This window comes from Xyrauchen texanus, chromosome 2, assembly GCF_025860055.1.
Source record: "Xyrauchen texanus isolate HMW12.3.18 chromosome 2, RBS_HiC_50CHRs, whole genome shotgun sequence".
Taxonomy (NCBI): Eukaryota; Metazoa; Chordata; class Actinopteri; order Cypriniformes; family Catostomidae; genus Xyrauchen; species Xyrauchen texanus.
The window spans coordinates 43,478,990-43,767,347 of NC_068277.1; the positions used below are offsets into that span (position 1 = coordinate 43,478,990).

Sequence of the window (288,358 nt, forward strand, 5' to 3'; positions counted from 1 at the left end):
TACCACAGTAAATTTGGCATCTCTACCTCAAACCCTCTAGTGCCACCAACTGCCCAATTTTCACTCACTTTTATGTTAAACATTTTTAACCTAGAAACTCTGATTCCTTGGCTCAAGACAATTCGATTGCACCACATGAAGTAATTTTCCGTCATGAAACTCTTTCCTTCATTATGAATTTTCTGGGAAAAAAAAAACTTTTTCGAACTCATCCTAGGCCGTTTGTCCAATTTGCACAACAATTGGCCTGCATCATATAGAGGCACTCACGACAAAAAATCTATTCACAGAATTTTGATCAAGCATACCGTTTTCGAAAGGTGCTTCAACGAATTAGACGAAGAGCATGCTAAAATGGACGTGAGGGTATATCTCCGTAACGCTTTAGCGTATTCATATCAAACGTGTTATTTTTCATAGAAACCATGACTCGAGGGCGCTTGCTAAACCATACTGTTTTGGAATTGTGCTTCAAGAACACACAAAATTTAACTTGAAACTGTATTTACGCAACGCTTTGAGGGATTGGGATGAAACTTGGTTCATGTCATCACCATTAGACCCTGAGGTTACCTGCAATATTTGGTGCACTGCCCCCTACTGGACAGGAGATAGAAAAATTGCTATTTTGGCTTATAACACTTGAACGCTTTCCTGCATGATAACCATCATGCCAGATAGTACCTCAGCAATTTCAGAACAGTGCACATACAGGACAAAAATTCTAAGAACTAGCTATTTGTAGTTATTTTTAAAATAAATGCTTTTATGTCTTTTATGATTGAAAGTTTACATTTTCTAACTCCTCATACACTGTTCATCGGACTCTAACCAAAAACATGTCACAAAGCTTCTTTTGTCGCTCATGGTGCCGATAATGTAATGTATATAAACCCCTGATCTATAATAATAATAAGAAGAAGAAGAAGAATCAGAATGAGCTTTATTGCCAAGTATGCTTACGCATACAAGGAAGTTTTATTCAAGTTTTACAACAAGACAGAGATAATAATAAAAAGTCAATAGAAAATATAAGTATATATAGAAATACAAAATAAGACAATATATATATATATACACACACACACATACACGTGTACAAATACAATAGATGCAAGGGAATGTAATGGTAGAGGATGTAGGGTATGTTGGATAAATATAAATAGACTAAGTGGTGTATTGCACATAATTATTGCTCAATGGGGCAGTTTTAACTGTTCATGAGATGGATAAACTGAGGGGAAAACTGTTCCTGTGCCTGACGGTTCTGGCGCTCAGTGCTCTGTATCACCTGCCAGAAGGCAACAATTCAAAAAGGTAGTGGGCTGGGTGAGTATAGAGATAAGTGTTATGAACAGATGAGGTGTCACTGTCAAAACGTCATTGTGACACAGTAACACTCCCACAAGTAATACATACTTATGGCTCAGCATCACCACGACAGATATGTAAAATATATATATATATATATATATATATATATATATATATATATATATATATATATTACATATAAATAATAATAAAAAAAGCGTCCGTCCTAGGATAATTTTGGACTTTTTCATTGTTCAATAATGCATTTTATTTACAAAATAAATAAACAGAAATCTCCCACTGTCTGAATTTTTGACAAGTTCAGTTAGAGATAGCTAAATGATTAGTAGTTAAATGCTAATTGTTTAGTTCAGTAAAAAAAAAAAAAAAGGTTCTACACCTTTGCCTTAACCTCTTTACGCCTATTCATTTACATATGTAAATTTTCCCCTTAAAAAGCAGATCAAGTTGGGTTCTGAACTCGTGACTACATTGGTACAGCTAGTAAAAACATGCATCAAACATGCACACCAACCCAGCCTTGTTTTTTAAGATATGCAGCCAATATCTTACAAACAAAGAAGTCTAAAATAATGCCTAAACTAAAGACTCTTCAAACTAAATTCAGTTGACTCGATATATTTGTTAATGAACTTTGTTAATGGCCTACTCTTCCCCTCATGGGTTTCCTTTGTGGCTTACTGTTACTATTATAATTATATTATTATAATATTATTATTTTGTTTTATTTATTTATTTTTGCTCTAATAAAAAAAAGGACAAAAACAAATATTGCTGCATCCATAATATCCATACTTCCCTACCATGTAGTATGCCAAAAACAGTATGCTATACAAGACTGTATTTGATGAAAGTCAAATATATATGTCATATATATATGTATCACTTACAGTTGAAAAGGGCTGCCCAACTGGTGGTTCCCCACTGTTCTTTTTAATGTCTCCTCAGCTTTAATGTTTGCATTATGAGATTGTTAAGTGCCCAGTCCATTTGCATTAAATAATTTAGATGAAAATAGTAGGTCATCTGGGTATTTCTTGCTTAAGGTTGTATAAATACTGAGGATTCAGACATGCTCCTCCATTGGTTTACTGTTTTTAGCATAATATACTCACTGGCCACTTTAATAGATACACCTGTACGTCTACTTATTAATGTGATTATCTAAACAGCCAATCACGTGGCAGCAGTGTAATGTATAAAATCATGCAGATATGGGTCAAGAGCTTCCATTACTGTTCACATCAACCATCAGAATGGGGAAACATTTTGATCTCATTGATTTTGACCGTGGCATGACTGTTGGTGCCAGACGGGATGGTTTGATTATTTCTGTAACGCTGGAATTTTCACATGCAAAAGTGTCTAGTGTACAGAGAATGGTGCGAAAAACAAAAAACACCCAGTGAGCGGCAATTCGGTGGACGAAAATGTCTTATTGATGAGAGGTCAACGGAGAATGGCCAGACTGATTGCAGCTGACAGAAAGGCTACAGTAACTCAGATATCAACTCTGTATAATTGTAGTAAGAAAAATAGCATCACATGATGCACAATATGTCGAACCTTGAAGTGGATGGGATACAACAGAAGAAGACCATGTTGGGTTCCACTTCTTTCAGCCAAGAACAGAAAACTGAGGCTGCAGTGGGCCTACCATTTGTGTACCTGAACAGAAATCTAGATTTGTCAGACCAGGCAATGTTTTTCCAATCGTCTACTGTCCAGTTTCGGTGAGCCTGTGCCCACTGCACCCTCAGATTCCTGTTCTAAGCTGACAGTAGTGGTACTCAGAGGGATCTTCTGCTGCTATAGCCCATCCGCCTCAATGTTCGATGTGCTGTGTGTTCAGAAATGCTTTTCTGCATAGCACTGTTGTAATGTGTGTTTATTTGTGTTTCTGTCACCTTCCTGTCAGCTTGGGCCAGTCTGGCCATTGACCTCTGTCATCACTTCTTTCGCCCACAGAACTGTGCTCGCTGGATGTTTTTTGTTTTTCATGCCATTTTCTTTACACTCTAGAGACTGTTGTGTGTGAAAATCCCAGGAGATCAACAGTTACAGAAATATTCAAACCAGCCCATCTGGCACCAACAACCATGCCATGGTCTAAATCACTGATATCACATTTTTCCCCATTCTGATGGTTGAAGTGAACATTAATTGAAGCTCCTGACCCATAACTGCTTGATTTTATATAGTACGCTGCTGCCACACAATTGACTGATTAGATCATTGCATGAATTAGATGTGCAGGGCCCTGATTCATGAAAATTCTCAGAAGAAATTTTACAAATGTAATTACATGTTGTTAATAACATGTTAAAGTTAAGATAACCTCAGAGTTGGGGCCTGGGTAGCTCAGCGAGTAAAAGCACTGACTACCACCCCTGGAGTCACGAGTTCGAATCCAGGGCGTGCTGAGTGTCTCCAGCCAGATCTCCTAAGCAATCAGATTGGCCCGGTTGCTAGGGAGGGTAGAGTCACATAGGGTAACCTCCTCGTGGTTGCTATAATGTGGTTCGCTCTCGGTGGGGCACATAGTGAGTTCTGTGTGGATGCCGCGGAGAATAGCATGAAGCTTCCACATGCGCTATGTCTATGCTCTCAACAAGCCACATGATAATAGATGTGTGGACTGATGGTCTCAGACATGAAGGCAACTGAGATTCGTCCTCCTCCACCCGGATTGAGGCGAGTCTCTACGCCACCACGAGGACTTGGAGCGCATTAGAAATTGGGCATTCCACCCCCAGTTGTCTTAAACCCCAAAAGGTAACATATTTAATGAAGGTACTAGGTTCTTGGATGAGCAGAGCTCCACATGTCACCCCACCCATAACATAGTCTCATTGGCTCGTTTGTATTGTATAGACAAACAGATAGGAGGTGTGGTGTGCTGGTGTGTTATCAATGTTTGTGAGATATTGTATAGTTGAGCCAAACCATTTGATTATTGTACTTGTATGTGATATTCATAATCATAAATTCCATGGATTTTATCCTACATTAAAAGTGAGGAACAAATCGTGATTATAAAGGCTGAAACTGATGTGAAAATGTTATTAAATGCCAACTAAAATCATGTATATGTGTTTTTGTGTTTGGTGCCTGTATGCCTCATGCAATATTCCTTATTTTCCACTGTAATGGACTATTTATTAACTGCCGTTGGTTTCTGTGAGCATGTCAATTAGAAAGTATATTTTAGGCAGACGAGATAACATAGCACACATTTTTGGAGCTAGGAGGAGAGATAATCGTTTACAATCCTTCAAAGATATGAATATGAATGAATATAGAATACGAGAGAAAGCACTGCAAGAATCTCAAGAATGGCATAAGAATTTTCATCAGTTCATCAGCCTCTTGTTTGCTATTGTTGAGGGCATAAATTAAAATGGCTAAATTCCTACAATGCAGAGTAATCAATAGATCGAGCAGATAAGGAAGGCATGCATAAAGCAAATTTGGTCAATGAAAGAATCTATTATTAATCATGCAAAATAATCACTCATGATGAGGAGCTGTTATGGCAGAAACTGGGAGACTAAAAGTGCATGCATGCTCTCTGTTTTTTTCAAGAATTGCCCATTGCATACAAGCACATGCCTTATAAACGAATGATTGAATGAACAAATGAATGACATGAGTTTTTGAATTCTATCCCACAATGTTAGGATATTTGAAAATATGTTTATATTACATTTTCAATCAAATCAAATTAATCAAATCACTTTATTGTCACACGACCATGTACACAAGTGCAACAGTAGGTGAAAATCTTGTGTGCAGTTCCGAGCAACATAGCAGTCATGACATTGATGAGATGTATACCAATTACAATAAACAACATATTTACACAAAACAATTTACAAATCAAATGTACACATACTTACACAACACAATAATAATATACAATGTACAGTAAACAATACACACAATATAGAATGCACATACAATAAAAATTTAAATAAAGAGTATATAAAATATATATATACAGTAGTTGTATTGTGGAGAATATAATTATGACAGTCCAGTGTTAGATATAAGATTAATAAAGTGCAGTGCTGATGTATGTTGATCGTGAGAGATCAAGTGTTCAAAAGTCTGATTGCTTGGGGGAAAAAGCTGTCATGTAGTCGGCAACGTCCTCTACACACTTCCTGATGAAACACGTTACACTATCAGCGTAAGCCTCGATGTCATCATCAGAGGCAGACCGGAACATCTCCCAGTCCACGTGATCAAAGCAGTCTTGTAGCATAGAGTCTGATTAGTCCAAAAAGCAATGGATCGTTCTGAGGGTAGGTGCTTCCTGTTTGAGTTTCTGCCTGTAAGCGGGCAGAATCAGAATGGAAGAGTGGTCTGATTTGCCAAATGGTGGGCGGGGGAGGGATTTGTAGCCATCCCGGAAAGGAGAATAGTAATGGTCCAAAACCCCGTCCCCTCGTGTGTTGAAGCTGATGTGTTGGTGGTATTTTGGTGTGATGGTTTTAAAATTGGCTTTGTTAAAGTCCCCGGTAACATGGTGGCCTCAGGGTGCACGGTTTCCTGCTCACTTATACTCCCATACATGTCCTTTAGTGCCCAGTCTGTGTCGGCTTGTGGGGGGATGTACACAGCTGTGATGATGACCGCTGTGAATTCCCATCAGGGGAGCAGAAAGACTTGCAAAAATGTAAGTTCCTCTGATCACACCATGATTTGTTGATCATAAAACATACACCACCACCTCTACTTTTACCTGATAGGTCTTTCGCTCTGTCCGCTCGGTGCACGGAGAACCCCGCAGGTTCGACGGCCGAGTCTGGAATCTCCGCAGACATCCAGGTTTCTGTAAGGCAGATATCACAGCAGTCCCTCATCTCTCGTTGGAAAGACATCCGCGCTCTCAGCTCGCAGAGCTTGTTGTCAAGAGACTGCACATTTTGCCAGTAGTATACTGGGTAGCGGGGGTCGATTTGCGTGACGTCTTACTCTGATGAGTACGCTGGCTCTTTTTCCCTTTTTCCTTCTGTGTTTCTGCGGCCGGGCAGCCCTGACAAAGGGCTCCGCTGGCTTGTTTGTAAACAGCGGATCGGCATTGAGGAATTTGAGGTCTGGTTTTGGGTGTAATTGCAGAACCAATGTCCAAAAGCGTTTGTCTGTTGTATACAATAAGGCAGACAACATCCAAGACAAAAAAAAAAAAAAAACTGTAAACAAAACAAACAATAAACTGCAGTGTTGTGTCGGAGCTCGCAACGCAGCAGCCATACTCGGCGCCATCTTGAGTCCAAATCTTTATAACTTTTGTGAGAATTGGAGTGTAATTTACCGTTAATGTACAGTAGATTATGTGGTCTGTGTTCATAACCCATATGTTGGTTCATAAATTAAAATGTTTATATTATAACACATACTTTTTATTTACATTTTTAAAATAAAATTGTGATATTTAAAAAATTACATTTTATAATTAATTAAATGGATATTTCATTTCTCTAACCATGTGTTATAATGAAGGCTGTGTGAAATTGCACAACTTTTTGATTTAATGATTTTAATGACAGCAGACACATCAACACAATATTTTCATCAGTCCATGCGACTCAGTCCTACTAATGACACATGATCATAGCACTAAAATGTATATTATCTTTCCTAATTATTTCAACACTGACTACGGCCGCATTAGAGTTGAATCTTCATCATATAGTAGGATTAGTAATTTTGCCCTCCACTTTCAACACCACTGAAACAGCAACAGGATGCTCATTCAGACTCCTTCTACATCTGTTTGCAATGAACAGTGAGCTACAACACAATTTCATTTTACATGAGCCACAGCACCATAATAAAAATGATTGGGCTACACTATTTTAAAACGCATCTCCTATCATGTACACCAATAAATGATGACTGAGCCAATGAGAGTAAGTTATGGGCGGGGCGACACGTGTAGCCACGCCCCTACGCGTTGTCCCGCCCCGTTCTACAAGCTGCAGACAGGGACACTTGACCAGCAAGTGAGTTTAATTTTTGAGAATATTTCGCCATCTGGTGGTGACATACGAGTCATGATAACTACATATTTTCTGCACTAGATGTCAGTAATGTTTCCCTCATTCGAGGGACAACAATGGGGACATGTACGCCAGCGTTTCTTGGCTTTTATTAGAAAAACATTTTTTAAATACAACTGGAGCAATTCATCGATTCTTTAAAAACAACAAAACCTATATTAGGGATTGCGTTGAGGCCGAGATAGATTATTTTGACGTCGCTACCACATCGCGGATGCCCGTGATATGGGACCGCGTCGCTTATTTGGTCATGGGCATTAGAAATGTAAGCTTTTCATTTACTTGTCACTTATTAAACTATATTATGTTAATGCATATTTGAGTCCCTTCCGTATGTGTTGGCGAAAGTACCTGCATATTCATCATCATCACTGCTCATTTGCATACTGTCTACTTTCGCTTCCTCCTTTAGATCTACTACTCATCGGGAGTTGATCAAGTTGATCAGCTTCTGTCTTAAACATGACGAACAGCGTCGACGATCAAACGCCTCTCTCGCTTAAAGACGTGTTAGTGAAGTATATACAGTACTACGACCAAGTTTGGTCAGTAGGAAATCTTAAAGTGTGTTCAGAAACACAGGTGGCAGATGAAGCCAGGCGGATATTATCATCAGATGAAGAGCTGCGGAAGAGGTTCACCACGCTGGACATCTATCAGACACTGTACGTGTGCGTGCAGTACAGAGACTGCCAGAGACACATCCAGGGCTTTATAAAAGCTGTCAAGTTACTAGAGATGTTCTGTGTGAACCTGTTTATGTTTCCGTGGAAGAAAGAGATTAAATCATTAAAGGTAAGTGGCAGCTGTCATTTTTTCAGTAGGTCTTTACACTGCTGTTTTAGTTGACTTCATTTAACCCTTACATTGACATTTGAGGTTGACATTTACAGAGAATGGATTATTCATTTCAAATTGATGTTACATGCTAAAGGCGGATATTCACTCAAAATCAGACTCAAACAGGATATGAGGTTTATGATGGTAGCATTACCAGGAAGCAAGTACAGCTAATTTGGTACACCAAGAGATCTGAAGTGTACATTCCAAAACACCCAACTGTTAATGTTTTTTATTGTTTCCTCAGACATTTACAGGACACTTTGTCTATTATATCAAGCCAGTTTTGCCTTTTGCCAAGAGCATTCTTCAGAGTATTGGCTACTGCATTGAAACAGACACCGAGTATAGACTGTCTGATAATTTTGACACTGACAAGGCCAAGAGAATGGGATTCGACCTTTTCCTTGCCAGGTTAGAATGTGAGTACCTCCTTGAGCTCATGAGCCAGCGAACACACGAAGAATGTCTGGAGATTCTCCGAAACAGAGCTGCTTCTCTGAACTTCAATGCTGGGAATTACGTTTCAGTGCAAATTAATGACACCTGTAATCTAAACGAGGAAGTGTTTAAGGATAATGAGCATGTTGAAGGAGGCTCATTGGTAAACCCAGGGGAAAATCCTAATATGGGACTCGACAAGTCTCAAGATAGTACAATCTCTGACACAGACAGACCGTCCAGCTCATTTATGACTGATGATAAGTCTATTCTGGAGATGCAGGAGAACTACCCCGACCTGGCCATCCGACAAAAGCCCATTTTTCAGAAGCCTCAAACAGCTACGCACCACCCTCTTAAGGCCAAGGAGTTGGATGGATGCAAGGGCCATAATGTAGCCATGGTACATGAGGTCAGTACTGACATGAGTGGCCCTCAGTCTATCAACATGCACACTGAGACCGCCATGGGTAATAAGCAATTACATATCCCAAATGCAGGTGTAGAAACTCAACCCTTAGATGACAAATCGTTGGTGCTTCGTGTCAGAACACCATTAGAAGGGCACAAATGTGAGGGTTCATCTGAAGACCTCCTGGTTGAGCTAACAGAGCAAATGGGGAAATTGCACATGAAAGAACCCAATGCAGATGAGTCTCTAAAATACCCCATAGAAGAGACAGCACAGGCTCAGCCATGCAGTGGAAATACTGACCTCAGCACAGCCCCACCCACAAAGTCCCCGGATGCCATGGGCTTTCATATTTTGAGCAACCCATCCCAGGAACCTGTTTGCAACATCACAGGTTGTGATAGATTTGTTGGATATGATGTTCTTACACAGGACAACACCATCAAAGAGCCTCCTCAGTCAATATACGTCCCCAATTCTCTGAGTGGATGCACCCTGGCATTGGGACCACCAACTGACGACAATCAGACTACCAATGATGGCTCAAGTGTGCAACTCCACAGAAGTCCCACATCGCGGCATCCAGAGGATGACCTACTCCAAACTTATGTGATGGTTTAGTGATATTTTCCAGGTTGTTCTCACTGCCAGATTTTTACAATGCACTGACCCTCCAAAATTAGCTCTAGCATAGGAAATCTATACAATTTTGTTGTTGCTTTTTCAATGATCGTGACTTGTTAAAGGGTTTGTTCACTCAAAACAAAAATTCTCTCATCATTTACTGACCCTAAGATGTGTATGATTTTCTCTCTTCTGCAGAACAAAAACAAAATTTTTTAGAGGAATATCTCAGCTCTTTAGGTCCAGACAATGCAAGTGAATTGTGATCAGGCCTTTGAAGCGCCAAAAAGGAGATGAAGTCTACATAAAAGTAATCCATCTGACATGTCTGCTGAAGTGATTCAAAGGCCTGATCACCAATAACTTGCATTGTATGGACCTACAGAGCTGAGATATTCCTCTAAAAATATTTGTTTGTATTCAGCAGAAGAAAGTAAGTCATACATATCTGGGATGGCATAAGTGAGAGTAAATTAGAGAATTTTCATTTTTGGGTGAACTTTCCATTTAATGTAGCACTGATTTCGATTTTGCATAAAATTCTATCTTGCAAAGTGGACAGTGCCCTCTGTCCTATTAACTTATATTATTGATTTTCAAGTGAAGGAAGGTTTCTTGCCGCTATAATAATTATAAACCTGCTTAATAGGTTTTAAATAAAAATTATGTAGAGCTTGTACTGTGCCTTACTAAATGTAGAGACAGCTAAATGTGCACCTATGTCTTAATTGAACATTTGTTCTTCAGAAATTTTGATAATTGGATATTTGTCGATAAACCTCCTGTGGATTAAGAAGTGTCAAAACATGGTATTCTGGTGCATCTATATTATACTACTTGTTATAATAAGGGAAAGAGCAAACTATTTTTCTATTTAAGTCAACAATGTATTAAAATCAGTATTTTCAAAAAAAGTATATTATAAAATGTGTATGCAGTTTAAATAACATTGGTCACAGTAACATTAACTAACAACAGTTATCTGTATTTGTTAGTGACAGTATCTGTACAGTAGTTACTAAAACTGCAATTGACAATCAGAATGACAATAAAATAAAAGGCCTGCATACGATAAATGCATTGTTAATGCAGTACCAAAACACTTCTAATGCATTTGCATTGTCTGCAATTGGCATTCTGAATATTTGAATATTTCTAATGACATGATGAAAAAAACTCTGAAAATTAATCCAGGTGTAGTTTTTTTTGGTACTGTCTCAAACCCAGTTTACTATGTTCAAGAATGCAAGTATACTTAAAAATAATCATAAAAACATAATTTACACAGCTATCTCAAATGAACTAATGTATACAATGTGGAGGAATGTTTGTAAAACATAAATTCAAAGCTTCTAGGTAAAATATTTTATGTGGCTGCTTCATCTGTCTATATGAGAGCTGAAAACATATTGGTTGAATTAACATGGCCTCCATCTCTCAGATCTTCTAAGTTGCTCAAGAGCAATGTGCCATTAGTATCTTCTCTCGGTTCTCCTCATATTGATGCAGCATCTTCTTAAGATCATGATCCGCTGGGATTACCTGCCCCCAAATGTGAACACACATATTATTACAAGACTGGAATGGAATATATACGTTTGTTCAGCTTGTGGAGAGATGATAAGTTAGCTTCATCAAAATAGCAAAGACTCACAAGAACTGGAGCAGGTACTTCAAAGGACTTCTGATGAATCAGCCAGTCCTCGTAGAGGCTATGGATTGATTCTAGGTATTCCTAAAGGGTAATGAACAATATTGACCATATGCAAGTATCCATTTTAAAAAATATATAATGAAAACTTTTTCTTAAAAACACACTGAACAAAATGCAAATAAAATATAGCCTTCTTAAAATATTATAACAGACGCATGTAAAAATCAGCCCGGAGCTAGAAACCAAAGCATCGTGTTTGAAAATATCAGCAGAGTAAAATCTGAAATTTCATTGTTTGAATGGATTTGCAGTTCTCTCATTGACAACAGAGTGAGACTTTCAGTTTTGGTTTGTTTCTGTTCAGTTTTTATGCATGCACTATAATGAATTACAACAACATTGCAACTATTCTATCCATTATCCTAAACTTACTAAAGGTATAACTTTCTCCTCCTCTCTGCACCTCTGCTTTAGTCTTTCATAGCACACCTGTGGAGAGGTCTGTAGGTAAACTGTTACAAAAAACAAGACACAAAAATGTGTTATAGACATTACCCAAAATAATAACTTGCATAGTTCCAGATTATCCAAATCTAACAATGCAACATAGATATATTTGTCTCACCAATAAGGTCAACAGGAATTGTTATGTTCTTTATGATCCACTCAAACCATTCACTTAAAACAGCAAAGTCCACCTCAGGCATTTTTCCACTGTCAACCAAACGTAATAAACTTTATTTAACATTAGTGCTAGTAGTTGTATTAAAAGTAAACTCTTCAGTGTCAATGTTTTGTAATTTGTTGAACGATGGGCAGACTAAGCTGTTTGAGCACTAAAACATAATCTACCTTTTATAAAGGTTTTCCACAAAAATGTACTTTGCACTGTAGATAGACCTTTCCAACATTCTGACAGGTGCTGACTGTGAGAAAAAATAAAATAAAGCAACTGCATTAATTATTAGCATTCAATTTCCATCATTCAACAAAGGAAGTTCCTTTGTTTCTATAATGTAGAACTGAAAGAGGTGCATATACAACATCAGAACCAAACTGTACGATTGTGTAAGAGGAGTTATACATGCCATTGGTGTTACATGTCGATCCAGCATTGTCAGTTGGATATATGTCTGAAGGGTGAGCCCCCATCTGGTTGGGTCCTGGTACATCAAACCCTGAACCAAAACAGAAGGGGGGAAAAAATTATGGTAAGCAAACCTTTTAAACTTTTCCACTGTAATGAAACACAATGCTAAATCGGGTATAAGACAAGTTACTGTAGGTGAAGAAAAAGCCTACTGAAACAATAATAATGCAAAACATTGCCTACCAATGGATTGCATCCCTTCACATTTCTCCATTTTGACACAGGCTCTGTCAGCACCTGTAAGACAAGAAACACTTTAGATATCTCTAAAATAAATTAATAAGAACAAGAGAGGGAGGGAGGAAACAGAGATTTCATGGAGGTCAGCAATTAAAGGGATAGTTCACACAAAACTGAAAATTCTCTTAATGTTTATTCGCCCTCAAGTCATCCCAGACATGTATGACTTTTTTTTCGATTCTCATAAATCATATAAAGGCTACATAAAAGTAATCCATATGACTTCAGAGGCATATCAAGATTTAAGTTGTATTTGTCACATACATAACCATACACAGTACGACATGTAGTGTAATTCTTGATACGAATTTTCTCCCCACAGTTTACGATAAAGATTATAAATATATATATACACACACACACACAGTGTGTGTATATACATATACATATATATACACATATATATATATACATATACACACATATACATATACATATACACACATATATATATATATATACACACATATACATACATATATACATACATATACATATATATATATATATTTATTGTGTATATATATATTGTATATAGATAAGGATAGAAACAGAAGTGAAACCAATTTAAAAATGCCCATCTAAAACTAGGGAATGAGAATATACTACATGTCCAAAGTACGCATATGATATGAAATAGTGCATTGTGACAGATGTAGAGTAGCAGCAACAGTTTGACTGGAAATATATACACTCACCTAAAGGATTATTAGGAACACCATACTAATACTGTGTTTGACCCCCTTTCACCTTCAGAACTGCCTTAATTCTACGTGGCATTGATTCAACAAGGTGCTGAAAGCATTCTTTAGAAATGTTGGCCCATATTGATAGGATAGCATCTTGCAGTTGATGGAGATTTGTGGGATGCACATCCAGGGCACGAAGCTCCCGTTCCACCACATCCCAAAGATGCTCTATTGGGTTGAGATCTGGTGACTGTGGGGGCCATTTTAGTACAGTGAACTCATTGTCATGTTCAAGAAACCAATTTGAAATGATTCGAGCTTTGTGACATGGTGCATTATCCTGCTGGAAGTAGCCATCAGAGGATGGGTACATGGTGGCCATAAAGGGATGGACATGGTCAGAAACAATGCTCAGGTAGGCCGTGGCATTAAAACGATGCCCAATTGGCACTAAGGGGCCTAAAGTGTGCCAAGAAAACATCCCCCACACCATTACACCACCACCACCAGCCTGCACAGTGGTAACAAGGCATGATGGATCCATGTTCTCATTCTGTTTACGACAAATTCTGACTTTACATTCTTTGTAAACCCTAGAAATGGTTGTGCATGAAAATCCCAGTAACTGAGCAGATTGTGAAATACTCAGACCAGCCCGTCTGGCACCAACAACCATGCCACGCTCAAAATTGCTTAAATCACCTTTCTTTCCCATTCTGACATTCAGTTTGGAGTTCAGGAGATTGTCTTGACCAGGACCACACCCCTAAATGCATTGAAGCAACTGCCATGTGATTGGTTGATTAGATAATTGCATTAATGAGAAACTGAACATGTGTTCCTAATAATCCTTTAGGTGAGTGTATATATTGTGCAGGGTAAAGTGCAATTGTGCAGTAATGTTCAGTATGTAAGAATATTGGTCAGAATATTGCTTCAAGTGTGTGGTGTTGAATAGTGAACCTGATTGTGATTGATTAGTGTGAGAGAGAAACAGATAAATATTTCAGTCCTTTTTTTCTCTCCATAAAACAACACTTTTACTTTCAAAATGTGAAAGAAAGTGAACGTGGAGAATTATAGTAAAAAGAAAATTAACTTAATTATTGTTATGTTACTCACCCACACCAATCATATCTTTTTTGGGTAAACAAATATTGCCCCTTAATGGAAATGTTAATTTCTGACACTGATTTCAGGTACTATGACATGTCAAAGAAATGTAATTTGCTACGATTAATTCATTATTAAAATTTAGTGTATTACCTCAGTGTCACTGGTTTTGCTGAAATACTCCAGACATGTTGTCTTTCCGCTTGCAATATTTCCCTCAATCCAAATCTGTACAACATGTGGAAACAAATGTAATATTAATATTCTTATTATTTTCTCTGCAGGGTGCAGTAGACGTGTTTCTCTTTAACAAGAGAGGATTCATCCATTCTGATACAAACCGTAGTGTTGCAACTTACCACAGATGTCTTCTCCTCGCCGTTTCTAACCAGTTTCCCTTGAGAAGACACAAAAACACAATTATGAAACAATTCAGCGACAGATCTCCATGGCAGCGGTAAAAGGATCGGGGAGGTAAAAGGCAACAAGCTTAATGCCAGTACTGTTGTGGGGCTGATTATATATCAGTGAGTGAATCCCGAAAGACTTAGAAGAAAATGTGCATCTAATGAGAAATATTTGAATAACAAATACACATAAGAGCTATTGGAGCCATTATTCTGTGGAGCGGAAGTAACTCGTGACATGTTTATCGTCAAAACTGAATTTCCCTAAAAACAGGTGCAGGACTTACTGAAGCTGAAATTTGCGCTGTAGACGTGGATTCTGCACCTCTGCGTATATCCAGTTAAATGCCTTTTCAGTGCAGCTGTTTGACAAACAAGTACATTTGTTGACAGGTTTTTGTGTGAAAAGAGAGGTAAAACAACACGACACAAAACTCTCAGGGAGTTAACAAACATCTTGCGTGTTTCATTGATATTTGCTTGCATATAGCCTACTGCTACATAAGCGTTGAATGAACTTGCTTCGTGTACAACTTCCGTGTTATCAAGTCAGTGTTATGATACTTGCAACAATAATCCTTTAAAAAGCATGTCAAAATAAAAGTCGCACCTTTTTTTTTTCACTATAATTGTTATTGTGCAGTTATCTGAACTTTTAATATGTGCAGTTGAGTTGAATGGCAAGTACAAACACAAAATTAAACATTTTAATAAAGAAAGTCATGACTTAGTGCTGTAATATGCATCTTTTATAATTTACCAACATGTAGGTTGTACATATGCACATATAATCTGTTACTACCCGACACTGCAACTTAATTTTATGCCAGTAATTTGTGGAACATCTAGTAATTGCACACTGTTATGTATTTCATTGTACTGCACAACAGGGGAGCTTTAAGGTACCACTGGGCCCTGGTAGTCGTCAGACCCTGGTAGGCCGTGCATTAATATGGCCCTGCTCTACAATTCAAAGCTAATTTTACAAATAAATACACAAGAATCTGTTTTAGAAAAACGAAATAAAGGGGGAAAAAGCACAAAGAGGGTCTGACACTCACACAAATTTCATTCCATACAGTTTAAACCTGCATAATTTTGCATAATATGTTATCGCACCCAATTCATGTCTGAAATTACTTAAAATTGACTTTCTCAATATTTCCAAGTGTATTGTAATAGAGGCAAGAATTAAATACCACTGTAAAACTGCACATGTCATTTCCTGAGAATAAGAGGAAACACCCAGTCAGGAAGTTATGTGTAAAGTTTGCATCAAGCTATGAAATTAGAACAACGCATCAACATCAACATTTAACATATGCACAGAGAACCTAGTATATTGACAATGGAAGTTGATTTGGCCTTGCTGAAGTCCACAAAAGGTCTACTGAAAATAGCAGAAATGGTGAGACAATTTCTTCAAACAGCTTTTAGGAAGTAGAACAAACACTGGCACAAAATTGTTGAAAGACAATATTTGACATGGACCTACAATTTTTAATACAACAGTAGAAATAGGTTTAGTTCTTGTTATAAGGAATGGAAACAATGTAACCAAATAAACCAAGGGAACCTTTTTTGAAGAAGAAAAACATTTTGAATGATCACAAACATAGCAAGAGCATTGTATTCAAACCATACCCAATATAACATTGGCACACAAAATAATATGACACAATATTTTATCTTAAATTATGCACATATCCATTACAAATTTCACTCTCATCTGAATCAGTTAAAATATCTTGGGCCTACTAACTATCATAAAGTGTTGTTTGAAAAAAACTTATGTTCTGTATTTTGTATCTCCTGTTAGGTGTGTGTTTTTGTGGCTTTTGTGTGTTATGCAGTGGCACAAAGAGGGTCTGACACTCACACAAATTTCATTCCATACACTTTAAACCTGCATAATTTTGCATAATATGTTATCGCACCCAATTCATGTCTGAAATTACTTAAAATTGACTTTCTCAATATTTCCAAGTGTATTGTAATAGAGGCACGAATTAAATACCACTGTAAAACTGTACATGTTACAAGCAGTGTCGCAGTAGAGTAGATTAGGCTGTTTTACATAAGTGTAAGTAATGATAACATTGATTACAGAAATAAAGGGGTTTAAGGGGATTACTTTTATTTTGACATGACTATATCCATAATAGTGATCAAGTATTGCTATAGAAAAAAAAAATTTCTCATAATTTTCTTTAGATCAGCTATAATGAAATGTTTCAACACAGGTTTTAAAAGCAGACAGCAAACTGAAACATGATCAGTATTGTGTTTATCGTCTCGGGTTTCTAACGTCACTATGCTGTTATTGTACATTTATAGGGCTTGTATAAGTGTTGTAATCTGTTTCAACTGTTATATAAAATATTATTGTCATTCTAATTTTACAAAAACAGAGATGCTTAGATTCTGATTTAATCTTGATATTTCTTAAAGCTTTCTTTTTTTACTACAAATGGTAAATCAGTTTATACAAATGAAACTTTGTTGAGTTAAAACATTTTTGAGTGTATTTAGTCATTTCCTGAGAATAAGAGGAAACACCCAGTCAGGAAGTTATGTGTAAAGTTTGCGTCAAGCTATGAAATGAGAACAACGCATCAACATCGACATTTAACATATGCACAGAGAACCTAGTATATTGACAATGGAAGTTGATTTGGCCTTGCTGAAGTCCACAAAAGGTCTACTGAAAATAGCAGAAATGGTGAGACAATTTCTTCAAACAGCTTTTAGGAAGTAGAACAAACACTGGCACAAAATTGTTGAAAGACAATATTTGACATGGACTTACAATTTTTAATACAACAGTAGAAATAGGTTTAGTTCTTGTTATAAGGAATGGAAACGATGTAACCAAATAAACCAAGGGAACTTTTTTTGAAGAAGAAAAACATTTCGAATGATCACAAACATAGCAAGAGCATTGTATTCAAACCATACCCAATATAACATTGGCACACAAAATAATATGACACAATATTTTATCACCTATCTTAAATTATGTACATATCCATTACAAATTTCACTCTCATTTGAATCACATAAAATATCTAGGGCCTACTTATGACACTTATGTTCTGTATTTTGTATCTCCTGTCAGGTGTGTGCTTTTGTGGCTTTTGTGTGTTATGCAGTGGCATCTCGGCCTCCCTACATTGCGGCGACATGCATGGAGTTTTTCATCACACTTGGTTTTCTTCTGCTCTACCTTCTGAAACTCAACAAGTTGTTCACTTTCTTCTTCTGGCCCCTTATCGTGAGGAGACATATTTATTAAACATCTAATATTGTATTAATGCACTGTACCCGAAGAGTGTTATTTATTGAAAAACAAAGTACTCTATTCAAAATGTGTTAAATAGTTACAAAAACTTTATTTTTTATTTGTTTAAACTAAAATCAAGGTTCCCTTCACTCACTCGATGTTGTGTCGATGTAGTGACACTAGTGGTCATACTTGGGAGGCCCAAACACCTCTGATATTTCAGAAACGGCCAATGTGAATTGGCGAGTGGAATTTGCATGCCATTCCCCTGGACATACGTGTGTAAAAGGAGCCGGCTTGCAACCACTCATTCAGATTTTGTCTTCGGAGCCGAGCGGTGTTGAGGAATCCACTTCCATTCCATTCACCTCTGACTACGAGAGCGAAAGCTAGAGTGTTAAGACGGCTGTTGGATACACTGCGCATTACAGCGGGTTCTCCCCCCTCACACAGATAAGTGCAGAGTACGCCCCTAGGTGCTTCAGCAGCCACACTTGAGTGTATTAAAAGAGTACATTTTCTCTAAAAGAGTAACACTGACAGAGAGAAATCTTTTAAAGATGCCTTTCCTTTTATGTGCAGTTTCTGGATGCGGTCGGTATCTCTCCCCCTCTGACGGCCATGATCCCTGTCTCACGTGTATGCTCTGTAGGCACGCTGAGGCAGCATTCGTGGATGGTTCATGTTCTCATTGTGAGAGCATGACCATGGCAATGTTTGCGGTCGCAGCTTTCTGTCTTCAGAGGGAAAGCAACTCCATCCGCTCCCCACCCCAGTCCTGCCTACGGGCACAAGGCCACAACGGTTAACTTCTCAATGGGAGTGGTTCCGCTGGGTGAATCCCCAAGGAAGTCCCATTCCCCAGTATGCTCATTTGCCCAGGTCGTGTTCCTGGATGAGTCAGGCTGCTTGCCCCAGGGTGAGTTTAATGTCTCATTCGGGACTGGTGAAGTGTATGAGGGCTTGATCGTAGCATCGGAGAGTGAGCTGGTTACAGTTGGACATGGAGGACTTTGCTGGGCTCCCACCATCTGGTGTGGTCACCCATTCTCACTCAGATATGGAGCTGGCGGCCATGCATGCCCAGGCTTCCGTGAGCATCAGGCTCAAGTGGAACCTTCCACCCTACCCTGAGCCCTCGTGGAAGCAATGGCTTCAGGAGAGGGCAAGGCCAAAATAACAAACAAACAAACCTAACTGAAGTAGTAAACCACTTATTAAGCTACAAAGAAAATAAAATTAAATAACACAATAATACTCTAGCTCTCTTCCTGGCCCAAAAACAGGAGAAAACAGAGTACAAAAAAAAAATGACACCCACCTTCCTACAGCTTCCAAATAAACATCCAATAATACATGTTAGATACTTACAACAATCAAATAAAGATAGAGGTACAATACCAAAAGTAGAAAGTTTAGGCAGTTAGCATGTTCAACAATTAGATTACAAACTGCTACAACAAGCTGGGCAGGACAAAGACAATGCTCTGGAGAAAGCTCCTGTGGGAACGTTTCTCTCCCTCTGGCAGTTTCTTCTCTGCTTTTATGCTACCTCTGTCTGAGCTGGTAAGCAGGCACATCTGAAGACAATCAGCTACTTGAGATTGAGTAGGAGGAGCCAAAGGGAAAAAGAGGAAGAAACACAGGAAAAAGCACACAAAAACACATTAAAGAAAACACAGTTGAAACCAACCATTAGGAATACGTCTCTGGACGTAACACGACCCCGGGGGGAGGAGACTTGCTGTAAGTCAGGAGGTGGTACACAGATCACTCCACCCCCTGTTGGGGGGGCAGAAGACCTAAGTGGGCTACCACCATGGGTGTCAGGTTGGTATATGCCGTGACACCAGCAGCAGCTAACTCCCATGTGATGCTGGCAAAGATGGGGGCGCAAGATGTGCCGAAGGCCTTTCTGGAGCTCATTGAGGGCACAGCCCAAGCTCTGGAATGGCTGCAGGTGCAATGGGCAGTCCACCTCCTACTGCTACTGATCAGGGAGGCCCAACTCTCGGCCCAATAACTCGTGGTTGACAACCTCCTGCGATACCCTGATGTCAACTGGTGAATCCACCGGACACTCCAAAAGTGCCATTGCGCCCTCTTCTGTTGATCAAGGTTTCCTTTGACAGAGTTGGCATGGACCTCTTCAGGCTATTAGAACGATCAGCATGCGGACACCACTTTGTGTTGGTTCTGGTGGACTACGTAATGTGATACCCAGAAGCAGTGCCTCTTCCCAACATCTCAGCACATAGTGTAGCAAAGGCACTCTTCAGAATAATCTCCCGAATGGGGATTCCGAAAGAAATCCTCACTGACCAGTGCAATAATTTCATGTCACGTACACTATGCGAGCTGTGCGAATTATTAGGGATTCTAATTACATATTCAGGATAAGTTAACTGTATGTAGTTTGCTTTTTTTGTTGTAAAATTATTGTTTAAGTTGTAATCATTTGCCACAAAATTAAGTAACATTACTACAACCTTTAAAGTTACAGAAAATTATATACTTTAAGTATTAAGTTTAAATGACTATAAAGAATTAACTTAATACAAAGTATATTCATAATTGAAAAACCTTTCAACTTTAAGTTGAAGTTAATAAAATGTATATATTTGTAAATAAATATATATTTTGATTAGAGTAAAATCAAAATGTTTCATTTATAGTCCTTTAGAAAAACAAGTTATCCATACTTTATACTTTTAAGTTTTAAATCTTAAAGTAGAGGTTTCCTCAAATTAGTAATTTGAGTTAGTAGAACTTATCCGGGTTTACAGTGTGCAAATATCCATGAAGTTTTGTTATTGCTCAGATAACTTTTCTTAGGATTATACTAACAGTATACTTGTGACTGCACTTTATACTTTGTGTTAATAATGCACTTTTGCTCACACAGGATGTGTTCAACTCATTCTTTGCAGCAGCATGTATGTTTATTCTCAGCAGAGTAGCAGTTTCTACGTATACTGTAAAGGGCACTCTGAGCGGAGGGGTAAGAAAGCTTTCACTTTCTCCATCCCTGAAGATCTGTCTTTTTTTTTTTTTTTTACTCACAATGCAGTTATAGATTATTTTCTAATTTCCAGAGATTTCTATAATGATGACCGTTATGACACAACATGTTTCTCTCTGCTGTGTTTTTTGGTTGACAGATTGTGGGTTTTGTGGCTGCAGCCTTGTGGTGCTTGGATGGCTATATGCTTTTAAAAAAAATCACATTCAACAAGCCAAGAACCACCAAAGAGGCCCATGCAGAGGGAGATTAGAGCTCTTCAGGACCAGCTCTTATTTTGCAGACGGACCAACTAAAATATATATATATATATATATATATATATATATATATATATATTTGTAAAATTAATCACACTGAATTAAGCGTTAAATCGACAGCCCTAATATATATATATATATATATATATATATATATATATATATTAGAGCTCTTCAGGACCAGCTCTTATTTTGCAGACGGACCAACTAAAATAAATATATATATATATATATATATATATATATATATATATATATATATATATATATATATATATATATATATATTTTATTTATTTTAGTTGGTCCGTCTGCAAAATAAGACTGGTCCTGAAGAGCTCTATATATATATATATATATATATATATATATATATATATATATATATATTAGGGCTGTCGATTTAACGCGTTAATTCAGTGTGATTAATTTTACAAAAATAACGTGTTAAAAAAATGTTACGCATTTAATCGCACTTCCCCCAGACCATTCAGGAAGATTCCTGAGAAATGCAAGCTTGTAGTACCACCTGTGTACTCCAGAGGGCAGTAAGTGAAACTTCAGCTGTATGAGCAACGCGCACTTTATTACAGTGTAGAAAACACTCCAGTAGTCGTTCTTGCGTTCAAAACACACGAAGAGATGTGAAGATGCGTTGAAAAATGTTGTATTAAACTATATTTAACTTGACACAGTGACCTAAACATTTTATGTTTATGACGCAACACACCCGAGACGCGACACAAGCATGTCTGACGCAGGGTGTGGCTGGACTGAGATGGTGCAAAATTCGGAAATTACCCCATAAATATCTAATTACAATTAAAATCAAAGAAATGTCCTTCAAAATTATTTATAAGTACTACCTCACTAATTATTTTCTTGTAGAGAGATTTAATTGTGATGTCGATATATTCTGTACATTTTGTGGTCTGCAGGCGGAAACATTTCTTCATTTATTTTGGAGTTGTCCCTACTCGACTTGTTTTGGTCTAAATTGTGCAAGATTGTTAGAGATCATATTATTCCCATCTTTCAACTTTGTTTTGAAAATGTTTTATTCAGGGTTTTTTTAGCTAATACATGTCTCTTCATAAGAATATTATTTGATTAATCTTCTGCTTTTGTTGGCAAAGTTTAGTATTCATAAATGTAAGTATGGTGGTTACAATCCATTAGTTTTAATTTTTAATTCAGAGGTTCAGCAATACCTAAGAACAATTTCCAATTTGAGTAACAAGAAAACTGTAAAATGTATTGAAATATGTAAACAATTTGATATTTTAATTTTTATTTATTGTCCTTTTTGATGTTGTTTGGTTTAATATACCTCTTGGCTCTAGATGTAAAAGTTTTGTAAGCATTAATTTAAAGAAATTATAATAAATCTCCAACTGACAAATTCCTTGTGAAATGGATATCTGTGAACTGTATGCCAATGATAGACTTATGATCAATAATATGGTAGTAAACAATACATTGTATTCTAAAGCCGCTTTTTATAATGTCTTATCAAAGATTAACTCTTCTGCTACAGGAATGTAATGCATTTTAATTATCTGAATTTATATATATATATATATATATATTTAAAGATAACTATGTATAATTATATATTGATATAAATATGTATAATCACTATATATTGAATTATTGTTATATGAGGGGCTTTCTCAGCAAATATTTGTATGTGCGATTAATCACGATTAATTAATTGGGAGACCATGTAATTAATTCGTTTAAAAATTGTAATCGATTGACAGCCCTAATATATATATATATATATATATATATATATATATATATACACACAACCGAAAAACATGTAAAAAACATTTTCAGTTAAACTGGGTGTGATTTTTTTAATGAATAATTGGATACATTTAAGTGTGGAAAAGGATGAAACCTATCCACTAATTATCATCACTCAAAATAAACAGTAACACTTTACAATAAGGTTTCATTTGTTAAAATAAGTAAAAAGCATCAGGGTCATTCCTAGCATTCGGTGCCATTTGAGTCCCCATGACATAGTGTGGTATATTATGTGTAAAAATGGGCTAATACTTGTTTCTAAATGCTCATCTTACCTAGTTAATCCCCCTCTACCATAGAACACAATAATATCTACCCAGGATTAATGCATTAAAAATTATAACTCTGATTTTAGTGCAAGTAGGCTAAACTGCCATGTCCCTGTAACCCGCACAAGAAGAGACAGTCACAATGTAAAAGAAAACTGCTTTTATTAAAGAGCAGGCAAAAGTACAAAAGGGCAAATCCAGAGAAGAGTAGTTGGGGGGAGCGATAGGTCAAAGCCGGGGAATCAGAATATGGCAAAGGGGCAAATCTACAGAAGAGTGGTCAAGGGAAGCGTAAGGTCGAAGCCGGGGAATCAGAATAAGTAAAGCGATAAGACAAGCGAGTTGAATAGACAGGGGAGCTAGGGGAACACTAGAGCTGGCAAAGCGAAGGGGTAAACTAAACAATAACCAACAAGTGTGAAACGAAAGGGCAGCGTGTATATAGGGGAAAACGAACAGGTGAAACTAATAATTGAGTGATTGGGACGAGTGCGGGTGAATCTAATACTCTGGTGATTGGGGGCGAGCGTGAGAGCCAGAGGGGGGTGATTGGGAGCGAGCGTGTGAGCTCGATGAAGCGGGGTGAACTAGAGGAGCGGGGTTCGTTACAGTCCCAAAGTAAGATTGCATAACTTCAGCCAAATTTTTTCAATTTTGTTGTATATTCTTATTTATAATATTCCTCACCAAAATATATTTTTTGTTATTAATACATTTTTAAAGCTTAAAGTCTCTGTCCTTGAATTGAATGTCCCCCCTGATACTCTGATGGAAAGTCCATCTGAACATGCCCCTTGACTGTTCCTTTCAGGAAGTACAATACTTTTTGGCGGCAAACTATCTACAAGAAGCAGAGTAAGTATCACTCCTTATTTCACCCTTTTTTCAATGTTTTAGAATTATTCACTTACCACTTCACTGGGATAAAGCATAACATGCCTACTCTGTTATGCTTATTTATAGTGGAAACTGATAATTGTTTGTCATTTTGAAAATATGGTTAATAAACAGGTTACAAATCCTCAGTGATCACTGTGTACTAGCTTGTTGTTCATCACATGAGTAGCAATGGATGACTTTAGCATAAAATGTCCCTCCTGTTACTGTCCACCCTGTTACAGTTTTGCACAGTAACAGGGTGGACATATTGTAACAGAGTGGACATAAAAGCTAATAAGTGTTTACAGCATGTATTGGTACTTATAATTAAATTATTATGCATTTGTTTGTTATATACCTTCAAGAATGAGTAGCTTAAATGGTATGCATACTTGTCAGGAAATGGTGCCGTTGTCTGCTGCAGAAAAGCAGTGACGCTACAGGGCACGTCATGATGCAGACCCTGAAAGAAGGCAGATATACCTCAATAAAGAGAAGGAGAGGTGGAGAAAGGATAGAGAGGAAGAAAAAAGAAAGGCAATTTTCCACTGCACGTTACGGTTCGACTCGACTCGACTCGACCTTTGCCACAGCAGTTTGGTGCCGCCTCGACGAGGGTGGGATTATAGACTGATTGTCATAGTTGCCCTGCCTCTACTGATGTGACATAATCTTAAACGTGCCACAAACATTACTAACCATAAACAATAACACATCCGCTAGCTGTTAGCTACCAGCTCATTGTGCTGCATAAAGCAGTTGTTGCATGGTGATTTTACACAAGTGTAACAGTTAAATTGGCCTGGTTGTTTTAGAAGCAAGCTTTCCAGTAGCTGGTCAACTAAATAAAAGTGAAGCTTTCATGCAGAATATAGAGTTAACATAACAAAACGTACCATCCTCCATCGTGGACTCCAACAATGGCGTGGCCAAGTTCAGGACACTCTCCCTCCCATTGCTCGCCCGTATATTGACATAGATAGCATCCATTTGGTCGAACCACTTCCACTTTCTTCTGTTTGAACCACTCTGGCTGTTGTGGTCCTTGATGGTTCTGTAGTCACTTTTAAGTTTTTTTTACTTTTCCCTACACTGTTGGTAGGTCTGGTGGTAGCCATGTGCGGCCAACAGCTGAGAGACTTTCCTGTAAGACTTTTTCGTTTTGCGTCATTTCGTTAGTCACTAAAGAGTGGACCGTCTGCACCTCATTTATTGACCACTGTGCACATTTCTTTTTACAATTCAAAAGTGAAAAAAATTAACACTATCGTTGCTGCTAACTTTAAAACTAGCGGGTTGATGTTCTGTGTCGCAAATCCAGTGACGATTCTCTCTGACCAATCAGTGATGTGCACGAATTTGACGTCACATTTAATATCGGCTCGGCTCGCTTGGAACCTCAACCAAGGTGATACTAAAAAAAGTAACAGGTACCAGGTACTATCCACAGTGGAAAACCCCCAAAAAGTGAGCAGAGTCGAGTCGAGCTGTACCATGCAGTGCAAAAGCCCCAAATGACCACTCCTCCCCCAAGTCCAGACAGTCCCCCAAAGCCAAGAAATGTCCCACAGCCAGGGCCCTCAAGTTTAAAAGAAAGTTTACGATTGAATGCTTTGTTGATTAGGTAGAAACTGGAATTAAATCAGATTTTGCCAATCTTACAATGTGTGTGTTTCTCTCTGTGGTGTGTGTGTGTGTGTGTGTGTTGAGAGAGAGAGAGAGAGAGAGAGAGAGAGAGAGAGAAATAATATATGTTCTCTAAAACTAGAGACTTAAAATTGTAAAATACAATGATAAACATATTTTGTAGCCCAATAAAGGGATAGTATAACAAATGAGATCTTACAATAATATGTATAAGAACAACTTACATTAATGTGATAATTGGCCTTCTATCCTATAAATTATTGTATACAGAACCATTTATCTGTTGTAGTGACTGTAAATTGTGACAATATGCTTATTGTGTTTTAGGCAACATGTTGTTGGACGGAGAAATGTCAGCCAGAGAAGAAGGAGGCTCCAAAAGGAGATTGAACATTTAAAGGCCTTGCTGGTGATGGAAAAGAGAAAAAAGAAAAATACAAGAAGAGGTACCAGCGGTTGGCAGGAGGGAAAAAATCACCACGTTCTACAGTGGATGAGTTGATTTTCTTTCATGGCATATATTGTTGTTCAGTAGTGTAATGTCCACCCTGTTACCTCTGTGTTTTTTTATGTTAATAAAATAAGTTCAACAAATGTTATGCATATCTTTGTGGTTACTTGTAGGGAATGAAATGGCAAAATAAAAACATTTAAAATCGGGCCAAAATTCCATTGAAATTTATTTTATTCTAAAAGAAATGTGTTGAAATTACACTGTGCCTTAAAATACAAAAAAAAATAATAATTCAAGATAATGCTTGTTTATGAACACTTTGTTAAAATACATTTGGAGGGTAAAGTGAGGGACATTTTAGCTCTTAGAAAATGTAAATATTACTTTACATTACAAACTTAAATTGTTTGCGCTTATTGCATAATTCGAAAACCCTAGTTTTGTCCTATGTCCGTATGTCCGATTCACACAAAAATTGGGGTGTGTCTACTATGAACCCTCCTGACAAAATGTATCAAAGGAATTTTGATTCGTTGAAGCGTTGAGAAAATATAAGCCAATAAATTGGTTGGGCCATCTACCAAATGAATAGGCCAAATGTTACGAAACTTGATAAACATAGACAACAAGGTATTCTGAGGATGCATGCAAAGTTTCGAAATATTTCACCTATAGGGGTGCTACAACAAATAAATGCTCATAACTCAATGATCAATGAAGTTGAAAATTGGTATACATCTTGTAGGGGCCAAAGGCTAACAAATCCTGCAATATCAGTCGGACAAATAAAAAAACATGGCCGCCTGCAGCCAATCAAATTTCAGAAGCTAATAACATCAAATCTGAATGGCCGAACGTTATGAAACGAGATATTTCTAGACAGTGTCAGATCAAATTTCAGCAAATTTGCTGTATAAATGATGTGTAAATTATTGTATATTATCCAATGTTACCAGCTATTGTGAACTACATCTAGGACTCCCTATGTCAATAATTATCAAAGAATGTAAATGTAAATGCATGTAAAAATTCATTTAATATATTATACCTGGGGCCTCTGAAATCTCATACAGGAGTAATGTAACATTTATCATGAAAGATTTTTTAATAATTTACCTTTTTGTTTCTAATAAATAAATTCTCATGAAATGTATAACTATGCAAGTAAGGGTTAAATTTGTTCAGTCGTGCAGATGGAAATAATGTGCAGTTACTCCATGAATATCTATACTGTTTCCAATATTTCCTGTGAGAGATGTATCGCCCACATTCTCTGTTCACTTAATAACGGTCTCCAGATTTCGGGAATGCAGATGTTGCTCTTTTGCGCACCTCGTTTCCGCACTGTCATTATTTCCGTTTCCACTCTGGGGAAAGTTATGTCGATTTGCGAAGAGTAGCGGTCTCATAACGGTAAGAAAGCATCACTATGAACTTTATTGGAGAATAGAAGTGTTTAATAGAAGAATAGATCAGTGGAGGGTTGCAGTTCTCCCATCTCCACTCATGATCTCTGGAGCTCAACCAGAGTGACCATCGGGTTCTTGTCATCTCTCTTTCTAAGGCCCTTCTCCCCCAATTGCTTAGTTTGGCCGGGCGGCCAGCTCTAGGAAGAGTCCTGGTTCTTCCAAACTTCATCCATTTAAGAATTATGGAGGTCACTGTGCTCTTAGGAACCTTCAATGCAGCAGAAATTTTGTTCTAGCCTTCCCCAGATCTGTGCCTCGACACAATCCTGTCTCTAAGCTCTGCAGGCAGTTCCTTTGGCCTTATGGCTTGGGTTCTTGCTCTGATATGTATTTTGAGCTTTGAGACCTTATATGTGTGCCTTTCCAAATCATGTCCAATCAAATTAATTTGCCACAGGTGGATTCTAATCAAAGTGCAGAAACATCTCAAGCACCTGAGCTAAATTCCAAGTGTCATAGCAAAGGGTCTGAATACTTATGTCAATGTGATATTTCAATTTTTTATTTTTAATACATTTGCAGAGTTAACAAAAGTTTTGGTGGAGTCCTATGTGAGTTGCCTGAGGTCTTTGAAGTTGTTATAGGACATACAGTATGTAGGTGATGTTGCTGCATCTTGCTAAGCAATAGATCAGTCACTCATAAAAAAAAAAGTATAATTCCTTCTGTTAGCTTCAGACAACAGTAGTGTTACTGATATGCCCTTAATAAAATGCATACCTTTGTATCTATGTGCACCTTTATTTACTGCAAGTATTTTACAGGTACCACTTTATATTAGGAATCTATAACTACTATGCACTAACATTAAAAAAAATACTAACTATACAATGCATTTATTGTTTAGCTATATAGTATTCTGCAAAATGCACATTTGCTGCTACTGAGGTTGAGATATGGGTAGGTTTAAAAGTAAGGTTAGGGATTAGGGTAGGGTTTATCAACCTGTTGCCCACTGCGACCCACTTTTTCAAATGTCAGTAATTTCATAAATACACAAACATTTTCAGTCATTGAACACACTATGAAGAAAACACACACACACACACACACACATATATATATATATTTATCACTCAATTTAATGTGACACTTGGGACTACCACTCTGAAATGATGTCCACAGATTGTATTGCATTCTGACTAGCACGATAATGCATGGAGCTAGCACATGCAATGCTACATAAAGAGACCTTATCCAAAAAGTATGATTTGTAGCATTGATGAAGATATTAACACGATTCAACAATAGAGGTCACTTTTGCCCCAAACATTGCAAATATACAGTTCTATCCTTCTTTTTGGTAATTTGTACTCGTAACAGAAAAGATCTCGTGAACCAGCAGACAATGATCACAACCCAGTGGTTGAAGAACCCTGGTTTAGGGTAACAGTTAAGCCCAAAGTATACTTAATTTTTTTTATTGTGACCGCTTAGTGTCTGCATAGAGTCGAACGCGAGCCTGTCAAAGTATACTTCTTTTGTCTGTGCACATACACAGGCGGTTGGGGCATGCGCACTAAGACTGCTCAGATACTGGACTATTTCTCTACAGTTTAGACCCATAAATATGTCTTTATAACGTGTATCTCCTGACCTCCTCACACGTGTTTTTAACATGCACATCCATTGTTGTTGTCTTTAACTTTGGCTGAGTTCAGAATGGCCTACTACCCATACTACTGCCATATGTGCCTATGAGTAGTATGGTGCACTCTTAAAAATAAAGGATTCAATTGGAACCAATAAGGTTTTCAGAGAACCCTTTTCAGATCTGCAAAGTACCCTTTATTGTCAAGTTTTTTAGAGAACCATCTATATACTGGTGCTTTAAAGAACCCAGAAATGGGTCTTCACAGTGGTGCCACAAGGAACCCCTTTTTAGTTCCACAAAGAACCCTTTTAAGTTCCACAAAGAACCATGATATTGCAAGTTCTCTAAAGAACCCTTAGTACTATGGTGCTTTAAGGAACCATAGTAAGGTTCTTAAGAGTGATGCCATAGGAGAACCTTTTCCAGTTCCACAAAGAACCTAATATACATTAGATCTCTGAAGAACCAAGGGCTTTATACAGCACTGTTCAGATACTTAGCAAAAGGATGTGATCAGTTAAAATAAAAAAAATCCAAAGTCTTTGAAAATTATACAATTTTATTAAAATTAACCATCCATAGCTTTTACATTTTATTTTTTTGCAAGTATTACAATTTAACATTCATTTTATACAAATGACCTGATAGTCCCTGTAGTTAGCATGTAGTTATTTCATTCTTTAAATTAACATCAAGACATCAAATTTTAAAAAGACTTTTTTTAAGTTTTCCATAAACATTTAGCTTACAAAAAACGACAATTACCTCAAACCAAAAACAGTTTCTTAGTCATTCATCTTTCATAGAATTGTAAACTCTCTGGACCGCAATTGGTACTCTAATTTTAATTTAGAAGACAAATGCCTCAAGGAACAACATTGTTTTCTGTAAAATTTTAGGATACTCAATTTGGAACAGGTGAAACAATGAAAATACCAGACCATTGCAGTGAAATGTCAACTCATCTATCGTCATGGACCATGATATTTCCATCCATTTTGAGTGTCACATTTGTGTTATCAAGTGGAATCCCTTCACAGCTATCTAACACCAGCATGGTTGTTGGAGTCACCGGATCCTGAAAATGAAAAAAAAAAAAAACAACATCTCAAATCAAAGTAGGGTTTGGCAGAGTAATAGGTGATGATTTAGGATTATTTGAGATAATGAGGATAAGTTAATAAACTTACCTTATCAATAGTGAAAAGTATATCTTGGTAAAAAAATAAATAAAAAAAATATATATAAAAAATATATAAAAAAAAATATATATATATATATATATATATATATATATATATATATATATATATATATACACACTGGGCAGGTGCAGGACAGCTGCATTGACCATTTGGCCTGTACACAATACAAATCGGTGAAAAAGATATTCATTTCAAGAACTAACTTTGGATACACAAGACTAAACCCAACCCTTCATTAACAGAAACTAAGAATATTTTAAATGCACTTACATATCCAGCTCCATACTTTTCATGCAGGAATGGGTACTGGATGAGGAGCATCTTCAGATGGTTCAGACTACATACGCATTAAAAAGCATATAAAAACTAAATCACAACAGAATCACAATAGACCATTCCATCTAGATTAAACCAAAAGAGCGCCATTTTAATTTATACTATAAACAGTTCTACTAATATTACAAAAGGCAAACAGGTATAACACACGTCATAAAACTCACGATACTGACCTTTCTCTAAAAATAGCAAGTTACAAGAATTAATTAAACGTTCGATCGTTCATGTCCATCAATTTTGTTGAACTAAGTACAAATAACGGTGCACAATAATTGTTCCAACATTGTAATAGTACCTCAACAATAAGTAGAACTGTATCATAAAATACTATAAATAATAACTTACCGCCGTCAAACGAAGCTGAATGATAAACCGTTGGAGTTGAAGTTCCAGCTGGAGAAATCCGTGGATGTGAGAGTGGAGAGGAGAGCGTGATTGGTTGTTTCGAATGAAGCGCGAAAAAGATTGTTCAGTCAGGGCGCGTCTGTCTCTGTGCAGTTTTATTTCTTTAGCTCTCATATTTTTGTGTGTGCGTGCGCGCGCGCGCTTATGTGTTAGTGAGAGAGTTTATTCACACAGTTACACAAGTCAGAGCCGGCCCAAGGCATAAGCGAACTAAGCGGCTGCTTAGTGGTCACCAGGGGGCCCCCAAGAGCACATACATTTATTTTTATTTTTTTGTGATTATACTGTCAATGGACAATAGTAATTATACAAAAACGCAATATTAAATGCAATATTAAATTAACGGGCTGCAGGATGCAAGCACATTCAGACAGCAAAACAGCAATGTCACAAAAAAGGACATATCCCTCTGGTGCAGAGAAAAGGAAAAAGAAGAAAACAGAGGAAGAGAAAAAAACAGCACGATAAAGGTATGTTAAGTAGCTAGGCTAAGTTATGAGCTAACATTAGCTGGCTAGTTAGTTAACATAGCCTATGTAGCATATCTTCTTTTTGTAGGAAAGTTTGATTAATCATCCGTAAATAGCCTTGACATCTTAATATATTATAGTACAACATATTACTTAGCAAGTTTTAGATTAAAGTTTTTGTCTTCTGTGTAAAAATAACTTTCCTGGGTAAGCTTCTGTTCCATAAACTTTGTACTGATAACTGACAACTTAACATTATTTACATTAGTCTATCATTTTGGGGTCTTTGCTATTATATTCCAATATCATTATGCCTCAATTAGCTAGTTATAGATTAAGAGTTGTTGTTTTAGGAGTACAGATGGCTTGCTGCTGTGTATAATAATTTGTGTTTTGAAAATAACATATTTTGTCAAATATTCTGTCAAATATGTACTCTTATGAAACTTCCTTAGGCGCACTGTTGAAATATTTTGGACGTGGGGCACAACCAACGCCACCTGCCCCAAGTTCCAGTGCTACAGCTGATGATGATTTTTCAACAATCCCAGATCATTATATTTATCTGGTAAGCAGAGGGCCACTGCCTATAAAGGAAAACTTCACATTCCCTAAAAAACATGATGGCCGAAGCTTCCACTACACATACAGAAAGTTAATTAATGGGGAAAAAAATTAAGTGGAGCTGCTCACTTATTAAAAAAGAAATGATACTGTCTACAGCTTCTGCTGCAAATTGTTCTCTAGGAAGTACACAAAACTGGTAACAGAGGATCAACAGGATTGGGTAAATATAGGTGTGCTACTGTTACATTTAAAACTGTAGAAGGGTAAAATCATGCCAGGCAGACATTGGTATGTTGTAAGCAACACAGCTACAACTAATACAATTGATAAGGGGTGTGTTAACGTAACGATAGATCACGACATTCTCTTGAATAGGCTAGAGAGTTATGTTGGAATTTGTGGAGTGGCATTAGCATGGTTTAGGTCATATTTAGCAGACCGCTACCACTTTGTCTATGTAAATGAGGAATTGTCAAACCAAACAAAAGTAAAATATGGAGTGCCACAGGGCCTCTGCTTTTCTCCATGTATATGCTTCCCCTGGGAGATATTATCAGGAATCGTGGAATAAGTTTCCACTGCTATGCTGACGATACACAACTTTATATTTCTTCAAAACCTGATGAGATTTCACAATTCTCAAAATTAGCAGAGTGTATTAATGAAATAAAAGATTGGATGGCCAGAAATTTCCTTCTACTCAATTCTGACAAAACAGAGGTTCTATTTATTGGACCAAAAAACTCTAAAAATAAGCCACTACAATATAATTTGACTCTAGATGGATGTACTGTTACATCATCTTCAACAGCGAAGAACTTAGGTGTTATATTTGATACCAATCTGTCCTTTGAAAATCAAATTACAAATGTTTGTAGAACAGCATTCTTCCACCTAAGAATTATTGCTAAATTAAGGCATATGCTCTCTGTTGCTGATGCCGAAAAACTAATTCATGCGTTCGTGACCTCAAGACTAGATTATTGTAATTCATTACTGGGAGGATGTCCAGCAAGATCAATAAATAAACTTCAATTGGTTCAAAATGCAGCAGCCAGAGTGCTGACGAGAACCAAGAAATATGATCATATTAGCCCCATTTTATCATCGTTACATTGGCTACCTGTTAAATTCCGTATTGATTTTAAAATTCTGTTAACTACGTACAAAGCTTTGAATGGTCTAGCTCCGCAGTACTTAAGTGATTTTCTACCACGCTGTATTCCAACACGTTCATTAAGATCGCAAAATTCTGGCCTATTAATAGTTCCTAGAATATCAAAATCCACTAAAGGAGGAAGATCCTTTTCATATTTGTCTCCTAAACTATGGAATAGTCTCCCAAACACTGTTCGAGATGCAGACACACTCTCTCAGTTAAAGTCTAGACTAAAGACTCATCTATTTAGCCAGGCATACACCTAATTTATCCTCCAACCCACAATTAGGCTGCTTTAGTTGGGTCTGCCGGAACAAGAAACCAGAAACATTGAGCATGATCTCTAACTCTGCAATAAATTAAATGGCATCTACGCTTACATCTTTTTATTTGTTTCCCTGTCTCAACCTCGGGACTCCTATCCTGAGGTCACCAGAACCGGCTAGATCCAGCACCATTCCTGCATCATGTTGGACTCCACTGCTACATGTCGCAGAATGATGATGACTAAATGCAGCTGGTGCCAGCCAAACATCACTTCAGTCTATTATGACGGACTTCAGAGGATGACATGATGCCAACTCCAACCTGCATCACCTCGGTTGATGGACTACGATCTTGAAATGGAATGCATAGACTAACTATTGCCAACAAAAGCCTTCATCAGCCAATTAACAAGGACAATTGCATCTATGTGAACTTCTGCAATTAATCAAGATGGACTTCAAAGACTTTGGTCATTAATCTTACAGTTCAAACACAATCGATGTTTAATCACTGACCCTGAACACTTAGTTTAATAATTTTAAACCATGATTTTACCTATACATAATTAATATTTACATTATATTCATGATGTTAGCCAGAGGGGAACTGGCACCCACAGTGAGTCTGGTTTCTCCCAAGGTTATTTTTCTCCATTAACCAACATCTTATGGAGTTTTGCGTTCCTTGCCACAGTCGCCTACAGCTTGCTCACTGGGGTTATTAATACAATTATCATTTAATTATTTTTAAACACTATTAAAAATCGTATTTTATCTAAATTACACAATGATGATTAATTGACTTACAGTTTTATCGTCTGTTAATGCTGATATTCTGTAAAGCTGCTTTGAAACGATGTGTGTTGTGAAAGGCGCTATACAAATAAAATTGACTTGAATTGACTTGTTAGATTTATAGTGTGCAAACAATCAAGCATTGACAATATTCAATCATATTGGCGCACCGAGGGGCCCCCAAATCAAATTCTGCTTAGGGCCCCATAAAGGCTTGGGCCAGCCCTGACACAAGTGTATATGAGAGTTGTATTTATTGTGTGTGTGTGTGTGTGTGTGTGAGAGAGAGAGAGAGAGAGAGAGTTTATTCACACATACACAAGTGTATATGAGAGTTTTATTTATTGTGTGCGTGTGTGTGTGTGTGTGTGAGAGAGAGAGTTTATTCACACGTTCACGAGTGTATATGAGAGTTTTATTTATTTACGTGTGTGTGTGTGTGTGTGTGTGTGTGTGAGCATGTATTTATCACTTTGTGGGGATCAAATGTCCCCATAAGGATATTAAAACCCAAAATTTTTGACATTGTGGGGACATCTTAAAAATCATACTAAATTATGTTTTTTGAAAATGTAAAAATGCAGAAAGTTTTCTGTGAGGGTTAGGTTTAGGGGTAGGGTTAAGGTTAGGGGATAGAATATAGTTGGTACAGTATAAAAACCACTATGTCTATGGAAAGTCCCCATATAACATGGAAACCCAACGTGTGTGTTGTGTGTGTGTGTGTGTGTGTGTGTGTGTGTGTGTGTGTGTGTGTGTGTGTGTGTGTGTGTGTGTGTGTGAAGCCCACACACACAGCTAGGTGGGCTTCATTACATGCAGGGCTGGACTGGCAATCCGGCACACTGGGTATTTTCCCGGTGGGCTGACACACTTTTGGGCCGATCAGGGGCAGAATATCATCGGGAGAACCGAAACGTGCCGAATGGGCCGCGATAAATCAGACAATCAGAACGTACCGCAAAAAGGCGTCGCAATATGCAGAAAAGGACAGCGAACTGGCCGCTCAACAGCTGGGCCAGTTGCCATGTAAAATCCAGGGCCGATTTCTCTTCCCAGTCCAGCCCTGACTACATGAAACCTTAGATGATACCTCAGAGAACCATACACTGAACTGAAGAACATATATTGAAACAAAGAACTTTTTAATCTCCAGAGAACCATGTAACTCAAATAAAGAACCCTACATCATAAAGATTTCATTACAAGAAGAAGGTTCTTTGTGGAACCTAAGGTGCTGCAAAGAACCATTTAAGAACCCTTTTTTTTCGAACCCATTTCGAACTCAGCATTCATCTCCCGTTGTTAAGCAGCATTTTAAACTTCTAGCGCTCAAATGTGTGTGTTGCCAGCTTGTGGCATATATATATATATATATATATATATATATATATATATATATATATGCTGTTCAGCCCTGCTGTACAATACGAAGGTAATTGAACAAATAAATACACAAGCATCTGTTTTAGAAAAACAAAAATAAAAAAAATAGAGGAAAAAAGGCACAAAGAGGGTCTGACACTCACAAAAATTTCATTCCATACACTTTAAAACTGCATAATTTTGTTTATACATGTTTAACACTATTCTAGTTTTTTGCAGCTGTTCAGCATAGACTTGGGTTTCCCTGTCACCCGTGCACTCATATATCGTCCCTTGAATTACAACCAACTTTTTATTCATGACATTTTAACATTCATGTGTGCTGCCCAAACAAGCCTATGGTAAAAGAGTTCTTACATTTAATTGACTCTTTTAACTTAAACTCTGTTTTATATTCCACTCACAAGCAAGGTCATACGCTAGATTTGGTTTTGTCTCTGGGTGTCCCTGTTTGTAATGTGGACATAGATTAATTTTGTCTCTCTGATCATAAGCCAGTTGTCTTTTCCTCTTCTTTTCTGAATTGTCTAACTAATTCAAAGCCATTAGTCAAACGTGTTCATTCCATAAATCCTTCTATAGGTGGCAAATTCTCTGAGGCATATAAATATTCTCCTCTGATTAATAAAATCGAGTCACCGCCTTTTGGTTTGGGCATAAATTATATGGTATTAATATTTAATTCTACATGCAAGGCTATTATGGACAACTGCGCTCCTTTTAAAAATGTGATACCTAAAATTAGATCCCAGCCATGGCTAAATGATGGTACTCACGTGCTCTGGCAAATGTGGAGGAAACCAGAGAGGAAATGGAAGAAGGACAGACTCCAAGTGTCTTATGACATGTTAAAAGACAGCATGATTAAATATCAACAGTCTGTTATAGTAGCCAAGGCAAAATATTTCTCGGATATTATTAAAATGAATTCTATAAAGTTTCAAGCGTTATTTAGTTCAATAAATACTATGCTAAATCCTGTTATTAGTACTTTTTTAATTGATAAAATTGCTGATCTTAGAGCTAGCATTTCATCTTCCAAACATAATCAAGACCCCTCGAATCCCCCTCCCTCTGCTGTCCTTTTTAGTGTGTTTGAACCAGTCTCAATATCCCATTTAGTCAATTTAGTTTCACATATGAAGCATGCGCAGTGTTCTTTATATGTTGGTCCTCCTCGCATCCTCAACCAGGTTCTAGATGTAGTTGGCTTGAGTTTATTGTCAATAGTGAATTGCAGTCTGGCAGAGGGTACTTTCCCATCTTGTTTTAAGCATACAGTGGTGCATCCTCTACTAAAAAAGCCAAACCTTGAGCCAACAGCATTAATAAACTATCTCAAAACTGCTTTTTCTATCAAACATTTTAGAGAAGGTTGTTTACCATCAACTCTCTCCTTTTTTAAATGAAAAATATTTGTGTGATATGAGCATAAAGCGATCATCTGTGTTCCGCAACGGCTTTTGGGTCCTTGAATAACTTACAACGTGAGAGTAAGGGCAACCGGTGGACTTTCTGGTTCCCTCCTAGGGGAAGATGTTGCCCCCCTAGGGAGTTGGTGCCCTATGCAGACTGCGTAATCTGCTTATAGCGGTGATACTGGTACTGATTTAAGTGTCATCTTAAGTCAAAAGGAGATCAGGCCTTTTAAGTAGTGGCTCCATGGCATTGGAATAGCCTTCCACTACATATCAGGTCCTGTAAATCAGTCGATGTTTTTAAATCTTATTTGAAGACTCACCTTTTTTCACTTGCTTTTAACTGTGCTTCATGTGGGTTGCTTATTTTATTATGTGTTATTGTATTTTCTACATTCTGTATATATATGATCTCTTTATGCTATAATGTGAAGCAGTTTGGTCATCATATGTTGTTTTTAAATGTGCTATAGAAATAAAATGTATTGATTGATTGATTTTATTTTGACATGACTATATACATTATAGTGATCAAGTATTGCTATAGAAAAAAAAAATTCTCATAATTTTCTTTAGATCAGCTATAATGAAATGTTTCAACACAGGTTTTAAAAGCAGACAGCAAACTGAAACATGATCAGTATTGTGTTTATCGTCTCGGTTTTCTAAAGTCACTATGCTGTTATTGTACATTTATAGGGCTTGTATAAGTGTTGTAATCTGTTTCAACTGTTATATAAAATATTATTGTCATTCTAATTTTACAAAAACAGAGATGCTTAGATTCTGATTTAATCTTGATATTTCTTAAAGCTTTCTTTTTTTACTACAAATGGTAAATCAGTTTATACAAATGAAACTTTGTTGAGTTAAAACATTTTTGAGTGTATTTAGTCATTTCCTGAGAATAAGAGGAAACACCCAGTCAGGAAGTTATGTGTAAAGTTTGCGTCAAGCTATGAAATGAGAACAACGCATCAACATCGACATTTAACATATGCACAGAGAACCTAGTATATTGACAATGGAAGTTGATTTGGCCTTGCTGAAGTCCACAAAAGGTCTACTGAAAATAGCAGAAATGGTGAGACAATTTCTTCAAACAGCTTTTAGGAAGTAGAACAAACACTGGCACAAAATTGTTGAAAGACAATATTTGACATGGACTTACAATTTTTAATACAACAGTAGAAATAGGTTTAGTTCTTGTTATAAGGAATGGAAACGATGTAACCAAATAAACCAAGGGAACTTTTTTTGAAGAAGAAAAACATTTTGAATGATCACAAACATAGCAAGAGCATTGTATTCAAACCATACCCAATATAACATTGGCACACAAAATAATCTGACACAATATTTTACCTTAAATTATGCACATATCCATTACAAATTTCACTCTCATTTGAATCACATAAAATATCTAGGGCCTACTTATGACACTTATGTTCTGTATTTTGTATCTCCTGTCAGGTGTGTGCTTTTGTGGCTTTTGTGTGTTATGCAGTGGCATCTCGGCCTCCCTACATTGCGGCAACATGCATGGAGTTTTTCATCACACTTGGTTTTCTTCTGCTCTACCTTCTGAAACTCAACAAGTTGTTCACTTTCTTCTTCTGGCCCCTTATCGTGAGGAGACATATTTATTAAACCTCTAATATTGTATTAATGCACTGTAAACCCGAAGAGTGTTATTTATTGAAAAACAAAGTACTCTTTATTCAAAATGTGTTAAATAGTTACACAAACTTAAGTTTTTAAAGTCTTCTTAACCTCTAACAAAGATTTAAGTTAGCAGAAATTGTATTTTTAATTTGTTTAAACTAAAGTCAAGGTTTTGAATAAAGATAATTTAGGTAGCAGATTCAGTAATAAATATAGCAGCGATACCAGGGTCAAGCCAATTATTGGCACCATGAGCAGCAAAAGAAGCTTTGTGACATGTTTTTGGTTAGCGTATGAGGAGTTAGAAAAAGTTAACTTTTAATCATAAAAAAATTCCCATTTATTTTAAAAATAACTACAAATAGCTAGTTCTTAGAATTTCTGTCCAGTATGTGCACTGTTCTGAAACTGCTGAGGTACTGTCTGGCATGATGGTTATCATGCAGGAAAGCGTTCAAGAGTTATAAGCCAAAATAGTATTTTTTTTAATCTCCTGACCAGTGTGGCAGTGTGCCAAAATGCAACCTCAGGGCCTAACAATGATGACACTTACCAAGTTCCGTCCCAATCCCTCAAAGCATTGTGCAGATACAGCCTCAAGTTAAATTTTGCGTGTTCTTCATTGAATTCATTGAAGGACCATTCGAAAATGGTAGGGTTTATCAAAATTCTGTGAAAAACTTTTTGTCGTCAGTGCATCTAGATGATGCAGGCCAATATTTGTGCAAATCGGACAAACCGCCTAGGACGAGTTTGAAAGTTAAAAATGGTGGAAAGATTTTCATGATGGAAAATTACATCATAGGGTGTAATCGAATTGCCTTGAGCCAAGGAAAAAGAGGACAAAGGAATTTTGTTTCTAGGACTCACGGTTAGTTATTAACATAAACGTGAGTGCAAATGTATAACAAATATATTAAATAAACAAAGCAGGTGTTACCAACTGCTCTGAGACACAAAGGTTGAGATCCAAATGCAGCTTTAATTAAGGGGTAATCCAGACACGTAATCCAATATTCAGAGCATCCAAGAGAAGCACAGGCATAAATAGGGATTGGTATCGTTAAGGTTTTAATGGTATTACTATCTTACTGATACTGCTTATCCATCCGGTACTTTAACGGTATTCTTAACGGTTCTTTTTTTATATATATATATTAAACAAAGATAAATAATTACACAAAGATAAACGTTATATAGGCACAGTGATTTAATTTCAGGAAGGTCTACTAACATTACTGTTCAGGTGGGGTCTAAAAAGAAATCTAATAAAGTAATCAATTGTAAAATAACACTGCATAGTTTATCATAGATAGATTAATGCTTATTAAAGCAGAAGTTATTCATTCAAGAGCTGTCAGTGATTTTCTCTTTGCCTTTTGTTGTTTGATTCGCAGTAATGGCTCAATCGTCAGCATGTTTATTAGACAACTTCCCCTTTAAGACCGAGTCTAATAGGCTCCTGATGCGCCATATTTTCTCCCAACTATTTCCATAACTACATCCATTTAAGACATAAACTGTGTTTTAGTGAATCTCCAAGCCGGTCGTTTTGACATATTTTTGTGTATAGTTGATCGTTTAGACGCGCACATGAAACCCAAAGTAGCCTATACTTTGCTTGTCTCGTTGCGGTCTGTTTCGGAGCGTGCACCGCCTTGGGAACGGTATCTCTTGCGCTCTTTTTATTATTAAACGTGTCCCGCAATTTAGCAACAGTAGCTAGACTGCATTTTACAACAATCACCGATCGTGCTGATTCTGACGTTAAGTTTGAGTTTTAGGGAGAAATGTCAGTGCACCGCTGTGAAGGGAAGGGAGTTGTGCTAGACAGAATGCAGCTTATGTATAAATATTCTTTTTATAATCTTTGGAAGGAGAAATCTAAAATAAATTCAGACTAATATCACAGATCTAAAGTCTAAACAGGCTACGTTTGAATGTTTGTTCTGTCACTCATTAAGCAGGGCTCGTGTTGTGCTCGCTGTGGCACCGCGTGAGCGAGATCTCTCACACTTTCTCTGACTGCGAATAGCTAAATTGCATCATAGACAAATGGTTTCATATTATTATACATAGAAATGGCTGGCGAGATAAAATAACTTTCTCTTTATAGCAATAATAAATGTATTTTCTTAATTTCTCCAGTACCGACAGCAGAACCGATAACGTCCGAGCTTACCAAAGCCAGTCTTCAATAGCCTATATTTTTTATTACTTATTTCTCTGCATTGAGTGACAACCCTCTCAAATATAAGACACACAAACAGAACAAATAAAAGTCTCAGATTCACTGTTTGTAATTGCAAAATTCTTGCTTACTTATTGTGACATGATAGCCACCCTTCTGCTGTGATAATGCAACTTCAACTACGCTATCAATATCCAAAGTATCCATCGCGTTTGTCGCATTTTTTCTTGAAGTTAGGCAAGGCAAGGCAGGGCAAGTTTATTTATATAGCACATTTCATTCACAATGGTAATTCAAAGTGCTTTACATAGAAGAGATTAAAATAAGAATTAGCAGTAACATATCAAAAGTTTTTAATTAAATATAAAGGAGTTATAAGAATTTAATCCTTACCGTTTTCTCCAAGGAACTTAGCTCCTTCCTTAGGCACTGGATGAGGTCTGCTCACTCTGACAGTGACTCTAGGGGCAGCGTGCATCGAACTCGTGTTCCACAACAACACTAGGATGTCCACAGATGCGCCTGCCTAATAATCGGCTTGATATACTTGGATATTGGCCGATGCCTATTATGTTCAAAAATCGGCCGATTAATCGGTCGACCTCTAGTCTTTCGCCCCTTCTGGGCTTGACCCCTAATTATATTTTTTTATTTGTAACAAATGCCCTCTAGTGGCAAGTTTTCCTCATTAGTGATGTCATAAACTAAGGTTTAGAACCCGCATTTTCCGCCATTAAGGTGTGTCCACGCTTCTCTTCTCACCGACTGGATTTAAAAGTACGTTATTTCATGTTTATTCAGAAATTGTGTTTTTATTTTTTTTAAATATGTGAAATTACAAACATTAAATTATCCATATAATTTATGTTAATGTTTCATAAATATCCCAAACAAGTACTTGTTGTTGAGAAATGATGTGAGTGGCTGGTTTAGATGATCAAACTAATCATTGCATATACATTTTACAGAGTTTAACTTCAGTTTAATGATGATATTTGAGAATATTGATTGTAAAATGTACTGCAACAGTAATCCAAAAAGCATTTTTGTTGGTCCACAGGATGGTATTTTCATTAATTGATGCAGTGTGGGATTAAGCAGCTGTTTTGGGATACATTTTTTTGGGGTAAAAAAAAAATGTACATTTAGAAACATTTTATCATTGAGAATTTTTGTTTAGTAAATTTTAGGAAAATACACACAGTAGGAGTCCACGCAGGAGTACCGGCCTGTGGAGTACCTTTTCCAGTACAGGATAGATTTGAGTACCCGCAGTGGATTGGGTCGGCGAATTCCTCCGCTGAATTGCGGACCCACAGGGCTAGGGAGGAGTCATCCAGGGATCCGAATGAACGAGATCTCCAGGGAGAGAAAGCGCACAGTATTACCTCGGCAGAGGGAAAGGGGCTAGGTGCAAGCGATCCACCCGGTTAGTCCGTCAGCGTGTACCGAGTTCTACCGGGTCAGACCTGAGAAAATACGGGACGATACTGACTCAACCCTGAGATTGTAAAACCTTGCAAAGGTATTAGGTGTTGCCCAACCCACTGCTCTACATATGTCTGCCAGGGAGGTGCCCCTGGCCAGTGCCCATGTGGACGCAACACTACTTGTTGAGTGTGCTCGGACCCGCGGGGAGGGGGGGGGTCCACTACCCAGTTGGAAAGCCTCTGTTTGGAGACATCGTTCCCTTTCCGCTGTCTACCAAAGCAGACAAAGAGCTGCTCAGAACGTCTAAAGATCTGCGTGCGGTCCAAGTAGGTACGCAAAGCACATACCGGACACTGCAACGAAGGGGCTGGGTCTGCCTCCTCCCGGGGCAGTGCTTGCAGGTTCACTACCTGGACTGTGAAGGGCGTGGTATAAACCTCGGGCACGTAGCCCGGTCGTGGTCTTAGGATCACATGTGTGTCTGCGGGAACGAACTCCAGGCAAGTGTCACTGACAGAGAACGCTTGCAGGTCCCCGACCCTCTTGATGAAGGCGAGCGCGATCAGCAGGGCAGTGTTTAGAGAGTCTAACTGATTCTCTGAAGGCCCGAGAAGACCACTGAGAGATCCCAGGAGGGGAACAGACTTGGCCAGGAAGGATTTAACCTCCGGGCGCCTCTTAGGAACCTGATGATTAAGTTGTGCTTACCCAAAGACTTGTCATCTACTGCATTGTGGTGGGCCGCTATAGCAGCATCATACTTGTCGTCTACTGCATTGTGGTGGGCCGCTATAGCAGCATCATACACCTTCAAGGTGGGTGGGGACAGCCTCCCTTCCAGCCTCTCCTGCAGGAATAAGAGCACTGACCTAACTGCGCACCTCTGTGGGTCTTCAGCCTGGGAAGAGCACCAATTCGTAGCAAGCCTCTGTTTGGTGACATCATTCCCTTTCCGCTGTCCACCAAAGCAGACGAAGAGCTGCTCAGAGTGTCTAAACCAAAGCACGCAACGGTCACAGCAATGACAGGGCAGCTCCTGGGGGCAGTGTTTGCGGGCACACCACATGATCCCTGAAGGGGCTCGTGGGATCCTTGGGCACATAGCCTGGCCAAGGTCTAAGGATGATGTGAGAATCTGCCAGACCGAAATCCAGGCAAGTGTCACTGACAAAAAATACTTGCAGGTCCCAAACCCTCTTGATGGAAGTAAGCGCAATCAGGAGGGCTGTCTTCAAGGAGAGGGCTTTCAGCTCGACTGACTCTAGCGGCTCAAGGGGGCTCCCTGAAGGCCCAGGAGGACCCCAGAGAGATCTCATTAGGGTAAGAGGCGTGGCCTGGGAGTATTCAGCATCCGGGTGCCTCTGAGGAACCTGATGATCAGGTTGTGCTTCCCTAGGGACTTACTGTCCACTGCGTCATGGTGGGCTGCTATAGCGGCTACATATACCTTCAAGGTGGAGGGGACAGCCACCCCTCCAGCCTCTCCTGCAGGAAGGAAAGCACTGACCTGACTGCTCATCTCTGGGGGTCTTTGGCTCGGGAAGAACACCAATTCACAAACAAACGCCACTTCAGGGCATAAAGCTGCCTGGTAGAGGGAGCTCTGGTTTGAGTGATCGTGTCTATGACTGCTGGTGGTAGGCCATTTAGATCTTCCATGTCCCATCCAAGGGCCAGACGTGGAGGTTCCAGAGGTCTGGGCGTGGATGCCAGATGGTGCCCCATCCCTGAGAAAGAAGGTCCTTCCTGGCATGAAGGACTGTAGAACCCTTACCCCATCTCGGCCGGAGGGACCGCCGCCAAACTGCATGCGGAAATCGCGACCCTTCTTCGCAAGGTTGCGATCTCCGCGCGCAGGGTAGTGGCGTTCTGGCCCAGCACCGAACTGAAGCAGATGCTGCTGAACCGGGGCAGGCTCCTGGCCTACTGAATCATGTAGCCGAGTCAGATGGTCCTGGCCAGCCACCGTGACGGGCTGGAAAGCATCCAGCATTGCCTCGTCGCGAGGTGGCTGTGCTTAGGGAAACCTTGAAGCACTTACCTTGCTCTGCGTACCCAGCCTATGGTGGGTTAGCGACTGAGGTGGAGGACCTCTTGGGTTGGCCTCAAGGCTCGTCACAACCGGCTGGCACAAAAGAACTGTAGCCGTGCATGCGAAAGCGGGGCAGCCCTGGCTGCGCATGCTCGGTGTCTGGTCGCTGTGACAACGCAGGTCGTGAATACCAATTATGTGACCCAAGGAGTGAGGAAACCGCTCTCTTATTGACAATGTGGGTACCGCAGCCCGTTTGGGGTGCGGCGAACAAAAGAGAAAAGGAAACAAAGCATTTACCTCCTGGCAATCCAGCGGGGAATGGAGTGGTCTGATACAAGCTCCGTAGCAGACATCTCACTCCCTGGGTCGTCTGTCTCAGGGGCGCTTAGGACACTTCGGACGCCCTCGTGCCGGCCCAAGAGATGGGGGGGCATCAGCTTCCTGCGAGGGGCTCTACACAGAACTGGGCTCGGGTTGAGGCGGAGCCGCCTGGGCTTTGCCATCGCAGGGGGGGGTGCCCTTGGCGAGCAGACGGGGTGCGAGATCTTGAGCTGCACCAGGGCAAGATGTGCTGGATGGCCTCAGTCTGCTTCTTCAACTTCAAGAACTGCTGGGTGAACTCCTCAAGGGTGTCACTGGAAAGGACCACCAAGGTGGACAGCACCTGCCCGAGTGCTCACGATGTGACCTTTGTCGCCCGGAGGGCGAGGTTGTTCGCTGAGCGCAGCTCCTGTAGCACATCTGGTTACATAAACAAATCTATTAAGGGTTAGATCATGTAGAAAGGCAGGTTCCAGTGTATGGTACATAATCATGTTCTGCAAATTTCATGAGAATTTATTTATTACAAACAAAAAGGTAAATGATTACAAAATCTTTCATGATACATTTTACATTACTCCTGTTTGGGATTTCAGTGACCCCAGGTATAATATGCAATTAATTTTTACATATATTTACATTTGGTCATTTAGCAGACGATTTTATCCAAAGTGACTTACAAATGAGCAAACACATGAAAAGATTATATATTATAACTGACAATATTTAAAAAAAGTTTTGGTGCAGGATGGCCATGGCATGCAGGACGGAGGCGACCTGTCCAGTGGCACTGTAGGCTTTGGTCACCAGCGACAACATAGTCCCACAGGCTCTGGAGGGGAGCACTGGTTGATCCCGTCAGGTGGCGCCATTTTGTGGAAACAGGTGCCTCGCAACCGCCTTATCCACCTGAGGGACCTCTGTGTACCCGTGGACCGCCCCGCCTTCGAGAGTAGTGAGAGCAGTCGAACCCAGAAATCTGTTTCGGGCAGCAAAAGGTGCCCTCCACGACCTTGTCAGTGCGTCGTGTACCTCCAGGAAGAAAGGGACTGAACATCAAGCTGTCCAGACACTTAAGGCAGCGCATGTGGCTGTCGGAAGCGGAGAGATAACGACCGCATCTTGGAATCACACAAAGACGGAAAGGCATCTTTATAAATATACATCTTTAAAAAGATGTTCAACATCAATGTGTGTGCTCTAATAGAGAAAATATACTCTTTAGCAGGAATATACACACTTTTAGCGCTGTCGAAGCACCCAGGGGCGAAAGCTGCACTCGTCGTGCAGAAGGAGAGAAAGCCGCTGGAAATACTCTGTTTATCCAACGGCATATTCTTCTTAAGAGGTGAATGGAACAGCAGTAGTATTCAGCTCGCTGATAGTACAACCGCTCGGCTCCGAAGAGAAAATCTGAATGGAGTGGGCATTCCAGCTTCATTTATACCTGTATGTCCAGGGAGTGACATGCAAATTCCACTAGCCAATTCTCATTGGCCTTTTCTCAAAGAATGGGAGGTGTTTAGGGCTCTCAAGAGCGACACCTAGTGTCACTACATCGACACAACGTCGAGTGAGTGACAGAAGGGGAAACAGTTATTCCCCCGCTTCTTTTGTAGAAGTTCCTGTATCCAATTAAGTAGGCCTATAGTAAACTTTTGAAATCTTAAATTAAGCTGCTAGAGTTTCTAAGACAAAAGTCATTTTGAGATTTTAAAGAAATATTCTGGATTCAATACAAATTAAGCTGAATTGACAGCATTTGTTGAATTACAAAAACATAATTTCAATATTTTTTTATAAAAAAATGAGGGTCAAGTATTTTTTTTTTTTTTTTGTAAATCAACATTATACTATCAATGCTGGCGAGCATAACTTGTATTGAACCCAGAATATTCCTTTAAAGTAAAGTGTAAAAGACATTTGGTTTTAAAATGGTTAAAGTTAAAAGCAGCTGTAGACAATTTATCTTAGTTAACTATACTGCTGCTAAGTTTATGTTTTTCTGTTTATGACTTGTCTCTTGTAAGCATGCTTTCAGGTTACTCTTTAGATGAATGAGCTGGTTGCTTGCCTGTCAAATGTCTTAAATATTCATGTTGTCCCTCATGTTTTATCAATATTTTACTCCTTGTCTTTTTGCATTAGATTTTATGTTTACTGTATGTAGTTTGCTTTTTTGTTGTAAAATTATTATGTTTAAGTTGCAATCAGTTAAAAAATAAGTAACATTACTGCAACCTTTAAAGTTACAGAAAATTATATACTTTGTATTAAGTTAGTTATTTAAAGTAATTTTAACTTAATATTAATGTATATTCGTGATTTAAAAACAATTTTTTTTAAAAATTTGTTTAAATATTTCAATTAAGTTTGCAGTGCTTTAAACTTTGAGTTGTAGTTAATTAAAATTACATACATATGTAAACAGATATTTTGATTAGAGTAAAATCAAAATGTTACATTTATAGTTCTTCAGAAAAACAAGTTATCCATACTTTAGACTTTTAAGTTTTGAATCTTAAAGTAGAGGCAATCAGTTTCCTCAAATTAGTAATTTGAGTTAGTAGAATTTATCCGGGTTTACAGTGTGCAAATATCCATCAAGCTTTGTTATTGCTCAGATAACTTTAATCTTAGGATTATACTAACAGGATACTTGTGACTGCACTTTATACTTTGTGTTAATAATACACTTTTGCTCACACAGGATGTGTTCAACTCATTCTTTGCAGCAGCATGGATGTTTATTCTCAGCATAGTAGCAGTTTCTACGTATACTGTAAAGGGCACTCTGAGCGGAGGGGTAAGAAAGCTTTCACTTTCTCCATCCCTGAAGATCTGTCTTCTTTTCTTTTTTTTTAACTCACAATGCAGTTATAGATTATTTTCTAATTTCCAGAGATTTCTATAATGATGACCGTTATGACACAACATGTTTCTCTCTGCTGTGTTTTTTGGTTGACAGATTGTGGGTTTTGTGGCTGCAGCCTTGTGGTGCTTGGATGGCTATATGCTTTTAAAAAAAATCACATTCAACAAGCCAAGAACCACCAAAGAGGCCCATGCAGAGGGAGATTAGAGCTCTTCAGGACCAGCTCTTATTTTGCAGACGGACCATTGTTTATAACTAAAATTAAGAAAAAGATAATTTTTTAAAATATTAAACCATAGGCCCTATTATATTAAATATAAACCTCATGTAGTCAGGTCGATTCAGTTATGTTAAATACTATTTTTGATTTAAAGAATAACAGTTTATTTAGATGATTCACATTTATTTTCAGTGTATAGCAACTTTCAGTGTTTTGAGCTATTAAAAGGGGCATTGGTCTGTCAGACCCTATAGCAAGTAAGGGTTAAATTTGTTCAGTCGTGCAGATGGAAATAATGTGCAGTTACTCCATGAATATCTATACTGTTTCCAATATTTCCTGTGAGAGATGTATCGCCCACATTCTCGGTTCACTTAATAACGGTCTCCAGATTTCGGGAATGCAGATGTTGCTCTTTTGCGCACCTCGTTTCCGCACTGTCATTATTTCCGTTTCCACTCTGGGGAAAGTTATGTCGATTTGCGAAGAGTAGCGGTCTCATAACGGTAAGAAATCATAACTGTGAACTTTATTGGAGAATAGAAGTGTTTGACCGGCGCGATGGGGGACACCGAGGCTCAGGAGAGTAACCGATCACGGGAGGCTGGTGTTCGCTCTCTTCTCCCGAGTAAAGAGTTCATCTCCTCCCGAAAAGGACAACTTCTGATCGGTGAAGTGGTATGCGTTTCCTATTTTATAATTGTAAAAACATCCACGTGAGTGCATTAATCATAATTACATTCCTCACATTTGTGCTATCTGCAAATTGTTTAATGTATTGTCTGGCAGCCGAATGCAGACATTTAATCTCAAAATATTTCTGCGACAGAAACTCACATTTACGTTCATCGCATGCCTTGTATATATTATTTAAGTTTCCTTTTATTTTCCATGTTGTTCACTGATTCAGTGCTTGCCTGTTCACATGTGTATTTTAGTTTCATTTAGTTTCTGCTTCATTGTTGACTGAATGAGAGAGTAAATTAATTGATTCGTATGTAGGTCAAACCCATCACACTTTCCTCATTCACCTGAAGGGGGAGTTTTATGAAGGCTGCAGTCGAGGATTTTTATATATCCCCAAACATAAATTTACTGTGCATTCAGAAAGTATTCAGACCCCTTCATTATTTTTCTCATTTTGTAACATTACAGCCTTATGCTAAAATGCTTTAAATTATTTATTTTTTCACATTAATCTATGCTCCATACACCATAATGACAAAGCAAAAACTCGATTTTTGATAACTTTGCAAATGTATTAAAAATATTTTTTTTTATATCACATTGACATATGTATTCAGACCCTTATATTAGTAATTAGTTGAAGACACTTTTGCAGCGATTACAGTCTTTTTGGGTATGATGCAACAAACGGTATTTGGGGATTTTCTACCATTCTTCTCTGTAGATCATCTCAAGCTCTGTCAGGTTGAATGGGGACCGTCGGTGGAAAGCCATTTTCAGGTCTCTCCAGAGACGTTCGATTGGTTCCAAGTTTGGGCTCTGGCTGGGCCACTCAAGGACATTCACATAGTTGTCCCTAAGCCACTCTTGCGTTGTCTTGGCTGTGTGCTTAGTGTCATTGTCCTGTTGGAAGGTGATCCTTCGGCCCAGTCTGAGCTCCTGAGTGCCCTTGACCAGGTTTTTAAGGATATCTCTGTATTTTGCTGCATTCCGCTTTCCTTCAACCCTGACCAGTCTCCCAGTCCCTACTGCTGAAAAGCACCCCCACAGCATGAAGAAACCATCACAATGCTTCACCGTTGGGATGGTATTGCAAAGGTGATGAGCGGTGCCTGGTTTCCTCCAGACATGACGCTTGGAATTGAGGTCAAACAGTTTCTTACTAAGGCCCTTCTCCCCCGACTGCTCAATTTGGCCAAGAGGCCAGCTCTAGGAAGAGTCCTAATTGTTCCAAACTTCTTCCATTTAAGAATTATGGAGGTCACTGTGCTCTTGGGAACCTTCAATGCAGCAGAAATTTAGTTCGAGCCTTCCCCAGATCTGTGCCTCTACACAATCCTGTCTCTAAGCTCTGCAGGCAGTTCCTTTGGCCTTATGGCTTGGGTTCTTGCCTGATATGCATTTTCAGCTTTGAGACCTTATATGTGTGCCTTTCCAAATCATGTCCAGTCAAATTATTTTGCCACAGGTGGATTCTAATCAAAGTGCAGAAACATCTCAAAGATGATTCAGAGAAACTGAAAGCACCTGAGCTAAATTCCAAGTGTCATAGCAAAGGGTCTGAATACTTATGTCAATGTGATATTTCAATTTTTTATATTTTTGCAAAGTTATCAAAAATCAGTTTTTTGCTTTGTCATTATGATGTATGGAGTGTAGATTGATGTGAAAATATAATTTGCAACATAAAAAATGAAGGGGTCTGAATGCACTATATATACACACTACTGGTCAAAAGTTTTGAAACACTCATTCTTTATTATAATTTTTCTTCTTCACATTTTAGAATAATAGTAAAGTCATCACAGCTATGGAATAACATAAATGGAATTATGGGAATTATGTTGTGACTAAACAAAATCCAAAATAATTAAAAACTGTTTTATATGTTAGCATCTTCATAGTAGTCCCCCTTTGCCTAGAATTTGCAGACATGTACTCTTGACATTTTCTCAACCAACTTCTTGAGGTATCATCATGAGATGCTTTTTAAACAGTATTGAAGGAGTTCCCATCTATATTGCGCACTTATTGGCTGCTTTTCTTATATTATTTGGTCCAAGTCATCAATTTCTTTTTTTTTTTAATTAAATTTTAGTTTTATAATTAAATAAATTAATATGGTGACACAAATATATTTTTCTCTACAAAACTAATTTGAAACATTTAAGCATATGCCTTCAGGTCAAAAGATTTTTAAGATCATGAGAAACATTTCAGTCAAGTGTTTCAAAAGTTTTGACCGGTAGTATATACATATATATATATATGGTATATGGTATGCATTTCATGAAAGTGTGTGTGTATGTGTGTGTGTAGATGTGGTGGAGTTGAGGCCTTTGACATGGTTATATGACTTACAGTATGTAGATGATGTTGCTGCATCTTGCTAAGCAATAGATCAGTCACTCATAAAAAAAAAAGTATAATTGCTTCTGTTAGCTTCAGACTACAGTAGTGTTACTGATATGCCCTTAATAAAATGCATACCTTTGTATCTATGTGCACTTTTATTTACTGCAAGTATTTTACAGGTACCACTTTATATTAGGAATCTATAACTACTATGCACTAACATTAAAAAAAATACAAACTATACAATGCATTTATTGTTTAGCTATATAGTATTCTGCAAAATGCACATTTGCTGCTACTGAGGTTGAGATATGGGTAGGTTTAAAAGTAAGGTTAGGGATTATCCAGGTTTATCAACCTGTTGCCCACTGCGACCCACTTTTTCAAATGTCAGTAATTTCATAAATACACAAACATTTTCAGTCATTGAACACATTATGAAGAAAACACACACACACATATATATATATATATTTATCACTCAATTTAATGTGACACTTGGGACTACCACTCTGAAATGATGTCCACAGATTGTATTGCATTCTGACTAGCACGATAATGCATGGAGCTAGCACATGCAATGCTACATAAAGAGACCTTATCCAAAAAGTATGATTTGTAGCATTGATGAACATATTAACATGATTCAACAATAGAGGTCACTTTTGCCACAAACAAGTAAGCAAATATACAGTTCTATCCTTCTTTTTGGTAATTTGTACTCATAACAGAAAAGAAATGCTTAGCGTCTGCTAGGGCTGGGACGGTTACCGCATTACCGCAATACCGCGGTCACATGACTCCAACCGCGGGTCTGAGCTTGTCACTGTCGTCACCGCAAAACAACAAAAACAAAAAAAACATGGGCCTGCACATGTGTGCACGTTGTGTCTAATGACATGGATTCGTTGTGTCTAATGACATGGATTCATTGATTCTAATGATATGGATTATGTCTAATGATATTAGCCTACATGGATTCAAGGTTTTCTAAACAAAACTTATCAAAATATGGAGCAAATCCGACCTTTCGCGAGTTGGGGAGCGCAATGTTCCATGACACATAATAACATTCCATTTGTATTAGAGATGCGCGGATGGGCTATTACTATTTAATCCGCAACCGCATCACAAAACTCATCTGTCCGCACCAACGTTTTTTGATAAATTTTCAAAACCGCATCCGCAGTTGACTGTTTTAAGGTCTGAGCGATGCAAGGCGCTGCTGCCGCGAGGCTAGAAAGCTCTTGGCTGTTCTAGAAAGGAGACTGATCCAATGCAGCAAAGATATTTTAAAGGCTAAAGTCCCTAGTAGGCTATAGCCTATTGGCTATGTTGTATCCCCAGAATATCAGCAGTGAAGTCCGTTTCCGATTGGCGCACAGGGATAAAAATAAATAAATAAATAGTAACGCACATCGGCAAACCTGACTACTAGGCTACTGTAGCCTAAAATTTTATCATTTTGTTTTGAATTTTGTTTAAAATGCATTTTAAGATTTCTATTTATTTCTCATGTCTGTGAGGCAGTAGGCCTAGCCGCCGAGTTTCGGTTCATTTATGAGAGAGCTCACGCAGCAAGAGATCGCATCAGCGCTTCCACGTCCTGCTGCTGATTATATGTCTGCTATATTTGCTTCTTATTTATTAATTCCAGGCAATTAGTTAATGAAACAGTGATTAAAATTAAGATACAATTTATACAAAACGAAATTTTAAGTTAAAGAAAGGCTTTCTACAAAACAAAACTTAATAAAGTGGTCAAAATCATGTCTGACCCATCTTCAATGCGAATGTATCTGAGAATAATCTTAAATAAGGAAATCTATACAGTGATTAGTTCATGCCAAATTACTGCTTGATGAAAATTTGACTATTTAAAATTGTGCTCGTTTTTTTTCTTCGGATGTAGGTGACAATACTTAAAGTCTGTCTATCAAAAGCGACTTCTGATGTGTGCGCCAAAGTCTGTCGGGGGGGGGGACTTCTCTGATCCAATGTAATGTATTTAATGCGGTTTACCGCTATACTGCGGGAATATCTTGCTTTTCAACTGCGGTTAGAAAAAATCCATACCGCCCCAGCCCTAGCGTCTGCATACAGTCGAACGCAAGCCTGTCACAGTGACTGTGCACATACACAGGCGGTTGGGGCATGCGCACTAAGGCTGCTGAGATACTGGATTATTTCTCTACAGGAGTTTAGACCCATAAATATGTCTTTATATTCCTTCAGAAAAAAAAATGGGTATCTCCTGACCTCCTCACACGTGTTGTTAACATGCACATCCATTGTTGTTGTCTTTAACTTTGGCTGAGTTCAGAATAGCATACTACCCATACTACTCTTACTACTTCTGCCATATGTGCCTATGAGTAGTATGGTAGTATGCCATTTCGAACTCAGCCTTCATCTCCCGTTGTTAAGCAGAATTTTAAACTTCTAGCACTTCTTTGTGATAGCAATAGCTCAAATGTCTATTGCTCAAATGTTGACACCTTGTGAACCCACTAATTAGTGCAAATAATTCCTGGAGCATGCGTATTCTGTATGTTCAAAGACACACTGATAGAAAAATCGGGCTGTGCATGTTCAGTGCATGAGCACTCTGCTGATTATGAAATTTACATCAGGCGTACATCTGGCTATACTACCAAGTATACTTTGGGCTGTAGGGTAGGGTTAGGGGTAAAGTTAACAGTTTAACTACAGGAGTCACTTGGCGCTATGTGAGGAACAAACATGTGAACGGTGAGCTCTGCGAACTTTGCTAGCTTTAAAAAAAATGTGTCATAAACTGGTGAGATTCGATATAACAGTTCTATGAAGACAATATTTCAAAGAACTCAAAATTCACTTGTGCTCTTGTTAAAAGCTGATACCCCAGACAAGGCCGCTGACCAGGGACTCACTTTGGATGGTGTGGTGGGAGAAATCCAGCAGCAACTGGCGAACAAGTCAGTGATGCTGAGGAAGGTAGTGGTGGACCTGGAGGAATAATTGCTGTAATACGTCGATCGATTATGGCCATGGAGTTGAAATTCAGAGTTAGTTACAAGATTGTCTTAGCTGCTAATCCACTAGCGACCAAGGCGGACTTGGAACGTGCTTTGGATAAGTTAGAAGACCTTGAGAAACGGAGCCGGCAAAACAACGTCCAAATTGTTGGAATTTCTGAGCATGAGGAAGGCCGAGATATGGTGAAATTCCAAAACGAGCTCTTCCCAATTCTGCTTTACATAACAGGCCATAAGTTGGAAATCGAGTGAGCTCACAGAGTTCTGGTTCAGAGATCCGCTGAGGGAGACCTGATCAATTCTGTAAAAATGTCTGAGATCATCCGATAAAGATCTCGTGTAACGCAAGGCGAGGAGTAAAGGAAGACTTTCTTGGAAGAACCACAACCTTTTCTTGTTCCCAGATTTTGTGAATTCGACAAGAGAGAAACGTGATCGATTCAAGGAATGCAAGAAACTGTTACATCAACGGAAGATCGCTTTTGTACTGATGTTTCCAGCCAAACTGAGAATAGATACTAAGGATGGCTGCAAAGCATTTAAATGCCCACAACAAGCATTGTCCTATGTAAAGTCATTGGAATGAGTAGGTCATGGTGTGATTTTCACATTGCCTCCAAGTGAACTTGACTCGCTGAACATTCATTTGATTGTCCGAGGAAGCTGGGTGCCTTTTTTGTTTCTTTCTGTGATTGTTCTGCCTAGTGGCCAGAGTTTGTTTTGTGGATAACACTCCTTCGGAAGAGTTGTGGCTGAATCTGCTCGTTCTTTGTACTTATGCCTCCTATTGGACGGAGTTTGTTTTATGGAATATGTTTTTGCAGGACATTGGAAGGATTAGGTAATCTGCTGCACTTATTCTTTTTGTTTATTCTGCCTATTAGCTGGAGTTTGTTTTATAGATTTTCATCTGTTATGTAATTCTGTTTTATAGAAACACCGGACTTGAGCAATCCGATGGCTAAGTTGTTACTGGGGGTCTCATAGGCATACATGGACTGTTTGAGTTTAGAGGGATGGACGCCGGTTGGGCTGTCCTGTGTGGGGTTAATGCAAATGTTTTTCTTTTTCCTCTTTGTTTGGTTTGGGGTTTGATTGTTGCACTAATGCTGGAATGTGGTCTTTATAATTTTGTTTTTGACACACAATCTATTTTTTCTAATATGTCAAAATGTCAAATGTTAATATGAGTGGATTGTCTCTCTTCATGTGTAATGTGAATGGGTTGGTGCACCCCATAAAAAGAAGGAAGGTTATTACTTTTCTTAAACATAAGAAATATGATATTGTTTCTTCAAGAAATGCATCTTTCCCCACAGGAAGCTGAAAATTTGGGAAGATTTGGGGTGGACATATTTTTTTAGTGCTGGCTCAAATAAGAGCAGGGGAGTCATTGCATGCAGCTACAATTAAAATGTCTCAAACAGATTAAAGATAAATTAGGAAGAGTCATTATTGTTTAAGCAGATATTTAGGGTCAAATGTTGATTTTGGCTAATATTTACGCACCTAACATTGATGATCAGGGCTTTTTTATTGAACTTGATGGGATGTTGCAAGCCGCTGGCACCCCTCATGATATAATATTGAGAGGAGACTTTAATCTTTTGATGGACTCAGTCCTTGATCATAGTGAAGCAAAAGTGTGCAAGTCCCCTAGAGCAACATTGACACTTCACAGGATGTGTAAAAATCTTGGTCTTATAGATATTTGGAGACTTCTGAATCCATCTGGTAGGGACATTCAATTTTTTTCATCGGTCCATAAGATTTATTCTAGAATAGATTTTTTGTATTTTTTATATCTAAGTTAATATCTGAAACCATTAGTACTCCCTAAACTGACTCCCTAAAATTCTCTTGATTCTGAGATAACCTTGGAGGAGCTTGGCGAGGTAATTGAGGCCTTGCCTACAGTCAAGGCTCTGGGGCCAGATGGCTTTGCAGCTGAATTTTCTAGACCTTATGCTACAGAATTGGCCCCAATTTTGCTAGAAGTTTATACGGAATCATTAAAGAATGGAAAGCTTCTGCCAACCATGACACAAGCCAGGATCAGTCTGATACTTAAAAAGGACAAAGATCCAAGTGAGTGTAAGAGTTACCGTCCAATTTCCCTGATCCAGCTAGATGTCAAAGACAAAGACATATTGTCAAAAATTCTGGCTAACCGATTGATTAAAGTTATGACACCTCTTATACATATAGATCAGGTGGGGTTTATACTGGGCCACGGCTCTACTGATAACATTAGGCATTTCATCAATATCATGTGGTCAGTGGTGAATGATCAGACTCCGGTCACTGCCATCTCACTTGACGCCGAAAAGACATTTGATATGGTAGAATGGGATTATCTATTTCAGATTCTGGAAATATACGGTACTTTATAAGGTACTTTATAGACACCCAGTAGCAGCGACAAACAAATGGATTAATTTCAGATTATTTTACTCTGGATAGGGGCAGGGTTGCCCTCTTTCACCATTATTGTTATGTCTTGGCCTGGAACCATTAGCAGCCGCGATAAGATAGGTAGATGATTTTCCTGGGGTGGTAACAGGAGGTATGACACATAAGCTTTTGCGTTACACAGATGATATTTTATTTTTGTTTCCTACCCTACTATATCTAGGCCTTGCCTCCACAGAATTATTAATTCATTTTCTAAGTTCTCAGGATACAGAGTTATTTGGTCTAAATCCGAAGCTTTGTCTCTGACAGTGTACTGCCTGGTAATGGCTTTTCCAGCCGTGAATTTTTTTAATTTTGACCCTTTAATAAAAATGTTTTTGAGCGATGTGGACAGGTAGGCTTCACTACATTTATCCATGATTGGAAAGGTTAATGTTATAAAAATGAATTGTATTACAAAATTCAACTACCTACCACAGTCTCTCCCCATTGAAATTCCTCTCTTTTTATAAAAAAAAATTTGATAGTATGTGACAGGGAGAAGGGCGGGCCAGGTCATGATGCTGTACACCTGGCCGCTAATCAAGCCCTAGACAGGGATAAATGCGACTGGAGGCGGCAGTTCGAGAGAGAGAGAGAGAGAGTTACGTGCAGCTGCCAAGTATGTGTTTGTGTTTGTCTTTTTGTTTAAGTTTGTTATTAAACTATTTTTTATATTGTTAAGCCTCTGAGGGGAGAACTTTTAAGGAGTTCTCGCCTCCTTCTTTTCATTGAACTTTGTTACACTGGTGCTGAAACCCAGGAAGGAGGAGGTATGTGCTGTAGTAGAGTCCTCGCCACTACCCTCCACCCCAACAGAGCAGCCGCTGCCATCCCCCGGGGGATGGAGGAGCCCGGCTGCCTGAGAGTGGAGGAATGGCCGCCAACCGCAAGGGGAGGGGGGCTCCTAGTTGACCGCATGGTGCAGTCAGGTTCGCTGCCAGGGGTGGAGGAGACCCCTGCCGGTCGCTAAAACACGTCGGGTCGAGAGAGCACTGCCGACTGTGAGCGGCTCCTGGCTGACCGCCTGGAGTGGGAGAACCGCTGCCAGGGGCGGGGGAGACCCTACCGTCCACCAAAAACACTGTGGGCGTTCTGTCCACCAGGGGAGGCGTGGCTGTCATCCACTAGAGGGTGGAGGAGTGGCCGAAGACCAGGCTACGCCGTACTGGAGAACCAGTGAGTACGTTTGTCTTTAATCTCTCTCTCCTCTCGCTCTCCCACTGTCGCTCCACGTTGGCCTTTCCCTCTCGTTTTGTTGTTGTTGTTTTTCCCTCCCCTTGTCACCTCCCAGGTCCGTAGAGGTGGAAGAAGGACACGCCACTCCCCCCCCCCTTTACGGGATGTACGTCATGCCGGGTGCTCACAGGCCTGAAGGAATGGAGGGCGGAGTGTGGAAGGGAGGAGGGCGGAGCCGGGTCGTGATGCTGCACACCTGGCCCCTAATTAGGCTAATCAAGCCCTCCAGAGGGATAAAGGCAACCGGAGGCGACAGTTCGAGAGAGAGAGAGAGTTACGGGCAGCTGCCCAGTATGTGTTTGTCTTTTTGTTTAAGTTTATTATTAAACTATTATTTATATTGTCAAGCCAGTTCTCAACTCCTCCTTTCCCTTTAACCTTATTACATAGTATTGCAAAATCTTTTATCTGGAATGGTACACATCCTTGGATGCATTTTAACAAGTTACACAGGCCAATTGACAAAGGTGGGTTAGCTCTCCCCAAGATTTTGTTTTACTATTATGCTTTTGGTCTCAGACATTTGGTGCATTGATCACTTCCACCTGAGAGAGCCTCTCCCTGGCTCTTTATTGAACAGGAGGTTCTTGCCCCTATCTTGCTAAATCTCCTCTTTCTACCAAGCTGCCCGGAGAAGTAAAAAAAAACTTTTTCTTGTGTGGACAAAAGTTTCCCATGTGTTCAATTTTGACATTTACCAGAACGTTGAAAAAAGGATTTGGTTAAACCTTAAATTGGTTTAATTTAAATGAGACCCCTTTCTGCTGGATAGAATGGATTGTGAACCCTTCTACACTGGGTGACCTGTATGAAAATGGAGCATTGAGATCTTTTGAAAATAAGTAGTTTGGGATTCCCAGATCTCAATTCTTCAGGTACTTACAGCTGCGCCATCTACTTTGCACCATCGTTGGATGTAGTACGCAGTCCCCTGTAGCGGCAGACACTCTTGAGATGGTGCTTGCTGCTTTTGGAAAGGGCCACAAGGCTTCAGTGTACTATTCCTGGCTAATTCAGAGATTAGGGGACAGGGTTTTAACATCTCTTAAGAAGTTATGGGAGAGAGACTTGAATTTACAGTAGTACTGGAAGATGGAGAATGGGTAAGATTTAAAAAATATGTCAACTTTGCATCTAGAGATGCAATCGTTCTGCATCGTTTTTATTGGAATCCTTCCAGATTATATAGGCTTGGCCTTAAAGACACACCTTCTTGCTGGCGATGCCAGTTGGAGGATGGGGACATAGGCCAGGTTTGTTGGTCCTGTACCAAGATTTTGGTCGAAGGTTCAGAAGTGTATGACTTGTCGAAGGTTCAGAAGTGTATGACTTGTGTGTAAGAATGAACAAGTAAGAAATATAGATATTATTTTGAATTTGCTGAGCAGAAAAGTGTTTCAGAAAGTAACTTAAAAGTAATTGCTATTAGTAATGTGATTACTTTTTCAATGAAGTAATTATTTAAGTAAACTGTTTACAATTTTATAGAAAATAATAAGTAATTTGTGGTGGATTACTGTTTTTAAGTAATTTACCCAACACTGCTACAGATTAAATGAAATGCAGGAACTTTAAATGTAGGTACAACGCAACAATATGCATGTGGAGTGACATCTCTGAAATCAAAACGTTGATATCCTTTTAACAGAAATAAAATGTATTCATACGGTAGCTTAATATGGTAACACTTAGTTCAATCAATGGCTATTCAAATCCATTGCATAGTTTTAGGGCACTCCCCCTCTTACAAAAATAGAACAATTGAAAAAAGAAAGAATAAATGAGTAAAATCAACATCCTCTTCCACCCTTTCTCTCTCAGGTGCTGTCGTTCATCAGTTTTGTGTGTTTTGCTGCCTCAACAGCGGCTGCCTTTGTCACAGCTCCTTTCATTGAATTCTTAGCAGGCCTCTTCCTGCTCTTTGCTTATTCTACAAAGTTCAATGAGAGATTCAAGGGCTTTCACTGGCCCCTCATGGTAAGTTTAGTGACCTACATAGTGGAGGCTGTCTATGCTGGGTCTTAAAGGTCATGTATACAATATACATGACATCATATTATAACATTTGGCCATGAATACAGTCCTGCCCTCCTTACTAAATCTCCATGTCTGTTGTTTCATCAAGGACTTCCTGCGCTGTGTCAGTGCCTCCATTATCTTTTTCATAATCTCTATAATATCCGTGTCAAAGTATCCGGATGGAGCCTCCAAGGCTGCTGGGGTATGCTTACATCAGTCAAACCTAAATCTCTTTTATCTGGACTATGAGTGACCTCACCATTCATCCATGACATGTTTTATGTGATGTTTACACTGGTCTGTTTTTTCTTTATCTCTCTCTGTTTCTGTCTGTCTTTCTCAATTCTTAGGTCTTTGGTTTCATTGCCACAATAATTTTTGCCCTGGATTTTTATTTCATCTTTAATGAACTGGCTAACTTCCTCAAGGGAGGGGATTCCAGTGAGGAGCCACACAATACACGAGGTATCTCACTACAGGGATATTATGTATCTCAAAATGTTCTATTGCATGACTTTGTAGCTTTCCACAACATTCTAAACCACCAAAACAATCAGTAAGACTAGTCATTGGAAGTGAATGTGTGCTATGATTGTCAGTCCAGTGAGGTTTTGTAACTTCATAGAAGTAATCATACACAGTTGAGCTTTTACTTTGGGTTAGATTGAATTGTTGCAGTATAATTTTGTAAATAGTGTGAATAAATCCAAGCAACAAGCACACATGTCCAGCAATTGTCATGCATACAGTTTTATCATATTGCTAGCGCTGTGAAACCTTCACAGTGTAAAGCAGTTTAATTTCATGGGAAATTCCCCATCTAATTCTTTTTCATTTTATCCTTAAATGACTGCACTGCCTCATTTATCCTCCAGACTAACATATTGTTCTTCCCCACAGATGATGACTCAGACTCTGACTCTGACTAAAGCTGTGATTGTGTCCGAGAGGATCTGGTATGTGACCACTACAGTGCCTGATAACCAAAAAACAGACTTTGGAATGTCCCCAGAAGTGTACCACTGTCTATCCATACCATACATGTCTATGTACTGCCTCTAAACAGCTTATGTGTACTTTTTGTATTGTTTACATATGTGTGATTGCTTACAGTTTATTGTGTTCATTTTTATGTGCAAGCCTTTTTCTACTTCTATACTTAAGTGTTTATGAATTTAGTTATTTTCTCAAAATATTTTCTCTAAAAACTGACCTCGCATTACCTTGGCGATGAAGCCTGGTACTGGGGATAATGCTTTTTTTGAATGTTTTGTACCAAAAAAAAAAAAAAAGAGGTTTACATCCTATCTGAAAATAGCAGCTACCTGTCTCATTTCCACAGGTCTACACATTGGTGTTAATTTTATGTTAGGCCAAAGTACTGCAAAAATTAGTGTTAATTTTCTCGTAGTGTCCAATTAGCCATGCCATTAGTGCACTGCCCTGCAACTGAACCTGTAAAAACATTTAAGTGGGAGCTTTAGCAGTGCTTTAAGGAGCGTCTCCTGGTTTCTGTATTCTCAGGCATGCTGCATTTATCCACATAAAATATATTCTAGTGTTTCTGTGAAGGACTGATTCTTAATGATGATCTTAATGTTTATTATATACAAATGATGACATAATAATTTAGCAACTGCAGAATCAAAAGATGATTTAGGGCATTTATAGTGACAAATATAGTGTGCATTTCCTTGATTGAATCATAATCTAAATGCAGGGAGTGCATTTTCACTTACATTTATGTATTTGGCAGACACTTTTATTCAAAGTGACTAAGTTCATTCAGGTTATCCATTTGATCAGTTTGTCTTGGCATTGCGAGTACTAAAGAGGTACAAAAGTAGCAAGACTTTTTTTTTCACATATAGATCAACATGGTCTATCCAAATCCATTTATTGGAGGAAAAGATTGCCATCACAAATATTTTCAAACAATAAGCATTTATCATGTCTACACGCAAATCTATAAATACATATATAAAAATTAGAGTACTGTTAAAGGAAGAAAAACATCGCTGTCTTTAATATGGGAAAAGTCAGCAAGAAACAAAATAATCATCAGTTGTAATCACACAGTACAATCTTTATCCAAATTTTTAGTCACTCAAAATGTCAACAGTTCGTTTGGAAAAAGTTCATCATGGTATATACTTCAAAAATCTCAAATTTGTCAGCTGAAAATACACAGTCCAAACCATATGGTCAAAATCAGGGATTATTTGGATGCTTAAATCTTCTAATGAGAAGTTTAGCATATATTGTCAAAGCACAGTAAAAGCTGTTAAACATTATTAATGCATAACACATAGTATTGCCATCAATATCAGAAAAAATGAACACTGGCTTCAGTTCTTTACCTCAGGGTCCTTCACTACGACATTAATCATTCTTGTGATTGTCTTGAAACATCTTTAAACCCTACACAGTGTTCAAGAAAAGAGTCTAGGATTCAAAACCATTTCATTTACATGTTGGTCTCATGCCAATAAGTAACAGTGACTTCAATTAAGAACTCGAGTAAGACACAAAGGTATGAATTATATGTGGAATTATATTAATCAAAGTGTTACTTCAAGAATAAAACCATGTGCAATTGCACTAGACCTTAAAATTGATCCACTGCTTTCTGATTAAACATAAATATTCTAATTATGATAGGCTGTTTCAATTCCCCTCTGATGTAATTCTACAACATTCCTTTTAAAAAGACCCACTAGATCAATAATGCACTTTTAGAATGGGCCAACTTTCATTTTACACTGTAAACCCTAAAGTTGCATTACTGGAATTATCAAATTGTCTTAATTATTACTTGAAATATCAATGCTGGGCTCATAACTCCAATATTTAAGTTCACTGTACTTAATTATCTGAAAAATCGCTAGACGTCAGATTTTAAGTGTTAATAACTATAAACATTTATGTGCAAAATTGAAGCTGTTGGGGAATGCCCATGATGCCTTGGGCTTGGATTATTTATGTTTCCTTGGTCAAAGGGAACTTACAGTATGGGGGCATTTAAATAGTTGTTATTAAAAGTTTGAGCTCTTTTGTACTATTATTTATTTTGTTTAGTTGCAAATAGTTGTTTCATGTGATGTCACCATTAGGGTGAACAGTGTCCCATTTGGACAAGTTGGAACCTATTGACTAATTCTCTTTCTGCATGTGCAGTTAAAGTGCAGGTATTTATGCATTTCTTTGGAGAATTAAGTTTATTTAATGACTGACCTAGAATCAGTTATGATCTTTATTTGAGCTGAGCTATTGTTTGATCTAAAATGGAATCAATTCATTTAAAATGATCAAAAATAGTAGAAACAACAATATTTAAATAGCAAACCTGAGTTAAGTCTAACCTAAATAGTTAAGTTCATTCTATTTAATCACCAAGTTAACTGAAATTAATTACATAAGTTTGGGATTTTACTCAATCAAATAAGTAGTCAATTTTTTAGGGTTTTCAGTGTAGGGATCAGTTTATCAAAGCAAGACTTTTCATTTTAATTTAATACCCACTGACCTTTTAATACAGATATTCTGATAATGCGGTCATAACATTATGTCCAGGATTTTGAGCATTTTGACTAGTCTAGCCTCTTTTACATAAGGCACAAATATATCGGACACCCAGTACACTCATTCCTTCAAATACAGTCTATGAATGTCAGTCATAAGAATTCATACAATCAGGGACCCTTCATGAAAGTCATTTCATATTATACACACAGATACTTAATATATACACCCTCATCAATAACTCTATCCTTGGTTAAATCAACATATACAGATAACTGGACAGAGCTGGCGTACACAGTGGAGTATAGAAATCCTTACAAATAAACACAAAGACCCAAACAACAACAACAAATAGACACACACACACACACACACACACACACACACACACACACACACACACACACACACACACACACACAATTTAGATTTCTTTAAAGTATCTAATAATGTGTAGTAACCAAAGATTAGTATATATACATTTTTCCCAGTACACATAAACGCATACTCCCATCATGCCCTGTAGACTGAAAGCTGTTGCAGCAAGTTTTAATGCAGGTTCATATTCAAGAATTGAAATATTATGTTTGGTACTACATAGCTACCAAAGCTGTGGTATAATAAAAATAGTTAACATTAAAATAAATACTGGTGCTCCTGGTGACCCATTCTCTACAGAGAACATTGCACAAAGTAACTGCATTTTACTCAGATGTGTTTGATACAGGATGATCAAGGCAGAGAGAAAAATTGCTATTCCACTTCAGTGAAACATATGTGGGTAAATCGTTAAAATAAAGGTTAAATCAGTCTATTAAAGGAATAGTTCGGCCCAAAACTGAAAATGCTCTCATCATTTACTCATCCTCATGCCATTCCAGATGTGTATGACTTTCCTTCTCTGCAGAACACAAACAAAGATTTTTTGAAGAAAATTCCAGCTCTGTAGGGCCATTCAATGTAAGTGAATGGTGACCACAACTTTCAAGCTCTAAACAATGCAGCATAAAAGTAATCCATAATGGTTAAATCTATGTCTTTAGAAGCAATATGATAGGTGTGTGTAAGAAAGAGCAAAATGTAAGTCTATTTTTACTATAAATCTCCACTTTAACTTTCACATTCTTTCACATTTTGAAAGTGAAAATAGAGTTTTATGGTAAAAAAAAAAAAGGACTTAAATATTGTTCTGTTTCTTACCCACACCTATTATATCACTTCTGAAGATATGGAGTAAACCACTGGAGTGGTATGAATTACTTTTATGATGCCTTTTTTTCTGAGCTTGAAAGTTCTGGTCACCATTCACTTGCATTGTATGGACCTACAGAGCTGAGATATTCTTCTATAAATCTTTATTTGTGTTCAGCAGAAGAAAGTCAGTCAGACACATCTGGGATGGCATGAGGGTGAGTAAATGATGAGAGCATTTTCATTTTTGGGTGAATGATCCCTTTAAGCAACAATTAATTTTCAATACTTTCCCCCAAAATCAGAACATAAATGTGATCTTCCACTGCTAGATTTTAGCTTTGATGTGACTTTCATATAGCAGGCTGGGAATGGAGCTAAACAGAAGTGTTTTCAAATAGTGACTGACAGGTTTTGTCCAGCTTATTGCAGACATTATTAAAACCAGCTGTTTCTGGTTGAGACGCAACATGAGATCACTCCGGCTTCCCACTGGGAGAAGTCTAGGAGCACAGTGAAGTGGATTTCAGTCATACCTAAAGGCAAAGCCCTTAATTAAAGGAAATATTCAGTATTCAGTCAAATTATGATGGCCTGAGGCTGATGACTAGGATGAAGATTCCACTTCACACAGAGTAGTTTAATTAATATCCTAACTGACCTGTCATCAGACAGCGACAGGAATGTATACTTTGTGGGTGGAGCTTGACCTCTCTCAGTCTCTAGTGGTCCGACAGGCTCTTTTACTGTAGCTCAGGCTGTGACTCCACCTCTCCCCGTGAGGCTGTGCGGGCACGAATGTACTCATTGGCCGGAAGGACTCCGTCACGCGAGTCCCCGAGACGCCACTTCCGGACGGCCAAATATGTGTTCAGACCATACACTCCCATCACCAGGAACCCAAAAATCTGTAGAAACACACACACACACACACACACACACACACACACACACACACACACACACACACACACACAAACACAAACGAAACAACAACAATTCATCCTCAAGAGGGCTGGAGAAGAATGTTTTCAGCTGTAACCCTCTATTGCATGCTTTTCATGCCATTTTTTAAATAGACCTCATTACTAAAATCGGTGGAACAAATTAGAAAAATTTTGCTTGGAGGCAGCATTGTGCGATAATGGTTAAGAATTGAATCAAAGACAGGTTTAAATACAAGTGACTGTACTGTACATATTGTGGATGTCAGAATACAAAAAAATTGGACAAAAAAACAGCAATGAACAATCCCGTTAAACAAAATGTTCTACACTAAATATCAGTGTAATAGACGTTACACTGTCTGCTATATGACACGGTCAAATATAATTGTCTTGTGGGTAACTTTTTCCTAAATTTAGCTTAAATGTTAAGAATACTAAAAAGTTAGATTTCAAAAAATGGATAGTACAAAAAATATATGACATTTGACAACTGCAGTATTATCTAAAGTGGCTGCATGGGTGACATCACGAGAGGTGAGCTTGATCCATTCCACTGTCGCACAATGTTGCTTCAGTTCAACAAACACATTTAAACAATTCCTCATAACATTCAAATAACAAATATGACTGTAAATATTTAAAATAAGGTTTTAAAATGAAGTTTACTCACTAACAAATTAGAATGAATTAAAATAGCTTTTATAAAGGCAGTTCTCCATGTGCATGAAATATTGATTTGAGATTTATATAATGCATTACATAAGAAAAAAAAGAGACCATCAAGTGATGCAATAGACTTAAACTAGCACAGTACATTAAACTGATTGCCATGGAAAATACAGTTTAGCTGTCATTATACAAAAATATTTGGATGCAGAATGCTGTAATAGACCAATCAGAAAATAAAGTATTCCAGAGATGTAATAAGTGATTATTAAATCTGCTACATTTCTAAATAATTTGAACATGTTTTATGTGAAATGAATAAGGGGCTGATAGCAGCAAATACTCTCTCTCTCAAGGAATTTTGCAATGCCCTGTGGTTCTGAAAAATACCAGTGAGTTAAAGTGGTTTCCCACTGAGAACATCTGTATCATAAAATACTCAGCTAAAATCCCCAGCCTTTTCCTTCCAGGGTATTTGTGGATATTATGCTGATCTCAGGTCATTTCTGAAGTGTCTCTAATGGTTAAAGTTAGGATTTGTGTAAGAGAACATGATCCTGCATCAGTATACTCTTAGGAATATATTCCGCCTTCCACTTGTCTTTGCTGAGCCAGCTACAACAAACCTCTTCACCTCCACAAGTTAACAGGCTGGCTCAAAACAGACAAACTTAATGGGAATATATGTGGGTGTGAAATGCTTACGACAGCTCAAGTTACAGACCAAAATACTCTAATGAGCAAAGCAGTTTTAGAGTTGTTTCATATTTTGGGAGAATCTGCTGTTTTTATTCTATTTCAAGGGTAACAAGCAAAAACGCAACACAAAGATACATCTGTTTACAACGAATAAAAACAGTTTTTGAGGAATTTTACATGTTTGACAGTATTGTGTACAGTAAATAAACATATTTCATAAGTTATGAAAATGGAACACTTGTTCTACCTGAAGCACCTGTTAAGAGAACATAAAATATGTATCTCTCTCCCCCTTATACCACCTGCCTCTAACTAGTGATAGCAAGTAGCAAATCATGGTTCATGGCTGTGGCGTAAACTAAAGTTTATTGACCATTTAAAATAAAGGGAGACCCTTCGGCCACGTACACACTGCGGCTAAATACTGTGTCAGTTCATCTTTGTGTACACATACAGTTAGGTCATTTACGAGAGCGACAACTACATTCTACAACCGAATTAACTCCCAAAAAATTCAGGTAGTAACTACCGCATTTTCGAAAAATGTAGTGCGTACAGAACATAGACTAGAACCGAACTGAACATGTGAGCTGTGGCCATCTTCTCGTGGTGTAAGTCAAACAAACAGAGGTATGTTTCTTCATTCATTCATACACTGCCTGGCCCTCCAAAAAAGTTGCATACTCTAATGTTTTGTTGGGCTGCCTTTAGCTTTGATTACGGTGCGCAATCGTCGTGGCATTGTTTCGACAACCTTATGCAACATCACAACATTTATTTCCAGAGTTAGCATTAGAGTTAGAGTTAGCATTAGCATTCATTTTTGGCCAAGATCTTGTATTGATGACGGGAGAGTCGAACCACTCTGTAAAGTCCTCTCCAGAACATCCCAAAGACTTTCAATGGGATTAAGGTCAGGACTCTGTGGTGGCCAATTAATGTGTGAAAATGATTCCTCATGCTCCCTGAACCACTCTTTCACAATGTGAGCCTGTTGAATCTAGACATTGTCATCCTGGAATATGCTTGTGCCGTTAGGGAAGAAAAAATCAATTGATGGGATAACCTGGTCATTCAGTACATTCAGGTAGTCAGCTGACTTCATTGTATTGCCGCGTAACATTGCTGAGACTAGACCTGACCAATTGAAGCAACAGCAGATCATAACACTGCCTCCAGAGACTTGTACAGTGGGCACTATGCATGACGGGTACATGGGCTTCATGGGCTTCCCTTCTTAACCTGACGCACATACAATCCAATCCAAAGAGAGTATGCGTGCTGTTTAACAACAGCTGCTTAGATGCACGTAAGCCAAACACAGTGATTCTGTCGACGGCAGCTAACAAAATACTTACTGATAATACATCTTAGATGGATAATCTCTTTGCTCAAAAACACGAACACAAAATGGGTTAAATTGGTGGCATTCATGTTTCTTGTTCACAGGCGCGAGATGCTGGAGCATGGCTATGGTTATCACTTGCCAAGAAGTTGTTGTCACTCCCGAAACTTTGTAGAGCAGGGGTGGGCAACTATTTTGGTTAATGGGCAACATTGGGCTTTAAGTAGAGCATAGGGGACACTTTGTACTCCTTTGAGATACAATGTTCTGAATTGATTTGGTTCTTGTATCTTTTAAGCCCAGAAATCGTTGTGTACTACATTTTCTAAAGTGTATCTGTATATGTGAATAAAATAGAAGTATTCTGTAATTGCCAATAGTATTGTATTGCTCTTTAAAGGCAGATCATTTTCTATTAGGCATTAAAAACTACTGAACAATGGCTGAGCATAATTAAAAAAATATTTATTTTACCATTTCTACTTACCTGGTAATTTATTATTCAAATAAACACTCTACATCAGGGTTTTGTTTCAGAATATTGCACTAGAGATTGCTAAATTTAGAAGGGGAAAGCGAGAGCTAGAAAGAGCTCAGTCCCATGAAAACTAAGTATAACATTAGGCAGATTATTTCCAATTTGTGCAAGTATACATTTCTAATTGGGGGGGTTGCATCTCTTATCTGGCAACCCTGAGCCTGTTAAACACTTATGAAGGCACGTTAGGTCCGAATGCAAGATAACTGAAATAAAATTAAAACCGCTTTTAGGATAAATGAGCCGCGGGCCAGATTAAACCATGTGTAGAGCTTTATCCATAACTTGCTCATATCTGTTGTAAAGATGTACAGCCACAACCTCCATTAAATACAAACAATTTACAGGTCAAGACATTTCATGGGGTCTTGAACACATTACATTTCCCACTATCTGTTCACTCTCTCTACAGGAACGATACTGTTACTACATTTCAGTCACAAGAGGGCAGCAGAGCCCACTTAAATATTTCAGAAATGACTAAACATTTCAATGAAAGCACAACCACAACTTAACATTAACTAGAATTCCTCAAATAAAGAGCTGAGTAAGGGAATAGGTACCACAGCTGCAATCTCTGCTCCAGTTTTATGGTTGATAGCTGCCAAAACCACTGAAGCCAGAAAGAAGAACAAGGTACTGGTGGCAGTGTTGATTAAATCCTGCAAGAAAGAAAAAGAGAGAATGTGATTAACATGCAAACTGATTGATGATCTTTAAAAACTAACAAGATAGGGAGTTCAGCTCATGAAAACGAATATATGGATGTATTATCAACAGATATATTTTATTTAAAAGGATCTTTATGAGTTCAGAATTACATGGTTTTTCTAACTACAAGAAAAGGCTGGAATGACCAGAGTCCAAACAGAAAAGCTGAAAGGATGTGGTCATGTTGTCATTGCGCTGAGTGCAGTAATGCAGTTTTACAGGCAGAGTGAAGCCAAATCCACCAACAATTCACTACATGCATACAGTGGCCTCAAAAAGTATTTGGACACAAAGCTATATTTAAAAATGCATAAATGTCATTGCATTAGATAACAAAACACCAAACTCAGTGACATGAGAGCCTAATTAAAATAGCACACTTTTAAAAAAAAAAGTTTGGAAAAAAGTTCAAATTCTAAAACAACAGATTTCATGTTAAAATTAAGACAAACAAGTATGGTTTTATAATGTGTGACTTGAGGGGAACTCACTTCATACATCCTTTTAAATTGTTTTTTGCTTTTTTAATATATATATATATATACACTGACATTAATACATTTATTAAGTGTGGCTTAAGTGTCTGAATACTGTTTATAGAGTAGCTCATTCTATAGAATGAATTATTCATTTACCATGATGTAACGTAAAGGTTGGACATTGTTAAAGTTATGGGTGTCTCTTTCCCATTTGTGTTTATTGTGGCTTTCAGAAGGCAAGGATGAGAGAAACCAGTTAGAGAATGTTGAAACTACGGCAAAGCCTTCTCTGTTTACTCCAGCCGGCCTGAGTGCTCGGGCTCTCATATAGACTGAAATCTGGCATTTTGTCTGAGCCATCACACTGCGGGGGGTGAAATGAAACAAGACCTTCAAAGTACATCACAAACTAAACCTCACTGGCTGGCACCTAAAATTTCACATCACAGGCAAACACAGCATGTACTGCTGCCTTTGATGTCTCCAAACGATTACAGACTGCTTTCTGCAGAGTGCAACATGTTGTAAATGGAGTGGTGGTGGCGTAGTGGCTAAAGCACAGGGCTGTTAATCAGAAGGTCGTTGGTTCTAACCCCATGGCCCCACGGCCACCACCATTGTGTCCTTGAGCAAGGCACTTAACTCCAGGTTGTTCCGGGGGGATTGTCCCTGTAATAGTTGCACTGTAAGTCGCTTTGGATAAAAGCGTCTGCCAAATGCATAAATGTAAATGTAAATGGAGTATGTTGATCGTGGGCAGTGGGGTATCTTATTTTGCTGATATTCACCCAAAAATGAAAACTTCATAATTTACTCACCTCATGTCATTCCAAACTATCTTACTTTTTTGCTGTCAAGGAACACAAAAGGAGAGATTTTAAAGTAATTTTAATAGATTTTAATCTATTGCTCCATGCAATTATAATCAATGGGGACTGAAGCCATTTTAATATATATAGCACTTTTCACAACACACATCATTTCAAAGCAGCTTTATAGAACACTATGCTTTAACAGAAAAATAAGCTGTAATATTTGTAATGTCATAGAATCATAAATATGCAGTTTGATAAAAAAATGTAATTGTAAATTGTACCTTAAAATAAATAAAAAAAAATGTCTTTGGATGGTCTTCGTTTACTCGTATTAACCTTTAAATACATCTTTAGCAGCTTGTCATTGCATTGATCTACATATAAAATATGTAGAAATGTGAACAAATTTGAATTACAATTAGAAAATACATTTGATTTTATATATGATTATTTCTATATAAACTTGTTTGTCTTGCTTGCTGTTTTTACATATTGCCTGATGTCACTATTAAAGCCCATCCTTCATATTCTAAGGACTTTTAGTTTTTGATTTTAGTTTGTTTTATATTGAAAAACATTAATATGTAGACAGAAAATATAAATTCACATTATAAAGCTTTTTCGTATACTGTAAAATACGTTAACATCATGTACTTATAGTGTTATTGTTTCTCTCGATTGGTTTTACATTTAATTAATGCAGGAAAATTCAATTGGTTTAATATCTAGATTAATTGGTTAGCATTAATTGGATTAAACAAATATCTGGTTTGGTTTAATATCAGACAAGTCAAATATTTAGACATTTTTAAGGCTTAATATTTTAATAATAAAGGTTTAGAATTATTCCTGCTCTCCCCTAATTTGTATAAATGTAATGCAACCTATATAACCTTATAAAATCTTAAAATAATAAAGTAATAAAGCAAACGACAAGATATGCAGTGATAGTGACTTTTATAAATACAGTATAATAAAAAAAAATATTTAAGAGCAAATATATTACTGCTATTACTGTATCAGGTAATTAGCAACCTACAGTTTTAATTCAATTTACTTTTTCAATTTTCAATTTTGGCATGTTACACTATTCGTAACAGAAGGTTTGAGGAAAACTAAAGATGTGGAGGTTTACTGGCAAAAACAGATGAGGCAGATGGAAAGTGGATCATATTTAAAGTCAAGATGAAAATCTACTTTCCTTAAGGTCATCTACAGTAGCGCATTTCTAAACATTGGCTAAAATTCAAAATATAAGGAAATAAGGAAATTATTAAGGTTTCTAAATTAGGAAAATATTCTGAAATTGTTCATATTTGTTAAGAAAAAGAGAAGAGGAAGAGCAGAGTGGACAGGCTACAGGAAAGAGCAGAGAGGAGATTCCAGGAAAGAGAACATAGATGGTTGTAGCAAGATAACTACAATACTTTGAGATAGGGCATCCCAATCAATTGCTTTTAACAGGATTTGTCATTGTTTATAAGTTCTAAATTACACAAGGACTATGCCCCAGTAATGATACAAGTCCAGAAACGCCCCTGTAGATGATCATATAAATATGAGACGCACACTGTCAACCAACTACATGTAAAACATTAACCAATGTGACATTCAAATGTGACATTTATAACTACATGACTCATTATATGATTAGAATACACAGAGATCAGAATAAGCTGTTTCAACCACTCGACTATGATTTTAAGTAACACAGCAGATAATGTGTTATTTGTCATGTTTATATTTTGCATTCATAGCGCTAATCTAACCTGCTATATGTGGCCATAATATGCAGTGGTTTCCATCTGTTACTGTATTTTTGGATTAATGTTTTATGATGAATATACATAGATTTCACTAGAGGTGTATTGGCCCCTTAAAGGTATCATAAATATACCTTAAAAGTAGTCCATAAGACTAGTCTGCTTCTATTCCAAGTGTAAAACTTACATTTTAGTCTGATTCCCACCCAAAGCGTATGATTTCAGAAGACTTGGAATGCAGCATAAAAGTGATATGGACCATTTTATGGTGCTTTTTTGAAGCCTTTCCTGTCCTCATTCAATCTAATTGTATGGAAAAACAGTGACCAGTAAATTCTTTAAAATTGCTCCCATTAGGAAAGAAAGTCATACGGGCTTGGAATGATATGAGGGTGGGTAATGTTTTTTGGTGGGGGTGAACTATTCCTTTAATGTGATGTTGTCAATATCCATTAAATAAGGTAAAGGCCAGATTTCCCACATTACAGAAAATGTAAGTCTCCCTTTCACTCTAATTATTCTCAAAAACATACATAAATACACACTCAGCAAGGAGAGATTGGATAAAACTGGGTGGCTTTTCTGTGTGCAGCCATTAAGCACTACAGCGTGACTTAGGCATGGCCACCCATGTGACAGAATGCATAAAAGGAGAGATCGGCCACACTGTCTCACATGACACTCTCACTATTTTACTTACACTCAAGTAAAACCATCCCATCTTAAACACATGATAGAGCATGAAGTAATATGCCAAACCATTTAAAGACATGCCAAACCAACCTTTGCCTTCACACACTTTACCAGATGGCTTAAATTCAAGCCAAACTAAATTTTGAAACACACTTAATGTTAAAAACTGCTGACGAGTTTAAAATATTCTAAGAAGTGAAGGTGGGTTGAGGTAAGGTACTAAGTCCACATAATTATTTAGAGATTAATATAAATCACATCAGCTTCATTAATATGATCATGTAAGTTTACATGCACACAATGACTAAGCATGTAGTGTAGGTAATAAGGAAGTGCATGCAAACTAGGGCTAGGCTATATGCAAGAAATATTTTTATATTTCTATATAAAAAAATATTTGAATAAAAATAATTTGTATTTGTAATATGAGCCAGTTATAGGTAACGTGAAGTGAATCCGCATCAGCCGTTTACATACAGCACTATATGATCTATATATATAGTGATCTATATACTATATATGCTCGTATTACTACTACACTACTAAAGCTAGGAAATAGCTTTAAACAGCTTTAAATGAACAACTTCAGCATTAAGGCTCATCACAGCTGAGAGACACAACAGACTGATTAATTACACAAACTGAAGGCGCTTACCTTTTATCGGACTTTCCACATTGGAGTGCACACACTATTTAAAATGGAGTACATTGTGGTTTCTATATTGATCGACTCTTGCGCACCACGAAATAGGGAGAAATACCCCCCGCTTGGACTGATATTTTTCCAATGAGAAAGCTGATCTTCAGAAAGCTGACAGCATCTCTGCTTAGGATTGGCAACAGGTGATCATGCGTGCTCCGTCTCTCTCTCTCTCTCTCTCTCTCTCTCTCTCTCGCTCTCTCACACACATCCATCTATCTTTGTTTATCCAATAACTTGTTAGAAACAGCACACGCCATTATACTATTTCTGAAGTGACATTTTTGAATTAATGACGAAGGCTTGGACGCATCATTTGGTTTGAACCAGCATGACAGATTCTGATCCATCGCGTAATAAAGTAGTTCCATGCACAAATGCGTTTTTTTGACCTTACAAAATAAAATATTAAATGTACATTTACTTGTTCATTGAACTGTTGTATATAAGCAATATCACACTCGCAATAGTGCCATATGGCCCTAAATCAGCACTCAGCTCATGAATTCTAGTGCTGACGTACAGCCATTTCCCACTCTTGCTCGTGTGATATTGCTTAATAAATACATATATTGTGATAACCGATTACACGGTCAGCCCCCTAGCCCCCAGTGCCGAGAGATTGGTAAATATTTTCAAACACACTTCGTTTCCACCAGCTGATTTTGTTTTTAAAAAAAATTGATTTATTGAAACACGAAAAGTTAAACCAAAGGTATTTCAAAATTCAAATAGAATTTCAAATAAAACAAAAAAGCAATTCAAAAAACAAAGTGGTCACAATAAATGTATATAACCACCTCCCTAAATCAAAACATTTACTGTCTCCAACTTTCTCCACTGGCCCCCATTTGCCATCACGCAAGTATCAGTCTATGATAACAGGTGAAAAATAACCAATACAATTTAAGATCTAAAGACAATAAAATGTAATAAAATATAAATGTGAACATAATAATAAATATAGCTGCAAAGAGAAATTATGGGGCCAAGCACAGACATGACAAGCATTGCAACATACTGTAGTTAGCACAGCACATTAGATGTACAAGACATACAAATTAACCCCATGCTACTTCACATCACCCCATGACAGGATCAAACCAATTGTTTACTGAACAATTGTTCAGTAAATAATCCACTGCACCACCTTGCCATAAGGTAAACAGACACCTATGGGAGATATCAAGCTGTGAATCAGTACACCTAAGCACAGAGGTCACCACAGACAGCTTTGTGTTGGCATTCAAAATTAAAAGTACAAAATTGTTGCTGAGAAAATGCTTTTTGTACATCAAAGTGGTTTGAATTGAAGCAGGAATTAAAAAGATAAATAAGGCTTACATAATAGTAAGCAAAACATGAAGACTCAAAGGTCAAACAAAGTAAACATTTTAAAACTGTCTTTTGATGGAGTTGAACTCACATTTTTTGGAATTGTATTCCAGAGCACTAACCACTGCGCCACACAATCGACACGTCTGACTGATGCCAAAGAGACATTCAAAGTTGAGAGTACATAATGATTGCTGAGAAAATATTGTTTCAGCTGTTTTAAATTGAAACAGGAATTATGCGGTGAAGTACAGCCTACATTGTTATAAGCACAATATAAAGACTCAGAGGTCAATTACAAATTATAAAACCATTTTTTGCTGGACTCGAACTCCCAAGCTTTTGAGCAATAGTCAAATACTTTAACCACTTCACCATGGCAAAGAGACATCCTGAGTTTAGAGGCAGCACACAAGTGTAAGTTATCTTTTGAACTGTAGGTGGTGCTGTCTCCAAACTGCTCAGGTATCCTCATGATATGATGTCGATAAAGCATACAAATTATAATTTAATTCCGATAATACATTCAAAAGATATATAACTTTTTAATCAAATTCAGAATGGCGTAGAGGCAGTGTGGCCACAATGGAAAATAATTGGTATCATTGCAATCCGCATGGCCCAAGGAATTCATTCGACAGCTCATGATTTTTGGACATGCAGTTCAAAAGCTATGGGCAAAAATAGCCATTTTCCAAATTTCTTGACCCATAGGCGCTGTCACCATATTGTGCGTGTAGCCTCAGATCATAGACCTAATGATGTTTACCAAGTATTTCAATAGGACAAAGTGTTGCCAAGATACAGCCTCAAATCCATTTTTACGACCACCTCACTGACATGCACAATGGCGTGACTTTTAAACAAAGGCAAAAATCACAATTCTGCATTGTTGATTCTGTGCGGTTATTTCTGGAGATTATTTTGAGACATTGTTTGCGCAAATCGGACTAAATTTGAAGGACGTGAAAAGTTTAAGCTGTAAACATCATATTCCAAGATGGCGGCCACTGTAATGGGTGGTGTTTTAATTTAAAGGGTTCATTTGACTCATCAGGAGGAGAGTAATCAGATGCAAAATTATTTTGTTTCTAAGGTTAAAAAGATACAAAAAATTTGACAAATGTAATAATTTTCCTATGGGCTGCCATAAACTCCCAAATTCCCTTGTGTGCCCCAAATAATGCTACCTAATAATTTCCACTGTGTTCTTGTCAAATTTGTGTTTGTATTGCATTTTGTTAATGCAGTTAATATTGTTTAAAGAAAATAAAAATCGAACAATTTTAGGTTTAGTATAAATGTGTTTTTGCATTATTTTATTACTTAATCACTTTAATTTTTGTTTCTTAAATTGTGTTTTCCCTAAGCAAATTGTAAGGTTGTTTAATGGCGCCTGTGCCCACCATCATTTTATTTCAAAAGAAAACTTTAGTTTAATTCCATGGCCTGCAAATTAAACACATTTCTTTATGGATGATGAACACAAAGTGTGGTTTGAATAACGTTTAAACACGTTTTTCAAAAAGACCGCAATGTTTCGTCACTCTCATTATTTTCGTTTTAATGACATTTCTTAATAATGCATTTTCCCAACAGTCTGTATTTCCTTAATAATGAAATTTCTAATATACAGTATATGCTGTTTTTATCCATGTCTGAGTCTAGAGTGTAGGTTACAACTGGAAAATGTTTCATGCAATTCAGTGGACATGTAAGCAGTGACAACTGACACAACCAGCCTTTTTGATCTGTAATATTTAACTTTACTACTTTAAATATAAGTGCATGCTAAATACTGGGCTACATTTTAATATATTTGGAGACTTTCCAGCTCCATGGTTTTGCCATTTTTCAATTTTGTCAGTTATCATCTGACAAGGACTGTTGTAATCGGCATTGTATATTTGTCAGATATCGTCGATATCCGATTACATCGTCCTTTCGCCTGGCCCTTATGCAAACAAGAGCATAGTCATAAGTGCCCTTGAAATGCACTCTTAGGAGTGTGTGTGTTTTGGCAGGCCTGTGTGTAGAGAAAGCAAACTGGGCTCAGGGGGTGAGTAAAACTGGGAAACGTGGTGTTCGTCCTGAGTTCAGATCTCTGATGTATTTAACAGGGGCCTCCATACTGTTAACAAGAGACTCCAGATCAGATCTATCATAACATTCCTGTAATATTGACATATTTCTATCTCTAACTTAAAGCTGGTTTCTGATTCGGTAGGCTACATTTTAACCCTCATGTTCTGTTGAGACTGACTTTACAGTTCTTATGTATGGGATATAGATGTAAAAATAAATTAACCTCAAATTTTCCCTTAAAAGTTGTAACCTCTGAACTAATCAAAACCCAGTAGGCACATGTTTTCTCTTTGCTTTGTGACAGAATTGCTATGCACTTTTCATATTCTAGTGTCTGTTTCTCTACATTGTGTTGTAGGGGGGCAAGGAGGAGGCGAGAACCGGCTTGTCAATATAAATAATAAAATAATGAAAACTTAAACCAAAACACACAAACATAAACACACACATGACAGACATGCCCATAATTCTCTCTCTCTCGAACCGTCGTCACCGGCCGCCTTTATCCCTCGCGCGCCCCATCAGGCCGATTTGCTTGCCCTCGCAATAAGTATTGCATTCCATCATAATAAGATTTTGTGTTCTCTTGCATTAGTTTTGCGTACTCTTGCAATAAATTTAGCATGATTTTACTTTAGTAACCATATTTTAACCTTGACATTTTTGTATCTTATACCCCAAAAACTGTGTGTGGGTTAAGCTACACTGGGTGCAACCTCACCTGCAGGACATGTTAGTAAATGAGGACATTTTCTACACTAATTAGTGTATGCTAATGAGGGGCAGAGCACTTAACTGAGGTCCATTTTTCATGTTGTCACAGCGAGTTACATGCACATGTGGTATAGTCATGGAGAGACGGTGAGCGCATTTACATGCAAGTTCTTAGACCGATTATGCTAAAAAAGCAGACAACTTGTGTGGTCATGTAAATGCATAAAAAGGCTTTCTATTATCAGTATATGGTCATAAACATCTTGAATAACTAGATCATTTCAAATCTCATGTAAATGTGGATCTTTGTCAGAGTTTTATTAAAAAGCTGATTTTTGGCAGTTGTCAGCATAATGGTGTGCATGTAAATGGGCTCAATGTGTCAATGTGAAATGTCCTGGTTACTATCGTAATCTCTGTTCCGTGATGGAGGGAACGAGACTTTGTGTGGGTATAGTGACACTAGGGGTCACTCTTGAGAGCCCGGACACACTCTGATCTTTGATAAAAGGCCAATGGGAATTGCCGAGTGGTATTTGCATGCCCCTCCCCTGGACATACGGGTATAAAAGGAGTGAGATGTTCATTAGGTTTTGTGCTGAGGAGCCGAGAATAAGGTCCATTTCAGTGGTAGTTCAGCATTGTGGCAGGAGGGACACAACGTTTCGTTCCTTTCATCAGGGAACGGAGGTTACGAAAGTAACCAGGACGTTCCCTATCTGTCACACACTCGACGTTGTGTCGATGTAGTGACACTAGGGGTTCCCTACAAAAACGCCACAACTGGCTGAAATGGGTTGCGTGTAACACTCTAGCCCGATGCTCGCGGCGGCCCAGGAAAGCATGTCCATCATCTCAGCGTCGGCCTGTGACTGGGCGACCACACCTGAGGGGGGAAGCCCAGCGGAGGATTCCATGACTTGAGCTTAACATAAAGTTGCTAAAAGCTGTTCCTGGGCCTTCCTTTGATGTTCTGGGGCTGGCTGAAACTGTATGTATATGTTTGTGTGTGTGTGTGTGCGTGTGTTTGTGTTTGTGTCTGTGTAGAGAGCATAAAGGATCAAATCTCACCAAGTACTGAAAAAAAAAAACGTGGTTTAGTTACAACAGATAAATCAACTAGATTTTTAAGTTGGCATATCAAGTTAAAAATAGATACGTTTTTAAAATACGCATCTCAAGCATGCTCTACATTCTCTTCTACATTTTTTAAAGCAAGAACAGTCCTGTACACACGCTGTCGCTGCGGCAGACTGAATGACACCATTTACAGTTTTGCCATCCCCCTCTAGGTATTGGACAAAATGCCAATCATTTTGGCATGTTTGTGTATAGTACTTGTGCATAGTGTCCAGTAATATACTAGAATTCTGAACTTTGATCAAGCTGAAATTATTTTAAGTTTAAAAGAAAGCCGATATAGTCGGTGTAATGATCGATCATAGTGGTCACTTCAAACAATACAAAATTATAGCACATAACTTGCAAAGCAATAACACATAAAGTTGCCATACACAAATAAAAAATACTACTTCACAAGTGAAATACTTCAAGTGTAATTGCTTCACACACAAGACATATGCACAGTATTCAAACTGATAATATGAGAGAATAGGAGAGATAGCATGTGAAAAAAACATTTTACATTTGCAGTCACTATATAGAACAAATTTGTGATTTTTAACAAGCCTAAATAAGTCAGATTTCCAAATTAAACATGTGCATCTCCACCCTCTCATAAATTACCTCTGGCTCATGCTCAGTCGTACCACAGAATCATGGGTTCACTCCAAGTCCTCTCAAGTTTCAGAATGGCCATTGTAATAAAGCATGCAATATAAAAACAATCAATTTCCCCATCACCACAAAAAGTCAAATATCCCCTCATTATGTCCTAAAATATTTATTTCTGGTTGTTTTCAAGACAGGCTATAACACTGACCATGTTTTTTGTGAATGTGAGTTTGTGGTTAGACAGACACTGTTAATTGGCACTTTGGCAGAGGTTTGTGAATGGGTACAGTGGTGCCAGCTTACCACTGTAAGCTGAATGTACTCTGACCTATCACTTTCAATGATGTCAGTCACCACGCCATCCCCCTTTGAGCTAGGCACAGAATCACACCAAAGCATGCTGCAGGAATAGGGCACTACACAATAGACAGACATTTCCATACAACTTACCCTCTGGAACCTACTAGCAACAACACAGAGTTGACACAAGAGCTCAGAACTACCAGCTAGCTTTGTGTGTATCCTCCAAACTAAACCAACTTCAGCAGACATCAACAGATTTAGCTTAAAACCCAGATTTAAAAAAAAGTCTAACTGCAAACTACATAAAGTGATCAGCCATATTTCTGCTCTTCATAGACAGACGTTTATTTGGTGCTGAGTTTGTGAGAGTTTTATTTCAAAGCGTAATAAAAAATTAAATAAAAACCTAACTCTCTTTTGGGACAGAGGCCACAATTACAGGACCTAACTCACAAGAGGGTAATTTCAGTGACAAAAAGTACAGTTTACTTTTAGAGCTGTATTATGTGAAAGTTCCTGAAATGCAGAAGAGGTGAAGTTAGAAAAGTCTGAGATATAAACTCGACAGGGAAGGGGAGGAGAGCCAGGCTGTTACAGAACCCCCATCCCAGGGCATCCAACAAATGAGAGACCTGGGGCCCATGGGGCATGTCAGTCCAAAACCTCAGCCCCACCACAGCTGAAATTATCCTCGAGATCACAGTTCTTCTAATGAGCCATGGCAACACCAACAAAACCCCAATCCTTCAGTATACACAATACACAAACAAACATAAGCAAACATGCAAACTCACACGCATCAATTGCATTTCTGAAAAAACCCTTTTAAACATCTTGCCGATAAACCAAAACATGTTGACAGTCCATGAAATCATTAACATCTTCACAAAAAGCGATTGCATATGTCATGGTGTTTTCTGATCCTGTCTTCCCCTTCTTCTCTCCACCATTTCCTGTCATTTCTCCACTGTCCCTATAGTTAAGTAGCAAAAGAGGCAAATGAAAAGAAATTAAACAAAGCTTTTAGACAGACCCAAGACTCTGTCTTCAAAGCTTCTTTAAATGGATAGTTCACCCCAATTCCAGTTGTTCTAAACCTGTATGACTTGCTTTCTTCCACGGAACACAACGGAGATGCTAGATGGGATGACAGCATTCCCTTGCATTGTGTGGACAAAAAAGATAATAGTGTAAATAGTGACTGAGGCTAATATTTTGCCTAGCATCTCCTTCTGTGTTACATTTAAGAAAGAAAGCCATTTGAGTTTGAAACAACATATAGGTGAGTAAAAAATGACAACATTTCATTTTTGGGTGAACTATACACATTAATGCATGCATAGGCTCATGTTAAGTGCATAAATAGTAGTTAGGACTCCAACACTTTGAAAACAAGGTCCCACTGTGTTCGTCTAATTTTGGTTGGGCAAATGAAATATTAAAGGAAACAGAGAAACTCAACTTAAAGCCAGTTGCCTGCAGAAAATTGTAGAGGCACTTCCTCAGTGTCTGTGTGAGGTAAAGCGCATATTTTTGCATATAACATAATGCAACATGATAGTTATTGTTGGATGTGAGTCGCTGCTACTCACAAAATTTTACTTTGCTTGGGATGAACACAGTTCTGGAAATAAAACACTTTTCCATTACAAGCTCTGTAATAGATCCACTACACTGAGGTCCAGTTATGCTGAGCTTTGTGTGTGCGTGCATGCGTATAGGAAGGGAGACAAAGGGAACCATGCTTATTAATCTTTCAGTGAATCAGTAAATTCATCTCCCAAGAGAGGCCATTAATGTTTGCTAGAAGTGGGTTTAATGAGAGCTCCCATTCTGAGGAATATGAACCCTGTGTGCATGGCCTCTTCCTCAACAGTGCTACACATAGGAGAGGTGCTTATTTTTCTAAAATGTTTTGGCAACAGCAAAGCCCCTATTTGGTAGGCAGCTGATCGACACAGTGACGGCAATTGAAATAACATTTGCTTTCTCGTGGTCTATCATCACTAGTCCTTATTAAAATATAACGCCATTAAAAAATTGTAAAAGTGTCACTCATAGTCCCACAAATGTTTTCAATAGCATTTAGGTGATCAGATTTTATATTCTCAAACCAGGACACATGGTTGGGGAGGGGGTCAGATGATGGATGGATGGATGGATGGATGGATGTCATATGTAACCTGTCCAATTTACCTCTGTTGGAAAACGAAAATTTACAGTGTTGGAAAATGAACACTGACAATACCCCCTTTCAGACATAAAGCCTTTTCCAGAAAATGTACTGCAATTTTCAGGTTAGAGGTCATGTGTGAACATGACCCTTTTGTAAATACTGGTAAATTTTGCCCTGGCAATTTCCCTTAATGAGAAGATATCTAAATTTCCATATTGATGCTGGTATGTGTGAACAGCACATGTGGTACATTTACCACTAAAGGCAACTAAACGATTTTCCTGTCATTTAACCTGGTTGCATGTGTGAAAGGTGCTAATGATAGCAACACACCTTGTTTAAATTTTCAAGTGCAGCACGATTAAATGGATCAGCTTCTTTCGACTTGCAACTTAAAAACGAATGAGTCTTTCACTTTGAAAGACTAGAATTCAAGTATCGTCAAATCAACGTCCAATGGCCAAGAAACGTCTTTACTTCCCTGCAAATGATATTAGATAGCTAGAAGTACATTGAGTATATTTAATTTCAAAGAAAAAAGAGCCAGCTGAAACCAGGACATATTTAAATTTTAACGAGAATTGTCGGGTCACCAGGACACACCACATCAGATAAACCAGGATGCCTAAATAGAATAGACTTTATTTCAGTTCTCAGATGAATACTAATAATGTATATGCTCCATGTTAGAAACTGTCATAAATTGCAAAACAGTAGATAACGACTTCAATTATGACTTAGATTTTATTTTATTCTGTTCCTTGTGCAAGTTATGGGATGGCTTTTTAAAAGACTTGGAATATAGCATGAACTTGGACTTCTTTAATATGATATTTTTGGTCTTTTTTAGAGCTTGACAGTCTAGGCCACCAATTTCTTTCATTGTATGGAACAGATCAGCCTTGGTATTCAACAAAATGAACGTCATCTCCTTTCAATTTTCGGGGGAACTCAAGGATGTTGCTACTTTTTGTGGAAAACATATCAGTGAGTCAAAAGGAAAGACATACTGTTAGACTCCAGTTGACATGTGGCACTTTGGTGTGCAGGTTCAGGCTGAAGATGAGGAGCAAGACGCCTGTGACGACGAAGGCACTGCAGCTGACAAACTCAAAGAGGTAGATGCCGGCACAGGGTGAGCACGACATTATGGTCTCAATGCAGATGAAAGAGATGAGAGCCAGCACCTGCAGCAGAGAGAAAAATAAACAAAGCAACAGAGTATGAGATCAAGCATTGATCGCAGTGGTAAATAATAACACACTATGTTTTATCAAATGCAAAATTAAAGGTAGCTCTAAAGACAACACCTGGGGCCATATGTATAAAGCCACTTAGAGTAAAATGTTAGTCTTAAGTGTGTCAAAATTCTAAGAATTACCTAATTTTACTCTTATTCCAAGATTTAAGAATAAGCGTGATTCATAAAGGTTCATAAGTGTTAGGACATGGTCTCAGCACCTAAATTGTTTAAGAGTGCTGGAGAGGTAACCTAGTTAGGAGTAGTACAATGCCTCTATTCCACAGAGACAACAAACTCAGCAACAAAGATATAATGTGTTGGACTTATGAAAGTGGAATTTGGGCAAATGTGTTTTTGTTGTTGAGCGAAATTATTTTAATGAATACACTGAAACTCATTGTTATGAAAAATGTGATGGGCTATATGCCTAAGCTTTTAGAGGGTTGCAACAAATAATTAATACAATCTAAATATCACTAAAATTATAAAAATCAATGATGAAAATAATCAACAATTAATTCAATTATGATTAGTTGAATATCTTTACACTTGCATGACAAACCTCTATCAGGGATGCCACTTTACAGTAGTGAAAACGTGTTTCTATGGGGAAAAAATTTATTTGAAAAATGGTAGTGTTGCATCTCAAAAGAGCCTAACCCAAACACTATATAAAACGTTTAATAAGCTCATAGTTTCATGTGGGGTGTCAGATGCTTTGACAGATTTCTGAGAGCTTGAGAGATGTTTAACCCCAGCTCATAATTTAAATTTTACTGATTTATTTGTATTTGTAAATATTATACATTTTTAAAAGTTTTTAAATTTTGAATGGCCATTTTGCTAAACAACTTGACCAAAAACAGCAAGCGAGTCATTATTACTTCAAATAGGCCAAACATAAATCAATACAAAATAAAAATAGGCTTACTTCATGGAGTAACCAAACAGAGTGCCACAATAAAATATTGTTGATATGTTGAACATCAAATGTATCACTAAATTGAACTGTGTTTAATGGAAATCTTATACAGTATGTAACTGTAATGGAAATGTAACAGTTTGCTTTATTATCATTTCATTTCATGATTTATATTGTCCTTCTATTTAAATTTCTTCTATTTATACTTGTATTTATATTGCAAGATTTTGCATATAGATTTTTGTAGCCTTCAATTTGCACATTGGTTGAGGACAACATTCAGTAAGATGTGTAATAATGTTTTAAAATAAAGGAAATAAAATGTGGCTCTCATTTGAATAATCAAAGAATGAATCAACAGAAAATAACCTATTGTCAAAATATTGTTTTATAATGTGTTGTTTTAAATCATGAGAGTTTACTGATGTCATACCAGCTGGAACACATTACTTTTGCAGACTCAGTATTGGCTGATTCAGTGTTCAAGGGCGGATTTTAGGACTCATAAAATTGTCACCTAAGAGTAATTCATGAAGCATTTAACACTAAAAGTAGCTCCTAAACTAACAACAGCTTAGAAGTCATCCTGAGGACTTCTAACTCCCTAAGAGTGACTCCCAAACTATCCAAAGCATGGCTGCTGTCATCCATCCACATTAATAGAATAGATAGAATAGAATCCTTTATTTTGGTCACACATTATACACACAGTTTTTTGCATATATACAGTGAAATTTATTAGTTTTCACATATCCCAGCTAAGCTGGGGTCAGAGTGCAGGGTCAGCCATGATACGGCGCCCCTGGAGCAGATAGGGTTAAGGGCCTTGCTCAAGGGCCCAACAGTGGCATCTTGGTGGTGCTGGGGCTTGAACCCCCAACCTTCTGGTCAGTAACTCTGAGCCTCAACCACTGAGCCACCACTGCTAATATATTAAAAACAATATATTAGAATATTACAATGACACTGACGGTTTAAAAATGATGTCTGAATCTCAACTGAGTCTATGTATTTTATTAATATAATATTTTAATATTATAAATATTATAATGCTGACAATGACCTTTAAATCACCTGAATCGCGAGAGTGTTTTTATTATTGTAAACTTAGTTAGAGATGCAGTTACCTCTCCCACAAACCGAAACAAAACTATTACACCAGAGATAAAGGTTTGACAACTCTGCGCTTCCTGGACACATATAAATAAAACTGTGTAGTGCGGATGAATTGGGAATTTCTGCCATTCGTCGGCAGAACAATCTATCAAACTATTTATGCCCTCTCCAGACCACATATCATCCAACAAAATGTTCACCAACCTAAAAAGATCTGTCTGTCCATTCATCCATCCATCTATCTATCTATGTGTGTGTATATATATATATATATATATATATATATATATATATATATATATATATATATATATGTTGTCTGTCTTAGCTGACAAATAGCTATTCCCTGTTTACCAATCACTGAGGGTGATTTAAAAGAGCTCGCTAATAATTGTGACATCCTCCATAGCAAGGAGGTCAACTCCGCCTGGTGCACACTGTACGATTTTGCCCACATAACTGCTGTCTGAGACAAATTTTGGGAATCCTAAAGGATTTCTGTTGTTGTAGACTCCAACTAAGTTCTGGCAGTGTCAGAAATTTACCATCACAGCCGTATAGTTTGACTGCTATTACGATGGCCAGATAAGATATTCCACTCCTCTCTCGCACCCCAATTCACATGGAGAAAATCTGCTCCACGTTTGCACCTCGATAGCAACATTTGTGCCCAGTTATCACTTTACTGAAGCTCTTTCATTATTTTTTCTACTTTTCACTTTATATAAAAAAATAAGCTGAAAACACTTGGGAGAAAATTTGAACACTTCTGCAATATGAAAGCAATATTCCCCGAATTAAATAAATACAGAGCTTACAAAATGAAAATAAAGAAATTATTGCATTTTCTTAAAAAAAAAAAACATTCTTTACATGTATCATGCATTTTCTTTACAACTTTATATTAATCACTATTTTACTTTTAATAATTTTACTTTAAATGTCTGTAAACTTCTTTAGTTAAGATTCACATCACTCCAGTTTAATTTAAAAAAAGTTTGAACAATTTATATTGGTAAGTTTTTATGGGCAGGGGTTATATTGAGGTGGGAGAATCCTACAATTGGGTGTCTAAGTACATTGGTGTCTAAATATGGATTTATTAAAAGGCCTGTATGATTTGTAAATCCTAGAAGCTTTTTTTTTTTTTCAAATTAACCAGTTTTACTGGAATTCTGTTTTATGATTTGTCTGTCATTATTTACGCATGTCATTATTCAATTAATTGTTTAATTAATTAAAATACATTATTACATGGAATCTTTGGTTTAGTGTTTTTACATTAGATGACAAAAAACTTTATTAAAGATTATATCAAATGTATTTTATACATTTTATAAAAATCAGATGATAGCTGGGGCAAGTTACCTTCTTCTTGCCCTAGTTTAGGGGTCATCTTATAGAACATGCTAAACTTATATCTAATCATTTTATAATTTACAAATAAATACACACTGATCTTAAAGGTGGAAACAAAAACCTTCTAACTTTGCTCAAATTGTTATTCTGATAAATTAGTTTTTTCTCCCCCTTTTCTTCCCAATTTGGAATACCCAATTCCCAAATGCACTCTAGTGACTCACCTCAATCTGGGTGGTGGAGGACGAATCTAAGTTGCCTCTGCGTCTGAGACCGTCAACCCAGGGGCGAAAATTTCATCAAAATGTTGGGGGGGACAATAAACATAATTCTCAAGAGCAATTTTTGAAGGGGACACCAAGGTTTTTTTTGTTGTTGCCCCGTTTGCATTTGTATTATTTTATTTCTTAAACAATTATTTTAAGAATATATCATTATATTATTTACAATACACATATTTTAATTATATTTTCGGGGGGGTCCTTCACGTTATTCTCTGCGGCATCCACACACAACTCACCATGCTCCCCACTGAGTGCGAACCACATTATAGCGACCACGAGGAGGTAACTCCATGCAACTCTACCCTCCCTAGCAACCGGGCCAATTTGGTTGCTTAGGAGACCTGGCTGGAGTCTCTCAGCATGCCCTGGATTCTAACTTGCGACTCCTGGGGTGGTAGTCAACGTCTTTTCTCGCTCAAATCAGTGGATCTAATAAAAGGGTGAGCAGTTGTTTTCACATTAAGCGATTTCAATGGAACAGAGATCAGACCAGGGCATGATACAGAAGTGGAATGTGCGTCTTTATACGGGGGCACACGGTCTCGTACTGTTCTTGTATACTCTACCAGGGTCCGCAACTTACTAGAGTGAAACATAAAGAACTTAGTGCACTCACTAAATAGAGACGGAATGTGTCAAATGGATCAACAAAACTTGCATGGGAGAATACAGAAACTGAATGGATTGACAAACAAAAATGTCTTATTCTTTTTAGAATCGTAGGTGCCGGAACAACATTTCGGACAAATTTAACCCCCGTTTATGGGACTTTTTAAGCCAAATCAGCAGATACAATTGGATACAATTATATAAATCTACAGTATGTCAAGTTTGTGCAGTATCCATAGCAAATTTCCAATTCCACCAACAACCCCACCAACAAATCTAGCCTTTTCTCTTCTATTCTACTCCAGTGGGAGTCATGTTCACTGATCGGGAAGATTGGGACCATGGTCACTGGCTACGATGTGTATTTTACAGTCTGACATAATGTCGCACAGTGTACCTTGGCAATATCAATGCGTTCATATCTTGCAGTCTGACAAGCAAAAATCTTAAATGGACTTTAAAAATCCTACAGTGTATAGCTGGCTTTACTCTTTATTTCCTTAGTAAAACTCACTCTTAGCCGTTTTGTGTATAGGTTTTAAGCAAAAACACCTAGAACTCTTTGGAGAACACCTAGTGGTAAGATAAAAATCTTTGTGAATACGGGTCCTGATGTTTACGAAAACGAGACAAACTCAAATCTATCTCTAGTGCAACTCATGGTGCCTGGTTAAAGACAACAATATACAATACGGTCCTTTGTAAGGAGCAGTCAAAGAACAACAGGTTTCAAAAGTTTGTTTAAAGGTATAAATGACTCTACATTCAGGAGTTATTTTGTAATGTATTTTCCACATGGTCATAACAGGGCCTTGTGGAGTATGTTGAACCCTGTTGAAGTTGCATAGGGTTCACCAATGTTTTTCCACTACATTCATCTGTAGACCACAGCATGGGAAGAATTCTGAGGTTAATGTGCTATTTAGGTGTTATGCAGCCTTGACTCTTCCAGCACAAAACCTCAGACAGATTACAGGTTGGCCCGCTCCAAACAGGGGAGACCACTGCCACAAAACATTCCAAAATCCAGCTGGGGGCCGTATCCAGCTGGCCCAGAGGAGAGTGCTCAGCACATCTAGTGCTCAGCACATCTAGGAATGGAAGAACAATCTGGAAACCTTCCTCTCAAAATATTGATTTCTGTGATGATAAAAAAAATTGTAGGCTTGGTAATGGTATGAAAGTGATAGTCTGCAAATTCATCCTGATGGTAAATAATAAAAGCAAAATCAGATTTCATTTGTGTATCGCTCCATCATTCCCATTGGTAAGTGAGTCTTTAGTCCCCCTATTCCCATATAAGCATCCTATTATGTCAACATGAGTTCCCTGTTAAGTAGGCCACTTTGACGCTATAGTAGCTGACGCTGTGAGAACTCCACCTAGGGGTGGTGACCTTGAACCCCTATACCATCATGCCAATTTGACTGGTTGGTGACGCTTCGCGCTCTGAACTATGCTTGCATCATCACATCCATATAAGCCTGAGCCCAGCACCAAACCATCCGAATTTTCCTCTCTTATGCTCTTGAACCCTAAAACAAGAATTCGCTGTTCTAATCTGCACCTTGTCAGCAAGTAAAACTTCTTCTCCCTGCATGCTCCAGCAAAAAGCATATCCTTAAAACATTTTCATGTTTGCAAGTTGTTTAAATTGTGTTTCTTGAAAAAATGTACTGAAGAAACTAAAAAAAAAGCCAATTGCTGAAACAATGTATCTTTAAACTAAAAAATGTTTTGTAAGTTTTTTCCACCTTGTGAGCGATTTATCCCTCTTTCCAACAGGCACAAGCCCTGTCTTTTATGCTTGGGCCAAGCTCATGCTGAAGCAGCAATTCTGGGGCCTGATTGTGTTAATTGTGAATGCATGGAGCTCAAGGCACTATGCTCCTGGCTTGCTTTTATTAAGAAAGTTGAAGCCGGTCCCTCTCCCTACCGAGAGACAACTTGAAGGAGGTGAGAGAGGACAGAATATAGATTATGAAGAGGATTTTTTTGCCAGCACAAGCCTTGTGCACCTCTGCTCCTCCATATGCAGGGTCTTTGCCCATCTGGTATGCCTGTGATGACCTACGCTCTTCGATGAGCATGGTTCTATCAAGATGCTATATCACTGGATGCCTCTGTTGCTGAGACCTGGTCACAGAAGCTGGGTTTCCATCTGAATGTTTCACATTTTTTAAGTGCATTTCTAAAAATTAGACTAAAGAAATTATGAATTGTTGTGCGTTTCCATCCACTACATCATGCTCATTATCTTCAAAGAGACTGCCTTGTCTTGATGGAGCAGCTGAATAACCTCCTTTCTTCGGAGAGAGATTTATTTGCAGAATTGAAGCAATTGTATACCTCTTTTTATTAAATGTGCCAGGATACATCACAGAATAAGTGTAATATCTGATATAATGAGGTCTAAAGTGTGTGCAATGCCCATAGGCTGCCAGTCTCCGCATACATAGGAGCTCAAAACTGTTCTGGCAGATTTTGAGGTCCCACTTTAAACTGGTCATGAAATGGAGAATCCAATTTTCCTTGATATTTAGACATATAAGCGGTAACTGTACTATAAAAACATACTGTAAATTTCAGAACTCAAAACTTCCCCAGTCTGAAAAGTTAATGACATCACAACACATTTGTATTTACACATTGCACAACATGCGTAATCATCCCACCCACAAGCAGGCCTTGTGTGGCTAATTATTCCTAACATAACACCTAAGGGGACCCATCTGGCTATTTTGGATAATTTTTGTATAAGATCTCTTTGACCGCTGCCATATATACGCTTTTTAAAGATGCAGTGCCAAGTTAAAACTTTGAAAGGGAGAGCCAATTCTCTCATTCAGCTACTGCCTCTTGTTTATTTGAGCACAAAAGCATCATAGATGTATTCTTTTGCCCATCTATGCTATTTTTAATTGATGGTGCATGTGAACATAGGATGTCTTTGACGATAGACATCTTCGACTGTTTCGGTGTGTTTCCACTGATGTGTGCCTCAGTGCGCCTTCAGTATGTACAGTATGTGCATAATTTAAATTTTGCAACATTTTGTTTGTGAACAAACAAAATGTGATTCAAGCTTTGCAAAAGATTTATTATTGAAGAGTGGGTCTATTAAAAACACTTCAAAAACTTTTAATTCATGAATATTTCAAATGTCATGACTGTTTGAATGTAAACAGTTGTGCTTGAGATGAACAGTTTAATATGTTCAGATACAATGTGTTGGATGTGTGTTAGGTTTAAACCCTGCAATTTTTATAATGTCAAGGTTCATTCTCTTCCAAATTGAGTTTGCTGAATTTGAGGGGCTGCAAAATGTTAGTCAATTATAACAGTGGGCGTTTATGTTGAAGTTTTAAGGAGGTGCTGAGACAAAACAGAGCATTTCAGACAGAGGGCCAAAAACAGGGTGGAAAATAATAACATATTACTAAATTATGACTGGTTTAGTTATTGCAAAATAACTTTTATAACATTATCATTGGACCTCAGGGAAGATAATAAAATTATTTGAAAAAGCACTTCATGACCCCAATAAAGCTGTGGGTTAAACACTTCTGAATTCCAAGGGTTATGCACGAAGAATTGTGTGCCGAGGTGGGACCTTTGGTTCACATCAAGCTATCGCACACTCTTAACATGTGCATTGTGCACGAAAGGTGAAAACACATCATCATGTATGCGAATAAACTGCTTCCATCACCTTTATGCGCATTTTAACTAATGCTATACTCTAGAAAATCCACATCCTCCTAACGCATTTTATTTGATGCAAATTTTGAGAGTATAATCACGAATCAAGCGTTTACATTCAGGATTTCTTATGCGCAATTTACAAATGTGCATAAAAATTGTTGGATGGAAACCCATCTAATCCATTGATGAGAAGGGTGTTCTGAGATGGTTGAAGTTCTCTGTTGGGTGGTCGAGAAACTACAGCTCGAGTTGCCCATTCCTAATATGCCCGAGCATTGTTGGCTGGATGAACGGTTCTTACAGATCCGGCGTAATTGAGCATTATGTTGTTCTTTCTCGAGCAGCACGTCCAACTGCATCTTGAGAGCAAAAGTCTAATTTTACTTGTTCCGTGTAATGTGTTCAAAGTCTAGATCTGCGCAATCCATAAGTTATTGAATAATGTCTTTCTGCTGTTTACAGTCAGTTGTTCATCAAAAACAAGAAAACATAAACATTTAATTCTAATCCCGAATAGCACGGTTGAGGTAAAGAATATGTGATAATTTACAGAACTCTTTACAGAACTGCTGCTTTTCTTAGAGAGAAACAATCACACAATCTCATATTTATTGATGGATGACATGGATTTGTACATTTAAAAAAAAGTTAAAATGTGACCAAATTACTGAAAAATAAATGAAATATAATTTGTATATGTTATATTTTTTGTGTATTTATGTACCAAGTGGATAGGTTGCTGCTAGCTTCATCGGTTTACAAGCACAGACATTTGTTACATGCTCATTTGGACTACTGGACAATGAGTGTGTTGGTGCCCAGTGAGCTAGTTTATTTCAGAAGAATGAAAGTCCACTCTGTTGGCACACATGACTGACAAACCTTTTCAGTCCATTCTCCTACACATGGCAAGGTTCAAGTTGGGGAGAACCCTGCCATTGCTTCAATACCAGCGAGCACTGTGTTTGATGCCCGCTGCAGCCGCCAACACCCCGCCAGGCTTGCTATAGATGAGACTTCTCCAGTGCTTGCTCAACTTGGGGGTAACTCATCAGGCTTGGCAACACGGTCACCTTTGCCTGCTAGTGACATGTCGCTGTTTAGTAACCGCTTGCTATTTGGAGGAGAGCAGAAAGCATCATGGTGCCATGATGGGATAATGGAGACTCCACCCTCAGTCAGTTCAGGGGTGTTAAGTAGTTCAAGGGAAAGGAGGCGAGAACCGGCTTGACAATATAAATAATAGTTTTAATGATATATGCCTTTCCTCCTGTCCCCTTGCTACATCATGTATTGTGCAAGATATGGGAAGACAAAGAAACAGTGATACTAGTTGCTTTGATATGGCCCAACAGCCACTGGTTTCTAGAGGTGGTAAAGCTGTTGGATGCTTTCCCATGGGACATTACATTGAGGATGTATCTGCACTCGCAAGCTCGAGATACAGTCTGGCATCCTCAGCTGTAGTTGTGTAGACTGCATGTCTGGCCTTTAACACAATAGTCAAGTCAAGTCATTTTTATTAGTTTAGCATTTTTCACATCACACATCGTTTCAAAGCAGCTTTTCAGGAAATCATGCATTAACAAAAAATTTAACTGTAATATTTATAGTCTTAGAGAGTATTTATAGTCTATCGTTGTGCAGTTTGATTAAATATGATTGTAAATTGTGTAAAGAAATTAAATAATAATTGTATTTTGAACCCCTGTGAGTAAGCTGAAGCACAAAACTTCTCGGTTACTGTCGTAACCTCCATTCCTTGATGAAGGGAACGAGAAGTTGTGTCGATGTAGTGACACTAGGGGTCTCTCTTGAGAGCCTTGGTTACTTCTTATCTTTGAGAAAAGGCCAATGAGAATCGGCAAATAGAATTTGCATGCCCCTCCACCGGACATACGGGTATAACAGGAGGCATGCGTACGTCTGTTCAGACAGGTTTTGAGCTGAGGAGCCGAGAGTAAGGTACCGGCCCTTTCAGCAGCTAGTACAGTGTTGTGGCAAGAGGGACACAATGTCTCATTCCCTCCATCAGTGAACGGAGGTTATGACAGTAGGGAAAAGACCCCGCAAAGACCACATCCTGCCCAGCAGGGGAGGTTAACATGTGGCAAAGTAAGTCACATGGGCTTACCAGCCACATATGGATGTGGTGTGGTGGTAGGTCCTGCCTTGACGGGGAGGAGCTCGACAAACACAGCGACCGGGGGGGCAGAGGGGACTCTGCCCAAGGGAGACGTGGGTCCTCTGACAGGGGGATCGGAAAATACATCACAGGAGATTATTGGAATAATCAGAACCTGTGGAGCACCTGTTCCGGTACAGGCAAGTCTGTGCCTGCACAAACTTCCTCCACTGAATTCGGAGCCAGAGGGCTAGGGAGAAAGAATACCCAGGGTCCGTGACTTGTGGACTTGACTGGGGGAGCAGAGCGCACGTCTTCACCTCAGGGGAGGGGAAAGGCGCTATGCACAAGCGATACACCCAGCCTGCTGTTCTGTATTACCGAATTCTATGTGTTTGGACCTGTCAAAACACGGGATGAGACCGGCTCAACCCAGAGACTGTAAAATCTCACAAAGGTATTTGGTGTTGCCCAGCCCGCTGCTCTACAGATGTCTGCTAGAGACGTGGTTCAGCCTCTGGGCACCTCTAAAGAACCTGAAGATCAGGTCGTGCTTCCCTAATGACTTACCATCCACTGCATCGTGTTGAGCCACTATGGCATCTACATAAACCTTCAAGGTGGAGGGGGACAGCTGCCCCTCCAGCCTCTCCTGCAGGAATGTGAGCACTGACCTGACTGCACACCTCTGTGGGTCTTCAGATCGGGAAGAACACCAATTTGCAAATAAGTGCCACTTTAGGGCATAAAGCTGCCTGGTAGAGGGAGCTCTTGCTTGAGTGATCGTGTCTACGACGACTGGTGGTAGACCGTTTAGATATTCTGCATCCCGAAGGGCCAGACGTGGAGGTTCCAGAGGTCTGGGCCCTGATGCCAGAGGGTCCCTGTCCCTGAGAAAGAAGGTCCTTCCTCAGGGAAATTTGCCAGGGAGTTGCTGTCTCGAGGAGCGTGAGCTCCGACATCCGAGAACCAAGTCCAAGTGGGCCAGTAGGGGGCCACAAGAGTGATTTGTTCCTCGTCTTCCCTGACCTTGCACAGGGACATGTGTACTTGCGCAGCCACCGAGGCCAGCTGTGTGCCAGTGCGTCTGTGCCGAAGGGTGCTTCCGTCAAAGAGTACCTGAGTGGGCAAGTGAGTGGATTTTCGGGAGGCAAACAGATCTACCTGTGCTCTGCTAAACCAACCCCAAATCAGCTGGACCGCTGGATCAGATTCTCCACTCTCTGCTGAACGTTACCTGCCATGACAGCGCATCCACAGTGGTGTTTAGGTTGCCCGGGACACGAGTGGCGTGCAGCGACCTCAGTCGCGCTGCTCGGGTTGATGCATATGAGACCGTTTCAGTGGAACCACTGTGCCGGTCTGAACGTACTCAGGCAGTTCAACACCGACTGAGACCGAGTCTAACTCCACTCCAATAATAATACAAAAACTATCAGTAACTATCGACAGATTTTTGTCGATAACCGATAGTTCCAAAAAGCAACTATCGGCACCGATTAATTGGTAAAACCAATATATCGGTCTACCTCTAGGCTGTATGCCTTTAAATGGCGACTTTTTGCTGATTGTGCTGTGCAGAAGATACTCTTCCTTTCTGCAAGAGCTTTTGGATGCAGGACTCTAAAGTATACGTAGTTGGCATAGTATCATCTCAGACCCTTTTTGAGGACTTGTCTGTAGGCAAACACACTGTTGTCATTTCTGATCATGCACCGATCATCTTTCCTATAAATAATAGAAATATGAATAAAAGTATAGAATGAACAAATCTTTACTCCAAGACGAAGAGTTTAATGAATACTTTAAAAAAAGAATGGGCATCCTTCCTGGAAATAAACAACACACCAGTCATTTCTGCTCTAACTCTCTGGAAACTCGTATTAAGAAGTAAGATAATATCATATTCAACATACAAACACAAGAATGTACAAGAATTGGAAAAAGAGTTGGAAAATAAAACACAACTATAACACAATACCTTTGCACATAATCTCAAAGAACAGACACTAAAAGAGCTGAATAAAACCAATATGGACCAATTGAAGACATTATAAATAAAACTATTTACAAAAACAATGGTAAAGATGCATACACAATGATAAATCAGGACAATACAGTGAAAACCTACTTAAACACAACAGAGAAAAACCTACAATTATGAACTCAGGGGGAAAGACACTCTATCTCACAGGTCATAAATGACACCTCCCGACATTCTACAAAAATGTATTCAGTAAAGAGCAAAACAATAAAGACTAATATTTTTTAAAGTAATATAGTTCTACCCTGTTTAAACATAGCTCAAATATAACAACATCAATGAATGAATACAAAAATGCCATTAATTCATTGTCAAACAATACAGTTTCTGGTTTAAATGGTTAGCCAGAATTCTACAAACACTTTTGGTCAACTTTCTCAGCCTTATTCTTGAAGATGACAGCAATTATTAAAAACACTTACTCTAGTCCAATTCATAAAAATACAGCAGTAATTTCAATCATGCTTACACCTAAAAAAGATCCAACAATATGCAACAGTTTCCACCCATTGTCTCTTAACAACACAGATCTGAAAATAATTAGTAAAGATTTAGACACACATTTCGAATCAGTAATTTCATGTCTCATCCATCCAGACGAAACCAGTTTTACTAAAGGGTGTTACACATCAAATATTGTTTTTCAAATAATGATTATTCAACATCATGAGTCTCTTTAAACAATCCAATAAAAATACAACAATCAGTGGATGCTGAAAAGTATCTTTTGGAAATTGTATTTTCCTTTCTACTATACTTAAAAAATTTGGTTTTCGGGAGTCAATAATTCATTGGATCAATAAACACTAATGGCATCACCATCATTCCAGCTACAGCGAGGGACAAGACAAGGGTGCCCACTATTTCAAATTCCCCATTACTCTTTGCTTTATTCATAGATCCTCTAATCGCTGCAGTAAGACACAATTTTATATATAATATAATATATAATATATATATATATATTGATTCTACACACCCGGTCCCTTATCAGGCTAATTAAGCCTCAGAGAGGGATAAAGGCCGACTGCGAAGGATAGTGCGGGAGAGAGATCGTTTACGGACATGTCAGTCATGTGTTTGTTTTGGCTTTTTGCAACGTCTTTTTCCTCCTTTCAAACAACCAAGGTTACACTTGTAACTGAGACAACACTTGACATGCTCCATTAAGTTTTCTAGTCCCACTTGGAGTATCAAGGTCTTTACCATATGCATGTCTGTGATGTATATAAGACAGTTGGTTGTCCCATTTGTCATTAATGGTTCAAAAGGGTGAGCAAGATTACCTCATATATGAATGCTATGTTCTCTTTTGCGAAACTTGAAGTGGATTGGACATCACATTTGACTACTTTACTATTGCACAGTTCATGCTGCTTTATATTGCCAAAGCGTGGACTCAGAGGAGGACTGCAAGGGCTGAGGGGGCCATTTGGGACAGGGCCAAACTGTCTGAAGTACATCAGTGCATCATAAGTATTTGTTGATTGTGGACAATTACACTAACTTTTCACACAATAAAGATCCTGTTCAGAGACATCTGAAAATAATTTCATGCTTTTTATTTGAAATGCAGTAATGGCATCAGCCAGCAATCTTTTATTGAAATCATATGATTTTACATGGCAGTGACCTGATCTAGCATGAAAAAATTATTGTATAATCTAGTATCCATAAAAAACTAAAACAAGAAACAAACACTCACAAATTTCATACATGTATTAAACATATTATCTAATGATGGTTAAATGTTTGAAATGTAAATTCTGTCTATAAATGAATTTCTTTTTAAAACTTTTTAAATTTAAATGTATTTTTTCTTAAATGGGCAGCAATAAAGACAAAGGGTTTCTATTTTAAAGAAGCTAAAATATTACATAGCTTTTATTTTAACATTTTATTGGTCACTAGAAAATTCCCATTCCTCCATATGTGCTATTTTATAGTTTGATGACTTTACTATATTAAAATGTAAAAAGTAATAATCAAGAAAGAGTAGGTGTGTCCAAACCTTTGACTGGTAGTGTATATGATTTACATTTTACAGTATTTTGACTGTACATTTCAAATACATTACCCTGTCTGACCATAACTGTTAACATTGGTTCGTATCCATTTATTGTATCAAGATAGGAATTACATTCTTGTTCTCTCCCTGTCAAATGATTGGTTTCTTGTCACAAGCCATCCAAAGCAACATAGAGTACATTTAGCATGGGCAACACCAGGAAAAATGTGGGTTTGGATGTCTTGTTAAGCCTTGAGGTTGGTAGCACATCTGATCTGACACAACAGCATAATGTAGCTACTTCAACCAAATACTCTCCCATAGCACTAGATTGCTTTTCAAATGTACCAGCATTTCAATGTAGCTTTCAGAGATTTGTACATCAGATGATTTTCATCTGCAGGATGAAAATGTTTTTACCACTAAGAGGTCGATTGAGAATTTCTTTCTCTCTAAAACACTCAAAGCCATCATTATCTCACTGATTTATTTGCATTAAGCTCATTAGCGAAGTGTGGAGCAAAGATTAATGACTTCACATGTCATCTTGTTTCCTGTCAACGGTGCCATCAGAGTCACTATCACTAGAGTTTACTGTGAGTCCCTCCTTCTATTATAAAGTAGACTAAAGATGTGCATTTGGAGATGAGGTTGTATTGTTTGGTCAAAAAAACGAACAGAGTCTCAGATTCTTTTCTCATGCGGGTTTTTCCATTTTTATTCACCTCCTAGTTTTCTTACCACATATTTCACCCACTGCCCCCTAGAGCATATATTCAGGAACTCCCTAACATATATGGGAATTACAAATAGATATTCAAACTTGAATATTACAGAGGTCACTTCTCTTAATAATCTCAGCACAGCCCATGGTCCACAAGCAGCAGGTGACAGCCATGAAGACAGCCCGTGCAGGGTGAGATTTTAAGTAGTGATTATGTGCCAGCCCCCACCCTCTTCCACCTATCCTTTAGAGCCCCCCTATGTTTCATATATGACATTAGGTAATCAGCAAGTTCCTTGTCGTAATGCCCACATGGAGTAAAATCCCCAATTTTACACACGCCATCTGTTGTGCCCTGAAAATTAATGGCAAGAGGCTTGGTCTGACAGCTTGCATTGTGTTCCAAGTGCTCCTCCTTGAACGGAAATTACCCTTCAGCTCCCACCCAACTGACTTTTCCTAGCCTAAAGGGAATTTTGCTGGTATTTTGCTTGAACACAATTGAAGCCACTATTCTGAAGCTCCTTACCTTTGAAGATTTTTGGAGACAAGCACTTACATACGTTTTACGAGAGTGGCTGAAGAGAATACACTTTCAGATATACATGTGCCAAAAGCATCTGGTAAGTCCATCAAGCGCCCTACATTTTACAGAGAGGGCTCTTTCAATAATATTTAACTTTCCTATATCACAATATAGCCTGAAAAACTTTCCTTCAAGGTAAACTGACTCAATTATGTTACAACTTCTCAGCTTTCACTGCTCCGATAAAGCATAAAGCATAAAGGAACAAGTCTGAATCAGAATAATATAAGCAGGCATCTTCAAGATCTGGTGGCTAATGCTGCGCGCACGTTGTGTCAAAATTACTGTAGTTGCGAGGTGGCAACTCAGAGATTCTACTCTAAGCTGTTTGCGTCTTGGACCTTGGAAGTTTTATGATTTGATTTTAACATTTATAAGGCCAAAATGGCTTTGTTGTATCAAAATATCAGCAAACAAATATCACTATCACAAAACCTTTCACCACATGAATTCCTTCATTCACCTCTATATGTCAATCACCCCAGGTAATCTCATGACAGTCAAGTCAAGTTTTTAACTTGTAATTACTAGTTCAACCAAGAAGTGAAAAATTTTTACAAGTTGGAATCTCGAAATTACAGCAATTCTAACAGACATGAACACACCATTTGCCATGTCCACACTAATACATTCGAAAATGCTCTCCATTAGCGCATACTTTGAGTTTTCAGTTTCCTAACGTCATCATTAATTTCTCAGAACCTGCATAGACAGTTGAAAAGCTAAAAGCTTTTGCCCTTCAGGGATACATTTAAAGGGTTCCTCCTAGTCAAGCTGGTTGTGTAAAGGAAGCTGTATAAAAACACAGTAACATAAGGGTCAGGTGGTGGTATTGGTGTATCTCTCAGGAAAATTCATTTCAAGGTGTTAAATTCAATGTAAATACCATAACTATGAACGTAAACTTTTGCAAATGGTCTGATTACAATACAGTTTTGTTCACGTCTTAACCTCACATTCATCATTACCCCACTAACTTTACCTGACAGACTACAACAGATGGTTTAATGTCAAAACCAAATGGCATTACTATGATTATAGAAGCCAAACAGATACGGTTCAACAGAATATATATTTGTATTGACATGTTTCATGTGACGTTAATGTAAGACCACACTGCCATGTTTGTGACCAAATTTCCATTATTTTCCATCATTGCAAAATTCGGCTAAATTTTTGTTTCTATTTATAAACCTGGAGATACTGCTGTTTACTTACTATAGCCAAAATGTAATTTTTCATTCAATAAAGTTTTATCTTTCAAGTGACTTTATTTTTGCCAAAGTCAAGCAGCGACAAAGGGGGAGGATATAAAGGTTTGCGATAATTATAATACATTGTAATAAATAAGAAAGCACTATAATATGATATTTATGTGTATATACACTAATGTTAGTCAATAAACAACAAATCGTAATATAATGAAGCAAATAATTTATTCACACCAACAGTCTACAATGTAAACATATTAGTCTTATTCACTAACATGCCTTGGTTGCTTTCTTTGTATTGTCTTTATGACTTAAAAACAGCTCTTAAATTCATACAGACAAGATCAACACAGACGTTTTATAATATTTAACCTAATCAGAGCAGACAAAACACAAATATTTGTAACTTCTGAATGAGAGATGTTTATGGTGATGTACCAGTTGGCATGTGTATTCGCTGGTCACACATTAGACTCGTCGGCGTACAGTGGTAAATCATTAATAAAATATATTTAAATGTCTGCGAAAGTCAAATTTGGCAATGTTTGTGCTGACCTCAGATGTGCACACACCTTTTCTGGGACTTGGCATAGATCAAAAGCATTTGGGGGGTTTTCTTGATATCATTTTATCCATTTCCATTCACCGCCATCGGTTTCCATCCGCTGATGGTCACAAATATGGCGGCTGCAGGGAAAAAGTGACATCACTGAAACCGGTCAATACAAGCATTCAATTATTATTTTTGTTATTTTGCTGATGGAATAGGATGGATGAGCCATTAACATGAATGGCTTAGCCATGAAAACAGCATCTACAGATGGACAACAAAAAACCTCACAAAGATTAAACAGTCAAAAAGGCTGCTCCTTATCCCACAGGGGCTTTAGGTAAATCATTGGCTAAAGCATGGAGAAACAGCCATGGTTGAATATCCTTGGCAAGCTGACAGTAGGAAACATGCAGCCATGTGAAAAGTCCTGTGCTACAGATCAATTTGCTCTCTTTTCTCTATAAATATTCAAACAAACCAAATACCAAGCAAGTTATTAACAGGACAGAATGGGGAAATGTCCTGTACAGAGTGCTCTGAGGAATACACCATAATGTGGTACTTGAGGAAAATTGAGGACCTAAAAAAGGAACTAAAATCTAAGACGCAGAGCTAGATTTAGCCATTTCAGCTTTTAATATATTACATAGCTGTCAAACATTGATGAGGTACAGAATGACTTATCATTTATTTTACAAGATTTTATGGCCGCAGTCTAAACATCCCATGGGGTATCTCTGCAATGTTGCAATTTATGTGGGAACGTTCTAAATCATATCCTGTGTCGTTTTTTCACATTTGTATTTTTACTCATTGTCATTCTCTAACCTGCCCATTTTACCATTTCTGAAATATTAAACTTTCCAAACCAACTTTATTCTCATTTCTACATGAGCAAAAATGTTCACACAAAGTTTGACCTTCAGCAGGCACTATGAAAACTAAGCAGGCACTATGAAAACTAAGCATTGCAGGTGTGTGTTAAACCTATTCTTCACCTTCCATTTCTGTCTATGATAACCCTGTGGTTCACTCAAAAAAAGATGGTTCTTGAAAGTGGTTATTTATTGACATTGATAGTTCTATTTAGAAGCATATCTTACTGAAGAACACTTTTGTGTTAAAAGGTCCTTTGTGTTGGGCATTAGGGGTTCTTTATTCTCACCCTTTTGGTTTTTGAAAATAACTGTCATTCAATTCTTTAAAAGCTTTTTTCAAAGATTGTTTGACACACAGTACTGGGGTCCTGGCTGTTACGAATGAGGTCGGAGTCAGACAAGGGATGAGGATCCAAATGCGGGTTTATTGATAAAAAGGAAACAAACAGGCATGAACAAACAAAACTACCACGATGGGCAAAATGAAAACAAAACATGAAAACACAGGAACTGGAAACACGGGAACATAGGCATGGGAGCGAGCATAAACTATGCACAACAACATTCAACGATAGACAAGGACTGAAACAAAAACCAGGATATAAAATACAAAACATAGGACAAAGGGGCCAATGAACAAACAGAACTCAAACTAGGTAACAAGGTGATTAACAGAAGCAAATGACAAATTAACAAGGGCAGGTGAAAACAATGAACAGTGAACACGAGGGAAAACAAGACTATGGAGTTACAAGGGTGCCAAAAGTGAAAACTAAGGAATGCAAAAAGTGACAAAAATGGCAAACAAGAGGGAACAGTGAAACAAGACAGGGTAACCGTTACATAGCCCCCCCTCAAGGATTGGATACCAGACGAACAACAAAAACAAAAAACAGGAAGAACAAATGACCAATGACTGGGGGCACAAAGGGCAGACAGGCAGTCCGGGGGCAACGAGGGGCAGACAGGCAGTCCGGGGGGGCAACGAGGGGCAGACAGGCAGTCCGGGGGGGCAACGAGGGGCAGACAGGCAGTCCGGGGGGGCAACGAGGGGCAGACAGGCAGTCCACGGGGGGCACAAGGGACACGGAGACAGACCAAGGAGGGCGAGAGGGAAGATAAGCAGTCTCTGGGGGTGTGTGCTAGGAACCAGGTCGGGTGGCCTGGGGAGCTTCCACCGGGTAGGGGCGGGTTTAGGTGGACTGGGAGATGGCCGTAGAGCAGGGGCTGGTTCGGGGGGCCTGGGAGGTGGCCACAGGACAGAGGCCGGTTTAGATGGCCCGGGAGCTGGCCACTTGGCAAGGACAGAGACCGGGTCAGGGAGCCTGGGAGGAGGCCACTGGACTGGGACCGGGTCAGGAGGCCTGGGAGGCGGCCACAGGATGGGAACAGGGTCAGGAGGCCTGGGAGGAGGCCACAGGATGGGAACAGGGTCAGGAGGCCCGGGAGAAGGCCACAGGACAGGGACAGGTCTAGGAGGCCTGGGAGGCAGCCTCAGGACAGGGACAGGTCCCGGAGGCGGAGCTGAGAGGGGCTCTGGAGACGAAGCTGTGGGAGGTTCTGGAGGCCCAGGAGGCGGAGCCAAGGGAGGCGGACCCTCTGGAAAGCTCGGGAGGAGGAGCCCTAGAAGACTCGAGAGGCGGAGCCCTAGGAGGCTCGAGAGACTTGAGAGGCGGAGCACTGGAAGACTCGGGAGGAGGAGCCCTGGAAGGCTCGAGAGGCTTGAGAGGCGCTGGCTCTAGGACGGGAACGACCACTGGCGCTGGCTCTTGGGCGGTCACGGCCACTGGTGCTGGCTCTTGGGCGGTCACGGCCACTGGCGCTGGCTCTTGGGCGGTCACGGCCACTGGCGCTGGCTCTTGGGCGGTCACGGCCACTGGCGCTGGCTCTTGGGCGGTCACGGCCACTGGCGCTGGCTCAGGGACGGTCGAGGCTACTGGCGCTGGCTCAGGGACGGTCGAGGCTACTGGCGCTGGCTCAGGGACGGTCGAGGCTACTGGCGCTGGCTCAGGGACGGTCGAGGCTACTGGCGCTGGCTCATTGACGTCTGAGGCGACAGGCTCGCTCACAGTGACATGCGTAGGCGCTGGCTCGCTCACAGTGACATGCGTAGGCGCTGGCTCGCTCACAGTGACATGCGTAGGCGCTGGCTCGCTCACAGTGACATGCGTAGGCGCTGGCTCGCTCACAGTGACATGCGTAGGCGCTGGCTCGCTCACCGTGGAAGGCGTGGGCACAGGCTCGCTGACCGTGGAAGGCGTGGGCACAGGCTCGCTGACCGTGGAAGGCGTGGGCCGGAAGGCGGAAGCCCGTCTTCTCTCCCTCCTCCGGGCAGACGAAGAGGGCCGCACTGGCTCATGGAAGGCGACTGACGTGAGGGTGACCTCGTTGACAGGTGGAGTTGGTGTTACAGGGGGCGCCGGGGGTGGCTGAAGAGACACCACTGTGGACGGTGAGGCAGGGTCCTTCTCAGCAACGTCCACCGCGAGCGGTGAGTCGCACACCAGTAGGGTCGCCACCAGGAAGTCGTGGAGGGTCCAGTCACGCGTCGCCTGTGGCAGCTGCTCCTTCAGTGCAGGGTGCAGATTGCCCCTGAAGAAGACCACCAGAGTGTAGTCCGGGAAATCCGAAATACTCGCCAGCTTAAGGAAGTCGTGGATGTGGTCCTCTATAGGGCGGTCTTCTTGCCTCAAGCAGAGCAGGTGGTAATTTGCTTGTTGAACCACTGGATCCATGGTGGTCTATCGTTCTGTTACGAATGAGGTCGGAGTCAGACAAGGGATGAGGATCCAAATGCGGGTTTATTGATAAAAAGGAAACAAACAGGCATGAACAAACAAAACTACCACGATGGGCAAAATGAAAACAAAACACAGGAACTGGAAACACGGGAACACAGGCATGGGAGCGAGCATAAACTACGCACAACAACATTCAACGATAGACAAGGACTGAAACAAAAACCAGGATATAAATACAAAACATAGGACAAAGGGGCCAATGAACAAACAGAACTCAAACTAGGTAACAAGGTGATTAACAGAAGCAAATGACAAATTAACAAGGGCAGGTGAAAACAATGAACAGTGAACACGAGGGAAAACAAGACTATGGAGTTACAAGGGTGCCAAAAGTGAAAACTAAGAAATGCAAAAAGTGACAAAAATGGCAAACAAGAGGGAACAGTGAAACAAGACAGGGTAACCGTTACACTGGCAGCTCAACCGATTAATTACACAGACAGTCAACACTCTCCACAGGTTAACTTGATATACTTTTTTAATATGTCACTAAAACATTTTAACCATTAGTAGTTTTAGAAGTTAAGTTATCTGGGACAACAAATCCCATTAGCGCAGTTAAATGGGAGTGAGCATTTGCTTATTTTTTCTTTCAATTCACTTGTTGTTTTTAAGTGCAATTTAAAATTGACAGTTTATCGTAAATGTACTGTTTGGGAGCAAGAGTTTGGGCAAATTTGAAGTCATTATTTATAACACCATATGTATTTACCGCTATGGCTGTAACTGTTCACGTTGGGAAAATCAAATTTTCTCAACTCATTCACTTCATCAAAAATCCAAGACGAATATACAGTTGTCAAGGTTTGTGACAGGAAGAACCCAATTGCAGGCAGTCAGCACTTCAAATCTAATTTATTAAAGAAAATATAAACAAAAAGAGGGCAAAACTAAAAATAAAAGAAAAAAAAAAGAACTATCAATAAACTGAAATACAAAACCAACAAGGACCAAATACGAGAAAGTTTATTAAAAATAACTATCCAGTGTAAAATGTCTCCAAATGGACATAAAGCCTTCTTAGATTTAAATGCAGATGAATGGAGGGTTTAGTTTCGAAGCGTCAAGCGCCCCCTGAATTTAGAAAACATGAAATACATCACATGAGACATATGTGGAGTCAGTGCTGTTAAAGGAGTCCATAGAAATGATCCATTGTTTTTCATGGTAAGGAAAGTAGACAGGCATTTCAGATGAGCAGGTAAGAATTGTAATTTTTTGAACGGGTACATTTTATTCCAAAATTTTAAACCTAAATGTTTTTTCTGAATGTTTGATATGATACAGTGTATAAATATTTAAGAGTATGAATTTAATTAGGGTTGAAACGATTATACAGTTTTACTGTTACCACGATTAAAAATATCACGGTTAATTTAACCATAAGAATTTTTAATCCATGGTTAAAAACCATGAAATGCTTTATTACACGTAGCAAAAATCTTAGATATAATATATAATTTGTGTATTGGAGCTGTTGCTATGGTTATGGAAGGTTGCTGCATGGTGCTGTAATGGCCAGGTGTCACGAACTGAACATGAACTTTCAATTCACATGAATCTGAAGCTTAAACACACGAATTCCAAAATATAACAGAGGAATTCGATCTACCAGACTCATATCCATTAAAAAAACCTCTTAAATCGGCTGTTAAGCAGCATTTAAATGGCTAACTGAAGACAACGGATGTAAACAAGCAGACAGAAGTCATAAAATGATACACATCCTTGGAACAGGATGCTCCACTAATCTTCCAACCACAAACTAGTAAGTTTAATATTGTAAGCTGTGGTGATTTTAAAGTGATGAATTAAAGATGCCACTTTTTGTCATGTTTAAGCGTGTGTAGTTACTATCAGCAAGTAAAGTTTGAAAAGTTGCATCTTAAATCATCCTCATTATTTAAAGCATTGCTTCTGTTCATATTCAACAATAAATGCCAAATTTAGTCATGATCGGACTTTAAATTGCCTGCTCTAAGCAATGTTCCATTATTATTCATAGTCCAATGGTTTATTTTAGAGATGCACCGATCGACCGGTCAGGGACCAGAATTAGCTGATTTTCCGCATGCTCGGCCGGACCGGTGACCGGCCGGTCAGCCTCACGTCTTTCCGATTCCAAGACGGTCCGTTTTGTTGCCAGCGGCACAGGCAATAACGTCACAGCCGCACGTAAACATGTCATTGGCGTGGAAGATCTTCACTGTGCGTGAAGAATACATAAAGTTCGAAATGTGTAATAACTGTAAAGCCAAATTAAACCGTGGGGAACCACCACAATAACTTTCGGAACAACAAACCTAATTAGACATTTATAACACCATCACCCAGCAGAAAATGCCCATTTTAAAAAAGCTAAAAAGAGAAAAGCGGCTAAAGCTAGCCAGAGCTCAGAGCCAGTCACAAGTCAGCAGCCTCTCCTATCATTCCTTGGAATGAGCAGCGAAAAGACCAAAGCAATTACGAGGAAAATCAGAGGGGTTACCAGGATATCATGTTTGGGGGGGCATTTGGCTTGTTTGGGGGGGTCAACATAAACAATTGAAAAAATTGGCGCAAAATTAAGCTATACTACACACAATCTGTTTTAGTGCATATATTTTTCTAAGCCAGGAACCCAGAGATAGGCACAGGGCCCCTATTAGACTATAGGGCTTAAACTGGTTTTTTGTTGTGTCAGACCTCACTCATCTGCTAGCGATGGAAAAATATGCACAAAACAATCCACTTTTAAATTGTAATTTATCATCAGATGCAGAGGCGTTTCCAGCATTGAAGGACATCTGGGGCTTAGCCCAGACAATTTTATTTTCACACTAGCAACCACTTCCCTGTAGTCCAAATCTGGTGAGAGGGTATTCTTTGAGTTCTGCTCTGGCTGGGCCTGTTTCTACAGTTCCTAAATCTTCCACTCTAGTACTATCCTCAACATCCTCTCTCCTCCCTGAATCATCTGTGATGCAAAAGAACAGATACAGCACATAACTTATTGCAAATCAGCTTCAAACAACTAATTCATCAAGTGCTACATATGTCAAATTGTAGACCAATACCATTGAAGAAAATGTATTGGGAAGAGCAGATCAGTGGGATTGCCCTAAGATCTATCATGATTCTTGAATTGTCATGTACATTACCATAAAGTCATCACAAAAGAGTTATATTATAGTGAGTAAAGTGAGGTAAAAAAAAATATTGAATATAAATAATTTGTATTTTTTGACATATATAGTCAGAATGATGTACAAGATCCTAAATTAAAGCAATACATGAATGACTTTAGTCTAAGTTCATTGACACACCATGGCATCGAACTGTATATAATTCTCATCATCTCTATGAGAATAATTCATCTGTCAAAATCCTTTCATTAGGATCATTGAGATAAACAATGTTTCACTTTTAACTTTCTCTAAAGTAAAGTGACTTATTAATTGTTACCAGTTTCCATCCCTGATTCTGGCGCAGCTGCTGCTCCTCAGTCTGTTGCTCATCTTTGCTACACTCTACAAAAACATTTAATCAAATCAAAGTGTATAATTCCTACAAACTAATATCACAAAACAAGTCACACATACATTTTATGTTAATGCCTATTGGTTATCCTTAGCGAAAACAACACCTAATAAACAAGAAAAGCACACTCCTAACGGGGCTCGAACCACGGTCTCCAGCGTGAGAGGCAACTGCGTTAACTCAGAGCTACCAAACCGCTAGCTCAAAGATCAAAAGCACAATGAAATAAGGCAACTTGTGATTTCGGGGGTTTACATAGGCTTTTGTCCGGTTTCATATTTGTCAGTCAACTATTCAAAATACATTCGGGGCTACACTCAAAACAACAGATGGACAGATTATTTCTCAAATTCTCAGGGGAGGCAGAGCTTATCCTAGGGGAGGCACTGCCTCCCCCAGCCTCCCCCTAGACACGCCCCTGAGGAAAATTATGGAATTCATGGCCCTGGATGACCAGCTGTTCTCCATAGTTGAGGACAGAGGCTTCAGAAATCTGATACATTTCCTCGATACAGAGTAGGAGGTACTTTCCGATGTCGCGTTGCTCGAGTTGTTTAATCTCGTGTCATGTCACACACGCAGCCTGTTATCTGTCAACATTTGGGTACACAAATCCGGGTGAGGGGAAGTGGGGTGCTGGATGGCAGAGGCAGGCTAAATACATACAAATTGTACCATTGTGATTTAATGTGCTGAGTAACGTAATTTTTCCCACCGTGTCTGATATTAAAATCAGTGCGACACACATTGCAAAAGGCGTGGGCATTGTCGATATGGCTTGGGGATATGAAATTAAATTCTTCCATCCAGCTGTTGTTAAATGTACATGTATATTTAGTTTTTTTCACCGGAGCACCAGTGATGCTTGATTTAACATCCCGCGTCTACTGCCTGCGCAGATATCAACAGTGCAAATGGGTTGTAGGTTGCCAGATTGTGGTCATAAATGATTTGTAATGTGTATGATGTGTTGATTGTGTGAGTAGGATGCGTTTCATACAAGATCTGGCAACTGGACCACCTTGGAATAATATATTGATGTGATTATTCATATAACGTGGTTTGGGCCATACAAATTATGGGAGTTTTTGGGAGAAATAACAAAACGGGAGACTCCCTGGAAAAACGGGAGTGTTGACAGATATGGTTACAAGCCGTTCCCGAAGCAGTGCTCAGTTTTACAAATGATATTTGGACATCTAACGTAAGTTCAGCGTATTGGACACTTCAGTTTTTCAGATCTTTGGAATTGTTTTGTTAGACGAGTAATAAAGAGAAAAAGGTCCATTTATAAAAATAGTGGAAAATGACATCTGTTATATAAAGCAACTCATTTGCAGATAATTGTTATTTCTACCTCTTTCTAGTCACAGAGCACTTTATTTTGAGAGTTGTTTAAGTGAGAGAAGATCCTGTAACAGTGCAGTTTGGGGGAAATTGTAATGTTTAATAATTTATTTTATTATGAAAATAAAATGTTGCATTGAAGAAAGGTAGATTTTGTTTGTATATGTGGTCAGTAATAGTTCTTAGAAAGAAAATCGGAACAAATCGGTACCGGCAGGTCATACTTGCAAAAAATTGGAACTCGGAATCGGCCAAGAAAATTGCAATCGGTTCATCTCTAGTTTATTTGTAAGGTGTTGTGGACAGTATCTAGAGTCTGTTACTGATTTTTTTAAGTTGGAGTGTCTGACAGAACAACGTATTGTTTGATAAACTGATGCAGAAGAAAAATTTTTTAATGTCATGAACTACATGTTGCCCAGGATGGATTACCGACCGGGCCAATGGGGCCAGTGCAGAAGAAAAAAAAAAGCTTTAAGATGGAGCGATCCAGTTTGGCGATCCCGCCGCTCGAAAATCCATCAACAATGAAAAGGTCATCAGTGCTGTTGCATAATAAGCAAATGTGCAAATAATGGAATATCGCAACTAACCGCAATTGTTTTTCTCAGACAGTAATCTAACTGTCCAAAACTCACACTGCACAACACATACTGTAAAACAGCACAGATAAAAAGCCATGTGTTATCTTCATGAAGACAAAACTGTTGCATCTAATCATGTCTATTACCTCAGCTGTTGTGTGTGCTTCCATGCATCATCACATAAAATAAAATAAAAAATAATTGTTATTTCGATAAGTGCATAAAGCCCCAAACACTCAAATACACAATAGAAATATGCTAAGATATTTTCTGTAATTGGCACACAGGTTGTTTCCTTTGGCAGTGTGCACAAGCCCTTGTTTTATCTAATGACTTTCTTAATTTCACTAGTTTTTCCCCCCACTGTGCATGCAATGAGTGAATCAAGATCAGGGCTTGATCTGTGATGCTTTCCTTTTGCTGAACAAGCAGAACACTAAGAGTTATAATTTTCCCCCTTCACTGGCAGAAACCTCTTATATGAGTTTCTGTGTTCTGATTGACCACAGTGACTCCATAGCTTTTAGGTTGTTTTGCTCATATCGTGTATCATGCAGACATAAAGTACAATCAGACCATCTTCTGAAAGGTAATTCATCCAGACTCTATGCAGTATTCCTCTGTCAATGATGCATTCCAGACATTTTGATCCATATCGGCACATACCCAACAGGAAATATTTGGATTTCAAATACAAAGAAAAAGGAAATCTGCTCTTCTCAGACTCGAATTTTACATTATTTTTATTTATTTATTTTTGACAAAAAACAGGAAGTAAGTAATTTCAAACATGACTGCTGCCAATTTGCTTTACTACTTTTACTACTTTACTACTATTAGGGATACAGTACACACTTATTAGCATCAAAACATGCCCTACTTATACTGATGCACTTTACATAAAAAGAACATATCCAAAGTTGAATATCTAAATGAAATTTGTGGGAATCATACACTCACAGACAACTTTATTAGGTACACCTTTACACCTACTTATTCGTGCAATTATCTAATCAGTCAATCTTGTGGTAGCAGCAGTTCTGCAGACGGAAATACCTTGTTGATGTGAGAGGTCAACAGAGAATGGCCAGAGTGGTTGGAGCTGACAGAAAGGCTACGGTAACTCAGATAACCACTCTGTACAATTATAGTGAGAAAAATAGCATCACATAATGCACAGCATGTCAAAACTTGAAGTGGATGGACTACAACAGCGAGACACGTTGGGTTCCACTTCTGTCAGCCAAGAACAGAAAACTGAGGCTGAGGTTTTCTGCTGTTGTAGTCCATACATTTCAAGATTCAACATATTGTGCATTATGTGATGCTATTTTTCTCAATACAATTGTACAGAGTGGTTATCTGAGTTACCGTAGCCTTTCTGTCAGCCCGAACCAGTCTGGCCATTCTCCGCTCTCTCATTAACAAGACATTTTCATCCACAGAACTGTGCTCACTGGATGTTTTTGCACCAGTCTGAGTAAACTCTAGACACTGTTGTGCGTGAAAATCCAGGAGATCAGCAGTTACAGAAATACTCAAACCATCCTAACTGCCACACGATTGGTTGCCACACGATTGGCTGATTAGATAATGGCATGCATAAGTAGACGTACAGGTGAAATAAAGTGGTTGTGTGTGTGTCCAGGCAGGCAAAGAAAGAAAGAAAGAAAGAAAGAAAGAAAGAAAGAAAGAAAGAAAGAAAAGAAAGAAAGAAAGAAAAACACTAAATTACACCGATGATGAAGAGATCTGGTTAAGACTTTACAATAAGTTTCCATTTTTAGTTAACATGAACTAACAATAGACAATAGTTATTAGGCATTTATTAATCTTAGTTAATGTTAATTTTAAAAATAGTTTTACATTTTTGAGTGATTGTTAACATTAGTTCCCTATCGAGAGGTCTCTCCTATTGCGTAAGTAGCTTACGCTATGGGAAAACTCCGTTTCTCGAGAAATATTGAAGTCTTTATGTAAAACGCATTGCAGCTGAACAGCAGACAGTAATGAGCGAGGCAGCTCGGTCATTGGCTGTGCTGCGGCAACTGCTCGAACCAATGACGGGGCGACTCTGAAGGCGCGACCAATGGGCGCGCGCTCAGAGCCCGCCGAATTTAGCATAGCCAGGCTATATAATGGGCACCCCGTCATACGAGTTCCTTTAGATTTAATCTCCTTCAGCTAAGACCTCCTCTTCGCTGGATCCTCCGGATTGTTGGAGTCTTTCGCCCGCCGTTGACAAGCCTACAGCAGGACTGCTAAGAGGACGCCGGCGCCTTCAGCCGCCTTCGAAGCCTTCTGCTACGCCATCCGGCACGCATCACTATATCCTTTTTACTAAGCTACTTTGCAAGTGTTCGCCTTTGCGACACTTTTTGTATTTAGTAAAAGAGCAAATTCGAGGCGTTGTTCCAAATGCCTTCGACCTGTGCCTCGTGTAGAGGCCTTCTTCCTGACAGGGACCGTCACATTATCTGCACTCGCTGCCTGGGACCTGACCACGCAGAAGCTGCTTTCACTCGAGGCGGATGCCCCGAATGTGACTCCCTGGGCCTCAACGAGCAGCTCGCTCGCCGCCTCGCCGCGAACGAGCCTGCTACCACCATGCTGCCGTCCCTCTGTTCGAGCCGCGCAAGAAAAGCGCCGCTCACGGAGGCCGCCAGAGCACGCGGACTTCAGTGACGCCACGCCGGGCCAGTCCCCGCGTGCTTCACCACCACCCGAGAACTCCCCGCCGCCAGTCCAATTCACGCAGACGGACCAGCACCCCTCCAACACAGCGGTGGGTCTCATCTCGTTCGGCGTGCCAGGGGACGACGGTGAAAAGGATGACAGCCTTTCCAATTGACGCTGCATCCGACGACTGGCCGGGTTCGGCCTTCGACCCCGCGCCGTCGACATTAGTGGACACAAGCACGGGCACCAGCACGGTAAGAGAGTTCGCTGAACGCTTCACTGCAGCGAGCAAAACGTGTAAAACATTACCCAGTCCCCTAACAGGCGGCTGGAAATGTCTGTACAGCAGTCAATGGGCCAGTCACAGAACACGCTCACCTGCAATCAAACGCCGTTTTAACGGCAACACACAGAAATCACAAGTCATTTTCTGCCTGTGTCACTAAGGGGTCACGTGTCCACACTAAAGTGCGCACTCCCACATATCAATACTGTTCAAACAGTGCTGAATACTTTCCCAGCTCGAGCTGGACGCCCCATAAATGTAGATCGTGTGCCTATTGTCATGTATGCACCACTACACACAAGCACTGTTCCCACAGTTATAAACACTTCCCCAGTAAAAGCGGGAAATACTATAAATGTAGCGCGCGTGCCTGCTGTCCTGCACGCACCCCTACACACAACAAAGCTGCTCAGCGTGCGCCCGCGCCTCTGAGAGCTGTAAGATCAGTGTTAGCACATTTTCTGCCTGTGTCACTAAGGGGTCACGTGTCCACACTAAAGTGCGCACTCCCACAGTTACAAACACTGTATGCATGACCAAAAACACCCCGCTGCGAGCGGGAGGCTTTATGTAAGTGGCGCGCGTGCCTACTACAGTATATGCACCCCCACCCATAAGCGCTGCCCATACAGTTTCAAACAATTCTCTGGCTCATGTCGCGAGCATCACAGATGTGACGCGCGAGCCAAGAAACTCCCCGCTAAGAGCGGGAAGCTTTATGAAAGTGGCGCGCGTGCCTATTACAATGTATGCACCCCCACCTGTAAACACTGTCTATACAGTTTCAAACATTTCTCCGGCTGCGAGCATTACGGAGATAGCGCGCATGCCTGTAATCTCACATGCACCCCTGCACTCGGCACTCAACACTGCTGCTCAGCGCGCGCCCGCGCCTCTGAGAGCTGTAAGCTCAGTGTTAGCAAATTTTCTGCCTGTGTTACTAAGGGGTCACGTGTCCACACTAAAGTGCGCATTCTCACAGTTACAAACACTGTATGCATGGCCAAAAACACCCCGCCGCGAGCGGGAGGCTTTATGAAAGTGGCGCGCGTGCCTACTACAGTAGATGCACCCCCACCCATAAGCGCTGCACATACAGTTTTAAACAGTTCTCTGTCTCATGCCGCAAGCATCACAGATGCGACGCACGAGCTAAGAAACTCCCGCTAAGAGCGGGAAGCTTTATGAAAGTGGCGCGCGTGCCTATTACAATGTATGCACCCCCACCTGTAAACACTGTCTATACAGTTTCAAACATTTCTCCAGCTCACGATCGCGAGCATTACGGAGATAGCGTGCGTGCCTGTAAGCTCACACGCACCCCTGCACTCGGCACTCAACACGGCTGCTCAGCGCGCACCTGCGCCTCTGGGAGCTGTAAACTCAGTGTTAGCACAAGGCAATTTGCGGTGGGGCCCATACGTCACTGCGACACGCCCCAGCCAACATTCAGCCCATATCTGTGCGAGCAAAAGCCTGGGAAAAAATCCCCGACATGCCGAAATGGGTTTTGAACATAATAAAACACGGTTACTCACTTCAATTCGCTCAGAGACCACCCCGCTTTTCAGCGTGGTCGAGACGAAAGTGAGGAAAGATGTGTCACATGTTCTACGCACCGAGGTGCTCAAACTGATAGAGAAGGGCTTATAGAAACTGTTCCTCCCTCTATGAGCTAGGCGGGTTTTTACAGCCGCTATTTTCTCGTCCCGAAAAAGGACGGTGGCCTCCGTACCATCCTAGATCTCAGACATCTGAACAAAGCTTTAATGATTCACTCGTTCAGAATGTTAATGACCAAACATATTATTGCGCAAGTTCGCCCCGGGGATTGGTTTCTATCAGTGGATTTGAAAGACGCTTACTTTCACATTCCGATAGCGCCTCATCACAGGCCTTTTCTGAGATTCGCTTTCGTGGGACAGTCATACCAGTACACAGTACTACCATTCGGCCTATCATTGGCCCCCGTACATTCACTGAAATGTATGGACGCGGCACTTTCCCCTGAGACAGCGGGAGTGCGAATACTGAATTACCTCGACGATTGGCTAATCATAGCACAATCAGAGGGTCAGTTAACGACGCACAGATCTTGGATTATCAGCCATCTAGAATGCCTGGGTCTGAGAATCAATTTTGCAAAGAGCGTGCTATCCCCCAGCCAGAATATCTCTTCTGGGAATAGTGCTAGACTCAGTGCAGATGACAGCGCTCTCATCAGAGCGCTCTCTATTCGACGCCTTGCAACATCATTCAGAAAGAGCGCCGCCCGTCAAACGATTTCAAAGAATGCTCGGTCTCATGGCCTCGCATCAGCTGTACTCCAGCTAGGATTGTTGCACATGCGTCCTCTCCAGCGCTGGCTCAAGAGCCGTGTCCCCACTCACGCGTGGCGCTCGGGCCACTTTTTGATCAGAGCGAATCACGGCTGTATAAAAGCCCTGACGCCCTGGAAAGCCATCAACTGGTATCAAACCGGCGTGAGTCTGGGTGTGAACACGCGGAGAAAAATGATCACGACAGATGCCTCCAAAATAGGATGGGGGCCCTTTACGAGGGCAGGCCTGTCTCCGGCTTTTGGTCAAACCCGAAAAGCGTCTACATATAAACTGTCTGGAAATGAAGGCGGTCGCCTTGGCTCTCAGAGCCCTGCTTCCGTACCTGAAAAACGAACACGTCCTGGTCCGAACGGACAACATGACGGTAGTTTCGTATATAAATCGCCAGGGTGGACTTAGGTTGAGCTCCCTGCACTCTATGGAGGGCCCTCCATGCATGGCCCCTCAACGGGTTCCCGAGAACCTCCCCAGTGGAGTTTTGAGAACCATCACTGAGGCGCGAGCACCCTCTACGAGGCACTTATATGCCCAAAAGTGGAAATGTTCAGTGACTGGTGTGATACCAAGAGCTTGAACCCCAAATCGTGTGAGATACCAAGTGTACTCGCCTTTTTGCAAGAGCTGCTGGAGGCGGGCCGCACACCCTCCACGCTCAAAGTCTATGTGGCTGCCATAGCGGCGTCGCACAATCCTGATAAAGGACATTCATTAGGGAAAACGATCTAATCATTCGTTTCCTAAGAGGCCTAGGAGGATGAACCCTCCTCGCCCCCCCTCGGTGCCGATCTGGGACCTGGCCACGGTCCTGGACGCACTCAAGAGTGCCCCGTTAGAACCTCTCCGAACCGTGCACCTTAAACTGCAAAACTGCGCTCTTGCTGGCGCTCGCTTCAGTCAAGAGAGTGGGCGACCTGCACGCGCTGTCATCAAGCGCTGCTTGCCTGGAATTTGGACCTAACGACTGCAGAGTTGTCCTTAGGCCAAAGCACGGGTATATTCCTAAAGTGCTCTCCACACCCTTCAGAGCACAGGTGATATCTCTGGCAGCGCTATCGTCCCCAGCAGACGTCCCCCTGTCAGGGCGCTCAGAGTATATTTGGAACGTTCTGCCCTGTTCAGACAGACGGAACAATTATTCGTATGCTTTGGCGGCCGCACTAAAGGTCTCGCAGTCTCAAAGCAAAGAATATCGCGCTGGATAGTGGATGCTATAGCGCTAGCTTATGAAGCCAAGGGCCTTCAATGCCCCTTAGGCGTCAGAGCTCACTCTACGAGGAACATGGCCTCCTCGTGGGCTTGGTCGAGTGGGATACCCATTTAAGATATTTGTGCGGCGGCGGGCTGGGCCTCGCCTCGACATTTATCAGGTTTTATAACCTACAGGTCCCCTCATTGCATTCCAACATTCTATCAGCCTGACTGTAGAATGGACTGGAGTATGTATATGCTGAGCATTATCTCCTCCCTTATAAGGTCCGTCTCTGACCGACTTAGAGGATTTTTTATGCATATCAGTACATAGAAAAATGCATTCCAACATTCTATCAGCCTGACTGTAGAATGGACTGGAGTATGTATATGCTGAGCATTATCTCCTCCCTTATAAGGTCCGTCTCTGACCGACTCAGAGGATTTTTTATGCATGCCAGTACATAGAAAAATGCATTCCAACATTCTATCAGCCTGACTGTAGAATGGACTGGAGTATGTATATGCTGAGCATTATCTCCTCCCTTACAAGGTCCGTCTCTGACTGACTTAAAGGATTTTTTATGCATATCAGCACATAGAAAACTCAGTACATAAGATATGTGCTTGTGTTTGTACTATGAGCGCCCCACCATGGACCACCTTGGAAGGGCGCTCTATACTATGCTAATTTCGGCGGGCTCTGAGCGCGCGAACACGAGGTGCGCGACCGCCCCGTCATTGGTTCGAGCAGTTGCCGCAGCACAGCCAATGACCGAGCTGCCTCGCTCATTACTGTCTGCTGTGCAGCTGCAATGCGTTTTACATAAAGACTTCAATATTTCTCGAGAAACTGAGTTTTCCCATAGCGTAAGCTACTTACGTAATACTTGTTCCCTCCTCTCAGGGAACCGAGGTTATGTTAGTAACCGAGTCGTTATTACTCTATGAACTAACACTGAACTATATTATATATATATATATAGTATACTGATTACTGATAGGATACTATATATATATATATATATATATATATATATATATATATAGTATCATAAACCTAGTCATATATTACTCTATGAACTAACACTGATACTGATATATATATATATATATATATATATATATATATATATATATATATATATATATATATATATATACTAAAATTAACAAAATTAATAAATTATGCAAATAAAATATTGTTTATTGTTTTTCCACGATACCTAATGCATTATTATCGTCTTCAAATTTGCTTTACCACAGTATTGATACTGTAAAGACTTCTTAGGGTCAAAACATGAGTTTGCATTTTAAAATAACCGATGACCCCGATGATGAAGGCTTCTGCTGTCCTGCTCCGTCTCTCTACCCTTGCTAACTTCAATGACTGCTGCCAATTTATTTACTTTTTTACTACAGTAACAACAAACCTTCCTTGGGCCAAGACTTGAGTTTGTCAGAAATGGAAACACGTTATGACAATTTGAACTTACCACTTCGACTACTTTTAAAATGCCGAAATGAGATTTGGCATAGTCCAGGTCACACCTGATGCCTCTGAACACGTTTCTGGAGTGCACGGGCACGGTGGTCGGCTGATACGGACTGTTGGCCCCTGAAATCATCGAAGTGTTCGAGGCCTCGCCATCAAAGCCCTCTGTCTCCTCGTTATTCCTCATGCTGAACTCCAAACTCTTCTATCGTCACGTCCCGCACAAATATGAGTCAATTTTGGGGTGTAAAATAAGCAGAGATCCAACGGTTTTCTAACCAGGTAGAAAACGACACTCGTAGTAACGTTTCAACAATGAACAACCCTCGGTACAAAACGATCACCGTAAACACCGCAATGAACTCCAGCGGTGTGTGTGAACTCCAGCCACAGATCACGAGTCCAAAGACTACATCCACCTTTCCATGATCTCAAATCCCATTCCTCCCTTTGAGCTGTATTCGGATAGCAACAGATCTGAACGAGCCCGAATGATCATGCATTTTCTCTCGGCATTGTCCATATTTCACCGTTTCAGGACGGGGATGCAGAACGTAATGTTGTCGAGTTGCGAGTCTCCGCCCTCCAAACTACATTCCTCTGAGGAAAGAAGGGTTTTACAGAAACAAAGGCACAAAAACAACGATAAGCCTCACAAAAGGGAAGCCTGGTGTTCTCATCCTCTCTTGTGGATGTGAAGAAGATATGTTTCATCAAATGCGAGACGACACATTGCAGTTTAGTGCGTGGCAGCGTTTCAAAATCTATCGAGCTTCCTACCTAGACAGCAGCGTGTGGCGTCAGGGGAGTAGTGACTATACAGGTGTAAGCAGCTTTGCTGAAGTTCATTGGTTCTTCATTTACCATCCAAAAGTCCTTGACTACAGAAAGACAGACTGTAGGGAAACATTCTCATTGAAACTCCAGATAAATTAAGACATCTTACCTTAGAGATTCGTTTTAATTGGTGTAACACATAGTGCCTACCCTTAAAAGTGGTTCAAACAAAATCAGATTTGTGTCATGTATTTATTTATTTTTTTTCAAGCCGAACCAAATTAGGCAAATTAGCCATTAGTCTATATACAGGCTATCTGGGGCATGGAATTGTATGGTCTGTACTGCCCCTGTCAAATAAACAAGACCATAATATGGTAGAATATGTATATATATGTAATAGTTATAATGTATATGATAACCGATATGTAATATTATAACTACTATAAATATAGGATCATTCATACATTTTCATATCTACTTTCAAGAGTGGGTAATGTTACTAGGAGAACAGCACTACTCCCTACTGGCTTGGTTCCTAGAACCATACCACCATTTAAAGGGAAAGTTCACCCAGAAATTAAAATGATCTCATCATTTACTCACTTTCTTGCCATCCCAGATGTGTATGACTTTCTTTCTTCTGCAGAACACAAACAGAGATTTTTTAGAAGAATAGTTCAGCTCTGTTGGTCCATACAAGGCAATTGAATGGTGACCAGAACTTTGAAGCTCCAAAAATCCCATAAAGGCAGCATAAAAGTAATCCATACAACTCTGAAGAAGAATAAATAAAAAATAATAATAGTAAAGTCTTTTTGAGTAAGAAACAGATGAATATTTAAGTCTTTACTATTTTTTTTTATACAATAAATCTACACTTTCCCTTTCTCAAAGTGAAAGTGGAGATTTATTGGGAAAAAAATATATTGATTTGTTTCTCACCCACACATATTATATCACTTCTAAATTCATAGATGTTGATTGCTTTTATGCTTTCTTTATGTGATTATTGGACCTTTACATTTCTGGTCATCATTCACTTGCATTTTATGTACCTACAGAGTTGAAATATTCTTCTAAAAATCTTTGTGTTCTGTGATGGCATGAGGGTGAGTAAAGGAGAGAATTTAAATTTTTGGATGAACTATCCCTTTAATCACTGTAATTTCTTAAATCATGTTTCAAATGATCTGTCCCAATAAATGTGATGACCAATAAAATCTTTCTCCAATAATTAAATGCAGTGATATTTTCTGTGCATCTTTGAAAATGAACCGAAACATCAGGTTAAAAACTACAAGAGGTAACTGTAGTCTGGATTTGTATTTTTATTGAAGCAAATATTGAAAAAGACATTTCCTTATCTTTGTTTGCATTAAACGCAAGATTCCACATGGCTGCATACTGCTCCAGGTTAAAGCCGTACAATCAAGACTTTTTTTTTTGTATAGCATAATAACAGTCTTTTGTGTGAATAGACATTTCTTCAATTCCTGAATCAAAAATTGTGGAAGCTTTTTCTCAACAATTCCTTCCAGCGGTAAGTGCATTTTATAAGGATTATACAGCACAGAACGGTCAATTTCCATCTTAGTCTGAATGAAATACAAACAAAATGTGTTTATTATATAACTGCAATCCTCAATTGAGGGGAAAAAGTGTTTGAAACTGAAGCCAAGAAAATTTGTTTCTTTTGGTGGACACGTTTTTATCTGTTGTGTAGTCTCCTTTGGGGAAGCTTTTTTTCAAGTACTTCAGGCATCTCAGGAGCAGCGTGTTCGTTTTTCAATTTCTTAGTCCGTTAATGTTTTGTATACATTTGCATCAAGCTACTATTAAAATCAGTAACAGTCACATTTGTGGAAAACAGAACCAAAATGTTGAAATATGCAACGATGTCTTGAGTGAACAAAACTTATTTTTTTTCCACTTTCAGTAAAACAGTTGAAAAGCCATGAGAGGTTTTCAGTCTCTTGGGAGAAAACAAAGGGCTATGCTCACAGGAATGTGTCAATAACTTTCAGTCACACAACAAGTTCAGAGAATGCAATTACATACTTGTGCATTTAAAGTTATACTAAGCCATTTTGAAAGCAGGCAAGAATGTTAGGCTATATGTGATCAAAGGCTTCAGGAGATTCTTGCAAAATCTGAATAGAAGGAAAAACATAACCACTAAAACAAGATGTATGCAGCAGACTTAATGTTGCACTTGAAGATCAGCAAATGCTGTATCGTTGCCCATCATAAATGGAATCTGTTACGTGATACAATGTAAAAAGGAGTACAATTTTATATCGTTCAAGTTCCTTATCTCTGATTTGGTATGAGTTTTTGCTTTTCATATTTCAAACACCATTTCATGCAAAACAAAAGTAAACTCTACACATTTGGTGGTCTATTCCCTTGAAGAGCTTAAAAAAGGACAAAGACTTCAAACTCTAGTAGAATATTCTGACATAGAACACAGACCACCACAGTAAGCAGAAGATCCGTTTTGGAATGACGGCTTCTCCAGGCTCAGCTAAGAGCGGCCACCTGGGAGGAATTTAGGGCAGCATGACAGACATAACATGTGGTTTTACATCTTTGGTTCAAGATTCCAATACTCTGCTTTTTCCTTTTCCATCTGAAAATGTAATGATCAATTAAAAGCCACTTGAGCTTGAGTTTACCGTTTCTCCATACAAGGTTAAAAACATTCAGAAATCAAAACCATGACATCATGCCTCTGGATGAATTGTCAGGTTCAGAATCTCACAAACCAATACATTACATGTTCTGCCACAAAAACGAAAATAAATGCAAACAATTTGCTTGAAACAAGAAATGATATATGATACAGTATCATTAGTGAAAGAAAATGTTGAGAAATGTCAAGCTATTTTTAAGCTCACGGTGATGAAAAACGAAGCTATTGTATGGACTCCTACCCTGAGCGAAGAGACAGAGTGACGACAGTGAACGCTACACTGAAGGCAAAGTCATCACTGCCAGTGGGCACTGAGGCAGGGCACATAAAACGAACATATGGCAGAAGTTATCTACAGGGGCATCTACACTGCGAAGAAACCAGGAATGATTACATGAATAGCTATATAGTCTTAGTTATAAAAACTGCGAACAAACAAAACCGAGAGAGGAATTGTCTCAAATTATTCAGAAGGACATACAGTCTGTCAATTGGCCAAATGAGAATGATGCTAGTGGTTTAGGCCACAATTTTAATCTGGGAGGTGGGACGTGACGTCCCACAAAGAAGATAAACACGTTTCATGTGAAACATTTTTACATTCACAAAAAAAAGGCAAGCTTCCTAAGGCAGATAAAAATGTAGGCCACTGATTAAAGCGAAATAAGTCGTTTTAGCAAAAAGCAATGACAACATATATAAAAACAAAAAACAAATAAATTATATGAATCTCAAGAAGAAAAAAAGAAGAAGAAATAACTATTGACCGTTGATGCTACAGTGCAATTCCTTTTTTGGAGACAAGCACCTCCGCTATGACACAAACAGTATATTGTGCTAGGCACTTGGGAGTTACACTAGGGAAGATGGCCAAAAGAAATTGCTCATCAATGCTCGTTTCATCTGAAATAGTTTTTCATAAATTGTTAAAATAATTCAAAATTTTATACAAAATCAAATCAAAGCTCATATAGCGCATATTTAGCGCATCTTTACATAATTCAAAGAGGCGGTGTGGCAAGATCTGCCATTCTTGTAAGCTGAAGGCCAATAGGTATTTTGTCATTAGTGTCATGACATCAGTGATGTTAACCCTGTTAAATGAACATGCTCAACTGATAAAAACACAGAAATAAAAGCTTGATTTGCTTTCTTTTTTTTATAAATACATCAGCATAAAATGTAACTATGTTTTTACACACGATATACTTTTTGCAAGAATTTTATGTTTTAAATGAATATATTTAGGCTTTTAGCAGTTGTTGTAGCTGACTGCAACATTTGAAGCCACTGCTGTCAATCAATGTAGCAGTGTTTCTGCTCTTGTCAGGAGGGGGGGGAGGGTGGGGGTAATGGTGAACGTGGTTTAAAAAGTTTCCCCAAGCTTAGCAAGGCCCCGCACTTCAGAGGTTCGACTGCCTCCTGAGGAGAGAGAGCTCCCATTAGCTGACCTGTCATGCCTCACCAAAAATTAATCACCACAAAAAAAACAAGCAAACAATAAAACAAGAGGTTTGGAAATGAAAACCAAAGAAAAAAAAAAGCAGCCGAATCTCTTCAAATATCTGCCTCTCTTTCCCCAAAATAACAGAGCCTATACATCTGATAGAATTCCAACACTTTCGGTAAACCTCAGTCTGTTTGCTGATTGACACACAAGGTGGGGGGAATTTTGGTCATAAATAGCTTTTTTTTTCTCCTTTATGTTGGTACATGTGTTGATTTCCAGAGTGGACAATGCAGTTTGCCGCGCTCATGCCTCGTTCTCTGTCACTGGGGTATCGTTGTCCGTTACCATAGAGTCTGGTTTACGAGTCATTCGGTCAAGTTCCGCTTGGACATCAGTCAAACCCGGCTTCTGCCCTTGGAAGAAAAAAAAAAGACAGAGAAAAAAAAGAGTAATCTCCTGTAGTTTCTGTGCTGAAATGTATAATAATAACACAGGTCGGTTATGTGGAAACCAGCTTGATGGATGTGGGTGAGTGCCAGATGTTGGTATGCTCACAAAAGCAGCATGCTGTGTGAATGCACACATGCAAAACATTGTAAAAAAAAAAAAAAAAAAAAAAAACACTGCATGCAGTCCTTAATTTAGGGTACTATGTAATTTAGATAACCATAATAGAAGGAGCAATGTGTTAAAGTATTATATTAATGTCATAAATGACAATGCATTGTGAAAAATGAGATGAAAAATTGCAATTGGTATAACATGGACTTCGCATGATCTTAGGTTGGAAAAACCAGTGAGAGAGAACAGTGGTGTCACTCGCACAGGCTTTTCAGCCGGTCCTCATTGCTATTCTCTCTGGCTCTACGGGTAAAACTAAAAAAATAAAAGCATTGTCCAGCGATTACAATAGATGAGGGCTCATGAGAAAATGTCTGGCTAACCCAAAATCAAACTAGAAATTTAAAATAATGTTTGCATTAAGAATATAAAGCCCATTTTGAGGACAATTAAACTTTTATTCAATTAAACAATTTTCATGACCACATTTAGCAACTTCATACACATATTTATTTAGTTTGATATTGGGGTGAAATATTATCTGGAGTTTTTGTGAGATATAGCTATTCATGGGGTTGAGGCAGGCAAAGGACAAATTTACCTGTTTTCTTCGGAGAGCCTTGGACCCCTGTTCCCGCGCCTGGTGTCCCTGGACTGTTTGGCACCCCTGTCTTTTTACTCAGGAGACTGTTGAAGAAGTTGGCCAGCACTCCCTCATTTGCTGCTGCTCCTATCAACACACACAAATAGGATATAATGACCTTGGGTGGCTGAGCAGTGAATTCAGACAACGAAGAGATCCAACCCACTTGCATTACGCTGTGGAGTATTCAGTAAAAACTAGGGATGTCATGATATATCAAATATTGATCGGCACGTTATATATTTTTGAGGCATTGATATATATAAATTAGCTGACATTTAAATTAGTAGCCTCCTGTATGACGTAAGGCGTAATAGCGTTGGGATATAACATTTACAGAAGCCGGGACGCATGGCACAGGTATCACAAAAAGGAGGACAAGCTAATGTGGCGCTGCAGATGGCAGTCCAAAGTTATTAAGGTTTTTGTACTTAAAGAATGAACAAAGTGATGTTGATGAGTTTGCAGGTTAGTGTATGAAACTGGAAACTGGTAAATGTGCAAACGATTAGAAATGGCGATGTTTTTTATGCAATTTCTCTGTATGTAACCTTGAATACGTCTTTCATTCAAGCTGTCAAACCACAAAACAACATACTTGTAACTGAAAATACATTGTGAAGGCCAGGGGTGCCCACACTTTTTTGTGTGATGATCTACTTTTAAATGACCAACTCAATAAGATCTACCAACTAAAAAAAAAAAAAAAAAAAACACAGTTTCATTTAAAATAAGAAAATGCTTTTTGGGACTACTGCATGTATCCCTACATGGAATTCATCTTCTAATTAATAAAAAAACATATAATAATGTTCAATGTTGATATCATTTAGTTGATATCAAACTAAACGCAAAACACCTACAGCACAATAGATTACAATAGCCAGGGCATTTACCTTATTCTGATGACTTGCACTGAATGGAATCAGACAGTTTTGCCTAATCCGGGCGGTAACATCGCAATTTCGTGCTCTGTTCTCAGAAGTCATTGGAAGGCGCGTATGCGCAAACCTAGTCGTCATGGCAACTGAATAAACAAAACCTCGCCTGGTCAATATTTACTCATCAAGTCCAAGTCAGACAGAAACTAAAAGGAGGAAAGACATTATATTTATTTTTATTAAAATTTAACAAAAGTACATTTAAATTTTGTGCGATCTACCAGCATTTTTTGCGATCGACTGGTAGATCGCGATCGACGTATTTGGCACCCCTGCTGTAGGCTATATGAAAGATACATTTAAACAATATATCATTCAGTGACAGCTAGAATAAATAATAATAGCCCTTTGATTATGATTTGGGTAGAATTTTTGGAAAACTATGCGAGTTGCACTTTGTGGCACTGCAATTTTGATGCTGAGCGTTGGCGGTGTGGGCATAATTTCATAGAAAATTGTTACAAATTTTAGAATGCGCCATGTCATCCACCAGAGGCGTCCGGTGTGCGACCCCCTTTAGTTAATCCTGCCACTCACACTTTACCAAAGTTGTGTTAAGAAATATGTTTGAAAAGACAAAAAACTGTTTTGCAATGAGCACCCCTATTCATATCTATAAAAACTCCTATATATATATCTTCTGATTGTCGATACATGAAAAAGGCATCAATCCCAAGCCTAGTAAAAATGCATGAACTGTAAACATCCCCAGAAAATGTATACCCTACAGAAAGGGAAGGCTCAATAATTAAATTAAAATTGCCTTAAAGTCATCAAATCCACTCCTGCTTGTGAGAGGTATGCTGTTCAGCTGACTTAATGATGGTACAAAAACAAATGTCAGTTTGCCCACACCCACTGAAACATGCTGGAATCCATTGTTTAGGGAATTATTTAAAAAGTCCCCTCAGGAGGGCAGTGTTTTAAAGAGGTTAGAAAAACAGACTACAAGAAAAAGCCATAAAGAAGAACCACGCAAAAGAGAGGGAGAGAGGGAGGGAGAGGGAGGGAGGGGGAGAGAGAAAGAGAGAGCGAGCGAGAAACAAAACATGCTTCTGCTTAAATGCACCCAGCTCGGGATTCTTTCAACCCCAATGACTAGAGAAGAATGAGATCATAAAGCTTTACTTAGGTTCTGAGTTAAGTGGTGCGTGTAATCTTGTGAGGTAAGATGTCTTACCTTTCAAGTTGGGGTCTGGTTTCTTCACCGCAGTCATGGGTGAGACACTGGCCACATTAGTGGGGCCTGTTCGACCTGTTGGCCGTGGTGAACCAGACGTAGTTCGGGCTGGAGACTCCTATCCACAATAACCACAAAAAAATGAGTGGTCAAGAAGACACAAAAGCAATTCAAGAATTATATTTAGTAGCTTTATATTCCATTGTATAAAAACATAATTAAAGATACATTTGAAAGGCAATGCTAAAATCAAAGTAACTGGATTAAAAGATCTACAAGTAGCACAATGTGCATAAAAGCATCACATAACTCAAAGCAGCATAAAAGTGAAACACTTATTCATAAATGTGTGAGATGTATGGCTTCTGAGGTCACACTTACCGTTCCTCTTGTTGGTGTGGCCGGCTGCTTGGCTAACAATGACTGTAATAAGGAGAGGCTGGCATAAGAACCAAAGCATATATCTGTAAACAGTGGTCAATTTGTAAAAATAGTTCAAGGGGGATGGTGTTGTCAATTAATTATTGACAAATATGGTTGTCCAAGGTGTTAAAATAAGAAGAACATTGTGGCATGTTCTCAGAAATGTAATCTTGGTGTCCAATTTAGTTTCATACATTTCTAAAAAACCATTATAGCGTTCTTTACAAAAAATATGCAAAACTTTTAAATTGTCATGTGGTGTAACCATCAACTAAAATGTATAATAATGCTTTCTTTGCACATTCAATACATGAGAATAAATGTAATCATTAATTTCCAAAAGTTTTTCAAGGTAATTGTTCTGTTTCATTCCTACTGACCACCAGAGACAGTATTAAACACTACTGGATTATCGCAGCGCCAGCCAGATAGGTCGAGAGAATATACCAACAAAGTCACATAGTGACGTATGCTGAGCCCTGGGGGTTATAAACCGCAGCCGCTCAGCACTCTGCCTCTTTCGCTTTCTCGCCTGGTTGAGATAGGTTGTTTTTACATAAGTGATAGATTGCGCTGTCAAGTGCAGCTTACAAGAGCAGCGAGGTATCGTCCTCACAAGCTGTGTCAGCACGCATCTACGCCACTTCAACAGATTGGAAGTGTTTTTAGCTGCATTTTGGTGAGTTTTCATTCTTTTTCGTCGGTAACACTCTGTGCCTCTCGGTGCTATCCAGTGGCTGGTGTTTTCCGCGCTATAAGTTAACGGTCTACTGTTGACATTTTCATTATTCACAGTTGTTCTGAAATTTTTCCTCGAACTTGCCCCTTGGTTCTATCCATCGGCCATTTTAGACATTTATTTATTTTTTCGTGAGATATTCTGGACATTACCTGTCTGTTCACCCGCAGGAATTATATAATTATTTTTTTCCCAGATTCTGCTTCGTTACGATCATTCTGCTTGAATTAAACCTTACGGTTCTATCCGAAGGTGTTATTAGTGAGTAACTATGGCTCACAGCTCGATTGCCACTGGTTTCCCACTGACTTGTAAGCTGTGCCCTAATAATCTCCTCCCGGACGACGGTCATGACATCTGCCCGTCGTGTTTGGGTGTTCAACATCTGAGAGAGGCTCTCACGGACCAGTGTCTGCACTGCAGTCTTTTACCTATGTCGGAACGGCGGCTCCGTCTTGCTGAGTTAGACCCCAATTCAACGGTGAAACTCGGGCAGTTGGATGTAGCCCCTTCTCGCACTCAGAAACGTAGGGCGTCTGCGGCAGCCGGCGCTCCCCTCCCATCTAAGAGGAGGGCCACATCGTAAAGTGATGAACATTCGTGTGTCGAGGAAAATTCACTCTCTAAGACAGTTTCTGTACTTTCTTCAGAGATGGCGGAGCTGAAACGCCTGCTGCACTCGCTTCAGCATGTAACATCTGCTACACCTGTGAAGATGACACAGGAGGATGAGAATGTTCTGAATCGTGGAACCGGGGAAGAGTCGCTTGATTCCCCTCGTTTTTCACATCATTCTGACTTGGATGTGCTTTCTACGATTGCTTCTGACTCTTTTTTTCCATGATCATGGGAATGCTGTGAATGTTGCGGCGCAACCATCACCTCAGGATGTTTTCGCTGGTTTTCCAGCAACGGAGGGGTCGAGTGGGGGGTCAGTCCAGTCATCTGGACAGGCCCAGCCCTCTTCTGATGATACTTTGGCTGTGCTTCGAATGGCTCTTTCTTGTCTAGGACTTGATGAGTCACCTGTCCAATCTACCCAAACCAATGTCTTTTTCAGGCAGGCCACAGCTGCGACTTCTTTTGCCATGCCACCATGTAAAGATTTTGTGGTGGAGTAGTGGCTAAAGCACAGGGCTATTAATCAGAAGGTCGCAGGTTCTAACCCCACGGCCACCACCATTGTGCCCTTGAGCAAGGCACTTAACTCCAGGTTGTTCCAGGGGGATTGTCCCTGTAATAATTGCACTGTAAGTCGCTTTGGATAAAAGCGTCTGCCAAATGCATAAATGTAAACGTAAATGTAAATGGTTCTGGTCTGCCTAAACGACGCTCAAAGATTGCTAGGACGTTAGCATCTATGGCTGAAGCAGATTCCATCGGGGTGAGTCGTGCTCCAGAAATAGAGCAGCCTGTTGCAGCTTTGGTGGTGTCTCCTGACGAGGCTCTACGAGGGAATGTGTGATGTCCCAGTGTGCAATGTGGTCGCACAGATTCATTACTGAAAAAGGCATACGAGTCTGTTGCTTACATAACTCGTGCAGAAAACACAATCTGTCAGTTACTACTTGCTGCTACCAGTATGCTAGAACCAGCAAATGTTGATCCCTCAATTTCACAGTTTCTGCAAACGGCTCTTTTGGCAACGGGCCACGTAACCCGCGAGCTGGGTAGTCTTGCAGCCACGCTTCTGGCAGCCCGCCGCCAAGTGTGGCTTGCCCAAGCACGGCTACCTGAGGACTGCAAGAAAACCTTGAGAGATCTTCCATTCGTTCCCGGGCATGTTTTTGGTCCTAATATTCCGGAACTTTTGGAAAAGAGGGTAAAGCTGTCTGAGGCCACTCGTCAACTGACGCAGGTACAGCACAACCCTACCTTTAGGATGCCAGCAGGTCAGACCCGACATCACTATGCCACACCGGAGCCATATTTCCGCCAGCACGCTATACCTCAGTCACAGCCCCTTCAAAGGCCTCGGACTACTGAGAATGCTAGAGTTTTTCGGCCACCACATCGGCATTTGCCAGGAGGACCCAGTCAGCCCCCCCCCCGCGACCAATAAAAGTCGCACACATAAAGCCTGAGACAAACAGGCCGGAGGTCGATCGTTTTTCAGTACAACAGAGTACTGGAGGACCAACACCGCAGACCCTTGGGTTTTGACGACTCTGAGCAGGGGATATACTCTACAGTTCCGACGCCGGCCTCCCAGATTTTCAAGAATCGTTCCTACGGTTGTCAAAAATGCAGTTTGTTCAATGGCCCTCTCTCTGGAAATTCGTTCACTGTTACAGAAGGGAGCCATAGAAAAAGTTAATCCCCTAGTTCAGGAAGAGGGGTTTTATTCAACATATTTTCTTGTTCAGAAGAAGGACGGTGGTTTCCGCCCAATTCTCAATTTGAGGCATCTGAATTTGTTCCTTTTCGAATGCTGCGCACAGCCGACGTTCTTCGGTCTGTGGCAGCAGACGATTGGTTTGTAAGTGTCGACCTGAAAGATGCATACTTTCACATCCCAATTGCTGTTCATCACAGAAAGTTTCTGCGTTTCATTTTCCTGAATCAAGCCTACCAGTTCCAGGTTCTACCTTTCGGTCTTTCCCTTGCCCCTCGTGTCTTCACAAGGTGTGTGAGCGCAGCTCTGTCTCCTCTTTGGATGAGAGGTATGCGTATTATGCCTTATCTGGACGACTGGCTTCTTTGTGCCCCCACAAAACAGCAGACTGTGCAAGACTCCAGACTGCTTTTGAGACATGTGCAGAAGTTGGGGTTTTCTGTGAACGAGAAAAAGAGCTGTATGAATCCAACACAGACCACTACGTTCATAGGAATAACCCTGAATTCCCGCCTAATGTCTGCCTCCCTGTCTCAAGAACGTGTGACGAACATTCTACAACTCTTGGCTCGCTTTCGCCCGGGTGTCTCTTTACAGTACCAGGTAGTCCTACGACTAATAGGGATGTTAACTGCTGCTACAGTGGTGATTCCCCTAGGTTTACTCCACCTCAGACCACTTCAGTTGTGGAACAACAGTTTGCAACTAGATCCCACCAAACATCGCCATCGACTGATTGTAATTTCTCACCGTTGCTTACGGGCGTTGAGGTGGTGGAGGCAGGTGGAGTTGTTTAAGATAGGAGTGCCCCTGGGTGTGGTTCCCTCTCGACGGGAGTTGGTCATGACCGATGCATCCCTCACAGGGTGGGGGGCAACATGGAACCAGAGGGGTATTTGCGGGCGCTGGACACCGACCCAGACAACAGAACATATCAACCTTCTGGAACTACGTGCAGTGTTCATGGCATTAAAGTATTTCATGCCAGTCCTGGCAGGCCGCCATGTTCTCATTCGGTCCGACAATACCTCAACAGTGTTCCATCTAAACCACCAGGGCGGCACGAAATCCCGCAGGTCTCTACAGCTTACGCACGAGATCCTGACATGGTGCCAGCCGCGACTCGCTTCACTGAGGGCAGCTCATATTTCAGGAGCATGCAACCAGACAGCGGATGCTCTTTCCATCTGGTACATCCAGGAGAATGGAGACTTCATCCAGATGTTGTGCAGGAGATCTGGCTTCGATTTGGAAGAGCAGAGGTAGATCTTTTTGCTTCGGAGATGACCACTCACTGTCGTCTATGGTTCGCAAGGACAGAAGTGTCCAGCCCCTTGGGCCAGGATGCACTGGCTCACGAATGGCTGAACTGCCTACTATATGCGTTCCCACCTATCCCTCTGTTATGGGAGGCGTTACACAGGATCTCCTTGTGCAAGCACAGAGTACTATTCGTGGCACCACGATGGCCAGCCAGACCATGGTTTCCTTTGTTGCTAAGACTTCTGTCAGGCAATCCATGGAAGCTTCCCCCCAGGAAGGACCTCCCCTCCCAACTCGAGGCCAGCGTCTGGCACCCAGATCCAGCTCGCCTGCAGCTTTGGGTCTGGCCACTGGGTTAAATCCTTCTCTGGAGGATTGTAATCCTGCGGTTATTCACACAATATCCAATGCTAGGGCTTTTTCCACACGACAGATCTATGCTGGCCGTTGGAGGCTTTTTTCTGCATGGTGTGAGAAGCAAGGGCTCGATCCTGCAACGTGTGACATTCCGAGGATCTTAAGTTTTCTTCAACATTTACTGGAGGAGGGCAAAGCGGCTTCCACGTTGAAAGTGTATGTCGCTGCTATTTCTGCATATCATGTTCCAATTGGTGGATCTTCTCTTGGATCTCACAGTCTTGTCTGCAGTTTTCTGAAGGGTGCACGCCGTCTTAAGCCTGCTCGGAATCCTCACTTTCCCGTGTGGGATTTGCCACTCGTGCTTGCATTCCTTTGCTCATCCCAGTTTGAGCCCTTGCAAAGCATTGACGTGAAATGTTTAACCTTGGAGACTGCCTTTTTGTTGGCTATTGCTTCTGCAAAACGAGTCAGTGAGTTGCACGCACTGTCTGTTAGCGAATTGTGCTTGCGTTGGTTGCCGGATGACTCCGGGGTGGTCCTACGACCCAATCCTTCTTTTCTTCCAAAAGTCCTTCTTCCTCAGTTCATTAACCAGCACATTGAACTGGCCTCTTTTCAGACTTCTTCAGGGTCTGATTCAAGTGCTCAACTTTTGTGTTCTGTTCGCGCCTTGAAGCGTTATGTAGACACTACTGCTCAATTTAGAGAGTCAGACCAGTTATTTGTCTGCTATGGTGGTGTGAAGAAAGGTGCTCCAGTGTCAAAGCAGAAGTTGTCAAACTGGATAGTGGAAACTATTATACTGGCTTACAAGGCATCCATTGCCCCGGGGGCTAACTTGCCATTCCACTAGGGCCATCTCATCTTCATGGGCTGTTTTTAGAGGAGTTTCGTTAGCGGACATCTGCACTGCCGCTACCTGGGCTTCCCCATGTACATTTGCCAGGGTTTATAAGGTCAACGTTGCTGCTTATCACGCTGTGAGTTCTGCAGTTCTTCAGGAGCGGCCTTAATTTTTCAACAGGTCAGTGGCATTCCTCATGACTATGTTGGTATGGGTCATCCAGTAGTGTTTAATACTGCCTCTGGCGGTCAGTAGGAATGAAACAGAACGTTAGTTACACATGTAACGGTGGTTCTGTGAATTCCGGATGACCGCCAGAGTTCTTGGTCACTCGGAACGCGCGAGAAAGGCGTACCGGCTGCGGTTTATAACCCCCAGGGCTCAGCATACGTCACTATGTGACTTTGTTGGTATATTCTCTCGACCTATCTGGCTGGCGCTGCGATAATCCAGTAGTGTTTAATACTGCCTCTGGCGGTCATCCGGAATTCACAGAACCAGTTACATATGTAACTAACGTTTTTTTATAAAAACATTATGGATCTTTGACTCAAAAATATAGTTTTCTCAAGGTTACACCACATGACTTGAACAAGATGTGCCTTTTCGTAAAAAATATTCAAATAAATGTCAGATGTTTTTTTAAAACTTCACGCTCAGTCTTGAGGGTCTAAAGGTGTCTGCTCTGTTTTGTGGTTTTTATGGTCAACATAAACAGCAAAATAACTACCTACATGTTGGTTACGCCACAACTTTGATTTGGTGGAAAAAAGCATTTTTAAATATGAATCGTATTTTAAAACAAATCTTTCTCAAGGCTTATTTTTTAAAGAAAAAATATTATTCTGCACTAGTCATGCCAACATTTCCCCCATGAAATTCAGCTTTTAATGAGACTTTGACTTTTATTTTTTTTACACTCTCTGGACAACATGTGATATTTTTCACTTTTAAGCCCCAGAAAAAATATCATCATGACTTTAAACTCAGCAATTGAAAAATGTTCATCAGAGGAGAGGTGAATCTTGTGAAAAGAATCCACATTATTATCATGAAAAATGTTTTATCTAGATCACTCGTACATTGCAGATGCATTTTTTCTACTACAATAACTGAAATAGTAAAGGAAGTTCGGGCTGTTTCTATGAAGGATGCTTAAACAACATTAACTTCGAGCATGGATGAAAAAAAGGTTTATGGGCGAAACTCTGAAAATTAAATACATGTACACATTGCATCTGTACACTTGTCATACCCTGCATTCCATTTTCTCTTTTTTTTTTTTTTTTAAGAAAAACAATATTTCCTTGTAGGGTTCTCTTGGCCATTTTTGAAAGTGTGTGAAACTTTTGAAAAAAATCAAACTCCGACATACCTGTTTGCCAGTGTTTTCAGAAAAAACGTATTAAACGCATCATTTCACAGTGGAGAGAGAACTCCTGCACTCAATGTTGCCAGATTGCGTGACTAAAGCTTCGCCCTGGCAGAATATATCCAAGCTGTACAAGTGTCAAGATTTGATTGGGGGATTTTACTTATAGAAATCTAGCAACCTTACACATGTCAAAATCTAATTCTGACAGGCTAATCACCCTTATTTAAAGTCTGTTTTTTATCAAATGTAGAAAATTTTATATTTTACTTGCATGATTAGTTCCAATTTATACATGATACATTTAATGTAAGGGGGGGATGGTGGTTTTACAAGGGGGATGCTTTTTTGTATTTCTTGCAACAAGGGGGATGCCATCCCCTTGCAACCCCCCTCAACTCGAGCCCTGTCTGTTAGAGATCATTCACACAGGATGCTTTATTGATTTCATCCGCAATTAATAGTTTTAATTGCTTTAAAAATAAAAAAAGCCTCTTTTACAATAAACATCATCAGATGTATCGGATGCCATTGCTTCTTTCAGCGCCATGTTTTTAAGACAACATATCAAGTTAAAAATAGTTGAGCTCTAAAAAAATTGGTCGGGTGACCACTGAATTCTGTTACTATTTGTTGTAGCATCTAGCTGTTTTTGATTGCAAGAACGGCTCCTAACAACTTCATAAGAAGCCATTTATTGTGACACCAGGATAACATTTTAAATGCATGCAAATTTTTATTATACACAACTAGTTATCTACCTAAGATACAGCACTTTGTACGCCATTTCAAAAACCTTCATTTCAAACACAAAAAAATTATGTACTTGGTGAAATCAAAAGCAGCCGCTCTATTGCAGTAACAATTTTGACATGCAATCCAAATAAAGCTTGATCTGAAGAACATTCCCACCCCTAAACCTTTTAGAACTGATTAATCCAAATGGAGCAATTCAGGATTTATGACAAGTATAAACTGCAAACTGACCTTGTAAGAACTTGGTTCATAAATCAATGAATTCCAAATGACCAAATATTGTGTATGTAAAGTTGCTGTATAGTCCCCGTTTATCCTACTCTGGTTCAGACAATGAAAACACTATTAGTGGGCTCATGATTGGTCAGACAGCTTAGAGATGCAAAACAGTGGCAATCTGGGACCTTAAGGGGATGTAAACTAATTCTAATGGAGTTATTTTAACAACACACGCTCTCGTATTTTTTTTATTGCTTTTTAGGGGTGGGTGATATGACCAAAATCTTATATCACGATATGAATAATTTCCATGATAAAAATATATATCATGATATAGTATTTTTATTTTTTAAATCAATGAAAATTAGTTTATATATTAAAGTAATATTATGGGTTCAATAAACAAGTTAAGCTTAATCGACAGCATTTGTGGCATAATGTTACCACAAAAAATGATTTTGACATCCCTCTTTTTCTTTAAAAAAAGCATGAATCTAATTTACAGTGATGCACTTTTTTTGAGGGTTTAAATGCAGAATTGTAAGCTTATAATTTTATAAAGCACTAAAATTATTTTTTTAGCTGTAAAGTTGTTTAAATCATTACTTTTACGGACGTTTTAATGTTTTAGGGTTAATGGCATTACATTGTCATGGCAACAATGTTGTAAAATTGGATTTATCTTTATGCAGAATAGGTTAGTAAGTGATTTTATCACACTAAAATAATGTTAATTTGCATATTTTTTATGTCTTGTGGCTATACTTTTTAAATAGTGAGTATTTTCATGTTTACGAATTGGCCCCATTTACTTTCATTGTAAGTGTTTCATTAGAACCCAGATTTTTGCTTTCTTATTTAAGAAAAGGAGGTGCAAGTCAAAATGTATTTTAGTGGTAATCAATATTAATGCTACAAATGCTGTCAATTGAGCAGAATAGTTCTTTAAATAACCATGTTTTAAATCAGTCTTACCATAATGCTAAATTTTACATTATGCCACATTTCATTCTGATATGTTGATCAATATTACTGTTATCATTATTATTATTGTAAACTCAAAGAAACTCGACATCTTCTCCTAGAAATGTAACAAAGAAAATAATACACAAGTAATCAAAAATATTTCCAACGAAAATGCGACACTCATACGAAACACTGATACATGTGTCAAATGAAAAGCAGATTTAGTGCTTAAGAAGCGGCGAACTCAAAATGAATGTCAATGAATTTGATTTTAAATTTTTTTTTTCAATGCCAGAAAAGAACCCAAACATATGTAATAAAGTAAGTATTATCTGTGTGCGGATCATCACCTCATTGGGACATAAACAAGTCTAATGTTTTTCATTGCCTCTAGTCAATCTAATGAGGGACAGTGGGGGAGCACAGTGGGGGTTGCATGTCTACATCTGAGAAAAGATCACTTGATTGCTGGAGCTATGTCGGGATTGAACGAGGAAAACCTGATTCTAAATATGCAGCCAAAGTATCTGAAACTGTGTGCCAGTGTGTGTGAAATATGTTCTCTTGCCATCCACACCTACCTGCTGCTTCATGAGGAAGACCTGCTCATCCTCGGCACTAATTTCCTTGTCATGGACCAACTTCAGAGAGAAAAAGAAAAAATGTCAGATAAAAACAAGCAGATTGAGATAATATTCACATTCCTACTGTAGGTCCAGTCACACCATCTTCAGAAATGTCTTCTCACCTTGCGTACTGGAGGTTTCGTTATGTAGTCCTCAAAGGGATCTTCAGGTCTAACCGTTGTAAAGTTTTCATGCAAAATGGCAATTTTTTTGTCGTTATCCCATCCAGATGGACTACAAAGAGGTATAAAAATGTTTCAAAAGAGGCAACAGACAGATTTTTCAGTATTCATCTAAAGACCTTGAACATGATAGCATGAGAAGAACACTTTTAAGTGAAATGTTGGGGATTTTATAGAGCTCACATGAAGACAGCATCCTTCTCCACCACTAAGGCCGGTGTGGTGAAGTGTAAGTCATATATTTTGTGCACAATGTATTTGTAGAGAAGGTCCAGGTTTTTTTCCTCTTTGACAGATGTGTAAATCAAGCCGGCTCCATCTGTGCGATATGATTAAGGAAGAGTACAGCATTGCGGAGAGTAACATTACAATACCACCAATATATGCTGGAGATGAGTAGGATACATTTTAGGCAGAACCGCCGGATGTGTGACTGAATGAAGTCAAAATGCTCCTCTTTGTAGTCATGCTCCTTCTCCAATATACTGACAGCATCACACTGAGAGACAAAGACACTAAATCAGGGAATAAACCTATTTTTCTCCAATGAATTTCAGAAAATGTAGAGGACATTTATACCGCTTCATTTTTGAAACTCGACATCCCCAAACCCATTACACATTGAAGATATTAGATTCTGCCATTACCGATAACTAAGGAGGTAGAAAAGGCTGATAACCGATTTATTAGTTAAGTGTCTCTCAATCCTTTCCTGGACTACCACTAACACTCCACATTTTGGATGTCTCCCTTTTTTGACACTTCATTTAGATCATGGATCACTCTACTAATTAGTTAATCAATAGAATCAGGTGTGTTAGATAAAGGAGACATGCAACATTTATAGTATTAGTGGTATCCAGGAAAAGATTGAGAAACACTGCATTAATCGATAGTAAAACTTACTATGTCCTTACTATGACAGGCACAGATATTGAGGTTACAAAATGCCAAAATGAATACAATTTCAGATGCAAGTCAAGTCATTTTTATTTGTATAGAGCCTTTCACAACACTATATATCTATAATGTCTTGGTCATCATGGTGTAGTTTGATAAAATGTGATTGTGAATTGTGTTTAAAAATAAGTAGTGATGACATCTTGGATCATTACCTAGTCTCTTGTACGCTACGATCAGCTAATATCAAATATTTATCACTCAAATCTACACCACGCTATCATTCAGGTAGAACTATTCTTTCGACCACTATAGATAGCTTCACTAATAATCTACCAGATATATCTCATACACTCAGTAAAGCCCACAGCCCAGAAGAACTTGATGAAATAACAGAAAATATCAATACAGTCTTCTCTAGCACTCTTCATAGTGTTGCCCTCCTTCGATTAAAGGAAAGAAAAAAGCCCTGCACTATGGTACAACTCATGCTCTCAATAGAGCAGCTCAGAAAATAGAGCACAAGTGCATGCATGGAAGGATAGTGTCTGTAGCTACATACAAGCACTAAAAGCAAATAACCACTACAATCCTAGGTGTTTATTCAGTACTGTGGCTAAACTGGTTAGGAATAAAGCATCGACTGAACCAGAATTTCCATCACAGCACAATAGTAAATTACTTAATTTCTTAAATGATAAAATTTAAATGATCAGAAATAAATGTAAAATTATGCAATAATCTGTCACAGCACTCAGAAAACAGTGTCTCATAATTTTCCTCATGTGCAACTTCAATCCTTTGCTTTCATAGGTCATGAAGAGCTATCAAAACATCTAAAGTCACAACAACATGCATGTTAGATCCAATACTAACTAAGCTCTTAAAATAGGTATTCCCAGTAGTTTCAGAACCACTTCTTAATATTATTAACTCCTCGCCATCCTTAAGCCATGTCCCAAGAGACTTTAAAATTTCAGTTATCAAACCGCTTATTAAGAAGCCACAACTTGATCCTGGATAGCTAATTATACTAATTATAGACTGATTTCAAATCTCCCGCTTATGTCGAAAATACTAGAAAAGGTAGTGTCCTCTCAACAAAAGATACCATTTATTTTTCATCCAAAATCCCAATAATAAACAGAAGGGAAACAAAATGAAGATTTAGTACATAATTAGGGACACTTTAAAATAAACAATCCCCAAAATACACCAGGGCCTCTTATTTTGAAATGACAGAGAACTGGGTCAGTTTCAATGCTCTATCTTGAAATATTTAATATTTTATTATTCAAAAGATACTGAGTTGGAGACGCAGATGAATGTGCTGATGGAGCACATTTCTATAGTTGCATTTTTGTTTTTCTGTCCTCGCTTGAAATATGAACACATTATTTTCTAATCAAAATATGTATTGATGTGATCTCACGCATTTAGAAAAAACCCCAAAAAAACTCTGGTTACTGCTGGTTGGACGCTAGGTGGTACTATGGGATCATTTTTGTTAAACATGGTTAGGGGGTTATGCCTACGCAATAAAGCAAAATCTTTCAAACCTTCAACTATTTATTTTAACAAAAATTTCAAACTAAGTGCATTTAAAATGTGTGGTGTTCAACTTTTTGAAAGATGGTTTTACAACAGGTGTGAACATTGCTCTGGCAAAGAAACTCATCCATGCATTCTCTACCGGTCGGGTAATTTGTTATCCTGGAAATTTCATCACGTATGTGAATACATTTGTTTTGATCCCTCCTTCACGATATATATATATATATATATATATATATCACAAATTCATATTACAAAATCATATTACATCTGAAATCTCGGGGCTGAGGGATCAGTGAACATACTTGCTTTATTGATTTTGCATTAAAAAATTAAATTAATTTACTTAAAAACAAAAAACACTTCTAAATTCAAATTGCACTCCAAACAAAACAAAAAGCAATTAAAATAATGAAGTGATCAAAAAAATTATATAATATATACATATACATATACACAGGGTTTTTCCTGGCTCAAAATGAGGTGGAACCATACTGTTAAAAAAAAAAGTGACATTAAAAACACGTAAACGTTGGCTTTGCATTAATACACTCCTAATGACCTGGCAACTGAATATTAGTATTAATTTTGTCAGCTGTATTTTTTTATTTTGTCTTAGTCCTGTGTCAAATGTCCTTTTTAGTTTTTATCATATTTAAATCAACCTTATCCTATTTTTTTTGTGACAAAGTCTGAGCATTTTCATGCAGTTTTAGGCAATGAAAACTGTTGACATTTTAGTAACATTTAGTCATATTGACATTTTAGTCACTGCACACAGTAAACATTTGTAGCCATATGAAAATTTGACAAGCATTTGTCAATCTAGTCAATCCAAAACCAAAATGTATGTATACATACACACACACATATACACACACACACACACACACACACATACATACATATTTTAGTGTTATTTTTCACATAAGATTGATCTTATCATGATGATCTCATGATGATGATGTTGCGAGCTGCAGACCTCGGGGGTGAGAGACGAGCGTCTCCATGTTAGAGTGCGCATCAGCCAGCGGAACTTGAAATCTCTCCCGGTCTCGACTCTCGCTCCGATTGGGTTTCTTTCGCGACTGGTTGAATCGGCTCCGACCGCACAGAGAATGACAGTTTTGGAGTTTGTGTTTATTTACATGTGTACCTGTGTTTCTATCAGACACTCGAACTGCAGCGCTCTTCTCGTCTTGCGTGTCATCATTATAGTTTTATATGATCTCAAGTTACGTTAAATGACATCAAGCGACAATTCGACTATTCGACAACAGAATTTTTTTTTTTTATTATTGCAGAGATTTGCAGTTACAATTGACAATCCACCGAGTGCAATGCTTGTTTATGTTTTCCATGAAGACACCCACCAGTTTTGTAGACAGCCGGAGGCGGCATGGAATTTGACAGAGGTGGCCGCTTAGTAATTCTATATGCAGGAAAAACCCTGTATGTATGTGTGTATACACACACACACACACACACACACACACACACACACACACACACACACACACACACACACACACACACACACACCTTACCATTTACGGCCAAAAATCTGTCTAAACAAGCAGGCAGAAAATTACTTACACAAAAGAAGACATAAAACAATTATAAATGTAAAAATAAGAATAATAAATGATGATAATAAATCACTGAAATATAAATCACGGTTCGAGGTGAACGTGTTTTTGTATTATTTGATATAGTTTGTATTATTTTACAGGTTGCGGAGTTGCGTTCACAATAAACTGCTCTCTGGAAATAAAGTGAACTTAACTCAAAGCACCTCCTGAGGTGAGACGTTCAAGGTCATTTGCAGCACTCATAAACGATACTGTTCTTGCAACAACAAAAAAATTATTTGTAACGAAGAAACAAAGAGTGAGATCCAGATACTAATCCTAATATAATAAAGTGTTTCTTAAAGCATGTTTCTTTGTGTCTACAGGCAAATTATTGTAATATTAATTTGATAGTAATAATAATAGTCTAATAATAATTAAATACATGGGAAAACGAGCCAAATATCGTCTTGACCATGGTTAATCCCTGAGATCATCGTTTGTCGGCACAACCCTAATGTGCATTTCTCTCTATAAATTAACAAAACGTCCAGACAGTTTCTAGCTGTTTTTTCCAACACATTCAGAATCATTACTGCTTTTGCCAGTGTCGCTGCGGCTCACTTCATGCGTGCACTTGTAAAATGTATATTTTAAAGGCTTTAGTATTATTACGGTTTAGTATTTCTCTGTAACGTAGAACAGTGTTAGCAATGTTACTTATGACATTCTTTCTCAGCCCAAACCATTTTCTGATGCCCCCAACATATATATAAAGAAATTTAATTAAGATCATCAACATGCGATGACTAGCTTAAATTAACCACTACAAGTCGACTAGGAAAATCTTTGGTCGGGGCAGCCCTACTTAAAAGCATACATTTTTGATGAACAAAATTAACATTCAACATGGTCCAGTGAAACGGGACCTGATTCATTGGAGGCGATTATCCTGAGCTTGAAATAGCCCACTCAGTGGGAAAATAACTTTTAAGCACACACAGATTTAAAAGACTAAAATTTGAAAACATCCATAGCGAATTGCAAGCCAAAGTTTTGGAAATCTGCTTCCCCCACCACCAAAGTTATTTCCATAGCTTTTATTTTCTAATTTGCTGGTCTTGCAAGACAACATTTTCCTGCGCACACCACAAGTGAGATAAAACTTTGTATACATCTGCTCAAGATATCCTCTTTTTTTAATAATATTTGTATTATAAATTATATTTAAAATGTGTAACACTAACATGACATTAACTTAAGTGCAGCATTTGTAATAATATAAAGCCAAATGTAAATGTGTAAAAATGCTGAACCGTTTAATGGGGAGAAATATAGAGCAACTAGTAATTCCTGTGTCGAGCAGAATCAGAACCGTTTAGTCAACTAGTCTCGCACATCCCTAGTTTGCACACACATAAGGTTTAGGTAAATGTTTATTTTGAGGATGTAAAAAGTCCCTTTAACTTTACTTAACCTCTAAAGTATTGTTTGTTTTTAAAAGACATTAAGACAGAGACACAATCTTAAAATTACACACAGACAAGCAAACACCTGCTTGATGGGAACATGACAGAATGACTCAGGTTTTGGCTCATTGCCAGCCATAATGGTTTTGGCAGAAAGAGAAGGTGCCAGCTAGGCTGCTTAACCATCCAGCAGGCTGCCATGACATATAAATATCTTGAGCGGATTGGTCTTGGCAACTGGAAATGCAAAATCATCTCTGCTCAAAAGGCACCACTAACCTTCACCAAAGACATTCTACTGAACCACAGTAAATACTCAAACGTAATATAAAATACACTGTGGCCATTAACACTTAAACAACAGTTAGAGATGTCATTATAGAGCAATGGAATAAAGCCACACTTACTCCATTGGGGGCAGAATAGTGTGGAACACATGTTTTGATTATTTTTAGCTAGATTTTTGCTGTGCATTTGATCATACATTGAACATTTTTAATCTACATGGCTACAATGGCTGTTTGGTTGAATTTATGGTTCCTCTGACTATCAAGATATCTCATATATAGTTAAAAGGTTAAAAAAAAACAGTGAGATACAGTATACTGCCCAGCCCTACTACTGTACATTGATAAAGAAGGTTTCTAAAATTCAAACAGACTCTGTTCGGTTTTAGCCCAGGGCGAGGTTGTTTGTTTTGTTTTAATGTCGGGAGGCAAAGTGATCAAATACAAGTGAATCTTGCTGGAGGGAGGCTAACAATATAATAGATCATTGAGCATGTTCTGATCTGAGAGAGCATGTGAGGGGGACATGGTGAGCCTGAAGCTCTGGACATGCAGGCTACTAAGACTTCCTAAAGAGAGCTTTTCATTTGGTTAAAGATGCTCAATGCCACATCGGAATCCACAAACCCAATAACCCAACCACTTTGCTTTGCAAAACAACTCTTAACACTTTTAATATTACAATTATTAATATCTTGTTTCCAAAGTATAAACATATTCACCCACACACACACATTTATACACAAAGAACATCAAACATACACTATTGTGCAAAAGTTTTAGGCACTTAAAATGTTTCACAAAAACATTAGTCTAAAGATGGTTATTTAAATCTTCAGCTTTAGTGTGTGAATAGGAAAAATACATTTTTAGATTCCCAAACATTACTTTTGCAAATAGAAAAGATTAGAATAGAAGAACAGGGAGCCCTGCTACAGATTTCATGGCCCCCACTGAACATTGTGTCAATCGGGGCTTACATAAAGAGACAGAAGCAACTGAGACATCCTAAATAGTTAGAAGAACTAGGTGAATTCTCAAAGAAGCTTTGAACATCCTATCTGCTAACAACCAAGAAAAACTGTGCCCCGGTGTAACTAGCAGAATTGGGTCTGTTTTAAAGGCAAAGGTGGCCACACCGAATATTGATTTAGCTTTTTGTTGTTTACTGGACTTTGAAAGATGTTAATTGATAAATGAAAACCATTTATGGCATTATTTTTGAAGACAACCTCACTATGCAACATTTTTCATAAGTTCCTAAAACTTTTGCACAGTACTGTACTTCAACATGTCAGATATCGAAAAACATCATGACCTTACTCTGGTTTAAAAAAAATCTGTTTACAAACTAATTTCTTACTTAAATACCTGAAACTCTTCACCTATTTTACAGATAATCTAGTTGAGACATGTTTCTATGAGGGAAGACATTATTTTTCAGCTACCTTTGTGCAAACTATTAGCACTGGAATGCCCAGGTTGTGTGTAAGGACGTTGTCTCCCAGGGGCAACAGCACACTTTCATCTTCTCCTTCAGCTGGTGGCACTCGTCTCTGTGGTGAGACTGGTGTGGCTTCTTCTGGTTCTAGATACTCCTGGAACGCCTTAACCACTGCAGAAAAGAAAGAGACAGCCATAGTCCAAAATTAACTCTTAACCTTTCAGTGGTGAGTTGTACTGAATGTACTGGTCAAGAACCGAAAAAATTAATAAAATTGTTCGATAAAACCCCACATATTCCACAAAAAAAAAGTCCAAAATTATTTTGCTTCTCAAATGTTAATTTTGGTGGCATACATCCAAGAATGCTTTGCCACAGTTTTTCCCCACAGGTATTTCTTTTTTACAACATTAAGAACAAGTTGGCCAAGCCTCGAACTATTGCTCTTACATTACATTTAAACAATGTAACATTCCGCAATTAGGCCTAATAAAAGAAAAACACAGACCATTTTTAGTTGCATTTTAGCTTATTACCTGAAACAGAATACCTTTTTACCTGTTTTTGAAGAGGCACAATTACTTTAAAAACAATTAACTGATGCTTGATTATTCCACAAATAATATGTAAACAAAAATAGTCTCAGCCTATAAAAACATATGGGTCGAAACCTTACAGAAACCGTAAGAGTAGACTGAATGAATTCCACAGAATTAGGACATTCTAATCAGGTTACATAAGACCCAAACAGATCATCTGTCCTGAAATAGAGCTTCCTTACAAAAATAACAAATAGCAATATCTTAAAGGGGACCTATTATGCAAAATGCACTTTTACATGGTGTTTGTACATAAATGTGAGTCGGCAGTGCGTGTACACATCCACCCTACAATGTTAAAGTCCACCCACTCCTCTTTCTTATGTTTCTATTAGTCAAAATCAGTGTGTCAAAATTAACTGCTTTCATTTGTATTCTAAAGTGACGTCACATTAGAGCACGCCTCGCCCACGCTTGGTGACGGACTCCACCCTCCTCCCCTGAGTGATCTACACACAGTCCGCCATTTTTTTCCACGCTGGAGCAGATACAGTGAGAAAAATAACGTCTCAGCTTCGTAAGCGTCATAAAGGTTCTGTTGTTGGCTCTAAAAGTGAACATAAGAGTCTTCATGTACTCCCGACATCAGAGCCACTGAAGACGCAGTGGACAAGTTATGTATTTGAAGGAAATATACCAACGGTTCGTGTTCCAGCTTTATATTTTGTGAATGTTCGCAAATCAACTTTCTGAATGTGGTTGTTAGCGGATTCCATGGCTAATGCAGCTTAAGTTACCATCGTCTCTGATTGTATTCACGGAGACCACAGCTATGTCGGGGCCGGGGAGCAGCAGCTCATTTGCATTTAAAGAGACATACAGGAAACCAGCGAGTGCATTTACAACATGGTATAATAAATGATCCGTGGGGTATATTGAGCTGAAACATCAGACACATTCTGGGAAAACCTGAGACTTATATTACATCTTAGGTATAATAGATGTCCTTTAGGGCCATGAGGTATAGGTTTTACAGCGTGGTTTGTAGCCCAACAGTTCATTAACTGCTGTGTAACTTGAATGCGTCTATAACAAGTCGAGCGTCCATGGCCAATGGAAAAGTTGCTCACATGTGAACAGTGCAGACAACAGATTCCTAAGTCTCTGTCTGAGCCTCACACTCTGGCTGACAGTCAGAACCCAGAAACCCTCATCCTCGCCACACCACTAAACAACACAGGTAAAGGGAACAGCAACCATAAACAAGGTTATTCACTGCTGTCCTTCATGTCGTGAGAGGGCATGGTGATGATATGTGGAAGTTGGTGGCTGGAGTGGTGTTAAATTCAGGAGATGCTGAGGGGGGAAGTGGGAGGAACTTCCTCAGGAACCTTAAGAATGCACCAGATGACCCAGAAATCTAAGGGAGCAACATTTTGTTAAAGAATCACAGCTCCTGCACTTCTGGAATAACATAACACAGCTGCTTTAAGTGAAAGACATAATTAACACATAATCTTGATCACATATTATGTGAAACTATGTGATTACTCATGAATCTCTCTCTTAAAAGGTTCGATTACAAATAATTATCCACACCCTGAGATGTGAAGTGTATACATGTCTCCACAGGAGCAGGAGATCAAGCTAATCTAGTGCATTTCAGAGTCTTCCTAACCTTCCAAACAAGTGCTTTTCCTCAACTCTATATGTCTATGTAAGAGTTTTAAATGGAGGTTAAAGGCAACAGATAAGACATAAACTTAGTTTATACTTTTAATACTTTGGTCAAATGTTTTTGCAGAAAGCGGCATTCTGAAACGTCATGTAAACGAGAATGCCAATTTCCTTACACCGTTTAATGGATTCAGGGAAATCGGTTTAACACATCAAGGTTTCTCCCAAAGAACACGGTTTATGTGGTCACGTAAACGCATTAGTGATTTGTGTGCAGAACAGACCGGATTACTAATATCATAGGATGGATCCATCCATCAAGTCATTTGTGCACAGTTGCTATTAGAAAAGCTAAAGCAGATCTAATAGAATCTTCAAACAATCTAAATAACCCCTTAAAATTTTGGAAGACGATTAAATCACTGGCTGGAAATAAATTTGGCATTGAGCTGCCACCATGCATTCTTAAGGACTCACGTAAAATATCTGATAAGGCTGAAATTCTTGGCTGTTTTAATGAGCATTTTATTGCCTCTGGTTCATTGTTTGACTCCCTCAACACTTCGCATCAGAATCACCCTAAAGGTCTTACTCATGGACATAATCCAGTTAGCAACTCCTTTAGTTTTAAGCCATTTTTAGTCTCAGAAGTGCATAAAGCCCTTACACTTTTAGACACTAGAAAATCACCTGGTCCTGATAACTTAGAGCCTTACTTTCTACAATTAGCATCAGATTTTATTGCACCGCCTCTGACTTATCTTTTTAATCTCTCTCTGGACACGAACGAAATTCCTCTTTTATGGAAATCTGCATTTGTTATTCCTCTGTTAAAAGGGGGAGACCCAACAGATTTAAACAACTACAGACCCATCTCGAAATTGTCCGTCCTGGCTAAGGTTATGGAAACTCTGGTAAACAAACAATTGAAAGAGTTTCTAGCTACTAACAATATTTTGTCTAACTCTCAATCAGGTTTTCGTAAAAGACACAGCACAACTACAGCAGCACTAAATGTAGTAAATGATTTCATTGACTCTTTAGATAAAAAAACAACATTGTGCAGCTCTTTTTATTGATCTATCTAAAGCATTTGATACTGTGGATCACCAAATACTAAAACAAAGACTTTTCAGTGTCGGGTTGTCAGAACAAACAGTTTGCTGGTTTGAAAATTATCTATCAGGTAGAACACAAAGCGTACAAGTAGATAGTCTCACCTCCAGCACTCTTAGTATATCCAAGGGTGTGCCCCAGGGGTCAGTGCTGGGACCACTCCTATTTATTTTATACATCAACATTCTTGATCGAAATGTCTCCAACGCAAATTTTCATTTCTATGCCGATGATACTGTGATATACTGCTCTGCTGCCACTCCAAACCAAGCTCTTTGTCAGCTACAACTTGCTTTTGATACTGTACAATTTACCTTGTTTGACTTAAAACTTGTTTTGAATGACTGACAAAACTAAACTTATGTTGTTTTCTAATGCGAAATCTAAGCTACAAAACCTTCCATCCATTACTGACTTCTCAGGGCTTCGAGATTGAGACTGTATCCCAATACAAATACCTTGGTATTCTAATTGATGATTCTCTCTCTTCTAAACCTCACATCCAGCAGTTGGTGAAAAAACTGAAGCTAAGACTGGGTTTTTATTTTAGAAACAAGTCATGTTTCTCCTTTGAGGCAAAAAGAAGGCTTGTTGCTGCCACTTTCATGTCAGTGCTGGACTACGGTGATGTTACATACATGCATGCATCCATTCAATGCTTGAAATTGTTGGATACTGTTTACCATGGAGCCCTTAGGTTCATCACAAACTTTAGAGCACTTACCCATCATTGCTCTCTGTATGATCGTGTTGGTTGGTCAGCATTGTCCACCCGTAGGCATAATCACTGGCATATTCTTATTTATAAAGGTATTCTTGGTCTGCTTCCCCATACCTTCAATCTTATATTAAAAAGAAAGGCACAGGACGATATTGTCTTCGTTCTGAGGACTTATTGTTGTTGTCCGTCCCTCATGTCCAGACTGTAATGGGAAAAGGGTCGCTTATGTATGCGCCCCCAGCGCATGGAATCAACTGCAAAATGTCTTAAATCTTCAGGAACCAGTTTCACTGGCTGCTTTTAACTTACTTTTAAATGATATAGAGGCTACACATACTGGCTGTAGTTGTTATGATTAATTATTTGGATGATCCTTGCTTCTATGTTTTATGTTTATGCTATATGTTATATGTTTTTTTTTTTTTTTTTTTTTTATGTCTGCAACTTTGTTATTTGTGCTGCTGCCTGTCTTGGCCAGGACACTCTTGGAAAAGAGATTTTTAATCTCAACGAGTTTTCTTCTGGTTAAATAAAGGTATATAAGTCAACAAGTCAACAGAAACTGACGTTTCCAATCAAATGATTCATTTTAAATTACAATTGCCAATAGAAAAGCATTCATATCACATGGCACGGTCTTCAGACATTGGAAAATAATACCCTCTTTTCTGTTGCCGTGTTATCACAGTTTTCATAACAGACTGAGGCTGAAACACATAGTGAAAATTTCATCAGCCTGCTGTTTTCATAAAGATAATCATCCAGTATGTTTCCATGAAAAAATAAATAAATAAATAAATAAAAATCAATATCAGTCAGACTAAAACAACAATTTGTCTTTTTAAAATGCCACCACAGTCTCACGTACCAGCTCAATATTTGCAAAGTTAGACTAACAGACCTTGATAACTTGGTTGTGGTTGGCTTCAACCAGCATGTGTACAGGTAATTCAGACCCAACATGTATTTAACATTTCCACAGCCGAAGTCATTCCTTAAAATATTTGATTGTGCATTGATTGGGTCATGTACACTTGGAAAGACAGGTGAGGACTGTAGCTTTATTATCACTGCACATATAAACGTGAAACACTGTGAAGATTTTACCCTGTGATAACCAACAATCTTCTTGGTCAATATGACCAAATACTGCAATAACCTCAATCAAATGAAGATCAGCACCCATTTACAATCTCTTTCTGCTGTCGACTTTGACCAGGTTCCACCAACAAGGGTGGAGACAGTAAGCTGAATCTACACATCCAGTGTGCATTTGAAAGTTTGAATCATTTTAAGGTGGCAAAATGCCAAGTCTACCTAAAAATCAATGAATAAAAATGATTCATTTGTGCAAGAGAACATGACCCTCAATATGCAAGTGCAAGGCTGCATTACCCTTTGAACAACACAGGAATTGGTTGCCAAAGTGCATTTAGACTTCTCTACATTTAAAGCAAAAGTTCCCGCAGGGTGTTAGCTGACTAAGAGCTGTGAAAGGACATGTTTCCTCACAGTGGCTTGCGAAGGGCTGCTCTGGCTCCTACTCAGCTCCTGCTCTGGTTTCCTGCTCAGAGCAACGAGCCGAATGTCCGACTGAGCAGACAATGATGCAATGCCTCGTAAGAGAGCTTGAATTCTCTTTCCCACTACAGTGATGACATCACCTACTTCGGTCAGATGGGAAGAGAGTCGCATAGCTCATATATGTTGAAAGCCCTGGCCTTGTTTCTGGGTGGGTCCATTTTACAAAGCTGAGGGAATCTTGGGCACTAATTCAATACACCTAACAAACTAACATTTGGTTGGTATTAATAATCATGCATTTAATCATAAAAAATGATATAGTTCTAGATTCCATATATAAACAAACAAAAAAAGTAGTGAGCAAATGAGGAATATAGTGGACAAGTCGGAAATGAAAGAATTACATTACACCTTCAGTGGATCCTATTTCAGCCAAGGTAATTTTTTTTTTAGAGTTTGATCACCTTAAACCTTCTATGTTGATTACATTGAATACATAGAGCTTGTGATTCCTCATTACTCTTAGTAAAACAGCAGTTCAGATGTGTTGTAAAAATGCTAGACTTGACATTTCATATGCAAGCTAAAACAAAATACCATCGCCACTTCCCCTTTCTGCTCTCACAGCCCTGTTTATACGGTACAAGCACAATCATCCTCTGAAATAGCCTCTCACTTAATGTCTGAGCACTCAAAATCTCATTTCATCTCAAACACTAAAGTAGCAGCTTTAAATCTTTACACAGTCATTCATTGCTCTGTCACAGTGCAACAGTTACTGTAAATAATAGGATATCTCAGGCAGACCCAAAATGTATATAAAATTGAAGAATTCAGCAAAGTGCATCTTCCATTTCATGTTTGTTCACGTTAAGCAAAAGTTGAATTAACCAGAAACCTATAGTAAGATCTGTTGATGTGCAAATTCTGAATCAAACCATAAGATACAAAAGCTATATCAACCTTCTACATGTTTATTGTAATTGAGTGTTAGGAAATTAAGACCCTAAAATATGACTCAAGATTTTCTCAGACTATGTGGGTTTTTGATAACATGACAATTCTGAGCAGAACTAATGCAGAGTTTACACTACACGATTTTAAGCTCGACTTTCACTCGCCAACAGTTTTATGGAGATCGGCAACAAAAGCCTGAAATCGCGGGAAAATCAGAGCTCGCTCCCGTGAGCGAAGAGCGCAATGTATGAACTATCAAAGATGCGATTTGAGAGAAGCGCCGATGCGTCGCTTATCTAGAATGTTAAATATCTGGACCTGTCTGCGACTCCAAATCGTGTAATGTGAAATGTGTTTTGACTGAATACAACTGCAGCGTTGACCTACAGCCAATAAGAGAGCAAGAAACGGGGTACAGGAAGTTTCAGTGGGAGGAGTCCTGATGTACCTGCAACAGAACATCATCTAGCATGTCTGTGGTATCAAGAAAGTGTGATTGGACCGAAGAAACAGAGTAAAAGATCAGTGGAACATTGGCACGAGCACCAGATTTGAGGTTTCCTCTGGACTGCACCACAACCGGGTGAAGAAAGAGAACAGTTGGAGAGAAATTGCCAATTCTGTTGAACAGTCAGGTAAGCAAATAGGTCTAATTTTCAGGAGGAGGTACTTTTTTATATTTTTACCGATAAAATATATGATTAAAAACATACGCCTCATATTCTGAAATGCATAGCATATGATCATCCTTTGTTTTCATATATCGTATCACTTCTCGCATGTACTCTGTTGTGAAACGTAATTTGGAGTCCAGGCAGAGTCGTCGGGGATTCGTCAATAGTGAAACGCTATGACTTCCATGACAAGACAGACATTTGTGTAATATGAACGGTATCACAATACAACGTCTTTGAAAGTTGTGTAGTGTGTAGGAGGCATAACACTACTAATGCAGCATTTGTAATCACCCTGATTCCAACAGCATGGATCTGACTGAAAGGTCATGCAAATTCAAAGGACAAAGAGTGCTTCATAAGCAGAGTGTGTCATTAAATCCAGCCGACAGACAGCCCCAATGGTCTTGTAACTTTCTATAAAAGTGGACTTGTAAGACTAAACTAAAAAGTTAAGCTAAACAAACCAACATTCTAATAAAACCATAACCATTTCCCAGTTTTCTACTGGCTGAGCAAACATCTTTCAACCACTACTACAAGACTAGTGGACAGCATGTGACAGAGCTATGTGCATGCTAATGTACGTTGTACATATGTACATTAACATAGAAATGTTACTTACTGTCACTGCCCTAAGGTGTTTAAATTGAGTGAGCTTTTTTTAATACTTGATCAAAAAAAAACACTCACTCCTTTGCTCCATCTCTCTCATTTCCTCCGGCGGGATCTTCAGTTTGTCAACGTGCTCCCGCAGGACACTGGCCCACTTCTGCAGTGACTCCATGATGGTCCAAGGCTTTGACATGTCCACCACAAAAACAGCCAGAATGTCCTTTAGTGACTCAGTGGTGACTGCGAACTTAAGCAAGCCTTTGTGGTACACATCTCCATCAAGGATCCACACGTTGCAGCGAGTCAAATCTGGAAGAGTGTTATTTTTTATTTTATTAAATAAAATAAAAAGAGCATTTTCTGCAAACTATCAGCCTACTTTTACTATTCTGTAAATATAGAATGGTGGTAAGGCAAAGGTATTTTACAAATACGCCAAAATAATTTGCGCATCTGTTACATACATTCACATATACATCATGCATTCTTTAGCCAGCTACGTTGCATATTAATGTTAGTGAAACGAGCATAATATCTCATAAGCGTTTCTCAGATTACGTAAAGAGTTGTTTAAATGCATTGTCAGGAAAAATGCATGTCTGTCTCAAGATCCTCGTGTTCGGTTCCAGTCTGTTGTGTTCCATCTGTTTGAACAGCCCCTGGCCTGGGCTCATAGTCTGAGCCACTTCACCACCAGGTTCAGCCGAATACCACTAATATCTGTGAATATTGCTACTATACGTCGGCAGGTACTGCACAACTTTGTTATTGTATCGGTAAAATCCATTATTAGTTGGCCTCTGATAAGATACACAGTGAACGTGATGCATATATTATGATTCACTACATCATGAGCCATCGCGTTATAATCTATCTATAGCAAACGCACACAAGTGACGAGCGTCCCCAGCCAGAGTGTGCATCAGCCGGGAGAAGATTCAATCTCTTCCCCAGTCACCAAGCAACTCTTAGACACGCTGCTGATCGCACAGAGAAATTGCAGTTTTAGAGTTTATTTTCATAATCCGCTTCCTTATTATTTGAACTTTATTAAAGGATGCTTTGAAAATATAATGCCGGGATGTTTCATTGCGAAACGGAATGCGGCACAATAATCGTTTTATCTCGATTATCTTCCTTTCATAATCGTTGGAAGGCAATATCGTTATTGAAAAAAAAAAAATTATTATTTGCCAGAACGAGTAAACAGGTGCCAGTACTTTGACGGTCCAAAAGACACATTTAGGCAGCATAAAATAATCCATGCAACTCCAGTTGATAAAAGAATGCCTTCAGAAGCAAATCAATAGTTTTATGTAAGAAACAAGTCGATAATAAAAAAAATGTTTTAGCTTTCATCCTGATGCTGTTTGAAATGGCCGAACTCTCGCGTGACATTCGTTCTGTTGTAAATAAGCGCCGCTTCTGAATTCTCGCGTGAACACGCTGACGCGCTTAAGTCAAACTTCGTGTCAGCTGCTGGCAGGAAGTGCTTTTTAAAGTTAACAGCATTTTAATTCTTGATTTATTTTTTACTCAAACTTAGCAATTTGTTTCAGAAGACATTAACTAATCGACTGAAGCCGTGTGGATTAATTTAATACAGCCTAAATATGACTTTTGGACTGGCAAAGTGCTGACAGAACTCTATCTTCTACAAATCTTCATTTGTGTTCTGCTGAAGAAATAAAGTCATACACATCTGGGATGGCATAAGTGAATAATGAGAGAATTGTCATTTTTGGGTGAACTTTTCCTTTAATCCTCATCATCATCATCATTATTATCATCATCATCTTTCTCGCAGTTTGAAAGTACTTACCATCCCTGTCTTCATCCTGGACATTCAGGTACAAGTATTCCAGCCCTCTACCTTTCTTATTGTGCTCTGCTCCTTGGAGTTTTGCCATGAGTGTTGTCTTTCCTGAACCATCCTCCCCTAAAACATTACCAGAAATCACATTACTCATTATTCATGACATAGGCTACATGTGCCTATGACAAAACAATACACCACAAAACAAGTGTAAGTACACTAAGAAATAACAGTTAATTATGATTAATTAAATACACGTATTGAAGTTTGCACATGCAGTCATTACCCATCACACACTCCTTAGAGCACAAACCTTAAACGCACTTTAGAGAGACTGTGAATAAGATTTAGCCAAAAGCACATACCAAAAACCAATATATTTTTCCCAGATGGCAATTTAGAGCTTGAACGTGTTGAAACTTCGCTGAGAATTGAAGACCTGAAAATGGCATAAACAATAAAAATTATCACTTTTCATTCATGACATCAGTAGATAAAGGCTTTGACGTGTCAGTAGATGCATCGTTAGTTTTGGAAAAGTGACATGCTGCAGATATCAGGTCGTAAGTGATACAATATCACCTGAACGTCCGAGAGAGAGAGACAGCTGTCAAAATAAAGCTAACAAACAAGTGATGGATGTCAGTGAGCCGTTAGATCGCATCAAAACAGAGATCAAACCTCAGCCTTATGACACTTCTCATAAAACTAATTACCATCCAAATATCTAAAGATGCCACGTCCCATCAGAAATGACATTTATCACTACAGGAATAGTTTAAGCCGGAGCGTTTTCTCAAATGAGAGCACAAACAGATCACAGTGTGTCTGACAAGACAACATTAACTCTTCAACTCTTTCTTTATTATTGATCTAGATGTAAATCACTCATCTACTCCGAACAGATCCGTGTTTTTAAGTTTGTGTGAAGTGTTCAGGGCCCATCCGGGACCGGCGTCTGAACTGGGCAGCACCCGTTGGTGACAAAGCAGTAAATCACACTGTCAAATAAACTCAATCCCTACAAACTCAGGTGCACTTCTGGACACTGTGAGGGTGCGAGCGTACCAGAGGTTTTGTCCTTCATCATCCTCGTTGCTGTTATCCATGGTGTCGCCCGTCCCGACTGCACCCAGTAGCTTCTTCTCTAAAACGGGAGCCATCTTGAATAGAGAGGCACAAAGGGAGGTGCACACTGAGCGCCTGAGGACCTCACATGAGCCGCATAGCGAACTACTGATCCTACTACGGCGAAGGCATATTGTATGAATATTAATTAGCTGACGCGACCAACGCCCAGTTAGGGCAGACGTTGGTACGCAGGCGCATGGAATAACTCATGAATATTGATTAGAAGCATGACAATATGCTCAAACTCAGCGTGACTAAATTAATATTAATGTAAGCTTTGACCATAGTACGATTCTTAATTCGCGTAACGCAGAATTATTTTTGAAAACTTAAAGAAAAAAAAGGAGATGAAAATGCCAAGAATAGACCTCAAGAATAAGATTTACATTTTTTGTTTAAAATAATATGAAGAACGCAACAACAAAAAAACGGACTTTAATATGCACGGTTTGTAATTACGATCAGGCATTTGAAAAGGCATCACAATCCGCGTTGGCTTGAATGATGTCATTTAAGATTTGCCGCGCGATGCTGTCATTGCACGTGACTCGCGAGCTGAACTGAGGTCAGCTGTCTGGTTTCCATTGTCGTGGTAAAGCTCTGAATGTAATGAGAGGAGACTGATCCATGATCAGCTTCAAATGAACCAGGCATATACAACGGTTTTCTAAACCGGTCGTACCCTGGATTGGAAATCCTTGTCTAACAAAGTTAACAAGTATGAAATAGACAAAATAATTTATGGTGTACTCTATGTTAACGTAAATTAAAGGTGTTGTAAGCGAGACTGAGCCGTTAAAATAGACACAAAAATAGCGCCCTCAGCTGACAACTGTTATGAGTCTGAATATTGCATTAAAGAGATAGTACACACACACACACACACACACACACACACACACACACACACACACACACACACATGTTGGCGCAGCTATCATTGTGAGGACTCTCCATAGACATAATTATTTTTATACTGTACAAGCTATAGATTCTATCCCCTAAACCCCACAAAAAAACTTTCTGCATTTTTTTTTTTCATATCTCCAGCAACCCACAAACCCCAGCCACTGGGATGCTGAAGGGGGTTTCGCCCAGAGCACCATACAAGCTAGAACCACGACTGGTTGTCGTGGGTAAAAATACCAATCATGTTTGATATCATTCAACTAGATTGAATCATAGTCGGAGGGTAAGAAATGGGTACCCATCATGCACTCAAAATCATACACTCAAATTTCTCTGACTCAAACTTTCTCAAAATCTGCAGACTTGAGCCGACTAGCCTCGACAAGCACCAAGTTGGTGGCCAGAACTTTGAAGGTCAAAAAAACACATAAAGGCAGCATAAACGTAATAACTCCAGTGGTTGAATCCAGTAATCCTTGACTTGACATGAGAAGCAATATGATAGTAAGCTAGTGGGTGAGAAACAGATCAATATTTAAGTCCTGTTGTGCAAACCTCACATTAAATATTTTTTATGCAATTTGGATAAAAAAAATCTCACACAGTTGGTTTCTGGTCCACCTCATTTAAAAGGTCATACACTTGATCTCATATTAACGACTGATTTCACAGTAACTAATATTGATGTTGAATGCTAGCATTTCTGTCCATTGTCCTGTTTTGTTTGAATCAGTGCTCTCATCACCTCCACCTACATTACCCATGCCCTTGAGCTACTTGCGCCCCATTCACTCATCCACTGCCTCGCAGTTTTCTGATGCTTATACAGTACCTCTACTCACTTTTCACATATTACGAATGTAATTTCTAGCTGCTCAGAAACCACTCAGTTGGTTGACATTTTTAACACCTCCTGTACTTCTACTTTAGATTCTATTGCTTGCCGCAGAAACATTTAAACAAAGCAGATATTCGGCCCTGACTCATGAGCATACCTGCTCTATTAGATAGGAGTGTAGGAGGCTGGAACAGAAGTAAAGAGAAACTCCAGGTATCTTTTAAACTATTCTGAGAAAACTTAAAGCATTACCAAATTTCTGTTAAGGATACTAAATCGAATTACTTTCCTGAGCTGATTGCTAAGAATTCCCATAGGCCCATGGTTCTTTTTAACACAACTGATGCAGTTCTTAATCCTTCTGCTGTTTTTCCTGCTGCTATCTTTAAATTCTTTGCTGATAAAATACAGGATATTAGATCACATGTTATGCCCTTTATTACTAATCCTTTGGAGCTTTCACCACCACCTAGCTCATCTCCTCGGTCTCCAGCTTCACCTCAGCCCTTTGAACAGCTGTCTCCAGCTTGCCCCTTGTGCCCCCTTTAACTGCTTTATGGAATCTGCCATAAAGGGGTGCTATGTCACGTATTCCTCAGAATTGTTTCTTAGACTTATGTTGAAATTCTTGTTTAGTTCTCCATTCCTGTTTCAGTTTCGAAGACCTTCACAGTTTTATTTCTTGAATGGTTTCCCCAGGTGTTCCTTGTTCCCTTGTTTACCATGGTTTCTTTGTCTGTCTTTAGCAAGTGGTGTTATGCTCTGTATTCTTGGTTCCCTGTGTTTTCTTTCTTGGTTTTGTTTCTTTAATTTCGGAGTACTTTGTTTATCTTTTGTTTAATTAAAGCTGCGTTAAGATCCTCATTCTCGTTACACCTGGTCTCAGTTATCAGGAATAGTTTATTTAATGAAACCTGCTAACTATCCTTTGGATGTCTTACCTTCACAGCTTTTAAAAATGTACTTATCCATACTGCTACAGTGATTAAATTCATGTCCTCTGAAGCAATTAATTTTGTTTTGGGTGAAAACAAACCAAACTGTAACGCATTTTCACTGTATATCTTGCAAGTGCAATCTCTAGGCATGATCATGATTTCAAGCTTGATTTCACTTTCTAGTGCATAATGCATGCGCAGATGGTGCTATAGGAAGTATAATCAAACTTGAAATCCTGATTGCCAAGAAGACTGGTAATGTCAAAATTTATATTAGAAAAAGGAGTTATTTTTTGGTCTATTCTCACCCAAAAAACTAATTGATCCATTCAGAAGACATTTATGAAACCACTGGAGTCTTATGGATTACTCTTATGCTGCATTTATGTGCTTTTTGGAGCTTTAAAGGTCTGACCAACATTCACTTAGATTGAAGTGACCTACATAACAGCGATATTCTTCTGAAAATCTTTTTGTTTGTATTTTACCGCTTTTTTTATTTAAGTTATACACCTCTTGGAAAATTATGCAAACCATAGTTTAATGGTACATTCAAGTCACATCAGAATGATCATATTTATGGAATTATGGGACCAATAAGCAACCACCCAGAACACCCTGGCAACTGCATAGCAATGTGCTTAAACACAGTTAAAACAACTTAACAGCATAGCAACAACTTGACAACCACTTACTTTAGCAATGCGCCAAAACACATGGCAGAGATCACCTTGATAACTGCATAGCATGCCCTAGCAACCATTCAGAAATCCCTAGTTACCACATATTGTAGCATAAATGTGCTATGATAAACCAAACTATTTTATCATCATAAAATAAAGGAAAACCTGGGGAAACAATCAGGGGAAAACCAATCATAAAATTAAACTACAAAGAACTACAAAAACCTAACAGGAAACAGGAACTAAACAAGAACCTCAACATAAAAGCACAAAAACAAAAGACAACAGGGAATATGTGACACGTATCATCAAAAAATATAAAAATAAATATGATTGGACATTTTCATGAGTGCTGGTAATTATTCATACACATCATACCTTGTTTAAATGTAAAATGTAAATGCATGTTATGGACTTTTATATAAACAGGTCTCCTGGAAATGCAGGAGACTGATCACACATAACTTAATTATTTCACAGCTTTCTGCACCATTACATATTGTTCCACAGGGTTCCATCTTGGATCCTCTAGTCTTTTCTCTGTATATGTTTCATCTGGATTCTTTCTTTCAAAAATACAATATCCCATATCACTGTTATGCTGACAATTTATAACTCTATCCCCTGTTAGGTCTACCAATAGCTGTTCATTAAGTAATCTATTTTTCCAATCTTGAGGGTCACATGATTTCCTACAACTTAAATAAACTGAAGTGATTGCTTTTGGCTCTCCATTATGTATTTTGAATATTGGTAACCAGTTAGGTCCTTTCTCTTCTAACTTGAATAACAATGCTAAGAACCTTGGTGTCATTTTCAATTCTGCAATGCTCTTTGATAAACAGGTTAGTGCCGTTGTTAAGGAAGCTTCCTCCACCATTTCTACCAAGTCCATTTCCATATTAAAACTGTTTCTTTCACAGAAAGATCTGGAAACTGTTATTCACGCCCTTGTTTTTTTCTGTAATTCCTTGTATGTGGGCCTACCTCAGTCCTCCCTTGCACATCTGCAGATAGTTCAAAATGCAGCGGCAAGAGTTTTAACTGGTTCAAGAAAAAGAGACCATATCACCCCTGTGCTGGCATCTTTGCACTAGTTACCAGCTAGTTTTAGAGTTGATTTTGCTTTTTGTTAATAAGGCCTTGCATGGTTTTGCCCCTCGATATATTTGTGATCTTCTACACCCACATTCTGCTCCGAGATCTCTCAGGTTATGTAACCAATTACTTCTCTCCATTCCACATTCTTGTTTAAAGTCTAAGGGCCCCAAATTGTGCAGACTACTCCCTCAGGCTGCTCCATGTGGCTGGGCAAGCCAGAGCTCTGAATTTGTGGTGTACTGGAAAGAGTGAAGTGGTAAGACTGGGGGGGTATCCTGAGAGAAAACTCATGGTCAAGCCTATAACTTGACCATCTTCCTTTTTTAGGTTAGGATTAGGTTGGATACGTTTTTTTACCTTTAGATTACCTTTCATAAAGCTGCCACTTGTAGTTGTGCGACAAAAATGAATGACTATTTTTCTTTTTGTCGTTATGTCAGTCATCAACATATACCTCCTCATCAGGTTCAAGGGGCTTTGGCTAAAATGCAAAGAAGAGCAGGTAATTTGTGCTGATGCACCATCATTATTCTGGCACTAGAGGCTGCTGTCCACACAAAAATAAAGATGCACTTTTAGACCACAGACTAGAGTGAACACTTTTTGTTGTTGTTTTGTTGTTGACAGCAGACATATGATTAATCACATGTGCTTTGTTTGTTAAACATTCAATGGGGCACAAAGCTCACAGATCATAAACCTTTCAGCACACAGAGTCTGGGAACTTGGGAACCTTGTACTCTGCCCAGAATAGCTGGGCATTTTCACAAATGAACAACATTCCCACCGTTCGACCAAAATGGAAACATTGTGTACACTTTTCAAACTTGAATGTGAATCGCTGACACCTTCAAGAATTAAAACATGCATTTCCATTTATCAAATTAGAGCATGAGTGCTCCTGTTTTAGGTTAAGTGTCTGAGAGCGGTAAAAACCTGCCAGTGTATTTCCAGAATTACATTGTTTGATTTCTCATCTTGACGTAAAACATGCAGAACCACAGAGAGGAAACTATTTTCTCACGACCATGTTTCATCACATTCCATGTGTCTAGCAGTGATGAAAGGGCGGCAGTGGTTCATTCCTCCCCTCAGTGTGATTTAATAATGAGGCTGTGATGAAGAACGGAAGAGAAAACAATATCATTGGCTTGTATACATAAGGACTGACTTATAATTATTGACACAACTGGCCTGATTTGCCAGAGGTTTTTTTTTTTATTAGGCATGGACTGTCTCTCATGCTACTCTCCACATTTTTGTAATAGCAATAGAGTGTTTTTCACTTTAGAGTTTTTCATACGTTTTTGCTTTTTACATTATTTTCATTGTAGCAAAATTTTGCTACCTTTTTTGCAGTGTTGTTGACCACTAAAACCACTTGCTCATCAATATATTTATCAATCAAATATGCTGATTTCTGTCTCCAGTTTCAATGGGATGCCAAAATTGACCAGACATGTTAGCATTCATTGACTATACCTGTCTTATTACAACACATATTTAAAGGGACAGTTCACCCAAAAATGAAAATTCTTTCATCATTTCGGCTACTTCCCCTCGTGCCATCCCAGATGTGTATGACTTTCTTTCTTCTACTGAACAAAAATGACAATGTTTAGAAGAATATTTCAGCTCTGTAGGTCCATATAATGCAAGTGAATGGTGACCAGAAATCTGAAGGTCATAAAAGCAGCATAAAAGTAATCCAGTGGTCAAATCCATGTCTTTAGAAGCAATATGATAGGCGTTGGTGAATAAATCACTAAATCTCCACTTTCACTTTTATTTTCAGAAACTAAACATGTGATTTTCAGATGTGAGAGTGAAAGTACAGATTTATAGTAAAAAAGACTTAAATATTGATCTGTTTGTTACCAACACTTATCATATCGCTTTTGAACGTATGGATTTTACCACTGGATTCTTATGTATTAAGAAATAAACTCATCCATCTTGGATGGCATGAGGGTGAGTAAATGATTATTGAGAGAACTGTCCCTTTAATGGCTAGAGGGTTAGCCTTAAGCCAAAGCTAACATAAGATACAACAGCGTCCAGTGTTATCAAACTAGAGCACCAGAATTTGGAATGATTAATAGTACTTGTTGGGTTTTGTAGACTTCGGTGAAGAAGAAACATTTATGTTTTTTTTTCTTATGTATATTTTGCATTTCATATTCACCTCTAGATCTCATAGGCAACAATCCTAGCAGAATTGCATTGTACGACCCTTTTAACACCAAGCTGCCAAATAACACAAGGGTGCCATGTGTCAGGCCACTTTAAGTGGAAAGCAATATTAGTGATGCCCTTGTGGCTTTCTTGCACCTTTCTTAACTTCACTACCTTGTGGAGCAGTGTGTTGCACATTTGTGAATAATAATCTGTATTCTGGAGGTTTAGAGAATGATTTACCCTGGTTTAGACTTATCCAGGGTCATCAAGCGAGAGGTGTAGGCTATTGCGTAATTATAAATTCTAAAATGTCTTTCACGTTCATAAAGCAGTGGTTACATGTAGTTATTCTTCTTTTACCAAAATAACAACTCTGAACAGGGCCTGTGGTTGGACGTCTTAACTACTAAAACAATCGGAGGCAACCAAATTCAAAGGCCCTGCTAACCCACTCTCTTCTTTCTCCTCTCCTTCAGTCATGGGGGTGGAGAATTGCTGCAATCCGTGTCTGTACTGAAAGAGAGAAGGAGAAATGCATGCTAAAACCAGACAGGTGAAAAAAGGCAAATTCACCAACTTTCAAGTCAAAGGAATACGGTTGCTATAGTGATCACTTCAAAAAGTGAAAGAAAAGAGGGCATTATTCCCAAAACCCATTATAAAGCCCAACTAATCTAGTCAAAGCACCCAATATGAGGGGGAATGGAGGGGAGGAGGAGAAGAAGAGGGAGGGTATATGGATTGTGGGCAGCGGGCAGGAGAGGCTGTGATAACGACAGATGTCTCGAAAACCGTGGGTTTAACAGGAGGGGTGAAAGGAGAAAAAACGCCCAGTCTCATATTGGACCTCGAGGAGTGAGTAGAGTAGGACCGCGTGCAGCTGGATCACATTCACTACAACTGGAGAGAAGAAAGTGCAGCTAACGCACTGCTGAGGACCGAATTCACAACAGGACAGAACCAGGTTAGTAAAAAAAAAAAAAAGGTCGACCGGAATTTAATGTGACGTTTCGTCTACCGGTACAGATGACAGTTACCGAACAAAGCGTTTTATTGGGACCCCATTGAAGCAGATATTGTTTAAAGCAGACTGGATGAGCCGTCCTTTGTTCTCTTTATTTTCATCTGTCACTCATGAAAACTAGAAAATGTTCAAGATAATCATCCCATATGTATTTTATTCAATGACTAAACATGGAAAATAGTTTATAGCTCTTTCCTTACAATGCGACTTTAGTAATATCACATTTATAATGTTCTACTAACGTAACTATATATTTGGGGAAAAAAATATGACTTGTATCATAAACTATATTTGGGAGGTCAAAGACTTAAGGTTAAGTAAAACATAAATTCTTTTTTTAATTTTTAAATTTTTATGACTTTTTAACGAAACTGCGTTACAGGTAGCATTGTCTAGTGAGTTTGCAACCAGAATTTCGTTCTCGCTTCGCTGCTGTCTTTCTATAGGCTTTCAGTGTTTTTAAGGAAATGCAAAGTATTTATTTGCACTAATATGAAATGCTCATTCAGGCATTTCGAGGAGCAGGTCGATATGAACAGAGAGATCATAGTGGGGGGTGTGGGGGTGGGGTACATTTCAAATCACTGTCTCTCTTTCTCTCGAAATGTGTCTTAGTTTATAATTATTGGCTATTTATCCTATTTTCCAATAGACTGCCTAAATCGACAAAACATAAATGACAGGTATCATGTGCACGAGGTTACATTAGTGTTAACTATTTTCCCGACAATATTTGCGTTTTACACATTTTCTATGGCACCATTATTCAATATGTGCTAATAAATCATTTGTTCATGTAGTCTAATGCTTATCACGCTGTTTTAACACATATAATGGACCTTATTCAGAGTAGCAGCATTTTTCTATTTGGTCTTTTTTTGCGGGAATGAAAATGAGGCTCTTCAATGGGTTGTTGCTATTGCTGTTTAAATAGGTGTTGATCATTCAGCTGATGAAACATTAAAAACGTTTTCCATAATATATCAGCATGTGATATATGTGATGTGAAAAATATGATATGATCTACATAATTTAAACAGCTTTATAAAGTGAATACCATTTTAGAAACTGTTAGTTATACCTCGCAGCCTCGTTTTCATTACTATAAAATATTAAATATGGCACTACAATGAAAAAAGAAAATAGAAGGAAGAAAGGTCTATACCCCGAAGTGGGATAGACTACTTGGCTTGACGTTCTTGCTCAGGGTGTTTCACTGGTCAACATGGATATGCTGTAGGCCTACATTACACTTAATCGCTCAATGGTGCTATATAAAATACAATTATTATTATTATTTCAGTCTTTCAATTAGGAGATTTCTGTATTACATCGATATATTAATGAGTAAGATGTGCTGGAATAACGCAGCTGTTTTGTGTATATTGGAAAGAGCGCTGTAAGTGGCTGTAATGAAAACTGCTGGCGGTAAGGAGGTGCCTTCAGTGATCGCTGACACAAGCAGTTCATTTCAGCAGTTCAGACTCATCTGCAGTCCGAACTGATGCATGGCTGCGCTTAGTCTTGTTTGCTTCAGTGCAGCACTATGGACAGCTCCTATTGTAACCCACTGTGCTGCAATTTTGTTTTGCAATAACTGCATTTAAGAAATGCATTTTTTTTTTTTGTAATCTATGTTCTACCCCAGAAGAGTCCATCCCTTCGATTGTCATCTTAGAATCAACCTTAGGACAATGAGATCTCCCTCGAGGAAACTGTACCACCTCAATTTGAATAAACTATATTTGTCTAAATCACCTCTCACAGTAGGCTTCCACACATATAATTCCATATAAATTCAATAAAGAATTCCAAAATGTATTATAATGAAACATATCAACTTCTTATACAGGTGCATTTAAAAAAAAAAAAAGAATATCGTGGAAAAGTTTTTCCGTAATTTACTAAAAAAAGTGGTACTTTCATATTTTCTAGATTAATTACACATAAAGTTAAATATTTCGAGCCTTTTTTGTTGTAATCTTGATGATTACGGCTTACAGCTCATGAAAATCAATCATCGAGTATCTAAAAGTATGTTAATTTATTCACTCAATACTTGGTCGGGGCTCCTTTTGCACGGATTACTGCATCAATGCGGCGTACATGGAGGCAATCATTCTGTGGCACTGCTGAGGTGTTATGGAAGCACAGGTTGCTGTGATAGCGGCCTTCAGCTTGGGTCTGGTGTCTCTCATTTTCATCTTGACAATAGATTGTCTGTGGGGTTCAGATCAGGCGAGTTGGCTGGCCAATCAAGCACAGTAATACCATGGTCAGCAAACCAGTTACTAGTAGTTTTGGCACTGTGAGCAGGTGCCAAGTCCTGCTTGAAAAGGAAATCAGAGGTGGTAAATAAACCACCAATACCACTGAAGGTGGTGTATTTCTCTTTATGGCCCTTCTGCTTCATTATATATGATCAGTTCATGCTGTTAATTAGACCAGATACGCCCTCAAAAACAGTGTTGAGACCGACTCTCGGTTGTCAAACACAACAGGAGCAAAATAGCACCCTCAGCAGACAACTGTGATGAGTCTGAATATGATATTAATATGATATACAATCCACTTCTACTACCGGCCCATGGTCACATTTCTGTTTGCTGTTTACACCGTCTAGTGCGTCACAGAGACATATCTCAGGGTAATTATTTCAGTGAAATCTTTCAGGTAGAAAGAACATTTTCTTCATACCATTCCATAAAATAATCACTTACAGCAACATTAAAACTGTAGCACTATGTTTTGCATAATCCTATATAGAGTGTTCACTTGGCTGCAATGCTTATCCAAGATTTCAGAGTGGCTCATGTAAGAGTCTGATAGAGAGACTACAATGAATAAGTGACATTCCCATGCAGTCACTGTTTGTCCTTCAGACAAATCCTCCTCCTTAACAGAGTTTGGACTGTATTCAAAGTCTTTGGCAATGACTGCTTTAGAGTTGAAATGAAGGAGATACTGGATGGGCTTTGTGGACAGAGTTTTGCAGTTGTACATTTTACAATTTCATATCTATAACGAAGCTCCATAATGTTGCCTTTTGTCAGTGGAGGACTTTTAGATAAACCTGTGTACAATATACTGAAAAGCAATAAGATTCATAACTGAAATAAGATGCTCTTCTGTTCCATCAGGACATATCATGGGAGCCAAGCTTAGCAAACGGAAGAAGGGATACGATGTCAGTGACCCTAAAGAGAAGAAAGAGGAGAGTCCTGTGGCGACAGTTGACCCAGCTGAGAAGAAGGCAGAGGCAACTGGGACTGAGGCAGAGGCAGTGTCCCAACAGGCTGCAGTGGAAAATACTGTAGCACCAGTGGTGGAGTCTGAAGCACCAGCTGAACAGTCTGCCTCTATTTCAACAACACAACTAGAGGTAAGGAAAGACGATGCTGCACCAGAAGAACCAACAAAAGAGGCCTCTACTGCTGCACCAAAGGAATCAGGGGCTGTAAAACAAGCAGCCTTTCCAGAGTCACAAGCAACAGAAGTACCAGTATCTGCATCAGAGGCACTAGCAGCAGAGGTTCCAGCATCTGCAGTTGTGGAACCAGCAGCCGAGGGACCAGCAACTACACCAAAGGCAGCTGCACCTGAGCCACCAGCAGCTGAGGAACCTGTAGCCACACCTAAGGAACCAGCTGCAGTCCCAGAGGCACCAGTAATGGAGGAACCTTACCCTGCACCAGAGGAATCAGCAGCATCAGAGGCACCAGTGTCAGATAAATCTGCAGTTGCACCTAAGGAACCAGATGCACCGGTAATAGAGGAACATGCAACTGCATCTAAGAAGCCAGCATCTCTGCCAGAGGAACCAGTGACAGAGGAACCTCCAGCTAAACTTGAAGAACTTGCAGCTGTGGCAGATGTACCAGTGAGAGAGTAACCTGTAACAATATCTGAGGAACCAGTAACAATGTCAGAAGTACAAGCAGCAGAGCTTGAGAAACCAGAAGCTGCCCCAGAGGCAGAGGAATCTACAGCTGTACCCGAGGAGCCAGCAACTGTGCTAGAGGAGCCAGTTTCATTGCCAGTGGAACCTTTTACAGAGCAGCTAGTTGAGAAAGCTTTTGAGGATGTTGTAAATGCCAGTGAAGTGTCCACTGAAATGACTAAAACCACAGAGGCTATGCCAGAACCAGAGACTGTCACTGAGGCAGCAACTCCAGAACCAGCTGCTGAGTCTGACACAGTGCCTGAGCCTGTTTCCGAAGCATTGAGTGTGGTGGAGGTAGAGGCAGCTGTGCCTTCCCTGGAGAAACCCACACCAATCACAGAACCCGAGTCTCAGACTGCTGCACCTCCTGAGGCCACACTAACACAAGCAATGCCTGAGCCATCTCCAGAGCCAAGCAAACTCAAACCTGCCCCAGAGGAGTCAATCCCTTCGATTGTCATCTTAGAATCAACCTCGTCTAATGAGATCTCCCTCGAGGAAACTGTGCCGACTGTCACAGATCTGAAGCTGGATAATGGAGTGTGTGAGAGTTCTGGCTCAGCAGAGCAATCTGTGCTGGCACCCCTTGAAGTAAATGGTGAATGCCATGAGCAGGCACCAGAGGTAGCCCCCATGGACGTCCCCAAGTCTCCTGCTGAAGAATGTGTAAACGGTGTGAAGGAAAAAGAACCCCCTCTAGAACAGAGTGACTGTGAATTGAAAAAGGACTTGAGTTTGGCTGCTGACATTCAAGTTCCATCTCCAATTGGTGACATGGTAGAGGTGCCACAGTGAGTCAGGCTGTCGACTTAATCTGAGAAACAAACCTTACATTTTAATCCCATATTGATGCGAACAAACAAAACAATCGTCTGACAACACAGGCTTTCCGAAATCGAATATAAAAATGCCTGTTGTGCTCTCTCAGGCAAAAAGAATTTCTGGTTAACCAAAAAGAAGTAAAACCACCCAAGAGCTATGAGAAAGAATACAACAGTGAGGTTGAAAGACTAAAAGGAAATTGGAGGGAGAGAGTGAGTGAGAGAGAGAGAGAGAGAGAGAGAGAGAGCAGTGTTTGAAGTCTTTGTGCCCTGTGTCCTGCTGTCATTGGAGAGGGCAAGCTTGCAGGCCTGGTGAATATGTAAGCAGAGAGATGATTACACTTGAACAGAAAAAAGAATAAAAACAACTAATGTAGAAGACAGAACAGAAATACTGGACAGTAACATTGAAGTGATTGAATAGTTTAATCTTTTGTGTGTGAGCCTGATAAATATTATAATGGTTTATTGAATTAGCATTTGATAGTATTTAATCTAATTTAGACCACTTGTCATTTCTGTCACCCTGTTGAGGACAAAGCATTTTAAACTTTCATGATGAGAGAAACAGTGAGGAATGTTCATTTTAACTTAATGGCTTGGCATAGAAAATAAAACACTGTTTTACCTTAAAAATTGGTTCTTTCATTTTTGCACTTATGTTTTTCTGAATGTTGTGCTGAATGGGTACCCTAGTGTGGAAACTTGTGTAATATTTAAAAGATTATTTCAAATAAAAGTATTATCACAATCTTGCTGGCTCATGCATAGGGCAGATCGATTTAATTCCTATAGAATGTGTACAGTATGTGCAGTGTTTTGGCACTGAATTAATTAAGGAGTATAGTGTTTAGTAGACAACAGCTGAAACTTACTGAAAGTTATTTCAGACCCAGCCATTTTGTTTGGTAATGGTAATCTGACTGGGAGGTCACCATTCCAGCGATGTCCCAAGAGACATTGACTTTGTAAATTTGTTTTGTGCACGTCAGACACATGTTGTTTTGAGCAACATGGAACATGGCCATGCAGGCAAATGTCTGTTCAGAGGCTAAACTCACCCCTCAATCTACAGCAGGAATATTGTGGTAGAACAGGGGAATAGATGTATAGGCATTTATTGCAAGAAGAAGGGGGTTTCAGAATAACTAGAGGGGATTCCATGCAATGCAGCACATTGCAGTAGGGGAAAGAGGACTGGAAATGGTCTCTTGTTTGAAAGGAGGATCTCTGATGCAACATGGAGCAGGAAAGAGTGGCCATGACAAACAAGATAACCTCCCCTCTAACTTCAGACATTTATATACACAGAAACATACTGTGCTCTGATGCACAATGGCCCCTATTTTGAGCTGATGGAGAAGGTCCTCTGGAAAACACATGCAAATAAAGATCATGGAGCACGTAGAACTCGTGAAACTAAAAAAACTCAAACATGGCTCTCTCACCTACTCTCTAAAAGAGAAGAGGAGCTGTCTCAGACAGGTGCTAATGCACAGAAATTATTACAGGAGACTTTTGAAATGCTGTGAGTGTTTGTTAGCTTGCATGAGGGGAGTTCATAGACGAGCATGAGAAAAGCTTTACAATAGAAGATGCTGGAAATATCTAAAGGTTCCCAAGTGCACGTCTCCGGCACCATAATGAGCTCCTCCACATACCAAGCACAAATGCTCTATCCACAATGAGTTTCTTAATATAAAGGACGGACACACACACACACATACGCACACAAATTACAATGCTCATTCTGCGTGACATAGAAGCCAAAACAAGACTCGGCTCTGATGCTGCATTCCATTTACACAGAACCAAAGCCTAAAACCTAAACTTACCTGAATCTTATAACACACACGGCACACACACACAGGCATACAGATTTATGAAAGGAATGCTCTCTAATGCAGAGGGGGTGGGGGTTAGGGGCGGGATGGGTGGATGAACTCACTGGCTTCAGTGTTTTTAGAGTCACAGTATCATTTGTCAAACGTGAATGAATGTGTTTTGTGATACTTCCTGAAACATGTTAAACCATGGTTAAAGAGATATTCACCACAAAGTTTGCTCAACACCTAATGTTGTTCCAAGCCTATATGACTTTCTTTTTTCCGTGGAACACATAAGGAGACGTTAGACATAATGCTAGCCTCAGTCACCATTCACTTTCACTTCATGGGAAACAAAGTTGCAATGAAAGTCAATAGTGATTAAGGCTAACATTCTGCCTAGCATCTTCTTTTGAACGGAAGAAAGAAAGTCATATGGGTTTGGAAATTGATGGTGAGTGAATGATGGCAGCATTTTTGAAAAATCTCTTTGAGACTTTGATTATACAGACTTTATGCAGTGACATTAATTAGCAACGTTTTTTTTTATTGAAAAGTGATGACAATAAAAAAAATGATGGTACTTTTACATAAAACATAAAAAGACATCTCCAGTGTGTAAGTCTCTGGTTTGCATGGCCTGTATTCATTGGTGGAGCCAGACTTGAGAGGAGAGCTTTCACAGTTAGGAATTTTCAACTCAAGGTGTCCAGTTTCCTCATCCCATCTTACTGTGCGTGGAACAAGGTTCCTTCCTTCCTACATCTCTCTCTCTCTCTCTTGCGCCCTTCCTCCCTTTTTCTTCCTCCCTTTTTCTTAGCTTTTATGCTAAACAGATGAGAGGCCCTGCTTGCATCTTGATTTAAAGACTCTCTACACAGTACATACTTGTGCTGCTCCAGCTGCAGTGCTTGGATACACCAACACTATGTGTTCTATACCGGCACCTTGGCATAAAACTGAAGTTGCTTTCCTGTCCCTTTCTACACGTAAGGCATCTTTCATTTCTACTCATCTTAAAGGGATAATGCACCCAAAAATAAAAGTTCTATCATTATTTACTCACCTTCATGTGGTTCCAACCCTGTATGACTTATTTATTCTGTGGAACACAAAATGAGATGTTATAAGAAGAGAGGCAGGATGTTATCTTTAGTCACCGTACACTTTCATTGCATCTTTTCCATACAATAAAAGTGCAACTATTTGGTTTTTTAAATTTCTATAAAAAAACTCAAGGAAGAATGAAAGCCAAAATTAGCATGGGTATTAAAATGTGCATTTCTTATTAGAAAATTATATTTGAAGACAGAGGACAACCTCTGGTTGAACTCTTATATTGTGTTTTAAAAGATTAGTTTACAGTTAACTGGCTATGAATAGGTAACTATTATAAAGGAATGTTCGGGGTTCAATACAACTTAAGGTCAATCGACAGCATTTGTTGCATGTTGAATACCACGGAAAACGCAATAGGGGCAGTAAGCATAAAAAATCTCACTGTTTCAAAAGTTTAGCCAAAATATAAACATTATACATGATTTTAATGAGATAAAATACATTGAAATCACATTAACACAAATAATGTTTATGTCTTGTAGTGGCTTTACTTTTGCAAAAATGTTTATTTTAAGGTATATGGACTTTGCTTCCATAGTAAGACTGTAACTGCGATTTGTTTTGCTTTTTTTTTATTCTTCAATAAATGAGAGAGTCAAAATGATTGAGCTTAAAGGGACAGTTCACACAAAAATGTGCATGACTTTCTTTATTCAGCTGAACACAAACTAAAAAATTTTTTAGAAGAATATTTCAGCGCTGTAAATCCTCACAATTCAAATGTTGAAGCTCCAGAAAGCACATAAAGGCAACATTTAACTAATCCATATGACTCCAGTGGTTAAATCCATGTCTTCAGAAGTGATATGACAGATGTGAATGAGAAACAGTTTCATATTTAAGTCCCTTTTCACTATAAATTCTCCACTCTGATCAGTAGGTGGCGATATGCACGAAGCATGCAAATCGGCAAAAACAAAAATTTTTAAATTGAAAGTGCTGATTGATACTAAAAAAGTACTTAAATATTGGTCTGTTTCTCACCCATACCTATTATATAGCTTTTGAAGATATTAATTAAAACACTGGAGTCGTATGGATTACTTTTTCACTGCCTTTATCTGCTTTTTGGAGCTTCAAAATCTTGCCACATTCACTTGCATTGCAAGGAGCTGCAGAGCTGAAATATTCTTCTTAAAATCTTCATTTGTGTTCAGCAGAACAAAGAAAGTCATACATTTGGGAAGGCATAAGGTTGAGTAAATGATGAGAGAATTTTCATTTTTGAGTGAACTGTCCCTTTAATTAGAACTGAACCCAGAACATTTCTTTATTTTAATATTAGGCCTTTGTTCAGTTCCATTTGACAACACACAAAATAAACATTGTGAGAAAATTGTCTCTGTAATATTTTGATATGGTTGTGATCTGATAGGAGTGCTTACTAGGGATACAGCAATACCAAATGTCATGCTGGTTTTTCTCTCTCTGTGAAATAACAGTAATGTTGTGGACATACAAATAAATATGTCTTGATTTGAGTTTGAGAAATAGATGGAGAGAGAGCAAGTAAATGATTCAGAACAAAAAAGTGTGTGTAACTTTCTCATGTTTATTTTTTAGTTAATCTGTATCACATGACCACAAGTATGCCTAATAATCCATACATATAAAAGTCAAAAGTCAGCTTTGGTCCAGGTCACGCCACTATTACATCAGAAAGTGCGGTAGTAGAAAAGGACAGCTTGTGCTTGACTCACCCACAAATGTTCTTGAGAAGTGAACTAATTGACTTCTGCTTTCTAACACTTGTTTCTATACTGGAAAAGAGGCGAGTTCAAAAACCAAAATGTGAAGAAGAAAAAAATGTGCTGAAACACTCCAAGGGGGATTACCATAATTTTTACTATCCCCCTTTTATTCTCTCACTCCCTTTGTGACTCAGGGCCTGACGATGCTCTGCCCATCTGTGCTCTATAATGCTATCATTATATGTAGCTCTGCTGAAGTCCTTCAGCCTGAGCTCAGTCATAGTTACAACCAGTATTGATCCATGAGTTAGCTTAATGGCCACAGAGAGGGCTGGGTCTGCCTCCTTACCCTTTTTTCTCTATTGCTCTCCCTCTTTCTCATCTGTTACTTCTCTCTTTCTCCCCCTTCGCCTGCCTGTATAGATTGCACATTCCCTCTGCCTGTTTTCTATGCAAGCTTGGCAGCAACATTTGTAACAGACCTAGCTAAATGCACGTTTCAGACGTGTGGAAAGGGAAGACAGTGGAAGAGCTGGGGGTGCTGTACAAGTGTGTGTGTGTGTGTGTGTGTGAGAGCTGGTGACAGCCCCAGCATGGAGCCTCTATGGGGGAAGATGTGTCTATGTCATGCCGCCCAACCCCCTTCCTCTCTTCCCTTCGCCCCTCAGCCATTAGGGAGAATTTTATACCCTGACACTTAATCATTCTAGACCATTAAACACAGACATGAGGAACCAGAAGCCGCGTGCTAAGCAGAGCTAAATTTCCCTTAAACAGCGAAGTGATCAAGCCAAACTGATGCGTGTGGTGTTTGATGTTTACACTCCCCTTTGCAGACTTTAAAGCTGCTACAATCACTAGGTCAAGGACTTGCTGTAGTATGCGTGCGTGTTTAAAAGGATAGTTCACTCAAAACTGAAAACTCTTTAATAATTTTCTCACTCTAATGATGCTTCGGAAGACTTTCTTCTCCAGAATACAAAAAGAGATGTCTTTAAGAATGTTAGCTTCAGTCACCAGTCACAGTCATTGCAACATTTTTTCTTTATACAATGAAAGTTAATGGTGACTGAAGTTGTCTGTTCCAAACATTCTGCCTAACATCTCCTATAATTTGTGATGCATGTCGATGTTTTTATTTGATCCTTTGCTTATATTGTATTATGTCTGTAATCAAATATAATCCACTATTAAGCAATTTTCATATATTCATTCTTTATATATTAATTTAGCTATGCAGTCATGTCATCAGTGTACTTGATAATACTCAAAATGAATTGTCTTGAATGTCATCGAGACCCAGCCTGAGTGTGATGTTTTCTCTGTCAGAAAATAAACCAAGCTCGCAAGCAGATTTGTATTACATAGGTTCGGACAAATATCTTTTCAGCGCTTCTCTCCTCGCTCTCTGCCAAGACTACATCTTTGAGGCCATCTTAATCCTTTATTTACTTAGTTCACTAGATGAGGCAACACACTATAGACTTAGTTTAGGGTTTATATCTTTAAGACCTGTTTACTTATTATTCACAATGTATGTCTTTATTATTTTGTGTTCATTACAATTGATTTTACTTCATTAATTACATTTTACCAATTAAAATGGTTACTCCTTATTCCTTATTAGAGTTATTAGAGTTATTTTCGATCTGCTGGATCAGCCTGCACCATTTTGCAAAGTGGTCCCTTGAACAAGATTAGATAACCCTACATACTTGTTCCCTTTGCAGTCTAGTGAACAATGGAACAGGTAGTTAGGAGCATGTGTGTGTGTGTGTGTTTAAGATTAAATATTAAAACTACACTCGGTCACCTTGAGCAAAAGACCGAAGCAGGCCAGTAAGAGACATAGAGAGCCATTGCAATCTCGAATTCCTGTACTTCCATGTAGCAAACAGTCTGCTGGTTACCATGCTTCTGAAACTACAGTTATTATGTAATTAAAGGGAAGTAGAAATGCTCTCTCATCAGAACGACTTCTGCTAAAAGAAATAAAGAAACAAAAACTCCTTGTATACACTGATAAAACATCCTAATATACTTTGTTGTTGACAGGTTTGGGGAGTAACGGAATACATGTAACGGGATGATGTATTTAAAATACAAAATATTAGTTTTTTTGTATTTCCAGTTTTCCACTACAGTTACAATTGAAATCATTGGTAATTAGAATACAGTTACATTCAAAAATTATTTTGATTAATGAAGAGATTACTTTACATTTTATTGTCATTTGTTTCATTTAATATTTAGTCCTTGTGACAGGATGGAGGGCGGGGCCGGGTTGTGACGCTGCACACCCTGTCCCTTATCAGGCTAATTAAGAGCCTCCAAGAGGGATAAGTGCCGACTGCTGAAAGTGGTGCGAGAGAGAGAGAGATCATTTATGGTCAGCTGACCGGCATGTGTGCTCATGTCTTTTGTTTAAGTTATTCATTAAACTATTATTTATATTGTCAAGCTGGTTCTCGCCTCCTCCTTTCCAGGTCTTTGGCACCAGTGTAAAGGGAATATAAGGGTATTATGCTCAGCTGACCATAAACAATCTTTCTCTCTCTCTCGCACCACCTTCCGCAGTCGGCCCTTATCCCTCTTGGAGGCTTAATTAGCCTGATAAGGGACAGGGTGTGTATAATCACGACCCGGCCTCGTCCTCCGCCCTGTCACAGTCCTTTCAGATGGAAAATATTTATACATATAAATGATGCGATCCTAAGTGTATTTGAACAGTGGTGAAACACTTTCTTATGATGTGTTGCATTCATATGAGCAGACAGAGAAGTAAGTTTGAAGTAAGTTACGAGGAGAAGAAATAGAAATAAAACTTGTGTAAATTGTCAGCTTTATGCTAAGCTAAAATGCTATTTCAATACATTTTTCATGCACATAACACATCAGTATGTGTTTGACAACCAGTTGTGTCTCATGATATTTCATTGTGAATGCAATGAATCCTGTTCGACATTTGTCCTGATTTGTTGTATTTTCTCTTTGATATATGAAAAATAAACATCAAACATATAAAAATATATTTTATTCTATTAATTTCTAATTGTCTTGAAAATATTTTGAAAATTGTACACAATCTGGGTCTCTGAAGATTCAAATATGTACAAGTGTTTGGTTAATGTTGTCAATTCGATCTTCGACAACAAAGTATATTATCAGTTGAGTTGAATGAAAATGTTCCCAATTTTGGGGCTTTTGCATGGTACAACTCGACTTAACTCAACTCGACTCTGCAAGCATTTTGGGGTTTTCCAATGTGGATAGTACCTGGAACCTGATACTTGTTTTAGTATCACCTCGGTCGAGGTTCCATGCGTGCCGAGCCGATATTAAATGTGATGTCAAAATCCAGCAGATCACTGATTGGTCAGACAGAATCATCACTACCAGCGTCACCGGATTTCCGACACGTGACATCAACCCGCTAGTTTTAAAGATAGCAACAGCGAAAACAGTATCATTCATTCACGCGACTTTCAAATTGTGAAAAATTAAATGGCAGTGCGCAAAACCACACCATGGTCAGTATGGTTAAAAGTGACTACAGAACCATCAAGAAAATGTGGAAGTGGTACGACCAAATGGACGCTATCTAAATCTGCGAGCAATGGGATGGAGAGTGCCCTGGACTGGCATTAATCCGGATTGGAGGATGGTATGTTTTGTTATGTTAACTCTATACTCTGCTTGAAAGCTTCACTTTATTTAGTTGAACAGCTACTTGAAGCTTGCTTCTAAAACAACCAGGCCAATTTAACTGTTACACTTGTGTAAAATCACCATGCAGCAACTGCTTTACGCAGCACAATGAGCTGGTAGCTAACAGCTAGCGGACGTGTTATTGTTTTAGTCAATTTGTGTTGTGTTTAAGATGATGTCACATCAGTAGAGGTGGCGTAACTATGATGATCAGCCTATAATCCCACCCATGTTGAGGGGCACTAAACTGCAGCGGAAATGCAAGCTCAGAAAAGTTAAGCGAGTAGAGTTGAGGCGAGTCAAACCGTGGCCAAGTGCCATTTGCTTATCATTTTAAATTAAAATGTTGGAAACGCTTTAGCATTGTCAACCCGCAATTTAGAGCGTAAGTACTCCGAATTTACAGCGTGACTTTTTGTAATAATAGTGTACCGATAAATTAAATACATGTAGGTATAAGGGAACAAGTATTTAAATTTCAGCCTGCAGATGTCCTACTTACTCTTTAACTACATGAAACAAGGGGGTAACAAGCATCACTTTAAATTTCAGCCCGCAGATGTCCTACTTACTCTTTAACTACGTGAAACAAGGGGGTAAAAAGCATCACTTTAAATTAGAGCCCGCAGATGTTGTAATTACTCTGTAACTACGTGAAACAAGGGAGTATATTTGCTTAAGTATTTAAATAAATAAATTCATTTAGATTTACTTGCCTTGAAACATGGATGTTATGTTTACCTTGTCTTGTTTCACGTTCATTGTTTGCACCTGCCCTCATTAATTTGCCAATTTGCTTCTGTTTATCAGTATATGTTAATTTGCCTTGTTATCTTGTTTGAGTTCTGTTTGTTCATTGGCCCCTTTTTCCTATGTTCATGTATTTATACCCTGGTTTTTGGTTCAGTCCTTGTCTATCGTTGTATGTTGTTAGACTGGTATGTGTCCTCCTGCCCGAGTGTTCTAGTTTATGTTTTGTTTCCCCATTGTGGGCTTTCCTTTGTGTTTTGCCTGTCTACTAGTCAATAAAGATAACTGCGTTTGGATCCTCAACCTTCGTCTGCCTTCGCTGCCTCACTCATTACAGAACGATAGACCACACACATGGATCCAGCAGCTATTCGGGCCAAATGTCGGCTGCTCAACCTGGAGCAAGAAGACCACCCATTTGTAGACCACGCTCTCTACTTTCTCCTCCTGGCGAACGCTACTGACTTCCCGGACTCTGCATTGATGGTTTTTTTCAAGAACAGATTGAACCCCTCGCTGAAGGAGCGGGTGCCACAGGCAGCGCCCGGCTGCACTTTCCACGACTACCTGGAAATGACCCTACTAGCGTGCAGCTCACCGCTCCCTGACACACCAGCCCCTCCTGTCAGCGAACAACCCCCCACGCCAATGGCTTCCCTTGAACCCGCACGGCCAACTTCGTCCGCCCGGAGGAGGAGGAGAAGACAGGCGTCCGCCTCCCGGCCCTCGTCAGCCACGGTCAGCGAGCCAGAGCCCTCGTCAGCCACGGTCAGCGAGCCAGAGCCCTCGTCAGCCACGGTCAGCGAGCCTGAGTCCTCGTCAGCCACGGTGAGCGAGCCTGAGCCCTGACCATCCCCGAGCCAGGGCCGATAGCCTCAAACGTCAATGAGCCAGTGCCTGTAGCCTCAGATGTCCGTGAGCCAGCGCCTGTAGCCTCGACCGTCCCTGAGCCAGCGCCTGTAGCCTCGACCGTCCCTGAGCTAGTGCCTGTAGCCTCGACCGTCCCTGAGCTAGTGCCTGTAGCCTCGACCGTCCCTGAGCCAGCGCCTGTAGCCATGACCGTCCCAGAGCCTACGTCAGTAGCATGACTGTCCAAGGGCCAGCGCCAGTAGCCAGGACCGTCCAAGAGCCAGCACCCCGAGCCTCGAGCCTCCCGAGCCTCCCAGGGCTCCGCCTCCCAAGTCTCTCAAGGCTTCCAGGGCTCCTCCTCCTGAGCTTTCCAGAGCTCCGCCTTCCGAGTTTCCTGAGCTTTCCAGAGCTCCGCCTTCCGAGCTTTCCAGAGCTCCGCCTTCCGAGCTTTCCAGAGCTCCGCCTTCCGGGCATTCCAGAGCCCCACCTTCCGGGCTTTCCAGAGCCCAGCCTTCCGAGCTTCCTGAGCTTTCCAGAGCTCCGCCTCCCGAGCTTTCCAGAGCTCCGCCCTCTGAGCTTCCCAGAGCTCCACCTCTCAAGCCTCTCGTGTCTTCTAGGGCTCCACCTCTCAAGTCTCTCAAGCCTTCCAGGGCTCTGCCCCTCAAGCCTCTCGAGCCTTCCAGGGCTCCGCTTCTCAAGCCTCTCGAGCCTCCCAGGGCTCCACCCCTCAAGTCTCTCGTGCCTTCCAGGGCTTCGCCTCTAGAGCCTCCTAAGGTGCCACCATCCTCGGCTCCGTCTCCCGAGCCTCCCTCGGATCCACCTCCCGAGCCTCCTACGGCTCTGCCTCCCGAGCCTCCTACGGTGCCCCCTTCCTCGGCTCCACCTCCTGAGCCTTCCTCGGCTCCGTCTCCTGAGCCTCCCTCAGCTCCGTCTCCTGAGCCTCCCTCGGCTCCGTCTCCTGAGCCTCCCTCAGCTCCGTCTCCTGAGCCTTCCTCAGCTCTGTCCCCAGAGCCTTCCAGGCCTCCGCCTCTAGAGCTGCCTACGGCGCCACCGCCCTCGGCTCCACCTCCTAGGTCTTCCTTGGCTCCCCCTCCTGAGCCTTCCTCAGCTCCGTCTCCTGAGCCTCCAGAGCCTCCCTCGGCCCCGCCTCCTGGGCCTCCCTCGGCTCCGCCTCCTAAGCCCCCCACGTTCCTGCCTACGCCTCCTTCGGCGCCACCTCCCAAGTCTTCTACGGCTCCACCTCACGCGGCTCCGCCGGCCCCTATCCTGCGGCCACCACCCAGGACCCCCAAGCCTACCCACATCCCGCCCTGTGGCCAGCTCCCAGGCCTCCTGAACCTATCCTTGCCCTGTGGCCAGCTCCCAGGCCACCTGAGCCAGTCCTTGCCCTGAGGTCAGCTCCCAGACCTCCTGCACCAGTCCTTGCCCTGCGGCCAGGTCCCAAGCCTCCTGAACCGGTCCTTGCCCTGAGGCCAGCTCCCAGACCTCCTGAACCGGTCCTTGCCCCATGGCCTTCTCCTAGGCCACCGAAACCGGCCTCTGTCCTGTGGCCTCCTCCTAGGCCCCCTGAGCCGGCCCTTGCCTTATGGCCAGCCCCCGGGCCATCTAAACCTGTCCCTGCCCGGTCGATACCTCCCCGGCCCCCTAAATCTGTCCCTTTGTGCCCCCATAGACTGCTTGCCTGTCCTCTCGGCCTCCTTGGACTGCCTGTCTGCCCCTCTTTGCCCCCCTGGACTGCCTGTCTGCCACTCGTTGCCCCTTTGGACATCCTGCCTGCCCTCTGTGCCCCTTGGACTGCCTTCTTGTTCTTGTAACCCCCCCGGTCTGCCTGTCTGCCCCTTGTGCCCTCATTTTGTTTTTTGTGGGTTTTCTGTCCTTCGTTTTTTGTTCCTTAGGACCGTCTGGAATCGGATCCTTTGAGGGGGGGCTCTATTATGTTTACCTTGTCTTGTTTCACGTTCATTGTTTGCACCTGCCCTCGTTAATTTGCCATTTTGCTTCTGTTTATCACCTTGTTATCTTGTTTGAGTTCTGTTTGTTCATTGGCCCCTTTTTCCTATGTTCATGTATTTATACCCTGGTTTTTGGTTCAGTCCTTGTCTATCGTTGTATGTTGTTAGCCTGGTATGTGTCCTCCTGCCCGAGTGTTCTAGTTTATGTTTTGTTTCCCCCATTGTGGGCTTTCCTTTGTGTTTTGCCTGTCTACTAGTCAATAAAGATAACTGCGTTTGGATCCTCAACCTTCGTCTGCCTTCGCTGCCTCACTCATTACAATGGAAGACCAAACTAAGTCAGGTGCACTTTGCTATCAAAACAACATATCAATTATAGGCTACTGTATGCAGTAAGATGCAAGTGTTGTGTTGTATCATGTTATATTTTTATTTTATTTCCTGAGAATAGCTGGAAAGAGGTAAACTTGTTTTACACGGCATTGCTGTTATTTACAAACAAGTTATTTGGTGTATGTAACGACTCGGTTACTAACGTAACCTCGGTTCCCTGAGAGGAGGGAACGAGTATTGCGTAAGTAGCTTACGCTATGGGAAAACTCCGTTTCTCGTGAAATATTGAAATCTTTATGTAAAACACATTGCAGCTGCACAGCAGACAGCAATGAGCGAGGCAGCTCGGTCATTGGCTGTGCTGCAGCAACTTGCTCGAACCAATGACGGGGCAACTCTGAACGCGCGACCAATGGGCGCGCGCTTCGCGCTCGCGCGCTCAGAGCCCGCCAAGATGGCCGTGGCTTAGGGCTATATATTAGGCGCCCCGTCATGAGAGTTCTTTAGGTTCAATCGACTGAAGCGAACTGACCAAGCACTAGCACGGCAGCTTACGCAATACTCGTTCCCTCCTCTCAGGGAACCGAGGTTACGTTAGTAACCGAGTCTTTCCCTATCGAGAGGTCTCTCCTATTGCGTAAGTAGCTTACGCTATGGGAACACCATGCAAAACTCCGTGCGTGCTGACTTCGCTCTATAAAGCCAGAGGCAGATGCCTGAGCCTTAAAGCAAAGTGATTATTCCACGAGCCGGCCAACGGCGAGCTACATAATGGGATAGTATAGAGCGCCTTCCAAGGTGGTACATGGTGGGGCGCTCATAGTACAAACACAAGCACATATCTTATGTACTGAGTTTTCTATGTACTGATATGCATAAAAAATCCTTTAAGTCAGTCAGAGACGGACCTATAAGGGAGGAGATAATGCTCAGCATATACATACTCCAGTCCATTCTATAGTCAGGCTGATAGAATGTTGGAATGCATTGAGGGGACCTGTAGGTTATAAAACCTGATAAATGTCGAAGGTGAGGCCCAGCCTGCCGCCGCACAAATATCTTCAATGGGTATCCCACTCGACCACGCCCACGAGGCGGCCATGCTCCTTGTAGAGTGAGCTCTGACGCCTAAGGGGCATTGAAGGCCTTGGCTTCATAAGCCAGCGCTATAGCATCCACTATCCGGCGCAATATTCTTTGCTTTGAAACTGCGAGACCTTTAGTGCGGCCGCCAAAGCATACGAATAATTGTTCCGTCTGTCTGAACAGGGCAGAATGTTCCAAATATACTCTGAGCGCCCTGACCGGGCAGAGTAAATTAGCATCGCTTTCGTCTGCTGGGGACGATAGCGCTGCCAGAGATATCACCTGTACTCTGAAGGGTGTGGAGAGCACTTTAGGAATATACCCGTGCTTTGGCCTAAGGACACCTCTGCAGTCGTTAGGTCCAAATTCCAGGCAAGCAGCGCTTGATGACAGCGCGTGCCGGTCACCCACTCTCTTGACTGAGGCGAGCGCCAGCAAGAGCGCAGTTTTGAGCGAGAGCTGTTTAAGGTGCACAGTTCGGAGAGGTTCGAACGGGGTACTCTTGAGTGCGTCCAGGACCGTGGCCAGGTCCCAGATCGGCACCGAGAGGGGGCGAGGACGGTTCATCCTCCTAGCGCCTCTTAGGAAACGAATGATTAGGTCGTTTTTCCCTAATGAACGTCCTTTATCAGGATTGTGTGACGCCGCTATGGCAGCCACACAGACTTTGAGCGTGGAGGGTGTGCGGCCCGCCTCCAGCAGCTCTTGCAAAAAAGGCGAGTACACTTGGTATCTCGCACGATTTGGGGTTCAAGCTCTTGGTATCACACCAGTCACTGAACACTTTCCACTTTTGGGCATATAAGCCTCGTAGAGGCGCCGTGCCTCAGTGATGGTTCTCAAAACTCCACTGGGGAGGTTCTCGGGAACCCGTTGAGGGGCCATGCATGGAGGGCCCACAGATCGGGGCGGGGATGAAGAATCATCCCGTTGGCCTGCCTGAGGAGGTCTAGCCTCAACGGAATCGGCCATGGGGCAGATTACATCATCTGCATCAGTTCTGGAAACCACGTCTGGTTTTTCCAGAGTGGGGCTACCAGGAGCACTGCACATTTCACTTCCCTGATCCCACTGATGACCTGAGGTAGCATCGCGATCGGGGGAAAAGCATACAAGGGGCGGCTCGGCCAGACTTGGGCGAGCGCATCCGTGCTCTTTGAGAAGAAAAGGGGGCAGTGCGCATGGAGGCGAAGAGGTCGACCTCTGCCTCGCCAAAGGTTTGCCATAACCACTGAACCATCAGGGGGTGGAGAGACCATTCTCCTGGGAGAACCTTGTCTCTGGACAGCATGTCCGCTCCCTGGTTCAGGGCGCGTGGCACATGCGCTGCTCTCAGCGAGCGCAGGTGGTGCTGTGACCATAAGATGAGCTCCCTGGCCATAGAGTGCAGGGAGCTCGACCTGAGTCCACCCTGGCGATTTATATACGAAACTACCATCATGTTGTCCGTTCGGACCAGGACGTGTTTGTTTTTCAGGTACAGAAGCAGGGCTCTGAGAGCCAAGGCGACCACTTTCATTTCCAGACAGTTTATATGTAGGCGCTTTTCCGGGTTTGACCAAAAGCCGGAGACAGGCCTGCCCTCGTAAAAGGCCCCCCATCCTATTTTGGAGGCATCTGTCGTGATCATTTTTCTCCGCGTATTTACGCCCAGACTCACGCTGGTTTGATACCAGTTGACGGCTTTCCAGGGCATCAGGGCTTTTATACAGCCGTGATTCGCTCTGATCAAAAACTGGCCCGAGCGCCACGCGTGAGTGGGGACACGGCTCTTGAGCCAGCGCTGGAGAGGACGCATGTGCAACAATCCTAGCTGGAGTACAGCTGATGCCGAGGCCATGAGACCGAGCATTCTTTGAAATCGTTTGACGGGGGCGCGCGCGCCCGTTCTGAATGATGATGCAAGGCGTCGAATAGAGAGCGCACGCTCTGATGAGAGGCGCGCTGTCATCTGCACTGAGTCTAGCACTATTCCCAGAAAAGAGATATTCTGGCTGGGGGATAGCACGCTCTTTGCAAAATTGATTCTCAGACCCAGGCACTCTAGATGGCTGATAATCCAATATCTGTGCGTCGTTAACTGACCCTCTGATTGTGCTATGATTAGCCAATCGTCGAGGTAATTCAGTATTCGCACTCCCCGCTGTCTCAGGGGAAAGTGCCGTGTCCATACATTTCGTGAATGTACGGGGGCCAATGATAGGCCGAATGGTAGTACTGTGTACTGGTATGACTGTCCCTCGAGCGAATCTCAGAAAAGGCCTGTGATGAGGTGCTATCGAATGTGAAAGTAAGCGTCTTTCAAATCCACTGATAGAAACCAATCCCCGGGCTGAACTTGCGCGAGGATATGTTTGGTTGTTAACATTCTGAACGAGCGAATCATTAAAGCTTTGTTCAGATGTCTGAGATCTAGGATGGGGCGGAGGCCACCGTCCTTTTTCGGTACGAGAAAATAGCGGCTGTAAAAACCCGCCTCGCTCATAGAGGGAGGAACAGTTTCTATAGCGCCCTTCTCTATCAGTTTGAGCACCTCGGTGCGTAGAACATGCGACACATCTTTCCTCACTTTCGTCTTGACCCCCGCTGAAAAGCGGGGTGGTCTGCGAGCGAATTGAAGTGAGTAACCGTGTTTTATTATGTTCAAAACCCATTTCGGCATGTCGGGGATTTTTTCCCAGGCTTTTGCTCGCACAGATATGGGCTGAATGCTGGCTGGGGGTGTGTCACAGTGACGTATGGGCCCCACCGGCAAATTGCCTTGTGCTAACACTGAGTTTACAGCTCTCTGAGGCGCAGGTGCGCGCTGAGCAGCCGTGTTGAGTGCCGAGTGCAGGGGTGCGTGTGAGAGTACAGGCACGCGCGCTATCTTCCAAATGCTTGCAGCATGAGTCGGAGAAATGCTTGAAACTGTATGGACAGAGTTTTCGGGTGGGGGTGCATACATCGTAATAGGCACGCGTGCCACATTCATAAAGCTTCCCGCTCTTAGCAGGGAGTCTCTTGGCTCGCGCATCACATCTGTGATGTTTGCGGCATGAGACAGAGAACTGTTTGAAACTGTATGGGCAGCGCTTATGTGTGGGGGTGCATATACTGTAGTAGGCACGCGCGCCACTTTCATAAAGTCTTCAGCTCGCGGCGGGGGTTTTTTGGCTATGCATACAGTGTTTGTGTGTAGGGGTGCATGCATGGCAGCAGGCACGCGTGCTACTTTTATAGTATTTCCCGCTTTTACTGGGGAAGTGTTTATAACTGTGGGAACAGTGCTTGTGTGTAGTGGTGCATACATTACAATAGGCACACGAGCTACATTTATGGAGCGTCCAGCTGAGCTGGGGAAGTATTCGGCACTGTTTAGACAGTATTGATATGTGGGAATGCGCACTTTAGTGTGGACACGTGACCCCTTAGTGACACAGGCAGAAAATGTGCTAACACTGAGCTTACAGCTCTCAGAGGCGCGGGCGCGCGCTGAGTAGCTGTGTTGAGTGCCGAGTGCAGGGGTGCGTGTGAAATCACAGGCACGCGCGCTATCTCCGTAATGCTCGCAGCATGAGCTGGAGAAATGTTTGAAAACTATATAGACAGTGTTTACGGGTGGGGGTGCATACATTGTAATAGGCACGCGCGCCACTTTCATAAAGCTTCCCGCTCTTAGCGGGGAGTTTCTTGGCTCGCGCGTCGCATCTGTGATGCTCGTGGCATGAGCTAGAGAACTGTCTGGAACTGTATGGGCAGTGCTTATGGGTGGGGGTGCATATACTGTAGTAGGCACGCGCGCCACTTTCATAAAGCCTCCCGCTCGCGGCGGGGTTTTTGGCCATGCATACAGTGTTTGTGTGTAGGGGTGCATGCATCACAGCAGGCACGCTCGCTACCTTTATAGTATTTCCCGCTTTTACTGGGGAAGTGTGTATAACTGTGGGAACAGTGCTTGTGTGTAGTAGTGCATACATGACAATAGGCACACGATCTACATTTATGGGGCGTCCAGCTCGAGCTGGGGAAGTATTTGGCACTGTTTGGACAGTATTGATATGTGGGAATGCGCACTTTAGTGTGGACACGTGACCCCTTAGTGACACAGGCAGAAAATGTGATTTCTGTGTGTTGCCGTTAAAATGGCGTTTGATTGCAGGTGAGCGAGTTCTGTGACTGGCCCATTGACTGCTGTACAGACATTTCCAGCCGCCTGCAAGGGGACTGGGTAATGTTTTACACGTTTTGGAGACGGGAGGCGCTGCCCTGGCTCGCTGCTGCTGCTGAGGCGGTCTCTGCGGCTCTGTGACGAGCTGGAGCGCTTGGGCAGAAAGTGACGCATAGCCTGCGAATCCTTCCGAGCTTCAGTGAAGCGTTCAGTGAACTCTCTTACCGTTTTAGACAGGATGCGGACGATCTCTGAGTCCATGCTGGTGCCCGTGCTCGTGTCCGCTAATGTCGACGGCGCGGGGTCGAAGGCCGAGCCCGGCCAGTCGTCGGATGCAGCGTCAATGGAAAGGCTGTCATCCTTTTCACCGTCGTCCCCTGACGCGCCGAACGAGACGAGACCCACCGCTCTGTAGGAGGGGTGCTGGTCCGCCTGCGTTGAAATGGACTGGCGGCGGGGAGTTCTCAGGTAGTGGTGAAGCACGCGGGGACTGGCCCGGCGTGACGTCACTGAAGTCCGCGTGCTCTGGCGAAGGCCGAGCCCGGCCAGTTGTCAGATGCAGCGTCAATGGAAAGGCTGTCATCCTTTTCACCGTCGTCCCCTGACGCGCCGAACGAGACGAGACCCACCGCTCTGTTGGAGGGGTGCTGGTCCGCCTGCGTTGAAATGGACTGGCGGCGGGGGGTTCTCGGGTAGTGGTGAAGCACGCGGGGACTGGCCCGGCGTAACGTCACTGAAGTCCGCGTGCTCTGGCGGCCTCCGTGAGCGCCGCTTTCTCTTGCGCGGCTCGAACAGAGGGGACGGCAGCACGGTGGTAGCAGGCTCGTTCGCGGCGAAGGCGGCAAAGCGAGCGCGCAGCTCGGTGAGGCCCAGGGAGTCACATTCGGGGCATCCGCCTCGAGTGAGAGCAGCTTCTGCGTGGTCAGGTCCCAGGCAGCGAGTGCAAATGATGTGACGATCCCCGTCAGGAAGAGGGCCTCTGCAAGAGGCGCAGGCTGAAGGCATTTGCAACAACGCCTTGAAAAATTACTCTTTTACTCAATCAAAAAGCGTCGCAGAGGCGAGCGCTTGCAGTAAAAGGATATAGCGATGCGCGCCGGATGGCGTAGCAGAAGGCTTCGAAGGCGGCTGAAGGTGCCGGCGTCCTCTTAGCGGTCCTGCTGTAGGCTTTTCGACGGCGGGCGAAAGACTCCAACAATCCGGAGGATCCAGCGAAGAGAAGGTCTTTGCTGAAGGAGATTAAATCTAAAAAACTCTCATGACGGGGCGCCTAATATATAGCCCTAAGCCACGGCCATCTCGGCGGGCTCTGAGCGCGCGAGCGCGAAGCGCGCGCCCATTGGTCGCGCGTTCAGAGTCGCCCCATCATTGGTTCGAGCAAGTTGCTGCAGCACAGCCAATGACCGAGCTGCCTCGCTCATTGCTGTCTGCTGTGCAGCTGCAATGCGTTTTACATAAAGACTTCAATATTTCTCGAGAAACTGAGTTTTCCCATAGCGTAAGCTACTTACGCAATAGGAGAGACCTCTCGATAGGGAACACACTTTCATCAGGTAAGTAGCACTGAATTACATTTCTAAATAAAAGAATATAGCAAAAACCTCCATCATGTATCCTGTAATAATAGAATATGTACCCCGTAGTTAAAAAAATACCTAGTCCTATACACACAGTGTATGCTCTTGCTAAATTCTCCCAAACAATTGTTGTTTAGCATAGTAGGTCATATAACATGTAATATCGCCATCATGTCATGTCAAGTCAAATCACATTTATTTATATAGCGCTTTATACTATAGGCTACAGATTGTTTCAAAGCTGCAATGAAATGTTTCAAAAAGCATCAATTATGAAAAACACTTCAATTTCAACTATAAAGCAGCTCAAGACGGTAATGTAATTATTCAGTTCATTTCAGTTCACGTTTTGTGTTCTCATCCGATAGTATCAATACAGTTAGTTTGATAATATTTTCTGAATATTAATAATAATTTAAGCCCCCAATGAGCAAGCTAAAGGTGACAATGACAAGGAAACAAAACTCCATCATATGACAGTAGTGAAGAAAACAAATCTCAAGTATCCTGTAATAATAGAGTATGTACCCCCATAATTAAAAAATACCTACAGTAGCCTATATGTGTAGGTACACTATTATTACAAAAAGGTATGCTGTGTATGCTTAATTGCTCTCAAAGTAAGATTGTTGTTTAGCATAGTATAAGGTCATATAACACGTAATATTACAATAGTTACCCCTTAGTTATAAAATACTTACAGTATAAATTATTTGTAATTTTCCAGGTTGTTACCCCTTTATTCCCCAAACTTTGCATATTGTTCCCTTATACCTTGTATGTACTGTGTATTTACACTATTAATACCAAAAAGGTACGCTGTAAATTTGGTGTACTTACACTATAAATTGCAGGCTGTAACCTAAAGCGTTACCAAAATATATAAAATGAAATTGGAAATAGGGATGAACGACATGGGGGATTATATAAATGTCTATAAAATTAACACATCAGTACCATGATACTTTTTGTTACTTTTTTATTTGTGACAGAACTGTACTTGTTAAGTGACCACACAATTGTTATTCTGTAGTCAAGTAAACGCATTAATCTCATTTGTTGAAGATGTAACATTAGCGCACTGACTTCAACCATGAAAAAAACAGCAACATGACCACATCCAGCAGCACTTCTAATCTACAAGAGATGACCTTGGCATTTAGGAGCATGTGGTTGACAGCTAAATCAGAGGCCTTGCTTACTTAAGACAGGGCTGCCAGAGAGCCTGTCGCACTGAATTATTTATCAGTTGGATGACCGTTAGCAAGGAGGACAGATAGAAGGAAGAAGGGGAGTCAAGTTTGTGTGAGAAATATGTGTGTTAGGGTGTGTTGGCAGAAAAGAGTACATGTCTGTTTGCATTGTGTGTGTGAGTGGTACAGTTATCTGTTCCTCAGTACTGCTTGCTTGAGGCTCTGTATTATGGTCTGTCACAGCATGTCACTGGCCACACATGCTAGTGGCCATTGACGCAGGTGCAATGTACAAAGTATGTGTGTATACTGTTGGCAAGCCTTTAGAACAAACCGTTCCTTAAACAAGCCAGTCATTTACGTGTGTGGCTTGTCTATAAGCTATACAGGCGCAATCACACATGCTAAGCATGCTACACACAATTGCATGTAGTCACTAAGTGACACTGATAAAGCTGTGATGTTACAGCTGTACAGCACTATCAGTTTCCCCATCTCTCACACACAGCCTGAGTGGAACAGAGAGACCTCTGTCAGACTATGCAGGCTATGAGAACATCGTGCAACCCCTGTTCCTGCACTCTGGCAATTCAACATTCCTAACAACTTGACAAATATTCTCAAACAATGATAAGAGGCCTTTCGTCCAGTAGCCTACTTGCTCAACAGGCAACTAACTGTGGTTGCTCATTCACATTAAGGTGAATTTGTATTTTTGTAAAATTATGTACAAATGTTACTGTATCACAGTTGAATGTGTAGAGACAACTAAAAGTAAACCATTCATTCACACTTCCCGAAGAGTGTGAACAGTATCTTTGTAATTTTTATTAACTTTTTTATTTTTAGTGGTCCAACATGTCAGATTCTGACTAAAGCAATAAAATTAGTTAGTGGTGGGCCTACCTGATTGTCTGAACATTGACAAATGGGTTTTAGGAAACCTGTTTTTGGAAAACAGCCATTAGTTGTGCTTGCTTTTGCAAGGTGCCACTATTACCATTGCTCTTGCTCTGACTTCCAAAACTTTGCATGTAACTTGTCACACACCTTCTGTCGTACACTCATGAGGTGTCAAACTGACCAGCTTTATGATAAGTAGTGTGCTAGAAATTGTTTTACAAAGGAAACTCATAGACTTAACATATCTCCAGAACAGAAAGTCATAGAGACGTGTCTCTTTTTGTGGCATCTAGTTGTTTTTGCAATTTACAATTTATTTTTGTGTTTGGTGCCACAAGAAATGGCACACGTCACCTTAAATCAAAAACAAACAAAAAAAGGCAATTTTAAACTTGTGTCAACCATACAGTTTGGCGCTATAGTGGCGTTTTCTGTTTAACAATGAAGTGAACAAATACAGTGCAGTAAAAGAACAAGCTTGGTACTGCATAGATGCAAAACAACATGCTGTGAGAGCTGAAAGAAAGAGAGAAGATGAATGGATGTTGCAAATGAGGAAAACTTTCATGAATAAAGAGCAGTGGATACCCTGGTTGATTATGGAGTCTCCATCATCAGCATTTTCCATACACATATCAATGGGATTCTTCAGTGCTCCTTACAGCCCTACATGAGTAACATATCACACAAATGGAAGAATATAGTGCTAAAATGGGTAACATTCATGAAAATAATGGATATACAAAGTTGCTTGAATGCAGTGATGGGTGTAGTGTGTTTTATGGGTCAAATCAAGCTATAGATGAGATAAAATGCTGGAAATAAGGGTCTAACCCCTCAGAAGGAGTCTGCATTTGATATGTAAACACCCATTTGAAACTGAAGAGCTCTAAATGGGTGTGACAATCCATTCTTACTGGCCCAGGGTTTTTAGGGGAGGGTCTCTGATTTTCCAACTGCGTACATCACTCACTATGTCAGAGTGTCACTGTGTGTAAATAAAGTGCAAAAAATAAACAAATAAATAAATAAATAAAAATTTTGACTGGTAGTGTGTGTGTGTGTGTGTATATATATATATATATATATATATATATATATATATATATATATATATATATATATAGCATGATTGTGAGTGTGATATTACGTATATACAACAGTTCAATGAACAATTAAATAAAAAAACTAAAATTAAAATGCATTTGTGCACAGAACTACTTTATTACGCTACGGATCAGAATCTGCCGTTGCTGGTTCAAAACAAAATGATGTGACCAAACCTCCATTAGTAATTCAAAAGCTTCACTTCAGAAATAGTATCAGGGCTTGTGCTGTTTCTAACAAGTTATTGGTTAAACAAGGATGGATTGAAGGGTGTTTGCGTGTCTATGTGTGTGTGTGTTAGAGAAAAAACTTTTGACCGGTAGTGTATATGTAAAATAAAAACCACAGAAAGTCACAACAGTGAATCCTAAAATAGCCTGTTCAAATAGACCTTGTTTTAGAACAATGGGTTAATGGGATAGTTCACCAAAAAATGCAAATGTTGTCATCATTTGTTCCAAACCCGAATTACTTTCTGTCTTCCATAGAACACAAAAGGTTAGACAGAAAGTTAGCTTTAGTCACCATTCACATGGTCTGCAAGTGGAACTACAGGAAACCTTTATTTATTGTTTTACCAGTAAAGAAGAACATTAAAACTGAAACTGACATTAAAGAGAAGATATACAATAAATAAATTGCTGTAAATCTATTTTGACTGAGACTGGAAAAGAGGAAGAGAGAGTAACTTTGAGGAAAGAGAGGTTTAGAGAAGACATGGGATAGAGAGAGAGAGAGAGAGAGAGAGAGAGAGAGAGAGAATAAAGGCCACGGCATACTTCATACGAAATCGAAGAACGAATGGGTGTGACATCATTTCAAACAAAATCTAGTCAAAATGGTGTTTGGAGTTTGTTTCTTAACAGCTTGACAGTGCAAAGTTTCAGGAATACTTCATACTGGCTGCTTAAAACCTTACTGTCATTGGTCCTTGTTATCAGTAGGTGTGACTTGGAGCTCCACATAATTTTAGGCCAAAAGCTAATTCCCGTTCAGTCAGTTAAGATCAGTCAACATGAACACTGCCGTGCAGAGTTATTAGCGAGATGGTGCAAACGTAACCTATATCTGTACGAACATTTCATGTCATCAGATTTTTGTGTTTAATTAGTCTACAAAGGAATCAAATCTACTCAAATACTCGATTTGCCTATTCACTCTGTTGTTTGTTATGATGCTTCACTAATGTGCCATCTGCAGTGAAAGCCATTCACACACCTGCCCAAAGTAAGATATGCCTATCATCATCCTTTTGTCTTTATTCAGCCTATTAACACTCTTTTATACACCCATCTTTTTTATTTATGTATGTTATATGGTGAATGTTGGATTTCTAAATATTTTGTTTTTGGATGTTATAGCACAATAATAAGGGTGTTTTTCTGGCTCTGATTTAGGAGCTGGCCTATTTCACTGTTTTGAATTATTATTTAAGTTTGAGCTAAAGTATTGCATGTCTGCACGTGACCTACTTGGAGATGTTGAACCCTTCAGGTATCAACTTGCTACCAAATACGTGTTTTTATGTGACGGTTTTTGAGTTTTTGTGTTGCGTTGTCAATAAATGATGATTAAAAGTACAACTGGGTTGGAGAATCATAATGTGTATCATAGCTAGGCTTTACATTAACATATTTGAATGTCACATTAGTCACGGTTTTACATGTAGACTTATTCTTATATTTAAATGCTCTTTTAAATGCCTCCTACAGAGGTGTGGCCGATGTCTGAATGTTGGCAAACAGTATTCCCTTGCTCAGCTGTTTTGAACTTCTTTTTGGCTCTGAGCGAAGAACGAAGAAGCACTACGCCGTGAGAATACCTGGGCCTTAAATGCGGAGGAAGGCAGTTATCACATAAGGGAGGGAGATCCTGTGGTGTAGCTTCAAACAAAAAGAACCTCTATGAAGTGTGTGTCAGAGTTTTGCTCTCATTAAATCCTTTCTCTCTCTGTCACTCCCTCTCCTTTCCTGAATCACACTTCCCACCTCCTCTCCTACAGCCCTGCCATATGCCCACACAGCCATGCCCCCAGGTGCAAAGAGCTGACAGACCTGTCTCAGCCAGAGAGGAATATCCACGTCTCTCATGACTCCTGCATCCCTGATCCTGCAGAAATGTTGGAAATCAAAGTGACAGCTGCAAAAAATGAAACCAGTGAGTGAACAAAGAGTAACAATGTTGATATTTCAAGACATCTTGAGAAAACCACTCAAAATGCTGGAGGCGAGATGTAAAAGCCTTTAGCTAATATCAGTTTATCTCCACATCATTGCACTCAGACTATGAGAGGAGAAACAAAAGGAAGTGGAGGTGGTGTGTTTGTGGTCAACTGATGGATGGTTGGGAGGCTTGGCTTGAGCCCATAAACAAAGAGTAGGATATGTTCCTTGGGAAATCATCAGAACTGCTGGAACCCACTGGTCCATGCCTTCCACCTAGCCACAGTGTCATAGAAATAAGTGGTTTTCAATTGGTTTTGCTTCAGGACCAAGATTTTAGATTGAATTTCAAATGGTTTCTTTTTTGTTTGTTTTTATTGAAAGGATCCCCATTAGCTACAGCCGTGCTGCAGCTATTCTTCCTGGGGTCCTGAAAAATATGTACATTAAAAATACAACAAATAAATGGGAAAAAAGAAAAATACACAAACACATACACATATACACATACATATACACGTGTATATACACATATCAACATACATATATCCCTTTATACGGGCATGAAAGATACACATATATAAAAACACATTCTACACATACGCCTATTACATACCTACACATGTGCATGTACATACATATTCACACACATATATTAATAAATATAAACAGTCAGATATATTATTTTAATAGATGCTGATTTACATATAATTTACATTTATTGACATTATTAGTAAGCATAATATGTTTTGGCAATTTATTACATTCCCTCATACCTCTGAACACAACAGTGTTTTTTATGGCATTTGTTCTTACTATGGGTAAGGTGAAGTTACCTTTAGTTGCATGTCTGGTACTGTACTGATGATTGTCTACACTAAAAGAAAGATGCTTGAACAAAACAGAAGGAAATTTTGAAATAGAAATATTTCTTATGAAAATTAACAGTGAATACAACAGTCTATCTTCAACCAACAACCAATTAAGATCTTTGTGTATTAATATAATATTTCTCCTATAGCTGCACCTAAGTGCTACACGAGCAGCTCTATTCTGTATAAGTTGTAATTTATTCATATATTCACCAGTGACATTTGACCAAACTGCTGGGCAATAGTCGAGGTATGTCAATATTAGTGCTTTCATCGCATAATTCATAATATTTGAAGTTAAAAAATGTGCGTGTCTTCTCATAATAGATATACCTCTTCCCATTTTTGCAATAATATTACTAATATGTTTTTTCCACGATAATCTAGAGTCAACTATTACACCCAGCAGTCTGGTCTCATGCACCTGTTCAATAATTGCGTTATTAATTTTAATATTAATTACAGGATTTTGATTAATGTTATAATTTGAACCTACAATCAAGCAGTTAGTTTTTACAGTATTTAATGCCAGTTTATTTAATTTGATCCAATCTACTACATATTGTAATTCTTTATTTAAAACAGTTTCTAATTCCATTTATGCGTACTTGCTGATGTATATATAGTTGAATCATCAGCGTACATGACAATGTTAGCCTTACATGAAATATACGGTAAATCATTAGTAAAAATATTAAATAATAATGGACCCAGACAACTGCCTTGGGGTACTCCACATGTAATATTTCTGATACCTGAGAAACTGCCATTAAAAAACACTGTCTGTGTTCTGTTTGACAAATAACTGTACATCCATGTGATTGCTGATTGCTCAAAACCATAACAAGATAATTTTGTTAATAACAGGTCGTGATCTATGATGTCAAATGCAGCAGAAAAATCTAAAAACACAACACCTGTAATATTTCTCTTTTCAGTCTCTCTAAGCCAATCATCAGACATATGAGTCAGTGCAGTGGCAGTGGAGTGACTTTTTCTGTATGCATGCTGAAAATCTGTTAATAAATGATTTGTATAAAAATAATTATTAATTTGATCGTACACTATAGATTCCATTATTTTAGATAATACAGGTAATATACTTATCGGGCGACTGTTGGGACCAGAGAAAGGCAGTTTTTTATCTTTGGGCAGAGGAACTATTTTAGCCTGCTTCCATGCCTGTGGGCAGGTACAGCAGATAAAACTGAGGTTAATGATATGGGTTAGAACCGGGGCAATAAAGTCAGCAGCTAGTTTCAGAAGCCTGCTGTCAAGACCGTCGACACCTGGTGGTTTGTTTTTGCAAGATTTTAAAAGGTTCTTTACTTGATCTATATTTACACTTTCTAATTTAAACCTTAAATTTTTATTTTTCATTAATTCATTTCTTATTAATAGGTAAGATATGTCATTACTTAGATTAGGCATATTTTCTCTTAGTTTATCTAATTTTCTTATAAAATAATCATTAAGATAATTTGCAATATCTATTGGCTTAATTATAAATTTAAGCCAATGGTGAGCCAACATGGTACCAGAAATGTTTATCAAACAAAAGTGAACAAAATATCATTAATATAAATAAAAAAGAAAGACTTTAAATTTTTCATATAAAGCAATTATAAATATTTATTTAACATTGAATGGTTCGCTTTTGAGGTTTTCAACGCAACCTGATCCAATGTTAGCGTCTGATTAATTTTGCCAGTCCCTTTAAGGCAAGTCTGGTCACTCAATGGTCATGTTTGTAACACTTCCTAGCAGTCTTTGGGATGCTATTTTCTATGGATAAAAGTAAAGCTCTGACCTACTAGAATGGGGAAAACAGAATTCTCCAAATGGTTTGTCATGATTTTGATCAAATAACATATTTCAAATCAGCAATAAAAAAAAATGTCAGCAATCGTATCATAAATTGTGCTTCTTTAGCTCCAGTCATGCTAAATCACCATTTTTCAGACTGGTCCAGTTAATGCAGGATTTACATTCCCAGTGACACCATAATCAGAGTCACGATTTCTCCCATGCATAAGAATACCTGTTTTTTTTTTAAATATATATATATTTTATACAGTCTCAGATTTGGCTGACTTCAACTAAGTAATCCACATTGGCACTTAAATATGGTTGTACTGGATGCCCAGCCTTTCACAACAACAACATGTATGGTAAGCATTTTTTCCTCTTTTAAACTGTTACGAAGGCAGAAGGAGGCAGACGAGGGGTGAGGATCTAAGTTTTATTGAAAAAAGGTGAAGACAAAACAAGACAGGAACAAATGAAACGTCCACGATGGGAAAACAAAACCAAAACACGAAAACATCCAAAGGGTACACAGGCTGGGGAAACATCCACGGTGGGCAAAGGTAACATAGACAAAAGAACATCTACATCCAAACATCCACATTCAACAATCGACAATGACTGGGGAACAAACAGGGTTTAAATACACAGGGAGAGTGATGATCAAACAGGTCACAGGTGAGAACAATGAGTGACTGCTGGCAGTGATGAGGGCAGGGAACTATGGGAAGTGTAGTTTTAAGACAGTTGACTAGTGAAACACGGGGCAGACAACAGGGGATCGTGACATAAACGTTAATTAGCCTTTTCATTTTGTTGTCCAAACTATGCACGATTAATTGGTTAGTTGAATTATGTAAATTAGTTTTGTTTTATCCCTTCTGTCTGCGATCCTATCTGAATAGATCTGCAACTTATTTTGGTAGTGGCCCAGCTGTTGAGAACAACTGATATACACCTCCTCTGTCTGTATTTTAGATGATCAAACTGCCAGACTCAGTCGCTCTGCTGACTCCCTTACCCACCATGATCCAACTATTCGATGCGGCTCACTTCCTGCATTAGTACTGGTAATAAAGCATTTTAATTGGACACACTCATCAACATCCTGTGATAGTGCTTTTCAGCAGTTCTGAAATCAGATAAATAGGCCTATAGGAAAAAGGGAAGTATGCAAACATGATACACCACATCTGCACACACAACAAAAAGAGAAAGAAGCTGTGAAGAAAAAAAATCTAGATGAACAGTGGCTCAACAAAGAAAACTAGGAAACAAAATGCAAAAAAAGGAAATGAAAAGAACTTCCCATTGCAATACAACACAGGCAGCACAATACAAATAAATCATAGTGGAAATGTAACCATTGTGATTCACTGTGGTACAGGTTTGTGTACTCTAGAATATAACTGTTACTCTAAAAAATACCTGGACAGTGGACACATTATCATATAAACCATATGCCAGCGTGTTTTAAGGACATTCTGAGAGTTGCCAAACCATTCTGATCACGTTAAAATAACTGAAAGAGTCCCAATACATTTAGATTATTCTCTCAGCAAGATTTTAAAATGACATACAATATGGAATGGTTATTAGAACAGAGTAAACAACTCAAATCTCAGGGATTGTGGAAAGATTTTTTACAGGCAATTTTTTGGCAGTTTTTATATAAAAGGAGGCAATAAAACGTGAAGCTGAAATAATCAGTTTTGTGGTTCCTGAACATTGAATCCTCATTTGTCTTCTGGAGAGACTGCCAGGGAAACAAAGTAATATGATTAGCATATGTCTTAAAATCGAAACACGCACATATTCGGTACAAATCAGGATGTGATTTATGTGCTTTATACTTTTCTAGAGGATTAAATTGCATACTGTATAGTGGATTAATTTGAATACATCTTCTGTATCCACTCTAGGACATACGTTGGTGATGTTTCTGGATGTATACAAGCATGCAGATATTCTTTATGTTCATTTGTCTCACTTCTCACCATTGCTTTCATTCTCTTAACATAAAATTCCCTCAATACATTTCTCACAAGTTTATATGAAAACTCTTCATCTCTTGAGAGCATACACATAGAATGAGAGCAACATAGTCTCATGAGAATTTGTCACAACACTACGAGGTGGCGAATTCATACGTCTTGATTCATACAAACGCGTACTATGAATACATCAACCAATCACATATGCTGGAAGTGTCGCTATCTTCTGCATTACACATCAGGTGCTCTATTTTCATGACCACACTAGGCACAGCGCTAAGCACAATGATGGTGCACTGTATCTAATCCAATTTACATTCAAGTTTTTGCGCTATCTGTGGGTGTATGCATGCAAACTGTATTGTATGGTTATGATTTGGCGTAACGCGCAATTCGCTATTTTTCTGAGAAGTAGGTTATTTCACTAACACTTCTTATTATGCCACAAAGTCTAATCTCAGTTCCTGCATTTTCAGTTTGGGGATTCCTCCAGCAGATGATATTAAAGAGCTATTGATCAATTTTAATACTAGCCATTATTTGTGTCAGTAGATCAATATGATTAATACTGATAATAATAATAATAATAATAATAATAATAATAATAATAATAATAATATGTTTTATTTTGTTTAGCGCCTTTCCAAAGCTCAAAGATGCTGAACAGATATTAAACATCAAACAGAGAAACACATAACAAATATACATTAAAAAACAATAAAAAATGGGAGAGAACAAAGCATATTTCAAGCAGATGAGGCATGGGTGAGCAGGACGAAAGCCATTTATATTTATGATGCTAAGTATTAAATGGAATGTATAATAAGAAGCAGACAGTGCAATAACCAGATAACCAAATTAAATTGTACTTGACCCAGCCCATTGGCGCTTTTAAGTGAGCGATTTCACCAACCCTCTTGCACCTAGACTTAGTGCATGCTTGCACAAAAATATAAAAACTTCAAGGCCATGCCCACTGACTTTGCACGTACGACATATGCATATCGCTGCACTTAAGGCATAGCACTCATAAGGGCCCAAAGCCTTAAAAAAATTCATATCATGACATAGCAAATGTGTTACACCCTATGATTAGGTTTGAGGATTGTGTTTGGGCTATGGGTTAATGTTACGAAAACACAGTTTTGGTTTAATATGGAACAAAGCCACATAAATAACTTCAAGGACATGATGGAGTGTCTCTCATTGGAGGGCGTATAAATTAACTCGATTTTGCTCTAAAGAACTTCCGACGAATTCACCACATACTATTCTGACAATTTTTTTGTGAGGTTGGGTTAAAAAACAGAGAAAAGAGCATGAAAAGTGAGACATAGAGAGAGAGAATGATAGAGAGGGATAGGAATGAGTTTGGTTCCAGAAGTAGCTAAACTGATTACGACAGACACTACACAGAGAATTTTGGCTGTCTAGATATGAGAATTGTCCCTTACACAAACAATAATTAAGACCATGTTGGAAGAGAGTGCTCATGCCTTCAAGACACACACATCCATTTTCTGCACTCACACGCACCATAGTAATAACCAGCCACCCAAACACTTGCATAACACTGTCTCATCCCCATTTTGTGACCCTGCCGCATGCCAAACACAGCACTGATTCAGCAAGGGTGAAACAGAGGTCCTTGTCTCACTGAATGCTTGGTGGGAGGGAAGTTGAAGACTTGCCTGGTCAAAACAACACCAGCACTCAACCTCAGGTCTCCCTTTTTAAATGAATAGTTCACCCATAAAATACAATTCTGTAATAATTTACTCACACTCATGTCATTTCATACTTGTATGACTAAAGGAGATGTTTTACTAAAGATAGTTTTCCATCTTTACAATACATAAGCAGTTGATAGTGACTCACTTTAAAGTTTAAAAATGGATCCAACGGTATCATAAAAGTAGTCCATGTGACTCATGTGTGAAGTGTTTTGAAGTCATACCATAGGTTTTGGCAATAAACAACTTAAAAATTAAGTACATTTTCAGTTAAATCCTTTTAGAGCTAAAAACTGACTTAAATTCAGAAGACTCAGAATAAGATGCACAAGTTGCACATAGTCAGAATCAACTGCCATTTTTTTTTTAAAAGATGGAGTGATGTCTTCATATAACATTATTCACAAGAAAGAAAGTTATATGGGGTTTGAATGACATAAATGTTAGCTTATTTTAACAGAAATTTTATTTTTGCATGAATTATTCCTTTCAATAGAAAGCTGTCTGAGAAAGCAGGTGATTTCCACCTCAAAGCATTACTCTATACAACGCAATCTCTTTGGTTGGTGTTGATTTACAAGCTGAGATGACTGTTCCTGTGTTAAGAGCTCTTTGGGTCAATGTTGGATGTACTGAGCAAGCTGACTGCAGACTGGCCCCTTCCTGTGTGTATGTGCTAGTGTTTTAGGCTCTGAGAAAAGCATGTAGGAGAGCGCATGCATTACAGAGATACTTGAACCACAAAGCCAAAACTGGGTTAAATAGCTATATTTTGCTCATATGCATACTACTGTACCTGTTAAATCTGCATGGAGTAGTCTATCCTGTCTTGCTACATGTATGGTGAATCTATAGTGGCTCCCCCTGTGGCTGTGGAAGTAAACTACAATTATGATTTTTTTACTGCACCCTTCCACCAAAACCAAGATTCCGACCTGCCTCTGCCTCTACCCCTCCCCCAACAACCACTCAGCATCCCATCTCCTCTCTACCTCTCTCCCCCTTTCTTCTCTATCTGTTTGCTGCATTGTGGGTCTCTGTAGTATTATGCTGTCACAGTGTATACAAAGCCTGCTGACACATGCAGAGCAGCACAACCAGACACCCAAGCATATCTACACACACACACACACACACACACACACACTTTGGTGCGACTATCCTTAAGTGGCCTCTTCATAAGCATGATGATTTTTATACTGTAAGAACTATAGTTTATATCCCCTAACCCTTACAAAAATGAATTATTTTGAATTATGGGGGCACTAGAAATGTCCTCATAAACCACATTTATAGTATAATATCCTTGTAATTACCAGTTTGTAACCTAAAAATTTTTCCTCGTAAACCACATAAACCTGCACACACACACACACACACACACACACACACACACACACACACACACACACACACACACACACACACACACACACACACACACACACACACACACACACCCTCCCCCCACCCCACACACACTCCTCAATGGGGATTTAAAGCATTTAGACTATGTTTAGCCCATATTTAGTTGAGCTTGCAATGGCAAGCATCAATATCACTGTTGCTCATTGTGACAGCCCTGTCTGGTGGTTATTCTGTGTTTTGTTTCTCCTCCACAGAGTGGCAGCAGGTGTGGGGGTGTTCCCTGGTTGCTTGACTGATGGACACAAGGATAATGATTGGTTCCTGCCAGTGTTGTGGCTCTCCCTTTGCTTCCAGTACTTCTTGGAGGCTTGTTTGACTATTATTTTGATGCTTTTAAACCTAATTTTCTTTCCATTCCATTCCTATCCTATTCTTTTCTTTTCTTAAATGCTAATTTGAGTATTGCTTCTTTTTCATGTAGCCCGCCAAGAACCAAGCATGTATAACATATGGGGCTCATCCGGGATTTTGAGTTTGAAGTGCTGGGAGTGAGGGGAAGCATTGGTTGTCTCTGCGTTTTGGGGGGACGAATTCAACACGGATGTCCAATGGTAAGTGTGGTTGGTGCTGAGTGAGAGTGGGGAAAAATATGAATTATTGGAGCTATATACACCCTGCCGCAGGTGAAGGGCATTTAATGCTGTATTGCCTTTTTATTTTAGTTTGTTGTTTTTGGTGTGTCGGACGCAGGGAGACTGTTTGCAGTCAAGCCGTTATGTGGGTACTCTGAAGACAAGGGTAAAGATTAGTTAGATTTTTTTTTAATCAGTTAGATGCAGAGAAGATCTTTCTCCCTTTGCATAATGCAACACAACTAGCCTCACCGCGATTGATTGATTGATTTATTGATTGCTGGATGTTCGAAGGTGAATGTAGTTACTGGACCAATTCATTTTGTTTGTTTTGGCTCGCGTTGGTGTTGTTTGGTAAGTTTCGGAAAATTTTATTCATTTGTGACAGAAGTATAATTCTAGCCTTTGTTTTCTCAAAATGGACTGACTGAGTAAATTTGTTTGGATTTTTTAGATCCGGTTGTTATGGGTGTGATGCACATTTTGCCAAAATTCAATGAAAAGGATTCAGATGTGTTTTTTCCATTAAGCGCACTTTGTTACTAAAGAGTGTGATTACTGGGAAAGCCCAGGAAGCGTTTATTTCGTTATCTGCGACTGATAGGAAAAATTACAAGGTGGTAAAAAAGAAGTTTTGAAAGTGTACGAATTAGTCCATGAAACTTATAGACCGGTTCAGGAGTTGGAAGGGAGACAAGCAAATGCATGTAGAGGTCCTTTGAGGTGAACATGTTTGAGGATTTGTGTGATATAATTGTATTAGAACAATTTAAAAACCTCGGCATTAAAGGGATCTGCCAATATCCCTAGTTAAATCCAGGGTTGAATAAAAGCCGAGCAGTTCGTCAATAAGAGGCATCGGATATGCATACATTTTTGACATCGAGTTGACTTTCCTCTAATCCACACAGAACCGGACCGAGCCATCGCTCTTAGGTACCAGAACCACTAGACTGGCACAATCCATGTGGGATTCTTCTATTTTGCCAATATCGAGCATGGCCTTTAATTCTTCCCGTACTTCCTGTCTCTTGTGTTAGGGTAGACGGTGGGGACGACTATGTAGCACTACCTTGGGAGTTGTCGGTGAGATTTGTTGTGATGTTCTATGGGATTAGTGTGGCTGGGAAGAGGCAAGAACACTTCCAAAAAATCCTTTTGCAACCAGGCAACCTTCATACGTTGTGATGGTGAGAGGTGGTCTCGACAAGGGACCAGGATGAACTGACTGAATTTAGATTCACCTCCGGTCCGAGTTCCTCCCTCTCCTAAACTACCATCCCGAAGTATACATGGACCGGCTCTCTCCAAGGTTTTAGTAGGTTGAGGTGGTAAATCTGACGTGCCCTGCCCCTATCCGTACGCACTATCTAACATTTGACTTCCCCAACTCGCCATATGACCTCAAAGGGCCCTTGCCACTATGTGAGTAATTTCGAGCTCGATGTGGGCAGCAATACAAGTACTTAATCTCCCTGTGCAAAGTCCTGTAGCCGAGTTCCCCAGTTATACAGCTGGAACTGACGTTCTTGCACCTGTAGTAAATTCTCCTGTAATTGTTGCACCAGTGTGTGGAGTTTTGCTCTCAGGTCAAGAATATATTGAATTTCATTGTTGCTCTGTGAAGATCCCTCCTCCCAATTTTCCTTCATGATGTCTAACACACCATGGGGTTTACACCCATATAATAATTTTAATGGGGAAAACCCTGTGGAGGCTTGCGGGACCTCTCGCTGCAAATTACAGGGGTTCGAGCCACTTATCCCAATTCCGAGCATCTTCATGCACAAACTTACATAACATATTCTTTAAGGTCTTATTTAATAGTTTGACCTAGCTGTCCATTTGTGGATGTTACACCCTTGTCCGAATCAATTTAATACCCAATAATTTGTACAGCTCGCAAAGTGTACATGACATAAAAGTAGTGCCCTGATCAGTGAGGATTTCTTTCAGAATCTCCACTCGGGAGATAATTCTGAAGAGTGCCACCACAACACTATGTGCGGCAATGTTGCTCAGAGGCACTGCTTCTGGATATCGCATTACATAATCCACCAGGTCTAATGCAAAGTGATGCCTGCATGCTAATGGCCCGATGAGGTCCATGCCAATTAGTTCGATCAGAACCTCAATCAACAGGAGGGGGCGCAATGACTATTTTGGAGCGGCCGGTGGATTCACCAACTCACTTGTTTCCAGTGGTGGTCTATTCTGATCACAACCCCCTCACCTTTTTGCACTTGTCACAGAACCCAAATCAACATCTTATGCGCTAGGCTTTATTTTTGCAGCCGTACAACTTACAGGTAAACAGTTGAAAAATGGCATGCAATTAGATTGGAGGAGGGACCCGACTAATAACTATGGGGTAAATAATTATACTTGGTATGAGTATATTGAAATAATGATATGGCACTTCTAAGACCAGTGTTAAAACTTGTCTGTGATGCGGGTGTTTGAACCATTTAAACTTTTTTCAGGTTATCCATCTTTACCTGATATTTATGCAGTTTGCACCGACGATCGCTCTCTCTCTCTCTCTCTGTACATGCCTTCATGTGCTATCAGAATTATCTACTTCTCACTATATGTCATGTTTAAGTGCTTTGTTGTCAGTAACAATGTAAAAAAAATTTTATTGTACAACATGCATCAAATGGCTGCTGATATACTTAAATGAATATGACCACAGTGGTAAGCGTTAACAATTAGCTGTATTTAGAAAAATTTATAAAACCTGTCATTTACTACAGAAACCGTACTCTCCTCTGCCATGTTGAAAGTTTAGGACTCCTCCCATCTTGAAAACTCTGGTATCAAATTTATCTCACTTTCCCATTCATAATTACGACTTGAGGGGTCGTTCGTGTGCAATTTCCCAGTGGAAAACTTGTATTTACGATAATTCTGATGGCAATTGAAGGCAGCATAAGAGCAACAGAGTGCTTGTCATTCATCTATGGAGTTAAAAAAAGCAGCAAAACTCGAGAGCTTGTAGATTTGAACGAATTAGTCAGTCCAGTGGCGCTCTGGCCTGAATCGGACAGGGGAGGAGTGTGACGAGGAGGAGGGCGTGGCCGGGCCGTGGTGGAGCATGGGCAGCCAGAGATGCCAGTTCAAGAGAGAGAGATGCACATGGCAGCGTTGCATGTGTGTCTGTGTCCTTATGTTTTATGTTGTTTTAAGCTCATTTATATCAATAAAGTTTATGTTTACAGTTTTAGCCAGTTCCCACCGCCTCCTCGCCCTACAGACACTGACATTAATACAACGACAGACACAAACTTGTATTAGATATTTACTTTTATATTTAAATTCTGTTTCAAAGTACAACCATATGTCTGCACTTACAATCTCTCAAATCTGGCACTGCAACTTAATATCTTCATGCCTTTACTTTTGCAACAACTTCTGTAATAAACCTGTAGCAAAACTCACTTGTGCACTTGTAAATCTAAATGCAAGAGAGCAGATAGTTGGGGTTGGGTGGGGCCAATGAAGTCTTGGCCAATCACAAGAGATGGAACAATAACTGCCAGACCAATTTCGGACCAGTAGTCATCCATGATTTTTTAAACATAAAACTCTAAATGTTGTCGGTTATTTAAAACTAGTAACATTAAGCCAACTTCATATATATGCACCTTCTATCTCTCTGCGCACACTAGAACATCCATCCTGCCTACATGTAAAGAATGCTAGTTTCGTTTCTTTATTTACTCATTACACTCTCTCTGTCAGAAGATATCCAAATATCAGACTTCTGTCTGAGATCCAAAACCAGAAAACATCAGCAGCCTTTTATGTTAACTCTTCTACAACTACCAGCTCATTGAGCCCAAGAGGCAGCAGGGAAATATCACAAAAGGCAGGAGACAAAGTGATTTTAAAAATGAGAGTTTATAGAATAATTTTAGTAGCACTTTGTAAATGCTCAGTCTGACTTCTTCTGACCAACACTAGATTGACAAGTGCTAATATACCAAGCAAAGACAATGAAAAATGAAGACCTTGAAATGGAGACAGTTCTTTACTTGTGAAGACAATAAAGTACACAACATTAGATTAAACATAAATAATAATGGATGGCAAGCACAAGAATCAATATAAAAAGAATATATAAAATGAACATAAAGAAATCAGTAAATGTATAAGTAATATGACATAATTAAAGAAACAAATGAAGTACAACACAGATGCATGTTTGCTCTCTTGATGTCACACACACTCAGGTTAGAGTGGGTTGGCATTAAAAACTCAAATTAGATCATTAGATCCATCAACCGTTACTGCCGCATTGCATATGAATTTACACAACAATGTATATAATTTACGCCATTGACGCAAGTGCAACATATCATACATGTTTGCTGGGTTGCTTTTAAAGGTAAGTGACTTCCTGGTAAAACTTTCTTGAGTTTACATTTTTAATTACTGAAAACACTATTGGCTATATCAAATGTACATAGACAAATGGAATTCATATGTGCAAACACACACAAAACTACTCGTATCTCTGTGTTTGCAGATACTGTAAGTCTAGACTAGTAAGACTAGTACTTGTTGTAACAATCTTAAAAAAAAACTGGTATTAGTGCACCTCTAGAAAATTTTGAAATCGAATTCTCACTGAACTCTAACCAGATATGGATCTAGTTATGATAACAATCCTTCCTTCCTGTTTTACAGAAAAAAAAACTAATAAAAATAAATCAGACATGACAATGTAATCAGTAGAAAGAATGGCATGAATGCAGGAAGAGGAAACATGTTTTAGGTTCTTTTAAGAGCAAAGATTCCATGAAACCTGGGGGGTTGTTCCAATACTGTATATCACAGGCTCAGTCATAGCATGGGCTTTCAGCTCTGTGAACCCTGCCAATATGTTGGTTTATATGGATCACCTCATTTTTTATGTACTGTCTTTCCTATTTGTGCTTATCTTTTGTTTTAATCTCAAGCAGGGCATTTTAGATTAACTGCATTGGCTTTCTGTCCACTGTTCCTCACCGCCAGAGCAACAGGTCACACCACTTACCTGTGGAATTCTCAGTCTCTCTGTGCTCATCAACACCTCATTGTTGAGCCTGTCAGTTTTAGAAAAATAGAAAGAGGGACGAATCTACTTCTGTGAAGCCTATTGCAGCTAAGCACACTGTTTCCTCAAGGACATGCCATTGATTATTAGAGTGGATTCCATGCATGGCTGGAATTGGTGAGATTTATTTTTTTTGTTATCAAATTTGGCAACTGACAATGACTACCCAGGTTGTAGACTACTGAAGTAAAAGCAAGAGGCCCCACTTCAGAAGGGAGGGAGAGAGAGACAATGATTGAGAATTTGTAATATCAAGGGTCAGCTCTCCTCTAACCAGCCCCTCACTCTTTACCCCAACTGGGCAGTCTTTCCACCATCTCTAGCTCTTGTTTTCCCAGCACGGCCTCCAGAAAGTTTCCACCCAGTGGGCGGTGCGTCCTACAGCATGGGTCACAGGGTTTGCACTTTGGACTTTTCCCCAACCCTCTCAATTTACACACTCACAAACACTGCTCTCAGCCACAAGGATGAAATAAACTCAACTTTACTATCAGCAGATGAATTATAAATTATAAATGATGAATTCCCATTCCTGTAGCTCAACTGGTATATCATGGCACCAAGGTCGTGGGTTTGATACTCAAGGAGAACACATACTGGTAATTTGACCAAATGGTCTGCAAAATGTATACATTTAAATGTAATTCCAACAGTATGTTTGAGAAACCAGAAATATGTGACAAAACCCAGGTATGTGTATGTGTGCCTTTGATGAAAGAGAGATAACAGTGATGGCAGAGTAAGGGAATGCAAAAAAGGGGATGTCAGTAATACGAATGGCAGCCAGAGAATGCGTCTGCTTCAGAGCACGTTTACACACATGCCTAAATGGATGTACGTTCACATACTGTATATACATAATCATTTTACATATTACATAAATATGTAGTGTTAAGAACAATATATGAAGCCCTAACTTCTTTCTTGTGTTTAGAGATTTGACCTGTAAGATCCAAAGTCCAGGAGAGGGCTGGAAAGTATGGCCTGTTCCAAGTATACATTAAACCGTTTATGAGAAACTTAAAGGAGCACAATGTGTACATTACACCAACAGGAAATGGGCCTCTCTCACCTAACATAATGGCAGATCTGTACCTCACTGTAAAACTGTGCATGAAATGGCAATAAAAAAAGATAACAAGATTAGAAACCAAGAATATTATTTACTGTGTAAATGGATTTTGTATATTACCTAACTGTTGCTGTAATGTTATTCTGCAGTAACTGTCTTTTATCATACTATTAAAATAAATAGTTGCATAGCAAATACAGTATTGTAAATAGTAAGTGGAATTTCTTTATTAAAATTTTGAGCTATTGCTGCTCCACTTTCAAAGCTAGCCCCTGGGAAGATAAATATTGCCATTCCGATAACATCTATTGAAAAATGAGGGTCTTTTAGTGATGCTGAGGGTTTCTCAACAATCTGATTTCTGTTACAGTCTAGCTGTGCTTTGATTTGAGGGGTTACAGCATGACTGCTCTTGTGCCATTGTTTAGATTAAATGAACACGGCGCTCTGGGTGCCAGTTATGGGTGGGTTACAAGTTGGGCTCAGTGTGAGCTGGAGTTTATGTATGTGTGTGTATGTGTGTGAGAGAGTGAGAATAGTGTAACAAGACACACTAGTGTAGAGTACTATTGCACTGAGTTGGAGCCACTTGCTGCCCTGCCGAGGGGTTGAAAGAGGGGAAGTACCAGGGAGCTCGCTGAGGAGAGGGTCCTCACATGTATGAGAGAGAGAGAGAGAGAGAGAGAGAGAGAGAGAGAGAGAATGAGTAAGAGAGAGCAAGAGAGCTCTAAAAATGAATTAATATGGATGAGAGAGCTATATATAAAAAACAGAAATGCAGAAAATAAATCAATTGTTACTTCAGCAATCTGGAATAAGTGATTACCTGCAATTGTTACCCCAAGGATCTATTTCTACTTGATCTAACCCATAAGAATTACTTCTGTTGGTGTAACCTGATTTCTCGGGTTGATTAAGTTGATTAATGGCCAGTTAATAAAGATATTACAACATGAAGCACATTTGTTAGGTTCCCTGACAAGACACCTTTTTACAATGCATATACACAACAAGTGTAATGATGCGTGAAAATCTTGGTACAAATCACTACAGTCATATAAAGACAGGAGAATGTAATATAAACACAACACACAGCACAAAAAATATACACTATGCACACTATAAACATACTGTATTACACAATACAGTATGTCCAATATGAAAATAATAGGGAATGTTAATATAATGCACAATATACATAATGTACACATACTACAGTGTTTTCAAAATATGCATGTACTTTAAACAATTTAAATGGGAGGAAGCTTTTCTGTATATTCTGTACTTTAACCAAGAAACTTTAAAAGAGAAAGAAAATGGATGATGGTTAAACAGGGCCAAACACATTGAAGCCTATTCCAAAGGACACACAGGAGACATATTTGTCTTACAAAGGTTCCTAATCAAAGCCACTATAAAAATGGATGTAAAAAAACATCTCTCCCTCTCAGATTTATAACATTAATTTTGGCATCATCCATCAGCAAATTCAAGGACAATCTGTCCAGGCTAGCACTGACCCTGTCCCATTGTGGATAAAAGCTTCATAAATCCTGCAGCAGCAAACCAGCAGCAGGAGATTTCCTTATTAGATATTGGGATTCTAATAGCAGTACAGCTGATGTATCTCTTGGCATACTAGTAATAAAAACATGTGAACAACCTAATGGTGATCCTGTTGTCCTGTTTGAATCTCCAGGACTTGATCTAAATTTGGGCCTCCCCACCTCTGACCCTGAGCAAAGTGCTGAGAATGAACGATGCTGCATGTAGTATAAATGCAGGATTCTTTCTTCTAGGGTCTTTAAGCTCATTTAGCAGAAAAAAGTTTGGCTTCTTCCATGGAAGGCCACTTCCACACTAACATGTTTTCCTTTGAAAACACATTAATTTCACTACGTTTTCACATCTCATCTACTCTAGAATTCTGTTTTCCTCTTCATTACAGCAAACTTTGGACACTGAGCTTCAAATGACAATGGGTTATTAGAGTCGTGGCTTAAATTATGTGCAATACGTTTAAGGTTGAAAAACTGGGCCTAGTCCACACTAATAAATGTAAATGTTTATGCCTCTCATCCACACAAGAATTGTGTTTTCCTACACTGAAAACAAAGTGTTTCACAAACACTTTCCATTGCGGCATTATTGCATAACATTTTTTAACTGAAAGCAGTGTTATCAAACTTAGATAAAAAAAACACAGTACTAAAGAGCTTTTTTCGAAAGTCTCCATTTTCTATTGACGAAAGCGTAATTCACGTGTAGATGAGAGGCATAAACATACAAAAAAAATTCAACTGAATACATGTAAGTGGACGTGGCATAAGAGTCTGTGTAGAATTCTCATTGACCCTTGAAAGACTCTTATTCTATCATAAATCCTCACAGAACTCACTAACAAAACGGTACCAAAAGGTACCATTGTATTATCGTTATTGTTTTTTTGGACATGTTCCGTGGTAATTCCATGGTTTTCTTTAAAGTATCTTAAAGTACCTGATTAACACCATGTATATGAAAACTATACATCAAAGTACCATGATTTTATAATCTAAGACCATCAATTTGTAGTGCTGTAGTACTGCCACAGGATTTTTTGTAAGGGTCCCAGCATGTTTAGGGACATTTTGTTCATACTGCACTGGATTAATCCATCCCAGCCTCACCAGACCCCAGGAGAGATGGAGAGACATAGCGCAGCATTGGCAGTCGGCCAGGCAAATATCCAAAATAATAATCAGCAGATTTCAGCAATTTCCCCACCCTCCTCCAGTGCAATATACCTAATTCTCTCCTTTGCTTTTGTCTTTATGTGTGCATGCTTATAGACATACTGTTCTTATGTAGTATATATCAAGATAGATATATGGATAGACATGTTCGTTAATTTGAGCTTTTATTGAATGCAATGGAAAAATGGGTTCACAGAAAATGGATAGAACAAAAAATCACTTGTGCTGTGTCAGTGCTCAAAATTGGCCCATTGATTTTCACATAACAAGGCTGACCACACAAACATGGCCACCTCATCTATTGTTCACCCCTCCTCCTGTGAGTCAGATAACGCACCACCTAAAATCCAGCTCACATGGCAGATAAGACACTGGAGAATGAATGCAGTATGCATGTGACTAAATGTACTGATATTATAGCAGGGCATTTATGAGAGGCTTTATGTCACCTCTGAATGGATCTGGGATTCTGGAATCCATATTAATGATGAAGTGCTGCCCTGTTCAGCAGTTCTGCCAGAATCCAAAGGAAATGGATTCTGGACATGGATATCTAGGTTTGGTACAGCATCATGCGAGGATGTAAATTACTTTCCATGCAACATCCTGAAGAACATTATGCAAAGCCTGGAGATCAGTGTTGTTATGATAATAATTGCACAAAGAATGTGAGTGGCAGCCTTTTAAATACCATGCACAGTGAGGGAAAGAGCATGAGGTGAGGATCTGTTGCAAAGTTAATGCATTAATCTAATTGAAACCACATTGACATGTTTGTAATGGTTTGCTCCACTTGACGCTTTGGCAATGTTGATACAGCTGCATGGCACACTGCACTCCAGGACTGAACTTCCTTCTCTTCACATTTTGGATCTATGGCTCTCTGTTGTTCCTTATCTTCTTCCACCCCAAAGGAAAATCCTATTGTTCAGAGGTTGACATTTTTAGATCAAGAGACCTAATGGAGCTCTTACATGTAGCTCTCAATGTCTCATTTCAGCATCAATATTGTCTAAAGAAACAAATAAGCAAATCACTGACATAGAGAAAATACAGAGTCGAATAATCTATTCGGTTGCAGTGGATAGCATTAGTTCAATTCGTTTTGGAAGATTTGAACGAGAAATGTCTAAGTCTAAACATCTAAGAAAAGAGAGACTTGAGAAAAAAAATATGCTAAATAGTTTATGATTTTTTGTACCTATATGATTACAGCTGCTACTGAGGGACAAATATTCAGTCCATTTTAATGTTCATCCATATTACAGCAGGATTTATGTTGTGGAAAAAGGCAATCCAAAGAAAAACACATAACCATGTGAAACTGAACTTCCGCATGTTTATTAGTCTAGCAGAACCAGCAAGCAGAGCCAATATTGGTGAGGTGGTAAAAGTGAATTTTCTATTTACGGCAGGTAATGAGCCTGACTAAAAATCTAATTTAGCTACTGAGAGAACCAAGGTCATGAACTTTTACAAAAACAGTCATTGCGGTACAAAGGGAACAATGAATATGGACACCATATTGCAAAAGGGGCTTCTCTTCGATTTGCTAGATGGACAGGGAAAGACTTGATATACTTTCAATGTCACGTTTGGTCCAGAAGGGGTACATCTCCTTTGGGCAATTTCCATTCGGTTGATAAAGCTGCAGGCAGAACACAACAATCCTTCAGCATTCATAAACATGGCCTAGATAGAGAGCACTATCCTCACGTGTCACAGAAAAAGTTTCATAACTCGTCATCTATTTATATGTGAGTGAGATGAGAATGTTATGAACATTTTACAGAACCAGTCCCTGGGAAAACAATGAAGTAGTAACTGATCAACATGGCCTGGTTCCTTATTAACATCGTCCTCCTTGAAAGATAAATTTAAGGAGAGCCTACAGCTATGAATTATTCACTCTTCAATGGAATGTGCATGCAAACAAACAACAACAAAAAAAGTACATTGTAAATAAGGGGATGGGTGCCCTCCACTGGATTTGGGCTTTAAAACACACACGAATGTACAGAGAGGAGTAGTATTCCTGGATAAACTAAGAGGGCTTTCAAAGAGGATACAAGATTTGAGGATGGTTGAAAATAGAACAAGTTTATGTGCCACTTATTGTGTCTTTCCTCCGTCTAGACTCCCCATGAGGAAAACCAAGCTATTCTCTTCAAACCACAGAATGCACTCTGCTTTTAGACAGGCCATAGAAACACAGCACTCCACCCTACAGCAGGAAATAACTCTGTAATCTACTCAAACAGCAGCTCACCGCAGAAAGACCTTAGGACAGCAGGGACATGTTGAGTAAAAATGATATAACAAAAACAGTAGTTCTCCAGCTACTATGTAAAAATGTCACAGTTCTACAATGTAAGCTGGGCACATCATCTGATTACTGGCAGAGGGAACGATCCAAAAAGAAAACCATATAAACAGCTAAATTGCTGGTGCGGACATTTATGAAAATTGTTTCGCCAGGCTGCTTTTATTTTTATTCAGGCAGCTGAGTGCCAAAACTGGTCATGCTATGTGCCTAAATGTAACATTAAGCCGGGCTGCACAGATGAGCCAAGTCACCATGGTTTGTGACCGTGACTTCATATCAACAGATTTGTTTTACATTATAATACTTAAACCACTGCACTGGTGACACAAGAGAGACATTCAATCTTCTGTTTAACCATATTCATCCATGTGAGCAGAGTTCTCAAACCCCACACAAAAGCTTTGAAGATACATGGTTTATTCAGTATGCAGCATCAGTTCTGGTGTGAGCTAAGTGCAACACAATCAATCAAATGTAGGTTTAAACAAACTTGAGCACCCATTTGATGCAAAAATTTAACCGAAATACAACATTTTGTGCATTCAGCAGGGTAACACTTTGATTAAGGAATGAAAAAACTGATGGGGAAGATTGCTCTATAGCTGAAAAGTAGCAGAGGTCTGAGACATGGCGTTATAGATGAACGTGTTGTTGAAAGGAACAAACTGGTGTGTGATGATTTTAATGGCTTCTTGAGCTGCTGATCCTACAACAAAAGGGGACAATTAGAGCTCAATTTGCATTGGTTCGTATGATTTGTTTTTACACTATAAAATCCACAAAGTATAGTTGGCCATTATATTCACCTCCTGTATAACTGTTAACACTCACCTCCCATAAAAGCTGCGATTGTGTGTGGCTCAGCAGCTCCATAACGGCAGCTGGAAGATATGACAATAACATTTACACTTTGATCATATAATTATAAACCGAGGGGGACCCTGTGATTTTTTATTGTCAATATCATTAAAAATATTTAGCACAGATATTAAACAAATACATATTGCTTCAAACCAAAAAGGCCTAAATGTGGGCTTAAACTTACAACTCATAGATGTAGTCATCTTTCACATTGACACTTAGACTGTACTCCTGTAGAAGACTGTTTACACACTGCTTGAGTTTATTAATGTCTTCTTCCACCTGGTAATTGTAGACACCTGGGAAAAACAGCAAAAGTGCAGTTTATAATATCAATGACAGATTTACTGTATAACACTACAATCAGCTGTTCATCGTGTCCATGTGAATCTGTTTCCTCCACAATTTTCTGTCTTTGGCGAGAGTTTGCCAGCTGTTGAGAGGAATCTGTTTTGCTTTTAGATTTCATTTTATAGTGTCTTTGTAACGCAGTTTGGGTCTGCCTCTGCTGCGAAACCCTTGTGAGTACAGGATTAGTTTGGGTAGTCTGTGGTCATCTAGGATGACATGACCTGTCCATCGCAGATTTCGCTGGACAAGGAGTTCATACATGCTTGGTAAAGTTGCACGCTCAAGGATGGAGTTGTTTGGTATGTGTTGCCACCATTTGATGTTCATTATCTGCCGGAGCTGCCTCATCATGAAAGCATTTAGCTTGTGAGCAGCAGCCCTGTATACAGTCCAGGATTCGGCCCCATAGAGAAGTGTTGGGAGCACAATGGCCCGATATACTGTACATTTTGTTCTCAAGGTGAGGTGTATGTTCTGCCAGACCCTGTCCTTTAGTCTTCCAAATGCTGCTGAGGCTTTTGATTTTTCCGTAATTCCAGCTCTGCATCCATTTTGTTGTCACCGCTGACAGTGGAGCCGAGGTACCTAAATTGGTGCACCTGCACGAGGTCTTCTCCATCTATCTGAATGATGTATTACTGTACTGTATTACTGTATATTATATATATATATATATATATATATACTGTCGATTTAACATGGTCATTTATTGTGATTAATCATATAAAAATGAATAGGTAACATTTGTTTTACACAATTAATCATGCCCCCGATGTGTATGTAAATACTTTTCAGCTACAGAAATACTCAGACCAGCACCTCTGTCACCAACAATAATGCCAGTCCAAATCACTGAGATCACATTTGTTTTCCATTCTGATGGTTGATGTGAACATCCTGCATGACCCATTTCTGCATGATTTGATCCATTATACTGCTGCCACATGATTGGCTGATTAGACAAATCACATGAATAAGTAGATTCATGTGATTAATAAATTGGCCGATGAGTGTATATGTATGCATGTATGTATATATATATACACACACACACACACACACACTGAAAAGCCACAACATTAAAACCACTGACAGGTGAAGTGAATAACATTAACTCATTAAAATGTCACCTGTCAAGGGGTGGGATACATTAGGCAGCAAGTGCACAGACAGTTCTTGAATTTCATGTGTTTGAAACAGGATCAGAGCATCTAAAAAAAATGCAGGTCTTGTGGGTTGTTCCCAGAATGCAGTGGTTAGTACCAAAAGTGGACCAAGGAAGGACAACTGGTGAACCGGCTACAGGATGATGGGCACCCAAGGATCACTGATGCATGTGGGGAGCGAAGGCTAGCCCATCTGTCTGATCCCACAGAACAGCTACTGTAGCACAAACTGCTGAAAAACGGAAGGCATCTATAGTGTCCATGTGAGCATCAGAACTGGACCAATGGAAGAAGGTGGCCTGGTCTGATGAATCACATTTTCTTTAAGATCACGTGGATGGCCAGGTGTGTGCATCATTTACCTTGGGTAGTGACAGCAGCAGGATGCACTATGGGAAGAAGGTAGGCCGGCGGAGGCAGTGTGATGCTCTAGGCAAAGTTCTGCTGGGAAAACTTGGGTCCTGGCATTCATGTGGATGTTAATTTGACATGTACCACCTACCTAAGATTGTTGCAGACCACATACATCCCTTCATGGCAACGGTATTCCCCAATGGAAGTGGCCTCTTTCAGCAGTATAATGTGGGCCGTCACACTGCAAAAATTGTTCAGGAATGATTTGAGGAACATGACAAAGAATTCAAGGTGTTGGCTTTGCCTCAAAATTCCCCAGATCTCAATCCGATTGAGCATCTATGGGATATGCTGGACCAACAAGTCTGATCCATTGAGGCCCCACCTTGCAACTTACAGGACTTAAAGGATCTGCTACTAACATCTTGGTGCCAGATACCACAGGACACCTTCAGAGGTCTTGTGGAGTCCATGCCTTGACGGGTCAGAGCTGTTTTGGTGGCACGAGAGGGGCATACACGATATTAGGCAGGTGGTTTTAATGTTGCAGCTGATCAGTTTGTATATCTATATCTATCTATTCAGTTACATCATAGTACACTAACAATGGAAAGGTCCTGTGATGTATGAGAGGGTAATACCAGAGTACTAAATGATTGCCATATAATTGTACCACAGTCTATTGAATTACCATGTAGTAATGTGGTGGTCCCATGGAACAATTTCGTTAGTATAGTGATAAATCTATGAAAAAAGTATTGAAGATGTTTTTCAAAATCCAAATTCAGAAAAAAATTTGTGAAGAGAAAGGACATTCTTTGACAAATTGATGGATTTTTTTTAAAACACTGTCTATGCATGTCCATTTAGCTAACTCTTCTGACCTGGGTAACGGGAGTGTTGCTGATAGAAACGATCGACTGAGCGGAGCATGAGGTAGAGCACCATCTCACTGTCAGGGCTGTCCATACAGGATGCTGTGGAGGCAGAATCAACTACTTAAAACCCACATAACAGTGAAGCTTGGATGTACACAACATGGAATGAACAATCAGAATCCTTATTGGAAAGCTAACTATTGCATAATCTTTTAAAGTGTTACCAGAGCTACAGATAGGGAAATTTAAGCCTTACTGATTTCATCTTTGGTAAAAGTGTCCACGCTGTACTCCTCTGCCAAAGACCTGCAACGCACCACTCTGAGGAATGCTGCGTTCTTACCTGCGGGACACAAAACACCAACACTTACATTTAATTGCAGTAGGGCAATTTATTTTCAAAAATGGTTGGGTCCATGAATGCTATCATTATTAATCCAGACTTGATCTTGATATAGTAAATAGCAGATTGTGGGATTTTGCCAAATGTACTGAAAATGTGGCTCATCTAGTTTCATGAAAACTCCCAGGCTTAAACAGATAAACAGAACCAAGTTCAGTTTATAGGAGTAATGTGCATGCTGAACAAGCAGTACTCACAAAAGAGCTTTATTTCCTGTTCGGAGATGCTCTCTGGAGGCTTTGAAATAAACAGATAGTAATCATTAGTAGCAGCATGTAGCCAATATACCTTTAAATGGCAACTTTAATCTGAAGTATTAATGTGCAATTCAAATAAATAAAATGCTGTTCTTACAAATAAGTTGCTTATTTAAATACCTTTCCAACTGATTGTAGAAAAGATTCAACATGTTTGGACACCTTTGCTGCGTCCGTCATTGCTTTCTCTCTATAGCTGAAATTTAAAGTGTGAAACAAATAGCTTATAATTTTATCAAGCTGTCACGACGAATGTCTCTCGAAGGAGTGCTTGAGTTCTGAAATCATTCGAAGTAAACAGAGGCATATGCAGTCACTGTATGTGTCTAAGCACATAGGGCTCTATTTTTGTAACCGCGCTAGGTGCAGCGTCTTATTCAATTTTTGCGAGAGCGCTAATTGTAAGTGCAATTTTTGTGCCAATGCAAAGCACAAATGGCCGTAGTTGGGAGTGTTTGTGCTATCTGTTGACGTATGCATGCAAACTGTGGGTGTTGTATTGTATGTTAATGTAAAGTTGCGCAAATAGGTGGAAATAGGTCATTGCGCTAAGATATCTGAACCACGTCAAATCACGGCGCAAAGTCTAAACTCAGTTCTTGTATTTGCAGTTTGGCGATTCCACCAGCAGATGATATTAAACAGCTATCGATCACTTAATAGTCCCCGATTTGTGTACCAGTAGATTAATATGATTCATAACAATAATACATTTATTTTGTTTAGCACCTTTCCAAAGCTCTTCAGAAATTAAACAAAACAGAGTAACACAGTAACAATCAGCTATATATTTCAAAACAATGAACAACGGAAGGGCAGCAAAGTATAAGTGATTTTCCATCACTAAGCCGAATGGTTCTGAGCATGTTGAAGAATGGTTCCAGTACCATTTCCACTTGAGCACGGTACGATTACAAACCGTTCTTGGCACGGATTTCACAGCACGGTTAGCGAAAACCATTCGTCCTGAACTTATGTTTAAAATGTTCCCTTAACGGACGAGCAGAACAAGAGCTAAGAGTCCCAGAGAGACAGAGAGAACACATACAACGTTGTGGTCTAGAGCAGCTCAGCCGACAATATGGTGAAAGAGCAGAGGATGCCTAGAGGCATGACAAAACACAAACATCATCAGTAGTATATTTTACTGCAATACACCATCGAACTTGAATGATGGCAGTCAAAATGGGAGAGAGTTTTTGTGCAAAAGTGCAAAAGAACATAAGATACAAATGGTCCATATTCCATATTTCTAATGCATTGCAAACAACCCTTTTACAACCAAATTCTTATGAATAGGCTATATCGATGTTGCTTGATAGGCAATGAGAAGATGCAGACCAGCAATAACCACCGAAGAACCTCTGGAAAAAAAAATGCACTTGACCCAGCCCATTAGTGCTTTGCGTGCACGATTTCCCACTTGCACCTAGGGTTAGCACATGCTTGCAAAGTCAGTGGGCATGGTCATGAAGTTTTGGTATTTTTGTGCATGTATGACACATTGCATAGCGCTACGCTTAAGACATAGTGCTCTTAAAATAGGGCCCATAATGTTTTTCCATTATGAGTGGTCATCATGTAAATCTTTTACATTTTTTATTTCCCCATCCTTCAATAACATCCTCTGCAAAGTCTGCATCACATTGTGACGTTTACAAAACTGAACTTGCCAAAATGTGCTACTCAAAGTGTTAAGATCAGACTGAAATGATTAGGGTCATTGTTAAAATAAATGTTAGCCACCCATTTTTTAACATTGGGATTCATAGTGGCAGGTGATATACACAACCAAAGAACAGCACAAAATTTGAATGAGTTTTCTATATTTTAGTCTTATCGTTATTTTTCTGGTGTTAGGTGTTACAGTAGAAGCATCTATCATGCTTCCTTCATCTTACATGACTTGATGGGCCACATTTCTAAACACAGAACAGGGTTTGTTTACATTTAAATGTGGATGACACTCATTAATGAATTTGGGTTTTAGGATTTCAGAAAAAGACATTCTTGGAACTTATTTTCCATGATCTGTCTGTTAATACACGCTAAAACTTATGGTATAATTTCATAGCATAATGGACTCTATTCTAACAAGATCAAGGATAATTTGATTCCTCAGCAGGATATGGCCCCTTTAACATTCAGTAAAGAAAGTCACCGAACCAGAAACAACTGCTTGTCATGATTCATAGTTAAGTGCATGCCAATTAATAATCACAATACCAAAAAAATGAAAACGTACATGTTTTGTAAACTGATGAACTTGTCAGAATCAGCAATCATGTCTGGGATGGTTCCTCGTACAGGGAGATTTCCATTCCCCTCATTTCGAACAAAGTCCCTCACCCCACGAGCCATAACCCAGAAGGATGGGCTCTGTGTAAACATGTACAAATATAATATACCTATTTTAGGGTAAAAAGAAATAACTAAACAACATGAGAGCTTCTGCCGATGTTTACATTTATTGAAATGACCACATATGTAACAGATCAATTTATGTTTTTCACATATGATAAACAAGGCAGATAGCTTACCTGTGAGGTAATGTTTTCACACTGCTCAGCATTAAATATGTCCTCCACTGCACTAGAGACCTACATCACAGTGAGACACAAAAGTCAATACAAATGAGATGTACAGCACGCAGACCACAGCTCTCCAAAGATGAGATCTACTGTACCTTGGTGGGGTTCAGAGCTGTGTTCACGTTCTTGATTGCTTCCTCAAAGTTCTGTTCATCCTCAGGCGTTCCGTTCTCATTCTTAAGAGTTCCTGAGAAAACAGAAATGATGGGAGACTCATAAAAAATAACCCCAGAAGTGAGCAGAAAAAACAACAACCTCTCAACCGCATTACCTTCTCTGATGAGTTGTCTGAAAGCTTCCTTTTCCTTATAATTCTTCGGTAACTGAGAGTTGTGCTGGATCAGATAATATACTTTGAGAAAACTTAGGAGGACTTATACACAAAGCTTAAGAGAGTTTGTCAAGAATTACCTCACTACACCACTTTTCCAAGTATTTAGCAACCACGATGATCCATGGTGTATGACTGTGATTCTAAAAACAAAAATACAAAATATGACTGCAATCACTTTACATGTAAACGCAAATACAGGCAAAATCTATTAAGTTAGGTAATATTTGTCTTGGTTACCATCATCATCTTTAATCTCACCTTCTTCTCCATGTTGTCCAGGTCATAGGACTCTACATGGCTTTTGAGCTCAGAGAATGGATGGTCTAGTCTCAGGTCCTCTAAAGCATTATCTGGGTGAGACTCAACTACTATGATGGAAGACACAGACAGACTGCTTTATCATTTTAACCGAAGTATCAATGTATATAAATGTTAAGGAAGTGCAAGTCTACATTCAAAATTGACAAGTTTGTGGTTTGTCTGAATAACCACCAGACACTGATTAGAGTGTTTCTTATGGATATATGCATCCAAGTGCCTTCAATGAAGCAACTGAAAAATATTTCTCAACATTCAAAAGTTTTAGAACCACAACGTATTTTGGTTTATTCTTTTACCTGTGTGTTCTTTCACAACCAGCCTCATGTAACCAATAAGTCCATATGTCTTACACACAAGGAATGGCACACCAGCCTCCCATAACACAGTACCAAGCCTCAAACATGTGCTGTGAAGACGAAGACAAAATTAATTAACATATGCCAGCTTTGATGAACCAGCATCTACAAACCATCAAACAGTTATCTTATGTCTCTTTTACTTTACATGTTTTAATAATGAGCTTAAAGGAATGGTTCACCCCCCACCAAAAAAAACAATATAAAAAATCTTTCAATTCAAAATTTCCTTTCATCTGCTTTACACAAACAAAGTTTTTAGAACTTTTCTATCAGCTCAGTAGGTACATACAATGCAAGTGAATGGTGACCAAAACTTTGAGCTCCAAAATTCACATAAAGGCAGCATAACAGTAATTCTAATGTACTCCAATGGTTTAATCCATGTCTTCTGAAGCGATCCAATTGTCTTTGGGTGAGTACATACCAAAATGTAACTCAGTTTCTACTGTACATCTGGCCACTACAGTCTCTATAGGAACGAGCATGATTTTACGCTTCATTACACTTCCTAGTGCTTGATGCATGCTCAGAGCACTAGATGGCACTAGGAAGTGTAATCAAGCTTAAAATCATGATGATGTCTAGATATATAGTATACATTAAGTTACATTGTTGTCTTTTCTCATCCAAAATCAACTGAATCATTACAGAAGTCATGGATTAAACCACTGGAGTTATATGGATTCAAATAGTTGGTCATGATTCACTTACATTGTATGGACCTACAGAGCTGAAATATTCTTCTAAACATATTAATTTGTGTTCAGCAGATGAAAAGTGATGCACATCTGGGATGACATGAGGATGAGAAAATGATGAGATAATTTTCACTTTTGGGTGAACTATCCCTTTAATAGGCACCCATGAAAATTATAGGAACAATATAGGCTATACAGATTTGAATAAGGTGTTTTAAGAGTCAAGGGAATAATACCTTTCTGGAAGCTGGACACCAATTACCAGACTAAATCTGTTAAAAAACTCCCCATCATTGTCCAAAAGTTTATCAGGATTCTGAGGATTCAAAATAGAAATGAGTCTTTTGAAAAGATGAATGAACATGATGACATATACGTAGCAGACATGAACAAACACTCTGTTTTAAAAGACTGACCTCCTCCACAAAGTTTCCAGACACATCTCTGTTGAGCTCCTGCAGCAGTTCAGTAGCAGCCTGAGCTCTGTTCTGAAAGATAACCACAACATGATTCAGTCACAACATACACAATGTCACTATGTGGAAATATGTCACACTAGGTTTAGAGAATATTTTGAATGGAGCCTCTGCACACAAGCTCTGCTTACCTGTCCAATACTGCTGTTACTGAGAAAAAAGCTGCAAAAGAAAATTCAAAGCATGATCAGGTCTGAATAATGAGCAAAATCCATATTACGAGAGTGCATTCTATTGTCTGTAGATGTATCTGTGTACTGCTCTACATTTACTAAAATAATCATTTTAGTATAATTGGAAAAGTATGGAAATGGTTTGGAATGATTGGTAATAAATGTACTTGTTCCCAACATCCTCCCCTGACACTTTGTGTCCATCCACTATGGTAAAAGCTCCAATGCCTAAGAAAGACAGCAGAAAAATATAATGTCAAACCATCGACACATACTGATGCAACTGTGTGTCATGATTTGAAGTGTACAGTGAGAAACACTGATACCTGGCAGCACAAGGTTCTTGAGTATTTCAGTGCCAGATGCCGTGGCATTGATGAGACAAACATGGGCATTTTCAAGCGCTTCTTGTCCATGATCTCCCCACAACCTGAAACAAATACATAATATTGCCACTCAAAGATTAGAATGGAAGTATTGCTATAATATAACATAATCTGAGACATGCAGGTAAGACATCCAGTGGTTTCCAATCAGGGACAGTTTGCTAGTCTAAACACAAATTAGATGCATTATTGCTGTCAACCGAACTAAAGCATGATGAATTGCCCAGTACAGCTATCTGATGTAAATCTGTAATTGTCAAAGCTGGTTCTAACGCTTTGACAAGTGTATTCAAGAGTTAATGTAATAGGAAAGGTTAAAGCTAACGTTGAAGGATCACCGTTGTGCATGCAAACTGCAGCTATCTGTGTTTTGAAACACCGACTTCTGTTTACCTGAGCTGTCGATCATATTTCTGCTCTTTGATCGTTTGGTCTGTCATGGTCCTCTGTCACGGTGGCCGCTCGATCACACACCGCCGCTGTTTCACTATTTTGAGATTGAAAATCGCAGATTCGATACTTGCAGGCGTTCATGTTCTGTTTGGCCACAAGATAGAGCTATTGAACCTCGCAGCATCTTTGGCGTCCTGGGAGCGCCTCTTACATCTAAAAAATACTACACGGAGAGCAACGATTGCAACAGGACGTATGTGTCTTGGGAAGCGTATTTAAAAAAATAAATACAATTTGTATTAGTTATTTTTTTAATTTTACACGGCGTCTCAATACGCGACACCCTCAAACAACGGCCAAATACCTAGATCTAGCGCATATTTACATAGAAAAACAATCGAAAATCAGCGCAAACAGATAAAAAAAAACGCGTTCGGCTTGAACGGCCCCTAACATTAAGGGGGTGATAAAATGGACCGCAAGAGTCTCAATGTAGCTAAATTACAGAATGAAGTTATTCTATTATTGATTGAAATGTTTATTTTATTTTTACTAATGCGGACATTTCGTTACAGAATATGATGATTTTAAAACAATAAAAAAATAATAATCTTCACGTCCCTTCACAAAATAGCTAGGCCTACAGATTATAAAGAAAAAGTGCAAAGAGATGCTTGGAACTCACTGAAAAGGTATCAAAAGGACATTTTCAATGACTCGGTGGAACCCCCATTTCTGGGAATAATCATTTCTGACTTGCTTGTATGTTGATATACAATTACTGCACAAATGAGAACATTCTTTCTGTGGAAACTCTAAAAGGTGGACTTCTCCTAACCCATCCTGATTCAGTGAAGAGACATCATTAAAAGTATGTAAGCCATTCCATGGCCCTTCCTCGCTGAATCAAAATAAATGCTTTGAATTTACATGATTTAATCATGTTCCATGTGAAATGAACTTAATTAAGTTACATCAACATCTTTTTTCTACTTGGTTTAGCTCATTAATCCTTTGTCAGAAACATAATTAAGTAAGTAAAAAGGAGTAAAAAGCTATTTTCAAATGACCCAAGTAGCACTGCTCTGTTGTTGTATTGTTGTTCTTTGTTCTACAAACAAAGTCATTCTGAGGTATCAATCAGCATTTTAATTTGCCTAACAATATTTTATAGAACACACCATGTTACAGACCATTAGACAGATTAATAGTTTTTCCACCCTTTTCATTAGTTCTTAAACTAAAAGCTTCAGTTTCACACAAAAAGGACCAAGCTGCAATTTGTGTGCTATTGATTTAGGAAATTATTGTTATTGAGTTGACCAAGTTAAGCCTCCCAGACAGCAGCTCTGACACAAACTTGTTATTTTTAATGTGTCACACTCGTGTACCATGTGTTATAGTAGCAGCATGCTGTTAGAGCAACGGGTAAATGTCTTGTAATGCCACATTTGGCTGGCTTTACATTTTTTTATTGCTGTCACAGCTGTTTGTTTTGATCATGTGGCTAATTGACTATTTTGACTTCTGCCCTCATTTTACACTAGAATCTGATATTTAACTGTGGAAAATATCTTGTTGCAGCAAGAAGCTATACATATTAATGTTTAAACTTGCAAGTCAGATGTTAATTATATATATATATATACACAGGTGAAACTCGAAAAATTAGAATATCGTGCAAAAGTTCATTAATTTCAGTAACTCAACTTAAAAGGTGAAACTAATATATTATATAGACTCATTACAAGCAAAGTAAGATATTTCAAGCCTTTATTTGATATAATTTTGATGATTATGGCTTACAGCTTATGAAAACCCCAAATTCAGAATCTCAGAAAATTCGAATATTGTGAAACGGTTCAGTATTGTAGGCTCAAAGTGTCACACTCTAATCAGCTAAACACCTGCAAAGGGTTCCTGAGCCTTTAAATGGTCTCTCAGTCTGGTTCAGTTGAATTCACAATCATGGGGAAGACTGCTGACCTGACAGTTGTGCAGAAAACCATCATTGACACCCTCCACAAGGAGGGAAAGCCTCAAAAGGTAATTGCAAAAGAAGTTGGATGTTCTCAAAGTGCTGTATCAAAGCACATTAATAGAAAGTTAAGTGGAAGGGAAAAGTGTGGAAGAAAAAGGTGCACAAGCAGCAGGGATGACCGTAGCCTGGAGAGGATTGTCAGGAAAAGGCCATTCAAATGTGTGGGGGAGCTTCACAAGGAGTGGACTGAGGCTGGAGTTACTGCATCAAGAGCCACCACACACAGACAGGTCCTGCACATGGGCTTCAAATGTCAAACGTCTTACCTGGGCTAAAGAAAAAAAGAACTGGTCTGTTGCTCAGTGGTCCAAAGTCCTCTTTTCTGATGAGAGCAAATTTTGCATCTCATTTGGAAACCAAGGTCCCAGAGTCTGGAGGAAGAATGGAGAGGCACACAATCCAAGATGCTTGAAGTCCAGTGTGAAGTTTCCACAGTCTGTGTTGGTTTGGGGAGCCATGTCATCGGCTGGTGTTGGTCCACTGTGCTTTATTAAGTCCAGAGTCAACGCAGCCGTCTACCGGGACATTTTAGAGCACTTCATGCTTCCTTCAGCAGACAAGCTTTATGGAGATGCTGACTTCATTTTCCAGCAGGACTTGGCACCTGCCCACACTGCCAAAAGTACCAAAACCTGGTTCAATGACCATGGTATTACTGTGCTTGATTGGCCAGCAAACTCGCCTGACCTGAACCCCATAGAGAATCTATGGGGCATTGCCAAGACAAAGATGAGAGACATGAGACCAAACAATGCAGAAGAGCTGAAGGCCGCTATTGAAGCATCTTGGTCTTCCATAACACCTCAGCAGTGCCACAGGCTGATAGCATCCATGCCACGCCGCATTGAGGCAGTAATTAATGCACAAGGGGCCCAAACCAAGTACTGAGTACATATGCATGATTATACTTTTCAGAGGGCCGACATTTCTGTATTTAAAATCCTTTTTTTTATTGATTTCATGTAATATTCTAATTTTCTGAGATTCTGAATTTGGGGTTTTCATAAGCTGTAAGCCATAATCATCAAAATTATATCAAATAAAGGCTTGAAATATCTTACTTTGCTTGTAATGAGTCTATATAATATATTAGTTTCACCTTTAAGTTGAATTACTGAAATTAATGAACTTTTGCACGATATTCTAATTTTTCGAGTTTCACCTGTATATATACACACACACACACACACACACACACACACCGATCAGCCACAACAACAGCATTCTGACATGATATTCTTCTCACCACAATTGTACAGAGCAGTTATCTTACTGTAGACTTTGTCAGCTCCAACCAGTTTGGCCATTCTCTGTTGACCTCTCTCATCAACAAGGCGTTTCCATCTGCAGAACTGCATGTTCAAAAACTGGATGTTTTTTTTTTTTTTTTGTGGCACCATTCTGGGTAAATTCTAGGAACTGTTGTGTGTGAAAATCCCATGAAATCAGCAGTTACAGAAATACTCAAACCAGCCCATCCGGAACAAACAATCATCCATGCGATTATCTAATCAGCCAATCATGTGGCAGCAGTGCATAAAATCATGCAGATAAGGGTCAGGAGCTTCAGTCAATGTTCACATCAACCATCAGACCACCATTAAACTGGCAAAATCAACAAACGTGTAATTGTTTCACAAGTCATATTGCTGTATTTCAGGGGTGGACTGGGAAGAGAAATCGGCCCGTGATTTTACATAGAAACTGGCCCAAAAGTTGTTGAGCGGGTGGGGTGTCACTCTCCTTATCTGCATATCGCAGTACCGTTGTGACCGTTATGCATAACACGGCAGCCCATTTCAGATTATCTCGGTCCATTCGGCCCCGTTTCGCTGCCGGACCTTTGGGAAAAGTAAAAGGTGACTGAGGCCAAGATCTCCTTTTGTGTTCCACAGAGGAAAGAAAGTAATAAAGGTTTTGCAATAACACAAGGTTAACATAGTTTTTGTGAACTATCCCTTTAAGGATTGAAGCAGGTGCCTTAATTTTTAATAGGGCAATAAGTTCCAAGTGGACTGTGATCACAGCTTTGTGTGTTCCATTCAGATGTGATCATCCCTAAGCCATATTTATTTCTAAGACTTTAACATCCACTGTGAGACCTTTGGAGGTCTGAAAAGTGTGGGCACAAAAATAAAGGTCATTCAAACTCACTTTTTCAGTCATTTTATTGGAAATGAACTTACAGCATGGCTATCATGACTGTTTCCCCTTTCGAACGCTTCATTAATGCTGTTTTGAATGCATGACTAGACTGGGTAGGCATTCACCCTTCTGATCTTGATAACCCACAGGCAGAGGTCATTTGTGGGGTAATGGGCCTTATTGAGGCTATTTATTTTTCTGTAACCTACGGGTTCTGGAAATAATAATAATAAAAACACTGAATATCAGTGTTATCAGGCTAATCAATTTAGAGTTAATTGCTTAAAAATATATCCATATCAATGTAAATAATTCTCAAAATAATTAAGGTTATTTAAGTGTAATTGATAAAAGTCAGGTGTTCCCTTTAAATTAACACAAAAAGTAAGAGTATTCAGAATGTCTATTTATCGGGCACTTTATTACAATTATTAGCCTTCAGACAGACAATGTAAATTAAAAAAGCGCAATAAATTTAGTAATAGGTTCAATATTTGCTCTCTCAGGGGGTGGAAATCTTACAAAGATATTATTAGAGCAATTAAAGAATATAACCATACTAATGGAGCATCTGCGCTAAAACATCGGCGGTGTCCAAGCATTCAATCAATTGACTTAAGCCTACTATATTGAAGTTATACATAAAAAACAGAAGAAAAAAAAAACATATTAAGATTCTGAAGGTTGTAGTAGGCTCCTTTGAAGCCTTAAAACCACTGAAGCTCAAAAGAAAAATCACATAAAGGCAGCATAAAAATAATCCAGATAACTCCAGTGGTTAAATTGATGTTTATAAAAGCGATATGATAGGTGTGGGTGAGAAAGTGAAAGTGGAGATTTATAATAAAAAGGATTGAAATATTTATCTGTTTCTCACCCAAAGTGATCAACATAGATTTAACCACTGGAGTCACATGGATTACTTTTATGCTGCCTTAATGTGATGTTTTGAGCTTCAACAGTCACCATTCACTTGCATTATATGGACCTACAGAGCTGAAATATTTTTCTAAACATCTTAATTTGTGTTCAGGAGAAGAATTTAAATCATACACATATGGGATGGCATGAAAGTGAGTTAATGATGAGAGAATTTTCATTTTTGAGTGAACTACACCTTTAAGTTAAAAAAAAAAATAAAATACTAAAGACTGACTATAGCATGAGCCAATAGCATTGGAGTGCGGGCTGTGAAGGAGCATATAATTGGCTTGACCCACTGAAGGAATACACCCCATTAAATTTATGAACAAGCAAGGTTCAGCATCTGTTGACTGACTAAAGGATACATGTAAAATATATATATATATATATATATATATATATATATATATATATATATATATATATATATAGGTAATCTCGTTTAACAAGGATAAAAAAGGATGACTTAAGAGTAAAAGTGACTAATGACATTACAATAACATCAGGACGTAATTAAAACTTGTAATTATTTTCAAATTTTTTAAGTTGCAAAATTATTGATTCATGTTCTACAATTTCTGTCAAAATGTTTGAATGAATTAACTTCATTACTTGCCAACTTATATTCTGTAAACACAGTAAAAAAAAAAAAAAACACTATCTATGCAACAGGAGTGTAATATATCAAATGTGCACATCTTATGGTTTCATTAGGGGCTGAGCCCCCCTACTATTGAAATCCTAGAATCACCCCTGCTTATACTACAACCTTTAGAATGTAAAAATACAATTAAGGTGAATTTTAGTAATTATTTGTAAAATACTGTAGTTTATTTTACAGTAAAAGAAGAGCTGTTGGTAATCTCTCAACTGTAGTAAGTCAGTAAACCCACGATAACCTTCAAAAAGTAACAAAGTAAAAAATAACATATATATATATATATTTAAAGATAACTATGTATAATTATTTCATCATTACATATTGAATTATTGTTATATGAACAAATATTTGTATGTGCGATTAAATGTGATTAATTGCAATTAATTAATCGGGACATCAAGTAATTAAATCGATTAAAAATGTTTTATCGATTGACAGCCCTAATATATATATAGATATTTATTTATTTATTTTTTCTTCTTCCCCTAAAATAACTGAATAGTGTATATGTACAATTGTACATTTTGGAAAAAATATGACCTGTAGTAAGTCAGTCTATCCACTTGGAATCTACTACAAACTTCAGAATGTGAAAGTAACATTTTGGTGCGTTGAAGTCTCTTTTTTTTTTTTTACTTTCTAAAATAATTGAATACTGTATCTGTATAATTGGACATACTGGAAAAATATGACTATGTAGTAATAGTCAGTCTATAAACTAGGAACCTACTAAAATTTTGAAATGTGAAAAAAAACTTTGTTAAAAAAAAAAAAGAAAAAAAGACAAGCAGGTTAAATCTCATGTGTAGCAAGCAGGTATCACACTTGCAGACTACTACAACCTTTAAAATGTGTTTTTCTTTCTTTTAATATCAATGTGTATTATGTTAGAACGCGCATGTCAATTGAATGGACGTTTGGACGCCAACGACGCTTCAGAGCAGGTTTGGACTTTTTAGACGGTCACATACTTGGAACCTACAACGTCCGTCAGAACATCGACGAATATCGAACTCATTTCACCCGCCAAATGAAAATGACAATAGCTCATATCTCCTTATGCTGCTTGTTCGGCAGAATCAAATAAGAAAGCTTATCAAAACCCCTCGATCATTAAAAAACGTCAGTACTTTTTAAAACTATTGGAGAATAATTCTCGTCTTTATAACAATTCGATTGGATTTTCTTCAACATTTGATAGTTTGCTAGAAAAATCGCTGCTATACTCAAATGAACAGTTGAACTCGGCTCATTGGAATTGCCACGGAGTCAAAGTAGAGTCTCTCATGTATTAAATTATTCAGCATGTCCAAACAGAAGTCCTCTCGTAGCCCACACCTCATGTCCTCTGTTGAATGTGTACAGTCAATTCAATCGGCTTTACAGGAGGCGTGTTATAAGCGGATTAGCTCCCATGTCAATCAATCACAGCGCTATTCATTCACCTGTTACCTCTGCATAAGTGTCCATACACACAAACTGCAACAGCAGACTCAAAGCACTTACCTCTCTGTCCACTTTCCAGCATCTTATTACCACCTCATAAAAGAAAAGGGGAACAATGACCGGTCATCACTGGGGATATGGGGAGGACAATGGTAAGTTATGGGATAATTGTTGATCAAGAGTCTCCTTTCTAGGTGCCTCTTCTGTGTTTTGTGTTCATTCATTCAGCCATTTAATGTCCAATCATCAGTCGTTAGATTTAATGTCCCACGTTTGCCTGCCAAATGAAGTGTTAGGATATCTGTTAATTGCTTTAATGTGAGATTTGGCCAGTTATCTTTTAAAGGGATTGTTGTTGCTTAAATGTAAGATTGAGAATGTAATGTCAAGATTGACATCCTGCTGCTACAGTGAACTTGAAGGAACACGGGAAGAATATTGTTATACCAGCTAGCCTACTTTGTGAGCTCAGTTATTCAAAGAAACAGCCAGAATCATTTCAGCCAGAAACCATTTATCCAGCAAGAATCCAGTGTTACAGATTTAAGCCTCATAAATGTTTAATAGGCTTAAACCCAACCAATTTAATGAGTGGCATATCTTCATCCGATTTTAAAAGATAAAGTGTTCATTGTTTTCATGTTGCCGGTTGTTAAAATGTGTTCTAGGTCCAACTGCGTGGCACAAAGACTATCCCATTGCTGAGGGTAACCGGCAATCGCCCATTGATATAACACCTTCCCAAGCAGTATATGATGCCACACTGTCTCCTATCTGGCTGTCTTACGATAACTGCACCTCTGTCAGCATATCAAACAATGGCCACTCTGTGGTAGTGGAGTTTGTTGACACAGATGAGAGATCAGGTTGGTAACTTTTTGGCTGATTTAATACTGTTATTGTGAAGGAATGGCGGTAGACCTCATGTTTGCATTAGAAGACTTTGTCAGTCAATTTAAGTAAGCAGCTTTTACTTTTGTTTCTGCAAAAATCCCTGTTATAGTCTTACACACGACCACTATCTGGTTCCTCTTGTCAGAGCTCCCATATTGTGTGTTCTCTGGGGTTTTCACACTTGAAAAAATTACAATATTTTCAGTGGTAGTGATGAAAATGACTCACAACATGTCTTCAATAATTTTTTAAACAAGCAATAATTTCTAAAAGTGTTAAATATTTTATAAAAATATGTCATATAAAGTGTTTTTCTACTCTGTTTTATCTCATATAAATAATCAAAAATGTGTTTGTCCAATAAGTAAATGCATTTAATAGAGAACACAATAGTTTGCAACTGTGATATTATTTGCTATTGAAAGATACATTTTCTTAAAGGAACAGTTCACCTAAAAATGACAATGGTCTCCTCATTTACTCACCCTCATGCCGTCTCAAACCTGTATGACTTTCTTCTGCAGAACACAAACAGAGATCATTTATAAACTCTTAAATCCCTTAAAATGTGTTCATTAGTTAAAACAAAACAAGAATTGCTGACTTGGGATGCCGAACAGATATAGTGTTTATTAAAAAAATGCCTTTTTTTTCAGCACACATGCTTTTTCACATTTTATGACACAGTAATTGCCATTCTTATCCCATCTCACCACTTGAGAAGAGAGTGTGCTCTGTACTGTAATTATTGTTATATGAAATGGCACATATGAAACATAGTTATTACAGCCAGACTACAGTCAGCAAAATGGAAACTCTTCAATAAAGTGACTGTTGTCAGCATGTGTGGTTTTCTGAGCTCTTGTTCCCAGCCCTCTGCAAAGCAAACCAATTCTGAAGCTGTTCCCTATTCTGAAATTGTTGAACGTTTCAAATGTTACAAATTGTCCCTTTCTCTGAGAGAGAAAACTAGGGAATAAGCAAGAAAAGGGGAGATAGCGAGTGTGGGAAAAAAGAGAGGGGGAACAAAGTCTTGGCTCCACTGTTATCAGACAGAATTCGTTCAGAGTGGCAAGACAGAAAGACTGTTGCATCACCAACTGTGCCATCAATAATATCCTGGTTGTGCAAAATGCCAACCACCTACCATTTCATATACACTGATGAGCCAAAACATTAGGACCACCTGCCAAATATGCTGTTGGTCCTCTGCATGCTGCCAAAACAGCGCCAACCCACTGAAGCATGGACTCTACAAGACCCCTGAAGGTGTTCTGAGGCATATGGCACCAAGACATTAGCAGCAGATCCTTCAAGTCCTTTAAGTTGCAAGGGGAATCCGCTGTGGATCGGACTTGTTGGTCCAGCACATCCCATAGATGCTCTTTGGAGGCCAGGGCAACACCTTGTACTCATCATCATGTTCCTCAAACCATTCCTGAACAATGTGTGTGACTTGTGCCACAGTAGACCTTCTGCCGGTTCGGACCATACAGGATAATCTTTGTTGCCCTCATGCATCGATGAGCCTTGGGTGTCCAACACCCTGTCGCCGGTTTGTGGTTTGTCCCTCCTCGGATCACTGTTGGTAGGTACTAACCACTGCTGACCAGGAGCACCTCTCAAGTCTAGCTGTTTCAGAGATGCTCTGACTCCGTCGTCTGGCCATAACAATTTGGCCCTTGTCAAAGTCGCTCAGGTCTTTACTCCTGCCCATTTCTCCTGCATTTAACATGTGACTATGAGAACTGATTGTTCGCTTACCATCTATTCTACCCAGACCTTGACATGTGGCCTTGTTAGAGATGATAAATGTTATTTACTTCACCTGTGAGTGGTCCTAATATTTTGGCTCATAAGTGTATGTACATGCAGCATGTGTACAATTTTAGTTATGCCCATAGTGTCTTTAGACATTCTGAGCTATTTGAGAACATTAGTGTGTAAACCTATCTTTTCTTATGACAGTGATCCAGGGAGGTCCCCTGGGCAACATGTACAGACTTAAACAGTTTCACTTCCACTGGGGAGGCAAGGGTTGCAGTGGCTCTGAGCATACAGTTGGTGGGAAGACCTACGCTTCAGAGGTGAGGGTACAGAAAAGGGACAATGACTGATACTCTCTCCTCTTGAGTATATAATACAGGTGTATTTGTGCAGGGCCGTATAGCCAGGAATTCTTACATAATACTACTGGAAGTGTAGCCCTTACAATCATTCCCAATGTTCACCCCAGTTGCTATGGCCCTATATACATGTACACATAATTTCTATAATTCTCTCTACATGTAGTTGTGTTTCATTATGAAAATATTTTACTGTGAACTCTTGCCTCCCTCCAGCTTCATCTTGTTCATTGGAATGCTGTAAAGTACTCGTCGTTTGCTGAAGCCGCAGAAGCTCCTGATGGCCTGGTTGTCCTTGGCATCTTTCTGGAAGTTTGTGTCTACTTCAATCGCTCCTTTAAAGCTTTACTGTGCTGAGCCTGAATCAACTCAGTGTGATTCTTAGACAAAGAACTAAGAAAATAGTATGACGTTTGACTTTCTTTCTTCTGTAGAACACAAAAGGAGATTAATGTTAGGGAGTGACAACCTCAGTCACTGTTTACTTTCATTGTACAGAAAAAAAGATGCAATGAAAGTGAACAGTCACTGAGGCTAGCATTCCGCCTTACATCTCCTTATGCGTTATACGGAAGACGTATTATTAGTATTAGAAGATTTGTATTTAAGATCTTTATTAGAATATTTAAAAATGATTCAGTTTAGGATGGAAATGTTATAAAATCTAAAATGTTCACATAAATAAACATAAAGAAATAATCATATCTATAGATGGATGTACTCGCTAATTCCTAAGAAAGTCACAAAACTCCAGCAACATTCAAAAGTACACAATGACAATGCAAATAGTGCATCTTGCAAGTTTTTACACAAAGTGCATGCTTACAACAACAACAACAAAAAAACAATTTAAATACTAAAACCAACTACATGTAATATAACCAACAGTTTTTATATTGATGGTATGCATTACAAGAAAATGTTTGGATTTGTTTGTCTTCCATTTGACTTTTTTTTTTTTCTTTTCAGATAGGTGATGAGCACAACGGTCTTCATAAGATAACTGATTCCTTGTATATGGTTAAATTCAAGGTATGTGTATTTATATTGTTAATGTATGAAAACATGGAAAAATATACAAGTTTCTTAAGGATACTTAGGAGGGAAGGTATGGACTATGGATTAAACCAATGGGCAAATGGCGATGGTCCTTATTTCGCACAAATGGCTCTTTGTATGTCATTTTAATAGAAAATATCATCTAGAAATATGTTCATCAGGTTGTTTGTAGGGATTCAAATTGGCACCCCTCAGAGTACCTCATGCACAAGAGAATATTGAGCTTTTCATGCATTTGGTGTGACTTATTCATTTGGTCATTCAGTTAATGTTTTAACTTGTGCATTTCTATCTTGGACACAAAAATCTATCACAAATTCTTATTTATTTTCTTTCATTATTCATATTCTTTTTCGGCTTACATATTTAGTTAGATTTATAATTCATTTATATTAAATCAAATAAATGCTGATTAATCCAAATATTACTGATTTATTTAGTGCACCCCATCTTCTTATAATTACAGCCTATGTAAAAGGCATGCAAATGGGAACTTGGGGGTAGGACATTGTATGGTTTAGAGACAAGGCTGGAATAAAATATTCTGTATTGTGGATGACCAAATGTATATTTAGAATCGGCCATTGAAAAACCCATATTCTCATGTTCAAAAGTCTGTAATAGTTACTATAGACCCCCTCAATACTGTGGTTACATGGCTATTGCTTAATGGACCTTATTCATTAAACATGAGCATAAGGAATTTCTTGAACATTATTTAACACCATTCTCAAGCAAATAGTCCCATTAAGCTGTCAATGTACATATGAATGGTTAAGTACAGTTATTAAAAAAAAAGAAAAATAATTTAAGTAATTAAAAAAGTACCCCACTGTGTTACTTTCTAAAACACTTTTTCACTGAAGTTTTTGTTGTTTTCATTTAACGAATTCAAAGTAATGTATACAGGTCCTCGTTCATTTTCACATGCAAGTTATACACTCAGAACAACATACCCCTCCTCCCTCAATGACCACGTTTACTTAAGAAAACGGTTTATTCCAGGGTTTATGCAAAAAGTGACGTTCTGAAACAAGTCATATAAATGAGAACGCTGATTTTCTATTTGCTGTTTAAGGGGTTAAGAGAAAGTGCTTTAACACATTCTGGGTTTCTCTGGTTTATGTGGACATGTAAATGCATTAGTATCATTTGAACAGTTTTTTGAGGCGTGGGCATGTCAGTGAACATGCCAGATAACAAACATCATGGGATTGAGCCCAACAATGAGTCAATACATTATAAAGAATTAATTATTTCTCAGAGTACAGTTGGAAAATCACACAATAAATTATACCCATATATACACACCAATGTAAAATATCGACCAGAGTTTTAAATGAGACGGAAGCCCCACTATTGCAGCTTGTGATGGAAACAAACACAGGGCTCTATTTTCATGAGTGCGCAAAGTACAGCGTGACGTGCTACGAACGAGCGCACTGTCTTATCCAATTTTCATCAGAGTGCTAATTCTAAGTGCAAGCACAATCTGCAAATTGCCATGGGTGGGAGTGGTTGCACTAATGTGGGTGTAAGTGTGCAAACTGTGTGTGCATTTTATGTACATTAATTGGCACTACTTGCTATTTTCCTAAGAATGCGGTCGTTGGGCTAAGACGTTTAAATGCCATGTCTTAACTCAATGCAAATTCCAAATTCAGTTGCAGTTTGGATATTCCACCAACAGGTGATGATAAAGTTCATGTTCAAACTCTTAAAATATATTGGAACATCAAATGAAGTCTCCGACAATCACTGTTGCAGCCGCTTTGAGAATAATAATTATGGTATAATTTAACAATCTAAAAGTCATGGCTTATTTTTCAATTATTATCATTTTGTTTATGTTTAAAGTTGTATTTATGATCTAATTTATATTGGTATTTGTTTATTGATTTTTAAGTCACTGCAAAAGGGGCCGGTGGAAAAGCTGGAGTAAAATTTTGGGATTCTGTATGATATTTTTTTACTGACCACTTTGTTATTTTGATTATGTTTTCGTTTCATTTGAGTGAAAGTCACTGTTAATACTAGCCATGATTTGTGTGTCAGTAGATGAAAATGATTCATAATACTTACATTCTCTGTTCTTTAAAGCAGTGGTTCCCAACTCGGTGGTTGCGACCACACTAGGGATCGCTAATGATTTACGAGGGGTCCCCAAGCTCACTCTAGTTTGAGGGTAACAAAGGAAGAAATAATGATTTTTTTTAAAATGTAAAACAGCACGATAAATAAATCAATTTTGAATAGTCTAATAATAGTGTGTAAGCTATATGGAAAAAAGAAGCCATTTCCTTTGCATGGATAATTTTTTAGCTGTTTATCGCTAGAGTGGGAAAGGACGGACAGTTTATATAAAAAAAAGGCACGGCAAAGTGAAAAAGACAAAATGTATATACTAAAAAGAAAATAAGGATTTATTTGGACCGTTATCTCGAATTTGGTTTAATTGAAGAAATAGACAAAGTGAGAATTGAGTGTGGCCCCCATCATCCATAAATAGAAGTTTGGAACAACCAGGACTCTTCCTAGAGCTCGCCGCCCGGCCAAACTGAGCAATTGGGGAGAAGGGCCTTAGTCAGGGAGGTGACCAAGAAACCGATGGTCACTCTGACAGAGTTCCAGCATTTCTCTGTGGAGAGAGGAGAACCTTCCAGAAGAACAACCATCTCTGCAGTGCTCAACCAATCAGGCCTGTATGGTAGAGTGGCCAGACGGAAGCAACTACTAAGTAAAAGGCACATGACAGCCCGCCTGGAGTTTGCCAAAAGGCACCTGAAGGACTCCCAGACAATGAGAAACAAAATTCTCTGGTCTGATGAAACAAAGATTGAACTCTCATGTCTGGAGGAAACCAGGCACCGCTCATCACCTGGCCAATACCATCTCTACAGTGAAGCATGGTGGTGGCAGGATCATGCTGTGGGGATGTTTTTCAGCGGCAGGAACTGGGAGACTAGTCAGGATCGAGGGAAAGATGAATGCAGAAATGTACAGAGACATCCTTGATGAAAACCTGCTCCAGAGCACTGTGGACCTCAGACTCTAAGCACACAGCCAAGATAACAAAGGAGTGGCTACGGGACAACTCTGTGAATATCCTTGAGTGGCCCAGCCAGAGTCCAGACTTGAACCCGATTGAACATCTCTGGAGAGATCTGAAAATGGCTGTGCACCGACGCTCCCCATCCAACCTGATGGAGCTTGAGAGGTCCTGCAAAGAGGAATGGGAGAAACTCCCAAAAAATAGGTGTGCCAAGCTTGTAGCATCATACACTAAAAGTCTTGAGGCTGTAATTGGTGCCAAAGGTGCTTCAACAAAGTATTGACAGCAAAGGCTGTGAATACTTACGCACATGTGATTTTTTTTTATTTATTTTTTTATATTTTTAATAAATTTGCAAGATTTCAAACAAACTTCTTTCACGTTGTCATTATGGGGTACTGTTTGTAGAATTTTGAAGAAAATAATGAATTTTGATCAATTTTGGAATAAGGCTGCAACATAACAAAATGTGGAAAAAGTGAAACGCTGTGAATACTTTCCAGATGCACTGTACTTATGAATAAAATTCATGTTTTGAATGTATTATACATAATATAATTTTAGAAATACACGTGACCCAAGTAATTTACTCAATTGAAAGTCGTTAATTGTATTCTGAATATAGGAATTTGTAATCTAATGTGTTACACTACTTTTTTCTAAAGTTATTTGATTATAGTAACTGATTACTTTGCAATCAAATTACACCCAAAATGGTAATAATGCCTATTATCCATGGTGGTTACAGCCCTGTTCGGAGCATCCTTTTTTTTCCTCCTCCACAGAACTAAAGCTCTGTGGCATCACAAGTGTCAGAAATAAAGACTTGTTTGTTTGTTTTACCTTGTAGGGAAATGTTGCTGATTTTAAGGGCTACAACCCAAAGTGCCTCCTACCTAGTAGTTTGGACTTCTGGACATACCCAGGCTCTCTCACCACTCCTCCACTACATGAGAGCGTAACATGGATTGTACTGAAGGAACCTATTTTTTTGTCTGAGAAACAGGTGGGTTGCCTTTGTGACTGACGTTTTCTTTAATTTGGTCATGCAATAAACTTGATAAACTTGTAAAAACTAGATCAAGATTTATAAAGACTTATTAATGTTTCTTATAGCATCAACTGGTCAGCTGATAAATGTAATCTTATGAAAATGAATGGTTGTGGGGAGATGGATGTGGGAAGCTCTCCAGCTGTATAAACATCATTGGTAGTGATGTAAATTAGGGACAATCCACAATATTCCAATGTGCTGCAGATGTTAGACGATCAGGTCAGAAATGATCTCATCTTTTCTGATGCCTGGGTAGAATTTCACTAATCCCTTAAACAAAGGATATGCAGTTCATGTGTTTTTGCTGTTTATGTGTGGATATACAGGGGCGTGTCTCATAAGTGCTTCAGAGATTAAACAAGGCCAGTGGCTTTTTTTGGTATACTGGTGTCCCCACCTTGCTTCTTAAATAGCCTGACAAGTGATACTTCATTGGTCAACCAGCTTTATGAGAACGACCGTGCTGGTTGACCAGCATTTCATTGCTGGTTAATAGCATGGCTATGCTGATCCACCAGCTAATCTATCACCAAACCAGCTTGGACCAGCATGGAAATTCATGTTTGTTCTAACTGGTCTTTATCAGGGATGTTTATAATAAGGCCCTGCTTTACCAAAACAACATATTAAGAAGTTTAACAGCATTAAAGGTGTGGATGTGAATGGTCTAAGTATACTTGTGTGTAGTACTGTGCAAAAGTTTTAGGCAGTTGTGAAAAATGTTGTATAGTCAGGATGTTTTCATTTTTATTTATCAGTAAACTTCATACAAATCCGCAATTCTCCTAGGTACACTTCTGCACAGTTTTTCCAAATTTGTTGACAGACAGATTGCTTGTCTTGTTTTTTTCTTTAAGTAATCGTAGACTGACTCAATGATGAAGATCACGGCTCTGTGGGGGCCACACCATCTGTTGCAGGACTATTGTTCTACTTCTATTTGCAAAAGGAATGTTTGGAAATCTAAAATTTTTTTTGGTGTGAAACATTTAATGTTAAAGACTTTTGCACAGTACTGTAAATTCCAAAAGAGTCTTGAGTAAGTGAGCACAGAAAACATTTTGTTTTACCCTGAAATAATTATTTGTGATCAGAAGGGTTCAGGTCAGAGTTTAAAGAGATTTTTCATTAAAAACAAATTATTCTGTCATAAATCAAAAACCTCAATTTGTCTGTAAAACACAATAGGAGATGTTAGGCAGAATGTTAGCCTCAGTCATCATTAACTTTAATATTTGTCAATACAATGAAAGTGAATAGTGACTGAGGCTGTCATTCTTCCTAACATTTCTATTTGTGTTCCATTGAAGAAAGGAACTCGTACAGGTTAGAAAAACAAGAGGGGAGTAAATCATGACAAAATTTTTATTTTGGGGTAAACAATGCCTTTAAGCTTCATTCAGAAAGGAAATGCACCTTTTGCCAAAATGTGGCACAGTTTAAAACCTACAGCAGATTCAACACATTTGTTACATTATATGCAGATATTTATCCCCAGAAATCTCTATAGTTGACTTGTATGTCCAGCACTTTGAAGTGATGAAGTGAACTGGTCTCATAGAATCATGTTCCTATACTTGCATAATGACTTTTAGGTGGCTCATTGGACATATTTCATCAGTTTTCTGGTGAAATAAACACTCGAGGTGCTATAACAATAATTACTTTTATTTAATTTCACACAAATCACGAGTAAAACTGCAGATTATCAATTCTTAAACACTTCGCCCTGTTCCTCACAAAATGTTGCGACATCTAAACACTTTTACTAGCATATGACTTGTAAGACGATACATTTTAACATTTGTATTATATAACCAACTACATTTGCAAGCTTGTTCGAGTGAGATCATATTGCGTGAGGTGACTCGAGTGTAACACTTGCGATGCAATGGACAGGGGTACGAGTCCTGAAAAGCATGTGAGTTGATGCACTAAGTGAGCCGAAAGTGTCATTAAAGCAAAACAAAATGACATGGTTGTTCAGAAATGGCATTTTTTCATGTTACATATGCTTTTACGACACTGTCGGTTTGATTTATGTCTAAGGTTTAGGGTAGGGAGGTAGGTTTTGTTGATTTTTAACCTGAATAGATTATTTCCCTTAAAGGAATATTCCGGGTTCAGTACAAGTTAAGCTCAATCGACAGCATTTGTGGCATAATATTGATTACCACAAAAATTTATTTTCACTTATCCCTCCTTTAAAAAACAAAAAGCAAACATTTAGGTTAAAGTGAGGCACTTTCAATGTAAATGAATGGGGCAAATCCATAAACAATAATACTGTGCCTCACAGCAAACTCGATTTTTTTATGATGAGTTGAAATAATTTTTGGTGGTAATAAACATTATACCACAAATGCTGCCAATCGAGCTTAAGTTGTATTGAACCTGGAATATTCCTTAAAAAATATCACCTGTGTTGAGGAATGTCTATTTCTACAGCTTTTAGTGGCACACAGTTCCAGCCTGATCTCATGAAAATTATGCATCTGTGGCACCATTATAACAAAACGAAGGCACATACTTAGTTTTTACGTTTTGCTGTAGTTTCCCAGTAAAATGTCTATCGGGGGGCACCAAAAGCAACTGAAATGGTGTCGTAATCAGACAAGGTTTTTAAGGTCAATGTTAAATGGAGCTTTTAATGAGTAAAATGTACCTTCATAACCTAAAACTTGAATCTACACCTAACCGATTAGTGTCCTAAAAGCAAATGAGAGGTAAACAAAACGGACATCCTTACCCTAAACCAACACCTTAACCTAACCGATAGTGTCCTGTAAGCAAATGCGTCATGAAAAGCACATTTTCTAAGCAGCCACATAATTTTGTGTTGCTTCTGTGCCACTTTCGGCTCACGTGTCAGCTTACGTGCTTTAGCAGAGTCCAAAGTCCAAAACTCTATCATGTGAACTACCCTGCAAGCTAATCACGTTGGAATAAGTGTTTAAATGTAGGTGGGTCTGTAATACAAGTGTTAAAAATCTTTTTTTCAAATTATGCATTACAGTAAACGTGTTTGATATCATAACATGGCTCTAACGAGTATTAGAGCGAAAAATTACATCTTTAAAGAAGTTAGAATCCACAGTTGTTCTCATTCTCTTTCACAAAAATCACAAAACACACAGTTGTTGTAGCGCTTCTGTTAATTGCAAAAAAATCATTATAGTAATGTTCATTCTGAGACATGTTGAAAATTTCTGCTTGGAACTACCTTGACACGTGTAAGAACCACGTAATAAAATTTAGCAAAAATGTCACTAGTCACTTCATTTTCATGAGATCAGGCTGGAAGTTTTGTAGATTCATATACTAGACTATTATTTACGTTTATTAGTACATACGTTTTTGTTAATCTGAACTGATCTCCAGCTCCTGCCTAGTCCCTCAAAATGAGTATTAGGAAATTTCATAAAGCACAAGTAGTTTGGCACGTTGGCTGCGTAGCTGTCGCATGGGCCTCATGTTGCATCTGGCATGAGGCCACAAGACTTTGATCTTGTACAGCTTATTAATAAGATTGATGAGCTATAAGTGGAAAAAAGCTCAGGAGGTTGTTGTTGCAGTGCAGCTTTGCCAAGTTCTGTCTCACACTCTGTTTTTCATGCTATTTGGACTTAGATGGGAAAATTCAGAACACTGCTTTGTAGTGAAGAGGAAGAAGAGGATCGGAAACGCATGGAGAACAATTTTCGACCACCACAACCATTGAAAGGCAGGAAAGTGCGGGCCTCCTTTAAATAGCTTGATTGCTTATTGGTAACTTGGACCCTTCCAGATCTACAACTCTGATCATATGTTTTCCAGAAACTGCTCAAGAATCAGCTCTGACATGATTGATGGACACACAACACTGTATGAATCCTTGAATGTTTAAAACAAAATTCCCACTGCATACTTTCAAATTCGGGTACTGTTCATTAACAAAGCTATACAAAATAAATAAAAATAGAAATATTGGAAATACTGCATTGAATCAAAGTGATTGCATTCATGTGCTTGTTAATTAGAAGAATGTCATTCACAACAAGAAAATTGTAAAGATTAGGTGCAAATTCGTGTTAATTTTTCATAGTAGCCTATGTTGAATGGAAACTATAAACTTGTAAATTCAATTATGTATGTTTTTGAAGTTCTTTAAACTACACAACTAAGAGATGGTTGATGAGATGACCTTAAACATAGTGTAGTTTGACTTTGACACTGAGCTCTTTTAATCCAAGTCTCTTCATGTTTTGATCCCTACTCATCCACGTTGATTATGCTTCTGCAAACAGATCCTAGTTGCAAGTGTTTCCACCAAAGTCTTTTGTTAACTATATCTGGTGTCCTGTATGCCTAGACCTGATGATAACAGGATGGCACCCTATTAACACTGGAAAAATTTAATGAAAACACTCGAATGTCTGTTTAATATAGAGTCGTTATTACTGTTAATCCTAATTGTAGGCCATATGTTGGTTCAGTTGTTCAGACTGTATGGAGGAACTCATTGTAGGCCTTTTATCAGGACTGCACTGCAGTCACTGTAGTGAAATAATATTCCTGTGTGTTTTCTGTGAAGCCTTATCAATGCTTTTACAGTAATGTGTACATACAAGTGTACGTACAGTTATGTAGGAAGGTCAAAATGACTGGATTACACTGGTCACACTTCATAGAGAGAAGAACAAAAATAGTTTCTAATATTTATTCCTATTGGAGTCTCTGGCATGGATTTAGATGAGTTACTGAAGCTCTGTTAAAGGTCTGCTCCTTATTTACTTGGACAACATCCAGCGGACACTGCAGGGATTTTCTTTCAGTTGTATTTAGTGGCAGGGTGTATTCTATATATTTAATATTATATTTATGTTTTATGTCACTATGCATTAAATAAAAGTATTTGAATAATCTAATGGTCATTGATTGATCATAGAGAAGCAAAATTTGCAAGTCCCCTAGAGCAACATTGACACTTCACAGAATGTGTAAACAAATCTTGGTCTTACAGATATTTGGAAACTTTTGAACCCATCTGGTAGGGACTATACATGTTTTATATATATATATATATATATATATATATATATATATATATATATATATATATATATATATATAATTATTATTATACATTTTTTTCATCAGTCCATAAGATTTACTCTAGAATATATGTTTTTTTTTATATACAAGTCCCTCATTTCATCTGTTGATGATTGCACAATTGAAAACATCTTAAGTCTCAGATCATGTCCTGGTGAGTTTAGAGGTGTTGCCACAAAAGGAAATCATATAGTTGGTGCTTTAATGTATCCCTTTTGCAAAATCCTTCCAACTAATGCTAAAGGCTGAAATAAATGTTTATATGGAGACCAACTAGTCCTCAGTATCCTGGGTGTGGCTTGGGAGGCACTTATGATGGTTCGTAGGGGCTGGATCATACAGTATGCCTCATTCACCAAAGAATCCAAAGCATGTTGGTGCAGTTGTTTTCGTGGAGTTTGAAGGGAATATTAAAAGTGCTGAGGCAGAGTTGAAGTGCCAAATGTCGTCTGATGGCCTCAGAGAATTGACCCGATTGAAATACAGATATAATACTATTTTGTCCACTACCCCTCCTGAGTGCCCTCCGAGAATGCCAAATAGCTGCCCCATTTCCTATCTGATGTGTGGCAAAAGGTTGAGCTTCACAAAATGGGAAGTGGCTATAAGAAAATAGATAAAGCATTGAAAATGCCCATTTTCATCATCAGCGCAATAATTAACAAGTTTCAATCAACTGTAGATCTTAAGACATGAAAAGGACTTGTGCCTACATTGTCTCAATGCACAGTGAGGAGAATAGTGCAAGTGGCCAAAGAATCTCCAAGGATCACAGTTGGTCACAGAAATTAGTTGGTCTTGGGGTCAGAAAGTCAAAAAAAAAAAATATATATGTATATATATCAGACATCACCTACATCACCACAAGTTTTTTGGGAGGGTTTCAAGAAAAAAATCCTGTGCTCTCATCCAACAACCATCTCGAGCATCTTCAGTTTGCCAGACACTACTGGAACTTCAAATGTGACCGGTTTCTATGGGTCAGATGAAACAAAAAAAGAGCTTTTTGGCAGCAAATACCACAGATGGGTTTGGCTCACACAGAGATGAAGTAGTACCCAATGGCCATGGTTAAATGTGGTGCTGGATCTTTAATGTTGTGGGGCTGTTTTTCTGCCAGAGGTCCTGGATCTTGTTTGGATACATGGCATCACAGACTCTATCAAATACCATTAGATAAAAACTCAAAACCTGGCTACCTCTGCCAGGAAGCTTACAAAGGACCCGGGTTGGATCTCTCAGTAGAACAATGATCCAAAATATACATCAAAATCAACACAAATATGGTTCACTGAACACAAAATCAAGGTTCTGCCATGGCCATCCCAGTCTCCTGACCTGAACCCAATAGAAAACCTGTGGGGTGAACTGAAGAGGAGAGTCCACCAACATGGACCTCTGAATTTGAAGGCTCTGGAGAGATTCTGTATGAAGAAATGGTCTCAGATCCCTTGCTGGTGTTCTCCAACCTCATTAGGCATTATAAGAACAGACTCAGAGCTGTTATCTTTGCAAAGGGAGGCTACAAAAAGTATTGAATAAAAGGGTGCCAATAATTATGGCCAATGCATTTTGGAGAAAACTATTTATTTAATAATGAGATTATTTCCCCTTTCAATTGTTTTACTTCAATTAAAGGTTAGATTTTTGTAATTTTTTTTTATAAAAGATCAAAACGATAAATAATGCAGGTTTTGTTTTTCACAGCCTTCTTTGCTATTTACCATGGGTGCCAATATTTTTGGCCACTACTGTATGTTTTGCTTTTCTTTGTTAATTGTATGAATCAATAAAAACTGTTAATCAGAAATAATCTAATGGTCATTTTTGGCTTTATATTAAATATGAAATGGTACAGTAGCATGTTTTCCTTTTCTAAAAACAAATTATTGTCATATGTAATATTTTTATGAAGCACATCTATTGTATATAATTACACAGTGATCTTATATTTTAAAATCTTTATAGTCGTCCTTGCCTAGATTACAGCTCTGCACACTAGTATGGGATGCATTCAGAGAGCATTGGAGTTCCCATAAGTGCTGGACAATTGACCGATTTTCCTTCTCCAGTTCAACTTATCCATTAAAAATCAAGTTTTATGGAGAAATTAACTGTTCGCACATATGATCAAACTGGTATGATTTGTAATTGTGCTGCTGTTTATCAGCAAAAGAGGGATCGAAGCAGTTGATTATGAACCAGCTGCTCAAATAGTCTTTTCAACAACACAATATCTTTATTTTTATGTTCAAACAATCAATAAATAAAAATGTAAAGCCGTTATGGTCGGAACGCACTGTTTTGATACAGCGATGCGGCCCGGTTTTCTAACGTCAAACAAAGAATATACAAACTAGTCAATCCACTCAAGCCTTATCCCATTCAATCCATCACTCATTCTAACCACTTTCGGTGCTGAAAAGTGTAAGGGCTTGCCTTTTACAAACTTCAAAATTTCTATCAAAAACACAGAATCCCATGTTGCATCGGTTGTAAATAACATGGTGGCATGCATAGCCGTGTTACGGTTCAACTTGTTTTCATGTTAACTGGAGACCTTCTTCTGTTTTACACCAGATGTGATCGACCGGCCACAGATTGATCGAATCCAAAAATCATGTTTCTGACTCAATATTTGAGTTATTCCATTTGAGCTACTAGATATATAATCTGACCTTCAATGCTTCTGCTGTGATATATTCTATCCTTCGCTGCGTCTGCTGTTATATAATCTGTCCTTTGGTGCATCAGATGTGATATAGTCTGACCTTGGGTGCATCAGCTGTGATAGAGTGTGAGCTTCGGTGCATCTGCTGTGATATACAGTAACATATCCTTTGGTGCATCAGCTGTGATATAGTCTGACCTTTGGTGCATCAGATGTGATATAACATGTCCTTTGGTGCATCAGCTGTGATATAGTCTGACCTTCGGTGTATATGCTGTGATATAACATGTCCTTCGGTGCATCAGCTGTGATATAACATGTCCTTTGGTGCATCAGCTGTGATATAGTCTGACCTTCGGTGCATCAGCTGTGATATAACATGTCCTTCGGTGCATCAGCTGTGATATAGTCTGACCTTCGATTGCATCAGCTGTGATATAACATGTCCTTTGGTGCATCAGCTGTGATATAGTCTGACCTTCGGTGCATCTGCTGTGATATAACATGTCCTTTGGTGCATCAGCTGTGATATAGTCTGACCTTCGGTGCATCAGCTGTGATATAACATGTCCTTTGGTGCATCAGCTGTGATATAGTCTGACCTTCGGTGCATCAGCTGTGATATAAGTCATGATCCTTCGGTGCATCAGCTGTGATATAACATGTCCTTTGGTGCATCAGCTGTGATATAGTCTGACCTTCGGTGCATCAGCTATGATATAACATGTCCTTTGGTGCATCAGCTGTGATATAGTCTGACCTTCGTGCATCAGCTGTGATATAACATGTCCTTTGGTGCATCAGCTGTGATATAGTCTGACCTTCGTGCATCAGCTGTGATATAACATGTCCTTTGGTGCATCAGCTGTGATATAACATGTCCTTTGGTGCATCAGCTGTGATATAGTCTGACCTTCGGTGCATCAGATGTGATATAACATGTCCTTCGGTGCATCAGCTGTGATATAACATGTCCTTTGGTGCATCAGCTGTGATATAGTCTGACCTTCGGTGCATCTGCTGTGATATAACATGTCCTTTGGTGCATCTGATGTGATATAGTCTGACCTTCGGTGCATCAGCTGTGATATAGTCTGACCTTCGGTGCATCAGCTATGATATAGTCTGAACTTCGGTGCATCTGCTGTGATATAACATGTCCTTTGGTGCATCAGCTGTGATATAGTCTGACCTTCGGTGCATCAGATGTGATATAACATGTCCTTTGGTGCATCAGCTGTGATATAGTCTGACCTTCGGTGCATCAGCTATGATATAACATGTCCTTTGGTGCATCAGCTGTGATATAGTCTGACCTTCGGTGCATCAGCTATGATATAACATGTCCTTTGGTGCATCAGCTGTGATATAGTCTGACCTTCGGTGCATCAGCTATGATATAACATGTCCTTTGGTGCATCAGCTGTGATATAGTCTGACCTTCGGTGCATCTGCTGTGATATAACATGTCCTTTGGTGCATCAGCTGTGATATAGTCTGACCTTCGGTGCATCAGATGTGATATAGTCTGACCTTCGGTGCATCAGATGTGATATAACATGTTCTTTGGTGCATCAGCTGTGATATAGTCTGACCTTCGGTGCATTAGCTGTGATATAACGTCCTTTGGTGCATCAGCTGTGATATAGTCTGACCTTCGGTGCATCAGCTGTGATATAGTCTGACCTTCGGTGCATCAGCTGTGATATAGTCTGACCTTCGGTGCATCAGCTATGATATAGTCTGACCTTCGGTGCATCAGCTGTGATATAGTCTGAACTTCGGTGAATCTGCTGTGATATAACGTCCTTTGGTGCATCTGATGTGATATAGTCTGACCTTCGGTGCATCAGCTGTGATATAGTCTGACCTTCGGTGAATCTGCTGTGATATAACATGTCCTTTGGTGCATCTGATGTGATATAGTCTGACCTTCGGTGCATCAGCTGTGATATAGTCTGACCTTCGGTGCATCAGCTGTGATATAGTCTGACCTTCGGTGCATCAGATGTGATATAGTCTGACCTTCGGTGCATCAGATGTGATATAACGTCCTTTGGTGCATCAGCTGTGATATAGTCTGACCTTCGGTGCATCTGCTGTGATATAACATGTCCTTTGGTGCATCAGCTGTGATATAGTCTGACCTTCGGTGCATCAGCTGTGATATAACATGTCCTTTGGTGCATTAGCTGTGATATAGTCTGACCTTCGGTGCATCTGCTGTGATATAACCTGTCCTTTGGTGCATCTGATGTGATATAGTCTGACCTTCGGTGCATCAGCTGTGATATAGTCTGACCTTCGGTGCATCAGCTGTGATATAACATGTCCTTTGGTGCATCAGCATTGATATAGTCTGAACTATCTAACTATCTCTACCTATTTATCAGATTATTTTAATTACCTTAAAGACAACATTTAATTACATATAAACAAATATGTGAATTGTGTAAAACTAGCTATAAATAGGCTATGACATTTCAAAATATGACCAGAGTAAATAATACATTATTTTAGGACACAGTTTGAACAGTTTTTTTCTCTCAGCTATTATAACATCTACAAATAAATAACATCCGTTTTCTCAAATGAAACAAATTAAATGGTTAAAAGGTTGTCCGACTGCCTTTTCCGCACAAAAACATAACTTTCCGCGTTTTTTCAACATTAGGCCTAGTCAGTAGGGTCAGTACAGTTAAATGCCGTTAAATTCCGTTAAATATGTGTGACATCATGATTTAAACCCCCTCCACCCCTCCCCCTGCGTGACGTCATTTGCGTGATTTAACTGTCACTTCGGGTGAAAAATGTCGTCCTGTGTTCCGTCTTTTAAACTTCTCCTTAACGTGCATGCAGTGTATATAAAGCAGTTGCATCAATGAAATGATAGTAAAGTTAGTCCACGGCCACACCCCCGTGCTAATGGTACCTCCCATGGCGCAAATTACAAGACGAAAGTTAGAAAATCAGTTAGATTTCATTTACTCAAATGTTTGTTTCTGAAGTCACAATTTAGCACAAGTAAAATTGAAAAAAGGGAGAAAAAGGCAACTATCCATTGATAATGTAACTGGAAAAACAAGAAAAATGAATGTCTGGTTTCAATTTTTCATTTTTTCATTTGCATTGTATGGTCTGAAAATTGAATTGTGAAGCGTTACACGGACCTAAGACAGTCAGTGATTTTGGTTTTGTAAGTACATGTTTTGACTAACAATCAAACAAGTTTTCAGTATTTATTGGCATAATGCAGCATACCTGCAACTCCCCCCCCCCTCCCCCCTCTCCCCTCCCCTCTCCGTATTAATTACGTTTTGAGTAGTCTGTATCCATTAATGAAACATTTTAACTCGTATAGAGGCCCATCACACATATTCAGCCTTGTTTATAGTTTTTCTCTTTTTCTTGTGTCCGCAGCAGCCCGATATACTGTACACCCCAAAAGTTCTTTTAAGAGCTAAGACAGTCAGTTATTTTGGTTTTGTAAGTACATGTTTTGACTAACAATCAAACAAGTTTTCAGTATTTATTGGCATAATGCAGCATACCTGCAACATGAAACTTAAGGACTGTTACCAGGTTTGATTCATATATTTTTTCATTTCTTCGTTTTATTAGCTTTTGGATTGCCTTCCTCTGTCTTCCTCAGTTTTAATTTCAAGGTAAGTAATATTACTTAGCTGCTCCTAAATGTGTTGTTTTGTTTAGCCTATATTTTATTTTGAATCGGATTTATATTTGGTCATTTTTTAAAAAAAATTAAGAGAACATTGCAAAGTTATAAAGTTAGTTATTAATATTTTTTTTTTATTCTAAGCTACTGAAAACATTTATCTACACCCTCAAAAGATAAGAACATAGGAAACTTGCTAAACCTGTATCAACATTGGCACTTCAAAATATTAACGAAGTCCAATAACCTCGGCAAGCAGTTTTGTTCTCTGCTCTCCCTCGTTGGTCAAGTTGTGATGTTATCTAAGCTAATAATTTAGAAACTATTCAGTTCAGTGCCAAACTGCGCAGTCCTTGACTGTATGTGGACAGTGTGGCCCACACTGCAAATCCTGATGAATAAAAAAAAATCCGGTAACACTTTATTTCGATAGTCTACTTTAGTCATTCTGCTAACTATAAGTAACTTTGTAGCAACATTTTTATGCATTTGGCAGACAACATGTCAACTAACTGTCATTAGAGTATTAATAGACTGTCTGCTTAATATTTTAACAGTAACAGTCTACTGACAGTCTACTACACTCTACTAATACCTACTAATACCTAATACATTCTAATGAGAGTTAGTTGACGTAGTTGAAAAGTTACTTAGAATTAGTAGAATGTTAAAAGTGGACTAGCAAAAATAAAGTGTGACCATCAATCCTAATAAATACTTGTTCTGTTACAGTTTTATTTGCATAACTTATTTCAGAAATGACACATAACAAAACTATGTGGACCCCTTTTCAATACTTTTGGATATGTCTCCTTGATTTCATGAAAGCAAATATTCTGAATTTAGAATGAACTCAAAATCCAGAAGGCAAAGGTACACAAGGCAATGGAAATGTGCCCGGAAGTCACTAACTGAAAGGATTATTGGAGAACAATCAGTAACATCTCAACATGGTGAAGATCAGGTCAATGTGGATGAAAGAAATGACAAGGACATCTGGGGTGCTTTTAAATGTGCAGAGACAGGAGTCAGTGAAGAAATCTGCAGTTTAGGACATGAGAATGATGATAATGGGGCCAGTGAAGAAAACTGCAGTTCAGAACATGAGAATGAGGATCATGTCTTCAGTGAGGACAACTGCACTTCAGGGCCTGAGGATGTGAATCAAATGCCTCCAGCCTCACTTACAACATTTTTGCAGGGTTGGGCTACAAAACACCTTATTAAACACAATGCCATTGATGACCTTCTGAAGGGACTTAGAAAAAATGGACATCCAGTGCTGCCTTTAACAGGAAGAACCTTGCTGCAAACTCCGAGACACATTAAAACAGTGATGAAGTCAGGGATGGAGTGTGTTCATTTCAACTTGAGAAAGAGTCTTAGCGAGCAGTTGCAGCACTACCCAAGAGATGTAACTGACGGAATAACAACACTAGAGTTATCATTCAATATAGATGGACTGCCCATTTTCAAAAGCAACAAAGCAAATCTATGGCCCATCCTCTGTGCCATTCACCTGACACCTATCAGAGTCTTTCCGGTGACACTGACACTTGGTCCTTCCAAACCAAAAGATTTGGATTTTGTTGAGGAAGCCATTAAAGACATTCAGGATCTCCTGGACAATGGTTTCGAAGGAATACAAATTAAAATTAGATGTGTTGTGTGTGATGCACCTGCGAGAGCAATGGTCAAAAAGATAAAACAGTACTCAGGATATTACGGGTGCGATAAGTGCACTCAGAAGGGCCTGTGGGTTTCTGGGAGAGTAACATATCCAAAGGCAGACAACCTCACGCTACACACAAATGAGACATACCGTGCTGAAATGGCAAAACGGCAGAAAGATGATGCCATTTCAGTGTCCCCATTTTTGAGGCTCCCTTTGGACATGATCAACCAATTTCCAATAGATTATATGCACCAAGCCTGTCTGGGGGTCACAAAAAAAATGATCACAGAGAGGATGAGAGGAAACCGGAATGTGCGAATGTCAGCTGGACAAATCAATGAAGTGACCCAACGGCTGCTGGCACTCAGAAAAGACATTCCCAGCTGTTTTGCTAGAAAACCAAGGGGTCTGGATGACATAGATAGGTGGAAGGCAACAGAACTGCGGCAGTTTGCTGTGTACACTGGCAAGATTGTACTAAAAGGAATTCTGGCCGACCAGTTGTAGGATCATTTTATGACATTCAGTGTTGCCTTGGGTCTTCTTCTTTCACCAAATTCGGCAGTGGACCACAACGGCTACAGCAGTCAGCTGATGAAATACTTTGTAGAAAAAACTAAAGAACTGTATGGTGACCATTTCATGGTATACAACATACATTCCATGATACATCTATCAGCAGAGGCCATCAATTTTGGTTGTCTTGACGCTTGCAGCGCTTTCCCATTTGAACTTTCTGGGAAAGCTTAAACGACTCGTAAGGTCAGGAAAGAAGCCGCTTGTTCAAGTGGCCAAACATCTGATGGAGAGGTCAAATTTTCCACAGACTCAATCAGTGGTCACCACAAAGTTCAAAACGACAAGACCAAACAATGCTTTCATTCTCTGGGAGGGGAAATGTTGCATGGCCATTGAAGAGAGGGAAGAGGTGGATGAGTCAGGCTCTCGAATGTTATTGTGCAAGGTTTTTGAGAAATCTCAACCACTTTTCAAAAACCCATGTGACTCACAGATGATTGGTTGTTTCAAAGTGCAGTCAAGACAATCCAAAATGACACTAATCCCAGAACAGCAGCTAACAAAAACTGCCGTAATGATTGAAGAAAACCAGGAAATATTTTTTTTGGCCATACTGCATACACTTTAACTCTCTTCCCCATCCCATCCCACCCCACCTCAACCCACCCCACCCCACCCCACAACCGACAGACTACGTTTTCCTCTTGTAATGTCCGGACACTGGGCTGGGAGAGGAGGAAGATGAGGGTCTGCCTTTTGAACTATTTACTGTCGTTCTTCCATGGACTGGATGGTCTTGCTTTCGTTTCAGGGTGAATATAACAATTTGACTTTGTGACTTTTTTTTTACCCAGCATGTTATAGCAAAAATGATTTGTGATCAAACACTAATTTGCGGGCCCCCTGCAGTACCGCTGACCCCCGGTAGAAGACCCTTGCTGTAGAGTGAACTCGTATAGACAAAGAGCAGTGTTAATTCAGGACCAGAGACTGTGTTGTGCATATTGACAGGCGTTTGTAATATAAAAGCATTGTGTTTTATCTCTCAACAGATGGAGACTTTTGCAGTGGTCGAGTTTGCAGATGATAATTCTGTAGAAATTATCCCAACCACTTGGTTGGAGGAAACGATCAAAGTATGCTTTTATTCACTAAACTTTAAAATAACATTACACTTACACTCATGCTTACAATGTGAAAATCCACTGTGAATGCTAATTGTATTTTTATTTATTTTCATTCATTCATTCATTCATTTTAAATAGGGAATATTCTGTTACTGGACCTACACGAAGTTGGTAAAAAACAATGCGATCCCTGACAAGCAAAAGTGGAGGCGGTTCTTGCTGAAAAAAATTTGGTTAAGAACAGGTATAGTGATACTATTTCAAGATTTAAGTATGCTGCCTGACTCATGAAGGTGATGTTAAAACCTTTTCTATAATATTATTTGACATATATTTTACAGACTCTTATGCCAAAGCCTCCCAGAAATGCCAGCTTGTTACCGAAACGTCACATATTGAATCAGAGGACACAAGTAAAAAGAGGCCACATAAAATGCCAAAGAGTTTTCAGTCTGAAACAGAAATTTCTTCAGATGGTAGGTGTTCAAATTGTGTTAGTATTATCTTAGCTCAGCTGGTCTTCTTGCAGACTTCAACCTTTTTTTTTCTTTACTTTTTTCATCCGATTTAATGATTTGCTGAATCAGAAATCTGTAGTTGCTCTGAATATATTGGTTGAACTTCAGATTTCAGATTGGCTAAACAAAGGTATTGTGATTGACTTTTTGTTGTTGTTGTGGTTTTTTAATAAAATTTATAGTAAGTTTTCTCAGCCATGGTCGCTACCACAGTTGGTATTCTTTTGTAAATACAACTTAGATTTTGCAACTATATTTTATCTTTTATGATTGAACTATGGAATTAAAGGCATTTGTGAACTTTGCCTTTTATTAAAACATGCAAAAATTCATTAATTTCAGATGATTGCAGAGTTAAAAAGAAGAAAAAGGTGTCGAAACCTGTTGCACCTAAATGTAAGTTGTTACATAATTTCACAGTACATTACATTTTATTTGCACAATTCAAAGCAACCTAGATGTCTTTTTGTATTTCTGTTGTATTGTCAGATAAGCAACTGTCCAAAACATATCCTCAAGACAAGGGTAAGTAGAATGATTTATAAATATAAAAAAAATTTGTTTCAAGATTTAATCCACAATGGACTTAAAGTAATATATTTCTCTCTCTTCTCAGGCAATCAAGAAAAGCCAAGATCTCCTGACTTATTTTGTAAGAAGTTTTAAATGTTATTAAACATTTTAATGTCCATGTATACCTATTGTACATCTATATTTTATTAAAAATTAATTTATTTACAGCAGAGGCATCATTGCCGTGCTCACTGCAAACTGTGTCACCACCCCATCAAGGTGTGTAACAATATAATTGATATTCATAAATGTGTATGTAATGTCAATTTTGAAACATAGGTATTTTTTATGCCACAGCAGATCAGATGTCAGATCTCCTCTTAAGAGAACCACAGGCCTCATCCGAAGAAGCAACAAAAAGTAAGCTTACAGCTGTCTGTCATAAACATCCACACTGATTCCATAATGTTTATTTATTTTTGTCTTAGACTATTGCACAAAAGTCTTGCAGAAGTTACAAGAGCTCTGCGAGAACCAGCAAGACATCCTCACACTGCAGAGAAGACTGTTGGCTGCTATGACTGTGCCAGGGGTAGAGACAGAGGAGGACATTCTAGAAAATGGGCCCTGTCAAACTGTAGAAGAGCTTAAACAGTTTGACACCTCATTAGAAAATAAAGAGACTAGGACAAAGATGGTAATAAATACAGCAATTTACAGCTGTCAATGACAATAAAATGCATAATTGCATAATTTTCTGCTGTTACAACGAGTTTACTCAAAGGGATTGGTCATTTGTGGGTGAACTGTTATTTACTCTCACTGATGTTTCTTTAAACCTGCATTTTTTTTTTGTTTTTTTTGAACATGACCAAACAGTTGCTGTTCCCTGTTAACTTCCACAGTATAGAAACATATATACTATGGAAGTCAATGGGGAAAATAAACTGTTTGGTTACCAGCACTCTTTAAAATATCTTCCTTCATGTTCAAAAAACAAAACAAAAAAAAACTCCATACATGTTTAAAGAAATATGAGGGTGTGTAAATACCAGCAATGCTCATTTGTGGGGGAACTATCCCTTTAGGTTAATTTCTATGGTTTTATGGTACATAACTGTCATGTTTGTTTTTTAGGTTAACTACCTACGCTCCATCGGGGGTACCAATCCAGGGGCGGCTGTACGTAAAATGCTACGTAAAGTAGCCACCAATGAAGTCCTAAGTGCTTACAGCATGAGAGGGAAGAAAACAAAAATGGCATTCCAGGAGCTTAGGATTTGCTCTCTTATCATAGGAAAGTTTAATTCCATAATCCTTTTAAAAATATATATTGATTGTCAATTTAAGTAGTTACAATTTGGAGATGATTTGTTGTTTGATCAGATTATTTTATCTAATTTCTAGGAGCAACACAGAGGAACTTCAAATCAATGAAGTCAATAGAAGTGGAAGATCTAATCTCACTGGCCCTGAAATTCGCTCCACACAGGAATTTAAAATGGTAAACGCATGTATTTGTTGAATAAACAAACACCCAACATGAAACAAGACATACAGCCAAGAGCGTAGGGCTGGAGCACACTCGAGACCGTCCGCTCACACACACACCAGACAATACGGTCTGTCACAAAACCAAGAAATAAACTAGACCGCACTAAGTGACAGTATTTAAATGCATTTTGAAATTACTATTATGTAAGTGGAACTGATGCAAAAGTATTATCATTATGTATCAGGCAGGTGTAATTGTACCAATAAAGGCATCAATTTAATATTTTTATAAGACTTTACACGCCATGTTATTGCATCCTATTAATGCTCGACTGTAATCTGAATAAAAAAATAATAGTGCTTTGCTCTTTTCTTTGTGCCTTTAAAGAAGAAAAATGCATGGATATTAACAACATTAATTACATTTTAGTATTAGAAATACTACTGTGACTAACACATACTGAAGGCTGGACAGCGTTTCCCAAAAGCATCATAAGATTGCATAAAAACGGATCTTAATATTACGGTCTGTTTCCCAAAAACATCATAAGATTGCATAAAAACGGATCTTAATATTACGGTCTGTTTCCCAAAAACATCATAAGATTGCATAAAAACGGATCTTAATATTACGGTCTGTTTCCCAAAAGCATCATAAGATTGCATAAAAGCGGATCTTAATATTACGGTCTGTTTCCCAAAAACATCATAAGATTGCATAAAAACGGATCTTAATATTACGGTCTGTTTCCCAAAAACATCATAAGATTGCATAAAAACGGATCTTAATATTACGGTCTGTTTCCCAAAAACATCATAAGATTGCATAAAAACGGATCTTAATATTACGGTCTGTTTCCCAAAAGCATCATAAGATTGCATAAAAACGGATCTTAATATTACGGTCTGTTTCCCAAAAACATATCGTTCCAATAAAATAGCAAGTTTGTTTGTTGTTGCAAAAAAACCTTTTAGCGTAAATAATCTATTGCTCTTGCAGTTAATGTAAACCGCATCTATTTGATATACTTTGTGTGTATGGCATCTATCGCTAATTTTCACCTCGCTGCTCGGTGGCATCTATATTTGACAAATGCCCCTTGAATATCCTCTTCAACAGTGACATCTATAGCGGTAAACTGTTATTACGTTATTAAACTAATAATTACTAAAAGGTGATTATAATAATAATAATAATAATAATTTAAGACTTCAGATGCAAAAAAAAACCTTAATGTCGGTCTGACATTTCATTTAAAATTTGCATTTTTATCAGGCTCCTATTTAGGTTCAGTCATTTCACTTTAATGGAAATTAATGATTGAAACAAGACTATCATTTTTAACTTTTCTTTGTAATAATATTACTATTTGTTATATTTACAGATGACTGGGGTGAAGATGGAAGAGACTTTCAAGTGCAGGATCTACAATTAGACTACTAATAAAAGTGTATTCTTAGTTTGTTTTCGTTTCGCCTTTTGCGCATGTTTTGAATGTGATGCATAGCCTATGATGTGTTTTTTTGTGTGTTTTTAATCAACAATTAAACAATGAATCGACAAAAACATGGACTGTACAGGTTGATTATTCATATAGATTTACGGTTGTATTTTATTAAAGTAAAAAAAAAAGATGAATTGTTGTTGAACGTAAAGAAAACTCTACTGGCTAACTAAAAACAAACCATAAAAAATAACGTTCTGGGAACCAAAAACTAACTTTCTGATAACCAAAAACTAACGTTCTGGGAACCAAAAACTAACGTTTCGAGAACGTTCTGGGAACCAAAAACTAACGTTCTGAAAACGTTAAGAAAACTTTCCTGGCTAACCAAAAACAAACCATAAAAAATAACGTTTTGAGAACCAAAAACTAACGTTCTGAGAACGTTCTGGGAACCAAAATATAACGTTCCGAGAACGTTCTGGGAACCAAAAATTGTTAGCTGGGGAGTGGCTTGAGTCATTAAATGTTTGCATTTGTCCGCAAAGTACTTGAGTAAGTTACTACAACCTGCATGAAATGCACAGAGAGACATCTCAAATCAGTTTAAAATGTGCATCCTATGAGAAAATTTAATTTTAAACTGTTGCCAAAACACAATTGCTTCCAATAAAGATCCAGCATTTTATTTTACTCTGTCAATAGTCACATTTTAGCTATGCATTATTCTTATTTTTAAAAGAAATATCGAACCTCTTCTTTCTGATTAGTCTTCTTGTGGTGTTAAATGAATCAACAGCAATTTCCATTCAGTTCTGTTTAAGTATCATGTTGAAGGTCAGTGGTAGGCCAACTTCACCAGTTTACCTCTGAATTGTAGTGAAATGAAATTTCAAGTCATACATTTTTATTTGACAGTGGTGGAGCATTGTTATAGCGAAAATGAAAATCAAAACATTTAAACATTGTTTCTTTAAACTAAACTAATTTTAGCTTTTATGCTGAAAACTATATAATTCAACTTGTGTTTGCAGCCTGAGAGTTGACAGAGGCTGGTAAATATTTAACCATGTCGATCTATGAGTCACTTTCTTCCCACTGAAAAGTCTCTGGCCATGAGCTGAAGATAGTGTTGAGTGTGGAATATTCAATCGTGTTCCGTCAGATAATCAGGCTAAGGTTCATTTTACTGGGACAGAAAGGATAAAATGGAGTACTTAGGGCGTTTACTTGCTCAAGCCATGTGCTGCTGTGATCCCCACAGCGGTGCAACTGGTACTATTACTGAGAAAGTCCCATTAGAATGGAACACACTGTTTACTGTTAATTAGTTGAACTTGACATTTGCTCAGTGTCTTTAGTTAAGGACATTTTGTATGTTATAGGACACCGCAAAATGGTCACTTATGAAAGGAGATTCTGTTGCAATTCCAGATCGCTTAAAGGAAAAATATAATGGCGATGCCATCTAAATGCCTTATTTAGCTTCAGCAGTTTTAAAAATGTGTTGTGTTTAAAAAAGTTAACTTTAAATTTTATTCATGGGAATAATCTTACTCCCTGAAAGATGTCACTGAAATGACTGCCCTGTCCGATCACTGTGACAGTAATCTCTGTAAAAAGTCAAATCAAGCGTGTCCGCGGACATATTCGTTCTGTAGCCAATCAGACTGCGTCTAAGGCGCGTTCTGCCTGTCAATCATCTCATCGAGGGGGCGTGGCTTAATCAACGGCTGAGTCTCTTGGAAGTTAGAACGGCGAAAATCACTTGCAGCAACTTTAAGAACTGTCAACTAAATAATATAAATCCTACTGCACCTACAACTAAAACATACCGCATTACTTTTGAAATACGATTTTACTTTAAAACCACACACATTTTGCACAATCCTATTTTAGTTAACCCAGAAGATGGCAGCATATCTACATAGTGGATATATTTTAGCCAAGCATTCGGCAAAGCCCTCAGCGTGCATGTTTTTTACTCTTAAAGCAAACATAGACATTGGTAATTTATTTTTATTAAACCATTATGCAAGTTAAAACGCTATGTGTTTTATTACTCTAACTAATATTCCCATACTCTTTTTACACAAATAAACAGGTCATGGTCTAAAATACAGTTTGGTGCCACTTAATTAAAATGTATTTGCTCCAAAAACAATTGAAAAATAAATAAATAAAACACCACCTGTATCATATTTTATATTTATAACATCAATAACATGCTCAGTATCATACACACATCCTTTGTCCAAGGTCATGCATTTTCTGATGACATTGTAGTATTTGATTCTTTACATGAACTGATGAGGTCATGCTTTAGTTGCTAAGTAATCCCTGATGGAGCCATATTGTGTGTTATCTGTCATTTGAGTGGTGTGATTGGTGGACATTTGTCGGTTTGCCGCTTCATTAACAATGAATGAGGCTGAGAGTCTAGTATACTGTATATTCAACATATTGACAGAAATAGGCTTCCCAGAATAGCTGCTGAGCCGCTGCGTAAAGATTAAAGATATCTGAGCAAGCACAAAATATATGACTGCAATCAATGTGGCATGTAATATAAACTGCATCTGGCTGTCATAAAAATAGCAGCAAGCTGATATTTTTGGCAGCATGGATATCAGCAATATCAACTGCTGTCTCAATCTGAAAAAAATAATAATAATATTATCGCTTGAGGGTGTGCACAGCAGATACAATCACAAACCACTGCTACTGCGCTTCAGTCTTTATATAAGTGACAGAGACACAAAAATAAATGTAATGAAATGTTATGCTGTTTTATATGCTGGCTCGTGCTCCTGTATCCTGTTTAGCTCACAGCCTGTACATCATCTAAGACAGTAGTGACCTTTTAGTCCGTTAGCAGATTTTCTTTTTTCTTTTTTTGTTGCTTTATTTAATAGTGATTACAACACAATGATTAAGATGGACTGTGATATCAATAACTGTGTTGTTGTTAGTCATCTCCAATTGAGATTTAACCTGCAATATGTTTTTAAAGGGGTAGTTCAGCCAAAAATGAACATTCTGTCATTTACTTAGCCTACTCTCATGTCGTTCCAAACCAATATGATTTTCTACTGTGGAACAAGGTGCTCTTGTTTACTGTCCAATGAAAGTGAATGGTGACTAAGGCTGTCAGTCCATTATTTTGGTCTAACATTTCATATGACTTTCTCTCTAATAAAAGGAAATGTTAGGCATAATTTTGGGACTTGCTGCCTTAGTCACCATTCACTTTCATTGGACAGTAAAAAATGTCACCCTCTAATTCTTCAAAATTTCTCCTCTTGTGCTTCATGAAAGAAAGAAAGTCAAATGGGTTTGGAATGACTTGAGGGGGTGTAAATAATTACAGAAGTTTCATGTTTGGCTGAACTGTCCCTTTAACAGTTTAAATCCTTAACCATTAGAGTATCATCATCCTGTATGACATGAAGCAGATATTGCCAGTTTTTCGTTATTGTGAGCACATTTAAAGGAATAGTTCACCTGGGAATGAAAAATCTGAATGAATTTCTTTCCTCTGCTGAACACAAACACATTTTTTAGAAGAATATATCAGCTCTGTTGGTCCATACAATGCAAGTGAATGGTGACCAGAACTTTGAAGCACCAAAAAGCACATAAAGGTAGCAGAAAATGAATCCATAAGACTCCAGTGATTAAGACCATATCTTCAGAGGTGATATAATAGGTGTGGGGGAGAAACAGATATAGTAATTTTTACTAAATTCTCCTCCATGACAATTCGGTGGTGATATGCACAACAAATGCAAATCGCCAGAAACAAACTAAGAATAATGTGAAAGTGTAGACTGATAGTAAAAAAAAAATATTTTCTAAAAATCTTCATTTGTGTTCTACAGAAGAACATCTGGGATGACAATTGGGTGAGTGAATAATGAGAACATTTTCATTTTTGGGTGACCTATTCTTTAAAGCTCTCATATAAAATGATATATTCTGAAAAAAATAAATAGAAATAAAAACAAAAATTTTTAAATGCATTTTTGGAAATGAACAGAATTTGCTATAGGCTTGGACCTCCTGAAGAGTACAATAAATAAATAAAAATGTAGGTGACAAGGTGATTCTCTGATTTTACATTCAGATTTTTTGCAGCCAAGTAAGGACAGGAGTTTGTCTCTCTCAATCCAGGGAACAGTCAATGCAGAAGATGATACACATGCACTATATAACTCATTTCATAATAGGAGTTTGTTACCATGGTTACAAACGAACAATCCTGCCACTTCACATCTACCTTTTTATCTCTGAACAAATCTGTTGCAATCACGGATCAATAATACAATATTACAAAATAAAGTGTGTTTCTATACCTGTGCGTGATCATACTGTATGCGTATCTATTTTTAGCATTACTGCGTTGGAGAAATTGTAGCGAATGTCTACATTCACAAAGGAGCTTTTTTCTCAACCTGAACTTGAGCATACAACACAAGGCTTGTCAAATCAGGGTACACGAATAAAAGCTATTCTCCAGGAAGCACTGATGATAAGTGATCTCTTTCTCAATATGCCTGAGTTGACTTGAATCATCAAGGCCATTACGTCTTCCAATAAGGGGGTCAGGGATGGTCACATTGCCATATTTCCAATCTTACATGACTGAGTGGGTCTGTTACCAGCAGGGTTCAATTACAGACTTGGCTAGATTGTACAAGCCTGTCCTGCTAAAATAGCATAGATGAGAGGTGAGAATTGCAGCAGAACCGCAGGCATACCTGTTTACCGCCAGTAATATTGGCAGGGGTGCTAATATTCTAAGAGGGATTGCTGATTCCCACACACAATTTTCATTGAGGGGAATGAGTTCATAACTAGTCTGAATGCTATTACTGGTCACAAGACTGTGCCAGTCTGGGGTTTTCCTGGCCGTTACTGGTGGTGATGATGAGGTCGGATGGCTGACATGGCCCAAATGTGCTCTGTTGGCACACAGACCAAATGTTTCTGATTCCCTAATTCATAGTGCTGCCATTTGATTCAGAATTGTTATAGTAATAACAATACAACAAAGCCAGTTACACAGTGTGTCAGGACAAAACCTGAACAACTGAACTCCATATCCCTGTACTGCAGTATCAGTATTACTCGCAAGGTGTAAAGGATATTTTTACCTTTGCAGGAAATTAACAAAGAGTTTAGAACCATTATAGATTGTAAATGTGCATTACATTACACCTTGGATTAATATCTAATAGCAGCACATAAATTATTCATAGACTTCTCACCATCCACTCGTCTCTGTTTATTTGGTAGGCAGTGTCAGCGTAACTTTTATATCCAGCTGATCATATTTATACATGATTTCCTTTCCAAAACAATTTTGAGAATCGCTCAATACACGTTATATTGAAAAAGCCTCTTAACGGGGTTATTCCAAATTCCCTAAATAAAGATTTTTATATGTTAAATGTAACTTCTACAGCTTTCAACCTAAATATCCCAAACTCGGCTCAGACCTACAGACTGTTCTGCCTTAGTGTGCTATGTCTATGATAAGACCTACTCTATCTATCTGTCTGTCCATCCCTCCATTTGTCCATCCATCTTTTTGCAGTATTTGACAGTTTTTCTGACTTTCTGTTTGCAATTACCTATCTAGTTAATTTCTTTAAATTCTGTAACTGTTGAACTCACTTGGGAATATCCTGATCTATTGATGGGAAGAAAAAAGTGGCCACCATGCCTGTTTTCTGTCACTTGAAAAGTAGCCCTCTTGAACATGCCAACACTTTAACCTTTCATCCAAAAACAACACTTAAATGTGTCAGAATCATCAGTCTCCCATAGCATGGGTCACTTGTCTATTACACTCTGCTCACATTCTTAACTGCTAATGAAACAATGGTTTGGTTTTCCAAAGGTCGTTATGAGTTTCAAATTGTGTATCATATACTCAGTAGCAGAAGCTAATATTGTAGTTGATTGTAAAATATTGTAAGTTCTTGTAGTATTTTTCCCCTCAACCAATTTATTATTTTAGAGCTCTCTGCACAAGAGCAACAGTAGTTAGTTACTGCATGTGCGAGATGGGGTGTTCAAGCGAGAACTCGTTTATTTTCGCTTCAACGGGACCACCAGCTATATTAACAACAGAAAACACCACATAGATGCACACAAACCAGATAACACAACTTACAAAATATGTCTGAGTTTATAGTCAATGCAATTCTATGCCCAGAACCGGAGAGAAAGGCAGAGGGAGCGAGAATATCTGTCACCTCTTCTCTATTCTGAACCGGGTGAATGTGTGTTTGTAACTGACTTCTGCCTGAACAGACCTCCACAAACAGTCGGTATGTGTAACATTCTTGGCCAAAATCAAGTAGTTTAACCGGCACGTGAGATGCTGGCTTCAATATAATGTTATTTTATATATGATTTTGGACCGCAAGTTTTCGCATGAACACCCCATCTTGCAAGTGTTGCGTAACTACTGTAGGGCTTATGGGCAGAAGAATGAACAATTTATACACGGAATGACTTGAATCCAGACAGAGACACTGAAATTACTCAGGGCAATACATTTAAAGACACTGCCAAGACGGCACCCAAAAGTCTTAATCAACCCTGTGGAAATGTGACAATATGCACATCTGCCTAACCTTAACTGTCTTGAGAACAAAGGGAAAGTGTCCAGGATTTATTTTACACCTCCTTCTAGTTCCTGTGCTAATACTAGGGCTGGGCAATATGTACAAATTATTAAAACAATATTGTGATATACAATTATATCATCAACCTCCCCTGACAAGGGTTGGTGAATTTTTTTGCTTTAAAATATTATTTTTTTTTAATTATTGATACATGAAAAACATTAAACAAAAGACATTTCTAAATTCAAATTGCACTTTCAACTAAACAAAAGCAATAAAATAACTGAGTGATCTTATTTAACCACCTTATTTTAACATTTACCATCTCCATTGGCTCCATTTGCCATCATGCAAGTATCCGTCAATGACAACAGGTGGAAAATTACAAATAATTAAGAACTAAAGACAATTATAAATGTAAAGACAATAATTATCATAATAAATAAACCTAATGAATTCCCTTGTGTTCCCAAAATAATGCTCATATAAAGTGTTAAAGTGATAGAAAAGTGTCTATTCTTATAGAATTTGTGTTTGTATTGTATTGTGTTGTATTTGTTGCTGTCTAAAGAAAATAAAATTAAACTGAATTTTAGGATAAAGGTGAACATATTTTGTAGTACTACAACTTAATCACTTTTGTCTTTGTTTCTTTAATACAAAGGAATATATTACTGAACCTGCAGAGTTGTGTTAACAATAAATGCTGACTGTGTGTAAATAAATCTAACTAAACTCACTGCACCTTCTGAGATGATCCGAGATAATTTACAGCATTCTCATAGGCTACATTATTCTTGCAAACAGTTTTCAGAAGAATGAAAAAGAACGAAAACTCTTTATATGTGCTTGTTCCACGAAACAGGCTTGTGCTGCATGCCTCTGAATAAACAGCGAATCAGACACAAGCATTGTCGGCTTTTCTTTTGTCTGTTCTTAAAAATATAATAGTCTATTTCTTCAAGCACGTGTCTTTGTGACTAACATCATTTTTGTCATGTGTCACCCTAAGATGTCTTACAGGTTGTCCGCCTGTTGATGGGTAGAGCAAAATAAATACATTTGGACAAGGAGCTTGCGGACTGGATTCAACCTTGTCGCATTTTGCAGGTGGTGTGTGCTAGTGCCACACCCAGGGCTACTGTTTAATATATTTGGTGACTTCCAAGCTCCATGGATTTGCCATTTCCCAATATTGTCAATCATTGTCTGTCAATAATGTCCAATTCTAAGACTTTTTTGTTCTTTTTCATAACCAATTTCTATGCTTAATTTTTTTTAAAGGAATCATGAGACATCATCTCTGATCATTATTCTGTAAACAGTAGCTAAAAAGGATCTATGAACTTTGACACAATTTCTGGACTCACTCAAATCTGACTACACTTCACAATGGAAATAACTATGTTTTATATGCTAACATGCATCACATGATGTCTAACTGTGGTTAGAATTATAGAATGCTTTATTCTGACCTTGTGCATACATGCTCCACACTTATACAATGTATGATAATGTATATTCAAATTTTAATGTATAGTGAAGCTACAACAAAGAGAAATGTTTCATATGTAAATGCTTGTCTGTTTACATAGAGAATGTTGATGTTAACAAATGTCATGTCTCTTGCAGCAATTTCATTATATAAAAGTCAGGATAAAAGTATGCTCCTTTTCTGAGCAGGAAAACTGTGGAAACAATACAAAGAGCCATAAGTTAATTATCTTGAGTGGAGGACACTTTGACTGGCCCTCTGAAAAGCTGCCTCTGATTGGCTTAGAGCCTCTTCGGGGTGTGAACAAACAGAAATGGTTAAAAGACTAGCCTGGACAACCTCTCTGCTTGCTGACTTTGACCTCTGTCCCGGGAAGTCCTAAGTCTCCCTTGCGGGAGGCCTTGCTTCTGGGGCTCTACCTGGTCATTCCATCACCCATCCATCGAACCTAACAAAGGCCTCCTGGAACTGAACCAAATGGAATTTTTCAAACTCCATCCTGTCTGACTTCTCAAAAGATGTCGAGTTATCACATCAAAGCCCCACCTGATCATTTCAGCACAAACTATCCGGCATCCACGATCTTAAACAAAGGTCCAAAACATTGACAGAGCACAACCATTCCGCTGGTCTGTTTGAACATACCACCAATGTAAGTCTATGGGATTGTTACGTTTTCTCAACATTTGTTGTGTGAAAACCGTAACACCCTGTCTATGATGGATGCACGTGTTGTGACGGCAGTAAACGTTACCATTACCATCCCGTACCATTTTCCACTGCACGTGCTGGTGCTGCTACTGACAACAATGCAAATAAACGGTTAAGAACGTTTGTGCCGGTGCATTCAGTGTAGACCACCTCAAGCTGTTGTGTAGAGAGGGTATAAGTCCAATCAGTTAGAAAAGACAATGCACACTATTCCAGAACAATCTGAAGGTCTGTACGAGGTTTAGTGAAAGTAGCTCTAGGAGGAGTTAGTGTTAGAAATTTTGGTCTTGGTTTAGGAGTTTTGAAAAATCCCTGAAACAAGTTTGCAGAATAACAGTTCCCCTTCTGTCGCTCACTCGACGTTGTTGAAGCGAGACTTTCTTGAAAGCCTCTGTTACCTCTGAACTTGAGAAAAGGCCAATGAGAAATTGGCTGACAGAATTTGCATGTCCCTGCCCTGGAGATACGGGTATAAAAGGAGGGAATCGTGCATCTGTCCATTCAGATTTTTTCTTCGGAGCCGAGCGGTTGTACGATCAGTGAGCTGAGATCACTTCTGTTCCACTCACCTCTGCATAGCGTTTGCTGTTGTTTCTATTGTACGGCACGTATCAGCGGCTTTCTCCTTCTCGACATGGAGTTAGACTTAGTCTCAATGACAGCTTGCCTCACCAATGAGTGTGTGCAGTCGGTGCTGAAATGCCTCACCCTGTTCAAACTAGGCACAGTGGTTCCTCTAAAATAATTCCAGAGGCTCCTGGGGCATATGGCATCCTCCGCGGTGGTTGTGCCGCTGCGGTTGATGCATTTAAGACCGATTCCACACTGGCTTCGGCCTCGAGTCCTGAGATGGGCGTGGCACCACTGCACATGCCATATGTTCATCACCCCCTCCTGCTGCCAGACTTTCCCCTGGATAGACCTCTGTTTTCTGCAGAAAGGAGTCCCCTTACAGCAGGTGTCCCGATGCATTGTGGTCACCACAGACACCTCCAAACAAGGTTGGGGTGCCGTGTGCCACGGGCACGCAGCTGCCGGCTCCTGGACGGGGCCCCGGCTGGGTTGGCACATCAACTGCCCAGAGTTGATGGCTGTATCCTTGCCCTAAGGATGTTTCTCCCACTACTTCGAGGCAAGCACGTCTTAATCCATTCAGACAGCACAACCACGATAGCATACATAAATCACCAAGGCTGCATGCGCTCTCGTCGACTCAGGGAGCAGTTCGGCAAAGCACAGGTAGACCAGTTTGCTTCTCAAGAGACCTCCCACTGCCCGCTCTGGTACTCCCAAGTGGAGGCTCACCTCGGGACAGACGCACTGGCACATAGCTGGCCCAGGGGGCTGCCATGTACGCATTTCCCCCAGTGATCCTACTTGCACGGGTGCTGTGCAAGGTCAGGGAGGACATTGGCCCATGTGGACTTGCTTCTCGGATCTCAAGCTCCTCACGACAGCACCTCCCTGGTGAATTCCCTTGAGGAAGGGCCTCCTTTCTCAGGGACAAGGCACCCTCTGGCATCCACGCCCAGACCTCTGGAACCTCCACGCCTGGCCCCTGGATGGGATGCGGAAGATCTAAGTGGCCTACCACCTGCTGTCGTAGACATGATCAACCAGGCCAGAGCTCCCTCTACCAGGCAGCTTTGTGCCCTCAAGTGGCGTTTATTCGTGAATCTGTGTTCTTCCTGATCTGAAGACCTGCAGATATGTGCAGTCAGGTCAGTGCTCTAATTTCTGCAGGATAGGCTGGAGGGGAGGCTGTACCCCTCCACCTTGAAGGTTTATGTAGCTGCTATATCGGATCACCACGATGCAGTGGACGGTAAGTTCTTAGGGAAGCACGACCTGATCATCAGGTTCCTTAGAGGTGCCTTGAGGCTGAACCTTCCCAGGCCATGCCTGTTCCCCTCATGGGATCTCTCCTTGGTACTTTCAGGCCTCCAGAGACCCCCCATCGAGCCGCTAGAATCAGTCGAGCTCAGAGCCCTCTCCTTGAAGACGGTCCATCAAGAGGGTTGGGGACCTGCAAACGTTTTTTGTCAGCAACACTTGCCTGGAGTTTCGGTCCATGCCCATATCATCCTAAGACCTCATCCGGGCTACGTGCCCAAGGGTCCTATGACCTTCTTCAGGGACCAGGTAGAGAACCTGCAAGTGTTGACCTGGGAGGAGGCAGACTCAGCCTTTTCGTTGCTGTGTCCGGTGTGTGCTTTTCGTTCCTATGTGGACCCCACGCAGAGCTTTAGTTGTTCTGAGCAGCTCTTTGTATGCTTTGGTGGACAGCAGAAAGGGAACGCTTTCTCCAAACAGAGGCTATCCCACTGGGTTGTCAACGCCATCGCTTTGACCTATCAGACCCAGGCCATGCCTGCCCCCTTGCGGGTTCGAACACACTCAACGAGAAGTGTGGATTCTTGTGGTCACTGGCCAATGGCACCACTCTAGCAGACATCTGCAGAGCTGTGGGCTGGGCAACACCAAATACCATTACGAGATTCTACAATCTCAGGGTTGAGTCAGTTTCATCCTGTATTACCTCAGTTCCGAGCATGTAGAACTCGGTAATACGGAACGACTGTGCGGGTCTTCAGCTTGCACATAGCGCCCTTCCCCTCCACTGAGGCGATCACGTGTGCTCTTTCTCCCAGGAGAGTCCACTAAACTTGTGCTCCCTGGATGTCTTTCCTCCCTAGCCCTCTGGTCCACAAATTCAGCGGAGGAATTCCCGACCAGACCCACTATGGGTACTAACTGCTCTGTACTGGAATAGGTGCTCCACAGGGTTTGGCCATGACGGATTAATCCCCCTGTGTGTATTTTCTGCGGTATGGTCCCCCTCTTAGTGGACCCAGCTTCTCCCTTGGGCAGTCCCCTCTGTCCCCAGGTCGCTGTGTTTGAAGTAACTCCTCCATCACTAGGTAGGATCTACCACCGCGCCACTTCCACATGTGGCCTGAAAACCCCTGCTCCTCAGCGCAAAACCTGAATTGACAGATGCACGATTCCCTCCTTTTATACCAGTATGTCTGGGGAAGTACATGCAAATTCTGTCTGCCAATTTCTCATTGGCCTATTCTCAAGTTCAGAGGTAACCTTCAAGAAAGACCCCTAGTATCGTTTCAATCGACACAATGTCTCGTTCCCTCCATCAGGCAATGGGGGTTACAATAGTAACCTAGACGTATGCTAGCTTTATCGAGCCAACATAATAAGTGTCCTTCCTTACAAGGGTTAAAACCATTCTGTACAATTAAAGATATGTGTTGACTTTGCAATGTCAGTGCCTTGGTAACTTGAATCAGAACAGGGCTGTTTTTCCTACAAATTCAGTGGAAATCATACTCACACTTGTCAGTGTCATCTGACTTAATATGCTGAGCACTTTTTCTTTTTGGAACTCCACAGCTGGAGTCCATTAGTGCAATAACATTTCTTCCCAAATGGCCTTCATTACACATACAGACTTTGGCTGCTGTATCACTCACCCTACACTAAGCACAATCTCCCAACACACCAGCCACACTTAGGCCATGGGGGTCAGTCATGTAACATCAGAAGTTTCCATCAGAAGACCAGTCAGTCCAAAAATAGCCTCCCTATGCCATTTTTATAAATCAAAGCATCCCTATAAAACGCGTAACTGGTTGGTGGCGATGGTGGTGTGGCCCTATCTATAGCTTTATTTATGCACTGGTGTTGACAGTAGCACTTGCATGCTTTCCAGTCACCATTCAATAGGTCACGTGTTGGCCAGGGCTTTGTTGCTGGAAAGCAGCACCTTAAGAGAAAAGCTTTTGCACGTGTATTTCACCAACAGTAATAACTGTAACAGCACCATTTTTAACTTAAGGGCAATCAGCTGCCCAGATTCTTTCCATTCAGTTGTTGTTGTTTTTTAAAACAAGCAATGGTGATTAACAAGCACCTCTTGTTTAAATGGTTGGTAGTTGTGGAGCATCTGAATTATGTGATTTCTTTAGATTTTAATTAGGGCTGTTGATTTAATGCATTAATTCAGTGCAATTCATTACATAAAAATATTAAATACAATTAAATTAACACAATAATCAAAGTCCCCAGACCGTGATATGAAATATTCACCTTCGAACCACCTGTTTTCAGCAGAGTGCAGTAAGAGAAACTCCAGCTGTATAGGCAAAGATCATCTGTACAGAGAACAAACCGCACACTCAGGCTTGACACTAGTGACAAGCACATTCAGGCTTGACACTAGTGACAAGCACATTCAGGCTTGACACTAGTGACAAGCACATTCAGGCTTGAGATAGCATTCTTGCCTTAAAAAAACAGCTGGACGTAGTGCAATTCCGAATGCAGGGATCTCAAGACCTGTTTTCGAGAAGTTTCAACTATGTTTAACTTGACACACTGACTTAAAACTCTGTTTATGACACGATGCAACAAAACAGAGATGCTTCAAATGCATCCGTAATGTAATGTATTTAAAGCATCTGAATTTCATATATTTATATTATATGTTATATTTATTGAAATATAAATATCTATGAGTATTTAATCATGTTAAATACAATTTATTCAGACCGCAAGATGGGGCTTACGCCAAAAGAGAGACATTACATTTCTGTTTTATATTTATCAAATAAATGTCATCTTAAATTTCACTCAAGTCTGCAAGTCTTCCTGATAGCACTGTCATAAAACCAGACATTTTAGCTGTGTAGGCCATGCAATCTATTTTTCAAGGTTCCAGGGAACGTGCTTGACTAAGTTGCCACCGTATTCTCACCTGCTCATTTGGCAGCGAAGCAAACATCTTTATACCAGGCTAAATCAAGGGGATAGAGTAGGGTTTCACCTGGCTCTTATTCTGTTGTTCAACTCCACTGTTCCCTTGGTAACAACTGAAATGAACAGGTGACCTGAGGTAGATAGTCTAAAACCAATCTCTGCATAGTATGTAATATGGCCAGTCGAAGGTACTCTATAGAGGACTGTTTGATATACTGCTAATCTCAAAAAGACAGGCACACACAGCCTAATGTTCATAGCATTTGCTTTAAGCATTCAGTATGACAGGTCAGCCACTATATGGACAAAAGCAGAGATTTTGATGATAATTTTATATTTCTCTCTTTTCAGCAATAAGAACATTGTTCTTATCTTGTAAGAAATATGCATATAATGTGATGTGATATATTTCTCACCTTCTCTTTGGAATATGAAGAAATTAATTATGTCATGTTTGAAATTATTCCTAATGCAAATGTATCATAAAACTTCAAATCTTTTAACACAAAAGCTTTTTTTGGTATATCAATTTATATTGTCAAATGATGTATGAATGGGGGCCCATTCCAGCTACTCAAAAATCATTTGAGAAATGTATGTAATCTGAAGAATCGGTAAATCAATTATACAATCTAACCATGTGGATAAACAGATAAAAAGAATTGGCAATTAAACAATAAAAAAATATTTACTAAAAACATAAATAATAAACAAACTGAAAAAGCAATATTTCATTTAGCCATTGACAATATAGATGTAAATTAGGAAAAGTAAGTTATTTTTAATGTAATTAGGAAGTGATTATTAATTGTATTGATAGCCAGATTAAATTTCCAAATTTCCACCTGCTTTGTTTTCTGTTGCTTTTATAAAAACATGTTAACTCAGCCATTACATGCCATGTCATCAAGTCATTTGAATGGGTAGTTAGCATTAAAACAAATGACATAAATCATGATTCAAACGGTTTTAAATAAAAAACACAGTATTTTGGAGTTATCAATTTATGGAAAGCACATATTTTCAGGATACAGTGGACCTTACATTATGGATTAATCATCACTTTTAGCAAAGTTGGTGTTTTCATAGTTTGGCTTAATGACTAACATTTAACAGTATTTAGAAAATACTGTACTTAGTCTATAGGGATTGCAGTATTCAATGCAGTCTCTGCAGTCCATGTGTAAACAATTTTACGTTTGCCCATGTGGTCAAACAGTCCCTGTATAGATGTGCTGAGATGAGAGCTGGTTATCTGCTGGTCTCCAGGATTTAGGAGGGAAACAGAGGGTTGGGCCGGCATTACAAGGGATCTAAGCTAAGCAGCTGTCTAACTGGCCTGTCTAAACTTTAATGCAGCCATATCAGGGCGGTGGTTCCTGGAAGAGCACAGAAAGATTAAAACTACTGATAGTTCCCTCACAGTGGGAGACAAAGCAAAGCTCCACATTAGATTGGGCTTTCTGCCTGCTTGCTTGTAAAAGACAGGGTCAGAGGTGACCTGTTTAAAGGGAGGGCCTGAGCAAATGGAAAAACTGAGTTCAAGCCCTTTGCTTGTCACATCTAAGAGCCATAAGGTTCAAGGTCTCTAGTCGAGGAAAGGCAGATAATTAAAATGCGCAGTGGCATAGTGGACAACAGCAACAGGCAGTTGGGTTAGTTGAAATGGTTTAAAATAAGAAAATTAAAAAATGTATTCTGGATGTGTTAAAAACGTAAAGCTATGTCCAGACTAATATAGCATATATAACATATTAGTCTTGCTTTACATATTTAACACATCCAGAATAAATGTTTTAATTTTCTTATTCAGTTAAAAGCACATTGATTTTTGATGTTTACACCTCTCATTCAGACTGGAATGGTGTTTTCCTCCACCAAAAACTGAGTCGAAAACTCTATCTAGTATTGCATACTTTGGAAAATGATCACATAAGGAAACGGAAAATAGAGGTTTCAAACGAAAACAGATTACAGTGGATGTGGCTTAAATCTAACTCCTCTCTCTGTTTCTCTGTACAGAGAAAGTATAACCCTTTACTGACAGTAAAGAGTCTCCTGATCTGAGATCAGCCGGTTTAAAAAAGTAATGCATTACACTACAGGTCCTTTTATTCCTGTACTTAGATTACAGGATTAGATTACAGTAACTAGTAACTTTGAAATCCAATTGCAACACTGGTTATACACTCACCTAAAGGATTATTAGGAACACCTGTTCAATTTCTCATTAATGCAATTATCTAATCAACCAATCACATGGCAGTTGCTTCAATGCATTTAGGGGTGTGGTCCTGGTCAAGACAATCTCCTGAACTCCAAACTGAATGTCAGAATGGGAAAGAAAGGTGATTTAAGCAATTTTGAGCGTGGCATGGTTGTTGGTGCCAGACGGCCGGTCTGAGTATTTCACAATCTGCTCAGTTACTGGGATTTTCACACACAACCATTTCTAGGGTTTACAAAGAATGGTGTGAAAAGGAAAAACATCCAGTATGCGGCAGTCCTGTGGGCGAAAATGCCTTGTTGATGCTAGAGGTCAGAGGAGAATGGGCCGACTGATTCAAGCTGATAGAAGAGCAACTTTGACTGAAATAAACACTCGTTACAACCGAGGTATGCAGCAAAGCATTTGTGAAGCCACAACACGCACAACCTTGAGGCGGATGGGCTACAACAGCAGAAGACCCCACCGGGTACCACTCATCTCCACTACAAATAGGAAAAAGAGGCTACAATTTGCAAGAGCTCGCCAAAATTGGACAGTTGAAGACTGGAAAAATGTTGCCTGGTCTGATGAATCTCGATTTCTGTTGAGATATTCAGATGGTAGAGTCAGAATTTGGCGTAAACAAAATGAGAACATGGATCCATCATGCCTTGTTACCACTGTGCAGGCTGGTGGTGGTGGTGTAATGGTGTGGGGGATGTTTTCTTGGCACACTTTAGGCCCCTTAGTGCCAATTGGGCATCGTTTTAATGCCACGGCCTACCTGAGCATTGTTTCTGACCATGTCCATCCCTTTATGGCCACCATGTACCCATCCTCTGATGGCTACTTCCAGCAGGATAATGCACCATGTCACAAAGCTCGAATCAATTCAAATTGGTTTCTTGAACATGACAATGAGTTCACTGTACTAAAATGGCCCCCACAGTCACCAGATCTCAACCCAATAGAGCATCTTTGGGATGTGGTGGAACGGGAGCTTCATGCCCTGGATGTGCATCCCACAAATCTCCATCAACTGCAAGATGCTATCCTATCAATATGGGCCAACATTTCTAAAGAATGCTTTCAGCACCTTGTTGAATCAATGCCACGTAGAATTAAGGCAGTTCTGAAGGCGAAAGGGGGTCAAACACAGTATTAGTATGGTGTTCCTAATAATCCTTTAGGTGAGTGTATATTTACCTGTAGTTTACTTGTAATGCATGTGCAACAGCTTTAAATATGCTATAGAGCTAAACTCTTATTGTATTTTTTGTATTATATAATATTCAAATAAATGCAGTATGACATAATAAACTGTAAATATGCAGTTAAAAACTTTAGTTAACAACATTAGTTAACATCAACTAACAATAAACAATACTTTTACAGCATTAATTCATCTTAGTTCATGTTCATTTCAAAATATGCTAATACATTTTTTAAATGAAAAGTTGTGTTTGTTAAAATTGGTAATGATAATGAACTAACCAGGACTAACAATTAACAATTGTATTTTTATTAACTAATATTAACCATGATTATTACATTTTTTTAATAATATTATTAATTGTTAGTTCATACGACCTAAAGCTTTTACTACTGTTAACAAATAGAACCTTAATGTAAAGTGTTACCAATTATTCTTATAAAAATTGTATAAGATTACTTTAATGAATACTTTAATAAAAAGTTATCACAATACTGATTACTTTACTTTTAATTTACTATATTTAATGTATGCAATTAATTTATTATATTAAAATGTATGCAGTATGACATAATTAGCTCTAAATTGGTAGCTCATATAAATACTACATCACACTTAAAAAGTCAAATCCCACTGAATAATAAAGAATGAACCAATCTAGTGTTGGCAGGTATAGTGTTATGAATTTTATAATGAGAATTATTGTCCCACATGTATTCAGTGTAGTAGAAATAATCCCACACATACTGTGGCTCCATGTCTGCTCGTGACATGTCCACCCAAATTCACACCACCTATATCCTTTGTATAGATTCAGACAGTGGGTGGTTCATGTGGGCGACTGGGCTTTTGACTGTTTGACGGCTTTTGACTCCTCCACTACCGGTAAGACAGAGTGGGCAGTGTGTGTGTGGGTGGGTAATACTGATGCGTTCTTCAATCTGGCTCTCTACATTGTAAAAAATTATTCTGTGCCTTAGTAGCTTTAATGAAAATAAAATGTATAAACTATATTTAATAGAATTATGTTCATGTTTTTTTTAACCAAAATTATATATTTTTTTAAAAGGTAGTCAAGTGACACCATGCGAGGTGACGCGTGAACGACGCTCTCTGCGCACTTTGCTAGTTTTGATACTTTTTGTGTCATAAACCATTGAGATTCAATACATGCTGATCCATAACTGCACGTTCTACACATTCTTTGTGTTTATTCCGCCTATTGGCTGGAGTTTGTTTTATAGATTATCTTCTGTTGTGTAATTCTGCTTTACAAAATTTGTATAGAAACACCAGACTTGAGCAATCTGATGTCAAAATTTGATTGTTTCACTAATGTGGAATGTGGTCTGTATAACTGTATTATTGACACACAATGAATTTTTTCTAATATGTCAAAATGACAAGTTTTAGTATGAGTGGATTGCCTCTCTCCACGTGGAATGTGAATGGTTGGGGCACCCCATTTCTCTTCTTAAACATAAGAATTTGATAAAGTGTTTCTTCAAGAAACACATCTTTCCCTGCAGGAGGCTGAAACATTTGGGAAGGGGTGGACATGTTTCTTTAGTGCTGGCTAAGTAAGAGCAGGGGAGTTATTACACTGATAAGTAAGCATCTACAATTAAAATGTCTCAAACACAATAAGGATAAATTAGGAAGAGTCATTATTGTTTTAGCAGAAATCCGGGGCAAATCTGAATTTGGCTAATATTTACGCACCTAACGCTGATGATCAGGATTTTTTTATAGATCTTGAAAGGCTGTTGCAAGCCGCTGGCACCCCTCATGATATAATATTGGGAGGAGACTTTAATCTATTGATGGACTCAGTCCTTGATCATAGTGAAGCAAAAGTGTGCAAGTCCCCTAGAGCAACATTGACACTTCACAGGATGTGTAAAAATCTTGGTCTTACAGATATGTGGAGACTTTTGAACCTAAGACCATAAAGATTTAGAAACCATAAATTTATTCTAAAATAGAGATTTTTTTTTTTTTATATCCAAGTCCCTCATTTCATCTGTTGTTGATTGCTCAATTGGAAACATCTTAATCTCAGATCACGCCTTGGTGAGTTTAGAGGTGTTGCCACATACAGAGAAAAATAAATCATATAGTTGGTGCTTTAATGTATCCCTTTTGCAAAATCCTGAATTTAATGTTTATATGGCGACCAACTGGTCCTCAGTATCCTCTGTGGGTGTGGCTTGGTAGGCACTTAAGGTGGTTCATAGGGGTCAGGTCATACAGTATGCCTCTTTCATCAAAAAAGCACAAGAACATGTGAAGTTGGAATGGAATATTAAAAGTGCCAAATGTAGTCTGATGGCTATTCAGGGATAAGACAGTTATACATTGAGACAGGGGACAAAGCAGGGAAGCTTTTGGCTAGATATATAAAGCAGAGAGAGTCTTTTTCCACCATTTCCTCAGTTATATCTGCTGGTGGTGAAATTTTTCCTCGGCCATTGATATTAATAATGCTTTTAAAGAATTCTATTTTGATCAGATGAAGATATTATAAATTTTGAGGAACCATTAGAACTCCCTAAACTGACAACTGAGCAAAACAATTCTCTTGATTCTGAGAAAACCTTGGTGAGTTAAATAAGGCCCTGCTCTTCTGCTAAAGAACTGGCTCCACTTTTGTTATAAGTTTATACAGAATCATTAAAGAACGGAAAGCTTCTGCCATCCATGAAGCAAGCCTGGATCAGTCTAATTCTTAAAAACGACAAAAATCCAAGCGAGTGTAAGTGTTGTCCAATTTCCCTGATCCAGCTATACATAAAAATATTGTCAAAAATGTGGGCTGACCAATTAAGTAAAGTTATGATATCTCTTACACATATAGATCAGGTGGGGTTTATTCGGGGCTGCAGCTCTTCTGATAACATTAGGTTTTTCATCAATATTATGTGATCAGTGGCGAATGATCAGACTCCGGTCGCTGCTATCTCACTTGACAGCGAAAAGACATTTGATATGGTAGAATGGGATCTTATTAAGATTTTGGAAATATATGGATTCAGTAATACTTTTAAGTTATTTAAAGACACCTGGTAGCGCTGGTACAAAAATATTATTAATTTCAGATTATTTTACTCTGGATAGGGGCATCTGGCAGGGTTGCCCTCTTTCACCATTATTGTTCTATCTTGCCCTGGAATCATTAGCAGCTGCAATAAGAAAGAAAGATAATTTTCCAGGGGTAGTGGCAGGAGGTATGGCACATAAGCTCTCTGACCCCACCAAATCTATGCCTTGCCTCCACAGAATTATTAATTCCTTTTCTAAGTTTTCAGGATATAGAGTCAATTGGTCTAAATTCGAAACTTTGGCTCTGACAGCGTATTGCTCAGTAACAGCTTTTCAGCTGGGTCCCTTCCAGTTGCCCAAACAGGGCATTAAGTATTTGGGCATATTTATTAGGTGGGCTTCATTACATTTATCTATGATTGGGAAGGTTAATGTTACTAAAATGAATTGCATTCCAAAATTAAACTACCTGCTACAATCTCTCCCTGTAGATGTTCCCCTATATTAAGCAATTTGATAGCAAAGCCCTTCATTTGGGATGGTATGCGTCCCAGATTACATTTCAATAAGTTACAGAGGCCGATTGACAAAGGTGGGCTAGGCCTACCCAAGATTTAGTTTTATTATTATGCATTCAGTCTCAGACATTTGGCTCATTGGTTGCTTCCACCTGAGAGAGCCCCTCCCTGGTTTTGTGTTGAACAGGAAGTTCTTGCCCCTAGTTTGCGATTGCAAAGCCTTTCTATTAAACTATCTGGAGAAGTTAAGTTATACCCCGTTATCTCACATTTACCCACGGTGTGGACTAAAGTGTCCAGAGTGTTTAATTCGGACATTTATTTAAATGTTGCCTTGAATATATGGCTGAACCCAAAATTATGTATTAATAAGTCCCCTTTCTGCTGGTCCGAGTGGATTGTGAGGGAGGTTAATACGCTTGGTGACCTATATGAGTGTGGAGTGTTGAGATCCTTTGAAAATATGGTTCAACATTTTAGGATTCCCAGATCTCAGTTCATTAGGTATTTACAGCTGTGCCACCTGCTCTTTACTATTTTTGGGAGTAGCATACACCCCCTAAAGTGGCAGATGCTGTGGTGATTACTACCCTGTTAATTCAGAGTCTGGGGGACGGAGCTTCAACTTCTCTTAAGAGATTATGAGAGAAAGATTTAAACTTGGTATTGGAGGAGGAATTGTGGGCTAGGATTCAAAAAACGTCAAGATTTTAAATTGAGTCTATTGGACCCTCTCTAGATTGTAAAGGCTTGGTCTTAAAGACACACCCACCTGTAGGCGATGCCAATCAGAAGACGGGGACACAACCCTTGTTAATGTATATAATTGATTCTGTATTTTATGATGTGTTTTTTGTCTTAAGAATGGAATCAATACAAATATTATTTACTCCATTGCCATTTCGCCAAACATAGTTTTCATTCAATTCCACCACACGCACGATTTAGTTTTTGGTTAGATATAGTGTAAAAGGAAGTTTTAATCTGGACACAACCACTGTGCATGACAAACATGGCTGTATTTTAGATCCTGACAACCTGCAGGCATTAAGGCGGATTTACATGGGACGCTGTGGGCGGCAGGCTTTGCTTTGTGATTTTGCCGCTTCTCATTTGTACAGGCGTTTTCCATTCTCACGAGAAGTGGTGCGAAACATGCCAGTACAAGTACAATAATGCCATCCACTGCTTCAGCTCATTTACTGCATCTATGAGGCGATTACTGTAAGTATTGTATTTGTTTTTATGTAAGTGAATGCACTTAAATAAAATGGCACTTATTTTTTCATAATTTTTTTTAGAACTATAAATATTGTAATGAGCTATTTTGTATATTTCTGTAAAATGTAGGGCTGCCAATTTAACGTGTTAATTCAGTGCGATTAATTTGACAAAAAATAACGCATAAAAAAAATCAATGCAATTAATCGCAATGTCCACGGACCATAATAAGGGAGATTCCTGAGAAATGCAAGCTTGTAGTATCACCTGTTTGCTCCATTTTTTTTTTTGACACCATAATATATATCACTCAGTTAGCTTGTTGACGATAATGGAATTTTGGTCAAATACGAACTATTTTCACAGTGTAAAAATATAAAACATGCATAGAATGGTTGCTGATATACATACATGAAGTTCAATCCAATTACACGTGAAGGCAGCTTTAACCCACACTAAATCCACACTAGTGCAAATACCGCTTCGGAGTAATCTTTCAGGCTAAGTGTATCCCAGAATTCAGGAGCCACACCCCTGAAATGAAAGTATTCAACATTATATAACATGTTTGGGATGACTTAATATCAGCATCATAATTACAAAATATTATTTATGTGTATATTTATATACCTCTCTGTTATCCTTCTCGCCCAGTAATAACGTAATTTTGTTTTTCTTGTCTAATACTGCTGGTCATTTTGGTCATTATAGTAAAATGATTACTAGTAAATGCTGTAAAACATTATTAATCTATTTACTTACATATTTTCTACAGCACAATACACTTCCAACAACCAGTAGTGTATGGGTAAAATGTTCAGTTATTTATTATTTTAATTGTCCCAATGTGCCATCAAAAGCCATACACACTCTCACAGACTTCACGTCTACTTGCACACTGTGGCCAAACACTAGAAAAACATAATACAAGTGGGTAACCAGGCAAGACCAAAAATGCAAGTGGGCGTATTGGGACAGGGCCTAAATGTAATGGAATTTCCTGAGCTGTATGACACATAAAAAAATCTCATACAGAGATATAAATAAAAAATCCAGAGTGTGGGAGATTGTAAGTGCACGAGTTGGTTTGCCAGGTTGTGTGATATTATGCTAGTCATCAACCTTGACTAGCAATTATTAATCACAACAAATAATACATTATTGTGCGTGGTTGAATGATGTGCATCAGGTTCAGGCAGGTTTGACAGACACAAGTCAATAATAATCACAAGAGACTTTATCAAATCTTTTTTTTTCTTGTCAACTTTAACAACTGATTATGATTTATTTACTTATTAACTGACTAATTACTGATTTGAGGGAGGTGAGAACCGGCCTGGCGATATAAACAATATTTTAATGATTAACTTAAACAAAAGACAAACACACACACGACGGACATGTCCGTAAACGATCTCTCTCTCCTCGCACCACCGTCCGCAATCGGCCTTTATGAATCTCAGAGGCTTAATTAGCCGGATAAGGGACCGTGTGTGTATAATCACGACCCGGCCCCGCCCTCTGCCCTGTCACAATAAACAGTTAAAAAACTAATTTAGCCTAGTTTAAATTCCTTTTAGTTTATCCAGTGGAGTGTTGCCAGGGCAAATATAATTTGTAAAATAAAAAACAAATGTGTTCTTTTTGACTGTAACTATGACAACATCCGCCCCTGAAACGCTTCCTCGAAAGAACAGCATCCGCGTGGCGATTCCACCGCTTGCTGCGTCCCGTGTGAAACACCCTTAACCGCCTTTACGCCACTGAATCTTTAAATTGGATGGTTTGAAGTTATCAAAGTCTAGTCTCTGATGTCTTCATTTTTGTTATTATATATTTAGGATGGGCATTTTGTTTCTATTATTTCTTTACTGCAATGAATTTTGAGCCAATTTAATGTCTTATATATCGTACAAAAGCATAGACATATAAAAATACTTTGTGACCAAAATAATTAAAATAAAATGTAAACTACATACAGTATGACAATGCAATTGGGAAATATTAATCAATGTTGTACTATGGAGATGGACATAGACTGACACATAGACAAAACAGGCAATAGATCACCCAAAAATTAAAATTATGTCATAATTTATTCTCCCTTACATCATTATAAACCCTTATGACTTTTTTATACCTCTCGGCCAGTCTTTTCAAGTCAATGGCAGTTGATAGCAACTGAATTGAAAGATTGAAAAAGCCCCCAAAAGTGTAAAAGCAAAACAAAAAAACAGCCCATGCGACTCCTGCATCATATTCCATGTCTTCTGAAAGCAAACATTATAGTTTTGGTGAGAAACAACCAAAAGTAATTTTTCCGTGAAAATCTTGACGTCTGCTGTGCGTTCATGAGCGCTATGAGAGAAGCTTGTTCACAGTAACTTTTATGTTCATGCAAGGATTAGCATTTTTTTATTGAAATAAACAGTGCATTGTCATGTCAGTGTAAACAAGCTTCTCTCATAGCATGGACACACAATGCTGAAATTAATGTTTTATTTAGTTTTTTCTCTCTCCAAAACCTAGCATATGTCTCCAGAAGACTGTTGCACAGGTCTCTAGCCCCTTTCACACATACAGCCTTTTCCAGAAAATGTACAGCACTTTTCAGGTTAGAGGTCATGTGTGAACGCAACCTTTTTGAAAACACTGGTCAATTTTGCTCTGGCAATTTCCCTTAATTAAATGTTGCATCATTACGTACACATTTCCATATTGATGGTTTGTGCGAACAGCACATGTGGTACATTTACCAGTAAAGGCAATCCAACAATTTTCCTGTAATTTAACTGACTATTTTGTATGATACATTTGGGTCCTTTTATAAGATTTCAAGTGAATCAATAGCATCTGACATATTTGTGACTTGAATGAGCTAAATATGTTTTTTCATTACCTGACTAAAACCTTTTACAGTGTAAAAAGAAATGCATATAAGTGCAATTGAGAAAGGTTAACTCAATGTTTAAAATTTTAAAAACAATGTGTTTACTGTTACTGTAACAATGGCAACAACAGTAATGTGTTTTTGTTGCAAATATGAAAGAATACTTTATCTTTGAAGTCTGTGCCTATTATTGAGACATGATATGATTTAATTCAATTCAATTTTAAATGAATCCACTCCATTTTATTATATTATCATTATTATTATTTTAAATTAATAATTTTTTGAATGATCAAATTAATTGTATTAAGTACTTCTTATAACAATGGTGGTCCTTTTTGTTTTCATTTTTGTTTTCAAAAATGTTTTCATTTTTCAGCAAGAAGCTTTGTGAGCACACTGTCAAATGTGTGGATAAATGCAGTTATTTAAGGGTTAGTTTAGCTCAGCAGGACATCGTCAACACAACAGAGAATGATATGTAAAATAGTGTTGCTCAAAAGGAAAAAAAGAAAGGAAAAAAGAAAAGAAAAAAGAACATCAATCTGAATTAAAGCCCAACAGTTGGGCTGTTTCTATGACCAAGTAAATGCAGCAGAGGTGCCCACAGAAAATCAAACTTCCAATTCAAATGACAGAAAAATAGCATAATTGTACTTTTTATGACATTAAGGTCCCCCTAAGAGCAGTGGTATTCACTGTGCAGAACTGCCCATAAAAATAGTTTTTATTAAATACAATGCCTGCCTCCTAATGTGGAATAAATAATTTAATGAAGCTATTATGTTTGGGTAGTGTTGTGCTGTCAAACATTTGCTTGATTTGATGCTTTCAGCCAAGCTATGAATCACGGCAACCGATTTCTCCAGCTGTGCAATCATGCCACTCTACAAGAATTAAGCCAATCACAGCAGCCACACTGTCATTAGCGCTTATGTCACCAGTATTGGCACATGTGTCATCGGTGTTAGTAAAAAAGAATCCATTGAACGCTTTTAAAGAAAGTTGAATGTCACAGAAGGTGTGGTTTCATCTCTGACTTGGAGTCAGACATATCTTTGATGACCCAGAGAGATTAGTGTCCTTAAACAAATTGTTTAGCAAGAAATAAACATTTTGTAATAATTGACTTACCCTCATGTCATTTCAAACCCATTCGACTTTCTAATGCAAAATTCAAACAAATCATCTTTTCAATAAAAAGGCAGTGAATAGCCACACTTAAAGTTTAAAATCATAAAAGTAGTCTAGGGCAAACAATAGGTCATGAGCGCATGATATAATTTTTACCTTGTCTCATAGTGATCATGAACATCATTATTTTCACTTAAAAGGGACATACATTTTAGGTTGTTTCTGACCAACACATATTGTATGCAACCAGAAGACTTGGAATATGAAGCAGGAGTCACAAATTTAGGTCCTTTTTTAAGATTTAAAGTTATTATTATTTTTTTTAAAAGACTGACCACAATATTAATTAAACCTGCTTTTGGGTTCTGTATAAGATAAAAAGTCTTACAGGTTTTGCAACAGCATGAGGGTAAGTAAATGATGACACGATTTGCATTTTTGGCTAAACTATTCCTTTTTAAGGGACTAAGTTATTTTTTCCTCATTAAAATTTTTTAACTACTAAAGACATGAATTATGATTTTGCAATATATGTAGGAAATCATGACCACTCACATTAAAATTAAGACTCCAGTCATATCAGTAACCTCATAAAAGCTGTTTTATTCTATATGGAGAGGGTCCGCACATGGGGGCTGCCATGTTCACATGAATCACATGACCAGTCGAATACTTCTCACGTAATCTCAGTAGCCCTCCTGTTATTTTACACTTTCACTGATTGATTAAATTAATCATGGCTGACTGTGATACAAACATTTCTGCAATGGCATTTTTAAATGGAAAACTATTGATTTTAAATGATGCTGCATCCAAGCCTAGGTGTCAGTGTAAGTCCAAGGTGGCAAAAAGGCAAAAGTTATTGAATGTACTGTTAAGAGTCACTATATTTAAACTGCAACTTTAAAAGACATTGACAGTGATTTTGTGATTGTGTGAATTGTTATGAAACTGCAAAAGGTACTGTTATACAGTACAGTCACTCCTTCTGTTCAACATGCTGGCATTTCGCAATCTAGACAAAGACAGGCCATCTGCTATGTAAAGCATGTTGCATTCTCAACTGTGTAAACCACTTTAATGTATTTAGCATGGCCAGGCACCGTTTTCACTAAGCAGCAACTAGCCAGAAACTTAATGCAATAACAGAAAGGTCTATTCTATTAGCCCTATGTCTGTTGCTGTCTTTGAGAGATAACTAGGGTCATTTGCTGGCAGGCATTTTAAAGGAACTGGAACTCTTTCAGAAAATAGCCAGTCACGTGGACAACCGAATCAAGTTTTCTGTGTAAATGCCATATTCAGCATCATCATTTTGATGACTAAGTCCCTCCAATTATTCTGTCTTTATGACACAGAGGTGCACAAACTGATGGTCAGACTGACGAGCAAGGAAAATGTATTTATTCCTTTTTTCCAAGAAACAATGCTAAGTCCTTCTGGAGTACCCCTAAAACTCTTAGACTATTCAAGCATGTGCTCCTGTGCCTATAGCAAATAATAGTTGTAATAGCTCTGAAGTGACTCTAGTACATTAAAAGCCATTCTTAAGGACATCCATGCAATTTACGAGTAAGTCAACAATGTATAGCCACAATATCTGCCTGTTATGTCAACAGAAAAGTACACATTTGGATTATAATTCAAATAATTATCTAACAATTTTCTTTGGGAAAAAAGCCAGTTTTGTGATTGTGCATACACAGAGTTCAAATATATTCCAGGTGGCAAGACATATTATATAGCTGGTTTAAAAAGTAGTACTTTGCTGTAATATCATAACAGGTATCTGTTTGCCAGAGCAGAGGCTCTCTTTATTTTAAACACGTGTGTTAGTTGTCCTGTCAGTTTGGGAAAGGACCACATATGCGGGTCAAGCCGCGTGGCTGTGCTGATGCTAAATGTAGATTTTCTAAATTATTGTTATTCATGTCAGCACAAATGATGTCCGGCTTCACCAGTAGGAAATCACTAAAGATAATGTTAAAGAGGTGTGTGAACTTGCAAAAAGGATGTCAGACACCGTAATATGCTCGGGCCCCTGACCTGGTAGTAGTTTCTGGAGAATACCGTAGGATTTATAGACAATTGGAAGAGTTTTGGGGGAAGACCTGACCTGCTAAAGAGATATGGGCTCCATCCTTTCAGGGAAGGTTCTGCTCTCCTTTCTAGTAATTTGGCTCATAGTCTTAATAATAATAGTATTTGACTAACTGGGGCCCAGGTCAGGAAGCAGAAAAACTGGTTAATCCAAACATCTGCTAGCTGCCTTGAGATGTTACACAGGTCACATAAACTACAATGCATAGAGACTGTATCACCTAGTTCCCCTTCTGTCGCTCTCTCCATGTTGTGTCGGAGAAGCGACACTAGGGGTCTCTCTTGAGCGCCGATATCCACCTCTGATCTATGAAAAAAGGCCAATGAGAGTTGGCAGCCGGTATTTGCATGTCCCGCCCCCTAGACATACGGGTATTTAAGCGGCGCAAATACGGGAGTTCATTCAGAAAATTTCTTCGGAGCCGATGGTCTGTTTGCAGTCTGCTGCGAGAATACACACCCTGAACTCCTGCATCTCTGACGATCTGCTTGCTGTTGGATTTGACAGCGCACAACAGCGGCTTTCTCCTACTTTGCACGGCGTGCATTGTTGCCCCTGAGCTCTTCTACAGCGCAGACACACACACTCACTGTGTATTAAAACAGCAATTTCCTTTAAAGGAAATTCCTCTAAAAGAGCAAACACAGCGGCGTTGAACGTCCTTTTAATTACACGTCTTTTTCAAGATGCCCTTCCGCACCTGTGTTGTTCCTGGATGCGGTAGAAGCCTCTCCGCTTCAGACGGCCACAGGTGCTGTCTCGTGTGTTTGGGCCGCGATCACACCGAGGCAGCATTTGTGGATGGTTCATGTTCTCACTGCGAGAACATGACCATGACCACGTTGCGGTCGCGGCTTGCTTTCATCAGAAAGCAAGCCACCCCAGCTGCACCCCGCATTGCTCCTTCTTCCCACGGGATTGAGGACGATGCGGTTGGCGCTGGGGGCGATTTGGGGGCGGCATCGGGTGCATTTTCGCCGGGTAGCCCCCCGCGAACCTCCCCTTCCCCGACATGCTCGCTGGTCCCCGTCCATGCTCGCGGCGATAGCGGCTCGCCTCACGGCCTGGCTGTCTATCCTCCCGAGCCTGAAGCAGATGAGCTCGCCGCTGCATCGGAGAGTGTGATGTCTGATGCCGAGGACTCCCCTGGACTGCCGCCTTCAGGCCAGCAGGCCCAGGCTGAGGCCGACGCTCAGATGTCTGACATGCTTTCCGGGCCGCCGTGAGCGTGGGGTTGGATTGGAACCCTCCATCCTCCCCACAGCCTTCACGGTTGGATGACTGGTTCCTGGGGGCAGCGCGCCGTTCGCGGCCTCGCATCCCCCCGGTCCCGTTTTTCCCGGAGGTGCATGACGAGCTGACGTCTACGTGGAGAGCCCCGCTCTCCGCTCGTCTAGGTGCCACCTGCTCCACTCTCACCACCCTCGACGGCGGAGAGCGCCACGGATACGGGGCGATTCCCCAGGTCGATAGGGCAGTTGCATACCATCTATGCCCGGTAGCCCTACCTCCTGGCGTGGCCGCCCTGTACTCCCATCCAAGCATCACGCTGGCTGCACCGGACCATTCAACTCGGTTACGCAATTCAGTTTGCCCGGCTCCCGCCCCCCATCAGGGGCATCCGCTTTTCCGCAGTATACGGCGAGCATGCCAGTTCCCTGCGCAAGGAAATCGCGACCCTCTTAGCCAAGGGCGCGGTAGAGCCCGTCCCTCCAACCGAAATGAGGAAGGGTTTCTACAGCCCTTACTTCATTGTACCCAAGAAAGGCGGCGGCTTACGACCAATCCTGGACCTGCGAGTTTTCAATCGGGCCTTGTTAAAACTCCCGTTCAAAATGCTCACGCAGAGAAATATTCTGGCTGGTGTTCAGCATGTAGATTGGTTTGCAGCGGTAGACCTGAAGGGCGCGTACTTCCACGTCTCAATTCTGCCACGACACCGACCCTTCTTACGGTTCGCGTTCGACGGCCAGGCGTTTCAGTACAAAGTCCTCCCCTTCAGCCTGTCTCTGTCCCCTCGCATCTTCACGGAAGGCCCCGCTCACGAGTAGCCGGCATCCGCATTCTCAACTACCTCGACGACTGGCTCATCCTAGCGCACTCTCGAGAGTTACTATGCACACACAGAGACCAGGTGCTCCGGCACCTCAGCCGTTTGGGGCTTCAGGTCAACTGGGAAAAAGCAAGCTCACTCTGGTTCAGAGCATCTCTTTTCCCGGGTTGGAGTTAGACTCAGTCTCAATGACAGCACGTCTCACGAGCGAGCATGCTCAGTCGGTGCTGGACTGCCTTGCTTCCTTCAAGCCAGGCACAGTGGTCCCTCTAAAACTTTTCCAGAGGCTCCTGGGGCATATGGCGTCCTCCGCGCGGTCGCGCCGCTGGGGTTGATGCATATGAGACCACTCCAGCACTGGCTCCAGACTTCGAGTCCCGAGACAAGCATGGCACCACGGCACACATCGGGTAAGGATCACCCCGCCTGCCTCAAAACACTCCGACCCTGGACAGACCTCTGCTTTTTACGTGCAGGAGTGCCCCTGCAGCAGGTGTCCTGACGCGTTCTGGTCACAACCGACGCCTCCGGTCGGGTGGGGTGCCGTGTGCAGCGGGCACACAGCAGCGGGCCGTTGGAAAGGGGCCCGCTGCGTTGGCACATCAATTGCCTGGAGTTGCTGACCGTCCTTCTTGCTCTCAGGAAGTTCCTCCCGTTAGTTCGGGACAAACATGTCCTCGTGAGATCGGACAGCACCACGGTGGTGGCGTACATAAATCACCAAGGCGCCGTGCGCTCCGCCACATGTCACAACTTCGCCGCCGTCTCCTCCTATGGAGCCAGCAAGTCGTTGCTTGCCACTCACATCCCGGCAAGCTCAGCGTCGTAGCGGATGCGCTATCACGACAACGCCTGCCCGGCGGGAGTGGTGGCTTCACCCCAATTGGTCCAGCTGATTTGGGAACGGTTTGGCAAGGCCCAGGTAGACCTGTTTGCCTCCCAGGAAACCTCCCACTGCCCGCTCTGGTGCGCCCTAACAGAGGCTCCCCTCGGGACAGACACGCTGGCACACAGCTGGGCCTCGGGGCTGCACAAGTACGCATTTCCCCAGTGAGCCTTCTTGCACCGGTGCTGTGCAAGGTCAGGGAGGGCGAGGAGCAAGTCACGTTAGTGGCCCCCTACTGGCCCACTCGGACTTGGTTCTCGGAACTCAGACTTCTCGCGACAGCTCCTCCCTGGTGAATTCCCCTGAGAAAGGACCTCCTCTCTCAGGGACGGGGCACGCTCTGGCACCCGCGCCCAGACCTCTGGAACCTCCACGTCTGGTCCCTGGGCGGGATCGCGGAAGAGTTAGCCGGCTTACCGGCGACCGTTGTGAATACAATCAACCAAGCCAGAGCCCCTCTACCAGGCACCTTTACGCCCTAAAGTGGCGCTTGTTCGCAGATTGGTGTTCTTCCCGAACTGAAGACCACGCAGAGATGTGCGATCAAGTCAGTGCTCCTGTTCCTACAGGAGAGGCTGAACAGGAGGCTGTCCCCGTCCACCCTCAAGGTGTATGTTGCCGCCATTGCCGCCCACCACGATCCTGTAGGCGGCAAGTCTTTGGGTAAGCACGACTTGATCCTCAGGTTCCTGAGAGGCGCCGGAGGTTGAATCCCTCCCGGCCAGGCCTAGTTCCCTCCTGGGATCTCTCGGTAGTCTTGGCAGGACTCCAGAGACCTCCCTTCGAGACGCTTGAAACAATTGGACTCAGGGCCCTCTCTCTTAAGAGGGCCCTGCTGATCACGCTCGCCTCTATCAAGAGGGTCGGGGACCTGCAAGCGTTCTCTGTCAGCGACACTTGCCTGGAGTTCGGTCCAGCGGATATGTCTGTGATCCTAAGACCGCGACCGGGCTATGTGCCCAAGGTTCCTACCACACCCTTCCGAGATCAGGTAGTGAACCTGCAAGCGCTGCCCCGGGAGGAGGCAGACCCAGCCCTTTCGTTTCTATGTCCAGTGCGCGCCCTGCGCATTTACCTGGACCGCACACAGAGCACCAGACGCTCTGAGCAGATCTTTGTCTGCTTTGGGGGATGGCAGAAAGGGAATGCCGTCTCCAAACAGAGGCTCGCCCACTGGGTTGTCGACGCCACCAGATGACTGGTTCCTGGGGGCAGCGCGCCGTTCGCGGCCTCGCATCCCCCCGGTCCCGTTTTTCCCGGAGGTGCATGACGAGCTGACGTCTACGTGGAGAGCCCCGCTCTCCGCTCGTCTAGGTGCCACCTGCTCCACTCTCACCACCCTCGACGGCGGAGAGCGCCACGGATACGGGGCGATTCCCCAGGTTGATAGGGCAGTTGCATACCATCTATGCCCGGTAGCCCTACCTCCTGGCGTGGCCGCCCCGTACTCCCATCCAAGCATCACGCTGGCTGCACCGGACCATTCAACTTGGTTACGCAATTCAGTTTGCCCGGCTCCCGCCCCCCATCAGGGGCATCCGCTTTTCCGCAGTATACGGCGAGCATGCCAGTTCCCTGCGCAAGGAAATCGCGACCCTCTTAGCCAAGGGCGCGGTAGAGCCCGTCCCTCCAACCGAAATGAGGAAGGGTTTCTACAGCCCTTACTTCATTGTACCCAAGAAAGGCGGCGGCTTACGACCAATCCTGGACCTGCGAGTTTTCAATCGGGCCTTGTTAAAACTCCCGTTCAAAATGCTCACGCAGAGAAATATTCTGGCTGGTGTTCAGCATGTAGATTGGTTTGCAGCGGTAGACCTGAAGGACGCGTACTTCCACGTCTCAATTCTGCCACGACACCGACCCTTCTTACGGTTCGCGTTCGACGGCCAGGCGTTTCAGTACAAAGTCCTCCCCTTCAGCCTGTCTCTGTCCCCTCGCGTCTTCACGAAGGCCCCGCTACGAGTAGCCGGCATCCGCATTCTCAACTACCTCGACGACTGGCTCATCCTAGCGCACTCTCGAGAGTTACTATGCACACACAGAGACCAGGTGCTCCGGCACCTCAGCCGTTTGGGGCTTCAGGTCAACTGGGAAAAAAGCAAGCTCACTCTGGTTCAGAGCATCTCTTTTCCCGGGTTGGAGTTAGACTCAGTCTCAATGACAGCACGTCTCACGAGCGAGCATGCTCAGTCGGTGCTGGACTGCCTCGCTTCCTTCAAGCCAGGCACAGTGGTCCCTCTAAAACTTTTCCAGAGGCTCCTGGGGCATATGGCGTCCTCCGCGGCGGTCGCGCCGCTGGGGTTGATGCATATGAGACCACTCCAGCA

The 288,358-nt window shown here is 39.5% G+C and overlaps 10 protein-coding genes across 14 annotated transcripts; 6 read left to right on the plus strand and 4 right to left on the minus strand.

The window, feature by feature from the left end:
- Positions 1-7,447: 7,447 nt before the first annotated feature.
- si:ch211-189a15.5 (uncharacterized) lies at positions 7,448-9,733 on the plus strand. The gene is made up of 3 exons (XM_052088905.1): positions 7,448-7,668; positions 7,816-8,198; positions 8,491-9,733. The coding sequence occupies exons 2-3, from the start codon at positions 7,866-7,868 to the stop codon at positions 9,715-9,717; spliced, it is 1,560 nt and encodes a 519-aa protein (XP_051944865.1). The 5' UTR covers positions 7,448-7,668; positions 7,816-7,865; the 3' UTR covers positions 9,718-9,733.
- Positions 9,734-11,117: 1,384 nt separating this feature from the next.
- On the minus strand, positions 11,118-15,685 carry tk2 (thymidine kinase 2). The gene is made up of 10 exons (XM_052088918.1): positions 15,261-15,685; positions 14,926-14,963; positions 14,720-14,794; positions 12,708-12,761; positions 12,463-12,552; positions 12,227-12,300; positions 12,000-12,088; positions 11,807-11,886; positions 11,375-11,455; positions 11,118-11,262 (listed from the first exon to the last, which is right to left on the minus strand). The coding sequence occupies exons 1-10, from the start codon at positions 15,457-15,459 to the stop codon at positions 11,176-11,178; spliced, it is 867 nt and encodes a 288-aa protein (XP_051944878.1). The 5' UTR covers positions 15,460-15,685; the 3' UTR covers positions 11,118-11,175.
- Positions 15,686-16,019: 334 nt separating this feature from the next.
- LOC127657339 (chemokine-like factor) lies at positions 16,020-21,588 on the plus strand. Of its 2 annotated transcripts, none has more exons than XM_052146091.1 (4): positions 16,020-16,381; positions 18,092-18,247; positions 21,162-21,257; positions 21,418-21,588. In XM_052146091.1, the coding sequence occupies exons 1-4, from the start codon at positions 16,295-16,297 to the stop codon at positions 21,529-21,531; spliced, it is 453 nt and encodes a 150-aa protein (XP_052002051.1). In that variant the 5' UTR covers positions 16,020-16,294; the 3' UTR covers positions 21,532-21,588. The 2 variants fall into 2 exon arrangements, with proteins under 2 accessions (XP_052002051.1, XP_052002042.1); XM_052146082.1 differs by lacking the exon at positions 16,020-16,381 and adding an exon at positions 17,550-17,695 and having other exon boundaries at positions 21,418-21,587.
- Positions 21,589-38,607: 17,019 nt separating this feature from the next.
- Positions 38,608-64,983, plus strand: cmtm3 (CKLF-like MARVEL transmembrane domain containing 3). Of its 2 annotated transcripts, XR_007972267.1 has the most exons (6): positions 38,608-38,756; positions 39,146-39,301; positions 48,026-48,121; positions 48,284-49,088; positions 60,532-60,646; positions 61,082-61,098. XR_007972267.1 is itself a non-coding variant. In XM_052146066.1 (5 exons), the coding sequence occupies exons 1-5, from the start codon at positions 48,972-48,974 to the stop codon at positions 61,108-61,110; spliced, it is 513 nt and encodes a 170-aa protein (XP_052002026.1). In that variant the 5' UTR covers positions 48,394-48,971; the 3' UTR covers positions 61,111-64,983. The 2 variants fall into 2 exon arrangements, 1 of the variants encoding a protein (XP_052002026.1); XM_052146066.1 differs by lacking the exons at positions 38,608-38,756; positions 39,146-39,301; positions 48,026-48,121 and adding exons at positions 59,984-60,139; positions 60,288-60,383 and having other exon boundaries at positions 48,394-49,088; positions 61,082-64,983.
- Positions 64,984-65,124: 141 nt separating this feature from the next.
- cmtm4 (CKLF-like MARVEL transmembrane domain containing 4) lies at positions 65,125-119,008 on the minus strand. Its single transcript, XM_052150488.1, has 4 exons — positions 118,207-119,008; positions 83,608-83,784; positions 69,653-69,751; positions 65,125-65,802 (listed from the first exon to the last, which is right to left on the minus strand). The coding sequence occupies exons 1-4, from the start codon at positions 118,390-118,392 to the stop codon at positions 65,638-65,640; spliced, it is 627 nt and encodes a 208-aa protein (XP_052006448.1). The 5' UTR covers positions 118,393-119,008; the 3' UTR covers positions 65,125-65,637.
- Positions 119,009-120,298: 1,290 nt separating this feature from the next.
- On the minus strand, positions 120,299-154,569 carry dync1li2 (dynein, cytoplasmic 1, light intermediate chain 2). 2 transcript variants are annotated; one of them, XM_052153025.1, is made up of 13 exons: positions 154,470-154,569; positions 153,767-153,840; positions 153,408-153,524; positions 151,664-151,894; positions 143,767-143,933; positions 136,943-137,036; positions 136,721-136,856; positions 136,478-136,589; positions 136,311-136,370; positions 126,834-126,875; positions 126,453-126,570; positions 124,290-124,418; positions 120,299-123,535 (listed from the first exon to the last, which is right to left on the minus strand). In XM_052153025.1, the coding sequence occupies exons 1-13, from the start codon at positions 154,562-154,564 to the stop codon at positions 123,519-123,521; spliced, it is 1,392 nt and encodes a 463-aa protein (XP_052008985.1). In that variant the 5' UTR covers positions 154,565-154,569; the 3' UTR covers positions 120,299-123,518. The 2 variants fall into 2 exon arrangements, with proteins under 2 accessions (XP_052008985.1, XP_052008984.1); XM_052153024.1 differs by having other exon boundaries at positions 120,299-123,540.
- A 7,379-nt stretch (positions 154,570-161,948) lies between these two features.
- LOC127617053 (calphotin-like) lies at positions 161,949-167,603 on the plus strand. The gene is made up of 2 exons (XM_052088929.1): positions 161,949-162,143; positions 165,344-167,603. Exon 2 carries the CDS (start codon positions 166,126-166,128, stop codon positions 166,939-166,941), a length of 816 nt encoding a protein of 271 aa, XP_051944889.1. The 5' UTR covers positions 161,949-162,143; positions 165,344-166,125; the 3' UTR covers positions 166,942-167,603.
- On the plus strand, positions 165,352-166,095 carry LOC127655385 (uncharacterized). Its single transcript, XM_052143216.1, has one exon. The coding sequence runs from the start codon at positions 165,352-165,354 to the stop codon at positions 166,093-166,095; it is 744 nt and encodes a 247-aa protein (XP_051999176.1).
- A 41,276-nt stretch (positions 167,604-208,879) lies between the features above and the next one.
- On the minus strand, positions 208,880-221,143 carry nae1 (nedd8 activating enzyme E1 subunit 1). 2 transcript variants are annotated; one of them, XM_052154107.1, is made up of 20 exons: positions 221,014-221,143; positions 220,561-220,664; positions 220,402-220,462; positions 220,193-220,223; positions 220,002-220,073; positions 219,822-219,901; positions 218,825-218,934; positions 218,466-218,572; positions 218,285-218,347; positions 218,145-218,208; positions 217,969-218,060; positions 217,823-217,882; positions 217,528-217,661; positions 215,403-215,478; positions 215,223-215,262; positions 214,879-214,965; positions 214,629-214,721; positions 212,058-212,172; positions 211,844-211,893; positions 208,880-211,718 (listed from the first exon to the last, which is right to left on the minus strand). In XM_052154107.1, exons 1-20 carry the CDS (start codon positions 221,058-221,060, stop codon positions 211,609-211,611), a joined length of 1,596 nt encoding a protein of 531 aa, XP_052010067.1. In that variant the 5' UTR covers positions 221,061-221,143; the 3' UTR covers positions 208,880-211,608. The 2 variants fall into 2 exon arrangements, with proteins under 2 accessions (XP_052010067.1, XP_052010057.1); XM_052154097.1 differs by having other exon boundaries at positions 218,466-218,575.
- Positions 221,144-228,236: 7,093 nt separating this feature from the next.
- ca7 (carbonic anhydrase VII) lies at positions 228,237-241,182 on the plus strand. The gene is made up of 7 exons (XM_052150475.1): positions 228,237-228,382; positions 228,899-229,096; positions 231,093-231,211; positions 231,467-231,562; positions 232,220-232,282; positions 236,212-236,367; positions 240,046-241,182. Exons 1-7 carry the CDS (start codon positions 228,346-228,348, stop codon positions 240,166-240,168), a joined length of 792 nt encoding a protein of 263 aa, XP_052006435.1. The 5' UTR covers positions 228,237-228,345; the 3' UTR covers positions 240,169-241,182.
- The last annotated feature ends 47,176 nt before the right edge of the window (positions 241,183-288,358 follow it).

Excerpts from the sequence above, each read along its gene's own strand:
- tk2 (XM_052088918.1), bottom strand. The coding sequence starts at position 15,459 with ATGCAAGCAAATATCAATGAAACACGCAAGATGTTTGTTAACTCCCTG. Across the intron at positions 12,762-14,719 it reads GCAAAACCAGTGACACTGAG|GTGCTGACAGAGCCTGTGTC; the intron begins GTAATACACTAA and ends CTTGTCTTACAG. Across the intron at positions 12,553-12,707 it reads TGAAGGGATGCAATCCATTG|GGTTTGATGTACCAGGACCC; the intron begins GTAGGCAATGTT and ends GTTTTGGTTCAG.
- si:ch211-189a15.5 (XM_052088905.1), top strand. The coding sequence starts at position 7,866 with ATGACGAACAGCGTCGACGATCAAACGCCTCTCTCGCTTAAAGACGTG. Across the intron at positions 8,199-8,490 it reads AAGAGATTAAATCATTAAAG|ACATTTACAGGACACTTTGT; the intron begins GTAAGTGGCAGC and ends TTGTTTCCTCAG.
- LOC127617053 (XM_052088929.1), top strand. The coding sequence starts at position 166,126 with ATGTCAGAAGTACAAGCAGCAGAGCTTGAGAAACCAGAAGCTGCCCCA.
- LOC127655385 (XM_052143216.1), top strand. The coding sequence starts at position 165,352 with ATGGGAGCCAAGCTTAGCAAACGGAAGAAGGGATACGATGTCAGTGAC.
- cmtm3 (XM_052146066.1), top strand. The coding sequence starts at position 48,972 with ATGGGGGACACCGAGGCTCAGGAGAGTAACCGATCACGGGAGGCTGGT. Across the intron at positions 49,089-59,983 it reads AACTTCTGATCGGTGAAGTG|GTGCTGTCGTTCATCAGTTT; the intron begins GTATGCGTTTCC and ends TTTCTCTCTCAG. Across the intron at positions 60,384-60,531 it reads GAGCCTCCAAGGCTGCTGGG|GTCTTTGGTTTCATTGCCAC; the intron begins GTATGCTTACAT and ends CTCAATTCTTAG.
- LOC127657339 (XM_052146091.1), top strand. The coding sequence starts at position 16,295 with ATGCACAGAGAACCTAGTATATTGACAATGGAAGTTGATTTGGCCTTG. Across the intron at positions 18,248-21,161 it reads TCTTCTTCTGGCCCCTTATC|GATGTGTTCAACTCATTCTT; the intron begins GTGAGGAGACAT and ends TTGCTCACACAG. Across the intron at positions 21,258-21,417 it reads AGGGCACTCTGAGCGGAGGG|ATTGTGGGTTTTGTGGCTGC; the intron begins GTAAGAAAGCTT and ends TTTGGTTGACAG.
- nae1 (XM_052154097.1), bottom strand. The coding sequence starts at position 221,060 with ATGACAGACCAAACGATCAAAGAGCAGAAATATGATCGACAGCTCAG. Across the intron at positions 218,348-218,465 it reads TGGACAACATGGAGAAGAAG|AATCACAGTCATACACCATG; the intron begins GTGAGATTAAAG and ends TTTTGTTTTTAG. Across the intron at positions 218,061-218,144 it reads CAGACAACTCATCAGAGAAG|GAACTCTTAAGAATGAGAAC; the intron begins GTAATGCGGTTG and ends CTGTTTTCTCAG.
- dync1li2 (XM_052153024.1), bottom strand. The coding sequence starts at position 154,564 with ATGGCTCCCGTTTTAGAGAAGAAGCTACTGGGTGCAGTCGGGACGGGC. Across the intron at positions 126,876-136,310 it reads TCTTCCTCATGAAGCAGCAG|TCATTGTTAGCCAAGCAGCC; the intron begins GTAGGTGTGGAT and ends TCCTTATTACAG. Across the intron at positions 126,571-126,833 it reads CCACACCAACAAGAGGAACG|GAGTCTCCAGCCCGAACTAC; the intron begins GTAAGTGTGACC and ends TATTGTGGATAG.
- cmtm4 (XM_052150488.1), bottom strand. The coding sequence starts at position 118,392 with ATGAGGAATAACGAGGAGACAGAGGGCTTTGATGGCGAGGCCTCGAAC. Across the intron at positions 69,752-83,607 it reads ATGTCAACTGGAGTCTAACA|GATTTAATCAACACTGCCAC; the intron begins GTATGTCTTTCC and ends TCTTTCTTGCAG. Across the intron at positions 65,803-69,652 it reads GAGCAGAGATTGCAGCTGTG|ATTTTTGGGTTCCTGGTGAT; the intron begins GTACCTATTCCC and ends GTGTTTCTACAG.
- ca7 (XM_052150475.1), top strand. The coding sequence starts at position 228,346 with ATGACCGGTCATCACTGGGGATATGGGGAGGACAATG. Across the intron at positions 231,563-232,219 it reads TCCTTGGCATCTTTCTGGAA|ATAGGTGATGAGCACAACGG; the intron begins GTTTGTGTCTAC and ends TTTTCTTTTCAG. Across the intron at positions 236,368-240,045 it reads TTTTTTTGTCTGAGAAACAG|ATGGGAAAATTCAGAACACT; the intron begins GTGGGTTGCCTT and ends ATTTGGACTTAG.